Below are 233775 nucleotides of genomic sequence, written 5' to 3'. Positions count from 1 at the left end.
AAAACAACCCCATTTAAAAAATGGGCAAAGGACATGAACAGACACTTCTCAAAAGAAGACATACAAGCAGCCAACAAATATATGAAAAAATGCTCATGATCACTAATCACCAGAGAAATGCAAATCAAAACCACAATGAAATACTATCTCACACCGGTCAGAATGGCTATTACTAAAAAGTCAAAAAATAACAGATGCTGGCAAGGCTGGTGAGAAAAGGCAACACTTATATACTGCTGGTGAGAATGTAAATTAGTTCAGCCGCTGTGAAAAAAGGTTTAAACGTTTCTCAAAGAACTTAAAATCAACCTACCATTTGACCCAGCAATCCATGAGTAGGCATATACCCAAAGGAAAATAAATCATTCTACCAAAAAGACACATGCACTCGCATGTTCATCGCTGCACTATTCACAACAGCAAAGACATGGAATCAACCTAGGTGCCCAGCAATGGTAGACTGGATAAAGGAAATGTGGTACATACACACCATGGGGTACTACGCAGCCATAGAAAAGAATGAAATCATGTCCCTTGCAACAACATGGATGCAGCTGGAGGCCATAATCCTAAGCTAATTGCTGCAGGAACAGAAAATCAAATACCACTCCTTCTCACTTATAAGTGGGAGCTAAACATTGAGCACACAGGGACATAAATATAGGAACAATAAACACCGTGGACTACTTGGTTGGGAGGAGTAGAGAGGGAAATGGGTTGAAAAAATACCTGTTGGGTACTATGCTTACTACCTGGGTGATGGGATCCATACCCCAAACCTCCACATCACACAGTATACCCATATAATGAACCTGCACATGTACCCTCAGTATCTAAAATAAAAGTTGAAATTTAAAAATTTTAAAAAGTTACCAATGCAAAAAAAAAGGGAAAAGGACTTGAGACATTTCTCCCAAGAAAATAAACAAATGGCCAGTAATAAGCACATGAAAAGATGCTCAACACCACTAATTACTAGGGAAATGCAAATCAAAACTACAATGAGACACCAGCCATTAGGATGGTTACACTAAAAAAAATACAGACAATAACAAGGGTCAGCCAGACTCAGGAGTCCACAACGGGGCCATGGTGCTAGAGACCATGCTGTTGTCATAGGTATGCTTTTGTACCTCTAGAAAAACAATCAGTTGCCATCCGAAGAAAAGACAGTGAGAATCAGAGTATTAAAGCTGGAAGGAACTTTAAGGAAGATCTGAATGGAAAGGGTCTGTAATTTAAAAAAACACTGGAAACACAGGAAGAGACAGAGCCTTGAGCTGAAGCTCCAGTACCGTGGCAGATTCAGGGGGAGCTGCTGTGGGCAGGGGACCCCTCCATTCCTCTTGTAGCACCCACATGTACCAAGTATCCTTCACCAGGTGTTCCTTGCTTGTAAGTAAGAAGGTTGAGTTGGACTCATTGTTTTAATAGCCTCTCTGACCTTATTTTTTTTATCTAAGGGACTTAGTGAGTTTGTGACCAAGGTCACAGCTTATTAATAATGTTAACTAGAACCTCAATCTTTTTCCTACTCCATTGCCTGAGTCTGTAAATAGATCACACATCAGCCAACTTCTAGTCCTCCAACCTAGGGCCAAGATTAGAAGGCTTCCTAGGCAAAGTGCTGGCAGCCATCTCTTCGCTACGGAGCCCTGAGAAGCCCATTTCCACCTGCATTCCCCCAAGGAGGCTAGAGGGAAGAATGGAGGCAGAGGTGGTAGCTGGTGCTGGCTGGCAAAGCCAGGCCTCTAAGCTCACCCACAAAATTGACTTACATTTTAACATTTATTGAGTTATAACATGGAAATGCAAATCGCAGGAACAGAGGGAGAAAGGGATCAGAACAGCACAGCAGGCCACGCACCACAGGGCTCACGCCGGCACTGGCCTGGCATCAAGGTGCTTCCGAGCCCCAATCCTGTCTGTGACTCAACCCCAACACAGAACCTGCCAACCAGCACACCTGGCAGAAGCCCAGCCTGGAGGAATCACAGCATACAGACCATGGTTAGTGGAAAGGGCCAAACACCCAAAAAGCCATCTCAGCAGACTTAAGAGACTGCTTAAAAAGAGAGAAGACTAGTGATTCTGGTGTAAGGGTCACCTTTTACGTGAAAATCAATAAGCAACATTTTATACCGTTTTTCAGTCAATGGACAACCCTGACCCTCTGCCATCCAGAGCAATCACATGGACCTCTTTCAAGCAGCCAAACCACCCCGGGGAAGGCTGGAGCAGACTCCTGCTCACCTCCCTCCCACGACCTGGCCATCAAGGCAGACCTGCCAGTGCCCCCCAGCCTCAGGAGCAGCTGGGCACCCTCAGAGCTTGGGCTGCCTTGTGCAGAAATAAGGGCGGAGTTCCAGGACGACCCATGCAAGGGAAGTCAGGGCAGGCTTCTGCACCCCCTACCTTTATTACATGATTTAAGAGGGTGAAAGAAAAAGACATGCAGTCATGTTTTACAAATAATAAATTTATTTCCAAATCCTGAATTATAACCAAATTACAATTCCCTTTAGGTCTTTTTTGCTGCTTTACACAAGGATTAAAAAAGACATAGCCACAGCCAAGTCACGCATACACCAAGTGTCCTGAGCCAGTTTATTTAGGTGCGATGGGTCCAGCCACCTCCCACTGCCCCGGCAGCATCTCGGATACTCTGCAGCCCAGCTCCCGCCATGCCACGCTCCTGCATGGAAGAATTCCACCTCCTCTGCCACAGAGTCTGGTCCAGCAGGAACTGCCCTGGGGGGCCATGATATGCACAGATGAAAGTCCTCAGATGAAAGGGCTTTGTCCGCAGCCTCAGGGCTCCCGCCAGAGGGCTCAGGACCCAATACCTGCTGCCATCCTCTCTAGGGACAGCCTCAGCTCACAGACCAAAGCGGGCTGGCGTGCGGCGAGGGGTCATGGGCTCCCCTTGTTCTTTCCGGCCTGGAGTGTAGATCTTCGTAGACCTGGAGACACAGCAGGAGAGATCAGGAAACACCGTGCCCTCACCCCCAGCAGGGAGGGCAGGAGGATGCAGAGCCGCAGGACTTACTGTTCCTAACCCATGGTGGGGAGCTCTGGGGCCGAGGGATCTTCCCGGCACATTCTCACTCCCCTGCTGTCCCCATGTTCGACTGGCGATGTAATCAAGGAAGCTCACTCATTCCAATATGCTTTAGATCGGATTTTAACAACTCCTCCCACAGTCCCTAGGGGAGCTACAAAAGCGGCTTCCCTCCACCTCACTGCCGCCACTCCAACTGTGTAGCAGCCTGCCTTTGTCCCCAGTGCCTGGGAGGCAACTCTAAATCCTTGGAATTTCCCAAGTGACTGGAGTGTCTACTATTCATGGGGGCCCCTCAGCCCTCGTTTGAGAGATTATGCTAATGAGGTGACACTTGGTGAACCCCTTGAGTTTATCCAACAACATGACTCAAGGCGGGCTGGCCTCTCTGCCCCGGGGTTAGCACTGGTGCTCTGAGGCTCCTCTGAGCCTCACCTCTGGGGAGGAGGGGGCACTGGAGGCTGAGCTCTACCACATGACAATGATTCAGTCATTCATGCCTAAGTAACAGAACCTCGATGATAAGAACTCTGGACACTGAAGTTCAGGTGAGCTTCCTGGATGGCAATAACCTGTCATACTGTCATGCATCAGTGTGCCACGGGGGGACGTGGTCCTGAGGACAAACGAGGCTTCGCATTTGAGACCCTCCTAGACCTTGCTCTATGCATCTCTCCTTTTGGCTGGTTCTAATTTGTACCTTTTTGGTATAATAAAGCTATAATGGTAAGTACAGCACTCTCTGGAGTTCTGGAAGTCATTCTAGCAAATATTGAACCTGCAGGGGTGCACAGGGATCCCCGGATTTGTAGAGGGTTGGCTGGAAGTAAGGATGGTGTCTACAACTGCAGCTGGCATCTGAAGTGAGGGCGGTCTCACGGAGGACTGTGCCTGCGACCTGTCAAGTCTGGCCTAACTCCAGGGACCAGCACAGACACAGAAGCCCAAGGCGCACTTCTCACCACTGCACTGTGGTTTCCAACCCCCTCGCTTGTGAGTAAAGCTGTGAGACCCGTCCTGCTACTCCAGGCTGCCTCAGGCCCTGAATCCCTAACAATGACCGGGAGTTGCAGGTATACTGTCGCTCCTTTAAAGCTGTCGGGAACTCCTCCCACACATCCATGTGACCACCCAATGCACAAGCAACTTCTGTCACCAGTTTGCCTTCACACATGCACCTTCCCATAAATCCTGACCCTGCATCGGGGCCTGGTCTCTGGCAGCCTCCTGGGATAGGTGCCACCCCAGCCAGAGTCCCAAGGCCGGAGCTCACCTGACACTGCCCAGGGGGCTGCGCTTCTCCTGCTCCTGCCGCCGGGCTCGCAGCTGCTCCTCGGCCAGTGCCATCTCCTCCTCCATGGCAGAGGCTTCCTCTTTGGCCCGACGACGGTTCTCCTATTGAAGAGGGACAGACCTGGCTGAGCCTACTGGGGACCACTAAGGAAGGAGGCCTCGTCGGCACCCAAGTCCCTGCCACAAACCAGGTGCTGCATCCACCAGGCCAGTGCTCCACATGGCTGCCTGCCCCAGTACCAAAGCTGCCTTCTCTTCTGCAGCTGAGGCCTGCTTTTTTCACTGACTCAAGATACTGGACAATCAGTCCTAACTCAGTCATCCCTCAGTCCAGGAAGTACTTACATTTCCTTCTTTTTTGAAAAATCAAGTTCAAAACTATGCCAGGAAGTACAGAAAAACAGGAAAGATGTTACCTGCTGGCTGCAACAGACAAGCATAAGATGCAGGGGAGCCCGGTGTGGGGAGCATTATGCTACGAAAAGGGGTAAGCCAAAGCCCAGCACCATTTTGCAACCCTAAATATGGATCTAGGCGATGGCCATCAACAGACGCTAAAACCTCAAGATGGAGGAGCAATGGAAACCTGTCAGGGAAGGGGCAGGCTGCCACCACTGGGGCCCCTCATCCATCCTCCCATCAGCAAAGCTGGGGCCACCAGACCTCACACGCCTCCTGAAGGCATCTAAGAGGAGGTTCACAGCGCCACATGCAGGCATCCCTGCCACACGCAGCTCAGCCGGGATCTAATCGAGCGGTTGGACTCATCACCAGCTTACAGCAAGTGCGCGAAACACAGGCACAGGTTAAGCACCACTGTGAGCAAGCAATGAGGCAAATACATCAGATGGACTATTCGACAGGACAAATGACCTGGCTGCTCCAATACATCAATATCATGAAAAAAAGCGTGGGGTGGAGCCTGTTCTAGAATGAAACAGTTAACACACATAAGCAGTTGCAATGCCTGGATCCTAATTCAAGCAAATCGACTGTAGGAAGTTATCTTTGAGATAAATGGAGAAATCCAAATGCAGACTGGAGACGTAGGTGACATTAAGTATTCATTTTTTTATGAGTGATAACGGCACAGAGGTTATATTTAAAATTTTAAGCCCTTTTAGTCAGAGACACATACTCAAGTATTTATGGATGAATAATATATGAGATAAGCTTTAAAATATTCCAGAAAAAAAAATGGATGTGTGTGGAGTGGGGTAGGAATAGTGAAATTGAACAAATGTTGACAACTATAGAGGCAAGGCAACAAATTCATGGTGGCCTGTTGTACTGTTTTTCCCACTTTCATGAATATTTGGACTTTTCAACAATGAGTTTTTTGGTTTTGTTTTTAAAGGCTCACCCTACCAAACAACTGGAGTGGGTGGTGGGGAATCAGACAGACCCAGCCTGCTGGATCACAGCCTTTATGTTTGCAGAGAGAAGTAAGTGGGTTGGATGACCACAAGTCTTCAACACCAAGTGGAGGGAACATCGACCCCACAGGCAAACAGCACCCCCGCGGAGAGCACAGAACCCTCACCTGCCGTGACTTGCCCGCCTGTTTCACGCTATAGAACATGGGGCCCAGCTCCGCCAGCCACTCCCCGTCCACAGCGGTCACGCACTGCATGTACTCCTGCGGGCAGAAGGGCAGGGAGGCGAGGGTCACAGGAGGGCCAATGTCCCTCCCAGAGTGGTTCCACAATTAGGAGCCACATGGGAAGGGCCCAATCCCTGACCCTGCAAGGCTCAAAAAAGGAAAGGAAAAATCCCAGATACTCCCATCCAAACTCCTCCACACTTGAGAAAATGCCCCCTAGTATCTAAGAGAAAAGGCCCAACCCCTCCGAAAATCCTTCTAATGACACCAAGAGGGGCTGCTCATCCCAAGCAGCAAGTGGGGAACAATCGTGCCCACGCGGCTGAGGTCACTGCAGTCTAGAGGTCAACCCTGTGCAGAGCTTCCCCAAGTCCCCAAATGAAAACCAACCTCACACGCCCCCGCAAAGCAATGCATGTGGCCTCAAGGCTCCCAGGCTAAAAGCTCATGCCAGAAGGCAGTGAAGGGTTTCAAAACCTGGCCAGACAGAGGGCCTGCGTTATGCAAGCGCCTTGGAAAAGACTCACCTTGGTGGTCATGACCAACTCGTGATACACTATGTAATCTGGGGTGTAGCCCATTCCAAAAAGGGAACTGGTGGGGTGCAAGTGGCAGGGCATCCCTGTGCGGATGTTCACGTACTCCCCGATTCCCTAGGGAGGAGACACAACAGGCAGCCACATCAGGAAAACACCACCCATTTGGACAGCGACCCCATCCCTTAACACTGTCTTGACACAGCCTTTGGGGGAAGCCCAGATCTGCAGAACCACACCAGGAGAAAGGAAGAACTTTGCCCTTATACAGGTATCAGGCTGGGAGGGGCCCACTGGGCCCCTGGGCTCACCTTGAGCTTGGCTGCTTGGTGGAAATAGGCAGCACAGATGCACTTCCTGACAATGTCCCAGTCAGTGCCACACGAGGCCAGGCTCATCCGCTGCTGCACCATGATGTCCTTGAGTTGAGCTCGCACCTCCCGGACCTAGGGCAGGACACGGAGACACCAGGAGGGAGCCCTCCTTCCCTCTCGACCCTCCCCTCATCCCAACATCCTGCTCATCCACCACCCTACCTTCCGCATGGCCTTAGCATGGATGAAATGATCGTTACACCAGATGGTGGAGTAATTATTGTTCTTCCACTGCAGGTAGACATTCAGGTAGGTCAAATGATCGCTCTCAGGAACAGCGAACTTCTCCCGGATTTGATCACTCTCCTCCTCTCGACCCTAGGAAGGGAAAAAGAACCTTCACTCTAAGTACAGGGGGGTCCAGGCCCACTGAGCACATCCCAGAGGTTCTAACACTACCACCTACCCACACATAGAACTTCAAACATGTCAATAGGTTGCCCTGACAATTTGAGAAAAATTAAAATAATTTTTAAAAAGGTCTACTGTAAAACATAAGGGCTCAAGAGCAACCATACTAGAAGATAAAACATGCTCTTGCAAATTTCCAAAGCATTCCCTGAGAACCACTGGCCCAGCCCTTCCTTCCCCTACCACAACCTGCTTAACCGAGAACAGCAAAATCATTCTTCAGAAACTCTGATTCCGCCCTCTGTTCCATTTCAGTAATACAGAGAGAAGCCATTCCCCTCCCCAACACTTCCTCGAGCCCTCCGGGGAGAGAGGGGAGCCGGCCGCTGCCCCACCTTGGGCCGGTAGAAGATGGCTGGGACCGAGAGCATGGAGACGATGAGCAGGATCTCGGAGCTGCAGCCCATGTCACAGGACACGATGAGCATCTTGGACAGGGCAGGGTCCAGCGGGAACTCCACCATCAGCCGCCCAGTAGAGGTCAGACCACCTAGAAGAGATGAGCAAACCCGGATATTTGACGGGACAGTAGAGGGAAGAAGGAAGTCAAGTACCAGCACCCATGAGGCTCCCGGGGCCGCCTCACCTGTGTTGTCCAGGGCCCCAAGGATCCAGAGCTGATACATAGAGTTGAGCATGTTGTCCTCCGGGGGCGGGTCCATGAAGTGGAACTGCAGCAGGTCCTGCACCCCGAGGGACTTGAGCAGCAGCACCACGTTGGCCAGGTTGGTCCTCTGGATCTCGGGCACCGTGGTGGTCAGGAGCTCATTCTTGTAGGCGCTCTGGGTGTAGAGCCTGCCAGGGAGAAGACACCATCCTCTCACCATAAGGAAACCCAACAGCAGCCAGTACAGATGAAATCCCACAGGGAGGGAGGAAATTCTCATTTCTTCTCCCCACCCACTACTTCAGTGAATCACTGACTTCCACCTATTCAGAACTCCAATCTGCCAATTTAGCCCTTCTTCTGGAGCCTCTTACATGTTTCATTTCTTTTTTTTTAGACAGAGTCTCACTCTGTCACCCAATCTCTGCCTCCCGGGTTCAAGCGATTCTCCTGCCTCAGCCTCCCGAGTAGCTGGGACTACAGGCACCTGCCACCACGCCCAGCTGATTTTTGTATTTTTAGTAGAGATGGGGTTTCACCATATTGGCCAGGCTGGTCTCAAACTCCTGACCTTGTGATCTGCCCGCCTTGGCCTCCCAAAGTGCCGGGATTACAGGCATGAGCCACCACGCCCAGCCATCTGTTTCATTTCTAGAACCAATGGGCCTGGGACTAGAATCATGGCTGGGTTTTATTTTCTTGATATTTTCCTATATTCACTAATGCTCTATAGTGAATACATTTTTTTTTTTTAATTGGAACAAAAAACGGGGAGAGAGCCAGGCAGAGTGGCTCACACCTATAATGCCAACAGTTTGGGAGGCCAAGACAGGAGAATCGCTTGAAGCCAGGAGTTCACAGTACCAGCCTGGGCAACATAGCAAGACCCCATCTCTACAAAATATGAACAAATTAGCCAGGTGTGGTGGTGCCTGCCTTCAATCTCAGCCCCTTGGGAGGCTGAGGTGGGAGGCTCACTTGAGTGCAGGAGATCAAGGCTGCAGTGAGCTGTGATTGCACCACCACACTCCAGCCTGGGTGACAGAGCAAGACTCTGTCTCTAATTGGAAAAAAAAAAAAAAAAAAAAAAAAGAAGGAAAACGGGGAAAGAGAACAATAGAATTAAAAAAGAACCGATGGCATCATTTGTCCAGACCTACCCTCTGAAGGGAGGCAGGCTGTAATTACCTGCATGTGTACCTACATCCATGTAGGTTGGCCTCAGACCTCAGAGATCCCTGGAAAGCCACTCCTTCCTTCCACTCAGTAGCATAGGATGAAAGGACTAACAAATGGCAGCCCTGCCAGCAGCTTCCAGCCTTGGGGACCAGCTCTAGGGCCAGCATCCTGCCCGCCCCCGCCCGGGCTCCACGCTCAGCAACCCCAGCGCTGCCCCGGAAAGCAGGCTAGCACAGGGCTCCTACCTGAAACACTGACCTGGGCCCGTCCTGCCAGCTCGCCCTGACCGCTGGTTGGCATTGGCCTGGCTAATGGGATAGATCTGCAGAGCATCCATGCCAATCCTGGGGTTGAAGACCTAGGAGGGGACGAAAAAGAGCTGACAATGGACAGAGTGAGGGGAAAGTGGAAGTAGGCCTGAGACAAAGGCAAGCCCGGTTGCTACACATGGCAGAGGAAGAGCCAGGAGCCTCTAGAAATGTTCTCATGAACACCTGAAGAACTCTTCCCCACAAACACCAGCTCTGTGAGCTCCACTGTTAAATCATCTACCTCATCGAGTATTACAAGGATTAAACGAACCAAGCACCGTGAGTCAATGTGAGCCTCCTAGCACCACCACCACTTCCACGTGCTCCCCGCATCCCAGGGCCAGGAGCGAGGCCCTGGCTTCCCACCCCGCAGCTAAGTTAGCTTCCGGTGAAGACCCAGGCCCTGCCTCCCGTGTCTTCTCTCACCTTTAATTTGCAATAACCAGAATCAATAACAAACATGATGCCATCAACAGTCAGAGACGTCTCGGCAATATTGGTGGCAACGATGCACTTCCGAACGCCATCTGGAGCCTAGAGCAGACATACAGGGAGGGAAAAATGAGTCCCTCGACACAGGAAAGGCTCCACGAGGGGGAAAAGCCTACCTCCTAGCCCACCCCCTGCCGGGACAGTCACATCCACACTCGCTTCCTTTAGGGAACTCCAGGAGTCACTCCTGGACATTCCTGCTGTCACACCTTCTGGAAGATTTTGGCCTGGAGGTCAGAAGGCAGCTGAGAGTAGATGGGCAGCACAGCCAGGGCAGGCGCATTCTCCAGTTCCTCCAGATGCTCCACAATCTGGTCTGAGGTAACCTGAGAGCCCAGGGAGGAGCTGTGAGACACTGGAACCCTAACCTCTCATATGCAGGACACACCCGCTCATCACAGTCGTGATTAAGGCACGCACCTCAATGTCCTCTTGGCCAGGCATGAAGATAAGGATGTCTCCAGGGGCCCCCGACAGGTGCACCTGCAAGGACTGCTTCACTGCAGCCTCCACGTAATCCTCCTGTGGGGTCTGCAACAGCAGTGGGGACACAGTCAGAGGGAGATACTAGAAGCGCAGGCAGGCATCCCCTGGGAGCCCTGTGGCCCAGGCACTGCTCTGGGCTGGAGCCATGGACTTTGAGGGCCACCACACCTCCACACGGGCCTGACTGCGAGACCTCTACAGGAGGGCACAGTGCCTCCCTGGGCCCTGTACTTCAGCTTCAAAGAAACAATGAAACAAAACCTCACCCAGAGCAGAGTCCTTTGTCCCCGAGTCCCAGAGCTGCAGGCTGCCCCATTTGCCCCATGGTCCCCAAGAAATCTTCTCCAACCCAGTCCCCTACCCACCCTCCACCCTCCAGCCGGCTTCTCATCAGAGAAGTGCATGGCATGGAAGGGTCAGTTCGTAACATGGTGGCCTCAATACCTTGCTGAAGAGGATGTCAACAGGGAAGGTACGACCAGGGATGTGGAAGATGGGGACATTCCCAAAAAAGGCAGCAAACTTCTCCGCATCCATTGTGGCTGATGTGACGATGAGCTTCAGGTCTGAGCGCCGAGCCACTACCTGAGAGAAGAGGCGGCTCGGAGGCCCCCGTGGTGGGGACCCTTGGCTCCTGTCCCCCAGTCCCATCAGCACCACCCCCGAGGAAACAGAAGCTAAAGCTGACAAATGGGCCTATTCGATTCTTACCAATCCTGAAGACTGAAGCAATGGAGCCACTGCCCAGAAAATCCCAAGCCACCCTCAGTGGAGCAAGAACAGCATAAACTACAACCCGAGTCTGAACTGCAACCAGAGGCCTCAGGAAACTCTAGCCTGCCAGAGACCCCCTCAGCCCACCTGGAGCACCGCACTAGCTACTGGTGGTGCGCTGGTCAACACCCCACACACAGAGAGACCAAACCACACAGCCCTCACCTCCCGGAGCAGCCCAAAGAGCACGTCAGTGTTGAGGGAGCGCTCGTGGGCCTCGTCCATGATGATGGCACTGTAGTGATCCAGGTCGGCTTCCCGGAGGGACTCTCGGAGCAGGATCCCGTCAGTCATGTATTTGATCAAGGTGTTCTCTGAAGTGCAGTCTTCAAAGCGGATGGCATAGCCCACCTGGAGGTCAGAGAGATGGCTCAGATGCCCTGGCCACTGGCTCACCACCAACACACCCCATACTGGGGTCCGAGTCTTAGCAGATCACACCCTTTAGCAAGAATGGGTGGAAGCTACTAGGGAATAACTACATGGCTCAGCCCCCACACCCACTCACCTCCTCGCCAAGGTTTCCCCCCATCTCTTCACTGACTCTCTTGGCCACTGACATGGCAGCTACACGCCGGGGCTGGGTACATCCAATCATCCCATAGTCCGTGTAACCATCTTCATGCAGGTACTGTGTCAGCTGAGTGGTCTTACCACTCCCTGTCTCCCCAACCACGATCACGATGCTGTTGTCTCTACAAGGACAAGCAGGCAAAGGACTTATCAGCCGAAGTGGAAGGCCAACGCCCAGCCTCCGAAAAGACTCCGCTACCTCCTATCCCCATGACTAGCTATCCAGGGAGCATGCCGGTTTAGAAGGGAGAATTTCACTGGGAAAACAGCCTCTTACTGAGATACCACCTGAAACATCTGGAATACGGTGAGGTTTAAACAGGTGAGCTAAAACAAAATGGTGCCATCCCGTTACTTTGTGCAGTGTACCCCAGGCATGAGGTCAGAGGAAAAAATTATTTCCCTTCTCCATTGGGTGCAATGCACAAAAGAAAAAGAGCTCCTGGGTAAACATGGGAGACCAAGGGCACCCCTAATTTGACACTAGATTCTTGGGCCCCGGGTGAAGTTACCTGATAATAGTGAGCAGCTCCTGCTGCACTGCGAAGATGGGCAGGTACTGCCTCTGCTCCAGGATGGACTTCTTCTTTGCAAATTCACTGCTGGCTTCGCTCTTTTTCTTCATATGATCTGCAAACTTCTGCTCTGTCCTAGGAACACACAGCAGCCTAAACACCCTGGATGGTGCCCCATGCTGTCCTTCCTGATTGGGTTACTGCCCTCCTTCCTACGCTCAGGAATGAGGACTTCGGCAAGAGTCTGAGACACCAAAGCAGCCAGGGAATCTGAGATGGTTCTAATCGGCCTCAGGACTGAAACTGCTACGTGAGAATCCATCATCCACAACACACTCAACACCACAGGGTCCAACAGAGCTGAACATGGATCGGAGGAGTTACAGATCACCATGCTAGCAAACCCTCTAACCAAAACAGAGTGAGCAGAAGAGGAGTGGAAATCAATCTCCAGGTCACTAACTTGTAGAAAATACCCTCGGGCAATTTCAGCACAACACCTAAAGGGCTAAAATAGCCACACAGGCCTTGTGAGGAGGTAAGGGTGCAGAGCACGGGACGTGGGTCAAACTTCCTCCCTCCTCTTGGCAGGACAGCAGGAAAGCATAGTCTGTAAGGTTTTGTTTTCAAAGAACTGTGAAAACAGCCCCACTAAACAGTAACTGGCAACCTCTACTGAAAGCTCTCAATGTCTGACACATGTACACACCCGAGACGCAGAGCACTGTCACTTCCTCAAGGCTGCCCGGCAAGAAGACACCAGTTCAGTGCTCCACACTGTCTACACACCCCTCCCCAACCCCTTCCCCAGAGACTTCCTGTCTGATCTGCCGCCCCATGCTCTGCTGAGCTTCCTATTTCTAATTTCACCCAGTCCCTCCTGGTCACCCAATAACTAATACCTGAGGAATTAAGTTAACTAGAGATGAATAAGGGCTGATCAATAGTACCAACTTCTCGTATGGACATTTCACACAGGATTGGAGAGAATTATTAACTCAGATGACCGTTCAGTAGAACGTGAGGGCATTTGAAGGATGAGGATCTTGAGGGACAGATAAGTCCAGCCACCTGCCCAATGCAGGAATCCCAACTCAGCATCTGCTTAGATGCCTCTATGAACAGAGAAGTCACTGGCCAATAAGATAACCCTTTCTATTTTGGAATCTCTTTTAAAAATAGTTCTTATAGTGAACTGAAACCTAAGGGACTAAAACCCAGCTGCCCATGCTGAACACATGGGAGGCACTTCAGCAGAGTGGCTCTGATGTGAGACGGCCTGGGTCTGATCCTAACTCCCTCACTGACGAGCTGGGTGACCTCAGACAAGTTACTTAACCTCCCTGGGCCTCCTTCCTCTCACAACACCAGCACCAGAGGAAGCAGTGGGGGGAGCAGGAATCACATATAGGAAAAGTGGAAGACAGTGAAGAGATCAGGAGGAAGGGACCGGAGAGAGCGGAAGACGCAGAGAGGTATGTAAGAGTCTCCCACTCAGGAGCCACAAGGTCAATGGGTTCTGCCGCGACTGCCCACGGACCCCCCATCTTTGGAGCAAGGCTGATCCGCTGTTGGCAGAGGCTGCCTACCTGTAGTCCACCTTCCCATCCTCCGTCACAGCTTTATCTGGCTCTTCCTCCTTCTTGACGCCCATTATATCTCCCAGTTTGGTCCCAGCCAGTTCCCAGTGTTTGTGCTGAGCCTGAAAAGGAAAAAAGTCAGCCTGCTCCATCCTGCCACATGACTGTGGGCAATGGAAAATCAATCCCAGGGGGATAGCAAGCTTCACCCCGCAGGTGGTAAACTCCCCCAGGGCGCTGGTGGCACCGAGCCATGCATTCCAATCCTCAAGCCTCCAGCTCTCCCAACACCAGGCCCCGCAGCTGTCGGGACTAAGGACTTGACAGAGGGGACTCCTACCTTCTATCTGTGGGCCTAGTAAGACTTTTGAAAAGAAGAAAAAAGAAAAAAATATGCATAAACTTCCCAGCCCCGGTGACAAGAAACCAACCTTCTTGCGCTCCTTCTGCTCCCTGTGCTTCCGCACTGTTTGGCTGCCTTTCCGAGCAATGATGGCCAGGTCAGAAGTGGCGTCCTTCACTGGAATCACCGGCTCCGGCTGCAGCAGTGGGGAGAAAGAGCAATGCCCATTAAAATCAGGAAGAAGGCCATTTTCATAAGAGTCCTACCTGTAAAAGGGACTGCTACCCTCTCACGGTACAGTGCTATTTTCTCCCTTCTCTTCTTTCTGTCTCCACATCAGGCCTTTTTTTTTTTTGAGACAGAGTCTCGCTCTGTCACCCAGACTGGAGTGTAGTGGTGTGATCTCTGCTCACTGCAGCTGCTGCCTCCCAGGTTCAAGCAATTCTTGTGCGTCAGCCTCCCGAGTAGCTGAAACTACAGGTGCCTGCCACCATGCCCGGCTAATTTTTGTACTTTTGAGACGGGGATTCATTATATTGCCCAGGCTGGCCTTGAACTCCTGGTCTCCAATGATCCACCCGCCTCAGCCTCCCAAAGTGCCGGGATGACAGGCATGAGCCACTGCACCTGGCCCACATCAGGTCTCTCTGAGCTGTCTTGTCCCTAGCCACAGAGGAGCCTCACCTGCTTGGTGAAGACAATGCGCCCATCCAGAAAGGGAGGCACCAGATTGTGCACCATCAGATGCACCTTGGCCGCGTTGTCCTCTTCAAAGTCCTCATCCACCTCCAGCCGATGGACCACCCCACTGGTGAGCATGCGGTTTGTCTCCCAGCGCTCGTTATCCTGTGAGGACACAATGGGAGCCACACTCAAATTTCCACCCCAAAGGTCGTCCTGAAAGGTTATGAGGTTAAGTCCACACATCAAGTCCTGACAGAAGGCCACTGGTAGCTGCAAAGATGTCACAGGCTTCTACCCACAGCTCCAAAGACAGAAGAGGTGCTGATCCCAAATCACCTGCAGGACTTTGTTCCAAGCAGCAGCACCTTTCATCTAAATCAGAACCTCTAGATGGACACACAAATGGTAAGTGTCCCTAGCCCACATCAGAGACACAAAGAACACAGACCACAGAGGCAGGTCCCAGTGCATCTGTTCCCATCAACAGTACTTCCCCTCAAGGAAGTACTGCAAAAGAGAGAAGTACGAGCCGGGGCTTTCCTTAAGCTACTAAAAGGCTCATCACCCACTCCTCTTCCACCTCCAGAGGATCTGGGCTTCTTGGCAATCAGGGGACAAGCTGTGCTGCCCTCACTTGGGCATAACCTGCTGTTTCCCCACGTGCTCTACCTCCAGCTCTGAATCTGCTCCAACTTCTGCAGGCAGCCTCACCTCATTGATCTGTCTCCGCTGAGCTGAAATGCGCTTCTGCTTCTGTTTATGCAGGTGCTGCTCCCGCCTCCTCACGTAGTCCTCGGAGGAGTAGGCCAGCGGGTTGTGGAACTCGTCATAGCCCTCGTCCATCATGTACCAATCCCGATCGGCTTGCTGCAGGGCAGGAGGCGAAGCAAGGGAGTGAGGGACAGATGAAGTTTATGCACGAGACATGGCCAACAGAGGAGGGGATGCTCGGTAGGAAGTCACTACTGCAGTGGAGCTACCCTTGTGAGGCGTGCAGGAGAGGCCTTCCTACAGTCACGTGCCATCTGGAGGAGAACCACACTGGGAGACTACACAGGACTGGAGGGCAGCCCGTCACGACAGCACTTCTTAGATTTGCCACATGGTGGCACCAACACATAACAGAACAGTTAGGTCAGCCTGCTGCAGTGAGCGACAGGGTTCACCATGCCACCTATGCCTCTGCAAAGAGACTCCAGAGTGCTGGGGCTAAACAGGGCTCAGGTGTACCTTCATCAAAGCTAGAGGGTCACCCATCTACGGACGGCCACCAGCCTCGATCAGCCCCTCAGAGGTATAAAGCTTTACCCTCTGGTCATCCTCCCACTGCTGCCGCTCCTCCTCCGTGTCAAATGAAATTCCTTCTTCGCCCTCCTCACGTCTTCCTGGAGGAGCACAGGGAGCAGGTCAGTCCATGCCCTGGCCTATCCCCAGTGGCCCCAGACAGATCTGCAGGGCCATGCAGCTCCAGAAGGGCAGCCCCTGCTCATCCTCACTAGGGCAAGCAAGCCTGCTCTTCTCCCTCCTGCCCCACAGGCCTCACCTCGGCCCCTGGACAGACGCGGGGTGGACCCCAAGTGTCTTCTGTCATCGGCCCACTCGTTGTATTTGTAGGAGGGAGTTGGCAGAGGCGTGTCATCTGAGTACTTGCCCCTCACAGACCTGGGAACAGCAGCACCAGCATCACAAAACTGTCACTGAGCTAAGCCACATCCTCCTGGCCACCATCTGCTCTCCCTGCTGAGGCTCCTTACCGCCCACCCAACGAAACTGGGCTGCTCTGCCCCGAACATCACCTGTCTCGATCTCGAGTAGACAGCCGATGGCTCCGCTCAGAATCCCGATAGGAAGGCGTCGGAGAGGGCGATTCCCACTGTGAGCGCCTTGAGGAGCCATAGCCACTGTCCTCTTCCTCCCAGGTAGATCTTGAAGGGGTGGCTGCATCTGGGGCCACAAAAGACACATCCACAGGAAACATCTCACTTAACCATGACATGGCTCTAGAACCAGTTGCCAAAAGTCAATTCCCCAAATTTACTCCTTTTACTATTTCTAAACCTTGTATGTATCTATAATGGTTAAGATCGGGTTTGACAGTTTTTAAAGATATCTCAATTTTTAATGGTCCAGGATATATTTTTCCTTTTTTTTTTTTTTTTTTTTTTTTTTGAGATGAAGTCTTGCTCTGTCGCCCAGGCTAGAGTGCAGTGGTGTGATCTTGGCTCACTGCAATCTCCGCCTCCCGGGTACAAGTGATTCTCCTGCCTCGGCCTCCCAAATAGCTGGGATTATAGGTACCTGCCACCACCCCAGGCTAATTTTTGTATTTTTAGTAGGGATGGGGTTTCACCATGTTGGCCAGGCTGGTCTCGAACTCCTGACCTCAATATCTGCCTGCCTCAAGCCTCCCAAAGTGCTGGGATTACAGGTATGAGCCACTGCACCTAGCCAATGGTCCAGTTTTCATTCTGTGTTTATGACAACATTTTAAGGGACATTTACTTTATCTCTACAAACACACCCCTCTTGGATATAAATAGTTCTTTTTAATAAACACTTCTACCTCCAGCTCCCTATTCTTTCCTGCCATTTGGAAAACTGGCCATTCAGCAAACCAGCCCCTCACCTTATGGGAGCATATCCACCCCAAATGCAGAGCTGTGTCCACCTGACTCAGAACCAACTATCCCAAGATGTTCATGGTAGAATCGGGAATTCTGACTCAAGGCCTCAGCAATCTCACTGAAGACGAGAGTTTCTCACTCTGCCTTTTATATACTTGAATCCTCACAAGCCACCAAAACAGTGAGTCTACCTTTAGGTCGATGTCGTGGGCTCTCGGGTTCATTTCTTCTGCTGCTACGCTCTGACCCTCCATCTCGCTCCGATCTGCTGCTGTGCCTACTTCTATCCCGCTCATCTATGAAGAGTCACACAAAGCTTAAAAACATGCATCCCATCCTAAGGTAAACCCATCTTCACCCTAGAGAAAGGGCAGGCTGCCCACTCACTCACAGGTGCAACCTGCACTGCTCAAATGTGATCCGTGGACTCCTGAAACTGCCCATTCTCCCAAGGGGGAAAAATAGTTACTGCCTAGAAAGTTTCGAACCCACAGTAACAGTTATTTTCCAGCAAGAATTCAAAAAATACTAGTGCGAGTTTACAGTGAATCATTTTTCTTAATAGTTACAATTCTATCAGCTATAAAACTTAATACTGAGCAAGGACAGCATTGGATTTTTTTGTCTAGCTTTGTCCCATAGCACTGTCCTTTCTCTATCACCAGTACTATTAGAAACGCTGGTCTCTTATACATATTTACCCATTATCTCCTTTATCATCAATTTTGATAATAAAACGAAGACCACACACTCAAGGAGAGCAGCTATGTTACAGGCAACAGCTCTTTTCTTAAACTACTATTCCCAATCCCAACAGGGTCAAAACCACTCAGGCGGACATCATGCAAATAGGACTCCCTAACAAATGGGTGTTGCAAAAACTCCTGCAACAAGAAAAAGGCTGACATGTTTATTCAAATGCTAATGGACAATAGGAACTGTGCTGGACAGTTTACCTCTGTCCCTCTTGCGGTCATAGTCTCGATCCCGCGATTTCTCCTTCTTCCAATCCTTTTCTTCTTTGGACGAGGCATAGACACCATGTTCCCGCCGCTCCCGCTCTCTCTGCCGACTGCGTTCCCAAAACTCTTCGCTCACACCACCTGGATGGGATGGAGTCTCTACCCGAGCAGATCGATAATGTCTGAAACAGGGAGAGCAACTGGTAAAGGCCCCTCCATAGGAGAAAAACTCTGCCCAAAACCTTTGGCTGTCCAAACAAGTGATCTGTCCTTTTCCACTTTCTCTCCCTGGGACAGCAGGCTCACATATGGCAACAACCCAAGGCATTTCTAACCTCTACCATCTAGTCTTTAGTCACCTTTGTTTTTCCCCACAAATTCCTACCTACCTTCAATATTACACAATAATAATAAAATCATAAAGCTCTAAATCTCCAACAGGAAAACTGAGAGATAAACATGAGATGTTATTTTCCAGCCTCCATTCGCTTCCCTCTGGGCTAACCCATCCTAAGGCCATTACCTGTCTTTCCGGGTATTTCGGCCAGCTTGGTCACCGCCCTCTTCCTCAGCATCCTTCTGGTCATCCTTGCTCTCTTCCCAGTCCTTGTAGGAGGAGATTTTGGACTTCTTCTTGTCCTCCCCATCGTCCTTCTCCTCTCGCTCTCTCCGTTTCAGGGAAGCTAGCAAGTCCAGTCCTAGTAATGAAGGGCGGGGAGCAGGGGCCTTGAAGACATGCTGCTCGCTGGCCGCACTTTTGGTCTTGCAAATAAGACCGCCAACCTGACAGTCCAGATCAGTGCCTTCCAATCGATGGATCGAGGCATCCTCACTGGTGTCCCCCATCACAGGATCTGGGATTTCTCTGGAAGGAAGGCAAACCATTTGGTACTAGAGAAGGCTCAGCTCCACTATATCCCAGAATAAATGCAGTTATGGTTATATTTAGGTGATTAACCTTCCCCATCTACCCCTAAGACCAGGACTACTTTTGCTGCCTCTAAGATCTTTCCATCAAGTCACTGACAATCTCCAAATGTCCTTCTATTCCAACCCCCAATAAACACCAAAATAGATACACACACACACACACACACACACACCATACATTCCTCCCCACCCCCTACAAAGATCCAAGAGGCAATAAAAGGCCTCACTAAGGGACACTTTCTAGAGCGTGATGTCAGCTGTAACAGGGGTGTAGGGAAAACACCACTAAATTTGAGTCAGAAACCTCAATTAGAAACCAGGCTCTTGACACTTTCTACCTGTATGATGGTAAGCAAATAACTTGATCTTTGTTTAGCCATAATTTCATATCTATTAAATGGAAGTAATTTTTACCTTATGTAATCCATGAAGCTATTGTGAGAATCAAACAAAGAGTATGTGAAACCATAAAGAGTAACTCTTTATGTAACCATAAGAGTTAACATAAATGTAACTGCTACATTATATTATTTGCTATCCTCCTATATACTGTTGGTCCCTCACCCATTTTTTACATGAGTTCTACCTCTTCCTCTCTTTAAACAACAGGTACAGCAGCATAGAGATGGGGCAGAAGGCTACCATCCATGTTCTCCATACTTTAGTGGCTTTTCTTCCCCTAGCTGCGTTTTACAGAAAACAATTTACTCACAGCAGCCAAAATCAGTGTAATAACAGTCCATGTTCACCAAAAATATTTATGAGAAACACCAGGTTAGGAAAAGGTGTTAATGATAAGTATTTAAGTGGCTACAAGACTTCTGGCACTCAAGTTGGAACAAGCTCCTCTTTACCTCTCACTACACATCTGCCACTCATCAACATATACCAGTTCTGGGTGCTTGGATAATTCTTCTCATTCCAACAAGTTAGCAAAGCAAAGGAGATGCCACCAGAATCCAAAACTGTTTACCAAACTCTAATTAAATGCACAGCTCTATAGAGTATTGCCAAACAGACTGGACACATAATATTACTGCAGAAACAAGAGTTACATTTTGAAAATGCCATCAGGCAGAACAGAAAAAAGAAAGCTGCATATTGGTGACATCCGTATGCATGTGAGGAAATCCACACAAGAAGGTAAAGATATACAGGCTCTGCTCAATAGTTGTCTAAACTAGGAAATGTACCCTGGACTGCCATTCTATGCAGGTTAGAGAACACTGGATGTGTTGTTGACTGCTGTAGCTCTGTCTAGCAAAATAAGCGTTTGATAAATTAAAAAATGAACTAATTTAAACTTATTAAAGGAGGACAGGAACCCAAACATTTCTGGAGACAGCAAGGGAAGATTCCAGCAACACAGGACAAGGAGTCAGCCATAGAGGACTTAATTAGCTGCTGAGAAGAACAAATAAGGAGCTAAAGAGCAAGATTCTTGAGAAGGATTAATGGCAAAGAAACTACAAGGCGTACGAGAAAGCCAGGGAAGAAAGAACCTGGATTCACTCATTCAACAATTATTCACTGAGGGCGTCCCTGAGCCAATTGCTGTTCTCGGCGATAGCAACAGAGAACAAGACAAAAATCCCCGCCCACCTGGAGCTGACATTCTAGTAGAAGAGATCGCCCACCAGATTGCCTGGTATAAATAATACCGTGAGAGAGCAGAGGAAGGCACAAGGAGTCCTACTCGGGCTCGGTGACAGTCTGGGGTGGGTTAAAGCGGAGGCCTGGGAGAGGGAGCAAAGCCACTCCAGGCAGCATCCCTGGATCTCAGCGAGGCCGCTCCAGGCAATGGGATTTGACCAGAGCAAGGAGGAAGGCCAAGGCGGGCAGGACGGATGCAGCATCCCTGAGGTGAGTAAGGCAAGGTGGGTGACAGGGACGACAGAGGAACTCCCCAAACTGGGGCCCGGACCTGAGCAGGATCCGCCGCCTGGAGCCGCCATGATTATAGAAGGGCAGGCCAGGAAGGAAGAAGGGACTCTCACCTCACCAAGCGCGACTCTTGGGACCCTTTTGTCCCGGATTCTGGGGCGCCGGCGCTGCCGCCCCTCGCTCAGACAGGCTCAAGGAGCCAAAATCCACACCTTGAAAGCGGCCATTATTGTCCCTTAATACCTTGCGCGGCCCCCTCTATCCGCCCAAAGCTACCATAGAGAGCAGCCTGGAACACGCCGATTCCTGGATCCAAGTGTGGAACCGAACGCGAACAGGCTCTCAAGGCCTCCTCTGGGGCCCTGATCAGAGACACTTCCGAGTCTCCTTGTGACCAATCACTCTTAGTCCAAGAGACTACATCCCGCCTCTAGTCTGGGGTCAGGAAAAAGAGGGGAAAAAGGTCGACCATCTTTAATACGGGCGGAGGTGACGCCTAGCTTCCGGTCAGAGCCGAGCAAGGTGGGCGGTGACTAGAAGCCCTTCTGCTTATTGGGCTGTTGAGAGGCGGACGACCGACGACCGGGAGTTTCTTTTCTGCGCTTGTGCGTTTTCTATTCGGCTTCCTTCCAGCTAGCGGGGCCACGAGGGTTGCTAGGCAACAGCCCCTGGGTGACTTGGTCTTAGGGTCCTGTCCGGCTTGGGGCTGATGAAAGGAGCTGTCCGCGCCCGGGCTCTTCCGAGAAGTGGTTGCTGACAGCCACAAAGTGAAAGGGAGGGAGGCGGCGTGGACGAGTAAGGTAAGTGCTGGGGTCCCTAGCGCTTGTGGGACAGGAGCAGCGCAACACAGGTGACTTTAAATATATATATCGGATATTTTGGAAAATAGAGATGCCCGCCCCGCTGTAAATAAAAATCACCCATGCGTTCACACGCAGAACTGACCACTGATTTCCAGTTGTTTTTCTGGAATACATTGTAGTAAGGTTCTGTACAAAAGTGAGTTCAAACATTTTTTCTTTTTTTCGTGTTTCTGCAGTTGTGGCGCGCGCCTGAGGTTCCAGCTACTCGGAAGGCTGAGGCGGGAGGATTGCTTGAGCCTGGGAAGTTGAGACCAGCCTGGGCAACATAGCGAGACCCCGTCTCAGAAAAAGAAAGGGAGAGAGGAAAGCAGTGGAGTTATTGGTCAAAGAGTGTGTCAGTTTTCTTTCCAGAAAGGTTTTGTGTCTGCATTCCAGCAGGAACTCCCTGTGCCTGCCCCTACCACTATCTTGTTTAATTTTTGCCAATTCAGTGACTTTGTAAACATATCTTTTAATTTGCTTTTCTTTGCTTACTAGTAAAGCTTAACTTTTCAATTTATTTACTGTCCATTTGTACCTCTTCTTTTGGGAATTCTCTGTGGGTGTCATTTACTGTGGACATTTTCTTAGATGTGGTCTCAGTTTTCCTCTCCTCCTTCCAACATTTGTCCAGTTCCACCCCTAGCCTCACCACTAATAACTTTGTTCTCCCCTTACTTTCTCCTTTCGATCAGTAACACAGAGGAATTGCTGTTTGTTTGAATCTAGTGGTACAGATCCATCTTCTCTTTGACCTTCCCTTTCATTGGTAATTTGTTCTGCTGCTCACATCTGATGACGTCCCTTTGGGCCATCAATGTCCCTATTTAAAGTATGACCTATAGCTGGAACAATCTTATTTCCTATGTGAATTTTTATTAAATTTTTTTTTTTTTTTTTGGAGACGGAGCTTTGCTCTCGTTGTCCAGGCTGGAGTGCAGTGGAGCGATCCCAGCTCACTGCAACCTCCGCCTCCAGGGTTCAAGCAATTCTCCTGCCTCAGCCTTCTGAGTAGCTTGGATTACAGGTGGCGCCTGCCACCACGCCCAGCTAATTTTTTGTATTTTTAGTAGAGACGGGGTTTCACCATGTTGGTCAGGCTGGTCTCAAATTCCTGGCCATGGGTGATCCACCCGCCTTGGCCTCCCAAAGTGCTGGGATTACAGGCATGAGCCTGGCCTAATTGGCATCTTAAAGTGTGACTTGTGACAAAAAATATAGGAAAAGAAATCCTCCCTTTTCATATTTGGAACTGAATTCAAAATACCTACCATCTCAATGGAGTCTCTTATTGATGACCACAAAACTAAGCTTCTTTGTCAAAGAGTTTCTCAAAAATGAAATTTCTTCGAATCATGAAAATAGCTTATTGTAGTAGAAGGCCCCCTGGGCTAGAAATTTGGTGGCCTGTATTCTAGTCCTTGTCGTTGTAGCAGAAAGTGCAACTGTAAGCAAGCTAGTTTGTAAAATGACGGGGTTGGATTAGGCCCCTTGTACCTCAGTATTTTATGATTTGTTTATGGAATTGTAGTTTTCACACACACTCTTAATTGATCTGTTTGCCATGTAATTAGGTGCACCTAGTAAGGTGCACACCAAGAATCTTTAAGCCAGGACTTGTAATAATATAATGTATACAATAAAGGACTGTTTAAAAAGTGTAACACATGCAAGAAATAATATGCTGCCATGACAGAGAATATGGATGTTCTCTATATAGAGATATGGGGCAATCTTCATAGGTTAGGTTTGAAATAATGAAAAGTGCTGAAGAGTAGATAAAGTGTGTACGCTGAACATCTGCCATTGGTCCCTCCACAGCCATTCTTCATCCTCCTCTAGACTGCTCTGGGACGGAGAGGCTTGCCTGCCTCAACAGGCCCCTGCCTTCTGGTTCCAGTTGGAGTCAGCCAGTGGTTGCACAAGCAAAGGTCGGAGGGAGGGAGGAGAGTGGCTGCTACACTTAACACCAGGCTGCCCTCCTATATACTGTCCTCTCCACTCACCTCTTTCTGCCATACAGTTCTTATAACTGCTTCCTGCCATGGCTTCTTCCTTCCATGGCCTAGGGATGGGTACAGCATCCCGCTGTTACTAGCCCCAAAGTAGTACACTTTACCTTGTTGTTTTTCTACACCTGCCTTGATTAAACTGCCTTCAAATTACCAAAGTTGAGAGTGTCGTCGATTTCCTGCTGGAACACTGATACAATAGGCTGTCTTTTGGGGGTGGGGAGAGAGAGAAAATATATATAGGAACACGTATTTGTATTTTTTGGTGAATGCATAACAAAACTCTGAAAGATACATGAGAAACTAGTGAAAGCAGTTTCTGGCCCGGGGGAGGGAGCAATGAAAACTGGGCCCAAGGAGCAGGGACAAGGAGAGGGAAACTCCACAGTATTACCTTTCTATGATGTTTCTTTTATACCATGTGAATACATTAGCTACTGTGTGAATTAATTTTTTTTAATGAGGGCTCACGCACTTAATCTAAACTGTCTTTAAACATTGCACCTTTATTTCAGGAGTGACAGTGAGGATTCACATTTGGGTTATTTCAAGATGAGCTTCCTACTGCCCAAGCTGACTAGCAAAAAGGAAGTAGACCAGGTGATAAAAAGTACTGCTGAGAAGGTGTTGGTTCTCAGGTTTGGGAGAGATGAAGATCCTGTCTGTCTGCAGCTAGATGATATTGTAAGTGAATATCTAAAATAAGTGGTTTTTATTAATAATCTGTATATTCTCACTTCAGCATCTGAATAGTACATGAGAGGGAGTAGTCAGGGTTAGGTATATAGCTGTTCATTTGTTAGTTCACTAATAGCTGATTGTGTGCCTGCCCTGAGCCAGACCCCCAAATCTGTGTGTGCTGAATCTGTCTTGGATGTCCTTACCCACTAGAAGCTGTCAATGCTGTTTCACCAACAAGGTGATGGAAGAGCAGAAAACTATTAACAAGCATCTGTGAACACTATCTTTTCAGTGCTCGCAATAGTAGGATAATAGTAGCCCCATTTCCTGGTAGGAAAAAAAATGCCAGAGAGGTCAAGTAACTTCCCAGAGGTGCAGATCCACTGTATTGCAGAGCTGGGATTTGAACTTAGTTTTCTGTAGCTGCAAATAATCTTTTCTAGTGTGCTGCTTCCAGTATGTGCCTGATGCAGAGAGAGACCTAACCCAGAACTAAGACCTCTTACCGCCATTTCTACTGCTACCATCCCGTGTAAGAGCTGAGCATACAAATCCTCATTTCCATGCTTACAATGAGGGTGTGATGTGTTAGCCTGGGGAAAAAAGGACCAGAGGATTCTACCCTTAGTCGTAGGGAGGAGGAAATACCACGGAGGTCAGTAATGTAGACACTGAAGCCACGCTGCCAAAGTTCAAATCCCAGCCCTACTGCTCAGGAGCTGTGTGACCTGGGGCAAATTACTTTACCTTCCTGTGCCTCAGTTTCCCTATCTATAAAGTGGGGACTCTAATAGCATATACCTTGTAAGAATGATGTAAGGATTAAATGAGTTAACAAATGTTAAGCACTTAGGACAGTTACCACATAGTAATGTCATATAAGTGTCTGCTACTAATTATCATGATTTTCATTTCTGGGAGGATTGGGAGGAAGGAGACGTTAGGGAATTTCAGTACCCACATTACATATTTCTAAGTTGTGTTGTTTTAAATGAGCATGGGCTACTTTTATAAAAGCATTCAAAGAAAGAAATTAAAGGAAGAAATAGATTCACACAGTTTTCCACAAGGATTTGTATGCTCAGCTCTTAACATGGAATGGCAGCAGTAGAAATGGCGGGGTAGAGGTCTTATTTCTGGGTTAGGTGTCTCTCCACAATGAATAGACAGGAATACTCCTATGCTGTCACCCTCCTAAACTCACACAGTTTTCCCCAAGATCCCCTCCTAACCTCACACAGTTTTCCCCAAGGTCCCTTCCTAACCTCACACAGTTTTCCCCAAGATTCCATCCTAACCCCGTCTGCAGTGAATGAGACTCTGGAGGATGGGTTTATGCTTTGTCTGATGTGGGAGCCACATGGGCTGCATTGTTGGCCCAGGAGTTTTTTCAACCAAAACACTTGTGTTGTAGTAACAAGTTTCACAGAAGAAACATTAGCTGCCTCTCATATTGTAACCTTTGTCTCTCTCGTCATTTGCAGCTTTCTAAGACCTCTTCTGACTTAAGTAAAATGGCTGCTATATACCTGGTAGATGTGGACCAAACTCCAGTTTATACACAGTATTTTGACATCAGTTATATTCCGTCTACTGTCTTTTTCTTCAATGGGCAGCATATGAAAGTGGATTATGGGTAAGTGCAGTTGATCTGAAGTTATTGCAACCTTGTAAGTTTCCTTTGGTAAGCAGCTTCAGTAGCTTGCCTATTTGCATGTGTAGTTGGCTCTGTGAGTCTTATGTCAGTACTGTTTCCTCAGTTGATGCACTCTCTAATTTTTTATGCAAAACCTTGCTACAAAATGAGAGTGCTTCAGGTATGATTGTCAAATCTTATGTATTTTTTTAATAGTGCATACACATGGTTTGTCAGATTTTAATTTCCAACTTAAGTATGAAGAAATAGTACCGTTTGCAAAGCACTACCATCCATAAGTCTATAAAATATAAAATAGCTATATTAGCTAAATAAAGAACTCTTAAAATTTTCCCAGGAATTTCATTTGAAACAAAACATGTAGTTTTTCTTAAGCTTTTGGACTGGTAAGTGGCATTTATAAAAGAAGCATTCCTTCCAGCAAACTAAGATGTGCTTCTCTCTTGCAAAGTTTCCTGCTTTTCGCCGTTGAGAGAATTTTAAATCATTCTTCAACAAAGCCTGTCAAGAATAAGTAACATGATGTCCTCTTTAATGCCTTCCACTCCATCCAATTACCATCTCAATACTTAATATTGATGATTGGATGCATCCATGATTCTGATCATTTCTTACTGTGGTTGACGTGTCCACTTATCTAGATCTTTGTACCCTTTTTGTCTTTATTTGAAAGTATGTGAAATATCTGTTTTAAAGTGTTTTAGGCTGGGCACAGTGGCTCATGCCTGTAATCCCAGCACTTTGGGAGGCTAAGGCAGGCGGATCATTTGAGGTCAGGAGTTCAAAACCAGCATGGCCAACATAGTGAAACCCCATCTCTACTAAAAATACAAAAATTAGCCTGGCATGGCCAGGCGCGGTGACTCACGTGTGTAATCCCAGCACTTTGGGAAGCCGAGGCAGGCAGATCACGAGGTCAGCAGATCAAGACCATCCTGGCTAACATAGTGTAACCCTGTCTCTACTAAAAATACAAAAAATTAGCCGGGTGTGGTGGCGGGCGCCTGTAGTCCCGGCTACTCTGGAGGCTGAGGCAGGAGAATGGCATGAACCCAGGAGGCGGAGCTTGCAATGAGCCGCCATCGCGCCACTGTACTACTCCATCCTGGGCAACAGAGCTGCCGTCTCAAAAAAAAAATTCACTAGGCATGATGATGGGTGCCTGTAATCCCAACTACTCAGGAGGCTGAGGCAGGAGATTGGCTTGAGCCCAGGAGGTGGAGGTTGCAGTGAGCAGAGATCGCACCACTACACTCCAGCCTGGTGACAGAGCAAGGCTCCATCTCAAAAAAATAAAAACAAAAACAAACAAAAAAAACCCGCAAAGTATTTTAAAGCTGTTTATTCTACTGGAACACATTTGATGTAAGTATTAATTTGGTACAACCTTTTAAGGGGGCCAGTTCAACATTATGTATCAAATACTTTAAAGTTTTTAAACTTTTTAACCCAGTAATTACACTTCCAGGAGTTTAATAAGATGTTGTAGATGCACATTTAACAACTGAAAGAAATATATGTTAGCTAGAAAAAAGCATATTACTGAATAATTTGTATGACATAATTCCCAATGTTGGGAAAAAAGAAGTATGTATCTGCACATATATACACACACACATACAATTGGAAGGATAGACACTGAAAAGTGACCTCTGGCCTCATCCGTGATTTTATTTCTTTCTTTAAAATTTTTACAGTAACATACCTGGTATTTGAGATACTTTTCTAAAAAAACAATTTTTTAATACCTACCACTCAAAAGTATAAGTGACTAGAACTTAAAGGCCGTGAGTACTGAATGGGCTTTGCACAGTGCCCAGGCAAAAACAGCAACAGCAAACGAAGAAACAATGCACACTCCAACACTTGGTGAATTCTACTTGATGATTTGAGAAGTGATAAAAATAGATTTTGTGACTACAATAGATTTGAAGCTGAATCTTTTCACATGACAGAGCTTTCATGCTAGTGGCCCACAGCACTGGATTGAGTCATTTACTAAATGGAAAAAAATGATTGAAAAATTAATGTTGGGCTTTATGTCTGAAGTCTCATTGACAAGAAGAAAATAACAAAGCTGTTGCTCATTTTGTTTATCCTGAAAGTCTTCAACAAGTGATTATTCAAAGTTCTTAGAGCGGTTGTTTCTCTTCTATGCTGTCTAGATCTCCAGATCACACTAAGTTTGTGGGAAGCTTCAAAACCAAACAAGACTTCATAGATTTGATTGAAGTAATCTATCGAGGAGCAATGAGGGGGAAGCTTATTGTCCAAAGTCCTATTGATCCCAAGAATATTCCCAAATATGACCTTCTCTATCAAGACATTTAGTACATTAATTGCTGTCAAAGATGAAGAAAAAGGCACATCTTGACACAGTACCTGAATCCAGCTGTGCTGTGTTTCTGGAGTCCTTTGGAAACATGTGTCCTAGAGGAGAAGAGGTTTGACTTGCGTGTAGAAAACCTGGCCCCTGAGGAAAAGACGCCACTGGTTCTCTGATGACATGGGATGCCTCACTGTCTACTCCCTGTGAGCCTCAGAGCAGCCAAGTCATTGGTGTTCATTTTCCCCGCAGTGATTTTTGTAACTTCCCTTTCTAATGTTTTTCTTTATCCCTTTAATACAGAATCCTCCCAAACATTGGCTAGTACAATTTGATTTCATCATGTTCATTTGATACACAAGTGAACTGGAAAGTCACTTCACATAGAAGCAAAAGTACTCATTTTCTACCCTAGCTGGGTGCATGCGTGCACACACACACACACACCCCTTTGCTGATTCCTCCACTCATACGTCCCTCGTGCTTTCCCATCTCCAGTCTGTATTACCATAGTTTCTCTTCAAATAATTAATTGAGCAGACAAGTTTGTTTTGTTTTGGAGCCTTTTTGGCTCTGGCTTTTAAACATTGTGCTGGTTGGCTCATTTAATTTTTTTTTTTTTTTTTTTTTTTTTTTTTTTTTTTTGAGACAGAGTCTTGCTCTGTCACCCAGGCTGGAGTTCAGTGGCGCGATCTCGGCTCCCTGCAAGCTCCACCTCCTGGATTCATGCCACTCTCCTGCTTCAGCCTCCCAAGTAGCTGGGACTACAGGCGCCCGCCACCATGCCCGGCTAATTTTTTGTATTTTTATAGAGGCGCAGTTTCACCGTGTTAGCCAAGATGGTCTCAATCTCCTGACCTCATGATCTGCCCTCCTCAGCCTCCCAAGTGCTGGGATTATAGGCATGAGCCACCACACCCGGCCCATTTAATTATCTTTTATGTTATAAAATTTAATATGAAAAGTGAGAATTTGAACCTTCACCATCTACCACTCTATTCAGGTAAAATAATGAATGAGCCACCTTTAGCAGGAGCAGATTTTTCCCAGAAGCTGCTGCCTCTTCCTGAGGCAGAAAATTGTATTACTAAGGCTCAAAACTAAAAGAGATGTCAGCATTGTTAGAAAGAAATGTCACCTGTATGGGATTTGCCTGTTTTAATAACTTTGTGAGGAATTCTTGCTCTTCTAGGGGTGCCTGGTGCAACTGTGGGCAAGTTACTGCTCCTCTTTAAACCTCATGGTGGTTATTGAAACAGATTTATTAGAAGGAGAGGGTAGGCAGAGAGCTGGAGAGCCATGGGCGAGGCAGCTTGTGACCTGCCTAGCAGCCGCTGACCTCCTCGCCAACAGAAGCCCAGTCCTGTTCAGAGCAGCACTGTCACTGCAAGCCCAGCCCGCTTTGCCAGGGGCTCCATTCCACCCCTTTCCTGCAGGGAGGGGTGCCATGAGTCTTGCTTCTGGCTCATACAGGAGAGAGGGAAGGCTGCCAGGCACTGCTTGTGTCCCTGCTGATAAAAGGAGGGAGTCATTCCAGAAATAAAACAAAAGGAGAGGAGGAGGCCATCACCTCTGTCCTCTTCCATCATACACTTCCTGTCTCTGATTTAATCATGATGCATGGAGCTACAACAGCCATCTTAGGTCCACGAGGTGCCCAGCATCAGGTAAAACATCAATATGCTAAGAAGAACAAAAAGAGCCCGATCCCTGATGTTATTGAGCTCTGGCTTGAACTCTGGACCTGCCTCCCTCAGACTTCTGTGAAAGAATAAAATTTCTTTTTGCCTAAGTCACTGTTAGTTGGGTTTTCTGTTCTTCAGCCCAGATCACACAGTATTTGAGGTATGGTAAGCACTCAGCCCACCAGCCAAAACTCAGAACCTGCGTGCGCAAAATTATCATGTCTTCTTCCTCCTGTTAGAAATAAGTTCTCTTATTTCTGAGTGCCGCAGAGGAAGAGGAGCACTCAGAAGAAAAATTTCTCAGCAAGGAAAAGTTTACTTCTCCAGAAGGGTGCTGCCTGCACCTATAGCAGTCACAAGAGCACACCTAACAAAGGAGAACAGGTTTCTAACCCTAACGCAGTTCCTGTTTCTTTGTCTTTCCCCCATTGGCTGGGGTTGGACCCCACAGTCTAGGCTGACCCCAATTGGCTATGCACTTGAATCTTTCTCAAATAAGGCAGAGGGTAAAGGTTACAGGTTAAGGTTTGGAGCAAGGCGGTTTACAGCCTATGACAAGAAAGTTGGATCTTTGAAGAGGAACCTTTCTTTTATTCTGACAATTTCCCCCTTTTTGTTGTTACAATTCTTCCTCTTCAAATTATTTTAGTAAGATTTGGCTTTGTTGCTCTTCTTGATTGCCTAAGAGTAAAAGTTGGTCTGAATATGGAGGGGGAGAGACAGAGAAGGTTTTAGTGAGAGCCGTTTCTATGAGTCTTTGAACTAACCCACGAACACAAGGTGTGATGCAGCAGCCTACAAGGATGAGTGCACTTGTAACAATTGCAAGGGAAGTGAGGATAGAGGCCATAAGTCCTTTCCATTTACCAAACCATCTTTCTGTTAAACCTGTGAAGGGGTCATCTATTCCAGAATTTTCAGCCAGCTCATTTGCTAGGGTGGTGAGGCCTTGTAGAGCCTTGGTAATGGTTCCATCAGGAGCTGTGTTATTTGGGATCAAAGTACAACATTGGGCTCTGATGATGACACAAACTCTGCCTTTTTCTGCTAATGTCATGTCAAGAGCTATCCTGTTTTCCCAGGCCATTTGGCTGGTGGGACCAAATTGCTCAGCTATCCCTAAATGGTATCTCTGATATAATTAACAAATCCTTGTTGATTGTAATATATATATAGTTTATCCAATCTACATTTTTGTTTATAGTAGACCACCAAAATAAGACTGACTCAAACCTGGCAGCTGTTTGATTTTGAGCTTTAAATTCATTGGCTACTCCTTGTGGTACTCCAATTGCCTCTATATAGACGTGGGGGTCAAAAGACCCTTGAGGAGCTTCTCTTTTTTCCCAAGAGGGTGACTTTTTGTCAGACTGATGAAATGCCAGGGTGAAAGAGATGGCCAATTTGATTAGAGCACAAGTGCCGCTCCAATTACTTGGCAGCGTACCCAGTAGAGGTCCTCCGCAATACCACCGAACATCTGCTCCTGAATAGACAAGGGCAGTCTGATTGGCGAGCTCTCGAAAAGGCTCAGATTCACTGCATCCCATTAGATTTCCGAAAGATGCAAGTTTTCCCCATCATGAGAGACAAGAGGTAAAATTGGCATCAGAGGCCAGGAGCCAGATGGCCCTTGGGGGTTGACCCACAGGGCAGTCTTTGACTTTTGGGAAAAGCAGTGAGAGTCTGGTGCATGACTTAATACCCCAGGCTGTGGGGTGCTGGAAGAGAGCTACCATACAGTCCATGCCCGGTTGGTTAGACCATCCAAGCAGGAAGGGAACAATTTGAGTTTCTGACTTGCCCATTGCACAGGCATAACAGTCGCTTTTATTTAAAATGCAGACTGAATATTTGATCCATTTCAGCCAGGCATTCATTTCTTGGTGTGCAGTCTCAATGGCCAGGGTTTGTTTTAGGTCTTTGACTTCCACTATGTGCACTTTAGTTTTGTCATTAGGTAGTGGCAAGATAGTTGTTTCATTTGGAGGAGATCTTGGGGAAGGAAGGGGTGCTGGAGGGGTGACAAAACCAATCTCAAAGGACCTTATGGGATCTTTCCCAGTAACATCCGCCCCATACCATAAAAGCGACTTAGGGTGGGAATATGGTTAGTGGAGGTTGAAGTAGTAATAGAAGTATGCACCGGGTTACATCGGAGGTGTTGGCAATTAGAGGAGTTATTTTGTTTAGTAAAATGGATATAAGGTTTTAGGGAGGTACAGCCTGCTGAAGAAGTCCAGCCTTGGGACTGAGTGGTCCAGGGAATATCGTACCAGGAATGGCAAGGTAGCCAATTATAGGGAATCGTACAAGGATCAGATTGAGGGTGGGGTGAGTACCAAGGGCAAAGATACTTTTCTGAAGAGGCTAGTTGCCTTTGACTTTGTAGGTCTCCGCAAGGTATGGCTAGGCAGGCATCAAACACAACAGCTTCGGGTGCGGCTGACCTGGTTACATTAATAATGAAATGCAGGCCGGGCACGGTGGCTCATGCCTGTAATCTCAGCACTTTGGGAGGCCGAGGCGGGTGGTTCACGAGGTCAGGAGATCGAGACCATCCTGGCTAATACTGTGAAACCCCGTCTCTACTAAAAATACAAAAAATTAGCCAGGCATGGTGGCAGGCGCCTGTAGTCCCAGCTACTCGGGAGGCTGAGGCAGGAGAATGGTGTAAACCCAGGAGGCAGAGCTTGCAGTGAGCAGAGATCTCGCCACTGCACTTCGGCCTGGGCAACAGAGCGAGACTCCATCTCAAAAAAAAAAGAAATGCCCCTGGGCAATTAGGGGGAAGAAGAGACAAATTAGACCTTTTTGAATGTTAATTTTAAGGGAGTTGATCCTGGAGTGATGGTCCATGATTCCATAAGGGGTGGGGTCCTTTTTACCCGAGTGTGTTGAGTCCACCCCTGTTCAGCTGTTCGGGCTACTGTTTCAGTTGTTAGGAGTATTAGATAGGGTCCTTCCCATGATGGTTCGAGTTTTCCTCCCTCTAGCTTTTGATGAGCACATAATCCCCAGGCTGATGTGGGTGTACTGGAAACTCTAGAGATGGCATTTGTGCTAAGAGGCCTTGGGTCCTGAGGGAAAAAAGGGTGGAAGATAGACCACGTATATAGTTTTTAAGAAATTGATCTTTTGTTTCGAATGTAGGGATGTCAGTGGTGGAATTTAAGCATGGCAATCCGTAGAGCGTTTCATAAGGGGACAGGCCGATATCTTTTCAAGGGGCGGTATGAATTCTTAGTAAGGTGACAGGGAGGCATTTAGTTCATGGCAGTCGGGTTTCCAAGATTAGTTTAGTTAGGTGATTTTTTTAGTTTGATTCATTCTTTCTACTTTTCCTGATGAGGGTGGGTGCCAGGGAGTATGATATTCCCATTTTATCTCTAGTGTCTGGGTTAATCCTTTAATGACCTGTGCAGTAAAATGGGTTCCATTGTCTGAGTCTATGTTCTCTATTAATCTGAATCTGGGTATGGTATCTTCTATTTGTACTTTAACTACATTATTGGCAGTTGCACTTGGCAGGTGAATGGCTTCCACCCAGTGAGTGAGATGGTCCACTATAACTGACAGATATTTGAGGCAGCCTATTTGGGGCATTTCGGTATAGTCAATTTGGACACTTTGAAATGGACTTAGCCCAGGATTTCTTCCCCCAAAGGGCAGTTTTCTTAAAGTTTGTTTATTGGTTTTTCTGCATACCATACAACTGTGACTTGCCTGGTGAGGGTATAAATCCCTATACACCCATAGGTTCTAAGGACTGTGTCACACATGGCTTGGGGACCCCAATGGGTCCCTCGGTGAAGTTGTGTTAAGATTTCTGTCATTAGGGGTTTGGACAACATTTCTTTGTTTTCTGGCAGTATCCGTTTCCCTTCTGAGTTTTTGTTAGCCCCTATTTTCTTTAATTTTTCTTTATCTGCTTGGGAGAAGATGGGGGTTGCAGATGGGGAAGGGAGACAAGGCGTTCAGTGGAAAATGGGCGCTTCTTAGGAAGCGACTCTTGACAGAGGGACCTTTATGGTGTCCTGGGACATGAACAATGGCTATATCCTCTGTAGCTGAAGGTTTTCTAATACTTGTATGATTAACTCTTTGTGGACAAGGTTTTGGCCCTTACTAGTAATAAGACCTTGTTCAGTCCAAATCTTCCCAAAGGTATGGGCCACTCCAAAAGCATATTTGGAATTGGTGTAAATAGTCCCTTCTTGATTCTGCAGCTATTTTAAGGCTTGATTTAGTGCGAACAACTCACGTGTTTAGTTAGACCAGTTATTGGGCAGTCTCCCTGATTCTACTTCTGTGAGAGTTTCTCCATCAACCACTGAGTAGCCATTATGTTTTTTCTCTTCAATTACCCGGGAGGAGCCGTCTACAAAGATGGTGCCCTGTTTTTAAAGGGGTCTCACTTAGATCAGGCCTTACTTTAGTTTGGTGATTGATTAAGTCTAAATATTTGTGCTTGGGGTCTCCGGCGTTTGGATTTCCTGTCAGGAAGGTGGCAGGGTAGGCTGGGCATGGTGGCTCATGCTTGTAATCCCAACACTTTGGGAGGCTGAGGCAGGTGGATCACCTGAGGTCAGGAGTTCAAGACCAGCCTGACCAACATGGAGAAACCCCATCCCTAATAAAAATACAAAAGAATTAGCCATGCATGGTGGCATGCCTGTAATCCCAGCTACTTGGTAGGCTGAGGCAGGAGAATTGCTTGAACCCGGGAGGTGGAGGTTGCGGTGAGCCGAGATTGTGCCATTGCACTGTAGCCTGGGCAATAAGAGTGAAACTCCATCTCAAAAAAAAAAAAAAAGGAAGGTGGCGGGGTTGAGCACATTGTCAGTGGTTAGGGTTAAATCACCTTTATCTAATAGGATAGCTTCATATTTTAGGATTCTTGAATCTGTAAGCCATCTCCCTGCTTTTTGGGTAAGAATGATTTTAACCTGATGGGGTGTGCTTAGGATGAGACTTCCCCCAAAGGTTATTTTTCTACTTTATTCTGTCAATAAAACAGTTGCTGCTATAGATTGGATATATGCAGGCCACCCACAGGTTACCACGTCAAGAATCTTTGACAGAAAGGCTGTGGGCTGGCAATGGCCCCATGCTTTTGAGTGAGTACTCCTATAGCTGCCCCATTGCTTATATTAACAAAAAAGTGAAATGGCTGTTCTAAGGACAGCAGAGCTAAGACAGGGGCAGTTATAAGTAGATGTTTTAGTTCCTCAACTTGCTGGACTTCTTGTGGGGTCCAAAGAAGGGGGTCAGACCCTTCTTGGGTAAGTTTTAGATATAGAGGTTTTGTTTTTAAGGCATAAGAGTCAATCCACAGGCAACAGTTTCCAACTAGCAGTTCTCTATCTTTTGTAATTTCTTGTTAATATCTGGCCAACTGTTAGTGACAAAATGAAATTTTAACATTCCCTGCCAAAGAGGATCCTCAGGATCTAGACCAGCATATTTTCTCATTTGTTCCTTTAGTCTGTTTAAAAATTTTATAGGCCCTACATCTTTCCTTTGCTGTATATCAAGTGCTTGGGTAAGATTCAGGGCTCGGGGTACTGATTCTTTAATCCCCTTTATTATCAATTTCCTAAGGTCCTGCATATTTTCTTGGCGGGTTGTGTTGTTATTGTCCCACCAGGGGTCTTGGGCAGGAAATTTTTTGGATCTGCTGTAGGAACGTTTTGGCCAAGAGGGTGTTCACGTTCCCAGGCTACCGTAGCAGCTCTACAGATCATGCCTCTTTTTTCCCCGCAAGAAGAGGATGCCTAGGATGGACATTAACTCAGCCCAAGTATATAACTGAGGTCCCAGAAACTGGTCAATTTGATCTGCTACTCCATGAGGGTCGTCTAATACTGGCTTAAGCTCTCTTTTTGGGTTTCAGACCTCCAAGCTGGTTAAAGGAGCATTTACAAAGCCAACGCCCCCTCCTCCTAGGGGCACCCCCCTTAAGGGGAAGAGAGCTGGAGCTGATTCCCCCGAAGTAGAGGGGAAAGGGAAGTTCTGAATATTCTTTTCACATTGCTCTATCTTGTGTTGAAGTCCTTTCAGGGAAGGGGTACTTTGGCTGGTAGTAAGTGAGCTCTTTGGATGATTCCAAAGAGGCAGGGTTATAAGGAGGGGACAACAGGGGTAGGAGAAGGGTCTGGTACAGCAGCTGCGTTTTCTTGTTTTTGGTCCTTTCATTATCCTTCTAATATTTTAACATTAGGCCTAATGGACTATCGGGGGAATATTATTGTTGCTAGCTTTATCCTTTTTATCACCTACCTAACTTGGGGTATTTCCCGTCTTGATGGTTTTGGGGTAAGGCTCAATCTCCCCTACTGGAGATTTCTCACCTTTCGGGGTGAGGCTCAATTTCCTCTACTGGAAATTTCTTGCCTTCCCTACTACTGGATGTTTGTATGAGGCTCAATCCCCCATACTGGAGATTTCTCGCCTTCCTTTCCTAGAGGCTCAAGCCCCCTGCTAGAGGCTTCCCGCACTCTTCTCCTTTTGCTTCATCCTTCTCTGGCTGCTTCTGTCATGGGAATGTTACGTCCCTCTTGGCATTGGCGGGTTGGTATAAACCCCCAACCCAGACTCTTAACGGGAGGCCCGCCCTAAGCCAGATGAGGTGACCACAGAACTGCAGATCTGGACTCACCACTCACTTTGCACTCAGTGGTGCATCTCATTCACACACTTTCAACCTCCAAGATACCCCAACCACAAAGGAAATACTTTGTTGCTCTTACAACGTTTCTTACCTTGGTCTGTACACAGAGTTACCTGGTCATCACAGTATGTGATGATCTTTTTCCCCAAGTTCTTGGTCTGTTTCTTCCTGCATTGCTGAAAATCCAGGTTTATTTGTCACATTGGGTGGGTCTCGATTCCTTACCCCTGAGGCCGCCACAACAAGGCAGCGCAGTGCACCTCCTCATGGAAGAGGACCAGAGACCCTTCCTCGGAGGAGAATGGGAATCCCAGGTGGGCCCCCAAATTTGCTAGAAACAAATGCTTGGTGCTGCAAAACAAATCAGCACTCCGGCAAAAAGCTTTCTCAGCAAGGCAATTTACTTCTGCAGAATAGTGCCACTAGCGCCTGGAGTCACAAGAGCACACCGAGTGAAGTGGAGCAGGGGTTTTTTGTCCCTAACGCAGCAGCTCCTGTAGCTGTGTCCTTTCCCCATTGGCTGGAGTCGGGCCGCACAATCTAATCTGACCCAATTGGCTACTGTTTAAAATTGAATAGGGCTAAGTAGGCAGGAAGGTGGAGGCTGTCCGTTACAGTTTTAGGGCACAGTAAAGGCGGGAAAGATAGTTGCAGAATGAGTAATTGAGGGAATAGATGTGAGTTATAGATTAGCACTGGTGGGAAGGCCGTTTACCATAACTAGGGGCAAGGAGACACAAAGAATAAGGAAGTTACTCTTTGAAAATAGAGAACAAAGAACAACGAGGTGAACAAGCTGACTCTTTGAATAGGAAACCACTGACCCAAAGGTGTGTGTTCTGAGAGGCATTTTTTTTGAGTTTGACTGTTATTTTCCAGTTTCTGGCTATTGTCTCTTTCACAGGTTCTAGAATATAGGTGTGTGTCTTATTGGCCTACTAGCGCTAACCCATTGAAGTTTATTGATGAATCTGCAGGGTGCCTGTGAGGAGAGCTTCACAGAGATAGCCAGACCCTGGTGAGAGAGAGTGACATCAGTGTCGTTTTACACCCTACAAAGGAGGGGACGTATTTTGGCATGAGAAGAAGGCACAGTGGTGATCGGTCAGGGTATTGAAGGCTTATAGCAAGAAAAAGTTCCGTTAGAAGAGCTTCTGTTTCTCAGAGTTCCAGAACCTTTCTTCTGGGAGACCCTTAATAGCATGACCTGCCATCAGGAGAGGAGGCTCAGACAGCTTGCATTTGATTCCTGGTGAAGGGTGGGTTTGTTCCAAGTAGGAAAAGCAGCTTCTACTTATGCAAGGACTCTACCTCCCCACTTTTCATAGAGTCCCAGAAGGTTATTGCTGATAGGGACATTAACCATCGTCTGGCTCAAGTCCTTCATGGAAGAGACCAGGAACTGATGGCCAGGAAACCTAAATTACTTAGCAAATGTATGGGTCATTCTGTGATTTGGACTCAGCAAGTCCAGAGATCCTGCCTTTACATCATCATCTTTTGTTTTCTGGAGTGCTGGTAGGTTAGATCCCAAACTCTGAAGTACTGTCTGTGTTAAAACACTTTTTCCCCATCCCATTTTGAGCTAGCCTCTTCCTCACCAGGCCCCATGCCCTTTCTCCTAATTCACTTTGAAGAGGCAACAGCATGCAGTGAAAAGAGCTCTGAGTTTGTATCAAACAGACCTGGGTTCAAAGTTCAGCTTCACTGTTTCATAGCTATGTAACCTTAAGCAACTCACTTACCATCTCTGAGTCTGTTTCCTTGTCTGTAAAACAAGGACAACGGTTACCTTTCTGGGACCTAGCATTCAATAGGCACTCAGTCAGTGAGCATGATTCCCTAAGGTGGAAGAGTTTGTATCACCTTTGGGATTTCCAGTGGGTTTGGGGTATTTTCTGCCATACTCCCAGTAGACTCTATACCTTCTGACTACCCTGGACCATAAAGGAACAAATAAAAAAGACTCAAGACTGAACACAACACAGAAATGAGTCAAAAGAAAGCTCTTTATTGATTGACTCAGCAATCCAGGGCTGGCACCCATCAGCTTCAAACCACGTCTTATCCTGTCCACTCCTGTCCGCTTCCATCCACTTTGCCCTCTTCCAGGCTGAAATCTTGCTTTCAAGCAAGGGCTTCCGGCCAGCCTTGCATTAGTTCTCGGCTATGGTCTTCTGAACCCAGTCCTGGATGGAAGTCACCTTCACATACACACTATACTCAGCCACAGCACAGCTCTTACCAAAGCTTAGGATCCCAGCCGCGTACCAGGTGTCCTCCTCCAGGTCGTGAACGGCAAAGGTACTGCCCGCATCACCATAGCAGTTGTCTTCCTGGTACTTAGACATGCCAGCACAGAAGGTGTGTTCATTCAGTATGGGCCGCACCCCTACAGGGCTCTTCAGTGCCTTCCATTTGGGACATGTGCTGCCTTCATAGTACTTTATGCAATCGTATTGGTCAGCCACAGGCAGCATGACATACTTCAGATGCTCAGTAAATTTAGAGTTGTCACTTTGTCCCCAGCCAGACACGCAACCCACACGCCCTACTTCTGCATAATCCTTTGAAGGTAGGCAGATGGGCATCACTGTCTCATTAACAGGCACTTTCTGTTTGAGTTTGATGAGCCCAATATCTACCTGATGGTAGTTAGGGTGTAGAACCACCTTCTCAGTCTCTACAAGCTGCTTTTCCCCCACAAAGAGTGTTAAAGTAGGGGCAATGTCTTTCGCTGTTGCATTTTCTGAATGGTTCAGGAAGAGATTTTTAGCCGTGGTCAGCAGCCATTGTTCATTGATCAGCGTGGCCCCTGTGGTGAGATTATGGTGGGAAACCATCTTAGCCTGCCAGGGAAAGCTGCCATTGGCATCCAGGTGTCCACCCAGGAGCCGCTGCACCACGTTTGCTGGATTCTTGGGCTTTCCACATACTGTCAAGGAGAGCAAGACACTCGTGAGTGGAAATGTGCGAGAGCCTTTCCATCTGAGAAACGGGTGAAAGCATGGTCGGCTGTCACTGCTGCATAAACTAGAAAGATTTAAATGCTTTGCCCTTACCACCTGCTCATCTCTTTTCCAATACTTGCAGTCTTAAAATAATTTTTTTAATTGTTTACATTACAAAAAGCTCTATTTCTAAATAAGGAAATGAGAAATACTGAGTTTTTTGAGCCCTGGCTGGTGAACTATATTATATTTAAACAATTATCTCAAGAAAGGAATTTCCACAATTCCCTGAAATTCATTGAAAGGGCTGGGGGCAAGATGCAGTGGCTCACACCTGTAATCCCAGCACTTTGGGAGGCTGAGGAAGTTGGATCACCTGAGGTCAGGAATCAGCACCACTGCACTCCAGCCTAGGCGACAAGAGCAAAACTCTGTCTCAGAAAAAAAAAAAAGAAAAAAAGAAAGGGCTAGGAGCTACAATAATTCATCATCTCTGAAGAAAGAGGAATCTAGAGCACCATTGGCTGGAGCTCATATTTTGTAGATGTTGCAGTTAACACGAGGCAGGTTGGCAGTTCCACACCACTCAACAGCAGAAGAGACTGGGCCTTTGCCTCTGGCTCGGAGACGGAAAGGAGAGAGCAACAACTCTTACTAATAACGAGAAGCAGGAGTCCCAGCCCATGTCCAGTCTCCTGCTAGGCTTCCATGGATTAAGATTTTATGTTATCCCTTGACTTGTTCTTCCTGGAACTTGCTTCTCTTTAGACCCAGGGCTCTCTAGCAGGCTCTCTGTATGCACAGGCTCTCCTGATCTGTGGGCAGTGCAGACAGTGGATTCAGCCAGTGCCCTTCAGGCCCCAATGAACAAGACCCTTGGTGACCCTTAGGGAGTCATCACCTAACTGCTTAAGTCTCTCCCTGGCCAGCTGTGGTTCTCCCACATCCCTCCTCCTGGCTCTTGTGTGCTCAGAGGAAGCCGCACTGGAAGGCTGTGCCTCTAGGACATTCCCACCTGGAAGCCTGCCTGCGCTCATAAGTGCTCAACACCCACCTGCTTCACATTCAGGAAGTTTATCTCCAACAGCCTTATTTATCCAGTGCTTCTTATCGTTTAAGGTGTACACTCCTGAAACAAAAGGCAAGAAATGAGCCAAAGGAAAAGTCAAGTCTGCACCCAGAGCAGAGTGAGAAGGCAATTAAGGAGAAGAATTAAAAAGAAGAAGAAGAAAGGGGGCAGATAGGAAGGGAGAAAGGAGAGAGAATACGAGAAGGAGGAAGGGAAAGAGTGCTGTGCTGGAAGCCAAGTGCCTGGACACCAGTTAAGCCCAGCAGAACACACTGTGGTCATGGCGGTCACAGCCAGGCAGTACAGGGAGGGCTCAGCGTTCAAATCCTGACTCTGCCTCTTACAGGCTGCCTGAATTTGGGCAAGATACTCAACCTGTCTGTGCCTCTGTTTCCTTATCAGCAAAGTGAGAATAATAACCTCTATTCAGAGGGAAACTGTGAGGACTAAGTGAGCAAATAAATATAAAGCCCTTAGAGCAGTGCCAGGACAGCAAGACTCCACTAGGTGAGGGTGACATCGTCATCAGCATTCCTTCTTTTCCCACATCTCCTGCTGTAGATGTAAATCTGACTCTGAGATTTACATGAGATAGGCTGCATGGCATCGCCTCCCCTTACAAAACAGAAAACTTGAGGCTGACAAAAGTTAGTCTGCCCAAAGGGCCAAGCTACTGGCGACAAAATGCTTATTAGAATCTAAATCTCCTGGCTCCAAGGAGAACACATGAACTTTCTAGAAAATCACCTCAGCACCACCCATCATGGAAATGTCAGAGTGGGGGTTGTATGTAGGGCACAGAGATAGTTGTCCAGGTCTTACCATCTCCTTCTGTACGCAGCCTGTAGTAGTTCTTACACTGGTAGCGAACCGAGTGCTCCACATAGCCATTTGCAATCTCAGGGGGCTTTGGGAAGCGGTCACCTGCAAAGAGAGAGAAGCCAGAGAGTTTACTATTTGGAAATTGTTCCCAGAGACCCATGAAAAGTCAGATGAGTGGAAGCTGCTCTGCACATCAATCTCCTTCCACCCCAAATAGAAGCCAACGAAAGTGCAAGATCCCCTCATTTCTGGCAGGATCCCCAATGTTCTTGGCAGTCCTGAAAGCCCAGAGGTCAGGATAAGAAGGGGGAACTGTGTGTTCTCAAAGAAAGAATGCAGACCCAAGAGGGTCAGAGTGGGATGTGGCAGTGCCAGGGATGCATGCTCCTACCCAACTCAAAGACTCACCTGAAATATCCGTGACATCATTGCCTGAGTACAGTGCAAAAAGCTGTCGTCCCCAGAGCAGGAGGGAAATGACAGCTCCCAGGTCACTGCAGAGAGAAAACAAGAAGGAGTGGAAAGCTGGTCTCCCTGCTTCACAGCACATCATGCATCCACACACACATGCATGTACACACACACACACACACACACACACACATGCATACACACACACTCCTCCCACTAAGCAGCCAGAAAAGAAAATCGATATAGGGAAGTGCTAGGACCTAGAAGTTGCCCCCACCCCACACATACACGCTTTAGCAGCTTCTGAGCATACCAAGCTTCCAGCAAGCTCTGTCCTGCTGGGAATTCTGCAGAAGCTTCAGAGAGGAATAGAAAGGTACATAGGTATGGGGGCCTCAGTGTCTGGCCATAGTGGGGAAAGTACATTGGCAATAATTCAGAAGGCCTCCAGGAAAGACAAACCTCCCTCCGGCACCCCAAAGTTACTTCTAATAAAATGTAGATAACTCAAAGATGGGAACAGAGGGCTTAGTATGCTATTCCCTCTACTTCTTGAAATTTTCCATAATCAAAGGTTCCTTAAATATATAATTGTTGAAAACAAATGCTTGGTGCCGCAAAGAAGAACTAGCACTGAGGCAAAGGACAAAGGGTCTCTCAGCAAGGCAAATTTACTTTTGCATAAGGTTGCTCCTCATAGGTTCAGTTGCCACGAGAGCAGCCCGAACAAAGGAAAGCAGAGGTATTTATGTCTAATGCAGCTTGTCCCTGCTACTGTGTCCTGACTCCATTGGCTAGAGTTGGACCGCACAATCTAAGATGAACCCGGTTGGCTAACTTGAAAAGTGCAGGAATGTGATTACACTGCTGCGAAGGCAGGAAGATCAGTTTTGCCAGGAGAAGCCGTTGTGATGGGAGGGGTAATTCACAGAGTGGGTAGCAGATGTGGAATGTGGGCTCCATAGGTAACAACTGGCGGGAAGGTTGTTTACCAGTGCAGGGGGAACACAGAGAGTAAGGAAGTCTGGCCTTGAAAGCAGGGAGCAAAGGACAAGGAAACTTAAGCAAGCTAAACCTTTGAAGAAGAATTTTTTACTGTATTTAACAATCCCCATTAAATATTTTACAGTATTTTTTCTTTAAACCCTTTTAACGTAATTTGGCTCTGTTATTCTACTTGGTCTTCTAAAAGAAAAAGCTCACTGGAACAAGGAGGAGGAGGATTGAGGGAGGTTTTGGGGAGAGCTGTTTCAATAAGCTTTTGTATTAATCCTCAGGCACAGGGTATGACACAGCATCCTACAAGAATAAGCAACCCTATTCTGATGGCAAGAGACATGAGGATTGAGGACATAAGTCCCTTCCATTTGCCAAACAATTTCCCATTAAATTTGTGAAGGGGTCGTATAGTCCAGAATTTTTGGCTAGCTCATTTGATAAGGCAGTAAGACCTTGTAGTGCTTTTGTTGTGGTCCCACCTGGAGCAGTATTATTAGGGATAAAAGTATACCATTGGGTTCCAATAATGACACAAACTCCACCCTCTTTTGCTAGTATCATGTCTAACGCTATCTTATTTTCCCAGGCCATTTGACTGGTGGGTCTTAATTGTTCAGCTGTCCCTTTAAGAGCATCTCTAGTATAATTAACAAATCGTAGGCTGGGCACAGTGGCTCACGCCTGTAATCCCAGCACTTTGGGAGGCCGAGGCAGGCAGATAACCTGAGGTCGGGAGTTTGAGACGAGCCTGACCATCATGGAGAAACCCCGTCTCTACTAAAAATACAAAATTACTGGGCGTGGTGGCGCCTGTTTATAATCCCAGCTACTCAGGAGGCTGAGGCAGGAGAATTGCTTGGACCCAGGAGGCAGAAGTTGTGGTGAGCCGAGATCACGCCATTGCATTCCAGCCTGGGCAACAAGAGCAAAACTCCATCAAAAAAAAAAATCGTCATTGGTTGTAATAAATGTAGTTTATCTAATTCCCATTTTTATTTATAGTTAACCACCAGAAGAACGTGGATTCAAATCCTGCAGTTGTCTGATTTCGGGCCTTAAATTCATCTGGCACTCCTTGTGGGACTCCAGTGGAATCTATATAAATATGGGAGTCAACTGACCCATGAGGGGCCTCTCTTATTTTACAGTGTTTGGTTTCTATCTTTTCTGGTTGACGAAATGCCAGGGTGAAAGGGATAGCCAATGGAATTAGAGCGCGTGTTCTGCTCCAGTTACTCGGCAGTGTCCAGTAATGGTCCATCACAATAACCACCATACATCTGCTCGAGGATGACTAAGGGCAGACTGATGGGTAAGCTCTTGGAAGGACTTAAGCTCACTGCATCCCATTAAGGCTCCAGGGAACACCAAGTTTTCTCCCTGTTGTCAGAGATGCAAAGTAAAATTGGCATTGGGAAATGGAAGCTGATGGCCCTCGGGGGCTGACCCTCAGGGTGTTGAGCTTCAGGGAACAGCAGAGAAAGAGCTTGACATGATTTGTCACCCCAGGCTGTGTGGTCTTGGAAGAGAACTACCATACAGCTTATGCCCGGTCAGTTGGAAGACCATCTGAGTGGAAAGGGGACAATCTGGGCCTCTGGTGTACCGTGAGCACAAGCATAACATTCACATTTGTTTAAAGTGCAGATGGAATATTTAATCCATTTTAGCCAAGCATTTGCATCTTGATATCCTGTCTCTAGGGCTGCAGTCTGCTTTAAATTTTTTACCTTTACAACCATTACTTTGGTTGGGTTGTTTTGGAGATGGGAGGAGGACGCTGAGCTCGCTATACTTGGGGAGAGCTTTGGGTTCCACTCATTTCCCAGACTCTGGGTATGGATTTTTTTTTTTAATTATCATTGTTAACCAGTGGTTGAAGATTTTTATGGGATTTTGTTTTGTAACATTTGCTCCTAATCCATACCATTTGAATATAGCGGGTTCTTGGGCCATTGTTTGGGGGTTAGCTATAATTAGCAATGAGGGGTTACACTGCAGTGGCTTACAATTTGGTGGGGTGGGACCATGAATTAGTTGGAGTTTCTGTTTTAGTCCCCGTAACTTATTTGAAAAGGGGGGCCTGGCTGTCCACCCTCCATACTGAGTGGTTTACAAAACATCTGTCCAGTCACCACAGGGACTTTTTAAGCCTCTGTACTTATACTTGGTTGACTCTTCACGGTATGGACATAGGTACTTATCTACATGAGACAGTTTCCTTTGAGCTTGCTTGTCTCCACACGTTATGAGTGAACAAGCGTCAAACTGAAAGGTTAAAGGATGGTTAGCCCAAGTTACATTGATGACAAGATGACCTTCTGTTGGAAAGAAAAGGGAAAATAAACAAGTGATTATTAAGCCCTTTTTAGAGTTAATTTGGTTGGGGTGAGCCCTGGAGTGACGGTTTATGATCCTGGAGGTGGCAGCGCCTTTTTGACTCAGGTGTGGTGAGTCCATCCTCTTTCTGCTGTTCAGACTGCAGTCTTAGTATTTAGGAGCACCAGGTAGGGTCCTTCCCAAGCCGGTTTGAGTTTCCCTTCCTTCCACCCTTTTATGAGGACGTGGTCTCCAGGCTGACGCTGATGTGCTGGAAACTCCAGGGGTGGTGCCTGTGCTAGGAAACCTTTAGTCTTAAGGGAAGAGAAAGTAGAGTATGGACCAAGTATATAATTTTTGAGGAACTGATCTTTTATTTTGAATGTAGGAATGTTAGCAGTGGAGTATAAACAGGGCAATCCTTAGAGCATCTCATAAGAGGAAAGGCCAGTATCTCTCTGAGGAGCAGTTTGGATTCTTAACAAGGCAACAGGAAGACATTTAGTCCATGGCAATCAAGTTTCTAGAACTAATTTAGTTAAGTGGCTTTTTAGAGTCTGATTCATCCTTTCTACTCTTCTTGCGGAGGAGAGATGCCAAGGGATATGGATTTTCCATTTTGTGTCTAGTACCTGGGCTAACTTTTTAATAACATGTGCAGTGAAATGGGTTCCATTGTCTGAATCAGTGTTTTCTATTAGTCCAACTCTGGGTACAATGTTATCAATTAATGCCTTAGCTACATTACTGGTGGTTGCACTTGAGGGTGGGATAGTCTCTACTCAGTGGGTAAAGTGGTCTATTATTACTAATAAGTATTTTAAATGACCAATTGGGGGCATTTCAGTATAATTAAGTGAACACTTTGAAATGGTCTTAGCCCTGGATCTCTTTCTCCAAGGGGCGGTTTTCTTAGAATCTGCTTATTAGTCTTTTTACATATTAAGCAACTATCTGTAACTTGTTTGGCTAGGGTGTAAATTCTTATACATCCATAGACCCTGAGAACTGCATCACACATGGCTTGGGGTCCCCAGTGTGTCCTCAGATATAGTTGAGACTAGATCTCCCACATATAAGGGGCTTGGATAACATTTCTTTTTGGTCTGATAACAGCTGTTTTCCTTCTGGTCTTCTCTGGCTCCTATCTTTATTCTTCTTCTTCAATGGAAGAGAAAATGGAAATTGCAGTAGGGGAAGGAAGACAAGGAGTTAAGTGAAACATAGGTGTTTCAGAGGAAGCAGCAGCTTGTTTGGCTGTCTGGTCTGTTAGGTTATTTCCTCGACTTTCAAAAGAAAGGCTTTTCTGGTGTCTGGGGACATGGGCAATAGCTATTTCTTCTGGCAACTGAAGGTTATCCAGTACTTGGATGATTAACTCCTTATGAACAAGGTCATGACCTTTACTATTAGTGAGGCCACATTCAGTCCAAATTTTAACAAATGTATGAGCCATTCCAAAGGCATACTTAGAATCAGTATAGATGGTTCCTTCCTGGTTTTGCAAGTGCTTTAAGGCTTGGCTGAGTGCAAACAGTTCACGAGTTTGGGCAGACCAATTATTAGGCTATTTTCTTAACTCTATTCTTATACATAGAGAGTTTCTCCATCGATTACTGGATACCCATTGTGTCTTTTTCTCTCAATCAGCTGGGAGGAACCATCTATAAATAAGTGCTGTCCTGTTTTGAAAGGGATCTTTCCTAGATCTGGCCTGACTTTTGTTTAGTAGTCAATTAAATCTCGACACAGGTATTCTCTCATCTTTTTTTAGTAGAATAGCCCCATATTTTAAGATTCTGGAGTCAGTTAGTCACCTTCCTGCTTTTTTATTTAAAATAGCTCTAACTTGATGGGGTGTGCTTACTGTTACTCTCCACCCAAAGGTTAATTTTATACTCTCTTCAACTAATACTGCTGTAGCTGCAATGGATTGGATGAGGCCATCCACAGGTGACCGGGTCCAAAATTTTTGACAGGAAGGCCATGGGCTGCCAGCAGCCTCTGTGCTCTTAGATAAGCACCCCTAAAGCCATCCCATTATTCATGCTGACAAAAAGGTGAAATGGTTTTTCTAGGGAAGGTAAGGCTAGGGCAAGCCTTACCTTTTAGCTCTTTGACCTGATCGACCTCTTTAGAAGTCCACAGGAGATGGTCAGGTTTTCCCTGGGCAAGTTTTTGGTATAAAAGTTTACTGTTTAGGGCATATGAGTTAATCCATAAGCAGCAGTATCTAACTAACCCTAAAAATTTCCTGAGTTCCTGTTTAGTCTGAGGCAAGGGTAAGGACACGATTCCTTCAACCCGTTCAGGCCCTATCCTTCACTTGCCTGCACTTATTAAGCGGCCTAAATATTTAACTTTAGGCTCCATATACTGAAGCTTTCCCTTTGAGACCTGTAATCCCTCAAACTGCAGATGGTCAAAAATATGTATAGAGAAGCCAGCTACTTTCTCTATATCCTCACCAGATATGAGAATATAATCGACATATTGAAGCAGGCATAATTGTTTTGGAACAGAAACTTTGTCTAGCACTTGTTCTAAAATTTGACCAGAAAGGTTGGGTGAATCCATGAATCCTTTAGGCAAGACTATCCATTGATACCATTGTTTTCACCGTGACTGGGGATCTTCCCACTCAAAGGCAAATATGTCTCGGCTATCTTCAGCCAGGGACATGCCCAAAAGGCATCCTTTAAATCTATTACAGTAAACCATTGATGATTATATGGAATTTTGCTGAGAATGGTGTAAGGGTTGAGGACAACAGGGTGAGTGGTCTGGACTGTTTGGTTAATGGCCCTGAGGTCTTGCACCAGCCAGTATGACCCATCTGATTTTTTGACAGGCAGTATTGGGGTGTTATAAGGAGACATATAGGGTTCAAGAAGCCCATCATTAATGAGACTTTCAATTATAGGTTTTAGCCCTAGCATGCCCTCTAAGGGAATGGGGAATTGCTTCCTCCTCACTACTTCCTGGTGCGGGGGTGTTTAGCTTGATGTGGATTGGGAGAATTTGAAGCTTTCCTCAGTTTTCTTCCCTTGACCAGACATCACAATGAATGTATTTCTCATCTGCAGTGGTGAGTAAGTTTAATGAGGTAAGGAATCCCTTTGGGCTAACTTGTAGGCCTCTGCCTAACTTTAAGTCTCTTCCTAACAAACTAGTTCCTGCTTCAGGGATTAACAAAAATTGAACCTGGGTTGTTCAGTCTTGGTACTTGACTTCTGTATTTTCTAAGATTCTCACCTTAAATCCTTCCCCTTTTATCTCAGACTATAAGTTCTTCTGAAGAGCAGGTGATATTAGATGAGGGGAAAGAAACAGAGGAACAGGCCGCTCCTGAATCGACCAAAAATGTGATAAGCTCGTGTGTAGGTCCCACCTCCAAATTTATCAAGGGCTCCTGGTGGGACTCAAGATAATACAGACAGAGCCACTGACTTCCCTGTTCCTCTTCAAAGGTCATGAGTAGAAGGGCTTCTCTCTCCTTTTCTAATTTGGGACATTCTCTTTTGAAGGGGCCCATCCTTCCACATTTGTAACACTTATCTTGTCCTTCCTCTCTCTCAGTTTTGGAATTTTTTGGTCTTGCTTTTCTATGCTCTTTAGGGAGCCTGGGAAATGTAGACTTGGGTCCTCTAGCTGAAGGTTTGGATTCTCTAAACTGGGTTTGGGAGGCTTGGGACCTTTTATAATTTCTGGCTCCCTGGAAGCCTCATTTAGTAGCATATGGGTTTGGAGCCACCTGCTGGAAAGTAGATAACTTCAGTTTTGACCTCTGTTTTTGTTTTTCCCTGTCCCTCCTCACATACACCTTTTGAGCTTCTCCGAGAAGTTGTCTTAGAGGTCGGTTTTCTCAGTCCTCCAATTTTTGTAACTTTTTTGAAACATCTGGCCAGCCTTTAGTGACAAAATGGATCTTTAACATCCTTTGCTGAAGGGGATCTTCTAAATTCAGACCTGTATATTGCTTCATTTGCTCCTTTAGTCTGTCTAGGAATTTTATAGGTCCCTCATCTTTCTCCTGTTATATATCAAATGCTTTAGAGAGCTTTTGAATTCTGGGTATGGATTCCCTGCTTCCTTTTATTATTATTTCCCGTAGGTCCTTCATGTTTTCTCAGTGGGCTGCATTGTTATTGTCCCACCAGGAGTCTTGGGCAGGAAATTTTTGGTCCACAGTAGGAACGTTTTGACCAGGAGGGTGTTCACATTCCCAAATTGCCATAGCAGCCCTATGGATCATGCTTCTTTCCTCCCCTGAAAAGAAGATGCCTAGGATAGACATTTGCTCGACCCAAGTGTATAACTGAGGTCCTAAGAATTGATCAACTTGATCTGCCACTCCATAGGGGTCATCTAGCAGTGGCTTAAGTTCTTTCTTCAGACCTCAGACTTCTGAACTAGTCAAGAGAGCATTTACAAAACCAATGATTTCCCGTCCTTGTGGTACCCCTTTTAAAGGGAAGAAAGTTACGGCTGACTCCTTAGGCGTGGAAAGAAAAGGGGAGTTCTGAATGTCCTTTTTACACTGCTCTATTTCATGTTGGAGCCCTTTTAAGGAAGGATATTTAGGTTGGCAGTGAACAGGCTCTTGGGACGACTGCCCCTGAGAGTCAGGGTTGTAAGCAGGAGGAACATCATGAGTTGGGGAAGAATTTGGGATGGGATCTGGGGCAGCGGCAGCTGCCTGAGGAGTAGGGGGGTTAGGATTAGGGGCAGTAGGCAGAGGAAGACAGTCTAAGGGATCCCATGTGCTGACTTCAGGTGTGGGAGTCGGCTTGTCTGACTTCTCAATTTGAGATGCTGGATCAGGTTCTTCCCTAGTCATCTTTAAGGGAAAGAGGAGGACAGGTCCCTGCCTCCAACAAAGAGCATAGTCTAGTTCTTCTTGAGAAACCAGACTTTTATCTTTAACATATTGGATTAGGAGTTGACACATTACATCCTCATTCGACCCGTACTTTGGCCAGAAGATTTAGGGTTTGAGGGTGGGACCTTGGGTCCAAATGAAACAGCAATATTTTATCATTTGCTCCTTCTTCTTATGCTTAGTCCTCTCATTATCTTTCCAGTATTTTAACATGAAACCTAAGGGACTATCGGGGGTATATCCTTGTTACTATTTCCATCCTTCTTATTCTCTGTCTTTCTTGGGGTATTTTCCATATTGGGTCTTAGCTAGGCTCAATCCCTCATATTAGGGATTTGTTCCCTACTGGAGGCTTGCTGTGGCTCACTTCCCCATATTAGGGATTTCTTTTTTTTCTATCTGGAGCTTTCTGTGGCTCAATCCCTCATATTAGGGATTTCTTGCGTATCTTTTAGCCCCACCTCCTGGAGGTTCTTCACACTCTTCTCCTTTCGCTTCATCCACTCTGGCCACTTTCCTCCTAGGAATATTTTAAGTCCCACTTAGCATTGGCAGGACTATATAAACCCCAACATCAGGATCCTTCAGAGAAGACTAAGCTGTATGAGGTAACCACAGACCCACAGATTGGACTCATTCACTCCGCACAGCAGTAGCACTTGTTACCATTCACGAACTTTCAACCACCAGAATATACCAACCACCAAGGAAGTACTTTGTCACTCCTGCGACATTTCTTACCTTGGTCTGCACACAGAGTTACCTGGTCACCATAGTGTTGCAAGCCTTTTTCTCCCCACATTATTGAGAGTCTGGGGTTATTCATCACACCAGGTAGGTCTCGATTCCTTACTCGTGAGGCCACTGCAACAAGGCAGTGGGACGCGTCTCCTCACGAGGTGATCAAAGACCCTTTCCCAGAGGAGAATGTTTTCCCCGTATGGGCCACCACATTTGTTAGAAACAAATGCTCGGTGCCGCAAAGAAGAACCAGCACTGAGACAAAGGACAAAGGGTCTCTCAGCAAGGCAAATTTACTTTTGCATAAGGTTGCTCCTCATAGGTTCGGTCACCACGAGAGCACCCCAAACAAAGGAAAGCAGAGGTTTTTATATCTAACGCAGCTTGTCCCTGCTACTGTGTCCTGACTACATTGGCTGGAGTTGGACCGCACAATCTAAGCTGAACCCAGTTGGCTAACGTGAAAAGTGCAGGAATGTGTTTGCACTGGTGGGAAGGGGGGAAGATCAGTTTTGGTGGGAGAGGCTGTTGCGATGGGAGGGGTAAATCACAGAGTGGGTAGCCGATGTGGAATGTGGGCTATATAGATAAGGACTGGCAGGAAGGTTATTTACCAGGGTAGGGGAAACACAGAGAGTAAGGAAGTCTGGCCTTGAAAGCAGGGAACAAAGGACAAGGAAACTTAAGCAGGCTAAACCTTTGAAGAATAATTTCTTACTGTATTTAACAATAATTTTAAACACTTATGTGGTTATTTCTAGTATTTTATGATAATTCACCTTTAGGAAATGGTATCTCAAACCCCAAAATGCCAGAAGGTTACCTGGAAGAGAACTGGTGTCTGAAAGCAGGACGGTGGCCATGAGCATTGACACACAGGCGCCATCTGCCAGTTCACCATCTTGCTGACAGACGCCGACCATTCAGGCACTATTTGCTTCTATTAAAATAGTTTCTAGGCAGGGCGTGGTGGCTCACGCCTGTAATCCCAACACTTTGGGAGGCCGAGATAGGCGGATCACGAGGTCAAGAGATCGAGATCATCCTGGCCAACATGGTGAAACCCCGTCTCTACTAAAAATACAAAAATTAGCTGGGCATGGTAGCACACGCCTGTAGTCCTAGCTACTCAGGAGGCTGAGGCAGGAGAATTGCTTGAACCAGGGAGGTGGAGGTTGCAATGAGCTGAGATCGTGCCACTGCACTCCATCCTGGTGACAGAGTGAGACTCCATCTCAAAAAAAAAAATAAACAAAAAAACTTTCTAGTCTTATTATTTCAACATTTCAAAAAGTCTTTTTATTTTTTAAGATCTAAGTGCCTTAATTAGATGTATCCCAGGTACTAGTGTGTATCCCAAGTACTAGTCAATTAATTGTGTCATTCAAATGTGTTACTATTAGTCTTTCTTATTATACATTTTTAAAGAGGAAAATATCTGCTAATAAATATACTCAGGATGCCAGGAAGCCTACCACGGGAGCTGATGACATCCCCTACAAAGACAAAAATGTAACCTCAAGGAAAAAGACACTCCTGAGAGTAAATCTCATCTCCTGGGAAAGTCAGCAGCACTGTCTTCTATGGATGCAGAAAAGGAGAAGATTTAACACACTAAGCCCTTTAGTTCACTATAATTTAGCCCATTTGCCCTGTTTCTTTGTTCTATTTCTGCATCTCTACCGATGTACACAAAAAAGACTGAAATAACCAGAGGAAAGGCAGGAGGGAAAGCTGTGGACCCACCTCATCTTGGTTGGTCTTGCCTCTGGAAGAGCAGTGCTGTGGGGCATCCGCTGATCTTTTTATGCTGCCACTAGCTCACTGCTCCCCCTTCTCCGTTTTGTAATTCCTGTGTCTACCAACTTTGGCGCTGGTAAGGTCACTATCTTTTCCAGTAACAAAACTACAAACATTACCCATGTTAAGAGTTGAGCTCTTGGCCGGGCGCGGTGGCTCAAGCCTGTAATCCCAGCACTTTGGGAGGCCGAGGCGGGCGGATCACGAGGTCAGGAGATCGAGACCATCCTGGCTAACACGGTGAAACCCCGTCTCTACTAAAAATACAAAAAATTAGCCGGGCTTGTTGGCGGGCGCCTGTAGTCCCAGCTACTCGGGAGGCTGAGGCAGAAGAATGGCGTGAACCCCGGGAGGCAGAGCTTGCAGTGAGCCAAGATCGCGCCACTGCACTCCAGCCTGGGGGACAGAGCAAGACTCCGTCTCAAAAAAAAAAAAAAAAAAAAAAGAGTTGAGCTCTTGATTCACACTTGATTTTCCCATGGTGTTCTTTTTTTGTTTTTTTTGTTTTTGTTTTTGTTTTTGTTTTGAGACAGAGTTCACTCTTGTTGCCCAGGCTGGAGTACAATGGCATGATCTCAGCTCACCACAACTTCCACCTCTGAGTTTCAAGCAATTCTCCTGCCTCAGCCTCCCGAGTAGCTGGGATTACAGGCATATATCACCATGCCTGGCTAATTTTTTGTATTTTTAGTAGAGACAAGGTTTCTCCATGTTGCTCTGGCTGGTCTCAAACTCCCAACCTCAAGTGATCCGCCTGCCTCAGCCTCGCAAAGTGTTGAGATTACACAGGTGTGAGCCACCACGCCCAGCCCCCTTGTAAGGGCTTTTGATCGTCTTTCTCTCACGTCTCGATTTGTATTTTTGATCCTATCTTAGTTGCTTTCCATTCCACATTTGTTAAGTGCCTGCTGTATGCCCCATCCTATGCTCACAGCTATGTAAGTACAGATGGCTGCTTAGAGGAGGCAGTGTCTGCATGCTGAAGGCGAGTAGGAGGTGCTAATACAGCAAGGGGAAGGGAATTTCAGCAGAGGGCCCCCGAGGAAATAAACCCCAAGGGCTGGAGACGGCCGGGCTTGTCAGGGAACTACATAGAGTTTGGTGTTGCTGAAGCCCACAGGCGGAGGCCAGGAGGTGTTGCTGGGGAGGAAGGCAGAGAAGATGAGTGATCAAGAGAATGCCAGAGCTTTTCTCTTACCATTATTTTACCAGAAGCCACTTACTTAATATAATCAGACAATTCTTTAAGAAAACTGGGGAGTAGCTTGTTCTTCCAAGAAACTTGGTGCTGAAGAGAACTACCAGAGGAAAAGGTGTAAGTGACTGTGTTCCGAGAGGCATTTTTTTTAAGAGTTTGACTGTTATTTTCCAGTTTCTGGCTATTACTTCTTTCACAGGTTCTAGAATATAAGTGTGCATCTTATTGGCCTACTAGCACTAACCTGTTGAAGTTTATTGATGAATCTGCAGGGTGCCTGTGAGGAGAGCTTCACAGAGATGGCCAGACCCTGGCAAGAGCGAGTGACATCAGTGTTGTTTTACACCCTACAAAGGAGGGGCCGTATTTTGGCTTGAGAAGAAGGCACATTGGTGATTGGTGGTATTGAAGGCTTACAGCAAGAAAAAGTTCCATTAGAAGAGCTTCTGTTTCTCAGAGTTCCAGAACCTTTCTTCTGGGAGACCCTTAATAGCATGACCTGCCATCAGGAGAGGAGGCTCAGACAGCTTGCATTTGATTCCTGGTGAAGGGTGGGTTTGTTCCCAGTAGGAAAAGCAGCTTCTACTGATGCAAGGACTCTACCTCCCCACTCTTTACAGAGTCCCAGAAGGTTACTGCTGATAGGGACATTAGCCATTGCCTGGCTCAAGTCCTTCATGGAAGAGACCAGGAACTGATGGCCAGGAAACCTAAATTACTTAGCAAATGTATGGGCCAAGCTGTGATTTGGACTCAGCAAGTCCAGAGATCCTGCCTTTACATCATCGTCTTTTGTTTTCTGGAGTGCTGGTAGGTTAGATCCCAAACTCTGAAGTACTGTCTATGTTAAAACACTTTTTCCCCCATCCCATTTTGAGCTAGCCTCTTCCTCACCAGGCCCCATGCCCTTTCTCCTAATTCACTTTGAAGAGGCAACAGCATGCAGTGAAAAGAGCTCTGAGTTTGTATCAAACAGACCTGGTTCAAAGTTCAGCTTCACTGTTTCATAGCTATGTAACCTTAAGCAACTCACTTACCATCTCTGAGTCTGTTTCCTTGTCTGTAAAACAAGGACAACAGTTACCTTTCTGGGACCTAGCATTCAATAGGCACTCAGTCAGTGAGCATGATTCCCTAAGGTGGAAGAGTTTGTATCACCTTTGGGATTTCCAGTGGGTTTGGGGTGTTTTCTGCCATACTCCCAGTAGACTCTATACCTTCTGACTACCCTAGACCATAAAGGAACAAATAAAAAAGACTCAAGACTGAACACAACACAGAAATGAGTCAAAAGAAAGCTCTTTATTGACTGAGTCAGCAACTCAGGGCTGGCACCCATCAGCTTCAAACCACATCTTATCCCGTTTACTCCTGTCCGCTCCCATCTACTTTGCCCTCTTCCAGGCTGAAATCTTGCTTTCAGGCAAGGGCTTCCGGCCAGCCTTGCATTAGTTCTCGGCTATGGTCTTCTGAACCCAGTCCTGGATGGAAGTCACCTTCACATACACACCATACTCAGCCACAGCACAGCTCTTATCAAAGCTTAGGATCCCAGCTGCGTACCAGGTGTCCTCCTCCAGGTCGTGAATGGCAAAGGCACTGCCCGCATCGCCATAGCAGGTGTCTTCCTGGTACTTAGACATGCCAGCACAGAAGGTGTGTTCATTCAGTATGGGCTGCACCCCTACAGGGCTCTTTGGTGTCTTCTTTTCGGGGACTGTGCTGCCTTCATAGTGCCTTACGCATTGGTCTTGGTCAGCCACAGGCAGCATGACATACTTCAGATGGTCAGTAAATTTAAAATTGGCATTTCGCCCCCAGCCAGAAACATAACCCACACGCCCTACTTCTGCATAATCCTTTGAAGGTAGGCAGATGGGCATCACTCTCTCATTAACAGGCACTTTCTGTTTGAGTTTGATGAGCCCAATATCTACCTGGGAGTAGTTAGGGTGTAGAACCACCTTCTCAATCTCTACAAGCTGCTTTTTCCCCACATAGAGTGTTAAAGTAGGGGCAATGTCTTTCGCTGTTGCATTTTCTGAATGGTTCAGGAACAGATTTTTAGCCGTGGTCAACAGCCATTGTTCACTGATCAGCGTGGCCCCTGTGGTGAGATTATGGCGGGAGACCATCTTAGCCTGCCAGGGAAAGCTGCCTTTGGCATCCAGGTGTCCACCCAGGATCCGCTGCACCGGGTTTGCTGGATTCTTGGGCTTCCCACATACTGTCAAGGAGAGCAAGACACTCGTGAGTGGAAATGTGTGAGAGCCTTTCCATCTGAGAAACGGGTGAAAGCATGGGCGGCTGTCACTGCTGCATAAACTAGAAAGATTTAAATGCTTTGCCCTTACCACCTGCTCATCTGATTTCCAATAGTTGCAGTTTTAAAATAATTCTGTTTTTTAAATTGTTTACATTATAAAAAGCTCTATTTCCCACTTTTCTAACAAAGGAAATGGGAAATACTGAGATTTTTTAATGCTGGCTGGTGAACTCTATTATATTTAAACAATTATCCCAACAAAGGAATTTCCACAATTCCCTGAAATTCATTGAAAGGGCTAGGGGCTACAATAATTCATTCTCTCTAAAGAAAGATGAATCTAGAGCAGCACTGGCTGGAGCTCAGATTTTGTAGATGGTGCAGTTAATACGAGGCAGGTTGGTAGTTCCACACCACTCACAGCAGAAGAGGCTGGGTCTTTGCCTCTGGTTCCGAGAATGAAAGGAGAGAGCAACAGCTCCTCCTAATAACGAGAAGCAAGAGTCCCAGCCCATGTCCAGCCTCCTGCTAGGCTTCCATGGATTAAGATTTTATGTCATCCCTTGACTTGTTCTCTTTGGAGCCTGCTTCTCCTTAGACCCAGGGCTCTCTAGCAGGCTCTCTGTATGCACAGGCTCTCCTGATCTGTGGGCAGTGTAGACAGTGGATGCAGCCAGTGCCCTTCAGGCCCCAATGATCAAGACCCTTAGACGCTTGGTGACCCTTAGGGAGTCATCACCTAACTGCTTAAGTCTCTCCCTGGCCGGCTGTGGTTCTGCCACATTCCTCCTCTTGGCTTTTGTGTGCTCAGAGGAAGCTGCACTGGAAGGCTGTGCCTCTAGGACATTCCCCGCTGGACGCCTGCCTGCTCTCTTAAGTGCTGAGCACCCACCTGCTTCACATTCAGGAAGTTTATCTCCAACAGCCTTATTTATCCAGTGCTTCTCATTGTTTAAGGTGTACACTCCTGAAACAAAAGGCAAGAAATGAGCCAAAGGAGAAGTCAAGTCTAGACCCAGTGCAGAGTGAGAAGGCATTTAAAGAGAAGAACTAAAAGGAAGAGGAAAAGGGGGCAAAAAGGAAGGGAAAAAGGAGAGAGAATATGAGGAGGAGGAAGGGAGAGAGTGCTGTGCTGGAAGCCAAGTGCCTGTACACCACTTAAGCCCAGCAGAACACACTGTGGTCATGGCGGTCACAGCCAGGCAGTACAGGGAGGGCTCAGCGTTCAAATCCTGACTCTGCCTCTTACAGGCTGCTTGAATTTGGGCAAGATACTCAACCTGTGCCTCAGTTTCCTTATCAGCAAAGTGAAAACAGTAAACTCTATTCAGAGGGATACCGTGAGGACTAAATGAGCAAATAAATATAAAGCCCTTAGAGCAGTGCCAGGACAGCAAGACTCCACTAGGTGAGGGTGACATCGTCATCAGCATTCCTTCTTTTCCCACATCTCCTGCTGGAGATGTAAATCTGACTCTGAGATTTACATGAGGTAGGCTGCATGGCATTGCCTCCCTTTAACAAAACAGAAAACTTGAGGCTGACAAAAGTTAGTCTGCCCAAAGGGCCATGGCTACTGGCAACAAAACGCTTATTAGAACCTAAATCTCCTGGCTCCAAGGAGAGCAATGAACTTTCTGGCGAATCACCTCAGCACCACCCATCATGGAAATGTCAGAGAAGGGAGTTGTATGTAGGGCATGGAGACAGTTGTCCACGTCTTACCATCTCCTTCTGTGCGCAGCCTATAGTAGTTCTTACACTGGTAGCGAACCGAGTGCTCCACATAGCCATGTGCAATCTCGGGGGGCTTCGGGCAGCCATCACCTGCAAAGAGAGAGAAGCTAGAGAGTTTACTATTTGGAAATTGTTCCCAGTGAACCATGAAAAGTCAGATGAGTGGAAGCTGCTCTGCACATCAATCTCCTTCCACGCCGAATGGAAGCCAATGGAAAGGCAAGCTCCCGTCATTTCTGGCAGGATTACCAATGTTCTTTATGGTCCTGAAAGCCCAGAGGTTGAGATAAGAAGGGGGAATTGGGTGTTCTCAGAGAGAGAGTGCAGACCCGAGAGGGTCAGAGTGGGATGCGGCGGCGCCAGGGATGCACGCTCCTACCCAACCAAAGACTGACCTGCGATATCCGTGACATCATTGCCTGAGTCCACTGCAAAAAGCTGTCCCCAGAGCAGGAGGGCAATGACAGCTCCCAGGGCCCTGCAGAGAGAAAACAAGAAGGAGTGGAAAGCTGGTCTCCCTGCTTCACAGCACATGCATGCATCCACACACACATGCATGTACACACACACACACACACACATGCATACACACACACTCCTCCCACTTAGTAGCCAGAAAAGAAAGTCGATATATGGAAGTGCTAGGACCAAGAAGTTGCCCCCACCCCTGCCCATACACACTTTAGCAGCTTCTCAGCATACCAAGCTTCCAGCAAGCTCTGTCCTGCTGGGAATTCTGCAGAAGCTTCAGAGAGGGATAGGAAGGCACATAGGTTGGGGGGTGGGCTCAGTTTCTGGCCGCATTCGGGAAAGTACATTGGCGATAACACAGGAGCCCTCCAGGAAAGAGAAACCTCCCTCAGACACCCCAAAGATAGTGTTAATAAAATGTAGATAACTCAGAGATGGGAACTTTGGGCTTACTGTGCTATTCCTCTACTTCTTGATATTTTCTGTAATAAAAGGTTCCTTAAATATATAATTTTAAACACGTGGTTATTTCTAGTATTTTATGATAATTCACCTTTAGGAAATGGTATCTCAAACCCCAAAATGCCAGAAGGTTACCCGGAAGAGAACTGGTGTCCGAAAGCAGGACTGTGGCCATGGGCGTTGACCCACAGGCGCCATCTGCCTGTTCACCATCTCACTAACAGACGCCGACCATTCCGGCACTACTTGCTTCTATTAAAATAGTTTCTAGGCAGCGCGGTGGCTCACGCCTGTAATCCCAGCACTTTGGGAGGCCAAAGCAGGCAGATCACGAAGTCAAGAGATCAAGGTCATCCTGGCCAACATGGTGAAACCCCGTCTCTACTAAAAATACAAAAATTAGGTGGGGATAGTGGTACACACCTGTAGTCCCAGCTACTTGGGAGGCTGAGGGAGGAGAATCGCTTGAACCTGGGAGGTGGAGGTTGCAGTGAGCCAAGATCACGCCACTGCACTCCAGCCTGGTGACAGAGCGAGACTCCATCTCAAAAAAAAAAAAGTTTCTAGTCTTATTATTTCAACATTTCAAAAAGTCTTTATTTTTATAAGATCTAAGTGCCTTAATTAGATGTATCCCAGGTATTAGTGTGTATCCCAGGTACTAGTCAATTAATTGTGTCATTCAAATGTGTTACTATTAGTCTTCCTTATTGTACATTTTTAAAGAGGAAAATATCTGCTAATAAATATACTCAGGATGCCAGGAAGCCTACCACGGGAGCTGATGACATCCCCTACAAACACAAAAATGTAACCTCAAGGAAAAAGACACTCCTGAGAGTAAATCTCATCTCCTGGGAAAGTCAGCAGCACTGTCTTCTATGGATGCAGAAAAGGAGAAGATTTAACACACTAAGCCCTTTAGTTCACTATAATTTAGCCCATTTGCCCTGTTTCTTTGTTCTATTTCTGCATCTCTACCGATGTACACAAAAAAGACTGAAATAAAGAACCAGAGGAAAGGCAGGAGGGAAAGCTGTGGACCCACCTCATCTTGGTTGGTCTTGCCTCTGGAAGAGCAGTGCTGTGGGGCATCTGCTGGTCTTTTTATGCTGCCACTAGCTCACTTCTCCCCCTTCTCCATTTCGTAATTCCTGTGTCTACAAACTTTGGCCCTGGTAAGGTCACTATCTTTTCCAGTAAAAAAAACCACAAACAATACCCATGTTAAGAGTTGAGCTCTTGCTTCACACTTGATTTTCTTGTGGTGTTCTGTTACAAACCCCAAAGAAACCTGGCAACTTTATGACCCACGAACCTGCCAAAGTATTTCCTGAAATCAGCAACTGGGCAGGACAGGGCGGCGGCAGGAACCATCAATCTGTCTCTTTATCTTGGAGGATTTTCACACTGCAGAAGGGCTCATTTTGAGTTGTTTCAAACCCATTGTAGACATTTCTGCAGCCTAGCTTAGGTGGGGCTCTAAAGAAATCACTTCCTTTTCACAGTATTTCTCTCCACCTTGTGTGTGGCTGTCTCCCTATTGCTTAAAAGCTCTCCAGCCTGAAATCAGTAAATGTGTTTATTGTGTCTTCTCTGATTGCTCTTTGCAAGAAATCGCACAACTAGTTAAAGCTATAGTGTAGACTGACACAGACCATACTCAATGGCAGTGGTTCTCATGGTTTTATAGTCTGGTGATTAGCCTAAATGGGCAGATGAGAAAAATCAATATGTCTCAGTCAAATGTCTGCACCTGTGTGTATCCCAGGTACTAGTCAATTGAAACTTAGTAGCAACTCAATACAAGGTTTGATTTATTCATTAAAAAGGGTTAGTTGTTCTTAAATTAGAGTGTACAAAAGAATTACTTTTGGATAATCATGGTGACACTGATGTAATAGCAAAGTAACTAGAAAGAAGACAAATGCCCATCAACAAGAGGAAGGGTCAATACTGTGTTGTATGTGGATATAATGGAATATTATACAGCATAAAATGAATAAACTCTGCAAGAACATGGATAATCTTATAAACATAATGTTTGAAAGAAAACCGCAAGTTTCAGAAGATTACCTTCAGTATGATAGCAGTCTTCTAGAGATCAAAACCAAGTAAAACTTGGCAATGGATTCTTAGATAATGACACCAAAATCACCAGCAATCAAAGAAAAATTAGATAAATTGGGCTTCATCGGAATGAACATTTGTGCATCAAAAGACAGTATTAAGAAAATGAAGACAGGCCAGGCGCGGTGGCTCACGCCTGTAATCCCAGCACTTTGGGAGGCTGAGGTGGGCAGATCATGAGGTCAGGAGTTTGAGACCAGCCTGACCAACGTGGTGAAACTACATCTCTACTAAAAATACAAAAATTAGCCGGGCATGGTGGCGCATGCTTTAATCCCAGCTACTCAGGAGGCTGAGGCAGGAGAATTGCTTGAACCCAGGAGGCAGAGGTTGCAGTGAGCCTAGATCACACCACTGCACTCCAGCCTGGGTGACAGAGCAAGACTCTGTCTCAAAAAAAAAAAGCGAAGACAGTCTACAGAATGGGAGAAAATATTTGCAAATTCTATATCTGATAAAGGGTTATTATCCAGAGCATATCCTACTACAACGACAAAAAGACAAACAAAGCATGGGCAAAGGATTTAAATAGACATTTCTCCAAAAAAATACATAAAGTGCCAAAAAGGCACATAAAAGATATTCAAGGCTGGGGAGTGACTCACACCTATAATCCCAGCACCTTGGGAGGCCGAGGTGGGTGGATCACCTGAGGCCAGAAGTTCGAGACCAGTCTGACCAATATGAATATGGTAAAACCCCATCTTTTCTAAAAATACAAAAATTAGCCAGGCGTGGTGGCATGCATCTGTAGTCCCAGCTACTACTTGGGAGGCTGAGACAGGAGAATTGCTTCAACCTGGGAGGCTGAGACAGGAGAATTGCTTGAACCTGGGAGGCAGAGTTTGCAGTGAGCCGAGATCGCACCACTGCACTCCAGCCTGGGCAACAGAGCGAGACTCCGTCAAAAAAAAAAAAGTCACTCACCACCATTGGAAAATGTCAATAGGGAAATTTGCAAATCAAAACCACAATGAAACACCACTTCACACCTACTAGGATGGCTACAAATTTGTGTGTGTGTGTGTGTGTGTGTGTGTGAAATGTTGGCAAGGATGTGGAAGAGTTAGAATCCCGGTACATTACCTTGCTAGTAAGAATGTAAAATGGTGCAGTTGCTATGGAAAACAGTTTTATGGTTCCTCAAAAAGCTAAGCATAGAATTGCCATCTGACCCAGCAATTCCACTTCAGGGTATACACCCGAAGAATTAAAATCAGAGACTCAGAGACTTGTACACCAATGTACATAGCAGCATTTTCACAATAGCCAAAAGGTAGAAGCAATCCAAGCGTCCATCCACAGACAAATGGATAAACAAACTGTGATATCTACATACAATGGAATATTATTCACGTATAAAAGGGAATGAAGTTGATACATGCTACATGAATAAACCTTGAAAACATACTAAGTGAAAGAAGCCAGACATAAAGGGACAAATATTACTTGATTCCACTTATAATAAAGTGTCTAGAATAGGCAAATGCCTAGAAACAAAAGTAGATTAGACTTTACTAGGGGCTGGGAGAAGCAAGAAATGGGAAGTGATTGCTTAATGAGTACAGAGTTCCTGTTTGGGGTGATGAAAAATTTTTGGAAACTGATAGTGGTGATGGTTGCACAACATTGCTGGTGTAATAAATGCTGCAGAATTGTACACTTCAGAATGGTTAAAATCAGAAATTTTATGTTATAAATATTTTACCACAAAAAATTCAAGAAGTAAATAAGTAAACTTATTTTTATTGGAGAAAAAGAAGAGAGAGAAAGAAAGAGAAAGAAAGAAAGAAAGAAAGAAAGAAAGAAAGAAAGAAAGAAAGAAAGAAAGAAAAGAAAGGAAGGAAGGAAGAAAGAAAGGAAAGAAAGAAAGAAAAGAAAGAAAGAAAAAGAAAGAAAGAAAGAAAGAGAAGACTCAGCAGTAAGTTGCTCAGGCATAGATATCAAAGAGTCAAAACTGTATTTTTAAATTTCTTGTTGGAATGGAAAACCCAAAATGTAAAATGTTATATCTCATGAGGAGGTAGGAGGAAGGCATAAGAGAAAGACACTTAGGTAAATATAAATAAATTGTTAATGACCCAGCTTTTGGGCTGAGTAGTAGGTTCATTAACGTACATTATATTATTGTGCTTTATTTTTAATAAAACACATATATGCCCACACATATATGTCACATATAATATTTTATAAGTATCAAATAAAATATTTTAAAATATGAAAGAGGAGGGAATCACCCGAAGGACATAGTGAGAGGCCCCTTTTCCATGAATTGGACCCAATAGGTCTGTGTGGGGATGTGAGAATCTACATTTCAAGCGTCCATAACTTCTCCCCAGCCCTGCAGGTACGAGGCAATAGACTGCAGCTCTTTAGTCATAAGCAGGAGCCCATTTCTCCACCTCTGGAATCTGGGATTGGCTCTGTGACTATGTTGAAATAGTAGCAAATGTAACAAGGATAGTCTTGAAACATGCTTGTGAATTGGGATTTGACTGCTTTTACAGCACCCAGAATCTGGGGGCTGCCCTGTGAATGAGCCCAAGTTATTCCTCCATTGCTGGAGAATGAAAGGTCCCCATAGAGCAGAACCCAGGCATCCCAGCTGACAGACAGCCAGCCCCAATTTCCCAGAAGCCCTCCACAGATGCATGAGTGAGCTCCTGCCAAGATCAGCTGAAACTGGTCCTGACCGAAACCACCTCCACCTAAGCCCAGCCCACATTGCTGACCCACAGAATCATAAGCTAAATAAAAGATGACTGTTCTAAGCTACAAAGCTTGAGGAAGACTCATTAGGTAGCAAATGTTAACCAGTAGAACTGGTGTTTGGAATGATGGAAATGGAGCTGCTCTGGCTGAATCTGGGGTGAAGGTGTTAGAATTCTGCTCCCTAGGTCCCTGGGTTTCTGCTATCCTCTGTCACAGCTTGTCTTTACCTGTGCTTTGCCACCCAGGTTTTCCTTCAATGGCCAGAAGGAGGGAGCTACACCCTACGTTTTCCAAAGAGAACCCACACTGTAGACTGTGAAGGATTCCACTAAACCTGGAACACTTCTGTCCTATGGCATCCTCATGCCCTCCTCCCCCTCCCACCTCATCCAGTCCATCATCGCTCCCCACAGAAACTGTCAAATCTCAGCCTCTCACAGTCTTCTATCTAGAGTCTTGCAAATGTCACAACCCCAGGCTTCTTTTTTCCTTTCTGTCCAGTTGCTGCTACTTTTCCACAGAGGGAAGAGATGGCCTCTATTTCTGCAGCTCTGTGGGTCCTCAGGGAAGCGGGGAGAACGCTGATCCTATGAAATGGAGGGAGAGACTTCCTCCTCGGACTGGTGCCCTCCTAGGGTGTCTAAAATGAAACATTTCTCACCACTGTTGTAGAACAATTGTTTACTCACCAGGTACATGAAAATTCACGTTCTTCCTCTGAAGATACTCTGAACTCTATTACTCTAACCCCTTGTCTTGGGCAACAGGGGAGCATTCACACACAGCCTTCCTGCCCTGGGCGTCTTTCATTAACTTGAGGAGAAACAGAATCCAGCCCAAAAGGCTTCTCTCTTTCACTGGACAAGTCAAGATGGGAGATAGCAAGTCAGAAGACTCCACCAAGGAAAGTAGAAATATATTTTGTTGGGAGAATAGAAAGCAGGAAAGCTTGAAATATTAATAGGCCAGGACAGCAGTTGACAGAGGAGCTTGAAGGGGAGAGTTTTGATTTTAGAAGGAAAAAATGATTTTTAAAAGTTCACTCTGCCAGCCAGGCATAGTGGCTCATGCCTGTAATCCCAGTGCTTTGGGAGGCCAAGGCGGGTCGATTGCTTGAGCCCAAGAGTAGGAGACCATATGGAATAAAATGAGCAACATGGTAAAACTCCGTCTCTACAGAAAATACATAAAAAATTATCCAAGCACAGTGGCACACAACTGTAGTCCCAGCTACTCTGGAGGCTGAGGAGTTTGCACCTGGGAGTTGAGGCTGTAGTGAACTATGATCATGCCACTGCACTTCAGCCTGGGTGACAGTGAGACCTTGTCTCAAAAAAACAAAAAGTTCACTCTGCCATTACAAAAGTCTTGAAATTTTGTAAGCTACCAAAAAATAAGAAATAAGTCTCTGATAATTTCACCACCTCAAGACAACCAATAATCATTAACACTTTAGTGTTACTTCCTTCCAGATTTTCTCTGTGCATACTTTTACACAATTTTGATCATTCTTTATATAGAATTTTTTGGTCTAACCTTTTCACCTGTTAGAAATGTAAAATGCTTGTTCCCCAGTGCCATAAAGAAATAGCACTTGAACATAAATTTAATTCTCTCAGCAAGGCAATTTTTACTTTCTGCAGAAAGGGTGCCCGTCACGGATGGAACAAAGACAAGAGCACACTTGAACAAAGGAGGTAAAAAACATTTATATCTGACCCATCCAGACCCTACTGCTATGTCCTGATTCCATTGGCTGGAACTGGACCTGACAGTCTAGGCAGCACCCGGTTGGCTAAAGGTTTAAAACTTTTTCTAAAGAGGTAATGGCAGAGGAGAACAAAGGAAAAGAGGAAGTTGCTTATAAAAAGACTTAGAAAAGTAATAACATTCCCAAATAAGGAAGGGGCATAGGCTGCAAGCTGTGGCATGCCTGTGCACATGTCTAGCACAGATATCTTGGTTAAAATACAGGGACATAGAATGTATTTATTTTCTTACATTTAACAGCTACATAGGATAGGGCTTAACAAAGAGTTATTAGCACAAAGCAAGGAGGCTTGAAGGAAGTTAGTTTTTAAAAGAAACTTATTTCTAACACTTATGATTTATTCTTTAACAAGAAGGGAAATTTTGAAGAGGAACTTTTTACTTTCTACATCACCCAGTGTTGTAGGCATTTTCCATGTTGCAGCAAACTCTTTAAAACATTTTAGGCTGGGCACGGTGGCTCACACCTGTAATCCCAGCACTTTGGGAGGCCGTGGCGGGCAGATCATGAGGTCAGGAGTTTGAGATCAGGCTGACCAACATGGTGAAACCCCATCCTACTAAAAATACAAAAATTGGCCAGGTGTGATGGCGTGTGCCTGTAATCCCAGCTACTCAGGAGGCTGAGGCAGGAGAATCGCTTGAACCTGGGCGGCGGAGGTTGCAGTGAGCCAAGATCGTGCCACTGCACTCCAGCCTGGGTAACAGAGCGAGACTCTGTCTCACAAAAAAAAAAAATCTTAAATGCTGTATTATACTCCTAACTTAAGGAGGTATCACATGTACTTTAATTTTGCTGTTATTAATAGCTTGCATACACACAGGGAAGTGAGTTAAGGAGACCACACTCATTTGACTCCATTTGGATGTACAATTGATCCAGCATCATTTACTAAAAACACCAAATCTTAAGTGTTCATCTCAATGAATCTTTATAGTATGAAATATTTCTAGCACCCCAGAAAACTCTTCTGGGTTCCTCTCAGTCCACACCCCACCCCTACCAAAGTAACCACTGTCCTGACATCTGCCATGATGGAATACTTTTGCCTGGTCCTGAACTTTGTATAAATAGAATCAAATAGTAGGCATTCTTGGTTTCTGGCTTGTTTTTTCAACATAATGTCTGTGGAAACATCCATGTTGTCACATTAGTTTCTTTTTTTTTATTGCTGAGAAGTATTCCATTGTGTGACTAAAGCACAATTGATGTATTCATTCTTCTGTAGATCGATGTATGGATTGATTCCATCTGGGGGCTACTGTAAACCAAGCTGCTATGAACATTCTTGCATATATCGTTTGGTGATTACCTGCACTCATTTCTCTTGGATACGTACCTGGCTGTGTCATAGGATAGGCATATGTCTAGCTTTAATAGATTCTGCCAGTTTTCCAATAAACTCTCCTATCAGCAGTATATCAAAGTTCCAGTTGCTCTGCATCCTTGCCAATACTTTTTAAGTTTTGCCATTCTGCATATGTGTAGTAAAATATAATAATGGAGGCCGGGCGCAGTGGCTCACACCTGTAATCCTAGCACTTTGGGAGGCCAAGGCAGGTGGATCACCTGAGTCAGGAGTTCAAGACCAGCCTGGCCAACATAGCGAAACTCCGTCTCTACTAAAAATACAAAAATTAGCCAGGTGTGGTGGCACGGGCCTGTAGTCCCAGCTACCCAGGAGACTGAGGCAGGAGAATCGCTTGAACCTTGGGGGCAGAGGTTGTAGTGAGCTGAGATCGCACCACTGCACTCTAGCCTGGGTGAAAGAGCAAGACTCCATCTCAAAAAATAAATAAATAAATAAAAATAATAATAATAATGGCTTTAATTTTGCATTTCCCCAATATCAAATGATGTAGAGCACTTTTTAGATTTGTGTTGGACCACTTAGGTATCCTCTTTACAGTATGTCTTCTCCTTGTAGATTTGTGGTCTTTTTCTAAAATATTCTGAATACTAGTCTTTTTTTGGATAAATGTATTGTAAACATGTTCTCCCATTCCATGGTTTGTCTTTTAATTCTTTTAATCTTGTATTTTGATGAACAGAAGTGCAGAATTTCTTAATCTTAAATAGTCCTAATTTGTCAGTTTTTTAAATTTCATAGTTAGTGATTTCTGTGTTCTGATTAAGAAATTTTTGCCTACAAGGTTCTGACAATATTCTCCTATATGTTTTTCTAAAAGTGTATTGTTTTATCTTTCAAATCTAGGTCTATGATCCATTTGGAATTAATGTTGGTATATGATGTGAGAGAAAAGTTCATTTTTTCCATATAGACATGCAATCGATCCAGTATTATTTGCTAAAATGACCATCCTTTGTCCCTGAATTCCAGTGGTATCTTTATTATAAATCAGGTGATTATATATGTGTTGGCCTCCTCCTGAATCCTCTGTTCTTTTCCATTAGTCTATTTGTCTAATCTGGAGCCATTGACATACTGTCTTAATAATGTGTGAAAGGGGGTTGGGCGCGGTGGCTCACGCCTATAATCCCAGCATTTTGGGAGGCCGAGGCGGGTGGATCATGAGGTCAGGAGATCGAGACCATTCTGGCCAACATGGTGAAACCCATCCCTACGAAAGTACAAAAAATTAGCTGGGCATGGTGGTGGGTGCCTGTAGTCCCAGCTACTCAGAGGCTGAGGCACGGGAATTGCTTGAACCCGGGAGGCGGAAGTTGCAGTGAGCTGAGATTGCACCACTGCACTCCAGCCTGGGTGACAGAACGAGATTCTGTCTCAAAAAAAAAATAAAATTAATAATAATAATAATAATGTGTGAAAGGAAACTATCTTAAACCCCCAGAATCACTAAGCTAAAGGGAAAAGTGAAGCAGAGAACTGCTTAGGGCAAACCTGCCTCCCGTTCTATTCAATGCCACCCCTCTGCTCACTGAGATAAATGCATATCCTTTTGCCTCTTTTGGAGAGGCTCATCAGAACCTCAAAAGAATGCAACCATTTGTCTCTTATCTACCTATGACCTGGAAGCCCCTTCCTGGCTTTGAGAGTTGTCCCGCCTCTGCGGACGGAACCAATGTTCATCTTACATATGTTGATTGATGTCTCAGGTCTCCCTAAAATGTATAAAACCAAACTGTGCTCTGACCGCCTTGGACATATATCAGGACCTCCTGAGGTTGTGTTGGGTGTGCGTCCTCAACCTTGGCAAAATAAGCTTTCTAAATTAACTGAGACCTGTCTCAAATTTTGGGGGTTCACAAATGGGAACTTTTTTGAGACAGGATCTCACTGTCTCCCAGGTGGGAGTGCAGGGACACGATCTGCAGCCTCAACCTCCTGGGCTACAACGATCCTCCCACCTCAGCCTCATGGGTAGCTGAGACTACAGGTATGCGCAACCACGCACAGCCAATTTGTTGTTGTTGTAGTTGTGGAGATGTGGTTTTGCCATGTTGACCAGGCTGGACTTGAACTCTTGGGCTCAAGTGATCCGCCCACCTCAGCTTCCTAAAGTGCTGGCATTACAGGCATGAGCCTCCACACCTGGCCAATAATGGGAACTTTATACTAAATCTTGCTATCTGGTATTATAAGTGTTCCAACTTTATTTTCTTTCAGAGTTTGTCTTGACTATTCTAGGTCTTTTCAATTTTATGTAAATTTTAAAATCAACTTTCCAATTCTCACAAAATGTCCTGATGGGATTTTTATTGGGATTACATTGAATCTCCAGATCACTTTGGGGAGAGCTGACATCTTGACTCTGTTGAGTCTTTCAAGTAATGCACGTAGCATCTCTCTTCATTTATTTAGGCTGTCTTTAATTTTAATGTCTTGTTCATATTGATACAGACCTCTGGCACCTCTTTCATTAGATTTATTCTTAAGCATTTGATGTTTATGTTATTGTAAATGATATTTTATTTAATTGATTTAAATAGTGTGGGAATAAATACCTCAGTAGCCATGAAATGAGAACCCTGGATTTTCCCAGGAGTATACATGACCTTCAGAATGGAGAGTGGAGTGTTGAATTCAGAACAGCACATGTTGTTCAGAATTGCAGTTTATCTTGATAAGAAAATTAAACAAAGACATTCACATGATTACACCTATTTCTAGAATTTCTCCTTTTTTCACAGTCACCAGGACCAGGGGCTATAAGGTCCCGCGGTGCCTGGAACATAGGCATTGCTTCCCAGTTGCACTCCCTTATGGTCAGCAATTCTCTTCTCCAAAACTGAGCCACTGGAGACACACATATTGATATTTTGTACCATACACATTGATATTTTAAGCTTTAAAAGCTTCTTAAAAGTACGATCATCCCTGACAGTTTGTAAATGAAGAACTTCCAAGATCCAGGCTGCTAAATCAAGTATTATCCTCAGACTAGCTTCCTGTCAGCAAAGACAGCCAACCAAGATGGGGAACCCACACAACCTGTCAAAACTTCCAAAGAGATGCTGCCTTTCCCAGCATGAAACTGGTCAGATGTCAAAGGCATGAGGACATTAGTATGAGTGTAAAAACTGACTCTATATTCAAAAGAATTCATATCAACCTTCTGCAATTTCTTCAACCTACCATGTTTGTGGGATGGGTCCTGGGAAACAAGGTAGGACCACATCGGTGTTTTTTCATTCACCATTATCTCTATACCCAGCAATGCCTGGCATACAACAGAGGCTCAGTCCGGTTGGTTGAAATGAATGGGTGATAAACATAGCCTCTGCCTTCAAAGAGTTCAGAGTAGGGGCAGAAATAAAAACTGTAACACGAGTAAGTAATGCCTGTATTGTCAGCTTCTATCTGCAGTGGAGAAGATCCAGCCCTCAGAAGCATAAAAGCTGTCCGCAGAACCAGCCCTGCAGGTACTTGAGGAGAAAAGCCAGTCAACTCCTAGTAATAACAGGTAACATTGGGAGGGTTCTGTGTGCCAGGCACTGTGCTATGTGCTTTCTGTGTATTTACTCATTTAATTCTTCAACAGCCCATAAGCATTGGGTCTTTTTATTATCTAATAACCCCGTTTTTTATAAATGGGGCACAGAGAGGATAAGGAACTTGTTCAAGGTAACACAGCTAGTAAAGAGAGGAGCCAGGATTCAAACCCAGGCCAAGCCCTTGACCACCCTGGGGTGCTACCTCTCCCACATGATGATCTACACAGAATTCTCAAGACTCCCTCACATGTGCTGGGCACAGTGTCTCATGCCTATAATCCCAGCACTTGGGAGGACATGCTGGAGGATCGCTTGAAGCCAAGAGTTCAAGGTGAGCCTGGGCAACATAGGGAGACCCATCTCTACAAAAACAAAAAATAAAAAAATAAGAAGTTAGCCAGGCATAGTGGTATGCACCTGTAGTTCCCGCTACTCAGGGGACTGAGTGGGGAGGATCACTTGAGCCTGGGAGAGGCTGCAGTGAGCTCTGATTGCGCCACTGTACTCCAGCCTGGGCAACAGAGCAAGACCCTGTCTCAAAAATAAAATAAAAAAGATTCCTTCACATAATCAGCCTCAAGGGCTCACCATTAGAGTCACTTTTAAGAGTCATCTGGAGACAGATCTTTCACTGGGTTAAGGCATTTCTTGCCTGGAAGGGATAACAAACTTGCTAGCTAACCACATTAGCCAGGCTAAGGGTGTCAATTCTACATGGCTATGGAAGCCCATTAAGAACCTTGTGTATCAGATTTAAACCATGACTGAGGCAGTGATGCCCAGCAAAGAGGATAAGGAGGACCTTAAAGCACTGGCACCCAAGGCTGGAGAAGCCTGAGGCTGCAAAGAGTTGGAGGTTTTCTCCAAGCATGACCCCTGTGTTGGCCTTGGGGACACTGGAGCAGGCAGAAACCACGTGGACCATGGCTGGGAAGCACATTAGGAAATAGATCAAGGAAACTACCTGACAAAGCATTTGGGCAAGAGTGCCCTGGGTGCCAGCCAGATGCAGAGAGGAGTTGAACTATGCACCCTGGTCATAGGACAGATCTCCAGAAGGAATGGAATTTAAATGGAGCTCTGCTTTTCAGCAGTCAGTGCAAGAAATCAAGGACTTGCATAAACTTGCCAAACCCCAAAGCAAATCCCCTCTCCACAAAAGAGGCACTGGGCTTGTCAGAGGGTGTGATCCACTGGATGCTGGCAGGCTGTTCTTCTGAGAGACTGAGAGATACTGGAAAACTCAGCATCTCGGGGAATGATTGAAAGAACAAGGGAATGAAAGAACATGAAGATGGGCCAACCTATTCACACACACACATATGTTTGTGTGTATAGATATTTGTATATATGTGTTTTTATTTTTAAATGATTGTATCAGGGTCTCAGATAGAGGTGAAATTCTAACCTACTCAGAGTAATTTCTTTTAGGTTCCCAGACCTGGGATCTGCATTTTTTGCTGTGCTGAGGTAGGAAGGTGTCACTAGATCCATTAAGAACTGCAAATTCAACATCTGTGAGAATGGTTGAAGCTCAAAAGGCTGGCCAGCTTCTCAAATACCCAGTGACTGAAATAACTGGCCAGTTTCTCAAATAGTCAAGGCAGTGCCAAGGTTACTACTCAGGAGAATGTCTTCCATGTGCCTGGGGCAGACAGGAAGTGTTCTGACCCTCTGCCCACAGCTTTGTTCCTGTACCCACCAACTCAAGTGATTAATGGGGTGGCAGGTGGTGCAGCAGCCAGGTGACCTTCACACACTGTAACTCCTTTCATTTCCTATGGGACACTTTCCAGATGGGGTTTTCAGCACTCAGGAAATCTCTTTGTGGCTGGCAGTAATGCAAGAAGTGCAGTGTTTATCCATTTCCTCTCCCGAAGCCCTGCCCTTTGGAGCCTCTTCCTTGTATTGCTGCCTGGGTATTTCACAAATTCCAGATCATTCCCACACTGTTCCTGCACACACACCACTATGCCCTGTCCCCTGCTGTCCTCTTGCATGTGACAAGCCACAGTGACTTTATTTCCTACGTGTCTAACCACAAGGCTCTTACAGAAATTTTCCCTGGCTGCCAAGACTCATTCAACATCACAGGTGGCCCAGACTAGAGGGTAGGTAAAATTATTGTCTCAGAATGTTCTTATGGTGTGTTGGGACCAGAGATCTGTACCTGGAGGAAAAAGAGAAACCCTGAAACATGTTTTAGCCAAGTAGGAAGCACATAACATCTCTTCCAAGCAAATATAAAACTATAGTAGACCTCAGTCTGGCTTCTTTATTAGCTAGGATTAAATTTGACTAAGTGACTTAACAGGGATTAAAGCACACAAGGTCCCAGCCTGGGCAACATAGTGAAACCCCATGCCTACAAAAAATACAAAAATTAGCCAGGTGTGGTGGCACACACCTGTAGTCCCAGTTACTCTGGAGGCTGAGGTGGGAGGATCACTTGAGCCCAGGAGATTGAGGCTGCAGTGAGCCATGATCATGCCAGTGTACTCCGGCCTGGGTGACAGAGCAAGTGAGACCTCGTCTAAAATTTTTTTTTTTAATTTTGAATTAAAAGCACACACACACACATACATACACACACACACACACACACACACACACACAAGGTTCTGTTTTCTTAAGTAAAAAAGGTAGGGAAGTAGACAGACAGAGCTGGTATTAGTGGCAGCATTAAGCTGTTTCCAGCTCTTGCCTCCATCATCCCTGCAGAGTGACCCTGATCCTTAGGTCTAAAATGGATGCCAGAGCTCCAGCCATCATACCCATATTCCAGGCAGCAGCAGACTTTCCAGAAACTTCACACAATACTTTCACATATATGTCATTGAATAGAACTTGGTCACAGGACCACATCCAACTATACTGAAAATCAGGAAATGTGTTTATGCTGGGAATCCAGAACATGGAACCATTGATACGGTTTGGCTGTGTCCCCACCCAAATCTCATCTTGAATTGTAGTTCCCATAATCCCTACATGTCATGGAAGGGACCCGGTGGAAGGTAATTGAATCAGGGGGCAGTTACCCTCATGCTGTTCTCATGGTAGTGAGTTCTCATGAGAGCTGATGGTTTTATAAGGGGCTTTCCCCGACCTTCACTCTGCACTTCTCAATCTGCTGCCATGTGAAGAAGAACATGTTTGCTTCCCCTTCCACCACGATTGTAAGTTTCCTGAGAACTCCCCAGCCATGCTGAACTGTGAGTCAATTAAACCTCTTTCCTTTATAAATTACCCAGTCTCAGGTATGTCTTTATTAGCAGCATGAGAACAGACTAAAACAGCCATCTACAAGATAACTGGGCTGATCTCACAAGAGGTTAATATTCTAGATTAAAAGAAACTAGCTGGGCACAGTGGCTCACACCTGTAATCCCAGCACTTTGGCAGGCCAAGGTGGGCGGATCACCTGAGGTCAGGAGTTTGAGACCAGCCTGGCCAGCATGGTGAAACCCCGTTTCTACTAAAAATACAAAAAAAATTAGCCAGGTGTGGTGGCAGGCGCCTGTAATCCCAGCTACTTGGGAAGCTGAGGCAGGAGAATCGCTTGAACCAGGAGGTGGAGGTTGCAGTGAGCAGAGATTGCGCTATTGCACTCCAGCCTGGGCAACAGAGTGAGACTCCCTGTCAAAAAAATAAAAATAAATAGACCGGGCGTGGTGGCGCATGCCTGTAATCCCGGCACTCTGGAAGGCCGAGGCTGGTGGATCACGAGGTCAGGAGATCAAGACCATCCTGGCTAACACAGTGAAACCCCGTCTCTACTAAAAAATACAAAAAATTAGCCGGGCGTAGTGGCGGGCGCCTGCAGTCCCAGCTACTCGGGAGGCTGAGGCAGGAGAATGGCGTGAACCCGGGAGGCGGAGCTTGCAGTGAGCCGAGATCACGCCACTGCACTCCAGCCTGGGCGACAGAGCGAGACTCCGTCTCAAAAAATAAAAATAAATAAATAAAATAAATAAACTAAAGAGGCATATGGATGAGCCTTGATTGGATATGGAAGATATTTTGGATTCAACAGGAGAAATTTGAACATGAACTCAGTGTTAGATGATATTAGCAAATCATGGTTAATTCTCTTATGTGTGATTATAGACTTATGGTTACATAGGAGCATGTACTTAAATAATGCAGGTTACAAAATACTTAGGAGTGAATCAAAATACACAATAAAAATAGGTTAAAAGATTGGCAGAGCCAACAGGGAAAAGATAGTAAGAATTACTGAGTGTAGGTGGAAGGAGTATGGATATCTATTATACTATTCTTTCAGATTTTCTGTATATCTAAATTTTCTTTTTTTTGAGACAGAGTCTTGCTCTGTCACCTTGGCTGGAGTGCAGTGGCACGATCCTGGCTCACTGTAGCCTCTGCCTCCCAGGTTCAAGCAATTCTCCTGCCTCAGCCTCCTGAGTAGCTGGGACTACAGACATGCGCCACCATGCTCGGCTGATACTTGTTTTCTTAGTAGAGACAGGGTTTCCCCATGTTGCCTAGGCTGGTCTAGAACTCCTGGCCTCAAGTGATCTGCCCATCTTGGCCTCCCAAAGTGCTGGGATTACAGGCATAAGCCACCATGCCCAGCCTAAAATTCCTTATAATACAAATTATACAAATTACAGGAGGGTAATTATCTATTTGGGCTGACTGTTCCTCAGCTTTCTCATGTGAGGCTGATGGCCTCCTAGTGAAAATGAGTGAAGTTCCTGTCAGTATTCTGGAACCAGTTGACACTCCAGTCTGAGGATTGGGTTGAAGCCCATGGTCTCAGCCAAGATGGATCTCAGAGCTTGTGGATGTGGTGAGAGAAAGCTGCCCTCCAGCCTCAGCTTCTCCAATAGTCTTCTGTCATCACCCAGCACTGCTGCGAGGATCCACAAATCCCATCACCTATTTGAGATAACAACATGGCAGAAGATAGAAAATGAATCTAAGACATCTTATATAATGGAGACATCAGTACTCTGTCAGGACATGACTGGGTGGAGCAGAACAAATGCCAGACTTGAGATTAGGGGAATTTGTTGCCCCCTCCACCATTTCTGCCCATATCACCTTGGAGCAGGTGCTTAATCTTTTTCCTTGCCTGTAAAATGGGGATTGTAATTGCCACCCTCACCTACTCCACAGAGCTGTCTGAGGCTCAAATAAGATAATGTGTGTGATTTCTGGAAAATGTGCAAGACCATTTGGAAGAAAATCCCGCTTGTCCCTGAACTACTACTTCATCCTGTTAGGCTCACATACAATTATCCACAGCCCCCAGAACCAGGTGAACTTTTTCAAAACCCTGCTTGTGGTGGTTGAAAAATACCTCCACAAATTATTGGACATTCCTCCCTTCAAAAGTGGAAGCCACCACATTTTTCTTCACCAGCTTGCTTGGAAAAAAAGAAAACAAAAGTGGAAGCCCTTCCCTTGAGCGGTGGGCTGGACTAAATGACTTGCTTCTAACATAGGGTTGCCAGAGAAAATATATGATACCAAATGAAATTTGAGTTCAGATAAATAACAAATAAATTTTAGAATAAGTATGTCCCGAATACTGCATGGGATAGACGATAGACTTATACTAAAAGTGTATTCATTGTTTATCTCAAATTCAAATTTAACTGGGCATCCTTTTGTTTTAGTTTTGCTTAAACTAGCAACTCTATTCCAATGTGTAGAATGAGGCTGGGCACAGTAGCTCATGCTTGTAATCCTAGCACTTTGGGAGGCCAAGGCTGGAGGATCACTTGAACCCAGGAGTTTGAGACTAGCCTGGGCAACATAGTAAGACCCAATCTCTACAAAAAATACAAAACTTAGGGAGCCCTAGGGGCATGTGCCTGTAGTCCCAGCTACTCAGGAGGCTGAGGTGGGAGGATTGCTTGAGCCTAGGAGGTTGCAGTGAGCCGTGATCATGCCATTGCACTCCAGCCTGGGTGACAGAGCAAGACCCTGTCTCTATAAATAAAATTAGAATGAATGTGGCATAAGTAATGATGTGTGACTTCCAAAACTAGGTCATAAAGGCACTGTAGCTTCCACCTTGCTCCCTCTTAGATCACTCACTCTGGAGGAGCTGGACGCCATGTTGTGAGGACACTCAAGCAGCCCTATGGAGAGGTTCACCTACACTTCCTGCCAACAGCTTGCATCGGGAGGAGATGCTCATACCCTGGGGCCCCAGTTCTAAATGAATCCTGGCCTCATGGTTTAGGGAAGTTATTTAATCTCTCAAAGCCCTTGTTTTATCTGTAACTATGGGTATACTAATATCTATTTTCAGGACCCATTTGTGATAATCAGAAATATCAAAAATAATAGTTAACATTTATTACAAATTTAGAATATGCTAAGCACTATTCTAAGCACTTCACATTTAATCCATGTAGTAACCCTCTGAGATTGGTGCTGTCCTTATTCCCATTTTACACATTGGGAAACTGAGGCACACAAAATTTACATGATCACCCACAGCTAATAAGTATGTAATGTGATGGGCACATAATATGCATCCTTTTTTTTTTTTTTTTTTTAAGACAGAGTCTTGCTCTTGTTGCCCAGGCTGGAGTGCAATGGCCTAATCTTGGCTCACCGCAAACTTCTGGCCCCCGGGTTCAAGTGATTCTCCTGCCTCAGCCTCCCGAGTAGCTGGTATTACAGGCATGTGCCACCATGCGCAGCTAATTTTTGTATACTTTGTAGAGATGGGGTTTCACCATGTTGCCCAGGCTGGCCTCGAACTCCTGAGCTCAACCAATCCTCCCTCCTTGGCCTCCCAAAGTGCTGGGATTACAGGCTTGAGCCACTGCACCCAGCCTGCATCCTTTTATTTTTTTTGAGACAGAGTCTTGCTCTGTCACTCAGGCTGGAGTGAAGTGGCACCATCTTGGCTCACTGCAACCTCTACCACTCAGGTTCAAATGATTCTCCTACCTCAGCCTCCCGAGTTGCTGGGACGACATATAGGTGCGCACCACCACACCCGGCTAATTTTTGTATTTTTAGTGGAGACGGGGTTTCGCCATGTTGCCCAGGCTGGTCTCAAATTTCTGGCCTCAAGTAATCTGCCCACCTCAGCCTCTCAAAGTGCTGGGATTACAGGTGTGAGCCACCATGCCCAGCCAATATTTATCTTTTTAAAAGTTGCTGTTGCGGGTGGCTCACACCTGTAATCCCAGCACTTTGGGAGGCCGAGGTGGCAGATCACTTCAGGTCAGGAGTTCGAGACCAGCCTGGCCAACATGGTGAAACCCCAGCTCTACTAAAAATACAAAAAATTAGCTGGGCATGGTGGCGAGCTCCTGTAATCCCAGCTACTCTGGAGGCTGAGGTGGGAGAATCGCTGGAACTTGGGAGGTGGAGGTTGCAGTGAGCTGAGATCGCACCACTGCCTGCACTCCAGCCTGGGAAACAGAGTGAGACTCCGTCTCAAAAAAAATTAATTAATTAATTAATTTAAAAATTTGCTGTTAGCATATCATTGAACCCTCCAAACCACTGTTTTTACAGTTGAGAAAACAGGGCCTCAGAGAGGTTAGGTAAATCTTACAAGGCTGACTCCAATGTCTATACATCCACCTTACACCCAGTGAGTTTGGGGTCAATAGCACACCACCTGGTGCCCTCCTGCCCCACCCCTGGATGGAATGGGCCATTTTCCTGATATACCCCTAAGTCCTCCGCCAGTGCTCCTGGTTCATGGACATTACTAATCACTACCAAGGATTGGTATTGTCAAATTTTGCCCCCAGACAAGATCGACCTGAGAGATGCATCTAAATTAAATTATGTACACAATTAGAACAAAGAGGAGTCTGGACTTCTCAAAAATACTAAGAGGTTTTCCTTTAATCAGCATTTTTGAAAGCTCCAAACGCAATTGGCAGTCTCTCTAAATTTTTAAAGGAGACTAACCACAACAATTAACCAGTGTCTCTAAAACAGAGACCCCTGTATCTCCCTGCTCCCCCACTTGCATTCCACCTCCATTTTTTCCATCTCACCACCACTCTCTTTGCCTGGAACATTGCAAGGACCCTGAGGGTACCAGCAAAAGCCCTTTGAGCCCCTCCAGCTCCACCAAGATTGCAGACAACTGGCTGCATTTCTCCTGAGTCTCAGACTCCCCACCCAATTCTGGTCCTGAGTTCTGTTCAGCTAGATATTCTCACTCCTCGATGAAGTGGTGAGTTTTTCCTTGAGACTTTTTGTTTCTCAGGAAGGGGGTAATCTGGGGTTCTCCCCTGTGTGCACGTGGATAACTGTATGCCATTTCTCCTGCTCAACTCCTTTGTGAGGTGATTTTTCAGTGAACTTTCAGAAGGCAAAGGGGAAGCTTTCCCTTGGACCCTACAGTTTTGGTGCTGTGGCCAGGCTCTCTGCTCTTCTAGAAGCCACGGTAAAGGGAACCCAGGGTTTGACAATGGGCAAAAGGGTAAGAATTCCTCAACAGTCAGGCTCCCAGCCTGTCTTCCTGTGAAACCCAGTTGAGCAGACAGGAAAAAATAACCGTTTATCTCCTCTACATAATCTCGATTAATGGGAGTGATATGGTTTGGCTCTGTGTTTTCCACAAAAATCTCACCTTGAATTGTAGTAATCCCCATGTGTCATGGGAGGGACCCAGTGGGAGGTAATTGAATCATGGGGGCAGATTTTTCCCGTGCTGTTCTCCTGATAGTAAGTCTCACAAGATCTGATAGTTTTATAAAGGGGAGTTCCCCTGCACATGCTCTCTTGCCTGCCACCATGTATGACATCCCTTTGTGCTTCCTTCGTCTTCCACCATGATTGTGAGGCCTTTCCAGCCATGTGAAACTGTGAGTCCATTAAATGTCTTTTCTTTATAAATTACCCAGTCTCAGGTATGTCTTTGTTAGCAGCAGAGAACTGACTTATTCAGGGAGAAAAGGATTTGTGTGACTAGTTTTGGGTATAGAACTCTGGTGTGCTTTTTGGTAGTTTTTGGTATGAATATTCTTATTGTTTAATCCCTTTAACTGACTGAAATAGTGTTTTCCTTTGTCTTCATCTTCCTGTGTCATTCTGTCACCAAGAGGGGTAGAACACGAGGCTAAGCCCCTAGAAGCCTGCCTATTCAAGCCAGCCCTGCAGACTGCTCAGTTTGTGCTTCCAATCAACATACTTTTTTGGGACAGGGTCTTGCTCTGCCGCTCAGGCTGGAGGGCAGTGGCACAATCATGGCTTACTGCAGCCTCAACCTCCAGGGCTCAAGCAGTCCTCTCACCTGAGCCTCCTGAGTAGCTGGGACTACAGGTGGTTGCCACCACACCTGGCCAAATTTTGAAATTTTTTATAGAGACAAGGTCTCTTTTCTGTCCCAATAAAAGTACACACATTAAAAAAAGCAACAGGGTCTCACTGTGTTGCCCAGGTTAGTCCCGAACTCCTGGTGTTACTGGTTGAAGGTGTCCACGTTCCTGGAGTCTTGAACAAAGAATTGGACAAAATGCACAAACAGAGCAAGGAAAGAATGAAGCAACAAAGCAGAGATTTGTTGAAAATGAAAGTGCACTCCACAGGGTGGGAGCGGGCCTGAGCACAGGGGCTCAAGACCCCCACTATAGAATTTTCTGGGGTTTCAATACCCTCTAGAGGTTTCCATTGATTACTTGGTGTATGTCCTATGTAAATGAAGAGGATGAAGTAAAGTTACAAAGTCATTTACTCAGTGTATGCCCTATGTAAATGAAGAGGGTATTTCCTGTCATAGCTGAAGTGTTTCCACTTGATTTAGTTCTAGGAAGTCAGCGTGAATCAGCCTTATGTTCCCTATCTCCAGACCCTATTCTCCTACCTCACTGGGCTCAAGCAGTTCTCCCACCTTGGCCTCCCAAAGTGCTGGGATTACAGGTATGAGCGGCAGTGCCTGGCTTCAACACACATTTTGTTCTGAACATGTCAAGTTCTTGGAGGAGTTTGTCTTAAGAAGTCACTGTGGGGGCTGGGCACGGTGGCTCACACCTGTAATCCCAGCACCTTGGGAGGCCAAGGTGGGCAGATCACGAGGTCAGGAGTTCAAGACCAGCCTGGCCAACATAGTGAAACCCGGTCTCTACTAAAAGTACAAACAATTAGCTGGGTGTGTTGGCACGTGCCTGTAGTTCCAGCTACCTGGGAGGCTGAGGCAGGAGAATCACTGGAACCCAGGAGGCGGAGGTTGCAATGAGCCGAGATCACGCCACTGCACTTCCAGCCTGGGCGACAGAGTGAGACTCCGTCTCAAAAAAAAAAAAAAGAAAAGAAGAAGTCACTGTGGGGCTTCTCTCGTCTCAACCCTCGTTGCCTGGTTAGTCCTGGGAAAGTCCAATTCCAAGAGGGTCTGCCCAGTGTCACAGATTGACAGGTCTGTGACTGGCCACCCCCCACAGACTTATAGGTTGCTGGAGGCAGCATATGCACAAACACCATCATCCTTAACCATCTGTGGCAACAAGAGTCTTTTGCCAACTTAGCCTATTCCTGGGAGTGAACTTTTTTGCGTAGGGGGATATTTGGCATTGCCTCTTCTATACCCTTTCCAGGAAACACCTGTTTCTTAACTGGTTAAAAAAAAAAAAAAAAAAAAACTTACTCTACATCTGGAAAATTACATTCTGGACTTTCCATAAAGAGGCTATTGGATTGTGCCATTATTGAAATGAGTACATCATTGAAAATTCTAAATGTCAATGGCCAGAAAACAGATCCTTTAAATTACCCTCCTAAATTTTAAAAATATCTTAGAGATCTCTCATTCTAAACAAATGCCTTCTTTGTATTTATAAAAAGATTAAGTTAAAATATAAACACAGTTAATAGTTTCATGGCTAGCCTTAGAAATTCTCTTGACAAAATTAAAGAGCAAAAACATGATCTAAAACAAAGTTAAAATAATTTTTCTGCTCAAACTGCCTGCTTTTGATCCTCTGTAGGATTTACAAAAAGCCCTCCACTCTATGGTATAGTGGTGAGATTCTGTGCTCTTGTGGCTGTAGCCCAGGTTCCATTCCCAGTCAGGGAAGCAATCCCATTTGTTTTAAATTGTTTGACTATTGACCTTTTTTGGGTACCCATTTGTTATTGATCCTTTTTCCTTCCATGGACGCTTAGGAGTGTCATGGCTAGCCTTGGAAATTCTCTTGACAAAATTAAAGAGCTAAAACATAACCTAAAACATGATTTGATTTCCCGTCTTTTTCCTTCTATGGGGCATATGGGGCCTTTGGGCCTTTATGCATAGGTGCTCAGCTGAGAAGCTGAGATCCTAGAAAATATGGCCAGTTAGAAGTATAAGTTGTATTCCATTTGTGGCTAAAAAGACTTTTTATCTTTGGGCTGACTTTGGGGTAGTTCTGGATCTTGTGAGGACTGCTTTGCACCTCTTGGAGATGCCTGGTTCATCTTTGACTAACCAAGTCATAACCTTGGTTAAGGGTTATTGCTTTTGGTTAACTATTTGAAAAGGTACCTTTGGTTCAAAAGAAAAAACAAGCTAACTAAAGTGTTTATAAAAGATAGGCCCTCAGGTAAAAATAGACTTCCTAAGTCCAAGCATGGAAAAGACTGCTTTTACCCTGTTAAAGGGCTCAATAATCTAATCAGGAAACAACCTAATTTAAAAAGACCAGTCTAATTAGATTGGTCTCCAAAATATTTTCTGGAATTTAGCTGGCTATTTTGAAATTCTTTGTAAAATAAATTTACACATATAAAAAATCTCCATTTGTAAGGGCATCTGCATCCCCGCACTTAAACCACTAGAAGCTTTCCAACAAGGAAGATGTCTTAAAGTTTACATAAGAAACCTTAAATTTGTTTAAGACACTTTTCCTGGAAAGCTTGTCTTGACTGGGCTTTTACCTACCCCTTTTTGTCTTGGCAAATAATGGTGTTTATATCTAAGTTCTGTGTCTTTGAAATGTAAATTTTTACCAAAGAAGTCCTGTCTTTGAGAGTACAAATTTCAGGTTGCCTAGCTAACAACTGCTCAGAGCTTGATAGTCTGTCTGCAGGGGGGAGAAAAACTATTTGAAAACTGGCAAATGAAGAACCTTGTAAAGCTATAAAATCTTCTTCTGTCTGTATGTTTATATGTGTCATGTGTATGTGATATTTCACTACCAAAATATATGAAAGAGCTCTAATTAGTTGGCTTAATGAAAAAGTAAGTGCTTAAATCAAAATACTGTATCAGAAAAATAGAAACTAACTCAAATGCTTTTTAGCTCATGTGACTCTAGTAATCTCTGGTAAATAAAACTAGTTTAAATTGTTGGCAAAATTAAATGTCTTCAGAATTGTCCATATTAAATTTGACTCAGACTTCTTGCCTGAATGTACTGGTCAGACAGGTTTAGGTGGTTTCTGTAGATGTTTTTGTTTTTGCTTTTGTTTTTGTTGAGACAGAGTCTCACTCAGTCACCCAGACTGGAGTGCAGTGGTGCAATCTCGGCTCACCGAAACCTCCGACTCCCTGGTTCAAGCGATTCTTCTGCCTCAGCCTCCCAAGTAGCTGGGACTACAGGCACATGCCACCACACCCAGCTAATTTTTGTATTTTTAGTTAAGACGGGGTTTCACCATGTTGGCCAGGATGGTCTCAATCTCGTAACCTCGTGATCCGCCCACCCCGGCCTCCCAAAGTACTGGGATTACAGGTGTGAGCCACTGCGCCCAGCCTGTAGATGTTTTAAGGTCATAAAACTGTTGTTTTGTCTGTGAGCTAAAGCTGTGAGGGTTGGCTGTTGGGCTCCCCAAAGCCTTGGACATATCTTACTGTCAGCTTCTTTTCGGTTTTGAGCATCTCGATTCTAGGGTCTGGACAGGTTGGCCATGGTGGGACCTGGGGACATGTCCTCAGTTCCTGATCACCAGCTGTAAGGCAGAACCAAGCGCAATATGGCCCCATCCTCCCTGGCCCAGCTTTGCCTCCTTGCCATGCTGGGATGGGTTGGATTCTCCAGGCATTATCTTCACAACTCTGTCCTGTCCTGAGCTCTATACTTGGTGGCCCCAACAAGGCCTGCCCTTCATAGCTGTCCTTGGGTGCCACATGGACACTTGAGATGCAAGATGACAGAAAAAAACATTAGGAAGGGTACCTGTGTCATCATTTCAAATTATTAATTTAAAAATCTTAAAATCATGCTATGTTAAATAATAGGTAATCATAGAATGTCTAAGTCACCTATATGGTATAGAAAACAATATATTTAGATCTGTTAATAAAAAATTGAGGAAACAAAATGGTTTTCATCTACAAATAGTGATATAAAATAATTCAACATCACTTCCTAAGTTTTCCACTAGAAATTAGGGCTACTAAGAGTTAAAATTATAGTTAATATATATAAGTAAAACTACTAGATATGCCTGTAATCCCAGCACTTTGGGAGGCCGAGGCAGGTGGATCACCTGAGGTCAGGCATTTGAGACCAGCCTGGCCAACATGGTGAAACCCCGTCTCTACTAAAAATACAATAATTAGCTAGGTGTGGTGGCAGGCTCCTGTAATCCCAGCTACTCTGGAGGTTGAGGCAGGAGAATCACTTGAATCTGGGAGGCGGAGGTTGCAGTGAGCCGAGATCACACCATTGCACTCCAGCTTGTGCAACAAGTGTGAAACTCAGTCTCAAAAAATATATATATATATATCTATATAGCAGGTGTCTGCTCACTTTATACTCTGCTTGGCCCAAGTTGTTCAATTGTCATAAGTTTCTTAGCCACATGAGTCCCACTGGGGGACTAGATGGACCCAGGGCAAGTAGCCACACCATGCTGGCAACAATATGTGATAGAGCATAAAATGGTCATCAGTGCTGCCTATGGCAAGTTTCTACCAAAAGGGGGAAAATGACAAGTTATACCCCCAGGTGACAGACAAGATGGACTCCCTGAGGCTCAGAAGTTAAAAGCAGAACCAAGAGGCCATGGCAGGGTGAGGGAGTGGTAACACTGTGTCCTTGGAAAGTGTTGCAAAATCTGTTTTTCTGCAACCAAGTCAAAGAACAGTGCCTGAAAACAACCGTACCTGGAAATTCCCGAACTGACCACCAGCAGACCACCAGGTCCCAACTGACCAACCATGTGGAACCAGCCAATGAAGACACTGGTGATTTGGGGCTTAAACGTCATCCAATCAAGACTGTTCCTGGCCAGACACAATGGCTCACGCCTGTAATCACAGCACTTTTGGAGGCTGAAGCAGGAGGATCACTTGAGCTCAGGAGTTTGAGACCAGTCTGAGTGAGACTCCATGTCTACAAAAAATTTTTTAAATAGCCAAGCATGGTGGTGCACACTCAGGAGGCTGAGGTGGGAGGACTCTTTGAGCCTGGGAGGTCAAGGTTGCAGTGAGCCATGACTGTGCCACTGCACTCTAGCATGGGTGACAAAGCAAGACACTTAAGACTGCTCCTCACTCCTCTCCAGTGGTTTCTTGCTTTTATAACGTCCTACTCTCTCACACATTCTCTGAGCGCACTTTCATTTTACACCAAAGCCTGTGTCTCCCCAGTCTGCAGACTGCCTTCAGAAAACAAAGTTCTCCCTTTTGCTTCAGCAAATCTCATGGTCTTTTGTTAACAGTATGGATTTAAATTAGAAGCCCTAATTCACATATGGCCCACAAACCAGTTTCAATGGACTGGCACAATATCAGTTCATGTCTTAAAAACTGGAAATGATCCACAAAACATGCAGATTTCTGCCTTCTCTTATTTTTATTTATTTATTTTTTAAGATGGAGTCTTGCTCTGTTGCCAGGCTGGAGTGCAGTGGCATGATCTTGGCTCACTGCAATCTCCGCCTCCCAAGTTCAAGTGATTCTCCTGCCTCAGCCTCCCAGATAGCTGGGATTACAGGTGCATGCCACCACACCCAGCAAATTTTGCTATTTTTAGTAGAGACAGAGTTTCACTATGTTGGCCAGCATGGTCTTTTTTTTTTTTTTGAAACGGAGTTTCGCTCTTGTTGCCCAGGCTGGAGTGCAATGGCGCGATCTTGGCTCACCGCAACCTCTGCCTCCCAGGTTCAAGCGATTCTTCTGCCTCAGCCTCCCTAGTAGCTGGGATTACAGGCATGTGCCACCATGCCCGGCTAATTTTGTATTTTTAGTAGAGACGGGTTTCTCCATGTTGGTGAGGCTGGTCTCGAACGCCTGACCTCAGGTGATCCGCCTGCCTCGGCCTCCCAAAGTGCTGCGATTACAGGCGTGAGCCACCATGCCCAGCGGCTAGGATGGTCTTGATCTCTTGATTTCGTGATCCACCCACCTCGGCCTCCCAAAATGCTGGGATTACAGGCATGAGCTACCACGCCCGGCCTGCCTTCTCTTATTAAAGGCTGGCCAGCGTTGTGGGCAGCAAACCAGCTGGAGTGCAAGAGCAAGGTCTTCTTCCAGATGGAGCCCGTGCCTCCCATCTGCTGCTGAGAGCAGAGCTGAGTGAGTCCTCGGTGTCCTGCCAACTTGATTTTCCTACCCAGGGGCACTGAGTAAGCACCACCAAGAAGCTACTGAACTAGTCAAGTTACACCCTTGGCCTCCAAGATGGAAGTAAGCAAATCATCTCCACGCTACATCACAGTTCCCCACTTGTCCTTGAGACTGCCATTCTGACTGGATGTTTTCCTCGTGGGGAAAACAGACTAAAAAAAGTATTGGCTACAGAACTTGACCCAGAAGCAGCCTATCAGAAAGTCAGTGGGGAAATGGATTCTTTCAAAATACTGAGTGTATATGACCTGACGTACCTGCCCCTTTGAAGGAAGGTGGTGCATGTACGAACCTCAGCCCTTTCTGATACAGAACTGAGCCTATGGTAGGAGAGAGGAGAGAAAAAGAGAGAAATGCATGTGGCAATCACTCTGGCTGCAGCCCAAAGTAACTTGCTAAACCCTCCATTTCTTTTCTCTTTTTTTTTTTTTTTTTTTTTTTTAAACCAAGGGGGATCCATAATGCAAGCTATTCCTAGTGGAAAAGTTGAGAAGGAAGAACAGCTTATTACAGACCAGTGACATTGAAATTCCCATGTGGAACAACGTAAGAGGAAAGAGGCCTTCCCTTACAAAGCTGGACAGTCCTCTCTCATGGCAATTTGGCAGTAAGTATCAACATGCTCAGTGTGTACAACCTTTGCCCAAGCAATACCACTTCTGGGAACCTACAGGAATTCTACAGAAGACCACAAAGATACATAAGCCCTGAGCACTGAAGCACTGTCTGATGTGAAAACCTGAAAATATCCTTTGTGTTTACCCATAAGCAAACATTGATGCATTTATGCCGTGAAAAGGGCTGTTAGAGCAAGGCCGATCTGAGGGATGAATATTGAAGTATATCATTATGATGACACGTGAGAAAAGTCAGTCACAGAATAGGATTCGCTTACTGCTTATATTTAACTGATATGAAATTGGCAAGCAAAGACAATTATGCACTCCACACAAGAGTGAGTGATGTAAATAACATTTGGAATTCTGCACACCCTTCCACCATTCTTGGTCCCAAAGAGAGACACAGGCATCATCAATCTCCCAGGTTTCCCAGCATTGAGAGCTGCTCTGGTGTCTGAGTGTGGCTTCCAGCATTAAGAAAAACAGGTATCCTTGGGCCAGGCGAGGTGGCTCTCACCTGTAATCCCAGCTCTTTGGGAGGCTGAGGCGGGCAGATTGCCTGAGGTCAGGAGTTTGAGACAAGCCTGGCCAACATGGTGAAACCCCGTCTCTACTAAAAAATACAAAAATTGGCCAGGCATGCTGGCTCACGCCTGTAATCTCAGCACTTTGGGAGACTGAGGCGGGCGGATCATGAGGTCAGGAGATCGAGACCATCCTGGCTAACACGGTGAAACCCTGTCTCTACTAAAAATACAAAAAACTAGCCAGGCGTGGTGGCAGGCGCCTGTAGTCCCAGCTGCTCGGGAGGCTGAGGCAGGAGAATGGTGTGAACCCGGGAGGTGGAGCTTGCAGTGAGCCGAGATCACACCACTGCACTCCAGCCTGGGCGACAGAGCAAGACTCCATCTCAAAAAAAAACACACACAAAAATTAGCTGGGTGTGGTAGCGGGCACCTGTAATCCCAGCTACTTGGGAGCCTGAGGCAGAAGAATTGCTTGAACCTGGGAGACAGAGGTTGCAGTGAGCTGAGATCATGCCACTGCACTCCAGCCTGGGAGACAGAGCAAGACTCTGTCTCAAAAAAAAAAAAAAAAAAAAAAGAAAGAAAAATAGGTATCCTCACACCACATGGCCCCTGAATGCAAGACAACTCCTTACCCTGGTGCTCAAGCAGCCTCTTCCAGCTGTGCTGGGACAGAATGTCAGTCTCTCAAGCCGGGTGCGGTGGCTCACGCCTGTAATCCCAGCACTTTGGGAGGCTGAGGCGGGTGGACCAAGAGGTCAGGAGTTGGAGACCAGCCTGGCCAATATGGTGAAACCCCGTCTCTACTAAAAATACAAAAATTAGCAGGGCACAGTGGCATGCACCTGTGGTCCCAGCTACTCTGGAGGCTGAGGCTGAAGAATCCCCTGAACCCAGGAGGCAGAGTTTGCAGTGAGCTGAGATTGTGCCACTGCACTCCAGCCTGGGCGACAGAGCGAGACTCTGTCTCAAAAAAAAAAAAAAAGTCAGTCTCCCGTGGAGAACCTTCCAAGAGCTGACTCTTCCCTCTTCTCCTCCACCCCTTCCCTTCCCTTTCCTGAATTGTTCAGTCCTGAAGCTATTAGGTGGGACAGAGCAAGGTAGATGCCTGTAACGTGGGGAAGGGAGGGCAGATGACTCACAGAGAGCATCAAAGCCCAGACAGAACGAGGAGGGTGTCCACAGTATGTGCGCTGGCACTTGACATGGTATGTCGGAGCCCAGGCTGAGGAAAGTGACCCCGCAGGAGACCAGCCAGCATGTGGCTCATTTTGCTTATTCCCATTTCTCCTTCAGTGCACTGCTCTTCCTGGAGTAAGGAACAAATCTGGAGAAGCAGAAGGCAATGAGCCAGCTTTTAGAGCAGCCAAGGCTTGGTCCATGGCAGAGCCATTTGGCACAACATGCTCTGTGACCACACCGCTGGGCTCGAGCCCAGCCAAGCAGCCTCCACGCAGGGGCACTGGACAATCGGCCGCCTCTCTGCCCCCGTTTCCTCATCCTTAAAGAGGAAACGTCAAGCCCTTGGCACAGCGTCCAGCCCACAGTCTGTTCAGTGGACATGAGCTGCCTTCAGGGCAGCTCTGTCTTCAGGCCTCACAGGGTAGCTTTGAACAGGCAAAGCCAGAGGAGCTGGGGATGTCCCCTCTGTTGCTGTCTCCACGGTGGGAAGTGGGCAGCTTGAAAACTTGATAGGAGCAACTTGGCTCTATCTATCAGAATGTGAAACATGCCAGCCCCTCAGCCCAGCTGTCACGCCTCTTGGACCCTGCTCTGCACTGACACCAGAACGAAGGCAAAGGCACATTCACAAGGTGTTCACGGAGGCACCGATGGTGACAGGAAAACGCCGGAAGTTGGCGACATGAACACAACAGGGGACTGGCTAAATAGACCCCACTCAAAAGACCGAGGCCCAGCATGAACCATGCCCACATAAGAATAGTAAAGAAAGTCAACGGCAGAATTGTATTTGTGGGATGATGTCATTTGTTTGAAAATGTAAAGTTAACTAAACAGAAAACAGTGTGCATTCCATCCAGAAATCGGTATACAAAAAATACAGCCACATGTATGTCTGAGTGTATGTACAAAATGAACATCTTTATGCAGGGGAAAAAGTCCGGGAGGACAGACAGAAAGGCATGTCTGCAGAGTGGGGTGAGGAGGAACAGGAATGTTTACACTTCAAGAGTGCTGTACCATTTGAATTGCTAGTAAAGAATGCAGGCCAATTTTATAATCAAAAAACTAACATCAGGATGCTTAGGAGATACAGACTGAAACACTTAAGAATAAGGCACCAATGACTCAGCAATAATAAATACATAACACGTGAGTATTTTATCCATGTTATAGACAGAGGGAGGGAGAGAAATGGGAAAATTTGTTTGTTTGTTTGTTTGCTTTGTGTGTGACAGAGTCTTGCTCTGTCTCCCAAGCGGGAGTGCACTGGTGCACCTTGGCTCACTGCAACCTCTGCCTCCCAGGTTCAAGCGATTCTCCTGCCTCAGCCTCCCGAGTAGCTGGGATTAAAAGTGCCTGCCACAATGCCTGGCTAATTTTTGTATTTTTGGTAGAGACAGGGTTTCACCATGGTAGCCTGGCTGGTCTCCAACTCCTGGCCTCAGGCGAGCCACCCACCTCGGCCTCCCAAAGTGCTGGGATTACAGGCATGAGCCACCACACCCCGCCCTTATGTTTGAAATATTTTAAAAATAAAGTTTAAAATATTAAATAAACAAAAATAAAGATCAAATGAAAGACAGTCAAGTTCCCGGGAAGCCCACTGCAGATGCAGATAGCAGAGGCCTGGATGGACCTGCAGCATCTTGGCAGGGCGTGTGGCAAACCAGAAAGGGCTAGCGTTGAAACCCAGGTTCTAAATGGCTTTATTTTTTCCATGACTTTTTCCTCCTAATATTCAATGTCCTTGCAAGACTGATGGATCCTAGGGTTTGAATCCACAAAGAATTACAAATGCAGTTTATGGTCTGACCAAGGGACTGAAGAAAGCCTGCGGTTGATCCTGGTGACCCCCCGATTGGCGTTTACAGTGCAGCCATGCCATGGCTGGGGGACATGGCTCAAGATGGAGTCCCTCCTGTCATGATCCAGCCACAAAGGCTTGCCTGAGTCCTTGGGAAGGTTCCAGATCAGGCTTCCCGACAGACACTGTCCTCACCTCCGATGATCTGCTCCAATGGCATCTGTGACTCTGCCAAAGCCCTGCTCTCTGGAAAAAGAGCAAACAAAGCAATTTCAGCAAACAGTGGAGGACAGGCCCTGCTCTTACAGGAAGCCCACGTTCACCCAGAAACGCATCATCCCGGCCCAGGCACATCTGGTTTCCTCTACACACTTCACCCAGAGACCTAGGGATATTTCTACCCAGGTAGGAACAGAGTGGGAAGGAAATTGCTTGTAAGTATTGACAGCTCCCAACATTGAACCAGTGTTGCTTAATTAATGGGAATGCTGATGGGATTCTTCAGGCTCCCCTCCCTCGAGCGAATGGACAACTCCACCTTAGAAACACCATTGCCTTGGAGGTTAATCCTCAGTTCTCCTTGGCACTGTTTGTCCTTCATCAAAAGAGTAATCCAGAATTCTCTCCCCTTCAGAGTGTACCCCTCAACTCCTTTTTGAATGAATAAGAAACAGATCAACAGTATCTCATTGACTTGAGTAATCTGAACCTCTGCCTAACTTCTGTTTCAAGCCACACATGACCTCACTCACTTCAGAAGGGCCTCCAGTTCCCGCTTGATTTTGCCCACAACGGGTGGCCCCCAGAAGGTGAGGGCCGTGTACAGCTGCACCAGGGAGGCCCCTGCCCGGATCTTCTCCAGTGCGTCCTGCCCGCTGCTCACACCACCAACCCCAATTATGGGAACTCGGCCTACAGAGAAGCACATGGCGACACCGTAAAGAAGGATATGGCTTCAGCCCCAGAGTCCCCCGCAATCAAGGCAGATTAGGGAATGATGATCCCCATCACGACCCAGCAGCCCAAGCCACATGCAGATCTGAAGACACAAACACCGGAAACCTTGCCTTGGGTGAGTGCATACATCTCCCGAATGGTTTGAGTTGATAAATCCCGGAGGGGCTTCCCACTCAGCCCTCCTATTTCAGAGCGCAGGGCACCCTGGAGGCCAGCAGGGCGACTCACGGTGGTGTTCGTAACAATTAGCCCATCGATGCCCAACTGCAGTGCGAGACAGAGAAAAAGCCATGAGTCATGGCACCAAAGGACCCAGAGGCACTTCTCTGGAGGTCGAAGGCAGCAGCCGGGCCACGTACCCACACCTACAGCCCCCAAAGCAAGAGCTACACCAGACATCACTACTCATCTTTTCCTCAACAAGTTTTAGAATGAGCCATAACATGACAACAGCAGCCATCACACGCTGACCAGCCACAACATTCCCCTAGGACAGGGTCCAGTCCTTACAGCAACCCAACTATAGTGTCTTGTCTGAGGCCCCCAGGTAGTAAGTGGTGGAACCAGGATTTGAACCCATGATGGCCGGGCTCAGTCTGTTTCCATTACTCTCCTATGCCACAGAGACCCGCTATCCAGACAGGCTGGAGAGAGGAGTGAGAGAAAGAATTTTCAGTCCCAGTCAAGACTGGCCAAGGAGCCGAGCTCAAGCCTTAACCTTGCTGGATACAGTTGAGGAGAGAGAGGAAGAGGCATGAGAAAAACTCCTTCAAGCATTTATTCCAACATTCGCTTTTGACCACAGGGTGAGTTACACCATGACAGACACCAAAGCAGCCTTGAATACCAAGGAGAGGAAATCACAAAGAACGCCATTCTGGGCTAGCCCAGCTGGCCAAACGGCCTCTGCAGACCATGGGAGGCACACCCTGGGCCCAGGCCCCGACTCAAACCTCTTTGACCACACTGGCAATGTCCTCCTTGTCCTGGCTGGTGAGGTCAGGAGCGATCTTCACCAGGACTGCCGGCCTGTGCACTCCCCGCAAGCCATCCCTCTCCTGCAGCACCTAGGGCGATACACGGCCAGAGCTGGGGACCCCGCAGACCACAGCCCCGCAGTGCAGCTGTGACCTACGCTGCAGGTCAGTGGGTTTCCACAAAAGCGATCAGACTAAAGCAGGAACAATTTCTCCTTTTCAGGAAAGCCAGCCCTCAGACATGTGAGGAGCACCGTCGAGATGGATCCGATTCCATTCTTTTAGGCCAAGGGATCCTGTGGGCATTGGCTAATAGCTCAAGGGTGTTTTAGGCTTTTCTTTTCTTTTTTTTTTTTTTTTTCTTGAGACAAGGTCGCACTCTGTCACCCACACTGTAGTGTAGTAGCATGATCACGGCTCACTGTAGCCTGCACCTCCCTGGGCTCAGGTGATCCTTCCACTTCAGCCTCCAGAGTATCAGGGACTACAGGTGTGCACCACCATGCCCAGCTAATTTCTGTATTTCTTGTAAGATGGGGTTTTGCCAAGTTGCCCAGGCTGGTCAATTCCTGAGCTCAAGTGATCTGCCTGCCTCGGCGTCCAAGTAGCTGGGGTTATAGGCTTGAGCCACTGTGCCTGGATAATTTTTAAATTTTTTGTAGAGACAGGGTCTTGCTCTTTTGCCCCGTTTGGTCTCAAACTCCTGGGCTATAAGTGATCCACCCGCCTTGGCCTCCCATAGTGCTGGTATTACAGGCATGAGCCACAGTGCCCAACCTTTTTTAGATTTTATTCCTAAAAGATAACCAGGAAATATTACCACAGGTACTGGGTGATGAAGTCCTTCAGTTCACTCAGAGCTCTGGGCGCTAGGGTCAGAGTGACAAATGAGAGAGACGTGATCTCTGCTCTTACAGACCCCGTGGTTTACAGCAACAGGGACAGATAATTTGTCACTGTCGCGTATAATCAGTGTCATGAGAGGGGATCAGAGGGGGCTCTGGGAAGGCATAGCCAGGGGTCCTACTGGTCCAGGTTCTAAGGACAGCTTCTGAGGGTGATGCTGAAGCTTCGCCCTGGAGAATGAAGGGGAGCGGGTGGGACAGGCTGGTGGGACGGGGCCTGGAGAAGGGGTGCAGTTACCCACCTTGGTCAGCAGGCGGCGCAGCTCGGCCTTTCCCTGAAGGTTTCGCAGCCCTGCGGTGTTTGGGCTGGACACATTCACCACCAGGTAGTCGGCCAGGGGGCCCAGCACGCGCACCCCTTCTGCGTAGTCCTCCGTGGCGTCCACTGAGGTCTTGTTCTTCCCCAAGTTGACCCCCAGCGGCAGTCCACCTGCAAACATCGCTGGTCAGGCCTGCACCCCGCACACCATTTCCTGTGCCACCTTCTGAGGCTGTCCTTGACCAAACCACCCGTGGATAGCCGCGCTGGTCTTCCCTCCAAGCCTGACCTGCCCGACACCAGCTGACAGGTGCTCAACTGCGGCCTGGGCCTGCCTGCTGACCAAAACCACTCACTGGCTTTGTCTAGCAAAGTCTGGGCAGCTATGAGGATGTTTTGCTGCATTTTGCCCTTTTTATTTTTAAAATTTTCATGGAAAATGGACAAATTAGTGCAAATACTTGTGGGGCAAAAGATGGGCCTCATAAATTGAATAAAACTGAGAACAGACAGAACTCAATAGGCACGTCAGGCCCGCAAAGCTCACCTCAAGGGATGCTTGTTGGCCTTGGCTCAGTTGACTGGATGTACAGTTACGAAGAAAAAACAAAATGAAAGAATATGTATAAAATACTGAACAACAGGTCAGGTGCGGTGGCTCACGCCTATAATCCCAGCACTTTGGGTGGCCAAGGGCGGAGGATTGCTTGAGCCCAGGAATTCAAGACCAGTCTGGGCAACATGGTGAAACCCTGTCTCTACAATTGAAAACTCAGCCAGGCGCAGTGGTGCGCACCTGTAGTCCTAGCTACTCGGGAGGCCTAAGTAGGATTGAGGCACCAGTGAACCGTGATCGTGCCACTGCACTCCAGCCTGAGCAGCAGAGCAAGACTCTGTCTCAAAAAAATATATATATGTATTATTTTATATATATGTGTATATATATGAATATGTATATATGTGTATATATATGAATGTATATGTATATGTGTATATATATGAATGTATATGTATATATGTGTATATATGAATGTATATGTATATATACATATATGTGTGTGTATATACATATATATGTATATATATATACACACACATATATATGCATGTATGTGTGTATATATATATATACTGGAAAATGTTTTCTGTTTTTTTTTTTTTTTTTTTGAGACGGAGTCTCGCTGTTGCCCAGGCTGGAATGTGGTAGCACAATCTTGGCTCACTGCAACCTCCGCCCCCTGAATTCAAGCAATTCTCCTGTCTCAGCCTCCTGAGTAGCTGGGATTACAGGTATGCGCCACCACGCCCAGCTAATTTTTGTATTTTTAGTAGACATGGGGTTTCACCATGTTGGCCAGGCTGGTCTCAAACCCCTGACCTCAAGTGATCCGCATGCCTTGGCCTCCCAGAGTGCTGGGATTACAGGCGTGAGCCACCATGCCTGGCCAAATGTTTTCATGCCTAAAATGTAGAAGTGTAATTGTTTTCTAACTTATAATTCTATTTCTCTGAGGAAAGGGACTCTCCCTTATATAATAACTGAGGGTACCCTGTATCTTCGGTGCTCCCCAGACAACCTGATTACTCCCCTAGCCTGGGCATCATTGTTAACACCTGCCCCTTTTTACTCTCAAGAGGGTCTCAGTTTACATGTAAGCAACGAGGTCAGCTTACTTAAAAATCCACAGGACTGTCAATGGACTTGCATTTTGGACCTCCAAAAAAATACATTTTCAGAAACACACTATGTGTAAAAGAAACGGGTTGTCTCTACTTGACTTCTTCTAAGATACTATCTTATCTTCATGGGGAGTGGTACATCAATGGCACAGGCTGTATTTTCGATCTGAGAGTTGGGGAAAGACTTAGAACACCAAGCAGCTCACAAAATGTGTTGTCAGGCCAGAGGGTATCAAACATCTATTGTACTGCTCACCACCTTCCCAAACCCCAATCACACTCTCGCATCATCAGCAAATGAGATGAGTGTAGCTACTTTCCAGGGTGGGGACTGGAGGGGAGGAGCAGAACCCAATTAGAAGCCGGGCGCAGCGGCTCACGCCTGTAATCCTGGCACTTTGGGAGGCTGAGGTGGGTGGATCAATTGAGGTCAGGAGTTCAAGACCAGCCTGGCCAACACGGTAAAACCCTGTCTCTACTAAAAATATAAAAATTAGTCAGGCGTGGTAGTGGGTGCCTATAATCTCAGCTACTCGGGAGGCTGAGAAAGGAGAATTGCTTGAACCCGGGAGGCGGAGGCTACTGTGAGCTGAGATTGCACCACTGTTGCCTGGGCAACAGCGCGAGACTCTGTCTCAAAACAACAAAGAATCCAATTAGACAAAAGGTTTATCATTAAGGTTTCCAAGCTTCCCAGTCTAGCACCCATCTAGCCAAGATCATTTGTAAGCTTGAATTCTTTTCCACACAAGTAAACTGGCTTGAAGGAGAATATCACTTTCATGTAGCTAATGGATTAGGAGTCATCTGCCCAAACTGACAAGATTTGGGAGTTAGACAGAAATTGCTGGATTACTGTGTCCCTAGAGGGCACCAAAGCTTTTGTCAACGCGTGTTCCTTGGCATGGTGCTAACCAGAAGCTGCCATGAAGGCCCCTAAGCTGCTGGCAGACACATCCGTGCAGAGCACTGCTGCAGGCTGTGCTTCACTCCACGGACCAGGAGGGCCACAGGGAGGGAGGGCTGGGTGAGGAAGAATAGGGGATAAAGCCAGGACACTGCACTGCAGACACCAAGGAGAAAAAGCAAGCAGGAAGGCGGGCAAGCATCACAAATCATGCAAGTCCTGTGATGACCTCCAAAACTCCCCACGTGGGCGGCTCTGCAGTGCAGCAGCTCTAAAGGTCCCCACGTGGGCGGCTCGGCAGTACAGCAGGGTCTGGTTCCACCCAAGCCAGGGGTTTCCAAAAGATAATTTCCCATTCCCCAAATCTGACACTGCTGAGTGCCTCAGCCCTTTCCACCTCACTTCCTGAAATGAATCCCATATCCACTGGTTTCTTCATCCTGCTACCAGGACTATCTGAGACTAAGACACCCTGGAAGGAGTTTCAGAGGGACCCAAAGAAGAAAACGGTCGCTACCGGCCACAGCCCCACACAATCCCAGAGGGTCCCAGGGGCATTAGAGTCAGGACAACAGAGGGCTGCGACCACTAAGTGCATCCTGAGAGCGAGTGAGGCAGAGGCCACAGAGAACACCTGCATCGCCGGAGGCATCTTCAAAAATGCATGTTGTGGCCAGGTGCAGTGGCTCATGCCTGTAATCCCAGCTCTTTGGGAGGGCAAGGTGGGTGGATCACGAGGTCAGGAGATCGAGACCATCCTGGTTAACACAGTGAAACCCCGTCTCTACTAAAAATACAAAAAAAAAATTAGCCTGGCGTGGTGGCAGGCGCCTGTAGTCCCAGCTACTCGGGAGGCTGAGGCAGGAGAATGGTGTGAATCTGGGAGGCGGAGCTTGCAGTGAGCAGAGATCGGGCCACTGCACTCCAGCCTGGGCGACAGAGCAAGACTCCGTCTCAAAAAAAAAAAAAAAAAAAAATGCATGTTGTTTTTGGTTTTTTTAGAGAAATGGGATCTCACCGTGTTGCCCAGGCTGGTCTTAAACTCCTGAGTTCAAGTGATCCTCCCAACTTGGGCACCCAAAGTATTGAGATTACAGGTGTGAACTGTGCCGAGCCAAAAATGAGCAGTTTCCAAAACAACTCATGAAGAATATTTTCCCAAATGCTAATATTGGTTATCCTCGAGTAGGGAGGAGTATCTGTTTCTTGAACATTCTTTCTTTATGCTTCCCTGTATTTACTAAGTCTTCTATAATTAATGAACATTATTTACACAATGGATGACAAGAAAGGGAGGACAGAGTGGGCCACAGGAAGATGACGCTCAAGTCCTGCTCCTGCCCTCACTGCCTGTGTGATCACAGCCCAGCTGCTTTGCTTTGCTTGCTTTCAGGCCTCCCTAGTTACGGTAACAGGTTACATAATGAGGCAGAGGCAAAGTGAGTATTTGCTAAATTGCGAAATCCAGTTAAACTCTTGGAAGCTGTGTGGGACCAGGAAAATCGCTCTAGGAGAGGTGCCCTGAGGTCCTCAGTGGTTTTGCTATTGCTCAATCATGTTTATTTCACTAGAAATGTTCCCAGCATTTCTCCCACGTTTCCTCCTAATAAATAAGAAAGGCCCTCTGACACAACCCCACTTTACCTTCTGTGAGCTTGGCCTGCTTCTGCTGTCTGGCCCGTAACCTGTGTTCCACCACTGAAAGCCCGTGACTGTTAAATCCATACCTGCAGAGCACAAGCAGACGGGAGCGGCAGAGTGAGAGGGCACCACAGCCACTTCCTGTACACTTAGGACTTTTTCAAACAAGAGTAAAAAAAATCACAGTCAGTTCTTACACTACCAGGGTCTAAACACCCCTGGGGCTCCTAGAGAACTTGCCAGAACACCATCCAATACCCAGGGAAAGATTAAAATTTGCAAATGCTCAGCCAACTAGCATTGGAAACAGCCCAGACTCAGCAGCAGCTGCCCCAGACCTGCTGGATCCCCACGCCTTACCCAGCCACTCTCTTGAGAATTGCACGCTCACTTGCCACCTCCTGCCTGGGCTCCCAAACAGCCTCCTAAAGCCCCTGCAGCCACTCCATCTCCCTATGCTTTCTGCCTGTGAAAATCACCTCTCTTCCTAGCTCAGAGCAAACGCTCCCTCTCCTCCTGCACAGAGCTCCTAGCTGCAAAGGATCCCTCATCCCCCTGGCCTTCATACAGAGCTTTGGACCTACCTTTCTCCTGACTCGGGATAGATACATACATATATGCTTAAGGTCCCTAGGTTACAATCTTCTTGAGGGTGAACAACATCTCATACTTCTGTCATCCCTCTGTCACTGTCACTAGACACTCCCCGAAGGCAGGGACCTCATCTCTCTTTCATCCCTGTATCCCCAGCCCCACTGTGGGTGTTGACCTAGTGGCCAGTCCCCTTCCTCTTCCTCCTTGCCAGTGAAACCCACCTGCCCCGATACAGGGTAAAAATGCTAATGACTCCTTTCCCAGCCTTGCTGGCAGGGAAGCATAAGTGTATGCCCAAGTATAGACACTGAGACACAAGTGAGGCCTACTGGGAGCCTCTGAGAACATCCCTGCCCTTTTTCCTTTCTGATCTTAGGCGTCCGTGTAAGAACATAATACTTGCAGCTGAGGTCGCTCTCTGACAAGCAAAAAGAGAAGGCCCAGAGAATTTGGACCAGTCTCAACACTGCCCTGGTGCTCAACCAACCCTGGACCTGCCCATTGCACCTGTTAGGAGAAGAAAATTATATCAAATGTGCCTGTTGTTTAAGCCACTTTGTTAGAGCCAAAAGCATCTATAATAACAGACACACTGGCACACATATTTGATAACTTAATAACTTCACCCATTCATTAAGTGTTTACTGCACACTCACCACATGCCACGCAACCAGGAGGCCGCACACACAGTGCTCAGAGCACTATCTCACACCCCTGCTCACCTATAGGATTCACCAAGTACCATCATCCCAGCACCTGCAGTTATCTGTAGCAGCTGAATGATAAGCAAATATATTTTGCCTGGCCAATTCTGAAGATATTGATCCCCACCTGCAATGCAGCAGAAAGATCAATAACTTGATCTCTAATGCTGGAGAATTTCCCTGAAACAACCACAAGAAAGCAGGAAGCACGGCCAAGTAAATGTCCTACAGGTCCGTCTCCCAGGAGGCCACCAGTGGCCCCAAAGATGCCTATCGAAAGGCCCACTGAAATCTCCCCAAGGAGGCTCTTCAAAATCCTCTTACCAAAAAGTAGGCACTTCTTCACCTTTTGGGTTTGCTGCAGTAAAAATTGCCCAGGGATGACAAAGGGAGGGGCTTTATACAGTCTAGAAGGATTTCTCTTACTAAGAGCAGCTGTGCATGTTGACTATTACATTTTCCTGTTTGCTAAAGGCTGGGGCTGTGCTAGCCAATACAAGCCTGCTGGCCACATGTGGCTACTGGCTGCTGGGAATGCGGCTGGTCCAAAGGGAGAGGTGCTGGAAGTAAAATGCACACTGGCTCTTGAAGACTTGGTACAGGCGAAAGAAGGTAAAAACAGCAAATTAATACTTTTTATGGTGTTTTAAATATATGTTTTTTAAAATACTTGTAACATTAAATATAACTAAATTATAATTTTAAGTATAAACTTCACTCATTTCCGTTTACTGTGTTAATGTGGTCACTAGAGTACTTTGAATCACATATGGGGCTCACATTGCATTTCTCTTGGACAGTGTCGAGTAAGAGCATTGGAGAAACAACATGGACAGAGCACAGACTCTCAAGTCCAATACGCCCAGTCCATGCCCAAGCTCTCCTGCTTATTATCTCCGTGACTGAAGCGGAGCTATTTAGCTCTGTGAGCCTCCGACTACACAACTGTTAAATGGACGTAACAAAGCCTGCTTTTCAAGATAGATGCCTGGGGCACATAGTAGATGCTGAATGGGGTTCCTGAACATTCCAAATGACAGAAGAATGTCCATATTGTATGAGAGAAAGAAACAGAAGCAGATCTTACATCTCTGAAAGCCCAGCTGGAAAGAGGGCATCCCCCGTTAACTCTGGGCCACTCACCCACCTGTTAATGACAGCTTGGTCCTCGGGGAGGCGGAAGACTCTGGGTCTGGGGTTTCCTTCCTGAGGTTTTGGAGTCACACTTCCTATCTCAACAAAACCAAAGCCCATCTTATAAAGTCCGTCCACGGCTTCCCCATGCTTGTCAAATCCTGCAGCAATTCCTACTGGATTTCGGAATTTATGGCCCAGAACTCTCACTTCCTGGGAAGAGAAAGACAAAGTCAGAGGCACGCAAGTCTATCCCGGTATTTCTCAAAGCATGGTTCCTGGCACGGCTACATCAGAATGACCTGGGAAGCTTGTGAAACCTCAGATCCCAGGGCCCACCCCCACGGTCAAAATCTTTGGGGGTGGAATGGAGCACTGGGGGAACCTATTTTTAACAGTGCTGGCTCTCCAGGGGACTGTGACGCCTGCTAGAGTTTGAAAACCACGGGGCTTTATTATTAGCAAGCCTGGGGGGAGAAATGGTGTTTCCACCGTGGGTTGAACAGGAGACAAGCACTGTCTTTTCCAATTGTGGTTAAGGTTCATACCTTCTTACCAACTAGCCTTGGTGGGAGTGAGTAGCTCACTGGAATCAGGCCCTAGATAGTGATTCCCTGAAACCAAGGCGTGTCAAGCAGCAAAACCCTTTAATCAGCTTAATAAACATCAGCTCCAGCTGCGTCCCTCCTCATCCAGCCTGGCAAGAAGCCCCAGCCACGTCCCCCAGCCTCCCATGAGGAACCAGAGGAAGGAAGGTGTTCAGCTGGGCAGAACTGACTGATGGGCTCCAGCGACCCTTCAGGAGACTAGCAAAGGCCTCCCAGGGTGAACACCTTCGGATCCTGGAAGCAGGGGATTAAGAGAGATGCTCCAAGAAGGAAGAACAACAAATGAAGGTGAGAATGCTCACAGCACCTCAGGAGACTGGTAGGCAAGATGTGTGGCTGGACTAGGGGCCTTCCTCCAGGACCGCGGTTCTCAGCTCCGGCTGCACCACAAAGGTCCGTGGCAGCTTTCAGGTCCTGCTCTCAGATGTGGCAGTGAAACTGGTCTGGCACCAGGCCAGGGCATCTGAATATTCCAAGTGCACCCCCGGGGGATTCTAACATGCCTGACATAGGTGAAGGGTGGAGCGCTAAACCAGGAAAGTTGTGAAATCAGGAGTCCTGGCTACCAGTTAAAAAGTCTGAGTCACATTCTAAAAGAGCTGCTGCAAGTGTGGGCCCACGCAGCGGTGTTTAGGACGACACCTCAGAGGTCAGGTTTGCCTATCTCTGTCATCTGTGTTTATACAGACACAGCTTGCACCCTGAGGCACCCTGCACTTCCTTCTAAATTCACCCCATCTCTGCACCCCACTCATTATTCACTCCCATTTTACACTGGTTCCAGGGCTCTCACACTAGCAGTCTGGGGTGAGGATGGCTTAACGGAGTGCTCTTTCTGAGCCTACAATGCCTGTTAGTGTGTGAGCATGGCGAGTCAGGGGAAATGACACGTCTGCTCAGCACCATATAATCAGAGAGTGAAGAGGAGTCTAAGGTAGGAAGGGAAAATGCGGTGAAGGCCCCTTTAATTTATAACAGTGACCCTTCCCCCCAGAGTTCTGAGGGCTTCTTGTTTGCATTTTCACACTCAAATCATTCTGATGTCCTCCCATTTGGTAAGAAGTCTCTCGAAAGCAAACTGCCAGGGCTTCCATGAGGAAGCAGCTTCCATGAGGATGGGGACTCTTTTATTCGGTTTGCTGCACTAAGCCCGGAAGGTCCCATGAAACAGGCCCTTAGCCTTCCGCTGACACTGGCCTCTGTAGTCAGAGGCTGTATCTACACTTCTGCCTACACACCCTCTTCCGGCCCTAAAGGCTTTCCTGGGACTCTGGGCCAAAGATTTCAAGCATGTGGAGAGGGCCCGTGTGCTGAACACGTGGCTGAGTGAGGCTAGGACCCAACACTCCTGCCTCACACCAGTGCTTAATGACTCTGACAGCTTCCCCATTTAGCCGAGGAGAAGACTGAGCTACCCGTGACCTCAGCAAGGCAGGACAGTGGCCAAGGGGTGGGAAGCCAGCATCAGACTCCATGGGGTTGAATCCTGGTCCTGCTACCTCCTAGCTGTGTGACTTGAGTTCCTTTATGCTACTAATCTGTTCCTCGATTTCCTGATCCACAGCTGGGGATGGTAACAGGATCCAGCTCATGGAGCAGCTGGGAGGATCAAACAAGAACACCGCCTAACACAATCCCATATAGGTAACAGATAATCATCGTTGCTAATTATATGACATAAAATAATAATGCTCAGACTGAATTCCAAATCCCCACTGCTCACTTGGGGTTCTGGTTTTCAAAAAGATCAGTCCCAGCTGAGTTTAGGAGACGTCAGCCTTCACCTTTGTATTTAATGTACAGGGTGTCTGGGAGCACCTACCAGCATATCAGAGTCTTGAAATCTGGCCCGTGGAAGGAGCCCCAGGGAGGTGAAGCGAACAGCCAGTCTGTGGGCTGACTCCGGGTCCAGCAGCCCCTGCAGAGTCGGCATCAGGTGTTCAGCATAGAAACGCTCATCTCCCGTGGCCATCAGGTAGGAGGCGAAGAGAAGTCCTCCACCCCCCAGGATGACCACAGCATCCTGGGCCCGCTTCTGCAAAAAAGAGCGTATTAGGGGGGCCCCCCAGGCCAAGCTGCAGCACCCTTCCTGAGCCCTTCACACTCAGGTACATGGAAGGCATAACGGCAGTTCACATGAAACAGATGCCCTTAGCCTTCCGCTGACACTGGTCTCTAGTCAGAGGCTGTATCTACACTTCTGCCTACATACCCTCTTCAGGCCCTAAAGGCTGTCCTGGGACTCCAGGCCAGAAATTTAAAGAGGGACAGTACTGTCCTCTAGGGAGATCGTGGTGGACACTGCTACTGGTTACAGTGACAGGGTAATGCTAATAGATGTGGTGGGCAGGAATCCATAAAGTCAGACATCCTTCTCGGCTTGAGACTATCTGACATGAACTGCCCCATTTCCTATGCGACTTTTGAACATTCTGACATTCGTGTGGGTAAAAATTATCTGTTCATATTATCTAGGCCAAACTATATTTTACCACATAAACACAGTCTTTCTTGACCTCCTGGTCTCAAGCAATCCTCCCCCCTCAGCCTCCCCAAATAACTGGGACCACAGGTACATGCCACCAAGCCCAGCCAATTTTTTGAAGAGATGGAGCCTCTTTATGTTGCCAAGGCTGGTCTTGAACCCTTAGGCTCAAGCAGTACTTCTGCCTTGGCCTCCCAAAGTGCTGGGATTACAGACATGAGCCACCGTGTCCAGCCTCCACATGGTTTTCACATACAGTACAAGTATCTTGTAAATTGAGGGACAACTGTACAGTTTCGCATAGAACATTCCCAAGAATTGTTCACCATTTCAGAAAATCTCATCGGGAATGGTACAGTGCTTTGCTGGGGTGTCTGATAATGTTAACACCTGTGCACTTGCATTTCTAAGTAGAGATTTAAACACAACTATCTCACTAGGGGAGTCAGAAATATTTACATACTGAAATACATGTAATTTTATTATTAATATAAACTACTTTTACATTTTCTCCTTTATATTCCAGTTAGGGTATTAATTATGCTGGCTTTTAAAAATTGCACATAGCTGGACTTGGTGGCTCATGTTGTAATCCCGGCACTTTGGGAGGCTGAAGTGGGAGGACTGCTTGAGCTCGGGAGTTTGAGACCAGCCTGGGCAACATAGTGAGACCCCCGTCTCTACAAAATATAAGAAATTAGCCAGGCATGGTGGTGCGCCTGTGGTCTCAGCCACTTGGGAGGCAGAAGTGGGTGGATCCCTTGAGCCCAGGAGGTCCAGGCTGCAGTGAGCCGGGATCACACCACTGCACTCCACCTGGGCGACGGAGTCAGACTCTCTCAAAAATGTATACATACAAAGACATTATACACGTATTCCATTTCAAGATAACGGGGGTGTAAAATATAAAACAGAAGCTTCAGGTCTTATTGGATCAAAAGTGGTTCACAATGCTTTTCTCTATCACTGCCAGATGCTGAGTTATTCATTCATTAGTTCAGTCATTCATCAAATACTGATTGAGCAAAGATGGCAAAACACATCTTGCCCCTACCCTCATGGAGAGTGTGATCTTACGAAGCGACAAGACAGAAATCAATGATCATGCAAATATGTGGTCATAGCAACTGTGATAAAGGATAAAAAGTATAAGGTAATGAAAGTATTCAACCGAATCTTAGAGGTAAGGAAAGGTTTCCTTAAGGAAATGACTTAAAGCTGATACTCAAGGGATAAACGAGTTGATGGGGGTCTCTCTGAACCTATTCTGGTTCAACTGTTTTAAAAAATAGTTAACCAGAAGGCAGTAGGGAGAGGGAAAAGTGTAAAGGCTCTCTCAGTAGCAGAAAAGAATGAAAAAGGGAGAAAGTTTGGAACAGAGGAGTGAGGGAAAGTAAGGCTTAAGACGAGGCAGGAGAAAGGAGCAGGAGTCTTGGCCAAAATAAAGACTTGGGTTTTGTTCCCTAAGCCAGGAAATGACATGATCAGATTTGCTTTTAAGGATCCTTCCAAGCTGCTAAAGAGATGTAGATCAAGTATTCATTGGCTGGACGCGGTAGCCCACCCCTGTAATCCCACCACTTTGGGAGGCTGAAGCGGGAAGATCCCTTGAGGCCAATAGTTCTAGACCAGCCTGGGCAACACAGTGAGATCCCATCTCTCTCCATATATTTATTTTAAAAAGAGACTCAGGCCGAGCGCAGTGGTTCACGCCAGTAATCCCAGCACTTTGGGAGGCTCACGAGGTCAGGAGTTCGAGACCAGCCTGACCAACATGGTGAAACGCCAGTCTCTACTAAAAATACCAAAATTAGCCAGGCGTGGTGGCGCGCGCCTATAATCTCAGCTACGCAGGAGGCCGAGGCAGGAAAATCGCTTGAACCCGGGAGGCAGAGGTTGCAATGAGCCAAGATCGCGCCACTGCACTCCAGCCTGGCCGACAGCGCGACTCCGTCTCAAATAAATCAATAAAATAGAGAGTCAAGGTATTCACTGCCTCCCTTGGAGACTATACTCCCCCACCCCCCATGTCAATCAACAAATACCTGAACACCTATTACATACGGGGATACAACTGAGAACTTTTCACAGAGCCCCCCGCCCTAACAAAACTTTACCTAAAAGGGTTGGGAGCATGTCCTACTCTAGTTTCTTTCCCCGTTGGATCCTGCACACAACGCTAGGCGATCATGTGTTCACTAAGCACCCCTGTGCCAGGCTCAAAAACATGGCCCAGGCGCAGACACTCAGATCAGCACCCACCCAGACCTGCAGGCGCTGTCTGCACACGCCTGACCGAGTCGACGTGCAAATGCACAAGCACGAGCATTTGCAGGCGCTCCCGGAAACACGCACACGTCCCAGGGGGCCCACACTCTCGGAGCCGCCTTCGGTCAATGCCTCGCCCGGCTTGACACCCCGTTCTCGCCCGCCCCGGTGCCTGGCTCCCGATTCACACTGCTCACTCGCGGGACTCACTTTCAGGTGTCTCCACGCCATGCTCCTTCCGTCATTAAGCCCGCCCCGGTCTCCCTTCCATTGGAGGAGATGGCGGCGGCCCCTCCTATCTCCGCCCCTTAGCCGCCAACCCACCAATCGCCGGGCAGAAGGGTTGAGCGGACGCCTCCGCGCAGCGGGGAAGGCCCGGCACCACCCCCAGGTTCTGGTTGGGTGCACGTGCGCAGTAGCGGCGGCCACGCCTCTTCCGCCCGCCCTCCTTCCGGCCTGCCCGCTTGGTCTCCGGCTGTTGGCGGAGGTAGATGCGCTGCACGCTGTTGGTCCGTTCTACCGCAGCCTCGAATCCAAGAGTCCGCGAGGGGGCTCTGTGAGGAAGACCGGTGTTGAGGTCATGCCACACACCGCTGCCTTTCTGCCGGGGCCGCCTTGTGACTTTTGTGGACTCCTTCCTGAAGTTACTTTAGTGTAGACATCAAAACATTGTGTTTCACACCAGAAATATTTGTACAGTTTTTATCACTTTAAAAAATAAATTTTACTGCTGTGTTGATATATAGATGAATATGTTAATATATAAACTTTTTCAACTTAAAAGTTGATTTTTCTTAAGGTTTTTTAAGGAAATTAAAACATTTTCTTGAGGCCGGGCATGGTGGCTCACGCCTGTAATCCCAGCACTTTGGGAGGCTGAGGCAGGCAGATCACTTGAGGTCAGGAGTTCGAGACCTGGTCAACACCCAAAACCCCGTCTCTACTAAAAAATAAAATACAAAAAATTAGCCGGGCGTAGTGGTGGGCGCCTGTAATCCCAGCTACTCGGGAGGCTGAGGCAGGAGAATCGCTTGAACCCAGGAGGTGGAGGTTGCGGTGAGCTGAGATAGCACCACTGCACTCCAGCCTGGGCGACAAAGCGAGACTGTCTCAAAAACAAACAAAGAAAAATAACCAAAAAAAAATTTCTTGAGATCCTAAAAGTGTCAGACCCTTCCCTGACTCTGCGCCTGTTATGCCTCCTGGAGAAAGTGCCCTGGTTATACCTTGGCATTCTGGTGCAACAGATGTAGAGGTATTTTTTTAAATACTGTTTCTAATCAAGACCCTGAGTGTGCAGGCCTGTTGGAGTGTGATTTACTGCGGTGATTTTTTTTTTTTTTTGACAGAGTCTTGCTCTGTTGCCCAGGCTGGAGTGCAACAGCGCGATCTCGGCTCACTACAAGCTCCGCCTCCCGGGTTCACGCCATTCTCCTGCCTCAGCCTCCCGAGTAGCTGGGACTATAGGCGCCCGCAACCATGCCTGGCTAATTTTTTTGTATTTTTAGTAGAGACGGGGTTTCACCGTGTTAGCCAGGATGGTACTGCGGTGATTTATGACGACCTAATGTGTCCCTTTGTAGTCCTCTGAAGCAATCGTGCCCTCACCAAGAATTCTGAAATGTCTTACCCAATGATGTGCTGGCTGTTGGAGAATAGCCTCTGTAGACTTAGGTGTCAACAGCATTAATCAGATACTTACTGTTTGGAGGCTCTACACCCATCTGTGTCATTTTTGTCCAGTTGCAGTGTTCCCGCCATCAGCTGAAATAGCTGGATTATTGTCGTAGCAGAAATTAGAGCAAAAGAAAGGTGTATGAAATATCTTGAGTTAAGCGATTTTTGAGCTTCATCAATCGTATGAAGCTATCAAATTAGAACAAATTCACAGACCCAGCTGAGACTTAGAGACAGATTCTACTGCAATAATTTACATGCTAGGTGTTTCAGTCTACATGCAATAGAAATCATTGAAAACATTTATCAGGGTAAAAGTTATGCTTATCAACCTGTCTTCCCTTTACACTTTAATGGAATAAGTTAATTCAGCATACCTTAGTCAACATAAATCATTACTCATCTGGGACAAAAAACTATTTACATGTTGATCCTCAGTTCTGAGCACTCTCTCACCAATTTTTTGATCGTTTAAATTAAAACTTTTCTTGATAGAGTGCTTGTGTCTTAGATAAAGCATGTATTGAAAGAGTATATACAAGTACTTTACCCTTTATGAAAAGGATTGAAATGAAATTACAGCACTGCGTAAGATACCTGACTTGACTTTCAGAGATTTCATCAACATCAGGTTTCGTTTAAAAATGCTTGAAACGGTCCCAGTCAGTCCAGAGGCTGCGGCTGTGGAGGTACCACCTGTGGAGAAACTGCAAAGATGCTGTCTGTGTGCGTCTCCGCGGCCGTGGCCCATGACCTCACTTGGTGGGCGGGACTGGTCTCCAGAAATGCTTTGGGTTCATCTTTCATTGCTGCAAGCAACCTCCATGCCTCTAACACTCATCTTCAGAAGACTGGGACTGCTGAGATGCCCTCTACTCTTAAAGAGCGTATTCTTGGAGCTGATACCTCTGTTGACCTTGAAGAAACTGGGCATGTCTTAAGTATTGGTGATGGTGTTGTCCATGTACATGGGCTGAGGAATGTTCCAAGCAGAAGAAATGGTAGAGTTTTCTTCAGGCTTAAAGGATATGTCCTTGAACTTGGAACCTGACAATGTTGGCGTTGTAGTGTTTGAAAATAATAAACTAAGGAAGGAGGTATAATGAAGAGGACAGGAACCTTTGTGGATGTTCCAGTCGGTGAGGAGCTGTTGGGTCGTGTAGTTGATGCTCTTGGTAATGCTATTGATGGAAAGGGTCCAGTTGGTTCCAAGACCCATAAGTGAGTCGGTCTGAAAGCCCCCAGAATCATTCCTCGAACTTCAGTGCAGGAACCAATGCCGACTGGCATTAAGACTGTGGATAGCTTGGTGCCAATTGGTCATGGTCAGCATGAGCTGATTATTGGTGACCGAAAGACTGGGAAAACCTCAATTGCTATTGACACAATCATTAACCAGAAACATTTCAATGATAGATCTGAAGAAAAGAAGAAGCTGTACTGTATCTATGTTGCTATTGGTCAAAAGAGATCCACTGTTGCTCAGTTGGTGAAGAGACTTACAGATGCAGATGCCGTGAAGTACACCATTGTGGTGTCAGCTGCAGGCTCAGATGCTGCCCTACTTCAGTACCTGGCTCCTTACTCTGACTGTTCCATGGGAGAGTATTTTAGAGATGATGGCAAATATTCTTTGATCATCTGTGACGACTTATCCAAACAGGCTGTTGCTTACCGTCAGATGTCTCTGTTGCTCCACCGACCCCCTGATCGTAAGGCCTGTCCTGGTGATGTGTTTTACCTACACTCCCAGTTGCTGAAGAGAGCAGCCAAAATGAATGATGCTTTTGGTGGTGGCTCCTTGACTGCTTTGCTAGTCATAGAAACACAGGCTGGTGATGTGTCTGCTTACATTCCAACGAATGTCATTTCCATCACTGACAGACAGATCTTCTTGGAAACAGAATTGTTCTACAGAGATATCCGCTCTGCCGTTAACATTGGTCTGTCTGTGTCTCGTGTTGGATCTGCTGCCCAAACCAGGACTATGAAGCAGGTGGCAGGTACCATAAGCTGGAATTGGCTCAGTACTGTGAAGTTGCTGCTTTTGCCCAGTTTGGTTCTGACCTCGATGCTCCCACTCAACAACTTTTAAGTCGTGGTGTGCATCTAACTGAGTTGCTGAAGCAAGGACAGTATTCTCCCACGGTTATTGAAGAACAAGTGGCTGTTATCTATGCGGGTGTAAGGGGGTATCTTGATAAACTGGAGCCCAGCAAGATCACAAAGTTTGAGAATGCTTTCTTGTCTCATGTTGTCAGCCAGCACTAAGCCCTGTTGGCACTATCAGGGCTGATGGAAAGATCTCAGAAGACTCAGATGCAAAGCTGACGGAGATTGTAACAAACTTCTTGGCTGGATTTGAAGCTTAAACTCCTATGGATTCACATCAAATGTCAGTTCAGTTTTGTCATTGTTTGCTCTAGTAAATTAGTTTCATTTGTAAAAGGGTTACTCTCATACTTCTTTTGTACAAAAATCACATTAAAAAGTTTCCATAATGCATAAAAAAAAAAAAAGAGGAGAGTTCCGGAGACCAGGCAGCCGCCACAGCTGAACACTGCTGCTCCACGGTGGAGTCCCTGCACCGCCGCCAGCATCGTGGTGTTTTACTTCACCAGCAGCAGCATTAATTCATCTGCCTGCACTATTTACATGGGAAGGGATAAATATGAAATAGAGACAGGGTTTCACCATTTTGGCCAGAATGGTCTCGATCTCCTGACCTCATGATCCGCCCACCTCAGCCTCCCAAAGTGCTGGGATTACAGGCATGAACCACCACGCCTGGCCCTTGAGTTTTATATCTCTCCTACTAACCCATAAATCATCATGAAGATCTGATCAAGCATGGCTGGCCTGAAGATACCTGGTTTCGTGTGGACAGACTCTCTTCGGCTCATGTATACCTTCAATTGCATAAGGGAGAGAATATAGGAGACATTCCAAAGGAAGTGCTGATAGACTGCGCCCACCTTGTGAAGGCCAGTAGCATTCAAGGCTGCAAGAACAACGTTAATGTGGTATATACGCCGTGGTCTAACCTGAAGAAAACAGCTGACATGGATGTGGGGCAGATAGGCTTTCACATGCAGAAGGATGTGACAACGGGGAAGAAAGTAAATGAGATCCTGAACCGATTAGAAAAAAACAAAGTGGAGCGGGGTGCGGTGACTCACCCCTGTAATCCCAGCACTTTGGGAGGCCGAGACGGGCGGATCACGAGGTCAGGAGATCGAGACCATCCTGGCTAGCACGGTGAAACCCCGTCTCTACTAAAAATACAAAAAATTAGCCGGGCGTGGTGGCAGATGCCTGTAGTCGCAGCTACTCAGGAGGCTGAGGCCGGAGAATGGCGTGAACCCGGGAGGCGGAGCTTGCAGTGAGCCGAGATCGCGCCACTGCACTCCAGCCTGGGTGAGAGAGCGAGACTCCATCTCAAAAAAAAAAAAAATGAAAAAGAAAAAACGCAAGTGGAGTGGTTCCCAGACCTAGCAGCAGAGAAAGAATGCAGAGATGGTGAAGAGAGGAATGAGAAAAAGCCGAAATTCAAGAAACGAAAAAGAGAGAAAAAGAAGACACGAAGAAGAGAGAAATGGATGAACTTAGGAGCTGTTCATCACTAATGAAAGTTGAAAATATGTCTTCAAATCAGGATGGCCATGATTCAGATGAATTCATGTAAAAGGAGAAAAGGACCTTTGAAAGATGTGAATGTAGAGACAACTGCAGAACTTTGGGTTTCATCTGTGTTCTGAAATATAAAATACAACCAAAATTCTACCTTCTTCCTATCCAGAAATGATTGATTTTGGAGTTTAAAAAATTTTTACCTTTTTTGCTGGCAGAAAACGATCAGATATGTATAAAATAGTTGAACTTGACAGCATATAACTGAAAGTGGAAATGCTTTTGGCAGAACATACCTTGGTGCCTTGTGAAAGCCAGCTGGGCCTTGTTCTTGAGATGGACTTTAAAATGAACCAACTCTGAAAAGTACTTCTGTTGCTGTGGTCTATCCCTGAAAACAGGTGTCTCGAAACTCTTTTCATATTCTTAAAATAATCTTCACTTCTGTTAAGAACATGTTGGTGGGTAATTATGCAAATGTTTCCCTTTCCCTTATTTCCCAATTAGAAAAAACAGCATAAGAGTTTTGGAAAAGAGAGTTCTAGAAGATTGTTGGCTTCAGTATTCACGTTCCATCATGTCATCTGGGTCTGTTAGCGTAGTGACCCTCAGCGCAGCCTGTCCTGGCTTTTACGTCTTTGCTTCCTCTGAGCAGGGGCCTCCATCTTAGTATCATCATATTTAAAGAAATCGATGGTGTTCATCAAGGTGGGGCCTGTGGCAGTTGTTGCCTGAGCACCAAGTCGCCCAAGTCACCTATGCAACAACTTCTGGGCTCAGGAGTAATTTCTCAGCACCGAGGGTAAAATAGGAAGGAATGCTGTGTTGATCATTTGGGAGATGTAGGTTACCTGATTGGTGCCTTGGGATGCAGCACAAAGCAGAAGTCCATATTGCAATTATGATTTTAGAAGGAACTAAGCATTTCACCAGCCAGCCAAGTAATTATTTTCTTTACCTTGAAATCGTATTTGAGTTGTAACCCGAGTTCAATTTCTCCTTGTAGATTCAGTAACTTACTATGTAACATTACTTCTCACTTGAACCTCTCGCTATCTGTTGTGATTCTGAGCAGAAGATGTCTTTTGATTGCAGTATGTAAGATAACCCCTGTAGAAGGAGACAAAATGAGGAGAAAGAGAACAAAGCCTGCAGGACCAGAGGCATACAGATGGACATTTTACTCACACCCACAGCAGCAAGAATGACTTCCTGCAACAGATACTCCACCTGTAATAGCACTTTGGAACTGTGGGCAAAACCAGAAGGCTAGTTTTTTTTTTTCCATTTATGTATGGGGTTGAACTGGAAAACTCCCTGAGGCATAATTCATTGGCCAAACTTTGAAAGGGTATAGAAGATGACTTTAGAGATGAGTGGTTTTGTGTATGTGTCTAATGATATTCAGCCTGATGTTCTGCAATTTTAAAAGTTATAATAAAGTATCATTTTTTAATCTGAAAAAAAAGCTTGAAACATATGTGTGGATGTATCATGCATTTATTTATGTGTGTATATGAAGATGTTTAGAAGTTGAGGCTCTGTGAACTTTGAAAACAAAAGCATCCCACATCCAGATGATTCCATTGCCACAAACTCTTGTAAGGGTGGACTACTCTGCTCAGAAACCTTCCAAATAAACTGCAAACCCTTTATCCTGGCATTTGAAACACTCCCATTTTCTGGTTACAGTTCCCACTACTGTTCCACCAAGTACCTCCTACATGTACACACACACAACACACACACACAAGTATTTCTTTCTCTTTATCAATACCTTCCACTTTCCCACCTCTGTGTATTTATTCACATCAGCTCCTCTGCCGAGATGTCAATTTCATCTGTCTAAATATTGCCGTCTTTATATGTTCGTTCCAAAGCTGGAAGTAATTTCTTCCTTATCTGAACCCTCACAGCAGCACCTAAGCTGTCCCTGTAGGCTGGCACTTTTCACTGCCTATGTTAATTACAATTATTATGCCTTTTCTTCCCTAATTGGACTTTTTGAAAGGGAGTATCATACTGTATTTATCTTTCATTTGATTACTGCAGTGTTTTTGGTGTTTTTGTTTTGGTTTTTTTGTTGTTTTTTTTTTTTTTGAGACAGAGTCTTGCTCTGTCGCCCAGGCTGGAGTGCAGTGGTGCAATCGTAATTCACTGCAACCTCCGCCAACCAGTTCAAGTGATCCTACCGCCTCAGCCTCCCGAGTAGCTGGGATTACAGGCACGCACCACCACACCTGGCCAATTTTTGTATTTTTAGTAGAGACGGGGTTTCACCATATTGGCCAGGCTGGTCTTGAGCTCCTGTCCTCAAGTGATCCACTCACCTCGGCCTACCAAAGCGCTGGCATTACAGGCATGAGCCAGCACGCCCGGCTGATTACTGCAGGGTTTTTCAAACAGGATGTATTCTTGCAGTCTGTGTTTTAGAGAATTTCATAATTTTGGTGACCACTTCTGTACTGATTTTTAGAGTGACATAAGCATAATTTGGACTATCTGGATAACCATCTTAACCCTGAAACCTACCGAGCGGTTCAGTGCCCACATTTGTTTGAGTTTATAATCACTTTTTGGCACCAAGAAAAAACCAGCTGTAATACATGTGATGGGTATGCAACAGGTGGAGACCAAATGACCTGCTGTGTGAATAGAGGTTTTTTTTTTTTAGTGAGTCAGATAAAGAAATGTGGTATCAGAACTGAATCCTCCCCATATCATAAAATAGCATGCATGCCAGATTCAAAGGAACCTGTGTAGTCGTAGGCCAGAACCCTGTTTATCTGCCATTTAGCTTGGCAAAACTTGGATCTCATTGGTTTTCAGTTTTGTTTGTATTTAATTTGTATTCATTCTTCCATTTAATATTGTTTTGTTTTTATGTCTATGTACGAGTTTTAAGATAAAGTTCATGGACCAGGGACAGTGGCTCACACCTGCAGTTTGGGAGGCCAAGGTGAGAGGATCGTTTGAGTCCAGGAGTTCAAGGCTGCACTGAGCTATGATCATGCTACTGCCCTCCAGCCTGGGTGGCATAGCAAGACCCCATAAAAACAAAAACAAACAAGCAAAAAAAACAGAGTTTATGCCTAGTTCTGTTTGCATGTACTTAAGAGACAGAATACAGTAATTTAAATCAGTCCTGGGGGTAGCAGATATGTAGGATGAACAAGTCGAGAGATTTAATGTACAAACTAAGGACTACAGGTAATAAAACCATACAGTAGACAGGATTCATGCTAGATGAGATTTTAGCTGGTCTTGCTACAAAAACAAAAAAAGTGGGTAACTAATGTGAGATGATGGATATGTTTGTTTTACTATAGTGACCTTCTTAATATGTATATGTATCCCATGACATCATGCTGTGTGCCTTAAATATACACAATAACATTTATTTTTTTAAAAAGTCAGGCCAGGTGCAGTAGCTCACGTCTGTAATCCCGGCACTTTGGGAGGCCGAGGTGGGTGGATCACCTAAGGTTAGGAGTTTGAGACCAGTCTGACCAACATGGCGAAACCCCATGTCTACTAAAAATACAAAATTAGCCAGGTGTGATGGCACATGCCTCAGCTACTTGGGAGGCTGAGGCAGGAGAATCGCTTGAACCCAGGAGGCAGAAGTTGCTGAGATGACACCATTGCACTCCAGCCTGGGCAGCAAGAGCAAAACTCTGTCTCAAAGAAAAAAAAAATTCAATCCTAGAGGGTCTGCAAGAATAACTTTCTTTAACAAAAAAAAAAAAAAAAATAGCTGAGTGTGGTGGCTCACACCTGTAATTCCAGAACTTTGGGAGGCCAAGGTGAGCAGATGGCTTGAGCCCAGCAATTCAAGACCACCCTGGGCAACATAGCAAGACCCTATCTAAAAAAAAAAAAATTAGGTGGGCATGGTGGTGCACTCCTGTAGTTCCAGCTACTTGGGAGCCTGTGGTGGGAGGTCGAGGCTGCAGTGAGCTGAGATCATGCCACTGCACTCCAGCCTGGGCAACAGAATGAGACCCTGCCTCAGAAAAGAAAAAGCTACACTTATTAATTTTTAGCAGCACTAACTTAGATGTTAGATATTCATCATCCTCTACCCAGTGCAGCTTAGATTCAGCTTTATAATTGATCTCTATTTGCTAAAGGCATATTTGGTAGGTAAACACAGATGGTGGGGCCCCAGACAAAAACGGCCATTGCTTTATTGATCTCTGCTATTTGTTTTCAGCTTGTAGGAACTGCACCTGGGTCCTCAAAACAAAACCTTTTGTATCCTTGGTAAATTGTTCCCAATTCATAAAAGAATAATACTAATAAGACAAGCCGGCCAGTATATATATTTAAAGGACCAGGCAGCTGCTAAACCCCCACACTTTTTCTTGCTACAATTCAGAGAAAATGTTCTTCAAAGGAGGAAGCTGGCTTTGGTTATACATCAGAACAAGTATCATTCTAGGAAGTGAGCTAAACAGACCAGCACCACATGGGCAAAATAATTGTTACCAGCTTAACAGATTTCACTGCAGCTTTGAGGAAGCAGAGCATTACTGTCATGTGCAGAGAGGATTCCTAGCTCATATTTGGAACAAGGAAGTTCAAGATCTCATCCAGGCCTATCTGGAAGAAGGAAAGAAGTGGTGGATTGGGCAAAATGTAATGCCATTGAAAAAGCATCAAGACAACAAATACCCAGGTAAGACTCTGGGGTTTAGTGGTTATGAAGGAAACTTCCTCATATTTTATTCTGGGACAGAAAAAAAAAAAGAAAATCTTAATCTTTCTGCTTTTGTATACAGAAAAACCAGTCACTTTACTTCATTACCATCTTTCCTCTGAAATATTTCCATTTTGTGCTACAGCCTTTGATTTGTCTGTGTAGCAAAAATGATGCAATTTTTCCTAGAACCCATCTAAAGTTAACTTACCTAACCTTTCACTAAAAGAATTATGCTAGGTTCAAAAGACAGAAACCTTTGATGGTCATTTTTTTCCTAATAAACATCTCTTCATTATTCTGATCTCTAAGTTTCCTAATGCAAAACTGAGAGGAAGATTATCTACCTATTGTCTTTCTTACAAAGTGTTTTCTTTTTTTTTTTTTTTTTTGAAATGGAGTCTCGCTCTGTCACCCAGGCTGGAGTGCAGTGGTGCCATCTTGGCTCCACTGCAAGCTCTGCCTCCTGGGTTCACGTCATTCTCCTGCCTCGGCCTCCCGAGTAGCTGGGACTACAGGCGGCCGCCACCATGCCCAGCTAATTTTTTGTATTTTTAGTAGAGATGGGGTTTCACTGTGTTAGCCAGGATGATCTCGATCTCCTGGCCTCGTGATCCGCCCGCCTTGGCCTCCCAAAATGCTGGGATTACAGGCGTGAGCCACCGCGCCCAGCCCTTACAAAGTGTTTTCAAAGTTATGCACCATAATCTTGAAGTTTTAGAGACAAATCCAAGCCTTTATTATATCATTCTCATCATCTTCATTAACGTGTAGGTAAAGTAATACTAAGCCTTGTGGTAAGGAACACCTACGAAAAAATAAACTATAATGTATGGGAGGAAATTCTAAATTTTTATCTATTGGAAGTCAGCCAAATTTGGCTTTCATATTTACTTTTAAAAAATGCCTGGTGGGGTGGGCGCAGTGGCTCAGGCCTGTAATCCGAGCACTTTGGAAGGTGGAGGTGGATGGATCACCTGAGATCAGGAGTTTGAGACCAGCCTGGCCAAAATGGTGAAACCCCATCTCTACTAAAAATACAAAAATTAGCTGGACGTGGTGGCGGGTGCCTGTAATCCCAGCTACTTGGGAGGCTGAGGCAGGAGAATTACTGGAACCCAGGAGGCAGAGGTTGCAGTGAGCGGAAATCACACCACTGCACTCCAGCTTGGGCGACTGAGTGAGACTGTCTCAAAAACAATAATAAAAAATAAATCTAAAAGCCTGGCTTTCGAGTATGAGGCTCATCTGGGTCTGATCTCCCCTCAGCAGACGTTGCAGCCCACGGGCCCCCAAAGCCCCCCAGCTGCACCTACCTGTCCAGAAACTTCCATCAGATCTCATCCAAAGGGGACGAGTGCTTACTGAGATACTATTTCATTTGCCAGACTGGTAAGTGATAAAGCTACATGCTACCAAAGACCCAAATTTTACAAACTGATTCTAAATAAGGAGTGCATGTGAGAGTATTGGTTAAATAGTCTGTGAGTGGTAGACCATGGGATGATACAGGGCTTTTGATTTTCATGATACTGATTAGCGTGAGAAACTTATGTGGTGTGACTTCCTTGGATCCATCCCCACTGGGAGTTGGAAGAATTGTGCCTTGATGACCTCCTCGTGTTTTAACTTGGGCAGAGTGTGGGAGAAATTGTATTGGTGACACCATTTTCCACATGCACACTCGTAATTCAGTCAGCATTTGGGCTTCAGAGGGAAGGATGGGAAAAAGAAGGAGGAGAAGAGAATAAGGCAGAGGAAGATGAGAAGACGAAGGGTGAGAGGGTTGTTATCCGAAGTTCGCTTCTGCAGAAGTAGATCAGGATTAAGCTATGTATGTATGTATGTATGCATTTGTGTGTGTGTGTAGTTGTTGTATTTATTTATTTATTTATTTTTCCAAGACTGAGTTTTGCTTTTGTTGTCCAGGCTGGAGTGCAATGGCGCAATCTCGGCTCACCACAACCTCCGCCTCCCGGGTTCAAGTGATTCTTCTGCCTCAGCCTCCAGAGTAGCTGAGATTACAGGCATGTGCCACCATGCCCGGCTAATTTTGTATTTTTAGTAGAGACGGGATTTCTCCATGTTGGTCAGGCGAGTCTCGAACTCCCAACCTCAGATGATCCGCCTGCCTTGGCCTCCCAAAGTGTTGGAATTACAGGCTTGAGCCACCATGCCCAGCCTATTTATTTTTTTGTGTGGAGATGGGGGTCTTGTTATGTTGCCCAGGCTGGTCTCGAACTCCTGGACTCAAGCAATCCTCCCACCTCGGCCTCTCAAAGTGCTAGGATTACAGGAATGAGCCGCTGTGCCCGGCCTTGGTGATTTCTTAAAAAAAACAACTACCATGCAACCGAGCAATTTCTCTTATTGCAGAAAGAGAAAAGCTGTGCTCATGTAAAACTATGTATATGGATGCTTATAGCAGCTTTATTCATAATAGAGCAAAACTGGAAACAATCCAGATGTCTGTCAACAAGTGAATGGTTTAACCACTGTGGTCCAGCCATGGCAGTCATACTGTTTCCAGTCTCCCGGTGACTCTTTCCCACTTCCCTCTCTCTACTCAACCTCCAACAACGGGGAGCCTCCCTCAGTCTCATTCTTAGGTCAGGTGATAACCTTGCTTTCTAACTCAAGGAGAAAAAAACCAAAGCAATTTGGAGTCTGTCCAAGGCTCGGACCGCCAAATCTAGCCACCTACCAGCACCTGTACCTGTAGAGCGACAAAGCCTTCTCTCATCCTGCTACAAACCTTCATACTCCTATCTAAAGTGAATCTCTCTGGTTGTTGAATTGGATTCCATGGAATCCAATTCAGTAATAAAAAGAAACAAACTATTGATACACACAGCAATCTCCAGAAAATTATGCTAAGTGAACAAAGCCAATCTCAAAATGTTACGTACTCCATGGTGCCATTTATTGAGCATTCTTGAAATGATAACATGATAGAAATGGAGAACAGATTAGTGGTTGTCGGGGTCTAAGGAGGGCATGGGGGCAGGACGGAAGTAGGCATGGCCATAAAAGGGCAATGTGGGCGAGGCACAGTGGCTCACACCTGTAATCCCAGCACTTTGGGAGGTCAAGGCGGGTGGATCATGAGGTCAAGAGATTGAGACCATCCTGGCTAAAATGGTGAAACCCCAGTCTCTACTAAAAATACACAAATTAGCCAGGCATGGTGGTGGGCACCTGTAGTCCCAGGTACTCAGGAGGCTGAGGCAGGAGAATGGCTTGAAGCCAGGAGGCGGAGGTTGCAGTGAGCCAAGATTGTGCCACTGCACTCTAGCCTGGTGACAGAGCAAGACTCCGTCTCAAAAAAAAAAAAAAAAGTGGGGGTTAATGTGAGGGATTCTTATAGCAATAGAAAAAAATTTTTTGACATGACTGTATCAGTGTCCATATCCTGTTGTTACCCTTGCAAGATGTTACCCTTGGAAACTGGATACAGGCATCTCTGCATTTTCTCTTACATCTGCATGTGAATATACAATTATCTCAAAATAATGTTACATTTTTTTAAAAAAAGAAAAATGCCCCAATGTAAGTATACACATGACTTACACAGTATTCTTGCGAAAAAAATAGAGTAATGCAAATTAAAAATAAACTGAGATACCCTTTCCCATCTATCAGATCGTCATAAATCCACAAACTTAACAACATATTCCATTGGCAAGGCCGTAAGAAAACGGGTACTCTCATAAGTTGCTAGTGAGAATGCAGTAAGATATAATCTCTATATATTTATAAATAAAGGGGAATTCAGCAATATCTAGCAAAATTACATATACATCTAACCTTGACTCAGTGTCCACTGCTAGGAATCTATCCCAAAGTCAAACCAGCAAAAGTGCAAAAAGATGCACACATAAGGCTATTCATTGTAGCTCTCTGTGATAGCAAAAAAGTAGGAATAATCCTCATGCCCATCAAGAGGGAACTGGTTGTAAAAAATAAATAACAATCTCCATCTACTGCAGTGGGGTTATCTCTATGATGTATTTTTTTAGTGGAAAATAGGTACAGAACATATATATTTGCCTATATACATACATGTACGTATAAATATAACAGAAGGAGAAACAAAAACTAATGGAAATGGTTACCTATGAGGGAGAGAGAAAATAGGGCAGAAAGGATGAAGATGGAAAAAGGACCTTTCGAAATGTACCTGGTTTTATAGTTTGGCACTGGAACTCTTTAAATGTTTTCCATAATTATTGCTATGGTTTGAATGTACCCCTTCCAAAACAGGTGTTGCCAATGTGATCGCATTAAGAGGTGGGGACTTTAAGAGGTGGGTTGGCCTACAGGGCTCCTCCCTTGTGAACAGGATGGGGCCCTTATAAAAGGACTTGGCAGAGGGCGGGTTTCTCTCGCTTTCCACCTTATGAAGATGCAGCCCTCCCCCAACTCCGAGTGCCGGTGCCGCCTTCTTGGACGTCCGGCTTCCAGAACTGTGAGAATTAGATTTCTGTTCTTTATAAATTACCCTGTTTGTGGTAGTCTGTTATAGCAGCGCAAAACAGACTAAAGCAATTATAAAACAAATTTATGTCAACTTCTTTTTTTTTTTTGAGATGCAGTTTTACTCTTGTTGCCCAGGCTGGAGTGCAATGGCGTGATCTTGGCTCACTGCAACCTCCACCTCGCGGGTTCAAGTGATACTCCTGCCTCAGCCTCCCAAGTAGCTGGGGTTACAGGCACCTGGCTAATTTTTGTATTTTTAGTAGAGACGGGGGTTTCGCCATCCTGGCCAGGCTGGTCTCGAACTCCTGACCTCAGGTGATACAGTCTCCTCAGCCTCCCAAAGTGCTGGGATTACAGGCGTGAGCCACTGCACCCAGCCTGTCAACATTTTAAAAAGCAATCCCTAAAAGTAGAGAAAGAGAGGGGAGGAGAAGAATTGGAGCTAATAAGTTTGGACAATTTTTAAGGTAATTTTGCTCAAGAGCAGGAAACAGCTGGGGCAATAGTTCATGAGGCCAATGTAAGTTGTTGGGTTTTTTTTTTAAGACAGAAAAAACAGCATGCAGGAATGATGTACTTAATTTGAGCTACCAAACAACTAGAGGGATTCACTTTGGGTAGGAGTAGGAAGATTTGTAGCAGCATGAGAGAAGGCATTGTCGCTCTGCAGGTACAGGTGCTGGTAGGCAGCTAGATTTGATGGTGAGAGTCGTGGAAGGTCTCTAAATTGCTTTGATATTCTCCTTGAGTTAGAAAGCAAGGTTATCAACTGACCTGAGATGAGACTGAGGGAGGCTCCCAGGTGTTGGAGGTTGAGTAGAGAGCGGGAAGTGGGAGTCACCTGGGAGAGTGGAAACTGTATGACTGCCAGGCAGTATGAAGGCAGGCCGCTCAAGCTTCACGATCGCGAATTTAAGCTGAGCCATAGTCATTGTGGTTATATGATTTTCTCTAGCCATTTCCAACAGCGTGTGTGAGAAACTCTTGCTCATGTATGCAAGGAGGCATGTTCAAGAATGTTATTGCCAGACGGGCGTGTTGGCTCACACCTGCAATCCCAGCACTTTGGGAGGCCAAGTCGGGCAGATTACCTGAGGTCAGGAGTTCAAGACCAGCCTGGCCAACATGGTGAAACCTCGTTTCTACTAAAAATAAAAAATTAGGCGTGGTGGCAGGTGCCTGTAATCCCAGCTACTCGGGAGGCTGAGGCAGGAGAATCGCTTGAACCCAGGAGGTGGAGATTGCAGTGAACCAAGATCGCGCCATTGCATTCCAGCCTGGGCAACAGAGCAAAAACTCTGTCTCAAAAAAAGAATGTTATCATCCACCTTCTGAACTCTTTTATCTCTACCAATGAGAGTTACAGAACACAAAGGGGCATATTACGCTTAGTATGGAATTTTCCATTTATGCTGGAGGTTGCAAACTTTTTTGGTGAGAAATCAGACCCTGGAGATGACCTTAAGCAGCAGGATGTAAATAACTCCACAAGCTTAGTGGTCCAATAATGGAACACTAGGCATAAATGGGTTAATGAACTTCTCAGTGTTGACCCAACTAGTGAACTTAATTTGAAATGTGGGACACCATAATGTGATGTGAGCAGGCTCCAGAACAGAAGGGCTACTGCAGAATTCTTAGTGTCCTTAAAAAACTGGATAGGAATTTTTAATTTGTGTTTTCCTGATTATCACATATGTGCATGTAATGATGGTTTTATAGACTTGTAGCAATAGTTATAACCTATAAATTAACTTGTGTATTGGCTTCCAAATAGGTGACTTTTTGGACGGAGATGCCCATTATGAAAGAAATGGAAATAATTCTCATTTGTACCAGAGACACAAGAAGACAAAAAGAGGAGTTGCAATAGCAAGAGACAAAATGCCCCCAGGTAATGCGTCACTCCTCTAGTAACCTTAAAAATCCGTGGAATCAGTTTCTGCTAAAAGAATGCACAAGACTGAATTAATACTGAAATGTGTTATAACACGTGCCCCATATTCGTTGCATTCTATTCTGTCTGATCTTAATATGGCAGTCTTTGCCTTTGTTTTATATATGTGTTTTCTTGATATGCCCTTGGCCATCTTCTTTTCATATATTCCCAAATAAAAGACAAGGTTTTATTCCCACAAAACTTTTCATCAACAAAGAGAAAGTCATCGTAAAGTTCTTGCAAAGTCTTTCAAATTATGGTGTTATCACTTGTTTATTTAATTTTGAAAAACACGTGCTATTTGGAAAGGATGCGTTAGCCTGAAATGACGGCAATCAATATCAGTGGATGGGTGGTTATAGAGATCAACTGAAAGAAGGGAGTAAAATAGAGCAATTTAAAGTGGATCTCGTGATCACTCCTCGGGGTATGACCTCACAGCTGCGATTGTTAGATGTCCTGATCAACAAACCCTTTAAATATCACCTAGCAATTTAGAAAGTTTTATTTAGAGACATGAATATATATTTAAATAACAAATGTAAAATCCAACTTTTCTCAATCCTTTGTAAATGGGGACTTGTGAGTTGTAGGAAAATGTTTAGTGATAACATTAGGTGGAAGTAAAGATGACATATTTTGGAAAACTGTTAAATCCAAAAGTTGTTCCGATGATACTTAATGCAATGATGTTAAAGACACATTTGAAATGTTTAATCTATGTCATGAAATGTGAGTTTCGTGAGAGCAATGCTTCCAATATCAGTTTACATAACGTGGCTTTAAATGTCATAGTAAAACTAAATTACTGAATTAAATAGACATTTGACTATTTCACCTATATCCTTTAAGTTTATATTGTCAAGCTTGCCCCAGGAATACTTTTTTAAATCTCCTCACTGGGAAAAATGTAGACTGCCTTATTGTGGGACAATTTACCTAACAAGCAATATGCCTAATATTTATGTATGTAGGGTCCTTTAAAAAGTTTGCGGGCTGGATCTCCCCTCAGCAGACGTTGGCTCATACCTGTAATCCTAGGTGTGGCTTGGGTGTAATACAGTGGCTCACACCTGTAATCCCAGCACTTTGGGAGGCTGAGGTGGAAGGACTGCTTGAGGCCAGGAGTTCGAGTCCAACCTGGGCAACATACTGGGTCTCTGTCTCTACAAAAAAACTTCTAAAAATAAAAATTTAAAAAATTAGGCAGGTGTGGTGGTGCATGCCTGTAGTCTCAGCTACTCAGGAGGCTGAGGCAGGAGGATAGAGGCTGTTAGAGCCATAATCAAGCCACCGCACTCCAGGCAGCCTTTTAAAATCTCTATCAGATTGCTTGTCAAAGTTTTTTGTAATTCAGAAATTTTCTTAGTGTGTATCTAGGTTACTTTTCACTAATTGTGCCTAGAACATGATGCTACATATACACATCTTTCTTGAATCAAGAATATCCTATGTATGTATCACTTCTATTTCATTTGTTCTGCTTTTGTCCTTAGGAAATACCAGGTATCTACGTGCCATATTGCTGCTTCCTATCCTCTGTGTCTTTCCTGCACTCTCTTTAAATGAAAAAGAATGGTTTCGTATTTATCACCCTTTTCATTGTTAGAGGAGAGCACCTTACATTTATCTTCCGTATCAGGGACTAATTTTTCCACATGTGCTCAGTATTCCCTCCCATGTGTATTTTAATTTTTCTGCAATACTTTTTTTGTCATCTTGAACTCTTTTGACATTGTTTATTTTTCTTTTAATGTACCTCATTCTGGTGCATGTTAGCTTCAAGTGGTTTATGCTTACGATTTGGTTTGGTTACCTCTACCTTTCTCCATCATCATGGTGGGTGTGGTTGACTTGGTTTCTTGCCATGTCTTCTCACAAGACTTTCAGGATCATGTGATTCCTGGCCAAGAAATAAAAGCAAAATCATCTTATTCCCCAGTGGATTCGGATGAAACCGGTGGTAAAATCAGGTACAACTCCAAGAGGAGACACTGGAGAAGAGGCATGCTGGGTCTGTAAGGAACTGCATGTTAAGATGGCACATACACTTATGCTGTTATCAATCAAGGTCATCTCTGCATCACTGTCATCTCACCTTTTGAAGCTGAAAATGTCACCATATTTTCAGGCATGTTTTATTGGGAATATGGTTTTTCTCTTTGTTTCTATGCTCTTCACTCGTAAGCTGATGCAGTAATAAATATGTGAGACCTTTTATTTGGGGAAATAACCTTTTTCATTCTATTAATGATGTTCCTATTAAGGATGTATTAACAGCTGTCTGAACTTTTCTTCTGGATTTTGCTGTTGATAATTTTCAGGGCTGTGCTTTCCTTGGAGTCCTCTGGATTCCATTCCCAGGTTCTTGAGTGATCATCATAGGTTCCCTTTTGACTTTTCCTTCCTTATCTTTATTTTTTTGGGGGGTGGGGGTGGGGGTGGAAGCTAGCTCTGTTGCCCAGGCTAGAGTGCAGTGGCAAGATTTCGGCTCACTGCAACCTCTGCCTCCCAGGTTCAAACAATTCTCCTGCCTCAGCCTCCCGAGTAGCTGGGATTATATGCGCCCGCCACCACACCCGGCTAATTATTATGTTTTTAGTAGAGATAGGGGTTTCACCACACTGGCCAGGCTGGTCTCAAACTCCTGACCTCAAGTGATCTGCCTGCCTCAGCCTCCCAAAGTGCTGGGATTACAGACATGAGCTACCATGTCCAGCCTTGGTTTTCTATGTAAAACAATTTGCATTATTTTTAGCCTTGAATAAGAAGTCCTCAAGTAAAACAAATATTTCTGTGTTAGGCTTTTCCTTGAACTTAGTCTGCTTTCTTTTTTCTATAGCACCTGGTCATGTTCCAACCACATGTCACTATCCTCTTCCTGCTCATCTTGTAAGTACTTCCCTTGACAACATACATTGTAAAATGTTGATCTCTTTGTCATACCTGGTAGATCTGGTTAGAGCTCTTCTAGAGTGTTCTGAATATAGTTTTCTAATAAGGAAAATAAAGTACTTACGTGCAAGAAAAAAATTGGGTTTAATAGCTATTTCATTCAAGGATTTTTTTTTTTTTTTTGGAGGCAGGGTCTCACTCTGTCACCCAGGCGGGAGTGCAGTGGTGCAATCAATCTTGGCTCACTGCAACCTCTACTTCCCAGGTTCAAGTGATTCTCCTGCCTCAGCCTCCCAAGTAGCTGGGATTACAGGCCTGCGCCACCACACCCGGCTAATTTTTGTATTTTTAGTAGAGATGGGATTTTGCTATGCTGGCCAGGGTGGTCTCAAACTCCTGACATCAAGCAATTCACCTGCCTCAGCCTCACAAAGTGCTGGGATTACAGGTGTGAGCCACCACCTCCAAACTTGGAATTTTTAAAGCCTCTCTGGCTTTCATGCTGATGTAATTATCAAGTATTTGTTGGTTGGGTATTTATTCCCGGCTTCATTCCAAAAAGGACTTGTGGCATCTTACAAAAATACAATGCAATAAAATGTAAACATCTAACAGGGAAAGGAAAATAAAGGTAGAAACTGTCCACCTAATCTATAAAATTTTACCTTCAAGAAATTTCTCAGCATTCTTGCCCTTGTGTCCTATGTAGAAACCCTTTAGTTGATGCCTAAACACAGATATGAATTTGTTTGACTCAATGTTCACTGTAAAAATAAGTGTTTCTGGCTGGGCGCAGTGGCTCACGCCTGTGATCCCAGCACTTTGGGAGGCCGAGGCGGGTGGATCACGAGGTCAGGAGATCAAGACCATCCTGGCTAATACGGTGAAACCCCGTCTCTACTAAAAATATAAAAAATTAGCCGGGCATGGTGGTGGATGCCTGTAGTCCTAGCTACTCGGGAGGCTGAGGCAGGAGAATGGCATGAACCCGGAAGGTGGAGCTTGCAGTGAGCCAAGATAGCGCCACTGCACTCCAGCCTGGGCAACAGAGCAAGACTCCGCTCAAAAAAAATAAATAAGTGTTTCTAACAGTATAAAAGAACAGAGGCTGGGCACGGTGGCTCATGCACATAATCCCAGCACTTTGGGAGGCCCAGGCGGGCGGATCACCTGAGGTCGGGAGTTCGAGACCAGCCTGGCCAACATGGTGAAACCTTGTCACTACTAAAAGTACAAAAATTAGCCAGCCATGGTGGCACGTGCACCTGTAATCCCAGCTACTTGGGAGGCTGAGGCAGGAGAATCGCTTGAACCCGGGAGGCAGAGTTTGCAGTGGGCCAAAATTGTGCCATTGCACTCCAGCTTGGGAGACGGAGTGAGACTTTGTCTCAAAAAAAAAAAAAAAAAAAATAAAAAAAAAAAAAAAAAAATCCCTCAAATCAGTATTTCCCAAGCTGTGTTTTGCAGAGCAACAACCACTAGCCCTTGAAATTGAAAGAGTTAAAAATATGCCACTCTGGTATATTGATGATTTCAGTTGAAGGCATTTGAAAAACAGCAGGTGGAAAAACAGCACTCTGACCTTGGTACTGTTTCTTAAAAACAGGAGGTAAAATTCTCTTGTGAAATATGCAACATTCATATCCTCCAGGAGAAGTCAAGACCTGGAGAATTCTGCACAGGCCTTGTTAAGATAACGTTTATCTTTTAAGCCTCCCCACATAATTTCACTTCTTCATAACTATTTGTCCAATTCAGCATAGGAGAGATGGACTCTAACTGCTGCTTCAGGTCTTCATTTTCTTATGAGGGCTTCTGTGCCACATAAAACTTGGACTCAGTAAATGTGTGTGCTTTTCTCCTGTTTATCTTACGTTAGTTTAATTCTCAGGCCCAGCTGGAGACCTAAGAGAATGGAGGTGGAGTTTTGCCATCCCTATAATATGTTGCCAGAAGAGAAGAAAACAAAGGCTTTTGACTATAGGACTTTGCAGTCTGTCACAGGTCCCAAATCTAACCCCTTCTCACCGTCGTCACCGTGATCAGCACACGGTCCAAGTCACCATCTCCCATCTGAACTTTCACATTTGCTGGCTGGGTGCGGTGGCTTATGCCTGCAGTCCCTGTACTTTGGGAGGCCAAGGTGGGTGGATCACTTGAGGCCAGGATTTCGAGGCCAGCCAGGCCAACATGGCGAAATCCTGTCTCTACTAAAAATATGAAAATTAGCTGGGTGTTCCTCCCCTCCCCTCCCCCTCCCCTGCCCCTCCCCTCCCCCTACCCTGCCCCTCCCCCTCCTCCCCTCTGTTGTTGCCCAGGCCGGAGTGTAGTCGGCTCGCTGTAGACTCCCTGCCTCCGGCTCCCGTGATTCTCCTGCCTCGGGCTGCCTGGGATTGCGGGCGCGCGCCACCACCCCTGCCTGTTTTTTGTCCTTTGGCTGCAGGCGGGGTTTCTCCATGTTGGCCATGCTGGTCTCCAGCTCCTGACCTCCAGTGCTCTGCCCGCCTCAGCCTCCCAAGGTGCTGGGACTGCAGACGGAGTCTCGCTCACTCGGTGCTGGGTGTTGCTCGGGCTGGAGTGCGGTGGCGTGATCTTGGCTCGCTGCAGCCTCTGCCTCCCAGCCGCCTGCCTTGGCCTCCCAGGGTGCTGGGAATGCAGCCTCTGCCCAGCCGCCGCCCCACCCCTGGGAGGTGGGAAGCTCCTCTGCTTGGCCGCCCATTGTCTGGGATGTGAGGAGCGCCTCTGCCCAGCCACACCGTCTGGGAGGTCTACCACGGAGTCCAGACGCAATGTGGGGGCTGGACGTGGTGGCTCACGCCTGTAGTCCCAGCACTCTGGGAGGCCGAGGCGGGTTGATCACTTGAGGCTAGGAGTTCGAGACCAGCCTGGCCAACATGGCAAAACATATGAAAAATACAACAGACAAACCAACCAACCCAGCAACAACAAAACAGGTCTACCCTAGAGTCATACTCTAATTTTTTCTGTTTTCCTCCCTTTCTGATCCTTTATCCCACTTTCTTTTTCTTCCTCTTCTTTCTCCTCCTTCTTTGTCAGAGACATAGAGGATTGAGTTATTATCATTGATCCATACAAAGTCCCTCTCTCATTTATTTTCTTTAATTCCCACCCCCCATTTCTATTCCCCGTCTTCCCATGTGCAACCTTCCTAATATGTTTGATATGCATCTTTTTGTTTGTATGTATTTTTAGAAAATGTTTATTGTTTTGTGTGCAAAAAATTAATAAAAATGTTGAACCAAGGAAAAAAAAAATTAGCTGACTGTGATGGTGGGCACCCATAATCCCAGCTACTTGGGAGGCTGAGGCAGAAGAATTGCTTGAACCTGGGAGGTGGAGGTTGTGGTGAGCCAAGATTGCACCACTGAACTCCAGCCTGGGTGACAAAAGGAGACACTGTCTCAAAAAAAAAAAAAAATTTAAAAATGAACTTTTACATTTGCCTCCTACTGATCTGCTTCTACTCTTGCCCCTTTTTCTGACCCTTCTCAACAGAATGGTTGATCATTTAAAACACAGAAGGATCTGTTAAAACAAGTGAAATCATGCCACTCTTCTGCAAAGCTCTTTGTCTTCCTGCCTCATTAAAAATAACATCTGCATTCCCTTGAAATGCCTGATATATGACACTCCCCTGGCCCTGCCACCATCGCTCCTCTAGCTTCCTTGGTCTTCCTCAGAGATAGTCGGCTGTGGGCTTGGGGGCCTTTGCACTCCTCACATGTCATCACTAACACACGGGCAGAGCTCTCTCTCCCTTTATTCAACTCTCAGCAAAAATGTCCCTCCATGAGACACAGTGCCTCATGCCTGTAATCCCAGCACTCTGGGATGCTGAGGCAGGAGGATCACTTAAGCTAGGAGTTCAAGACCAGCCTGGGCAACGTAGTGAAATCCTGTCTAAAAAAGTGAAAAAAGGCTGGGCGCAGTGGCTCACACCTGTAATCCCAGCACTTTGGGAGGTCGAGCCAGCGGATCACTTGAGGTCAGGAATTTGAGACCAGCCTGGGCAATGTGGTGGTGAAACCCTGTCTCTACTAAAAATACAAAAATTAGCCAGATGTGGTGGTATGTTCCTGTAGTCCCAGCCACTCAGGAGGCTGAGCCAGGATAATTGCTTGAACTGGGAGGAGGAGGCTGCAGTGAGCTGAGGTGGCACCACTGCACTCCAGCCTGGGTAATAGCAAGACTCCATCTCAAAAGTAGCCAGGCGTGGTGTGTGCCTTTAGTCCCAGTTACCTGGGAGGCTGGGGCAGGAGGATCACTTAAATCCAGGAGGTCAAGGCTGCAGGGAGCCATGATTGTGCCACTGTATTCCAGCCCAGGTGACAGAGTGACAACCAGTCTCAAGAAATCCTCTCCTTACCACTGAGCACCCTCTGTGATATCCACTTTCTCTCTGCTTAGCTTTACTGTTTCCTTCATAGCACTTATTTAATCCATGACATAGTTTATCTTTCTGCCTCTACCACTAACACAGAGGCTCGACAAGGGCAGGAACTTGGCGCCTTTTGCTCATTGCCATATTCAGTTCTCCAGAACATTCTTAGCACCGTATAGCTGTCTAACAACTTATGGAATGATTGACAATTACACTAATATAAATCATGAATGTCAATGTGCAGCTTTCTCAAAATTTCAAAATTCAAAATTTCAAAATTCTGTTTGAGCACAGATTTTTTGAACAGAAATGCCTATTAGTATCTCATAGGACAGAGTTTCAGAGCATTTGGGGAAATGCTGCCTTAATTATTAAATGGTAAAATCAGATTCAGCCTTTTCCTTTACATATTTTTATCTTTTAGTCCAAGACCCTGTGTCATCCCATCAGCCCGTTTCCTTCAGTACTACCAAGTATCACATCGCAGGTAACATCAGCCACATCTGAACCCAGCAGCCAGCCTCTCCCTGTGATAACACAGCTCACCACGCCCGTGTCTGTCACACACGCTGGGCAATCTCTGGCAGAAACAACTGCAAGCCCAAAGGAAGAAGCTCATCCGAATACCTTCACCTCTTATCTACAAATGTCATTGCAGAATACATCTGGTCAGGTAAACGTGGGAAATTCAAGTCACAGCTAGGTAGCTTTGTGACCCCCAAAAAGTACTTGGTTCACCCATTTGCCTCCCTGCAGAACTACACCTAAGAATGCCTGACAGACCAGCATATATGCCAGTCCAAAGCAAAAACTAAACAAGTCCATGGAAACAGCCAATTTAACGGCACATATACAGCCTAGCATTTCATTAATGACACTATTTAATGCTATTGTATTTGATGCTTCAGATGGGGAAGAAGTTTTGTTCACCTACCCTGCTTTTTCAGCAGCAGCAAACTCTAGACAATTCCTCCTACTCACTGTCTTCTCTCTGCGCCTTGTTTCCTTCCTCCCAAAAACATAGACAAGGCAGCCAGGCTCACTGAGTCACGCCTATAATCCCAGCATTTGGGAGGCCAAGGTGAGAGGATCACTTGAGCCCAGGAGTTTGAGACCAGACTGGGCAACATTGCGAGACCTTGTCTCTACTAAAGTTCAAAAAAATTAGCCAGGCACAGTGGCTCACGCCTGTAATTCCAGCACTTTGGGGGGCCGAGGTGGAGGATCACTTAAGCCCAGGAGTTTGAGACCAGCTTAGGCAACATTATGAGACCTTTTCGCTACTAAAATTCAAAAACAATTAGCCAGGTGTGGTGGCGTGCACCTGTAGTCCCAGCTACTTGGCGGGGGTGGGGGAGGCGGGGGCTGAGGTGGGAGGGTCGCTTGAGCCTGGGAGGTCCAGACTGCAGTGAGCCATGATTGTGCCACTGTGCTGTAGGCTGGGCAACAGAGCAAAACTCTCAAAGGCAAAGCCCCTTTGACAGTATTGACTGAAGAAAATAATCCTGCTTCCCTCATGCTTTTTTTTCCTAAACTCAAATGAGCCCTGTTTATATGCAATTGAACATTTCCCTGCTAAAACATAATCCTGTTCACTCTGGATCTGCCTGCAATGGTAATGGAAATTCAGTGTTCTATTTGGGGGAGAAACTGACCTACAGGAGTTTAAACAAAGAGGGTTTTTTTGTTGTTGTTTTGTTTTTTCTTAGAAATCCTGAAGTATAGAATATCTAAAAGAATCTACAATAAATTATTAGAACTATTAAGAGCATTTAGCAGTGTTCAGCATTTAATCAAGATTTCTTGAATATGTCATTGAATTAGGTTGTGAGTGAGCTATTCTCCAGAAATGGACCACGTAGTTGGCATTAATGGTGATCACCTCAGGGTTAGACTTCGAGTTCAAGTGCAGTAGCAGCTTAGGCTTTGGGACCACGGCCATTTGCTCAGTTTGTTTCTTAGGGCAGGGAGGTTTTCTGCTTCCCACCTCTTGCTATGAGTCATTTTAAGTCATTACCTCTTGAATATGAACTCTTTTTTTGAGACAGATTCTCGATCTGTCGCCCAGGCTGGAGTGCAGTGGTGCAATCTCGGCTCACTGCAACCTCTGCCTCCCGGGTTCAAGAGATTCTCCTGCCTCAGCCTCCTGAGTAGAGACAGGGTTTTGCAATGTAGGCTGGACTGCTCTTGAACTCCTGACCTCAAGTGATCTGCCTGCCTTAGCCTCCCAAAGTGCTGGGATTACAGGCGTGAGCCATCGCACCCAGCCTTAAATACGAACACTTGAATGGAGGGAAACACGCACAGAGGGAAGCCTGAGAGGAAAACATACTTCTGAATAGAAAAGTTTGGTTTTGGCTTTTTGATTCCCAAGTTTCCCTCATCTGCATGGCCTTAAGACTTAAAGTTACTGCTATAAATCTCATTTCCAGACACATTTGCCCTTAGAGCAATCATTGTATAATCTCGTTATTCATTTTCTGTATTGTATGGAAGAAGTAGAAATAAATTCTGTCCACTCGCAGAAAAGCTTCTGAAAGTAATCACTGTTTTAGAGCGCTGTGGTTCATAGAGTTTATAATGCTATCCAAGGTCAACTTGGATTAAAATAATCTCCCCGACTACTACAGTACAGTAATTTTGTATAAGTAATTTTGACAAATTCTTTGTTCTCAATAGGTCATAGATGAGATAGGGAACTTCAGCAGAGCAGATCATGGTTTGCAAAAAGCTCATAACAAACTACAGGAAGCTTGTGAGTTCCTTCAGAAACTAAGAGTCTTAACCCCAAGATTTTCTAAGCCAGTTCAGGTAAGCGGAGGGTGACTGGGAGGGAAGAAGATAGGAGAGAGGGAAAAGTGGAAAACAGAAAAAGAGAATCTCAGGCTGGGTGTGGTGGCTCACACCTGTAATCCCAGCACTTTAGAAGGCCGAGGCAGGCGGATCACATGAGGCCAGGAGTTCGAGACCCGACTGGGCAACATGGCAAAACCCGTCTGTGCTGAAAAAACAAAAATTAGCTGGGCTTGGTGGCGGGCACCTGTAATCTTGGCTACTTGGGAGGCTGAGGCACAATAATCGCTTGAACCCAGGATGGGGAGGCAGTGAGCCAAGATCCCGCCACTCCACTCCAGCCTGGGTGGCTGAGAGACTGTCTCCAAAAAAAAAAAAAAAAAAAAAACTAAAGAGAATCTGGAGATTGTGCCTTATGCCAAGCTTAGCATTATAAAGACTGTATTTGAGCCCAGAAGTTCGAGGCTGCAGTGAGCCATGATTGTACCACTGCACTCCAGCCTGGGAAACAAAGCAAGACCCCATCTCTTAAAAGTAAAATTTTAAAAAGCAATCATAGGCCAGGTGTGGTGGCTCACACCTGTAATCCCAGCACTCTGGGAGGCCAAGGCAGGAAGATCACCTGAGGTCGGGAGTTCGAGAGCAGCCTGACCAACATGGAGAAACCCCGTCTCTACTAAAAATACAAAATTAGCTGAGCATGGTGTCTCATGCCTGTAGTCTCAGCTACTCAGGAGGCTGAGGCAGGAGAATTGCTTGAACCAGGGAGGCAGAGGTTGCAGTGAGTTGATATCACGACATTGTACTCTAGCCTGGGCAGCATGAGTGAAACTCTGTCTAAAAAAAAAGAAAAGAAAAGAAAAAAGCAATCAAACAATTCAGGGGTGTATGTTTGCTTTCTAATCCTCCCAGGTTAATCTCATCAATTCCCTTATTTACCTGAGTGAGGAGTTACTCAGGATCCCATTTGAGAACAACAACAGTCTGAGCTTCAAAGTTCCTGCGACTGTCTGCCCCTTTCATTCCTTCAACGATGCCACCAAAGCTGGAGAAAGAAGTTGGCTGGAATCCAAGAGTGATACTGAGCAGGTAGGCGCCAGATATGCAGGTGGCCAGATCTGCTTAGAAGCATTTTAATCTTGACAGGTCCACATATCACAGCCTCTCCCCAGACCTTTAAAGATAATCTTGCTGAAGTTTGTGCTGCAGAAGAAACTCCTCTGCCAAGCCTTCTCCAGGGTCTCCCCACCTCACCAGTAAGCCAAGATTCCCTAGTGCTGTAATCAAGTGAAAAGGACTTAGGGGCTGGACCCAGTGGCTTACATCTGTAATCCGAGCACTTTGGGAGGCCAAGGCAGGCAGATCACCTGAGGTCAGGAGTTCGAGACCAGCCTGGCCAACATGGCAAAACTGCATCTACTAAAAATAAAAAATGAGCCAGGCATGTTGGCATGTGCCTGTAATCCAAGCTACTCAGGAGGCTGAGGCAGGAGAATCGCTTGAACCCAGGAGGCAGAGGTTGCAGTGAATCGAGATCATGCCACTGCACACCAGCTCAGACAACAGAGCGAGACTGCATAAAAAAAAAAAAAAAAAGAATTTAGGAAAGTGTTGGCATAAAGCAAACACTCAATAGGTTATGTTTGCTATTCACATGAAAAGATGCTCAACATCATTGGTCATTAGGGAAATGCAAATCAAAACTAAAATGAGATACCACTTCACACCCCAAAAGACAGAAAATAACAAGTACTGGCAAAGATGCAGAGAACTTGCCACCCTATCCCTTGTTCGATTATAAAATGATGCAGCCGCTTTGGAAAACAATTTGTCAGTTGCTTAAAATGTAAAAAATAGAATCACCATGTAACCTAGCAATTCTACTCCTAGTGTCTACCCAAGAGAGTTGAAAACATGTCCATACAAAAACTTGTACACTCATGTTTGTAGCAGCATGGTTTAATAGCTAAATAGCCAAAAAGTGGAGATAACCCACACATCTATGATCTGATGGATGGCCAAGTAGAATCTGGTCTATTCATACAATGGAATATTATTCAGCAACAAAAAGGAATGAAGTCGTGGTACGTGCTCCAACATGTGCTTTGAAAACATTATGCCAGGTGAAAGAAGCCCATCACAAGACTGTATGTTGTGATTCATTTATATGATGTGTCCCAAAGAGGCAAATCTGTAGACACAGAAAGTAGATTCAGGGTTGCCTAGAGCTAGAGGGACTAGGGATGGGGGAATGGAGAGTGACTACTAATGGGTACCAGGTTTATTTTATGAGACAGAGTCTCACTCTGTTGCCCAGGATGGAGTGTAGTGGCGTGATCTGGGCTGTCTGCAACCTCTGCCTCCCGGGTTTAAGCTATTCTTCCACCTCAGCCTCCCAAGTAGCTGAGACTACAGGCGCATGCCACTACGCCTGTCTAACTTTTTGTACTTTTGGTAGAGACAGAGTTTCACAATGTCGGCCAGGTAGGTCTCAAACTTTTGACCTCAAGTGATCCACCTGCCTCAGCCTCCCAAAGTGCTGGGATTACAGGTGTGAGCCACCACATCCAGCCACCAGGTTTATTTTAGGGAGGATGAATCCTAAAATTAGATTGTGGTGATGGTTGCATAACCCTGCGAACATGCTAAAAAACGTTAAATTATATACTTTGAGTGGATGAATTGTATATGTGAAAGTTACCTCAATAAAGCTGTCATTTAAAAACTCTATCATGAGCAGGTCTAGGGCAATTATATGATGGGGCAAAGGCATATTTCCTTGGCGGGCCCTCTTAGTTTGATTCAAAGGATGGTAAGTCTTTAGCCAGGTTGCAAGTACTTTCTGTGAGATTCCAAGGCCCTCTCTAAGAAATACCACCCTTCATTACAACACTGTGAAAATTCACCTTCCAATCTTCTCCAAAACATTATTTTACTAACATAAGACACGGGTTTTACAAGTCACACACTGTTTTCCTCTCCATGCAGGTAGAAGACATCCTGGAAATGTCCTTGGTGGAGTTTGGGAATATCGGGGAAGCATTTCTAGAGCAGAACCAGTCTCCCGAGTCTTCAGTGACTTTGACCTCTTCCATTGCTACTCTGCTGCTGAGCAGGTTAATGGGAGGAAGGAACAGGGAGAGTTTCACTGTGTTTTTCACTTTCAGAGGACATACAAAAATTGACTTCCATTTTAACTTTTCTCATTAGACAAAACATATCAACTTTACCGCTGAGCTCTTACACTCTGGGTCACCCAGCCCCTGTGAGGCTAGGCTTTCCGTCAGTTTCAGCTTTGAAGAAGCTCTTGAATAAACACCCAGGAGTTACTGTCCAAGTGAGTGTGAAATTGATTGTGATCAGAAGGAAAATGGGATCTGATGGCCATGTAGGCATTTGGGTGAAAGTAATGTACCATGAAATGTAAGCTGAACAGACCAGATCAGATGAGAGAATTTATGTAGCATTCGTTTTTATTTTACACTGGCAGGGATAGAGTCCTCTTAAAAATGATCCACTGTAGAAATTGGGAACATTAAACAGATTTCTGGATTTAACTAAATTTCTGTGTTGTAATTTGAATGATTTCAACTCTGCAGTTTGTTTTTTGTTGTTGTGTTTTTTGTTTTGTTTTTTTGAGATGGAGTCTCAATCTGTCACCCAGGCTGGAGTGCAGTGGCGCAATCTCGGCTCACTGCAACCTCTGCTTCCCAGGTTCAAGCAATTCCCCTAACTCAGCCTTCCAAGTAGCTGGGATTACAGGCATGGGCCACCATGCCTGGCTAATTTTTATATTTTTAGTAGAGGCGGGGTTTCGCCATTTTGGCCAGACTGGTCTCGAACTGCGGACCTCAAGTGATTCACCCGCCTGAGCCTCCCATAGTGCTGGGATTACAGATATGAGCCACCATGCCTGGCCTCTGCACTATTTACAAAAACTGAGACTATCTAAATAATTGTTGACTCAGTATACCAACCCAGTCATAGCAATATATTGTATTTCTTTCATCAGTTACCTGACAAATAACAAGTAGCATTGTTGCCTTATCCTGAAGAGCAGAATAGTTACTTCCTAGTAAAAAGAATCCTCTAGATATAAAGATTAAAAATAATAATTCTGGGGGTCCCAAGTATAATTCTTCTTTAATTTACTATTTCTCATAGAGGTTATAATGGGTAATGTTATATCATTTGCGGTATTAGTAGGGGGCACATCCCAACATTTACTTTAATACATGATGTCCAGCTGGGCGTGGTAGCTCAAGCCTATAATCTCAACACTTTGGGAGGCTGAGGCAGGCAGATTACTTGAAGCCAGGAGTTCAAGACCAGCCTGGCCAACATAGTGAAACTCCGTCTCTACTAAAAATACAAAAATTAGCCAGGCATGGTGGTGTGCACCTGTAGTCCCAGCTACTTGGGAGGCTGAGGCAGGAGAATCGCTTGAACCTGGGAGGTGGAGCTTGCAGTGAGCCGAGGTCATGCCACTGCACTCCAGCCTGGTTGACAGAGCATGATTCTTTCTCAAAAAAATAAAAATAAAAATAAATATATACACACAGACGTGTATATACATATATGATATATCTTTCTCTTGGGGTCATTTAAAAATATTTCAACAATGGGGCCGGGCGCGGTGGCTCACGCTTGTAATCCCAGCACTTTGGGAGGCCGAGACGGGCGGATCACGAGGTCAGGAGATTGAGACCACGGTGAAACCCCGTCTCTACTAAAAACACAAAAAATTAGCCGGGCGTGGTGGCGGGCGCCTGTAGTCCCAGCTACTCAGAGAGGCTGAGGCAGGAGAATGGCGTGAACCCAGGAGGCGGAGCTTGCAGTGAGCCGAGATTGCGCCACTGCACTCCAGCCTGGGCGACAGAGCTAGACTCTGCCTCAAAAAAAAAAAAAAAAAAATATATATATATATATATATATTTCCACAATGGATAAGACTGGACTTTTCTTTGTGTTTAGATAACAGGACTAGCTTTCAATCCCTTCAAGGATTTGGACAACAGAAACATTGTTGGAAGCATTGGAAGTGTGTTACTAAGCGCTAATCGTAAATTGCTCCAAGTCCATGATTTAATGGAGGACATTGAGGTAGGAACTGATTCTTAGGGAATGAAATAGAAGAGAATGGGATATTCTGGAACACGATGGAAGGATGCAACAACTTAAAGGGAATTATGTTAGACTGATGGCAGTGCTATTGTTTTGTTATTAACATCTTAGGGACTTTTACAAAGAGATACACCTTATCCTTAGAAAAAGTGTTTTAGAGGGCCAGGTGCAGTGGCTCATGCCTGTAATCCCAGCACTTTGGGAGGCTGAGGCAGGCAGATCACTTAAGGTCAGGGGTTCCCGACCAGCCGGGCCAACAAGGTGAAACCCCGTCTCTACTAAAAATACAAAAATTAACTGGCATGGTGGTGGGCGGCTGTTTATCCCAGCTACTCTGGAGGCTGAGACAGGAGAATAGCTTGAATCCAGGAGGTGGAGTTTGCAGTGAGCTGAGATCACACCGCTGTACTCCAGCCTGGGTGACAGAGTAACACTTGGTCTCAAAAATAAGAAGAATAAGAAGTGTTTTAGGTCTTGGACTATGTCCTTATCCTTAACCCCAGCAGTATTAGCTACTAACATCCAATGAGGAAGACCTGGCTGGGCACAGTGGCTCATGCCTATAATCCTAGCATTTTGGGAGACTGAAGCGGGAGGATTGCTTGAGACCAGGAGTTCAAGACCAACCTGGCCAACACAGCAAGACCCCATCTCAAAAAAAAAAAAAAAGGAGGAAGACCAAGGACGTTTCCTTACCTTATCAATATAAAGGATTTTGAAAGACATCAATGGATGGACCATTATAATGATTAACTGTCTCTTATTCTAGATCATGCTCTGGAGAAATGTGAGCGTGGAAACCCATCCCACCAGCCTCAACATGAGCACACATCAGCTTACAATCACAGTGAACATCACTTCCTTGGAGAAATCTCTAATAGTGAGCATAGATCCTGACACTCCCCTTTTAATGACGCTCTACCTGGGGTTTCAGTATCAGCCTAACTGCACTCACTTCCACCTGAACATCACCCTTCCGAAGGATAAGGTGTGGCAAAAAGGTAAAACCCAATCAGCTGTCAGAAACTTACTTTGATTTCTTTTTGCCTAGGATGGAGTGCAGTGGCACCATCATTGTTGACTGTAGCCTCAAACTGTCAGGCTCCAGGGATCCTCCTGCCTTAGCCTCTTAAGTAGCTGGGACTACAAGTGCACACCACCATGTCCGGCTAATTTCTTTAAAAGAATGTTGTGGGCCTGGCGCAGTGGCTCACGCCTGTAATTCCAGCACTTTGGGAGGCCGAGGAGGGCGGATCATGAGGTTAGGAGATCAAGACCATCCTGGCTAACACAGTGAAACCCTGTCTCTACTAAAACTACAAAAAAATTAGCCGGGCGCAGTGGCAGGCGCCTGTAGTCCCAGCTGTTCGGGAGACTGAGGCAGGAAAATGGCGTGAACCCGGGAGGCGGAGCTTGCAGTGAGCCGACATCGGGCCACTGCCCTCCAGCCTGGGCGACAGAGCCAGACTCCATCTCAAAAAAATAAAAAAATTTTGTGGAGACAGGGTCTTGCCATGTTGCCCAGGCTGGTCTTGAACTCCTGGCTTCAAGCAATCTTCCTGTCTCAGCCTCCCGAAGTGCTGGGATTACAGACATGAGCTACTGCATGTGGCCATGTTTTTTTTCTTTTTTAAAAAAATGTTCATTTTGAGATAATTGTAGATTCGCATTTAGTTATAAGAAATAACAGAGACAGGCCAGGCGCAGTGGCTCATACCTGTAATCCCAGCACTTTGGGAGGCCGAGGCGGGTGGATCACCTGAGGTCAGGAGTTGGAGACCAGCCTGGCCAACATGATGAAACCCCATCTCTGCTAAAAATACAAAAAATTAGCTGGGTGTGGTGGCGGGCACCTGTAATTCCAGCTACTTGGGAGGCTGAGGCAGAAGAATTGCTTGAACCTGGGAGGCAGAGGTTGCAGTGAGCTAAGATCGCACCATTGCACTCCAGCCTGGGCTACAGAGCAAGACTCTGTCTTTAAAAAAAAAAAAAAAAAAAGACAGGCTGGGCACTCGGTGGCTCATGCCTGAAATCCCACTGTAATCCTAGCACTCTGGGAGGCAGAGGCAGGTGGATCAACTGAGGTCAGGAGTTTGAGACTAGGCTGGCCCACACGGTGAAACCCCATCTCTACTAAAACTACAAAAATTAGCTAGTCATGGTGATGCACGCCAGTAATCCCAGCTTCTCGGGAGGCTGAGGCATGAGAATCTCTTGAACCCAGAAAGCAGAGGTTGCAGTGAGCTGAGGTTGTGCCACTGCAGTCCAGCCTGGGTGAGAGAAACCCTGCCTCAAAACAAAAAGAACAGAAACAGCCTGTATACCTCTCATCCAGTTTCTCTGAATGGCAGTGTCTTGCATAACTATAGTATATCACAAGCAGAAAATAACATTAATACAATCACTGATTTTATTCCGATTTCACCAGGTTTATAAGCACATTTCTGTATGTGTGTGTATTGAGTCCTGTGTGATTTTACCACATGTGTAGACACATGTGACCATGAAATGCATTTTTTTAAAAGATTGATTATAGGATGGATAAGGATATGTATGTAAGGAAGCAGATTTAGTAAGATGTTAATTGTAGAATCTAGTTAATGGTTATATGGTTATTCCCTGTAAAATTCTCTTTTTATGGTTGAAGATTTTCATAATAACATGTTGAGACCCACAGCAGAAGTAAGGTTTACAGCACCATGAGTTACATATATTTTGCATTTGTATATTCTAGATGACTGTATATGAAATATGTCCTGTGTATTTCAACTTTATTTCTAATCTTAGATTTGAGGAAGAAAGGCCTGATGATATCTCAATAAGTCTTGGTATAAGATCAGAATGACTGTATTGTAATTTAGAAAAAAGAATTTCTGAGACATAACATTAAAGTTAAAAATGTCTGGCCTGGTGTAGTGGTTCACCCCTGTAACGCCAGCACTTTGAGAGGCCAAGGCAGGAGGATCACTTAAGCCCAGGAGTTTGAGACCAGCCTGGGCAACAGAGCGAGACTCTGTCTCTACAAAAACAAACAAACAAACAAACAAACAAAAAAACGGTTGTGGTGGCGTGCACTTGTAGTCCTAGCTACTTGGGAGGCTGAGGCAAGAGGATCACTTGAGCCAAGGAGTTCAAAGCGGCAGTGAGTTTTGATGATACCACTGCACTCCAGCCTGGATGACAGAGCAAGACACTGTCTCTAAAAAATAAAAATTCCTGATATATATAAATAGTGCCCAGATATACTTGATCAAAAACATGCTCTGTGGGTATCAACTTTAAATGTAGTACTGAAAAGTCTTAACAAGAGCTACACTTTTGTATTTATTTTTACGTTAGGAAAAATCTGAATGGAGAAGCATGCTACAGTCTCCCATCATGACCACCTTCCATATTGGAAAGAACTTTCTCTGGCTCTCGCATGGGCCCCGCTCACACAGTAACAATCACTTTTAAGTTCTTGCTTTTAGGCAAAGTCCCTGAGGCAGCAATGCTCACTACCGGGCTGCCCACTACAGAGTCTGTGTGAATTATCAGCGGGCCCTTCCCAATTCCAAAGGCGTACTCAGTTTTGTTTCTGTTTCTGCTTCTGTTTTGAGACAGAGTCTCACTGTGTCGCCCAGGGTGGAGCACAGTGGTGTGATCTCAGCTCACTGCAGCCTCCGCCTCCTGGGCTCAAGTGATTCTCATGCCTCAGCCTCCCAAGCAGCTGGGACTGCAGGCGCGTATACCACCATGCCTGGCTGATTTTTTGTATTTTTAGTAGAGACAGGGTTTTGCCATGTTCGCCAAGCTAGGTCTCAAACTCCTGGGCTCAAATAATCCTCCTGCCTTAACCTCCCAAAGTGCTTGGATTATAGGTGTGAGCCACTGCGCCTGGCCATGCACTCAGTTTTTCTTGATGATCTTGGCAATGATACGTCATTCAGAGCTGGAAGGGGCCTTCGGGAACCTTTTTTTGAGAGACAGGACTATTTGAAAGATGGGAAAGCTGAGGCCCAGAGAGACTGAGTGACTCGCCTTAGCCCCTACCAGCCAGCTGGTGACAGAGCCAGGCCCAACCTCCCGTCCCTGGCGTGCAGTCCTGGGCTTTGTTCCTGAAGCCACCCTATCCCTATCTTTGCTTCACCCTGGGGTTTGTTTTGTTACCTTAGTCTTCTATCTGCTAACTTAGGTGTGTGATCATTTCATTTTTCTAAACCTTGTAATACATTCTAAATCATTAGACCTAAATGTTCACATGCCAAAAGAATATAATTCTTTTTTTTTTTTTGAGACAAAATCTCATTCTCTTGCCCAGGCTAGAGTATAGTGGTGCAATTTCAGCTCACTGCAACCTCCACCTCCCAGGTTCAAACAATTTTCCTGCCTTGGCCTCCTGAGTAGCTGGGATTACAGGCTCACGTCACCACACTTCACTGATTTTTGTATTTTTAGTAGAGATGGGGTTTCACCATGTTCACCAGGCTGGTCTCAAACTCCTGACCTCAAGTGATCCACCTGCCTCAGCTTCCCAAAGTGCTGGGATTATAGGCGTGAGCCACCGCGCCCAGCCCAAAGAATATAGTTCTTTACTGGAACAGCAGTAATCCAGAGCCTAGGATTGTATCACTGGTCATTTTCTTTCAAATCATTTGTGACTCTAGGTTTATCATGGTCTCATTTGTAAAATATTAATAATAGATCCTTTAGAAGAGAGGTTCAATGGTGTTTTTGTTCCGTTTGATATATAAGTAAGCAATCTTCTTTGTTCTAAGATGAGGAGTACACGTGGGTGCTGACTCCAGAGCATCTAGAGCACGGGATTGGCACCTACTATATAACAGCTGTGCTGAGTGAGAGGCAGGAGGGTGCTCAGCAGACACCCAGCTTGGTCTCAGTCATCACGGCCGTCACTCAGTGTTATTACTGGGAGATCCACAACCAGACGTGGAGCAGCACCGGATGCCAAGTAAGAAACTGAGCCGCTTCTTGGGCCCCTCTTCTGCTGTAGCCGCCGTTAAACCCAATGCATCCGTTACGTCATTTGGGACAGCCCAGAAAGAAAAATAATCAGGAGGTTTGACATAACTCTGCCTGGGCAAAAGGAGGAGGAGGGTTGTGTGTGGTGGGCAGGGCGAGTGTGACTCTTCCAAGCAGGAGCAGCGTTGTGCTTTATCTTTGTGATTTCTTTCTCAAACACAGTCCAGGGTGGATCTGACAATTGTGGATAAAATAAAACAGCATGTGGAAGCCATCAAATTCTACAAGTATTAAATATGTTGTGGGTGGGTAAAATGAAACCTCTTGCTAAACGAAAGAGAACTTTTGTCGCTCAAGAAATACGTTCTCAGATTCTTGTACCTTCCAGGCCAGGTGAGGACAGGTTGTCACTTTTGTAATTATTACCTTGTTCCTGGTGTCCAACTGCTTTAAAGCAGCACTGTTACATTTGTACACTCGTGATTCTGTGAGATCCTGCCTGATGAAAGTCCTGGTTTGGTTGCTCAAAGAATGTGGTGTAAGGTCTTGCAAATCAGGAAGCTGTTCTAAAAAGAGCTGAGAAAGTGCCATCTAGATTGGGAAGAGAAGGAAAGATAATTTTTTTTTTTTTTTTTTTGAGTTGGGATCTCATTCTGTCCCTCAGGCTGGAGTGCAGTGGCATGTTCACGGCTTACTGCAGCCTCAACCTCCTGGGCTGAAAAGATCCTCCTGCCTCAGCCTCTCAAGTAGTGGGGACCACAGGCATGTGCCACCATGCCTGGCTAATGTTTTAGATTTTTGGACAGACGGGGTCTCGCCATGTTGCCCATGCTGGTCTTGAACTTCTGGGCTCAAGGAATCCTCCCACCTGCACTTTGGGAGGCCAGAAAGAGGATGATGATGATTTTTATTATTACTTTTGGATGGAGTTTCCCTCTTGTTGCCCAGGCTGGAGTGCAGTGGCACGATCTCGGCTCACGGCAACCTCCACCCTGCTGGGCTCAAGCAATTCTCCTGCCTCAGCCTCCCGAGTAGCTGGGATTACAGGCATGCCACCACCACGCCCAGCTAATTGTATTTTTAGTAGAGACGGGGTTTCTCCATGTTGGTCAGGCTGGTCTCAAACTCCCGACCTCAGGTGATCTGCCCTACCTTGGCCTTTCAAAGTGCTGGAATTACAGGCATGACAGAGAGAGGATCCTTAGGAAGGTATCTGCACCATTCATAGCCTCAGGCAGTCATAGCTGGACAATGGCTATCAAGCAAATCTATAACCAGCTTGTTAAAATGTAGATTCTGAAGCAGTAGCTCTGGTCAGGCCTTTCTAACAAGCTCCCAGCTGATCCCAGTGCTGCTTGTTAGGGAAACCATACTTCAGAGAAGCTTGAGAGCTTTTCTCCTTTCACAGCACAGACCCATTGACTGCAGAAGGCATCAGATATTTCCCACCTCCTTGAAGCACATTGAAGTGCTTGGACTCCATGAAAGGAATTGAGCTGCCCCAAGTACAGCACAAGAGGTCTTCCAAAGGCAGACTAGATTGGGCCTCCAGGACTTAACTCTGTGCCATGGAAAGAAGTAGTCGTAATGACAATACTGGAGGATTTTCATCCACGAAACCAAACACAGAATTGGTAGCTTCCATGTAATCACCTACTGACATATTTTTAAATGTTATGCAGAAATGTTCCAACATATGGAAAGTCATAAAGAATAATAAAAACCATGCACATTCACCTTTATCAATGTTAGTATTTTGCTCTGCTTCAGATTTGCTTAAATAATAAAACATTCAGGAATAATTGAAGCCCTCTGTGTATCCCCCTCTAGTCTCTCCTGCCTTCCCTTCCACCAAAGGACAATAACTACTGGCCTGAATTTGAGGGGGGAATTCATTCTTTCACCAAATATTTATTGAGTGTCTTCTACGTGCCATGCCCAAGTCTAGGAACTAGAGACACAGTAATGAACAAGACAATATCCTCATGAACTGACATTCTGGAGAGGGAAACTGACAATGAATAGATAAATAAGTATTTTGCATGCTTCTTAGGCTTTGTGCAAATGGCATTATACTGTATGTATCTCTTGTTTTATTCACTTAGCATTTATCCATGTTGATACATCTACCTCTAATTCATCCATTTTTAAAATTTTTATATTTATTTATTATTTATTTTGGAGACACAGTCTTGCTCTGTCGCCCAGGGTAGAGTGCAGTGGTGTGATCTCAGCTCACTGCAACCTCTGCCTCTCAGGTTCAAGCAATTCTCCTGCCTCAGCCTCCCAAGTAGCTGGGACTACAGGCATGCGCCGCCACGCCTGGCTAATTTTTATATTTTTAGTAGAGATGGGGTTTCACCATGTTGTCCAGGCTGGTCTCAAACTCCTAGTCGCAGGTGATCCTCCTGCCTCAGCCTCCCAAGGTGCTAGGATTACAGATGTGAGCCACCACACCCGGCCAATTCATCCATTTTTAACTGCTATATAGAATTCCATCCATTTGCCTCTGCTTACTTATGTACTTGTTAATTTGTATGTTCTGCTATTGAACATGTAAGTTGTTTCCTATTTTTGATAATTATAAACAAAGATGACAAAACATTCCTTTTCATATATCTTTATACACATGTGCACAGTTCCCCCAGAACATATATACACTCAGAACTGGAATTGCAGAATTCAAAGAGTTTGTGCTGCTTCAGCTGTATTAGATGTTGCTAAATTGCTTTCCACGTTGGTTTTACCAATTTACGCCATCACCAGCTGTGAATGAGAGAACCAGGCACCTCTTTCCATCTCTAAATTGCTGGTGTTTGTTTTACGTCTGTCCCTTCCTTAGCACTCTGTCCGACTAGAATCAACGTCTTGATTCTAATTCCAGGTTGGGCCACAGAGCACAATTCTGAGGACACAGTGTCTCTGTAACCACCTGACCTTCTTTGCCAGCGACTTCTTTGTCGTGCCCAGGACCGTGAATGTTGAAGACACGATCGAACTGTTCCTTCGCGTGACCAACAATCCTGTTGGGGTGTCACTGCTGGCCAGCCTTTTAGGATTTTATGTGATCACAGTTGTGTGGGCTTGGAAAAAGGATCAAGCAGATATGCAGAAGGTAATGAGATTTTGATTTCAACAGATTTGCCATGATGTCTTGAGTAATTAAATAAGATGAGGGAAAAAAACACCTTTGTCAAAAGAAGCAGGAAGCCTGTTACTGGAAGGCATAGAAATCCAAGTGAAACTTTTCTTAAATTTATCTTCATGTCTACTGTCTCAAGACCTGAGAACTTTTTCTCTCCGTTTTTTTTTTCCCTTTGGTTCCAAGATTGGACCCTTGTGGGACTCCTTTTAGGACAGGAATGAGCCAAAAGAAAACACTAGCCAGGTACAATGGTGGCTCATGCCTGTAATTCCAACACTTTGGGAGGCCAGGGCAGGAGGATGACTTGAGCTCAGGAGTTCAAGGCCAGCCTGGGCACCATAGCAAGACCTTGTCTCTACTAAAAATTAAAAATAAAAAAATGAGCCTGGCATGGTGGTGCATTCTTGTAGTCCCAGCTCCTTGGGCAGCTGAGGTGGGACACTTGAGCCCAGGAGCCTTGAGGCTGCAGCAAGCTATTGTTGTGCCACTTTACTCCAGCCTGGGCAACAGAGACCCAGTCTCCAAAAAGAAAAAGACCTAGAGAACTTAACTAAAGTCAAATGCAAGTTTATCTTACTTTATACTTTGGATATGAAAGTTATATGTAAGTTGGCTGGATGCAGTGGCTCACGCCTGTAATCCCAGCACTCTGGGAGGTCGAGGCATGTGGATCACCTGAGGTCAGGAGTTTGAGACCAGCCTGGCCAACATGGTGAAACCCTGTCTCTACTGAAAATACAAAAATTAGCCAGCCGTGGTGGCACGCACCTGTAATCCCAGCTACTCAGGAGGCTGAGGCAGGAGAATTTCCTGAGCCCAGGAGGCAGAGGTTGCGGTGAGCCGAGATCATGCCACTGCACTCCAGCCTGGCCAACAGAGTAAGACTCTGTCTCAAAACAAAGGAAGTTATATGTAAATAAAATTATAACTTAATGTAACCGGCCGGGTGAGGTGGCTCACGCCTATAATCCCAGCACATTGGGAGGCCGAGGCAGGTGGATCACTTGAGGTCAAGAGTTCAAGACCAGCCTGGCCAACATGGTGAAACCCCGTGTCTACTAAAAATACAAAAATTAGCCGGCTGTGGTGGTACATGTCTGTAGTCCCAACTACTCAGGAGGCTGAGGTGGGAGGATCACTTGAACCTGGGAGGCAGAGGTTGCAGTGAGCTGAGAATGCACCACTGCACTCCAGTCTGGGCAACATAGCAAGACTCCGTCTCAAAAAAATAAAAATATAACTATAATATACAAGAAATTTATATGGCATGTTTTTTAAAACAAAAATCTTTTGACAGCCTCTTCTTTCCATGTGTTTGTTCTTCCTATGTTTTCTTGCACTTGGAAATTCTAGAATATGCCAAATGTTCATTTCTTGTTGTCCTGGGTGTAGGGTTGTCAGCGTTAGTAAACAAAAATACAGGCTACCTAGTTAAATTTGCATTTTAAATAAATAGTGCATCGTTAGTGTAAGCGTGCCCCAAATTATTCGTAGTTTATCTGAAATGCAAATTTAGCTGGGTATTCTCTGTTATCTGGTGACTGTACCTAAGTGGGAGGGGGGTGGAAGGATTTAGAGGCCCAAGACCTGATCAGGTGATTCTATGACTATTTCACTTGAGAGGCACAGGCCCTGGAGGTTCAGGCCTCATCCCCACTTGAGTGGCTTAGGTCTGCTCATGCGTCTGTCTGCTTTCTGCGGGGCTGCCACACCTGCCGGAGTGCATCCTCCTGCTCCTTGGCTGGAGGAGGCAGGAGCTATACCAAGTAGAGGCTTAGTAAGTTGCATGGTTCTGCTTTCTTGCAGGTGAAGGTCACTGTCCTGGCTGATAATGACCCCAGCGCTCAATTTCACTACCTTATTCAGATCTACACCGGATATCGAAGAAGGGCTGCTACAACAGCTAAGGTTAATGAAATAAATTGTTCTTCACATTGCCTCGTGTCTTCTGCCACGTAAGACACACTGAGTTGGTGATATCCTGGCAACCAATAGCACTTTAAAAGAGATCAGAGATGGGTATTTTCTAGTTCTAAACTGTACATGTGGGCCGCACATGGGGGCTCATGCCTGTAATCCCAACACTTTGGGAGGCCAAGGTGGGGAGGTCACCTAAGGTCAGGAGTTTGAGACCAGCCTGGCCAACAAGGTGAAACCCCTTCTCTACTAAAAATGCAGAAATTAGCTGAGCGTGATGGCCCATGCCTGTAATCACAGCTACTCAGGAGGTTGAGGCACGAGAATTGCTTCAACTCGGGAGGCGGAGGTTGCAGTGAGCCGAGATCACACCACTGCACTCCAGCCTGGGTGACAGAGCAAGACTTCGTGTCAGAAAAAATATATATATACTACATATATGAAGAATTCTCTATGCTTGTCTAAGATCCGAAAGACTTCGTCTAAATAGTTTTCTATGTCTTCATCTTTCTCCTTAGGGATAAACCCAAAGAATCGCGTTAAAATTCCTTATATTTTATCTTTCCCTGTCTCATTGTAGGTTGTCATCACCCTCTATGGATCAGAGGGACGGAGTGAGCCCCATCACCTCTGTGACCCCCAGAAGACAGTCTTTGAACGAGGGGGCCTGGATGTCTTCCTTCTCACCACTTGGTCCTCTCTAGGGGACCTGCACAGCCTTCGGCTCTGGCATGACAATTCTGGCGTCAGTCCCTCCTGGTGAGTACTTATATCCTGTTGGCTGTTGCTGCTGCCTTGTGGATCCAAGAGAGAAGAAAGCAGATCACTACAGTAAATCACAGTAAAGCTTTGAGCCAAAGAGTAACAAATGACTATTAGATTTCAGTTTTAAAGCTATCTACAAAGAATAAGCCCTGGAAAGAAGTGTGAGAGATTAACAATGTGATTTTTTTTGGATAGTAGAATAATAGATGCTTTGTTTTCTCTAATTTCATTTTCATTAAATGTCATGATTGTGAACAGCAAATAACACCAAAGAAATATTGCCTGAAAGTGCCACAAATTAAAAGTATTTCTAAATATGAAAAAATATCCTTAAAGACTAACTTTAGTAAACAACTATCTACTGACAGTCAAACTTAAGAGCTTAAGGGCAGGGCGCAGCAGCTCATGCCTGTAATCCCAATACCTTGGGAGGCCAAGGCAGGAAGATCACTTGAGGCCAGGAGTTTGAGAACAGCCTGAACAACATAGGAAGACCCCGCCTCTACAAAAAAAATTCAAAAAAATTTGCCAGGCATGGTTGTGTGCACCTATAATCCCAGCTACTCAGGAGACTGAAGTGGGAGGATAACTTGAGCCTCAGAGGTTGAAGCTGCAGTGAGCATGTCTGCACCACTGCACACCAGCCTGGGCAACAGCAAGACCCTGTCTCGGGGGGGAAGGAAAAAAAAAAGGCAAGATCTTAAGGAAGGAGAAAGAATTACTGTATGAGATGTGCCTGAGGAGTTAGAGAAATAACTAGACAGTGATAAAGTCCTTGAACCTAACATGTGTTAGGTTCGAATGATTCAGCATCTTCCTTCAGCAGCACCCAGAATTAGGAGAGCTACTAGAGAAAGTAGATGATACAATTAATTAAGAATGAAGATTACTGGTTCCTTGGAGTTAGGAAAAAAGAGAAAAATGAAGTGGAAGTCTTAAGGCTCACGCACTCAATCTGTTGCTACATGTTGCCCACCCACAAAGAGCATGCGGTCTGCCTAAATTTGTTAGCAAAATACGTTTTTCCCCCTAGGCTAGATGTACCAGCCATGGGCCAGTAGAGCCTAATAACTTCCTTGCTGCTTCCATTCTGTTCCAGTATGCACAAATCAGCTTGTAAACCATCCTTCCAGTTTTATTTAAAAAGGTGAATAATGTATAGTAAGTACTTGAAAAGATGTTCAACGTGGTTAGTCATCAGTAAGTGAAAATGACAGAGCACTAGCCATCCATCAGAATGGCTTAAATTAAAAATTCTCACAAAAGGCCGGGCGCGGTGGCTCATGCCTGTAATCCCAGCACTTTGGGAGGCCGAGGCGGGCAGATCACTTGAGGTCAGGAGTTTGAGACCAGCCTGGCCAATATGGTGAAACCCTGTCTCTACTAAAAATACAAAAATTAGCCAGGTGTGGTGGCACATGCCTGTAATCCCAGCTACTCGGGAGGCTGAGGCAGGATAATTGCTTGAACCTGGGAGGCAGAGGTTGCGGTGAGCAGAGATGGTGCCACCGCAGTCCAGCCTGGCAACAGAGTAAGACCGTCTCCAAAAAAAAAAAATTCTCACAAAACCAAGTTTCGGGGAGGATAGGGAGCAACTGAAACACTCACACACCCCTAGTGAGAGTGTAAAATGGTATGGCCACTTCAGAGAACAGCTTGCCAGTTTCTTGTGAAGTTAAACATACACTGACGATGTGACCCAGAAATCACATTCATAGGTATTTACCCAAGATAAACAAAAACGTGTCCACTGCAAGACCTGTACGCATATATTCATAGCAGCTTTATTAATAGCCCAAAATGGAAAACATCACAAATGCCTGCCAAATGAATAAACAAATGTTAGTATATTCATTCAATGCAATACTACTCAACGAAAAGGAAACGATTGTTACATATAACTACATGGATGAATTTTTTTAAAATTATGCTTAGTGAAAGCTGTACATAAGGAATGTATAGGCCAGACACAGTGGCTCACACCTCTAATCTCAGCACTTTGGGAGGCCACGGTGGTTAGATCACTTGAGGTCAGGAGTTTGAGACCAGCCTGGGCAACATGGTGAAATCCTGTCTCTACAAAAAAATACAAAAATTAGCTGGGCATGATGGCTCATGCCTGTACTCCCAGCTACTTGGGGGGCTGAGGCGGGAGAATCACTTGAGCCCAAGAGGTGGAGGTTGCAGTGAGCCAAGATTGCACCACTGCACTCCAGCCTGGGCAATAGAGCGAGACCCTGTCTCAAAAAAATATATTATATATATATATATATATATATCATATGATTCCACACATATGAAATTCCATAAAAGGCTAACTATTCTATAAAGACAGAGGACAGCAGATCATTGTTCTCCTAGGGCCAGGAGTGAGGGGGCAGGAGGTGACTGGAAGGAGTGATAGGGAGCTTTTTGGGGTGATATTTTGATGGTGCTGGTGTATAAACATTTGTCAAGATGCATTGAACTGGCCAGGCATGGTGGTTCACACCTGTAATCCCAGCACTTTGGGAGGCCAGGGCGGGTGGATCACGAGGTCAGGAGATCGAGACCATCCTGGCAATGACGGTGAAACCCCATCTCTACTAAAAATACAAAAATTAGCCGAGGGTGGTGGCTCCTGCCTGTAGTCCCACCTACTTGGGAGGCTGAGGCAGGAGAATCGCTTGAACCCGGGAGGGAGAGGTTGCAGTGAGCCGAGATCGCGCCAGCCTGGGCGAGAGAGTGAGACTCCGTCTCAAAAGAAAAAAAGAGTGAGACAGAGTCTCACTCTGTCACCCAGGCTGGAGTGCAGTGGCACGATCTCGGCTCACTGCAAGCTCCGCCTCCTGGGTTCATGCTATTCTCCTGCCTCAGCCTCCCAAGCAGCTGGGACTACAGACACCCACCACCGTGCCCGGCTAATTTTTTTGTATTTTTAGTAGAGACGGGGTTTCACCGTGTTAGCCAGGATGGTCTTGATCTCCTGACCTCGTGATCTACCTGCCAGGCCTCCCAAAGTGCTGGGATTATAGGCGTGAGCACTGCGCCCGGCCAAAAAAAACATTTTGACGAGAGAAATTTAAGTGGTTTCATGACATTAAACACAGACCCTTGGAGAAAATAGCATCATTACAGTAAAGGAGGAGGTTTGCCGATTAGTTGTGAGGTGAAATCAAATAGGTTGAATAATCAGGTGTCCCAGAGGACAGGGGTGTGAACGGCTGAAGTTACTGGAGAAATTAATGATAAAACACTGTGGTTGGGAAAAAGATGAACTCTCAGGGCCTATGACTCTGTGAAGTGGAGATGATGAGGCCTGTGAAGCAGAAATGAGACTAAGTAGAGTGCGAAGTCATTAATGTAAACGTTAAAGACTACACCCCATTTACGCCCCCAATGATGAAAGGCAGGCAGATGAGATATTTGAAAAGGTGGCAAGCCACTGTCACATATGGGACAGAGAAAGGTTATAAAAAGTATAGATACATACTGATCTATTCCTAGGTGAGAAAGGTTTGCAGTCTGGTGTCTGGTACATGAACTCCCTTAGAAGTTGGGAAGGGAAAGATAAGATCTACTCTTGCTTCTTTTTTTTGTTTTCTTGAGACAGAGTCTCATTCTGTCACCCAAGCCAGAATGCAGTGGTGCAATTTCAACTCACTGCAGCCTTGACCTCCCGGGCTCAAACAATCCTTCCACCTCAGCCTCCCAAGTAGCTCAGGACTACAGGTGCACACCACCACGCCCAGCTAATTTTTATATATTTTGTAGAGTTGGGATTTTGCCATGTTGCCCAAGCTGTGCTCAAATGCCTGAGCTCAAGCAATCCGCCTGCCTCAGCCTCCCAAAGAGTTGGGATTATAGGTGCGCACTGCCATGTCTGGCCTCAACTTTCCTTCCTTTCCTTAGTTCTTGCCTTGCAATGAAACAGTTCATTTACTTCAATAGTTTACTAATGGTCCCAGATTATGTCTTACTACAAACAACTGATTCGAGCCCACCTCCCTAATGTGATTATCTTCATTTTACTATAGGTATGTCAGCCAGGTAATTGTCTGTGACATGGCGGTTAAAAGGAAGTGGCATTTCCTGTGCAATTGCTGGCTGGCTGTGGACCTCGGAGACTGTGAGCTTGACCGGGTCTTCATCCCAGTTTCAAAGAAAGAGCTCTTTTCCTTTAGGTACTGTTGGAAAATTACTATTAACAGTGAATATTGATGTTCACTATTAATTGAATTGTTCACTGTTGAATTGTTTTTAATGCAAATTAACCTTTTATTAATGTATTATTTCAAACATACATAAGCATTACTGTTGTGGTTGTAAATGGTGTAACCATTACCTTAAAAATCAGAAGGAAGACAAAAAGAGATTTGCAGTATAAAAATTATAAATATTGCCCTTATTTTCTGAAACTGTTTACCTAGAGAATCATAAATAATTTACTAAGATATCTAGGAATAAAACAAAGGCTCAAATCAATGGAATATAAAAAGGATACCACTACTTCTATGATACAAATATTTATGAGAACAAAATATAAAAATAAAGTATGAGAGGGCTGTAGCCTTCAACTGACTTTCAAAGACACTAGTAAACTGGCCAGGCACCGTGGCTCATGCCTGCAGTCCCTGCACTTTGGGAGGCTGAGGCAGGCAGATCACTTGAGGTCAGGAGTTCAAGACCAGCCTAGCCAACATGGCAACACCTACTAAAAATACAAAAATTAGCCATGCGTTGTGGTGCACGCCTGTGATCCCAGCTACTCGGGAGGCTGAGGCAGGAGAACTGCTTGAACCTGGGAGGCAGAGGTTGCAGTGAGCCGAGATTGCCACTGCACTCCAGCCTGGGCAACAGAGCGAAACTCCATCTCAAAAAATACAAAGATGCTAGTAAACCAAAATAAAGCAATGTGGTACTGGTGAATTCCCAGACCAGGAGAACAGAATAATGTACGTATCAACTTCTGTATCTTTCTAGGTATCCATGTATCTTTCTATGTCTCCTGAATGCTAAACATGAGAATATGACTAGGAGACTATACCTCTGCTATCTTGACCTTCTTATCTTCAGCCTTCTGGTTCAATATTAGGGCTCTCGGCTTTTTCCTCATGGGAACAAGATGATTGCAAGAGGCCCAAATACCATATCCTGGCCGGGCATGGTGGCTCATGCCTGTAATACCAGCACTTTGGGAGGCCGAGGTGGGCAAATCACTTGAGGCCAGGAGTTTGAGACCAGACTGGCCAACATAGCAAAACCCCATCTCTACCAAAAGTACAAAAGTTAGTCAGACGTGGTAGCATGAGACTGTAGTCCCAGCTACTTGGAAGGCTGAGTCAGAAGAGTGGCTTGAACCCAGGAAGCAGAGGTTGCAGTGAGCTAAGAGAGAGCCACTGCGCTCCAGCCTCAGCGACAGAGAGAGACCCTGTCTCGACAACAACAAAACCAACCAACCAAACACCACGTCCTTTCATTAAAATGCCTAAAGGCAAAAAACATGGAGCTGTTTCTTCTGGGACTTGACTCCCGGAACAAACAAGAAATGTGTATTTCTTGTTTCCCCTCCCTAGATGTCCAGAACAGCAAGAAATGTGTATTTCTTTTTTTTTGTTTTTTGTTTTTTTGTTTTTGAGACAGAGTCTCGCTCTGTCGCCCAGGCTGGAGTGCAGTGGCGCAATCTCGGCTCACTGCAAGCTCCGCCTATCGGGTTCACCCCATTCTCCTGCCTCAGCCTCTCCGAGTAGCTGGGACTACAGGCGCCCGCCACCACGCCCGGCTAATTTTTTTGTATTTTTAGTAGAGACGGGGTTTCACCGTGGTCTCGATCTCCTGACCTCGTGATCTGCCAGCCTCGGCCTCCCAAAGTGCTGGGATTACAAGCGTGAGCCACAGCGCCCGGCAAGAAATGTGTATTTCTTTATTAAGATCTGCTCCAATTACAATTGCTGCCTAACAAATTACTCCCAAAACTGAGTGGATTAAAACAACCATTTTACTTTTCTCTTGGTTTTGTGGGTCAGAAATTCAGTGAGGCCAAGGCTGGGGAGTTTTCCCTTGGGATATTTCATCCTGGCTAGGTCTATACTGATCTGTAAGCTCCTCTGTGTTAGATTTCCAAAAATGATTCGCTCACAGGGTCAGCAGGGGGCGCTGGCTGTCAACTGAGCGCTCATCTGTGGCTGTCAACAAAGCACCTATGTATGGCTTCTGCGTGGCAACCTCAGGAGAGTGGCATTTTTCACAGCGGTGACTGTCTCCCTCCAGAATGGGCAGTTCAACAGAACTAAGTAGGGGCTTTAGCCTTTTATGTTGTAACTTTGAAAATCAGATTGAAGGGGAAGGGCCAGTTACGGTGGCTCACTCCTGTAATCCCAATACTTTGGGAGGCTGAGGTGGGCAGATCACCTGAGGTCAGGAGTTCGAGACCAGCCTGACCAACATGGTGAAACCCCTTCTCTACCAAAAATACAAAAATTAGCCATGCGCAGTGGTGCATGCCTGTAGTCCCAGCTACTAGGGAGGCTAAGGCAGGAAAATCATTTGAACCCGGGAGGTCGAGGCTGCAGTGAGCTGAGATCACACCACCGTACTCCAGCCTGTGTGAAGGAGCAAAGACTCCAACTCAAAACGAAACAAAGAAATAAGTCTTGAAACTAAAAATCATGGACTCCCAGCAAGCAAGAAGTAGAAAAAAAAAAAAGAATGAGATCCTGTCTCTAAAACAAAAACAAACCAAACATGTAAATTTTAAATTGTGTGTTGCTTGTGTATAGGAATAAACTTGTAGAAATTTTCTGTCCTTTACCAAAACTTAAGGAGTAGTGAATACTGTTTCCCCTCCCTAGACCTGATGCAGTTCTAGGTTTGTTTTGTTTTGTTTTGATTTTTGAGCTAGGGTCTCACTATGTTGCCCAAGCTGGTCCCAAACACCGAGGCTCAAGCAGTCCTCCCACCTCAGCTTCCCGAGTAGCTAGGATTACAGGCATACACCATTGCATCCAAAGTTCTAGTATTTTTTAAAACATATATAGGGGTATTTATTCAAACATACTCATTTTTGTTGTTGAAATGTGATTTTTTATCTGTTTAATCTCTGTGTTTCCAATAGAGGAATGACTGTGAATTTAATTCTCCTTCAGTTATGTAAGTTTTTACCATGTAGACATGTTTTATATGTCTATTGGATGTTTATTAGGAGCATTTAAGTGCATGTTATTTCTTCTGGATACATTTTTCTTTATTATATAGGTCTCCCTTTGATCTTGTTGACACTTTGTATCTTAAATTCCATTTTATATTAACTAAAGAAAGTTGACATACTGATATTATTTCTATTGTTCTTTTTACTTTCAGCCCTTTTTATGGTTTTGCTTAGAGTTATGTCTTGCAAGCAACATATAACTGGATGTTTAAAAAACCAGATCTAATAATCTCTATCTTTTAATACATGAGTTTAATATGTTTATATTAATTATGATTGCCAATCCATTTGGACTTACTTTACTGTATTATTTTGCATTATTTGTTATAATCTATTCTCTTTCCTTTATCTACTTTCCACATTGTCAAATTGACAGGTTTTGTGGCTTTTTTTTTTAAGGTTCTCTGCCTCTTGGTTGGTTGGTTGGTTGGTTGTTTTTTGAGATGGGGTCTTGCTCTGTCACCCTAGCTGGAGTGCTGTGGCATGATCACAGCTTACTGTAGCCTCAACCTCGCCGGCCTCAGGTGATCCTCCCACCTCAGCTTCCTGAGTAGCTGGGACTACAGGTGTGTGCCACCATGCCTGGCTAATTTTAAAACTATTTTTGTAGAAACAGGGTCTCACCATGTTGCCCAGGCTAGTCTTGAACTCCTGGGCTCCAGTGATCTGCATGTCTTGGTCTCCCAAAGTGCTAGGATAACAGGTGTGAGCCACCATGCCTGACCACTTCTTGTATTTTTAATCTTTGCTGGTTTAGAAACTATGCATTGTATTTTTTCCTCTTACTCCTCTTCTTTTTCCACTTCCTGCTTCTGTTCCTTCTCTTCCTCTTCCAATTGTTTTTATTGGTTACTTCTAATTTTTAACACACTTTTTCTCTATGTTAATTTTCTAAGAATGTTTCTTCTGCCTGAACATGACAAAGAATTAGCAATGCTTTAACCATTCTTGAGTAACCTCTCTTCCAATTCCCATGTTTTAAATTACTCTCTAGTGTTACGGTTTTACCATCTGGTTTTTAGATGCACAAAAGTTTTTCCTTTCATATTTCACAGTTAAATATATTAATAATATATTATGAATTTCTCTGTTTATTCTAGTTTTCTGTATTCTGTTTTTTGTTTGTTTGTTTAGTTGGTTGGTTTTTGAGACAGAGTTTTGCTCTTGTTGCCCAGGCTGGAGTACAATGGCACAATCTCGGCTCACCACAACCTCCACCTCCCAGGTTCAAGTGAGTCTCCTGCCTCAGCCTCCCGAGCAGCTGGGATTACAGACATGCGCCACCATGCCCAGCTAATTTTGTATTTTTAGTAGAGACGGGGTTTCTCCATGTTGGTCAGGCTGGTCTCAAGCTCCTGACCTCAGGTGATCCGCCCACCTTGGCCTCCCAAAGTGCTGAGATTACAGGTGAGGACCACTGCGCCCAGCCTAGTTTTCTGTATTCTTTTCGTGGCTTTTTTGAGATGGGAATCTTGCTCTGTCACCCAGGCTGGAGAGCAGAGGTGCAATCTCGGCTTACTACAACCTCTGCCTCCCAGGTTCAAGCAATTCTCCTCAGCCTCCGGAGTAGCTGGGATTACAGGCATACCTGCCACGCCTGGCTAATTTTTTGTATTTTAGTAGAGATGGGGTTTCACTCTGTTGCCCAGGCTGGTCTCAAACTCCTGCGCTCAAGCAGTCCGCCCGCCTCACCCTCCCAAAGTGCTAAGATTACAGGTGTGAGCCACTGCACTCGGCCTGTTTTTTTTTTTTTTTTTTTTTTTTTTTGAGATGGAATCTCTGTTGCCTAGGCTGGAGTGCAGTGACGTGATCTCAGCTCACTGCAACCTCCACCTCCTGGATTCAAGCAATTCTCCTGCCTCAGCCTCCTGAGTAGCTGGGATTACAGGCACCCACCACCACGCCTGGCTAATTTTTGTATTTTTAGTACAGATGGGGTTTCACCATGTTGGTCAGGCTGGTCTCAAACTCCTGACCTCAGGGGGATCTGCTCACCTTGGCCTCCCAAAGTGCTGGGATTACAGGCATGAGCTACCACGTCCAGCCAGTTTTCTGTATTTCTTATCATTACTCTGGGCTTTTTTCTTCTTGTTGAAGTAGCTCTTTTAATAGTTCTAATGAGAAGTATGTGTGTGTCCATCTTTACTCTTGACTCATAGTTAGCTATTTAACTGGATAGAAATCTTTTGTTATTTTTCCCTTAACACTTTGAGGATTTTAATACATTGTCTTCTGCCTGTGGAGCAGTTCCTAAGCAGAAACACTGTGACAGCTATATGGCTGGCTAACAACACTTCCATTTGGCTTGTAAGAAGACAGTGAGCACAGATGAATTTATCTTCTTAATAGATTGACCCTTTAATAAAATGTCCTTTGTCTCTAGTAATAATGCTTGTCTTGAAGTATTATTTTGTCTTATGTTAGAATAGACACTCCAGCCCTTTTTGATTGCTGTTTACATGGAATACCTTTTTCCATTTTTTTAGTCCAATGGCGTGATCTTGGCTCACTGCAACCTCCTGGGTTCAAGCAATTCTCCTGCCTTAGCCTCCTGAGTAGCTAGAACTACAGGCACGTGCCACCACGCCTGGCTAACTTTTGTATTTTTTTAGAGATGGGGCTTCGCCATGTTGCCCAGGCTGGTCTCAAACTCCTGACCTCAAATGATCCTCCCACCTTGGCTTCCCAAAGTGCTGGGATTACAGGCGTGAGCTACCACTACTGGCCCATCCTTTTAATTTCAATTCATTTGTGTCTTCATATCTAAATTATGTCTCTTGTAGACAGAATACAGTTGGATTAGGCATTTTTTTGGTCCATTCTGCCGGTCTCTATCTTTTAATTTGTGAGTTTAACCTATTTACATTTGATATAATTACTAATAAGGTGAGGTTTATATCTGCCATTTTGCTATTTGTTTTCTATATGTATTATATCATTTTTGTTCCTCTATTTCTTTATGACTGCCTTTTTTTTTTAATCACCATCACAGATGGGGTTCAACAGTTACCCACACCTACTGGCATAGAATCTCCCAGTGGACATCACTGCCTCCTCTGTGTTAAATGGATATTTTCTAGTCTACTGTATTCTTTTGTCATATCTTTTACTATATATTTTTAAATTATTTTCTTTATGCCTCCCTTGGGGATTATGATTAAAATTCTAATTTATGACAACCTAGGTGGATTACTATCAACTTAATTTCAATAGTATACAAAAACTTCACTCCTATAGCTCAGTTCCTTTCCCACTCCTTTGTGCTATTGTTGTCATACAAATTACATCTTCATCCATTGTGTGTCCATCACATAGATTCTTAATCACTGCTGTGTGTAGTTATTTTTTAAGGCAGAAAATTTGCAAGCTATATATTTATGTATATGTTTACACTATTTTTACAATTTTTAAAATTATGGTAAAAACACGTAACATTTACCATCTTAACCATTGTTAAGTGTTCAGTGCAATCTTAGTATGTATATTCACATTGTTGTGCAACATAGCTCCAGAACTTTTTCACTTTGCAAAACTGAAACTCTACACCCATTGAACAACTTCCTGTTTCCTCCCCCTTCCAACCCTTGGCAACTATTCTTTCTATCTCTATAAATTTCATTACTTCACATTCCTCATGTAAGCAGAACCACACAGTATTTGTCTTTCTGTGACTAGCTTATTTCATTTATCACAATGTCCTCAAGGTTCATTCATGTTGTAGCATGTGCAAGAATTTCCTTCCTTTTGGGGCCAGGTGTGGTGGCTCACACCTGTAATCTCAGCACTTTGGGAGGCCAGGGCAGGTGGATCACCAGAGGTCAGGAGTTCGAGACCAGCTTGGCCAACATGGTGAAACCCCATCTCTACTAAAATACAAAAATTAGCCAGGCATGGTGGCAGAAGCCTGTAATCCCAGCTACTCAGGAGGCTGAGGCAGGAGAATTGCTTGAACTTGGGAAGTGAAGGTTGCAGTGAGCCAAGATCATACCATTGCACTCCAGCCTAGGTGACAAGAGGGAAGCTCCATCTCAAAAAAAAAAAAAAATCCTTCCTTTTTAAAGCTAAATGATGGGCCAGGTGCAGTGGCTCACACCTGGAATCCCAGCGCTTTGGGAGGCTGAGACAGGTGCATCACTTGAGCTCAGGGGTTGAAGACCAGCCTGGGAAACATGGCAAAACTCCATCTCTACAAAACATACAAAAATTAGCCAGGTGTTATATTTAGTCCATTCTGATGCTGCTATGGAGACATACCTAAGACTGGGTAGTTTGTAAAGGAAAGACGTTTAATTGACTCACAGTTAAGCATGGCTTGGGAGGCCTCAGGAAACTTACAATCATGACAGAAGGGGAAGCAAATACATCCTTCTTCACATGGAAGCAGCAAGGAGAATGAGTGCTCAGTGAAGTGGGGAGCACCTTATAAAACCATCAGGTCTTGTGAGAACTCGCTCACTATCACAAGAAGAGGATGGGGGAAACCGCCCCCATGATTCGGTTATCTCCACCTGGTTCCTCCCATGACAGAGGAGAGGATTATGGAAACTACAATTCAAGATGAGATTTGGGTGGGGATACAGCTACACTATTAGGTGTAGTGTGCACCTGTGGTCCCAGCTACTCGGGAGGCTGAGGTGGGAGGATCACTTGAGCCAAGGGGATGGAGGTTGCAGTGAGCTCAGATCTCACCACTGCACTCCACTCCAACCTGGGTGACACAGCAAGACCCTGTCTCAAAAACAAACAAAAAACTAAACAATATTCAGTTATGTGTGTGTGTTTATATACACCACTGTTTTTGTTTGTTTTTTAGATGGAGTCTCTCTCTGTAGCCCAGGCTGGAGTGCAGTGGTGCGATCTCGGCTCACTGCAACCTCCGCCTCCTGGGTCCCATTAAATTAATTTCTTTTGGGCTGGATTATTATTTTCCCTCTCCCTCCCACTCCTCTCCCTACCACTGCACCTCCACACACACACACACACATACCATCCCTCCCACCCCTTCCACCACAAACACCACCCCTGACTTGTTTTGCTACTGTTTTCATTCCAACCCTTCACATCTCTAGTCTAGAACTGGGCCTTGTTACATGGGACTTTGGAGCTCCTATTTTTCAATGAAATTAATGAAACTAGGAGTATTGCAGATCTCGGATCTCTTGACTTGGTTGCCGGTCATGAAGCTGTCCCTTTTTTCTCACCTCCTTACTATAAATGTGTAGCCCTACAGAGGTTTTTTTGTTCTCAAGTACCCTTTCATGAGCTCCGGGATCAACACTGGCTTCTAGCAATGAAGTTGGCTTTGTCCCTCCCTTTCCTGAACCCAATGAATCATTTTTAGTTTCAGTTACTGTACAGAAGTCGAACTCCCACTTCTGCACTACCTTCTTCCAGATCTGGAGCTCAGCAATCCTGTGGCTTCTACCAAACTCTCACCACCTTGTTTTCTCATTCTGCTTCTCTTCCTCAGAAAAGGTTTATTTTGTGTTTAAGCCCAGCAAAGTCTTTTTGGTTCTTTCTTTTTGTATATTATTTACAGTTCCTCTATATTTGGAGTAGAGAAAGTGCTCAGAGTATGAATTTACCAAACTGTTTTGAGCAGAAGTTTAATGTAAACTTTTGAAGAGTAAAAGATTCATCAAAACTCTTATAAAGCTAAAACAACCATTTTTAATTTTCAACTTGCATAGCATATAAATTATCCTCAACAACCTTTTATCCTAAAATAACAAAAGAATCTTACATGGACACATTTGTGTGATGGTAAAAGAATTTAAAATAAAAAAAGAATTACAATATCTGAAAGCTTATTCACGGAGGTGTTGAATAGAGGCTTGGGAGTTGCTATGTTGCTTGTTGCTGGGCAAATCACATCTTAAACTGGTGCACTTTCAGAATAAAATCCTCATGTATTTCCTCTTCTGGTTTCTCTTTTCAGACATCTGTTTTCCTCCATGATTGTAGAAAAGTTCACCCAGGATTATCTGTGGCTTTCAGTTGCAACTCGGCATCCCTGGAACCAGTTTACAAGGGTCCAACGGCTGTCTTGCTGCATGACACTGCTACTCTGCAACATGGTCATCAATGTTATGTTCTGGAAGATAAACAGCACCACTGCCAAGAGAGATGAGCAAAGTATGGATGGGCCCTGATATGTGTTGTTCGTAGTAAGCAATCTTTTTTTTTTTTTTGAGACGGGGTCTTGCTCTGTTACCCAGGCTGGTCTGGAACTCCTGGCCTCAAGTAATCCTCCTTCCTCAGCCTCCTGAAGTGCTGGGATTACAGGCATGAGTCACCATGCCCAGCCTACTATGTAATACTTTTACTAAACTCCACTACCCTTACTTTCAGGATTAGAAAGAAACAGAATCATGTTGCGTGATATGGTTTGACTCTGTGTCCCCACCCAAATCTCACGTCCAACTGTAATCCCCCTGTGTTGGTGGGGGGGGGACTTGCTGGGAGGTGACTGGATCATGGGGGCAGTTTCTCCCATGCTTTTCCCATGATACTGAGTGAGTTCTCATGAGATCTGATGGTTGAATTGCTTGAACCCAGGAGGTGGAGGTTGCAGTGAGCCGAGATTGTGCCACTGCACTCCAGCCTGGGTGACAGAGCAAAACTCCGTCTCGGGGATAAAAAAAGTGTATGGCAGTTCCCCCGTCACTCTTCTGCTGCCATGTAAGATGCCTTGCTTTGTAAGGCATGTAAAGTGTAATGCCAGGTAAGGTGCTTTGTAGTGCTTTGTAATGCTTTGTAATGCCATGTAAGGTTTCTTGCTTCCTCTTCACCTTCCGCCGTGATAGTGAGTTTCCTGAGGCCTCCCCAGCCATGAAGAACTGTGAGTCAATTAAACCTCTTTTCTTTATAAATTACCCAGTCTCAGGTAGTTCTTTATAGCAGTGTGAAAACAGACTAATACATTGTGCCTTCATTTTTCTTCCACTGCCCTAGCGTTAGAATACTCTAAGAAATTTTCTCAGTGTTCTCATTCATTAACAAATGAAGCAGTATTAGGAACACAACATGGTCTTTACTGCTATGATAATTTTACCCCTAGATAAACGTAGTTAACTTCCTCAGTAAATAGTTAAACCTAGGAAAGGAATGACTTTGCAATTATTTTAATTGTTGAAGATAAAAGTTGATATCATGCTTTTCTTTCAGTGGGTCCATTTGCTGTGGCCTGGTCTGAACTGCTGATCAGCATCCACACTGCTGTCATCCTCTTCCCAATCAATCTTGTCATTGGGCGGCTCTTCCCGTTGATTGAGCCACAGGAGACTCTGCCCCTCTTTCCTCCCGTCCAGGCCTCCTGCCTCTCAGATGCTTCTGTTGAGCCCCTCTCTGCCACAATGGTAGTTGAGGTAAGATTGGTATCAAATTTTATTTTATTTTATTTTATTGCTTGCTTGTTTGTTTTGAGATAGGGTCTGGCATTGTCGCACAGGCTGGAGTGTAGTGGTGCAACCTCAGCTCACTGTGGCAGCCTCAAATTCCCAGGCTCAAGCGATCCTCCCACCTCAGCCTCCCAAGTAGGTGGGGCTACAGGCATGTGACATCATGTGTGGCTAATTTTTGTAGAGACAGGGTTTCACCATGTTGTCCAGGCTGGTCTCAAACCCTTGGGCTCAAGCCATCCTCCCACCTTGGCCTCCTGAAGTGTTGGGATTACAGGCGCAAGCCACCGCATCCAGCCAGTATCAAATTTTACAGATAAATTACATGCTCCCGGCTGGACACAGTGGCTCACATCTGTAATCCCAGTACTTTGGGAGGCTGAGGCGGGCAGATCACCAGGTCAGGAGATTGAGACCATCCTGGCTAACATGGTGAAACCCCGTCTCTGCTAAAAAGACAAAAAAAAAATTATCTGGGCGTGGTGGCATGCATCTATAGTCCCAGCTACTCAGGAGGCTGAGCCAGGAGAATCGCTTGAACCTGGGAGGCGGAGGTTGCAGTGAGCCAAGATTGCGCCAATGCACTCCAGCCTGGCGACAGAGACAGAGCAAGACTCTGTCTCAAAAAAAAAAAAAAAAAAATTACATGCTCCCCTTCCCCACGCAGAGGAAGAGATCAGTGGGAGGAATCTCATGGGAGGCTGTCAGGGTCCTGTTACCTGTAGTATATTTTTCCCAATTCCTGTCCCCTGAGCCCTGATCAACCACACACTTAGCTTTTACTCTTGATGATTAAGTATTCTGAGAACTAAATGGGAGTGCATGGGCACCACTCTGGCCTTGTGTTAGTCTTTGATGTTTGATCAAATTGTCTCTTTTTTCATTCTGTATTGTCTCATAAAACTGGTATTGAAACTACTGTGAGCTGTGAGGTGACTGCTTTCTGAAAAATTAGAGGAACATGAAAAATTGAGGTTCTTTGTGCTAAGCATATCCCCTTCTGACTAAAGGAAACGGCCTTACCACCTGTAATTGGTAGAAATCTTGGGTTAATGAAAAACAGGCTGATTTTTCTCATCTGGTCCTACACTCAGGAATTAAAGGAAACTGTGAGATTCCTGCTCAGGAGAAATACATACCTACTCTCCAAGTGTGAGCAGCCGCCATGGAGTTCTTGTGACATTACTAAGCTGGTGAAACTTTTATCCAGCCTCATATCGTCTCACTTGGAGAGTCAAGGCTGTCATCAGCAGGGAGAGCGACACCGGGCACGTGGTAAACTTCAGTAGATTTCAGTAACGAATCTTCCATCTGCCTCCAACTCCCTTGCATGTCTCTTACTTTCTTACTCATTTATAGCCGACAGGCCTGATACAACCTTCTGGTTGTTTTAATTTCCTTAAGCTTCTAATATAGAGTTGATAGCTTTGTTCCCCTTGATGACTTCTAGACAATCAATCTGGTGATACAAAGTACAGGATTAAGAAAAAAACACAAGCCAGGCGTGGTGGCTCACGCCTGTAATCCCAGCACTTTGAGAGGCCAAGGTGGGTGGATTACCTGAAGTCAGGAGATCAGGGCCAGCCTGGCAAACATGGTGAAACTCTGTCTCTACTAAAAATACAAAAATTAGCTGGGCGTGGTGGCAGACGCCTGTAATCCCAGCTACTGGGGAGGCTGAGGCAGGAGAATTGCTTGAACCCAGGAGGCAGAGGTTGTAGTGAGCTGAGACTGCGCCACTACACTCCAGCTTGGGCAACATAGTCAGACTCTGTCTCAAAAAAAAAAAAAAAAAAAAAAACACAGGTCGGGCAGGGTGGCTCACGCCTGTAATCTCAGCACTTTGGGAGGCCAAGGCGTGCAGATCACCTGAGGTCAGGAGTTCAAAACCAGCCTGGCCAATGTGACGAAACCCTGTCTCTACTAAAAATAAAAAAAAAAAAAAAATTAGCTGGGGGTGGTGGCAGATGCCTGTAATCTCAGCTACTAGAGAGGCTGAGGCAGGAGAATCACTTGAACCTGGGAGGTGGTGGTTGCAGTGAGCCAAGATCGTGCCACTACACTCAGTCTGGATGACAGAGCAAGACTCCATCTCAAAAAAAAAAAAAAAAAAAAATGTTTTCTGTATTAGACCCACATATCCTATCTGCTTTGTTGAAGGCTGTTGAAACTTGTCATCCTTTTTATGAGATGGTGAGATTATGGAATTTATGGATTCTCAAATACAGTTTGAGTCTCCTGGGCACATACTAGTATAGGTCACATGTACTGCCATTCTGGTGAAGAACTCAATAAATAAGGTTTTAAAAGTCTTTAGATCAAAGCTTAGAATTTTAAAATTGTTACAAATTCACCAGCATCCTCAGAGAAGATGGTAGTACTGCAAGTGTGGGGTACGGTCCAATCTCTGCTAGTAGTGGGAAAATATAGCCTCATCATCAATTAATGAATTGTTAATCTCTACCACTGATTGCTTCTTATTGAAATCCACTTGTGAAAGTGTCAACTTGAAATATATTTTCAGTTGTTCCTGAAAACCACCATCATTTCTGCTGTTACCTGCGTAGAGTTCTGCGGAGGCTGAAATCTCACTTAGGCACGCTGGGTCTCACCCAGGGTCACCAGTCCTGTGACTTCCTAGATGCAGCTAGCCAACTTCAAAAACTCCAGGAACTCTTGGAAACACATATTCTTCCCATGCAGCAAGAGCCATCCAGGTAATGCACCACACCAAGCCTTCTTTATCGCCTGTAATCTTCCTCATCCTCTCTCTCAGCTGATGCGTATGAGATTATTCCTTCAATTTTTGTGCTTCAGAGAAGTCACCAGTTTCGCCATCCTGAGCTCAGAAGAAGGAAAAAAGCCCATCTCTAATGCCCTGTCCAAATGGTTGACTTCAGTCTGCTGGCTCCTCTTAGGTCTCACTAGCCTGGCTTCAGCCTTTTTTACAGCACTTTATAGCTTGGAATTGAGCAAAGACCAAGCCACCAGCTGGATGACTTCAATTATTTTATCAGTGCTTCAAAATGTCTTCATCGGCCAGCCAGTAAAGGTATGTGATGGATGGGAAGAACCATTGGAGTTGCAGAAGTTAGGGAAACTGAGGTCCCTGGGTGTCAATCCAAGGTGCCTAGTGGTTTTGACAATGTAACATAACCAACAAAAAACAAATAGGCAAACCAGGCTGGGTATAGTGGCTCACGCATGTAATCCCAGCACTTTGGGAGGCCAAGGCAGGCAGATTGCTTGAGTCCAGGTGTTCGAGACCAGCCTGGGCAACATGATGAAACTCCATGTCTACAAAAATTGGAAAAAATTAGCCAGGCATGGTGGTGTGCTCCTATAATTCCAGCTAGTTGGGAGTCTAAGGTGGGAGGATTGCTTGGCCCAGGAGGTTGAGGCTGCAGTAAGCCGTGATTGCGCCACTGCACTCCAGCCTAGGTGACAGAGCGAGACCCTGTCTCAAAACTAAAAAAAAAAAAAAGGCAAACTGACATTTGTTAGGGATACGTGTAATTCATGACAGAAAAAACTAAGAAGTATGGCAGAAAAGGATTGAGGAGTGAAGACGACAGTAACAAATCAACAACCCAAAGCACTTTGAAAATAATAAACAACAAAAAACTTAAAATGTTTTTAATTAAGAAAAATGTCAAACCCACACAAAAGTGTAGAGACTAGTATAATGCATTCTAAAGTCCTACCACCCAGCTTCAACAATAACCAACTCATGGCCAATATGTTTCATCTATTATTTTGGGGGAACAATATCAGACTTCATATCATTTTATCCATTTCATGTACTTCAGACTTTATATTTCTAAAAGATATGGACTGTTCTGTATCTTTTAGATACGGAACAGAACTATAAATACAAAGGGACAGCCTGAGGGAATTTTGGGGGTGATGAAACTACTTGGTATCTTGACTATAGTGGTGGATATACAACTCTAAGTATTAACACTCATGGAATTATACACCAAAAAGCAACTTTTGTTTTTACTATGTGTAAGTTAACATATAAATTTTTTCAAGCAAAACCTGTAATTGCAGTGGCCAAAACACATGTAAGAAATTCAGCTTCACTAGTCCAATAAAACGATAATATTGCATTTTTGTTTTAATAATGGCAAAAATAATAATACACAGTAATGCCAAGGAAATAAATAGCCAGTGCTGGTTAAGGAAAATCTGGCAATATATAGTGACAACGTGCAACTTCTGCATCCTTTTGCTGTAGAGGTTTCACATCTAAGGATCCATCTCAAGAAAATCCATAGTGGCTGGGCGCGGTGGCTCACGCCTGTAATCCTAGCACTTTGGGAGGCCAAGGCGGGCAGATCACTTGAGGTTGGGAGTTCAAGACCAACCTGGTCAACACACAGTGAAACCCTGTCTCTGTTAAGAATACAAAAAATCCCAGGCCGGGTGTGGTGGTTCACACCTGTAATCCCAGCACTTTGGGAGGCTGAGGCAGGCGGATTACCTGAGGTCAGGAGTTTGAGACCAGCCTGGCCAACATGGCAAAACCATGTCTCTACTAAAAATACAAAAATTAGCCAGGTATGGTGGTGAGTGCCGGTAATCCCAGCTACTCAGGAGGCTGAGGCAGGGAGAATCACTTGAACCCAGGAGGCAGAGGTTGCAGTGAGCCAAGATCGTGCCATTGCACTCCAGCCTGGGCAGCAGAGCAAGACTCTGTCTCCAAAAATAATAATAAACTGGGCGTGGTATGCACCTGTAGTCCCAGCTACTCGGGAGGCTGAGGGAAGAGAATCGCTTGAACCCAGGAAGCAGAGGTTGCAGTGAGCCGAGATTGCGCCACTGCATTCCAGCCTGGGTGACAGAGCGAGACTCCGTCTCATAAAAAAAAAAAAAAAAAAAGCCTGGATCTTCATCAGAGGTCTTCCAAAGACACTGAGAGATGTTATTGAATAGACATCACAAATCATTTGACAGTGTAAGCTTCCCCAGCCAACCAGATTAAGAAGTATAAGCAAAAAATATGAATGTTAACATTATTTAGAGTCTGATGGTCCTTCTCCTGGTCCCCATCATTCTGCAAAAATTACTGTGAAATTAGTTTTTCATTAAAATGAAGAGCCAAGTAATTGAAGTTTTTCATGAGTGCCCACCTCTTCCTTTACATATAGTGTTACCTTCATGGGTCTGTAATGTCTGCTCATGATGTTCTCTTGTGATTCTCCTGCCCAGGTGGTCTTCCTCACATTCTTATACTCACTGATGATGAGCAGGATGCCTCGGCTTAACAAAGAGAAGGAACAACAAACAAAGAGGATCTTGGCACTCTTGGGTAACTCAAGTAGTTCTAACAACTACCTAATTTTGGCCTGGCGTGGTGGCTCACGCCTGTAATCCCAGCACTTTGGGAGGCCGAGGCGGGCAGATCACGAGGTCGGGAGATCGAAACCATCGTGGCTAACACGGTGAAACCCCGTCTCTACTAAAAATACAAAAAAAAAAAAATGAGCCGGGCGTGGTGGCGGGCACCTGTAGTCCCAGCTACTCTGGAGGTTGAGGCAGGAGAATCACTTGAACCCGGGAGGCGGAGCTTGCAGTGAGCCGAGATCACGCCACTGCACTCCAGCCTGAGCGAGTGTCTCAAAAAATAAAAAATAAAAAAAAAGAAACTACCTAATTTTGCAAAAAGCAAATTAGATCAGTGGAACTCTGGCCACATTGCTGACTCGATAAATTAACCCATTCAAAGGACTTGTCTCTAACCAACTGGTTATTTCTCCTTTTCTGCCCAAGACTGATGTCCTTCCAGATGAGATCTCACCTCGATGATCACATCCTCTCTCCCAGTGCTTCATCTCTCCCCTGCATTTTATTTATTTTTATTTTTTTGAGACGGAGTTTCACTCTTGTCGTCAAGGCTGGAGTGCAATGATGTGATCTCAGCTCACTACAACCTCCACCTCCTGGGTTTAAGCGATTCTCCTGCCTCAGCCTCCCAAGTAGCTGGGATTACAGGCCTCTGCCACCATGCCTGGCTAATTTTTTTGTATTATTAGTAGAGACAGGGTTTTGCCATGTTGGCCAGGCTGGACTTGAACTCCTGACCTCAGGTGATCTGCTCTCGGCCTCCCAAAGTGCTGGGATTACAGACTTGAGCCACTGCCCCCGGCCTCCCCTGCATTTTAGATCTCCTTTTCATCTTTCTGTCCCCCTACCCCTACCCCTCCCCTTCTCTCCCCCTACCCCTCTCCTACTCCCCCTCTCCCCCTACCCCTCTCCTACTCCCCCTTCCCCTCCCCTCCCCTTCTCTCCCTCTCCCCCTCTCCCCCTCCCCCTCCCCCTCCCCTTCTCTCCCTCTCCCCCCTCTCCCCCTCCCCTTCTCTCCCTCTCCCCCCTCTCCCCTCCCCTCTCTCCCTCTCCCCCCTCTCCCCCTCCCTTCTCTCCCTCTCCCCCCTCTCCCCCTCCCCTTCTCTCCCTCTCCCCCCCTTCTCTCCCTCTCCCCTCCCCCTCCCCTTCTCTCCCCTCCCCCTCCCCTCCCCTTCTCTCCCTCTCCCCCTCTCCCCCCCCTTCTCTCCCCTTCTCCCCATCCCCATCCCCCTTCCCTCTCTCCCCTCCCCCTCCCCCTCCCCCTCCCCTGCTCTCTATCCCCCTCCCCCCTCCCCAGCTCCCCTCCCCACTCTCCCCTCCCCCCTCCCCTTCCCCCTTCCCCCTCCCCCTCACCTTCCCCCTTCCCCCTTCCTCCCTCCCCCTTCCCCTCCCCCTTCTGCCTCTCCCCATTTCCCCTCTCCCCCTCTCCCCCTCCCCCTCTCCCCCTCCCCTTCTCCCCCTCCCCTTCTCTCCCTCTCCCACTCCCCTTCTCTCCCCCTCCCCCACTCCCCTTCCCCTCCCCCACTCCCCTTCTCTCCCCCTCCCCCACTCCCCTTCCCCTCCCCCACTCCCCTTCTCTCCCCCTCCCCCACTCCCCTTCTCTCCCCCTCCCACTCCCCTTCTCTCTCTGTCTCCCCCCTCCCACTCCCCTTCTCTCTCCGTCTCCCCCTCCCCTTCTCTCTCAGTCTCCCCCTCCCCTTCTCTCCCCTTCCCCCCTCTCTCCTTCCCCCTCTCCCTCCCCCCCTCCGCCTCCCCCTCTCCGTCCCTCCCCCTCTCCGTCCCTCCCCCTCTCCCATGAGCCCCAGGTGCTGTTCTCCACTGCTCCCTATCTGGAGCTAGATGCCTCCGAGTGTGTCAAATTAAACTGAATTGTTTGCCTGCCCCACAAATCTACTTCTTTACTATATTTTCTCATTCCAATCAAGAGCATCAGCATTCTCTAAAAAAGTCGGAGTACATAATCCTAAATTCCTCTCTTAGTTTCCACATTTAGTCACCATGCTGGAGAGTGCCTACCCTCTAACTGGCTAAGGCTAACTTATCACCTGGATGACCCTCACAAACACAATCCTGGGCAAAACAGGAGGTTGCAGAAAAATCGGCACAGTATCTTAATCATGTAAAAACGATGCATGTCTTGACTAGAGGTTACGTATGTATCTCCTCTGTGCATTTATAGATAAAGTATAAAGAAATGCATGGGAATGATAAACTCCAGAATTCAGGAAAGGACTACCTGTGAGGGAAAGAAGGAATGCCATCATGGAGGGGTACACATATGTTGGCAGTAACTTATTAAGTGGTGATCTACTGCTAAGCAGTAGGCACTCCATTCCTTGTGAGATGAGGAAACTTAATCTGACTTTAAACTGCCTTCCGTTTGTGACCAGCCTGGCCAACATGGTGAAACCCTGTCTCTACTAAAAATACAAAATTAGCCAGGTGTGGTGTTGCATGCCTGTAATCCCAGCTGCTTGGGAGGCTGAGGCAGGAGAATTGCTTGAACCTGGGAGGTGGAGGTTGCAGTGAGCCAAGATCGTGCCATTGCACTCCAGCCTGGGCAACAAGAGCAGAACTCTGTCTCAAAAATAATAATAATAAATTGCCTTCCTTGCACTTATTTTCTCTGTGCATTCTGAACTGTTGGTCTCTCTGCCTAAAAGAGACATTTTTCCCCTTATCGTCACCCTTGTTCATCTGGAGAGCTCTGATTCATCCTTCAAAATAAATGCTAGATGTCACTTCCTCTGTGGAGCCTTCTGTGACTTTCTTGGAGAGATTTATTTGCTCACTCTTCACTGATCCCATGGTGCTTGGAACACACATGCTGGCAAGTTTCATGCCCTCCTCTATTTATTTATTTATGAGATGGAGTCTTGCTCTGTCACCCAGGCCAGAGTGCAGTGGCACAATCTCGACTCACTGCAACCCCTGCCTCCCAGGTTCAAGCAATTCTCCTGCGTCAGCCTCCCGAGTAGCTGTGATTACAGGTGCACTCCACCACGCTTGGATAATTTTTTATTTTTAGTAGAGGCAAGTTTTTCCCATGTTGGCCAGGCTGGTCTTGAACTCCTGAGCTCAGGTGATCAGCCCACCTTGGCCTCCCAATATATATATAAATATATATATTTATATACGTATATTTATATATTTATACATATTTATGAAAATATATAAAAATATATACAAACATATGTATATAAATATATATTTTTATATATAGTTAAGAAATGCAAAATCTTAGGCCTCACTCCAGAATCCATATTTTAATAAAATTCCCAGATGATTCCTATCATTAAAATTTGAGAAATACCACTATAGAACAGTGCTCCCAAAGTGTGGTTCACTGACTAGAACTGTTTGTTTCTAGTCTAAGTACAGGAATCAAGAATAAGCATTTAAAAACTTTAACAATTTGGCAGATTAACTTTATATCTACTAAATCTAATTTTCAAAAACAGGGCTTGTATTTTACATGCTTCTGCTTTATTTCTTTTTTTAGTATATGTTTTAATTTTTTTTAAGAGACAGGGTCTCAGGTTGATCACCTGAGGTAGGAGTTCGAGATCAGCCTGGGCAACATGGCAAAACCCCGTCTCTACTGAAAATACAAAAATTAGCCAGGTGTGGTGGCATGTGCCTGTAATCCCAGCTACTCAGGAAGCTGAGGCAGGAGAATCACTTGAATCTGGGAGGTGGAGACTGCAGTGAGCCAAGATCATGCATTGCACTCCAGCCTGGGCAACAAAGTGAGACTCTGTCTCAAAAAAAAAAAAAAAAAAAAAAAAGACATGGTTTTGCTGTGTTACCCAGGCTGGTCTCAAACTCCTGAGCTCAAACGATCTGCTAGTCTCACTGCAACGTTAAACTCCTGGGCTTAATCAGTCCCCTCGCCTCAGTTCCCCTAGTAGCCAGGACCACAGGCATGTGCCACTATTCCTGGCTGATTTTTTATTTTTTTGTAGAGACAACATCTCACTATGTTGACCAGGCTGGTCAACAACTGGCCTCAAGCAATCCTGCTGCCTTGGCCTCCCAAAGTGTTAGAATTGGAATTACAGGCATGCGCCACTGTGTTCAGCCTAGTAACTCATTTTTACTGTATTGTACAAAAGTATCAGTCCCCAATTGATTGGAATTTTTTAAAAAACAGGTCCTTTATAATAGTTTAAGAAGCACTGCATGGGTAGTTTTATTCCTTGTTTAACATTTAAAAGGAGGTGCTCACAGTAGATGCTCAATGAATGGTGAGTGACTGCTTAATGAAATGTAACATTTCTTTGGTCTATATTTGAATTTTTGACAGCAAAATGTTCTTCGTCAGTACCAGGTTCAAGAGATAAGAACAACCCCATCTATGTAGCCCCAGCTATGAATAGTCCAACTAAGCGCCCAGAAAGAACCTTGAAAAATAAGAAACTCTTCAAGCTGACTGGAGATATTTTGGGTATGGAGAGGAAATGGCAACATAGTGATAACACAGCACCTTTTCCAGAAGGGAAAGGAAGAGAGAGAATAAAATGGAAAATAAAGAAGGGTTAAAAAGCTGTCTTTTAAAATCTTCACCTTGTGAGATTTGGGATTCCAGTAAAGCAGGTGGGATGGTAACTGGACAGACCCCTGACCTTGGAGTCTAGAGATTTTATTGTGTGCTTGAGTAAGTCACTTTCTCCACCTGCAAAATGTAGTAACACTTGATCTATGGAGGGAAAATGAAAATGCTTTGGCAGACAGCTCTTCTGTAGGTGCCAGTTGACTGGCTTCAACATGTCTAGTTCATTATTGGATTCCCTAGTCCAAAGAAGACAAATTCTGTTTTTATCATGACTTCACTTCTTGTAAACACAATCACATGAGTGAGATAGAGTGCATGCTTAGTCCTTAGAGCTAAACACCATGTTTCTTGTGTGGGATTTTATGTACTTTTTCGTTTTTTTTGGAGATGGAGTCTCACTTTGTTGCCCAGGCTGGAGTGCAGTGGTGCAATGTCAACTCACTGCATCCTGTGCCTCCTGGGTTCTAGCGATTCTCCTACCTCGGCCTCCTGGTTAGCTGGGATTACAGGCACACACCACCACACCCAGCTAATTTTTGTATTTCTAGTAGATGGGGGGTTTCACTATGTTGATCAGGCTGGTCTCAAACTCCTGACCTCAGGTGATCTGCCTATGTCAACTTCCCAAAGTGCTAGGATTACAGGTGTGAGCCACTGTGCCCAGCCACAGCCATTGTATCTTATTTTAAGTAAAATGTATGATTAGTGGCAGAATAATTTTGGGAAGGAAATGTGTATGTGTATATTTATAATTATTAGGTTGAACCGTATGAAACTGCCAGTTTTTGACTGGTTTTGACCTGCATAAGTCTATAGACTTAGGAAAAATGAAAAAGACATAGAGGATTTCTAAGTTAACCACTCAACTATGGCATTGTTTTTCCTCTTTAAACTAGTACAAATCCTCTTCCTTACCCTGTTGATGACTGCAATCTACTCTGCAAAGAACTCCAATAGATTTTACCTCCACCAAGCTCTCCAGAAGACCTTTTCGCACCAATTCTCAGAAATCAAACTTCTTCAGGATTTCTACCCCTGGGCCAATCACATCCTCCTTCCTAGCCTGTATGGGGATTACAGAGGTAAGAATGCAGTCCTGGAGCCCAGTCATTGCAAATGTGGGGTACAATTAATTTTCCAAATACCCCATACCAAGACCTATGAGAAAGTGGAGGAAGGTCAGCTGGCGTTTTCTGATATGGCCATACCTGTGGGCATCCCAAGAGCCTATTCTCTGGCCTTCATCTAAGGAGGTTCAGTTACATCTGTTCACCCAGGCCCATGGCGCTGATTCCCACTGATGAGCTTCACAAAAGGCTGACAAGCAAGAATGAGAATGGATTCAGTTACATCATGAGAAGTAACTGGAGTGACCCCTGGGACTCAACCACATGTAGCAAAGAAGGCTGTTCAATAAGTGCAAAACCAGGAATGTGGTTTCATTGAAGGATCTCCACACGAAATGTTATTTTGGCCTGAGCCGTCTTTCCCAGGTCTATGAGTGTGTCTGTGTGACTTTGCTTGCATGGGTATCCAGTTCAGCCCCACAAACATGCATTGAACTTCTATAATATGCTCGGAACTGTCCCAGGAGCTAACAATGAAAAGATGGACACTATATGGTTTGTCAAGGAACGCCACCTTGCAGAGGAGTTAGTATGCTTTGGTGTGGACAGTGATGAAAAAATGCTAAAGAATGACTTTCTTAAGGAATGCATCTTTTTTATTTTATTTTGAGGCAGTCTCACTCTGTCATGCAGGCTGGAGTGCAGTGGTGCAACCTAGGCTCACTGTAACCTCCACCTCCCAGGTTGAAGCAATTCTCCTGCCTCAGCCTCTCTAGTAGCTGGGATTATAGGCATGCACCACCACACCTGGCTTTTTTTTTTTTTTTTTGAGACAGAATTTTGCTCTCGTCACCCAGGCTGGAGCTGAGTGGCACGATCTTGGCTCACTGCAACCTCTGCCTCCCGGGTTCCAGTGATTCTCCTGCCTCAGCCTCCTTTAGTAGAGATGGAGTTTCACCACGATGGTCACGCTGGTCTCAAACTCACGATGGTCACGCTGGTCTCGCTGGTCTCAAACTCCTGACCTCAAGTGATCCACCCGCCTAAGCCTCCCAAAGTGCTGGGATTACAGGTGTGAGCCGCCCCATCTGCCAGGAACGTTTTGTGTTCAATATTTTTCCACCAGTTACCAACACTCATTATTTAACTTTAAATCTTGTTAAGTAAGCTGCATTCTGGAAATTGTTACATTCATTTATCTCAGGATTGGTGGCTTCCTGATGAGATTTGGATCATCTCCTAGGTTCCTGAAAAAGAATCTAAAATACATTTTTACCTCAGCAAACATTTACAGTCTCTTTTTTTTTTTTTTTTTTTGAGACGGAGTCTTGCTCTGTCGCCCAGGCTGGAGTGCAGTGGCGCAATCTCGGCTCACTGCAAGCTCCGCCTCCCGGGTTCACACCATTCTCCTGCCTCAGTCTCCCGAGTAGCTGGGACTACAGGCACCCGCCACTACACCTGGCTAATTTTTTGTATTTTTAGTAGAGACGGGGTTTCACCGTGGTCTCGATCTCCTGACTACGTGATCCGCCCACCTCGGCCTCCCAAAGTGCTGGGATTACAGGCGTGAGCCACCGTGCCCGGCCTACAGTCTTTTCTTAAAGGTGTGGTTAGTGTGTTTGGGCGAGTTTTTATAGGTGACAACTCCTATTTATTGCATGTCGAATCTATTTAGTTCAATTTTTTTTTAATTTAAGTTCTAGGGTACATGTGTACAATGTGCAGGTTTGTTACATACGCATACATGTGCCATGTTGGTGTGCTGCACCCATTAACTCGTCATTTACATTAGGTATATCTCCTAATGCTATCCCTCCCCCAACCCCACGACAAGTGCAGTTTTTTTTAATTTTACTTCTAGAGTCAAGGTCTCAGTCTCCCACTCAGGCTAGAATGCAGTGACATAATCTCATCTCACTGCAGCCTTGAATTTGTGGGCTCAAGCAGTTCTCCCACCTCAGCATCCTGAGAAGCTGGGACTACAGACGTGCGCCACCATGCTGTTATTTTTTTTTTTAGAGACAGGGTCTCACTATGTTGTCCAGTCTGGTGTCCTTAGTTCAGTTTTAGGTGGTGACAGTTCTGGGTTCAGGGCATTTTTTTTTTTTCTGAGATGGAGTTTCGCTCTTTCACCCAGGTTAGAGCGAAGTGGCACCATCTCATGTCACTGCAACCTCCACCCCCGGGTTCAAGCAATTCTCCTCCCTCAGCCTCCTGAGTAGCTGGAATTATAGGCACCTGCCATCACACCTGGCTGATTTTTGTATTTTTAGTAGAGACTGGGTTTTGCCATGCTGGCCAGGCTGGTCTCGAACTCCTGACCTCAGGTGATCCACCTGCCTCAGCCTCCCAAAGTGCTAGAATTGCAGGTGTGAGCCACCGCGCCTGGCCCGGGGCACATTCTACTTGCAGTCTGTAACTGTAACTTGTCCTGAACAAAATACTAAATCAAAGTGACTGGGCCAGGCACAGTGGCTTATGGCTGTGATGCTAGCGCTTTGGGAGGCTGTAGCAGGGGGATCATTTGAAGTCCGTAGTTCAAGACCAGGCTGAGCAACACTGCAAGATCCCATCTCCACAAAAAATAATAAATTAGCCAGGCATGGTTGCACAAAACTATAGTACCAGCTGCTTGGGAGCCTGAGGCAGGAGGATTATTTGAGCCCAGGAGTTCAAGGCTGCAGTGAGCCATGATCTCACCACTACACTCTAGTCTGAGCAGAGCCAAGACCCCATCTCAAAAACAAAAATAGTGACTGGATCTGTGGCTGAGGTCTACACCATCACAGCAGGCATGGTCTCTCTTGCACTCTTTGGCTCCTGAAGTATGTAGTGTCTTGGCTGGGTACAGTGGCTCATGCCTGTAATCCCAGCACTTTGGGAGGCTGAGGTGGGCAGATTGCTTGAGCCCAGGATCAAAACTAGCCTAGACAACATAGACTTTGTATCTATTTCTTAAAAATATAAAAATTTTAAAAACAATAGTTTTGCAAATCAGTAAAACATAAATATGAAGAAAATCCAGCCAGGCACGGTGGCTAATGCCTGTAATCACAGCACTTTGGGAGGCCAAGGCAGGAGGATCACTTGAGCCCAGGAGTTCAAGACCAGCTTAGGCAACGTGGTGCAACCCCATCTCTACAAAAAATACACAAATTAGCTGGGCATGGTAACGCACACCTGTGGTCCCAGCTACTTGGGAGGCTGGGGTGGGAGAATTGCTTGAGCCTGGGAGGCGGAGGTTGCTGTGAGCCAAGATTGCATCACTGCACTCCAGCCTGGGTGACAGAGTGAGACCCTACATCAAAAAAAAAATCCAAATGTACAACAAAAGGGTATATAGTGCAACTCTTCCTTGTCCCTAGTCCCCCTTCTCTCAAGAGGCAGCTACATTCCCAATTTATTATATATTTTTTCAAAGGTAACGGCCGGGCGCAGTGGCTCCTGCCTGTAGTCCCAGCACTTTGGGAGGTGGAGGCAGGCGAATCATGAGGTCAGGAGTTCGAGACCAGCCTGGCCAACATGGTGAAACCCCATCTCTACTAAAAATACAAAAATTAGCCATCTTTGGTGGCGGGTGCCTTTAATCCCAACTACTTGGGAGGCTGAGGCTGGAAACTCACTTGAACCGGAGAGGTGGAGTTTGCAGTGAGCCGAGATCCCTCCACACTACACTCCAGCCAGGGCAACAGAGTGAGATTCTGTCTCAAAAAAAAAAAAAGTCATGCATTTTCCTTTTTTTCCCTTAACAGTTTATCTGGGGCTTGTTCTATCAGCATATATGAAGCTGCCCCTATTATGTTTTATTCACTTACTGTATAGTATCCCATTGCCTGGATATATACCATAATTTATATACCCAGCTCCCTACTGATAGGTATTTAGATCATTTCAAGTCTTGTTAGCAAGACTGTCATTAATATCCTTGTACGTAATTCCACAAAGGTGCAAATATATCGAAAGATAAATACCTTGGAGAAGACTTGCTAGGTCAAAGTATATATACGTTTTTAATTTAGAAAGATATTGCCAAATTGTCCTAGTGTGCCAATAAACACTCCTATTAGCAATATATGACTGGGTGTGGTGGGTCACATCTGTAATCCCAGCACTTTGGGAGGCCAAGGTGGGCAGATCACTTGAGGTCAGGAGTTCGAGACCAGCCTGGTCAACATAATGAAACTCCATCTCTGCTTAAAAAAAAAAAAATTACCTTGGCCTGGTAGTGCATGCCTGTAGTTCTAGCTACTCAGGAGGTTGAGGCAGGAGAATTGCTTGAACCTGGGAGGCAGAGTTTGCAGCGAGTCAAGATCGTGCCACTGCACTCCAGCCTGGGAGACAGAGCAAAACTCCATCTCAAAAAACAAAAACAAGAAGCAATATGTGAGAGCACCTGCCCACATTCCCAACAGACAGCCTGGTGAAAAATGGTGTTTTCAAACAATTCAAGTGTCCCTGAAATATACGAAAGACTTTGCAACTGCATCTAGAGAAATGCAAGTTAAAACTAAGATACCCTTTTTTCCCTTCTTAAAGGGGCAAAACTTGCCCGTATGCTTTTGCCTTTTTTCATTCAATCCTGCCCATACTCTATTTTTAAGACATAAATCTGTGTTGCTTCACTGTTGAAAACCACCCAGTGGATTCCCATCAAACTTAAAAGTCCCAAGTCCTTTCCAAAGCTTACAAGGGCCTGCCCGGTTTGGCCCCTGGTTGCTTCTGTTAGTTCATCTCTTATTCCTCTGACCCTCGTTCATGCGACTTCAGCGACTCAAGCTTCTGTGCTTTTCTTAAATAGGTCAAGCATGCTCTCACTCAGTGCCTTAGAACTTGGTGTTCTCCTGGTGGCGGATGTCTGACTGTGTTAGGGCCTCTCCTATGCCACCTTGCCAAAGAAAGCTTCTCTAATCATCCTACCTAAGGTAACAGCATTGCTCCCTCTCCAAATCACTCTTGACCCCTTACTCTGCTTAATTTTTCTTCATAGCCCTTATCATTACCTGAATATTATTTGGTTATTGGCTGTCTCTCTTGCTCCTCAAATATGGGCTCTCTGTGGCCTGGACTCTTACATCCACTGCTATATTCTGGGTACCTAGGCGGGACCTGGTGCCTTTGAGCACTCAATACATACTGATTGAAAGAATGAATGAATAAGCGTCCACCCATATTCTTTGGCTATTTTTCGGCTATTTTTCATCAGGCTGTGTGGTTTTGTTTACCCCTTTTGATTTGTAGGAGCTTTTTATATATTAAGAACATATATAGTTATAAATCTAGATCTTTATAGAGAGACAGACTAAGAACCTATAAAGATTAATTTAGGGAATTAAGATTTTTATTACGTTCTCTTCGTCCCTGAGAGCATGGTATACTTTTCTGTTTGTTTTCATCTTTGTTTGTAGCTCTCAGTAAGATTCAGAATTGTTCCCCATAGAGTTTTTGCACATCTTTTGTTAGGTTTATTTTACCTTTTGTGTTACTATTATAAATAAGATGTTTTAGGACAGGTATGATACCTCATACCTGTAATCCCAGCACTTTGGGAGACCAAGGTGGGCAGATCACCTGAGGTCAGAAGTTCGAGACTAGCCTGACCAACGTGGTGAAACCTTGTCTCTACTAAAAAATCAAAAAAATTAGCTGGGCGTGGTGATGGGCACCTGTAGTTCCTGCTACTCAGGAGCCTGAGGCCGGAGAATTGCTTGAACCTGGGAGGCAGAGGTTACAGTGAGCAAAGATTGCACCACTGCACTCCAGCCTGGGCAACAGAGTGAGAGTCTGTCTCAAAATAAATAAATGTTTTAATTCTGTATACCATCTAAGTAAATATTGTGTGGCCATATGAACACTGTTGATTTCTTTATTTAGTATCCAGCCACCTTGCTGAATTCTTTTTATAAGTACAATTGACCCTTGAACAACACAGGGCTTGGGGTGCTGGCCCCTGATACAGCTGAAAATTCATGTATAACTTTTGACTCCTCAAAAACTTAACTACTAATAGCCTACTCTTTACTGGAAGCCTTACTGATAACATAACAGTTGATTAACACGTATTTTGTATGTTACACGTATTATATATTGTATTCTTAAAATAAGCTAGATAATATTAAGAAAATCATAAGGAAGATAAACTAATTTGCTGTTCATTAAGTGGAAGTGGATCATCAGAAAGGTCTTCATCCTCATCATCTTCACATTGAGTAGGCTGAGGAAGAAGCAGAGGGGTTAGTCTTGGTGTCTCAGGGGTGGCAGAGGTGGAAGAAAATCTACTTATAAGAGGACCCGTGCAGTTCAAACGTGTTGTTCAATGGTCAGTTTTTCAGTTGATTCTTTTTTTTTTTTTTTGAGATGGAGTCTCGCTCTGTTGCCCATGCTGGAGTGCAGTGGCGCAATCTCATCTCACTGCAAGCTCTGCCTCCCAGGTTCACACCATTCTCCTGCCTCAGCCTCCTGAGTAGCTGGGACCACAGGTGCCCACCACCATGCCCAGCTAGTATTTTGTATTTTTAGTAGAGATGGGGTTTCACCGTGTTAGCCAGGATGGTCTTGATCTCCTGACCTTGTGATCCACCTGCGTTGGCCTCCCAAAGTGCTGGGATTACAGGCGTGAGCCACCGCACCTGGCTGCCAGTCAATTCTCTTAATTCATCTGGATTAGACATATCATTTACAAACTGTGAAAATTTCACTTTTTTATTTTTATAGGTCTCATTTTTATTATTATTTAAACTTTTTTTTATATAACGACCGGGTACCCCTGTGTTGCCCAGGCTGGTCTTGAACTCCTGGCCTCAAGCCATCCTCCCGCCTTGCCTCCTAAAGTGCTGGGATTACAGATGTGATGTACCATATCCAGCCTTATTTCTTTTTCTTACCTAATAGCATTATCTAGAACCTCCAAAAATGTTTTCAAACCTAATGGTGAAAGTGTGCATTTTTTCTCATTACTAACCTAATGCGGCACTTTTTACATCGTTTCTTTTTTCTCCATTCTGGATGTGCTGGAAAAAAGATTTAAAAAATATATAAACCAAACTGTTTCTTTTACTTTCTCATTAGGATTTATTGCTGATGGGAACTCCTTTCTTTTGGGCAATGTTCTGCTTCGTCAGATTCGCATTCCTGATACCGGACTCTTCCCAGCTGGAGTGTCTCCCCAGGAGCAAGTGAAGCCATCTCACCAACATCAGGAGGATACAGAGAACTATGGGGTTAATTGGGGCCCCCTTGATACAAATATCACCAAATCAGATAGCATTTGGCATTATCAGAATCAGGAGACCCTGGGTGGCTATCCTATTCAAGGGGAATTTGCCACTTACTCAGGAGGAGGATACGCTGTGAAACTTGGAAGAAACTCCAGTACTGCAACCCAGTGAGTAAGCCTGGGCCCTGCACAAGAGGACCAAAATATTTGCTTCTGGCCATTCATAGGACAAATAGGAATTTCAGACCCATTTGAGTAGTTTTGACAGCTACTATACTGTCTGTAACTCTTATGGACACTTTTATTTTAGACTTCTAAGGAAATACAACCTTTAGTTTAAAAAACCCTTCCTCAGCTTCAAATTACAGGTATGTTTTGGTTTGGCAATTTGCCAAAATTCATTTTGTAGCTGGAAAAATACTTAACATTTTCAATCCTAGCTGAAGTTAAATTCAAGTAACCATAGCTTGGACAAACTGTAATCTTCACATATAAAAGAAACATTGCCATTCACGAGCCAAAATACAGGAACCCAAAAGTCCAACGCCAAAATTAAATTTCCTGAGACTTAGAGAGTGGTTTAGTATTCTGAGAGTCTTTGTCATTACATGAGAAAAAGCCTAAATAAAAATAATTATCTCTTCATTTAAATGCAAGGAATTCATTGTTCACAAACCACAATGCCAGCTGAATAATGACATTTCTACTCCTCCTACCTCCCAAAACTGAACGGCTGTTAGTAAAGAGTAGCATTTAATACTTCAAGTAGAAATAGTTGTCATAGCATATGAAATTCTACTTCAGACCTGAAATACCAAGTATATTTTCCTGAATACTTAACCTTGTTGTGAATACTAATGTAAAAACTTTCCTTTTTATGGTCTATTAAATTTAATACCAGTGAAAGTTTGGGTATTAGTAATCATAAAATATTTCATAGGAGAAGTAGATTGGGAAATGGAACATCTTACCTAGTATATGAGAGTGATGTTGGAAACATCAGGATATTTTCCTCCTTTGCAGTATTAAAGAAAATGGCTGACCCTGTCCTCTGTTTACCCAGAGTTCTACAGCATCTTGAACAGAGGCATTGGCTAGACCAACGCACAAAAGGCCTCTTTGTGGAATTTGTGGTCTTCAATGCTAATGTGAACCTCTTCTGTGTTGTGATCCTGATGTTGGAGTCCAGTGATATGGGTATGAAGGCCTCTTCTCTCCTCTCTCTGTGATCTTGTGCTATGGGTTGGATGTTTGTCCCCTCTAAACCTCATGTTGAAATTCGATCCCCAGCATTGGAAGTGGAGCCTGATGGGAGGTGTTTGGGTCCTGGGAGGCAGATCCTTCATGGATGGATTGATGCCCTCCCTTAGGAGTAAGTGAGTTCTCATTCTGTTAGTTCCTAAGAAAGCTGGTTGTTTAAAAAGAGCCTGGAATCTCCCCCACCCCTCTCTTGCTTCCTCTTGTTGCATGTGATCTCTGCACAGGCTGTCTCCCCTTCACCTTTGCCATGAGTGGCAGCAGCCTCAGGTCCTCACCAGATGCACATGCCCAATTTTGAACTTGACAGCCATCAGAATTGTGAGCCAAAGAAAGCTTTTTTCTTTATAAATTACCCAAGGCTTGGATACTCATTTATAGCAACACAAAATGGACTAAGACACCTGGGTAGCTCAAGAGAAGGCCCAGTTTCTTTCTCTGTCTTATACCATTAATTTAAATATATTATTTTAATTAAAGTTATTATATTTAAATATAACTTTAAAAGTCAAATAGCTCAAGGGAAAAACAGGAGTCCTCAGTTCATCCCTACCTCATTCCTACTCCCCAAAGGCTACTTTCCATTTTTTTTTTTTTTTTTTTTTTTTTTTTTTTTTTTTTTGAGACAGAGTCTTGCTCTGTCACCCAGGCTGGAGTGCAGTGATGCGATCTCGGCTCACTGCCAGCTCCGCCTCCTGGGTTCACGCCATTCTGCTGCCTCAGCCTCCCCAGCAGCTGGGACACAGGTGCACGCCACCACACCTGGCTAATTTTTTTGTATTTTCAGTAGAGACACGGTTTCACCATGTTAGCCAGGATGGTCTCGATCTCCTGACCTCGTGATCCGCCTGCCTCGGCCTCCCAAAGTGCTGGGATTACAGGTGTGGGCCACCACGCCCAGCCTACTTTCCATTTTTTTAAACTAGATCTTTCAGAATTTAAAAATTATTAACATAGGCTGGGCATGGTGGCTCACGCCTGTAATCTCAGCACTTTGGGAGGCCGAGGCAGGCGGATCACCTGAGGTCAGGAGCTCGAGACCATCCTGGCCAACATGGCGAAACCCCATCTCTACTAAAAATACAAAAAAATTAGCCAGGAGTGCTGGCGGGTGCCTATAATCCCAGCTACTCGGGAGGCTGAGGCAGGAGAATCACTTGAACCTGGGAGGCGGAGGTGGCAGTGAGCTGAGATCATGCCATTGCACTCCAGCCTGGGCAACAAGTGAGAAACTCTGTCTAAAAAAAAAAAAAAATTAATATGGTTATTGTCTGTTTCATAAATTTTCAGTTTTAGGTGTTATCTATTTCTGTTAGGTTGAAAATTTAGCTTTTTTTTTTTTTTTTTTTTTTTTTTTGAGGCAGAGTGTCGCTCAGTCTCCCAGGCTGGAGTTCAGTGGTGCAGTCTCAGCTCACTGCAATCTCTGCCTCCCGGGCTCAAGCCATTCTCCTGCCTCAGCCTCCCGAGTAGCTGGGATTACAGGTGCCCACCACCACACCCAGCTAATTTTTGTATTTTCAGTAGAGATGGGGTTTCACCATGTTGGCCAGGCTGATCTCAAACGCCTGGCCTCAGGTGATCCACCTGCCTCAGCCTCCCAAAATGCTGGAATTACAGGCGTGAGCCACCTCACCCAGCCAGAGGTGGCTTTCTTACACCCACATATATCTCAAACACATACACATCTTTTATCTTTCCTCATTCTCCCAATATAGTAATAACATTTATTTAGTTTAATATTGAGCATTTCCGTTGTTTTTCAAAGATGAGACATTAGTGTATTATAATTAGATTTCCTTTCTTATACATCCTTTTGTTTTCTCTAGAATATTACTTTTTTAAAAATCTGTTTGGTTTTCTATGTGTCTGTCATTGATTAATCTCCAAATTCTTCCTAAAAGTAGAAACCTCTCATTCTCTTATTAGAGTATCATGTAAACTGTCATTTTATCTTCTTGGAGACACCCTCCCTGGAGCCCTCCGTCTTGGGTACATTCTGGATTGATTATTCTCTAGGCTGCTGTACAGCTGTCATCCAGGACACTCCCTTCACCATCACCCTGAGATTATCTTTACGTCTCTCCTCTACTGGATCCCCTTCCTTCTGGATTCCATGTCTTCCTTTCTTGGCTTACTTGCTCATTTTGCTAGAGCACATGCTTTGGTAACTTCCTGGAAGAGTACAAGGGAGGTAAATTCGTTGGAGACTTACATCTCCAAAAGTGTTTTTTTCTCCCATCACATTAGATTCTAATTTATCTGTATATAATTTCTTTCTTGCAGGATTTTGGTTCGTTTGTTTGTTTTGAGATGGAGTCTTGCTCTGTCGCCCAGGCTGGAGTGCAGTGGCACCATCTTGGCTCGCTGTACCCTCTGCCTCCTGGGTTCAAGCAATTCTCCCTGCCTGAGCCTCCCAAGTAACTGGGATTACAGGTGCCCGCCACCATGCCTGGCTAATTTTTTATTTTTAAAATTTATGTATTTACATATTTTATGGGGTTTTGCCATGTTGGCCAGGCTGGTCTTGAACTCCTCACCTCAAGTGATCTGCCCACCTTGGCCCTCCAAAGTGCTGGGATTACAGGTATGAGCCACCACGCCCGGCCAGAATTTTGAAAAGTGTAGCTCCATTGCTTTCTATCTTTTCATGTTAGTGTTAAAAAAGTATTATGCTGGCATTCTGATTCCCAGTTCCCCAGTCCCAAAAGTTTTTAGGTTTTTTTCTTTGTCCTCTGTGTTATGAAAGAATGTCTTGGAGGCTGTGCACGGTGGCTCACGCCTGTAATCCCAGCACTTTGGGAGGCCGAGGCAGGCGGATCACAAGGTCTAGGAGTTCGAGACCAGCCGGGCCAATATGGTGACACACCATCTCTACTAAAAATACAAAAATTACCCAGGCATGTTGGCTTGCGCCTGCAGTCCCAACTACTCGGGGGGCTGAAGCAGAAGAACCGATTGAACCCAGGAGGTGGAGGTTGCAGTGAGCAGAGATGGTGCCACTGCACTCCAGCCTGGGTGACAGAGCGAGACTCCATCTCAAAAAAAAAAAAGAATGTCATAATGTCATCGAATGTTCTATTATCTGGAAACGTGTCCTTAAGTTCTGAGACATTTTCTTGCATTTTTCTTTGTTAATTTCTTCTCCATTTTCTCTGTTCACTTTTTCTGATTTTCTAGCATTTTGACATTGTAACTCCTGGAGTTCTGATTTTCTTATATTTTTGCTTCTGTTTTCCATCTTTTTCATCTAATGTCTGCAGTATTTAACTCTTATCTTCTAAACTATTTTTTTCTGTCTATAATATTTACTTTCCAGCATGTTTTTTTCATAGTCTCTTATTGTTCTTTTATGGATGCAGTATCCTCTTAACTCTGAGGATATTATGGTGGGTTTTTTTCCTTCTGATCCTTTACTGTCTCTAGTTTTTTGATTTGTTGTTTGTTTTGATCTACAGTTTTCAACGTTGGAGGTTCAAGTGCCTGGCTGTCCTTTTATTTTTATTTATTTATTTTTTTGAGACGGAGTCTTGCTCTGTCGCCCAGGCTGGAGTGCAGTGGCGCAATCTCGGCTCACTGCAAGCTCCGCCTCCCGGGTTCACGCCATTCTCCTGCCTCAGCCTCTCCGAGTAGCTGGGACTACAGGTGCCCACCACCACACCCAGCTAATTTTTTTGTATTTTTAGTAGAGACGGGGTTTCACCGTGGTCTCGATCTCCTGACGTCGTGATCCGCCTGCCTCGGCCTCCCAAAGTGCTGGGATTACAAGCGTGAGCCACCAAGCCCAGCCTATCCTTTTAAAGAAAGGCAGGCTGGGCATGGTGGCTCAAGCCTATAATCCCAGCACTTTTGGAGGCCAAGGCAGGAAGATCACTTGAGCCCAGGAGTTTGAGACCAGCCTGGGCAACGTGGTGAAACCTCGTCTCTACCAAAAATACAAAAATCAGCCTGGCATGGTGGTGTGCATCTGTTGTCTCAGCTACTTGGGAGGCTGAGGTGGCAGAATGGTTTGATCCTGGGAGTCAGAGGTTGTAGTGAGCCGAGATCATACCAATGCACTCCTGCTTGGGTGAGAGCCAGACCCTGTATCCAAAAAAAAAAAAAAAAAAAAAAAAAAAAGGCAATAAAAAGCAGATAAATGCTAATTATAAGCTCTGTGCCTGGCTGGGCTCAGTGGCTCACACCTATAATCCCAGCACTTTGGGAGGCCGAGACAGGCAGATCACCTGAAGTCAGGAGTTTGAGACTAGCCTGGCTGCCTGGCTAACATGGCAAAACCCCGTATCTACTAAAAATACAAAAACTAGCCAGGCATGGTGGCACATGCCTGTAATCCCAGCTACTCAGGAGGCTGAGACAGGAGAATTGCTTGAACCCAGGAGCTTGCAGTGAGCTGAGATAGTGCCACTGCACTCTAGCCTGGGGGACAGAGACTCCGTCTCAAAAAAAAAAACAAAAAACAACTCTGTGCCCATGCATAGAGCTTATCAACTGGTATCTAAGTCTCTCTTTTGGGGCAGTCAGTTTTTAGAGACCCTCCAAACTCCTACCTTGAGGATATAAGCCTATTATACTTATCAGAGCAAGTTGAGGGAAGGGATCTGGGAAGTGTCTCACCATGCACCATGTAAACTTTCCCTTAATCCTCTTTTCCAGTAAACCATTACTCTCAGATGTAGCTGGTGCCCCCAAGTCCAGATTCTCTCATTCAGCATCACTAGGAAACAAACCTTTAGTCGTGCGGTGGTAGAAGGCAAGATGGGTAGCAAATACCTGGCTGTGAATGGTGAGGGAGGAAATTTGGAATCTAGTTGTTTATATATATATATAGACTTTAAATTGATGCTATTTTCAGTTCCATGTGAACTTCTACCTTGAGAAGTACCTGATACCTGCAATTTCTGAGGCTTTCCAGGGTTTCGTGGTTAGAATTAGCTTGCTTCTGGGTTTCCTGTACAGCTGTCTTAGATTTCAGCTTTCTTGAACTTGCTAAGTCAATGCGATTCCTCTACTTTTCAGCTTCCAGCAGTTTGTTGCTCTCATCTGTCCTCCTTTTCTTCATCTATTGAAGTTTTTACTTTATCCTTTCACTTTCGTTATAGTGGCATTTTGTAAGGGATTGGAGTTAAACTGGTCCATTCAGTTCCCCCACCTTTCACAGGATGTCTGTCCTAATCCAACTTCTTCTCTTCCTTCTTTCTCCCAGAATTGGCTCGCAAGTATCCTTCCATTTTCCATCACATCTTTCTCCTAATCAGAAATCCTTCCCGCTCAGACCTGCAGAGTAGACCACTTCTTTTATGCTTGTTTCTAATGAAGCACAAAGGCTTCCTAAGGGTCTTCACGGGGTTTTTGGTTACTAACAAAATATAGACAGGGATTAAAATAAACATGGGAAAAGTTCCAGTCTTGAGAGCTAGCTAGGTGAAATAGAAATTCCTTTTGTTCTTAAACGTCTTTTTTACCTACAAGGGGTACATCTTAGTTCTGATGTCACAGCATCCTTAGGGTGTTGCTTTGACAGCCACAAACCTCTGTGGCCAGCAGCACCTTCTGCCTGAGTATTGCTTGCACCTGCTGGGCTCGTTCTGCCCACTTGGCCTGGTAGCCTGCACTCAGCTCCTGCTACTGGCCTGCATCCCACACCTGCCAAGAGAGGGACAGGTACGGAGCAGTGAGGGATATATGGATGAGCAAGCACAGGGTCCAGCCACTGCACACAGCCAGGCACGCTGGCTGCTGCACTGAGGTGGGCAGCTTTATGTGCTGGCACAGGTGCCAGCTCCCTGAAAGGCTGAAGCTGGACCAGATGTACTGCACGTGGTTTCTGCTGTGGGTAACTGGGTCTGAACAAGAGGAATGCCATGGTGCCCAGAATCTTGGAGATGCCAGGAAGCACAGAGCCCCAGAGAGGGTGTCACAGCCCTGGCTCAGGGAGCCTGTAGGTCTGGGATCCCCCAAAGGGCCACAGCTATTCTCTCCTCCTCATTGCCTGCAGTGTGGCAAGCAAGGGGGTGTGTTTCAGCCCTGTTTGTGTTACAGCTCTTTTAGTCCCACCACTCGGTGGGTCCCGAGTTCTTGTCCTGCATCCAGGAAGAATGAGGTACACAGACAACTGGAGGGTGAGAGAGGTGGAGAGGAGCTTCACTGAGTGACAAGACAGTTCTCAGGAGACCTGGAGTTGGTAGCTCCTATTCGCAGGCAGGTCATCCCATTGTTCGTGTAGCCCTCAGCGGAGAGACCTGGGGTGGGTAGCTCCTATCCGCAGGCAGGTCATCCCATTGTTCGTGTAGCCCTCAGCGAGACCTGGGGTGGGTAGCTCCTATCTGCAGGCAGGTCATCCTGCCATCAGCCCAAGTCTGGCTGAGTCTGGAGTTTTTATGGGCTTCAGAGGGGAGTAAGTGTGTGCTGATTGGTCCATGGGCAGTTGTGGGTGGGCCCAGAAAAAGCGCCATAAGTTCTCACTCGACTTGGTGAAACTGGCAGTTTCCAAAACTGGCAGCCCAGCCCCCAGGCTTCAGGCCATCCCTGGCTTAAAGGTGGGTTTTACTGGGGACCCACCCCTTTCTGCCCAGGAGGCTGTCTGCCTCCTGCCACCATCCATGTCACCCATGGTGCCCAGGCTGTTTGTGCCAAGGGGCACCTGTGGGCCCATGCCAAGGCACCCTCAGCCCCCCCTCACCCTCCCTGCCTCCCATGCTTGTCCATGTCCAAAGTTCAGAGAGGGCCAAGGCAGTAGGGGCTGCTTGTCAGTACTGCCCCAAGTGCACACACACCAAGCTGGATCATGACAGTGCCCAAGGTTGGCCAAAACTTTGCTCCAAAATCAGAGCACGTGCTGGGAGTGGGGAGAGGCCATGCAGTGGGAGCAGGCACTTCTGAACCTGCAGGGGCAGGGAGGTGGGGAGAGGCTTCCTGAGCCCCCAAGAGTGCAGGGATGCCCGGGTCTGCAGCTGTGGCTGGGCAGCTGCAGCTGCGCCCAGGAGGTTGGGGCTCCCAACCCTCCAACTCAGAAGGGGGCAGGGCTCCCACCTGTTACTGGCTCCCATGGCTCAACAGAGCACAAAGCCCTGGCCACGCCTCCCCCACTGCAGCCGATGTCATGGCAGCAGCCACTCCAGACATGGTGCTGCTGCCATCACTAATATTTTGAAGCTCTATGAAAGGTTTGTATTCACAAGACCTTTCATGATTTTATAAACGTCAACATTTTCAATGTCCTTCCAGGTGGAAGCTGAAGCCTTTTAGTCCATCCTTATGTAAATGACTGGGTATCCATGAGTATTACTAATGGTAATTAGTACTCAAGGGTTATCAGTGCTTTAGACTTCTCTCTGCAGCCATTCTGACATGGATAGGGTAACATCTATAGTAACTGTTAAGCCACCGACACCTCCCTTCAAGGTAGGGTCAACGGCATATCATTTCCCACTACTGACTTTTGTAAAACCAGTATTTCTTCAATAGCTTTGCATACATGATCTTATTTAATGTTCATGACAGCTCTAAAGGAAATACTAAGTGGAGCACTGAGACTCAGAAACATTTGATGATACAGGAAGAGTTGGGGTTATTCAAAGACAAAGTTTAACAAGAAGAGGGCAAAAGTTTTAGACTCTTGACTCCAGGTGTTCTTTGTTGTTCTCAGGTGCTTTCTTCACCTCTGTGAGACTGGAAACCTTCACTTCCCTTCAGATGTCAAAGAAGGGCTTTGCCTGGTCTATCATCTCACAAGTCATCTATTATCTACTGGTCTGTTACTATGCCTTCATACAGGTGAGTCAATAATGTTAGATGTCAGCCTGGGCAACATGGCAAAACCTCATCTTTACCAGACTTCAAAAATTACCCAGGTGTGGTGGCATGCACCTGTGGTCCCAGCTACTCTGAAGGCTGAGATGGGAGAATTGCTTGAGCCTGGGAGGCAGAGGTTGCAGTGAGCTAAGATCCATGCCACTGCACTTCAGCCTGGGTGAGAGAGCAAAACCCTGTCTCAAAAATAGTGATGATGATGATGATGGTCTTAGATGTGAGAAATAAACGTTGCCACATTTTATTTGGGAAGCTCTACAATGACGTGTTACTAGAATTATGGCTATAATTTTGGTCCTTTTCAGAAACCTGAATTCAGTTAAAGGCTGACTGGTTTTCCACCAAATAGAGTAGCTCTTTCAATTTTTCAGGAGCGAAAGAATTAAGTCTGTAGAAATAGTACTTTTGTAGTTTTATCAGCCCTATATGAAGTAATACCAAGCAAGTATGAACAAAGAGCAAGCACTCAAAAATACAAATGATTGGCTTATGCCTGTAGTTCCAGCACTTTAGGAGGCCGAGGCAGGCTGATTACCTGAGGTCGAGAGTTCGAGACCAGACTGGCCAACATGGAGAAATGCCATCTCTACTAAAAATACAAATTTAGCTGGGCGTGGTGGCACATGCTTGTAGTCCCAGCTACTTGGGAGGCTAAGGCAGGAGAATCTCTTGAACCTGGGAGGCGGAGGTTGCAGTGAGCCGAGATCGCGCCACTGCACTTCAGCCTGGGCAACAAGAGTGAAACTTCCATCTCAAAAAAAAAAAAAAAAAAAGTGATTGGCCAGGCACAGTGGCTCACACCTCTAATCCCAGCACTTTGGGAGGCCGAGGTGGGTGGATCACCTGAGGTCAGGAGTTCAAGACCAGCCTGGCCAACATGGCAAAACCCTGTCTCTACTAAAAATACAAAAATCAGCTGTGCATGGTGGCGGGCTCCTATAGTCCCAGCTACTTGGGAGGCTGAGGCAGAAGAATTGCTTGAACCCGGGAGGCAGAGGTTGCAGTGAGCCGAGATGGCACCACTGCACTCCAGCCTGGGTGACAAGAGTGAAACTCTATCTCAAAAAAAAAAAAAAAAAAAAGGAAAGAAAAAATACAGATGATTACACTCAGAAGAAAATATATTTATATCTTAAGCCAAACACAGTATTTTTTCTTCATTCTCAGGCTTGATAACTAATTTAGAGACTTTTGCTGGGTATGGTGGCTCACACCTGTAATCCCAGCACTTTGGGAGGCTGAGGTGGGCAGATCACTTGAAGCCAGGAGTTCGAGACTAGCCTGGGCAAAATGTCAAAACCCTGTCTCTACAAAAAATACAAAACTTAGCCAGGCATGGTGGCATGTGCTTGTGGTCCCTGCTACTTGGGAGGCTCAGGTAGGAGGATTGCTTGAGCCTGAGCCTGGGAGGTTGAGGCTGCAGTGAGCTATGATCGCACCACTGCACTCCAGCCTGGGCAACAGAGCGCAACCCTGTCTCAAAGAAAGAAACTTTTGTATTATTTAAGTGACAGTTTATGATCTCCAAGAAAAAGAAAATAAATGTATCCAGAAGATAATTTTTCTGTAAGTAGCATTTCTGAAGACTACAGAGCTGAACTAAGACCATAACCCATTTGTCCAAGTTGAGATCTAATAAACGCCTGGCGGTGTGCTTTGCCCACAGACATCAGCTGCGTTCGTCACACTTGAGCAGGGGAAGACCTAGCTAATCTCTCAGACAAGCAACAGTGACTGTGCTGTCTATGTTTAGGTTTGTCGGCTAAAACGGCAGAAGTGGAGGTTCTTCACTGGGAAAAGAAACATTCTGGACACAAGTATAATCCTCATTAGCTTTATCATCCTGGGGCTTGACATGAAGAGTATTTCTCTACAGAAGAAAAACATGGCACGATACCGCGATGACCAGGACAGGTGAGAGGAAGGCTGATGGGCACAGCATATTCCTACCTCATGTCTAAAGTTTCCTGGTTATACCCAAGTATTCTTTCAAACTCCCCTTCCTTCACTGCCCTACCAGATCTGTATTTGCATAATATTAGAGTTAAAAGAGAACTTGGACTCATGTCCACAGCAGAGAAGACAGTGAACTAGAAATCATTTAACTGCTAGTCACACGGAAGAGCTCTTCTGCCTTCATTAGTGCTTAGGTATGTGCTTAAGGATAACACATTTAGATTTCAGAAAGGCCTGGAATTGGTCATTATTTTGCCCTCTGGCGAAGGCATAAAGCCTAACGCACAACAAATAATTCTTTAAATAAAACCACAACACATAGTCCATCCTTTAAATGCAAAGGGAGCTGCATTCTGGGTAGGGATGTTCATCCATTCATTCATCCGTACTAAAAGATGTTTGGTGTCTCTTTGAGCACCTTCTCTGGTTTTTCCCATGGAGAGGAACATCTATCTGTTTCCCATGCCAAGTGTTGCCAAGTGGTGCTTTGCTAACCTTTGCATCAGTGGCCAACAACCTGGGTGGTGATCTGTGTAACTTTTCCTGAGGCATTGTTTCAAGTAGGCCTTATGGAGAGCAGTTTATGCAGGGACAGCGGATCTGTGCAGAGCACCACTTGCTAGTGTCTGTGGGCCTCCTTCCAAGTAACCTGGTTGCTGCAACCTAAAATTATGAATGTATCTCTCACAAAACAAAACCTGATTGCTAAGCAACACCCCTCACCTCTAGTCTACCATCCATCATTTTGTTCTAAGCTTTATTGCACCTATTACATCAATCCTGGACTGCCAGAGAACACAGGATTAGTGTGCCACAGAAAACAGACCAGCAGCATGGCTCCTCTCTCTGGACTGAGTTAATCTCCTTTTGAGAGGAGAGATTTGGCTCAGAGAAGTGCAGGAGCCTGGTTTTGCTTCCCAGGATGAATCTGGAATAAAGACATCAGCTAGAGGTCACATTTTAAGGTTTCTTCAGCACAGCTCCCAGTGCAATCTGCAGCAGGTACATCACTTGAATAATACATGGCCTTCTGTTACTCCCATATCCACAACTCACAGGAGGCCACAATAGAAAGCAGTTCTCACATCAACAAGCATTTGACCTCACAGGACTCAGGGCTGCCACACTCAGCACAGGGGTGCTGGGGAAACTGCGGCATAGCCACATAGTTCTTGCTCAGTAACTGTCAGCTTTTCTTGGTGCAGGTTCATCAGCTTCTACGAAGCAGTAAAAGCGAACTCTGCTGCGACTCACCTTGTGGGCTTCCTGGTTCTCCTGGCAACTGTTCAGTTATGGAACCTGCTGCGTCATAGCCCAAGGCTGCGGGTCATCAGCAGGACACTGAGCCAAGCCTGGGACGAGGTGGTGGGCTTTCTGCTGATCATCCTAATCCTGCTGACAGGCTATGCCATTGCCGTAAGCCCCCACGTTGCTCTCTCTCCTTCTCCGTGTGCTGTGGTATTGGAATCGCATCGCTTCCCATAGAAATGGTCACAACACAGAAACCCGAGGTGGCAGAGTAGGAAAGCCGAGTTTAGTTCTAGTTCCGTACTTAACTGGTATGATTTAAACCCACGTTTGTCTCTAAAATGGGGATAAAACTTACCTCACAAGGTAATATAAAGGTCAAATTAATTTCTATGAAAACACTATGTTATTACAAAGGAAGTTTATGTATTCTTTGGGCATAATTTGGCCACAAGGAATTTCTTTCCGTTCCATTGCTTCTATGTTGGCCACATCGCCAAGCACCTCAGGACAGAAAGATGTGCGCTCGGCTTGCACTAACTGGCCTTTCTCCTTCTGTTCAGTTTAACCTGCTGTTTGGATGCAGCATCTCTGACTACCAGACATTTTTCAGCTCAGCAGTGACTGTTGTTGGTTTCCTGATGGGAATTTCTCACCAAGAGGAGGTAAAAATAATAATGTTTCCTCACAGAATTCTATTTAATATATTGAACAAGGAAAATTGGGGGGTCCTTATGAAAACAGCCCCCCCACTGTACACTGGAAAAGGGGGAAAATTCCAGTCCTTTGCTCTTCTGCTTTATGGTACTTCCTATGCATACAGCATTTACATGGCTGTTGCTTTCAGAAATCTGCCCTTTCCTAAGCACTCAGTCCCTCCTTCCTCACTTCTTGTGTCCTTAATGTTATTGGCAAAGGACACTGGGCCGAAGCTTGTGCTTGGCCAGATTAACATGATTCTCTGCTTCTCAATGGCCCTTTGAAAGTGCGCTAACAGGATAGGGTAAGCTGGTTCAAGCCATGAGAGGCCAAGAAGGGGAGGACTGCTTGAGGCCAAGAATTTGAGACCAGCCTGGGCAACATAGTGAGACTCTGCCTCTACTAAAAATAAAAAATAAAAATTAGCTAGGTGTGGTGGCATGCACCTGTAGTCCTAGCCACTCAAGAGGCTGAGGAGAGAGAATCCTGTGAGCCCAGGAGTTGGAGGCTGCAGTGAGCCATGATCATGCCACTGCACTCCAGACCCTATGTCTATTAAAAAAAAAAAAAAAAAAAGGCCAGGTGCGGTGGCTCACACCTGTAATCCCAACGCTTTGGGAAGCCAAGGCCAGCAGATCACTTTTGAGGTCAGGAGTTTGAGACCAGCCTGGCCAACACGGTGAAACCCTGTCTCTAATAAAAACACAAGAATTAGCCAGGCGTGGTGGTGCACATCTGTAATCCCAGCTGCTCGGAGGCTGATGCAGGAAAATCGCCTTAACCTAGGAGGCAGAGGTTGCAGTGAGCTGAGATTGTGCCACTGCACTCCAGCCTGGGCAAGAGAGTGAGACTGTGTCTCAAAAAAAAAAAAAAAAAAAAGTGACATAATGGAAGTGACAAAGAATTAGGAAGGTACAGTTCTAAGAGAAACTGCGTTATTTCTGTTGCTAATAAATACTCACTTCAGAGAGCCTATTTCCTCCCAGGAACTACCAACAGAAATCCCTGCCTTCCTCCTCAACATATAAAGTAGGAAACCCAAATGAGACATTGGGCTCCAAACACTAGTATGTAAAGGGTAGATATGATCAAGCGAGGAAAAACCTGCCATTTAAGCAGTGAAACTGGCAAGATTTTGATCATGGGTGATCATTCTGATGATCTAGAATTCCAAAATTAAACTAATTAAAATAGGTAGGTTCAGTTTCTAATGTATCTGTAGGGTCCACATCCACAGATTCAACCAATCCCAGAATGAAAATATTTGAAAGGCACATCTTAAAATACAGTAGAAGAGTCAGGCATGGTAGCATGTACCTGTAGTAGTTCCAGTTACTTAGGAGGCCAAAGTGAAAAGATTGCTTGAGCTCAGGAGTGAGGATGCAATGAGCTATTATCATGCCACTGCCCTCTGAGCGAGACTGTCTCCCAGAAAAAACCACAAACTGGTATAACAACTATTTTACGTAGCAGTTACACTATAAAGTACTAGAGGTAATCTAAAGATTATTTCAAATATAAGAGAGATGTATATAGAGTTTATGCAAATACTCTGCCATTTTTAAAAAGGAACTTTTTGAGCCGGGCACAGTGGCTCACGCCTGTAATCCCAACACTCTGGGAGGCCAAGGTGGGGCTGATCACTTGAGGTCAGGAGTTCAAGACCAGCCTGGCCAACATGGTGAAAACCCGTCTCTACTAAAATACAAAAATTAGCCAGGCATGGTGGTGGGAACCTGTAATCCCAGCCACTCAGGAGGCTGACTCAGGAGAATCGCTTGAACCTGGGAGGTGGAGGTTGCAGTGAGCCAAGACCACACCACTGCACTCCATCCAGCCTGGGTGACAGCAAGACCATCCCAAAAAAAAAAAAAAAAAAAAAAAAAGGTGGGGGAGAAGACACTTTCTTAACCTTTAGGGAAGCTTGCAATTAAAATAATAAAAATAAGGGACTTAAGCATCCTCAGATTTTGGTACCTGTGGGGGCCCTGGAGCCAATCTCTTTCAGATACTGAGGGACAACTGTAACTGCTATTTTGGCTGACTAGGTTGTATTCTGTTGTGGTCCTAGCTCCAATAACTAGGGGATGAGCCTTTGCCACTGGAGCACTTCGTATCCTAAAGCTGTGAAGGAAGTAATCAGAATAACAAACTTTTGCTGACACCTCCTTTTGGGGATAAAAAACGAACTTTTCTGCTTTGGATGTAATTGTACATAAAAATATAGTAAACAAAAAAAAAGTAAAAATTAAAAAACAAGAGTAAACAAAAAAGAGTAAACAGTAAAATTGTACATAAAAATAAACTTATTGGAAATAAGTCTTATATCACAAACTCAGAGATTGCCCACATTATCTGGTTGACCTGAAATTGTTATAATAAGCATTTTTAAGTAGGTAACAGTTTGGTGCTTGAAAATATTTTGCCATATAGGAGATTTCCATCAGGGTGGCGTTGACTGTAATCATCCCCTCTGTTGGGATATTTTTAAACAGTGCCCTAGTGGCAGCAATGAATGGGCCAATACCAAGGGAAAATAAATACCATTTGTTGAAAAAGAACATCTAAATTTTAAACCATTTTTGTTATGGGAACCATTCTAGTAAGCCCAGAACTTGGTATTTATGCAGAAAAGTAAAGAATGGCAGAACTCAATGCTTATACCTTTAAAAATGACAATGGAAAAAAAAATACTAAAAAGCCAGTTTTCTGTGGCCAACCCGTTAACTTTTATTGGAATGCTCCTGTGTTTAGGGTTGTAGTTTCTTGGTAAGGCAGAGACAGTTTGCATTCTCACTACTGGTATGCATTTATTCTTTCAATGTTTGCTTACCCCCCTTTTAGCTTCCATGATTAGATGTATTTTTTGCCAAAACTCATGTGACATTTGAATCATTTCCAATTCCACTGCAACTCACCTGTTTTCTTGTGAAAGCCCCGTAGTCACAATTATCTTAACCTCCTTAAAATCAGTCATTCCTGCTCTTCTGTCCCTTTAAAAGTATTTTCCTTCTTAATATCTTTTGCCTTGCTCCCCAAGTTTCCGTCGGATAAGCTTTTCTTCTGATAAGATCCCAAATGTTAGCATATAGCTTATGTTTGTAAAGTACAAACTAAATTGTCAGTCACTGCAAGTGTTCTTATTGTTTTCCCAGGTTTTCGCTTTAGACCCAGTCCTGGGCACCTTTCTGATCCTCACCAGTGTCACCTTGATGGTGCTTGTGGTAATTAATCTTTTCATTTCTGCCATTCTCATGGCCTTTGGAAAAGAAAGAAAGTCGCTTAAGGTAGGTAACTAAAAGATAAACTAGCATGCTGTTATATCACTGGGAAAGCTCCACTGTAACTGCCCCTAAGATTACGGGCTGACATAATTTATAATGCACAGTATCATATTCCCTTTATTAGTTTCAAAAGCTCTGCCAGCTATCTTCCTAGGAAACCCAATTTATAAGACTACATAATATTCTATAGCCACTGTCCTATAAATAGTTGGCTCTCAACCATTAGTTAGATAGTGGAAACACTCCAATGCCTGACTGCAAATTATTAAAGAAATAGTATCTTTACATTTACTAATTTTTAAAAAATCTTTGGTACTTTTTTTACTCTAGTATTAGCAGTAATTTCAATTTTCTCTTCTCTCTTTTTGTCTTCAATACTCAGAAAGAAGCTGCACTAATAGATACGCTGCTACAGAAGCTCTCAAATTTGTTAGCAATCAGTCAGCCCCAAAAAACCTCATCTGAGCAAGCAGCCGTGACAGCAATGGGCAGTGACACTGAAGTTTTAGATGAACTACCTTAATCCTGTTATCTCCTACTTGGCTTAGTATTTCTTAGAATATTACTACTTATCTTTGCATGGCATAGCTTTAAAATTATAATATACTTTGTTTTTAATTCTGTAAGTCAGGAATCAAAATCCCCTTGGTCCCAAGTTCTTATGGATCTTGGCACTGTCAAGATAGGATTAACAATGCAAGAATACTATGAGACAAACTAGCTCTGCTGCCAAGCAGCAAGTAACAGAACACTCACCACCCATGGCCCAGGATGGCTGCAGGAAATGAAGGAGTCAGAAGTGAGCTCACTGCAACTTACTAAAAATAAACATCCAAGGATGAGACATGGCAGATGCGGAGCCCTGCCACTGAGGAGGACCAAGTAAATTCACAGATGCTATCTGGGCTATCTAAATACAGAGATCAAAATGAGCTCTGCACTGCTCCAGGAATCCTGAAGGTAAGGGCTGGTTTACATGAATCACTTGGTTAAAATATTCTCCACTAAAATCCGGATTTATACTTCATCATCTGACCAAACAGTAGAGAAAGCAGGACACAGGATCTTTAACTTTATTAGCAGCTACTGAGCTACAGAATACAAACCAACTGAAAACATTAAAGAAACACTGCCTGAAACAAGTATGTACAGGTATACTACACAGAAGCAAAAGCTGTATCATCCAATCCCAAAGCCACCCCTGTGGGGAAGGATGACCTTAGCTATGGGCCAAAGGAGTAACAGAAGTTACGACACAAGAGTCCCATCCATCCAGGAAAGCAGTGAACAACTACAGCCACATGGGCACCAAAAATTTATCTGAGATTAGTTTGAAAGGTTCCATGAATCAAAGTTTTCAAATGAAAACAGGTACCCCTCTTTTCCTGTAGGCTTTCCAGCTCACTACCCAAAAGACTTGAGTACTTCTATTAAGGCAGCTGGAAGCCCACCCTAGACTTGAATGGCAACTTGTCCTTTCTCTGCCAGTAATGCAATCCAACACAATATGCTACAGGGAAAACAGAATTTCCACGGTGCTACCCTCTGGTATAAGGGAAACAGCACTCAAAGCAAAAGGCCACAGAGGGCTCCCTGAGAATCCAGTACAACTAAATGAGGCCTTCAACTGTTGAGACAAACTTTGCAACTGGATCCCGGTGTGACAGTGCCCTGCAGCGAGGAGTAGTGTATATGTCAATGAGAGGGCCCAGCTTCCAGGAACCGTTACAATGGTGTCCTGAGTCATTTTCTCTCTCCCACTTGCATTCGAGAGTGAGAAAACACACTGTGGCCTTCTCACTCACCACAATCCCCCTGGACAGAGGGGTTTGTTTCTAAGTCTGGAACCTCAACACGAGGCTAGGATGCTTCACAACGTGCTCTCTCCCACTGTCTAGCCATCTTTGGTGGTCTCCCCAGTGCTTCCCCATCCTCGCACTCCCGTGGAGGGACCATGGGATCACTCTGACAGGAAACGGACAAGCACAGCTGCCAGGAGCCTGTTGCTCCGGCCTCAATCTCCAGTTGTTAGTCTCAGGATCAACAGAGAACTGGAAAGCAGCAGAATCTGGAGAAGCAGGAAGAGAGCCCAGAGGAGGAGTGTTGTGCTGAGTGACGGTTAACAGATGAAACGGAATTTCATGGAGATTCTTTGTTACAAGGAGAAATTGCTCAGTCTCAACTCCCAGAACGTGAAAGTTGCCTGGTTTAAGAGACCTATGTTTTCTTTTTCAGCTCTTCAAACCTTCGGGAAAGATCATCGAAGTCAATGTCTTCAGATGCTGAGGTGCTGGCACCAGCAGATGCAGTTGGTAGTGTGTCTGGCACAGATGGCAACTCTGGTAGGACAAAGTTGTCATGGTTATCCGCAGGTCTGGAAGGAAGCTTTGCAGAGGCTTCTGGCTTGGGTCCAGGACCTAATTAGGGCAAGGAGCACAACGCTACAAACACCAGAGAAATGACTCAGATCCCCTTTGGCAGTAAAAATGAAATGATCAAAATACAGGAGAAAACCTTAGTTCACGAACTTTTTTTTTTTTTTTTTTTGAGACTGAGTCTTGCTCTGTCACCCAGGCTGGAGTGCAGTGGTGTGATCTTGGCTCACTGCACCTCTGCCTCCTGGGTTCAAGCAATTCTCCTGCCTCAGCCTCTTGAGTAGCTGGGATTACAGGCACGTGCCACCACACCTGGCTAATTTTTGTATTTTTAGTAAAGACAGGGTTTCACCAGTTTGGCCAGGCTGGTCTTGAACTCCTGATCTCAAGTGATCCACACACCTCAGCCTCCCAAAGTGCTGGATTACAGGTGTGAGCCACCCCACCTGGCTAAAAAAAATTTTAATTCTGGAGGCTAACAAACGCTTCAATGACAGTTAATATCTACATTTTCTAATTAGGGTTGAATCCTATCTGTTTTACTTTCCTGTGGTGAGAAAAAAAGTTTAAGGGAAATCAAAGTGGGATACATGGGGCCACATCCACAGAGCAATCCACTGTTCCCTTTCATAAGGTCTGCTCCTTTACCAACTAAGTCCAAGGAGTGATAATAGGATTCTGCTAGAACAAACATTGCTTCCTTAAGAACCAACATTCTTTAGGGATTGGGGGCAAAGTTTTTTAAAGGAATATAATGTCCCCAAGTTATTTGTTGTAATAGTCTGATCTGTATTTCTAGTCTTCCATATCTAGTATTTTATATTAAGATCATGCCCCCACACACACCTACTGTATGTTTCCACAAGTTCTAGATTCAGGAAAACTAAATTACAAAAAAAATCAAAACAGTGCTCTGACTCTGGAGGGAAGGGCAGAGTTGACTGGCAACAAGGGAACTTTGAGGTAAGAGTAACATTGTATACCTTGATCAGAGTGGAATTGTGTGTGTATACACTTAAAATGTATGGGTTTGCTGGGCGTGGTGGCTCACGCCTGTAATCCCAGCACTTTGGGAGGCCAAGGTGAGCAGATCACGAGGTCAGGAGATCAAGACCATCCTGGCTAACACGGTGAAACCCCGTCTCTACTAAAAATACAGAAAAAAAATTAGCCAGGCGTGGTGGGGGATGCCTGTAGTCCCAGCTACTTGGGAGGCTGAGGCAGGAGAATGGCGTGAACCCAGGAGGTGGAGCATGCAATAGGCCAAGATCACGCCACTGCATTCCAGCCTGGGTGACAGAGCAAGACTCTGTCAAAAAAAAAAAAAAAAAAAAAAAAAAAGTTTTTTTAAAATGTCAATTGTATCTCCATAAGACAACTAATTTTATTTTTATTTTATTCTTTTTAGACGGAGTCTCACTCTGTTGCCCAGGATGGAGTGCAGAGGCATAATCTTGGCTCACTGCAACCTCTGCCTCCCGGGTTCAAGCGATTCTTCTGCCTCAGCTTCCCGAGTAGCTGGGATTACAGGCGCCTGCCACCACGCCCAGCTAATTTGTGTATTTTTAGTAGAGACAGGGTTTCACCATGTTGACCAGGCTGGTCTTGAACACCTGACCTCAAGTGATCCGCCCACCTCAGTCTCCCAAGGTGCTGGGATTACAGGCGTGAGCCAACGCACCCGGCCTGTAATTTTAAAAGTATTCTTCCCTCTGGTTTTTGCTGGTAGGTAGTATCTTAATTTTTGTTTTTTAAGACAGGGCCTCATTTTTGTCGCCCAAGCTGGAGTACAATGATAGATTACTGTAACCTTGAACTCCTGGGCTAAGAACACCTCTTGAGTAGTTGTGACCACAGGTCTGCACCACCAAGCCCAGATGAGTTTTTTTTAATTTTTTTGTGGAAACAAGGATCTTGCCCAGGCTGGTCTCAAACTCCTGGCCTGAAGTGATCCTCCTGCCTCAGCTTCCCAAAGTGCTTGGATTACAAATGTGAATCACCACACCTGGCCAGTACTTTTTTAATTGAGTAGATGGCTACATGAACATGTTTGCTTTGTAAAATTCACTGAGCTGGCCAGGTACTGTGGCTCATGCCTGTAATCTCAGCACTTTGGGAGGCGGGCAGATCAGGAGGTCAAGATCAGCCTGACCAACATGGTGAAACCCCGTCTCTACTAAAAATACAAAAATTAACTGGGTGTGGTGGCGTGCGCCTATAATCCCAGCTACTCAGGAGGCTGACGCAGGAGAACAGCTTGAACCCGGGAGGTGGAGGCTGCAGTGAGCCAAGACTGTGCCACCACACTCCGGTCTGGGCAACAGAGCGAGACTGTCTCAAAAAAAAAAAAAATCGGCTGGGCACGGTGGTTCACGACTGTAATCCAAGCACTTTGGGAGGCCAAGGTGGGCAGATCACAAGGTCAGGAGATCAAAACCATCCTGGCTAACAAGGTGAAACCCCGTCTCTACTAAAAATACAAAAAAATTAGCCGGGCATGGTGGCAGGCGCCTATAGTCCCAGCTACTCAGAAGGCTGAGGCAGGAGAATGGCATGAACCTGGGAGGCAGAGCTTGCAGTGAGCAGAGATCACTCCACTGCACTCCAGTCTGGACGACAGAGCAAGACTCCATCTCAAAAAAAAAAAAAAAAAAAATCACTGAGCTATACACTTAGGATTTGTACTTACTTTCTCCTCAACATCTCTTTAATGCCACAACTTAAATTTTGGTATTTTGACACACAATGGAAGTTGAAGCAGCAATAATATACAGAAGTCAAGCATGACTGAAAAAACCAGAAGGATGAAAAAGAATAGTGACACCACTGACGAAGAGGGAACCTGGGAGCTTCTTTTGGGCTAGGGAAAATCTTATCTTTGGAAGCAGGATATCCTGAGTTCTATTTTAGCATTTGGGAAGAGAACAGGGCATGTGGATAGAACTCCATGGACATGGAAACAGTCTCTAAGGGAGGAACAATAATGAGAAAACAGCAGAGGGTTCAGCACTGAGCTCTGAAGGTTTCTGATTGGTACTACTCACCAACAATCTGTGCAGAAGAGGTATCAGCATTAATGTCATCTACCTAAAACACAAAGATTGTTACCAGAGGAGACAGCAATGGCATCACTGGAGAAAGTACTGGTGTAGGCCCCTGTGTTTCCAAAAGCTAAGTTGCTCACCAAATGCAACAGAGCCTGTTCCAAAGAAACTGCCCCTGCATTTCTTCCAATCAATCAGGCAGATACTATGTAGAATTCCTTTGATTTTAACTGAGACACAGTCTCGTTCTGTCACCCAGGCTGGAGTGCAGTGGTACAATCACGGCTCACCACAGCCTCCACTTCCTGGGCTCCAGACATTGCCCCGCCTCAGCCTCCCACATAGCTGGGACTATAGGCGTGCAGCACTATGCCTGGCCATTTTTTGTATTTTGGGTAGAGACAGGGTTTCGCCATGTTGCCCAGGCTGGTTTCGAACGCCTGCCTAAGCCTCCCAAAGTGCTGGGATTACAGGCGTGAGCCACCACGCCCAGCCCCATGTTGAATTCTTAACTGCCAAGCAGAGAAAAAAAATCCTTATCATACTAAGACAACTTTAATGATACTTTCACCTTTGGGCAAAGGGAAAACATTCCTGAATATATCTGTAAGAACCAAGTCCTCAAATACTGATGAAGATTTTCAACCTCATTCCGACCAACAGCTGTGGGTTATGTAACACATGCAAAACCAAAGCATGAGAAAAACTCAGGCCCAAGGTAGAACACATCAGCTATAGATGGAAACCAAAGGAAAGAACAGAAAGCAAGCTCAGGAACAGGAAGATCTTCCTAGATGAGTAATTTACATAGCAAATGCCATACCAATTTGTTTCTCAGTAAAATACTAGATGGAGACAGGTCTCAAAAGGCCTACAGTACCTGAAGAAACAAGGCTGGTCAAAAACAAGTAACCTGAACCACCTACAGTTCGAGGTATTGTCATATTAGCTATTCATTAGCAAGTTTTAACTAGAATACTAAAATGTGAAATCGATGCTATCGGCCGACATGTAACTGGACATTTCTGATTAAGATAAATGTGGTCACTCTTCCTTTACATGTGTTGAGAACACATAGGACTAATATTTTAATAACTATGATACTTTAGCACCACGACTGTATCAGCTCAATGTGTTTATCTGCCTAGTCGGTCAAAACAACTGGTTAAGTGCCCTCATAGAGCACTACAAATTTCTAAGAAATCTGCAGTTCCTTCCTGATTCCTGGCTTAACTGCAGACAAAGCATTGCCACCAATGATACTGCTATCACCACCACTCCCCATTTCCAGGGTAGTATTATAAAGCAACACAAGAATCCCAAAGCAAAAATGATGACGGTACTAGGAGTTGATCAAAACTCTGCCTTCCCTGTGGTCATTATTTTGCTCGATCTTCATGGCATTCACTCTTCTGTTGCTTATAAAAGAGGCTCAGGCACTTACAGATTCATACGATGGGGGAGTTGCTGGTATCTGAGGTGGATGAATATTGGGAAAGGCCTGATAAGTCCCCACTGGCAGTCCATTGAAATCTGACTGTAAGAGGAGAAAGGCAACATCAGAGATACTGCCTCCAGTTTGCAATCTCGAAGGTTTGGGTATGGGAAAGGAGAAAGAAATACATTTATCCTTAAAAATGCCCAAAAGGACCACATGTGGTCAGGATTCCAGATTTTTAAAGATCTATAGCCAAAGGCTATTCTTTATTTAATCAAGTGCTTTAGTGTTTACAAGGGAAAACTCTAATGAGACGTTCTTACTAGCAATGACCATCTTATCTACAAAGGTTTTTCTGCCTGGTAATAATTGGTGGTTTACTCATTTGTGGAAAAAGCTACTAGTATGACTGTAACAGATCCCAAAGATATTCAGTAAACCTATATGAAAAGTGTTTTTCTAGCACCAACTCTATAGATTTTCCTACAGCTGAACTAAAAGACCTTCTCTGAATCCAATGATTTTTTTCCCCACAAGATGACTGCCAGCTAATACCAAATGTTCTTACTGCTAGCGACTCCTGACAACCTACGATTCCTGAGTGTGTTCACAGAGCCAACTTGTCATCTATAACATTTTCTAAAGCTTACATCCACACTTATGTATACTTACTGGTCCCTTTGGCAGTGGATATGAGAAAGGTGTATTTGCAGATGGCATAGGCATGGGCATGGGCATTGGCACCATTCCACCAGGTCCACCAACTGGTGCTGTGAAGCCACCACCCCCTCCTCTTCCAGGGCCTCCTTTCTTCACATCGTCTGTGAATCCAACATCAATAAGATCTGTCTCTACCCCAGGAGGAGCTTCTGCCTGAGAAAAAATGAGAAACCCAGGTCATTAACCCATGTCCAAAGCCAGGTTCCCCAGAAAGCGGAGTCTGAGATGGAGATTAGCATAAAGCAAGTTTACTGGAGTGCTTCTGGGATCAACACTGGTGGGGGAAGAAAAGGCAGAGTTAGGTGGAAGGAGAAGCTGGGCTGCAACACAGTCACAACAAAGGCCTCAGCCAATTCCCCAATGACTTCTGCAGCTGGAATGGGCCTGATGGTGTTTCCAACTGTGGGTAATAGGGATGTCTGAGCAGTATACACCAAAGCATCCACCACACCCCACTGATCTTAACTGGGGGATGATTTTTTTTTTTTTGAGACAGAGTCTCACTCTGTCACCCAGGCTGGAGTGCAGTGGCACAATCTTGGCTCACCGCAAGCTCTTCCACCTCCTGGGTTCACTCCATTCTCCTGCCTCAGCCTCCCAAGTAGCTGGGATTACAGGTGCCCAACACCACGCCCGGCTAATTTTTTGTATTTTCAGTAGAGACAGGGTTTCGCCGTGTTAGCCAGGATGGTCTCGATCTCGTGACCCGCCCACCTTGGCCTCCCAAAGTACTGGGATTACAGGCGTGAGCCACCGCACCTGGCCAAGTGGTGGATGATTTTTTTATCCCTGTATCCTCAGCTTTCTGTGCACTATCAGACACATGGTGGGTACCCAATAAATGTTTCGGGAACTGTTTGGGTCTTGGCGCATTTCTTGCTATCAACAGGAGGTTTCTCAATTCCTGAAGTTCACCAAAAAGTAGCAATAATAGTGCCATTTTACATTTGTATCAAGGTTTCGACCTTCTCAAAGTGTTGTCATTCATCTAATTCCTTAAGTACCCTGTGAGATATGCAGGCACATTTATTGTCAAAAAGGTACTAACTGGACAAAGGCTTAAACTCACACAAATTAAAGTTAGTGCAAAGAATATGGTTTTTTTTTTTTTGTTTTTTTTTTTTCCAAAGAAGGTCATACCTACAAACTCATTTTTCTTTGTATTCTGGGATAAACTTACCATGACCACAGAGTCAGGTTCATAGGGTACATTGTAATTCTTCGCAATTTCAATCAGGTATCTCTCCACCAGGATTTTGGGTGGGGCTTCCACACTCAGCTTGTGCATTAGCTATAAATAAAAAGACCCAGGGCTAAGATGTATCTATACCAACCAGCCTAATCCTCACCTCACTATGCGAAGTTAGCTCCTCTCATTTTACAGGTAATATTGAGGGAAAAAAAGGTTCAGAGCAGTTAAATGATTTTTTTCAGTCACAAGACACATCAGAGGACCCAAGTCTCTCTTTCACATTCTCATTACACATGACCCAGATGCTGGCAAAAGACGATACTGCTGCCTTCCACAGTTCAATTCATCCACCCTTCTCCCCACCTCACTTCCAACCTTCACAAATGACACAAGGCATACAAAGTGGGGAAGCAGAGTCAGGAATGACAGCAACCAGAGGAATTGGGCAGGTGTAAGGATTGGACCACACTGCCAGCCACACAGCTGTCCTCCTCGCCCCACTATGAAAGGTGAAACCCCATACTGAGCCATACAGTGGTACCGACTAGAATTGCCACAGGCGGTACAATAAACTGCTCCCACACACTGCTTTCATGTTTACCAAGTATGTTCATTACCCTGTCATTCACAGTTCCAATCTGGTTGGTCCTACATAGCTTGCCATATTCCTTGCTATACTTGGCACAGAGCTGATCAGCAACCTAAAAAGAAAAAGGACAGTAAATAAAAATAGAGACCACTCCAACAGACTGCTTTAAGCTTCTTCCTGGCAACAGTAAACACATGTCTATTACAAGATTTCCAAAACACTGGAGTCTGCAAAACCTTAAGGGGTTCGCGTTAATCCACTATTTGTTCACCCATCCATCCATCCAATGAGCAGCACTCAAGTGCCAAACACTATCATGAGTATTATACAATATAAAGAAAATGAACAAAACAGATAATGTAAGACTATAAGAGTGGCAACAGTAATCAAATTGTACAAAGTAAAGTTTCCTCTTCAAAATTACCCTTCTTGTTAAAGAATAAACCATAAGTGTTAGAAATAAGTTTCTTTTAAAAGACTAACTTCCTTCAAGCCTCCTCGCTTTGTGCTAATAACTCTTTGTTAAGCCGTATCCTATGTAGCTGTTAAATATAAGATATACATTCTATGTCCTTGTACTTTAACCAAGATATCTGTGCTAGATGTGCTCACAGGCATGTCCCAGCTCGCACCCTATGCCCCTTCCTTATTTGGGAATGTTAGTATTTTTCTAAGTCTTTTCATAAGCAACTTCCTCTTTTCCTTTGTTGTCCCTTGCATATATCTATTTTAAAAAGTTTTAAAACCTTTAGCCAAATGGGTGTAGCCCAGACTGTGAGGTCCAGTTCCAGCCAATGGAATCAGGACACAGCAGTAGGGTCCAGATGTGTAGGATATAAATATTTTTACCCCCTTTGTTCAGTGTGCTCTCACCATTGTTCCATCTGCGAGGAGCACCCCTTCTGCAGAAGGTAAAAATTGCCTTGCTGAAATAAATTTATATTTGAGTGCTATTTCTTTGTGGCACTGGGGAACAAGCATTTCTAACAAAATAATCACACAGATAAAGGTACAACTGCAGCTACAATAAGTGATACCAAGGGAAGGTGCACCATGCTATCACCAGCTTCTAACAGCAGAATCAAATCTGATCAGAAAAGTCAGGTAAGGCTTCCTGAAGGAAGTGATGCTTTGCTGAGATTTAAAGGATGACTAAGGCAGGCATCATGGCTCATGCCTATAATCCCAACACTTTGTGAGGCTGAGGCAGGCTGATCACTTGAGCTCAGGTTTCAAGACCAGCCTGGGCAACATAGCAAAACCCTAGTCTCTACTTTTAAAAGATACAAAAATTAGCTGGGCATGGTGGTGTGCACCTGTTGTCTCAGCTACTCAGGGGGCTGAGGTGGGAGGATGATCAGTTGAGCCCAGGAATCCGAGGCTGCAGTGAGGCAAGATCGTGCCACTGCACTCCAGCCTGGGTGACAGATCAAGACCCTGTCTCAAATAATAGATTAAAGGATGACTAGGAGTTAACTAAATAGGGAAGGAAGCGCAGTCCAGGAAAACAAAACAGCAGTGCAAAGGCCTCTGGTGGAAACAAACATGCTCAGTTTCTCAAGCCTGCAATCAGCCAGTGAGCCTCTAGTGCAGAGGCCAAGGAGTGTGGTAGGAAACGAAAAAGGGACGTGGGAGCCAGACAATGCAGGACCATTAGGCTGTATCAGGGAGTTTTGTTTCTATCACAAGAGCAACAGAAAGCTACTAATGGGCTTTAAAGCAAGAGGTCGTGACAGGATCAGAGCTGTGTTTTGGACAAAACCCTCAGGTGGTTCTGATGGAATGGTGAATAGATTAAAAGAAGCCAAAGTAGGAATAGGAAGAATATTCAAGAAGCTACTCTCATTTCCAGACAGGAAACAACAGTAGCATTGGACCAGAGTGGTCCCAACATTCCAGAAGCCCAGTAGGAGAGTTCTCACTGTTCATTATTTAGACTTTCAGGGGTACCTGACACCTACAATATAAATGGCATTTGTCTTTTATGGTTTTTGTTTTGGCTGGTTTATACTACACAGAGATTTTTTTATTGACATTAATTTATCACTCTAGGCCGGGTGCAGTGGCTCATGCTTGTAATCCCAGCACTTTGGGAGGCTGAGGCGGGTGGATCACGAGGCCAGGAGATCAAGACCATGGTGAAACCCCGTCTCTACTAAAAATACAAAAAATTAGCCGGGCGTGGTGGCGGGCGCCTGTAGTCCCAGCTACTTGGAGAGGCTGAGGCAGGAGAATGGTGTGAACCTGGGAGGTGGAGCTTGCAGTGAGCCGAGATTGCGCCACTGCACTCCAGCCTGGGCGACAGAGCAAGACTCCATCTCAAAAAAAAAAAAAAAAAAAAAATTTATCACTCTGTTTATGGCTTTTGAGTTTTGTAACATATTTAAGCCTTTTCCAAAATTAATTTTAAAGGAGTATAGAAGAGACCAAAAACGGCTGAACATGGTGGCTCACGCCTGTAATCCCAACACTTTGAGAGGCCAAGGCGGGCGGATCACGAGGTCAGGAGTTCGAGACCAGCCTGGTCAACATGATTAAACCCTGTCTCTACTAAAAATACAAAAAATTAGCTGGGCATGGTAGCGGGTGCCTGTAATCCCAGCTACTCAGGACGATGAGGCAGAAGAATCGCTTGAACCCAGGAGGCAGAGGTTGCAGTGAGCCAAAATTGTACCACTGCACTCCAGCCCAGGTGACAGTGCAAGACTCCATCTCAAAAAAAAAAAGTCTACATAACAATCAGTTGCCTCTACTGTCCCTCTTCTCTGCCCACAAAACTCAATTACTCTCCCTGGTACCCTATTGGACTATCAGAGGTTTATTCTCTGGGGGGAGTAAACTAAAGGGACTCGAGTCTACACACAGGAGACAACAGTGATACTTACAATAGAAGAATTAAGTGTAAGTCTTCTATATATCAAATAGATTTTTGGCTTCCTTCTCCACTGGGCTCTCAGAAATGCTGGCAGCCAGCTTATACACTCTAGACAGAAGATAGGAGGATTCTGGAGAAAACGACCAACCCAAGGAAAGATGACTAGTTCCTCACAGTCTGGAATTCCTCCAAATAAGAGCTTAGCCAGATCACTCAGCAATGAAGGCATCTGGCAGTAAAAACCCACCCATGCACACAGAGGTTCCAATCTTCTTTTTAGTGCCTCACTCTTAAATGTAAACCGACAGCCAAGGACCAGTAAATCTTTGGAAAAGCCTCTACTATAAAACTAAGAAATAGGAAAAATGAACTTGAGAGAAACAGAAGTTTAAAAATAAACTATAATTAATATCCTCAGAGACTTAAAAAACATTGTAGCCATGAAACAAACTATAAAAAATATTCAGAGAATTAAAAAGAGCTCTTGAAAAAAACCTAGAAAACAAGGAAATCTCAGTAGATGGGTTGAGAAATAAGAATCAGACAGTCTCCTAGGAAATAAAACAGAAAGGCAAAGATGCAGAAAATAGAAAACAACACAACTGAATTTGTATCCTAGGAATCAGTACCACATCCATGTTGTGATGTGCAATTTTCTGGTTAATGTCTGTCTCTTCTGCTGGATTCTAAGTTGCAGACTCGAGTATGGCAGGTGCCATATTTTGTTCACCACTGTTATCCCCGGCACTTACATAGCTCATACAATTTATTTAATAAATATTTGTGGAATTAATAAATAAAGCAAAAACATCTGTCACCTTAATGTTATTTTAACTTTACTGGTTTACAGTTGTATAAGAACTTTTCTATTTGCATAGAGTTAAATAACATTAATTTAAGACAAAACTGGAGACACACAAAACTTTGCTCCTTAAAAAAACTGCTCAAGTTTGCAAAACACTGTTCTATTCTAGGATATAAGGCTGAAAAGGAGAAACAAATTTACAAAACCTATTTTCAAAAGCAACATAAGAATGGTACAAAATATCTGGTCAAATCAGCAGAAGTAACTTATATTAACCATCCTTTCTAACAATATGAAAAGCTACAGACATCACTGAAACTACTTGTACTCACTATTTTCAACTCAGCCACTTCTGACTGGAGTCGAGGAGCAGCCCAGATCAATGTAGACACAGATTCAGCCAGACCAGAATCTAGTTCCCTAATCAAGGAAAAAAATTAATACAACATTCTTTAAAACAAACCAACAAAATCCTAGCTTGTTTCATATACTTTATAGCCTCCAAAGCTATTCTGTGAATCTCACTAGATTCTCACAGTAACTCTAGGCTTCTAGCCATTTTCGTGATCTTGTTTTACTTTTGGAGAAACTCAAAACTACGGAACAAGCCCAAGGCCATGAAGTCGGAAAATGGTCGAGCCAAGATTCAAATTTAGGCTTCTCAGTTTCAGATTCTGTATTTTCTTTTTAACAGGCCTTTAAGCAACTGTTAGGAAGCAGATCCTTGGGCATGTGAAATAGTCCCTTAATGCAGAAAGAGATCATATTACTCCTTCCTCAAATTCCAGAAGTGATTTAGGTCTCTGAATCAAAATAGCTTACTTCATAGACTGGATAAGGCCAAACCGAGCCAGCAGCAGGTCACAGTACAGCTCCAGGATCTCCATGGCCTCCACGAGGTAGTCTTCCCGGATAATGTGCTCCACACGGATCCGAGCTCGTTCATCTTTCCCAGCAGCCAGATAGTCAGCAATCTCCTTCCTTGCTTTCTGGGCCAGTTCCGCTAAGACACAAATCCCACTCCAATCTCACAGCAGTAGAGCACTTGCATCTGGCCTACAGGCCAATCTCTCCCCAACAGGAAGAACTGGGTGTTTCTACTAAATCCTAGCTCCTCTCCTTTAGCAAATCTAATCCCATCCCCTCTACTGTAGAATTTGCTACTCTGTCTAGGTGAGAAAATATAGCTCATGTGACTTGACATTCCCAACTTAGGAGTCAGGTGACCTAATGCCACAACAACAGAATATGTCCCTTTCTCTGCAAAAAAGGTACTCAGACACAAAGGGCAGACATGCATCCAAAGCTTAAAAGATAGGATCCCAGGGTGGGCATGGTAGCTCACGCCTGTAATCCCAGCACTTTGGGAGGCCGAGGCAGGCGGATGACTTTGAGGTCATGAGTGCAAGACCAGCCTGGCCAACGTGGTGAAATCCCGTCTCTACTAAAAGCATGAAAATTAGCCAGGTGTGGTGGCACACACCTGTAATCCCAGCTACTCGGGAGGCTGAGGCACAAGAATCGCTTGAACCCAGGAGGTGGAGGCTGCAGTGAGCCGAGATCACACCACTGCACTCCATCCTGGGCGACACAGTGAGACCGTGTCTCAACAAAAACAACAAAAAAAAGATATGATCCCTAAGACTTCATAGTACTGGCCTGAAAGACCCAATACTGGGGTGCTAGTATCCAGTGATTTATTTTTGGGGAAAAAAAGTACACTACTCACTTTTCTTTTTCTCCAATAGTTTAAGGCGATTTATGACTAATCTCAAATTCACTCTTAAGCGCTCAGCTTTAAATCCAGAGCCCAGCATGCTGTGCTGTTCCTCCTAGAAACAGAAGAAGCACAATGACTATTTTCAAGTCAACATTAGCTCAGGAACTAACACCTCTTAGGGGTGAATCATGTGAAACAAAAACAGAGTGTTCTTCTAATACAGGAAAATGACATGATCTAATTCACATTTTTTACAGATTGTTTTGGCTGTTGTAAAGAAAACTGATTGGGGAAGGATAATACCGGGAGCAGGAAAACCAATGGGAAGGCTATTATAATCATCCAGACAAGAGATGGTAATAGCTCAGACTAGGGTGGTTAGCACTGTCAGCAACTGGATTTGAAATCTACTTTAAAGGCGCAGCTGAAAAAATTTGGTGACAGATGAAATTAATACTGAGATATTGGCATGGAGGTGGTGTGATAAAAAAGCAGAAGGGCTCCCTACTTCTCCCAAAAAAATCTCAGGCCGGGCGCGGTGGCTCACGCTTGTAATCCTAGCACTTTGGGAGGCCGAGGCGGGCGGATCACGAAGTCAAGAGATCGAGACCACGGTGAAACCCCGTCTCTACTAAAAATACAAAAAATTAGCCGGGCGTGGTGGCGGGCGCCTGTAGTCCCAGCTACTCGGAGAGGCTGAGGCAGGAGAATGGCGTGAACCCGGGAGGCGGAGCTTGCAGTGAGCCGAGATTGCGCCACTGCACTCCAGCCTGGGCGACAGAGCAAGACTACGTCTCAAAAAAAAAAAAAAAAAAAATTTATAATGGAGATAGAACACGCCTTTTTAAGAAGAGACATAAAATTATTTTGTATGGAAAAATTACTTAAACTATAAAAAAATTAAGAGGTAAGCAATATTTGGGGGGAAATCTGCCATGGAGATTATTCTAAACTTGATCATGATGAGTGAGAAAACTGGTGCATTCTCAAACTCCTGCTGGAAATGTAAACTGGCACCAGCTCTCAAGGTCACTCTTTCAAACTTCCAAGTTTGGCCAGGAGTAGTGGCTCACGCCTGTAGTCCCAACACTTTGGGAGGCAGAGACTTGAGCTCAGGAGTGAGACTAGCCTGGGCAACATGGTGAAACTCCAACTGTACCAAAACTACAAAAATTCGCCAAGGTATGGTGGTGTGAGCCTGTAGTTCCAGCTACTTGGGAGGCAGGAGTGGGAGGATCACTAGAGCCTGGGAAGTCGAGGCTAAGGTGAGCCAGGACTGTGCCACTGCACTCCAGCCTGGGCAACAGAGCAAGACCCTGTCTCAAAAAAAAAAAAAAAGAATATTGAAGTTTAAATGTCTATCCTGAAGAACAGTTCACATTCATATGTATACAGAGGGGAACATACAATGATAAAATCATCTAAATTCCAACAATTAGAAACTGATTAAATTAAGACACATCTATTTTATGGGATACATGGCAGTAGCTTTGTTTTGTTTTTTGGTGGTTTTTTTGTTTGTTTTTGAGACAGTCTTTTGTTGCCCATGCTGGAGTGTGGTGGTGTGATCTTAGCTCACTGCAACCCCTGCCTCCCAAGTTCAAGCAATTCTCTTGCCTCAGCCTCCGGAGTCTCTGGGATTATAGGCATGAACCACCACACCTGGCTGATCTTTGTATAGCAACAGTTTTTTTTTTTTTTTTAAAAGGTAACGTAGCATTCTAAAACATTTTAGCACACAGCAAGCACTCAAATAACTGCCGAACAAATGAAAGGGAGGAGCTCCAAGATGTGTTACTTTTATTGTTTTGTTTTTGAGATGAGTGTCTCACTCTCGCCCAGGCTGGAGTGCAGTGGCGCAATCAGAGCTCACTGCAACCTCCGCCTCCTGGGTTCAAGCTATTCTCCTGCCTCAGCCTCCCAAGTAACTGAGCTTATAGGCACGCACCACCACATCTAGCTAATTTTGTGTATTTTTAGTAGAGACGGGGTTTCACCATGTTGGACACGCTGGTCTTGAACTCCTGACCTCAAGTGATCCACCCACCTCAGCCTCCCAATGTTTTTTTTTTTTTGTTTTTAAATCAAGCTGAAAAGTAGCATACACATTATAATACTACCTCATACACATACATAAATGCATGGAGAAGGGGCCTATAAAAACAGGTATTAACATTTTAATGGTGTTAACTCTGGAAAGTAAAGCTGAAGGAAAGCCTCAGTATTTTCTCTTATATACTCCAAATTGATGAATATTTACAAAAATGTATTCACATATATTTGAGTAAGAATGTTTCTATTAATACTTAACCACCCTTGCCCTTATGAAGTACAGTAGTACCCCCTTATCCAAAGGTTACATTCCAAGACCCTAGTGGATGCCTGAAATTGCAGATCATACCGAATCCTATACATAGTACCATTTTTTTTTTTTTTTTTTGAGACAGAGTCTTGCCCTGTCACCCAGGCTGGAGTGCCCGGCACAATCTCAGCCCACTGCAAGCTCCGCCTCCCGAGTTCACACCATTCTCCTGCCTCAGCCTCCGGAGTAGCTGGGACTACAGGCGCCCGCCACCACACTCAGCTTATTTTTTGTATTTTTAGTAGAGACGGGGTTTCACCTTCTTAGCCAGGATGGTCTCGATCTCCTGACCTTGTGATCCACCTGCCTCGGCCTCCCAAAGTGCTGGGATTACAGGCTTGAGCCACCACGCCTGGCCAGTACCATGTTTTTCAATCTGATATCCAAGAGGGCTAAGTGACTAATGGGCAGGTAGCATATACAGTGTGGATATGCTGGACAAAGGGGTAATTCACATCCCAGGTGGGATGAACAGGATGGCACGAGATTTCATCAAACTACTCGGAATGACACACAATTTAAAACGTATGAACCGTTTATTCCTGCAATTTTAGACCACACTTGACGAAAGTAGCTGAAACCCCAGAAAATGAAAACATGGATAAGGGAGGACTGCTGTACATCAAGGCCTTTTATTATATAACCAAGATAACAAATCAACTCCTACACAATTTATTTTTATCAGCAGTGATTGAAATTATAAGACATTAACCTAAGGAACATTATCCAACTTGCCATTAAATTACTCAATATACTCATGATTAATAAGGTAATTAGGTTTAAAAAGGTACAAAAAATATTCCTGAGTATGCCTCTATCATAGGTCCTACAAAGATCTTGCCCTTAGTAGACAACTACTCCAGCTTAAACACGGATACACCAAACTTGTCAAGTAAACAGTGACATTTCTAAGAGAAGGATAACCTAAGGAGTTATTCTCAAGTTTTCATTTACTATTTTTTATAATCCTAGAAGTGAACATGTTAAGAAAGATAAGATTATACCTGCCAGACTGGCAAAAATTAGAAGTAGGATTTCAAATATTGGCCAATATAAACGTATAAATTGATATGACCATTTTAGACACTAATTTGGCAGTATTTAATGAAAAGTATACTTTAATGAAAGGTATCCATATACCTTAAGACACAGCAATCCCATTCCTGGACACACACCACCAAAGAAATTTGTACACAGCACCATGAAGACACATGTATGCATTTTGTGGTAGTACGGAAGTAGAAGAATGCTAAGTGTCCATTTCAAGAGGACAAATGAGGCCAAGTACAGTGGTCCATGCCTATAATCCCAGCAGTTTGGGAGGTCCAGGCAGGAGGATTGCTTGAGGCCGGAGTTCAAGACCAGCCTGGGCAACATGGCAAGACCCTCTCTACAGAATATTTAGAAATTAGCTGGGTGTGGGGGTGCACGCCTGTAGTCCTAGCTACTTGCAAGGGCGAGGTGGGAGGCTCACTTGCTGCCAGGAGGTCAAGTCAAGGAGGCAACAGAGAGCTGTGTTCATGACACTGCACTCCAGCCTGGGTGACAGAGTGAGACCCTGTATCCAAAAAAAAAAAAAAGGACAAATAAAATTTGACAAAAACATGACAGAATACCATGCAGCAGACAAAACTAACTACTTAAAGCAACACGGGTGGTCCTTAAAAATAGAAACAAAAAATGTAAGGAACAGGGTTCTAGGTTCAGTGTCTCTTTCACTGAATGAAGCTGTAAAATCTGAACAGAATGCATGTAGCAGCTGAGAACTAAGAAAACTAACAGCAGAGGGACAAAGAAGACCACAATTTGAAGTACCAATAAACTGGCAGCGAGTTTATCATTTTTCCCTCTGATGTTCCCCGGCCTGGATGCACAGCAGGCTGAAACCCAGAAACGAGCATAAGCAGACAGAAAGAGCATCAAGAGCTCTCTAGTCCTGGCTTGAGGAACTAGAAAGGGGACCCCTGCTATAGACAGAGAGTGGGTGATACCCACTGGGAAAATCTCAACTCACACATCAACCTGAGACAACACCAACGTTGGAATTAACTGACAAAGACTTTAAAGCAGCTACTATAAAAATGCTGGCTGGGCACAGTGGCTCACGCCTGTAATCCCAACACTGTGGGAGACCAAGGCGGGTGGTGTTCGAGACCAGGCTGGCCAATATGGTGAAACCCCTCCTCTACGAAAAATACAAAAATTATCCGGGTGTGGTGGCACACGCCTGTAGTCCCAGCTACTCAAGGGGCTGAGGCAGGAGAATCGCTTGAACTGGGGAGGCGGAGGTTGCAGTGAGCCGAGATCGTGCCATTGCACTCCAGCCTGGGCGACAGAGCAAGACTGTCTCCAAAAAAAAAAAAAAAGCTGCAACAAGTAAGGGAAATTTATCTTGAATGGAAAGATTAAAAAGTAAAGACAGGCCGGGCGCAGTGGCTCACGCCTGTAATCCCAGCACTTTGGGAGGCCGAGGCGGGTGGATCGCGAGGTCAGGAGTTCAAGACCACCCTGGCTAACATGGTGAAACCCCATTTCTACTCAAAATACAAAAATTAGCTTGGTGTGGTGGCACGTGCCTATAGTCCCAGCTTCTCAGGAGGCTGAGGCAGAGAACTGCTTGAACCCAGGAGGCGGAGGTTGCAGTGGGCTAAGATCACACCACTGCACTCCAGCTGGGCGACAGAGCGAGACTCTGTCTCAAAAAAAAAAAAAAAAAAAAAAAATTAAAGACATAAAGAGGAAACAAATCTTAGAACTAATCCTTGCTTCTCAGGGGGCTGAGGCAGGAGGACTGCTTGAGTCTAGTTGACTAGCCTGAGCAATATGGTTAAGATCCTGTCTCAAAATAAAAATAAAAATAAAAAATCTTAGAATAAAAAAATACAAACCAAACAGAAACTGTATGGACTAAACACCAGAATGGGAAATGACAGAGAAAAGAGCCAGGACATTTGTAGGTAAGTCAATAGAAAGTATCTAATCTGAAAAACAGAGAAAAAAATTGAAGAAAGTGAACAAAGCCTTACAGATCTGTAGGACAACAGCAAGGGGTCTTAATGTCTTAGTGACAGTTGGGTCATTAAATCCCATAAGGGGGCCGGGCACAGTGGCTCACGCCTGTAATCCTAGCACTTTGGGAGGCCGAGGCGGGTGGATCATGAGGTCAGAAGATCGAGACCACCCTGGCTAACACGGTGAAACCCCGTCTCTACTAAAAATGCAAAAAATTAGCCGGACGTGGTGGCGGGCACCTGTAGTTCCAGCTACTCGGGAGGCTACGGCAGGAGAATGGCATGAACCTGGGAAGTGGAGCCTGCAGTGAGCCGAGATCGCACCACTGCACTCCAGCATGGGCGACAGAGAGAGACTGTCTCAAAAAAAAAAAAAAAAAAAAAAAAAAAAATCCCATAAGGATAGGAGAAAGAATATTTTTATTCTTTAAAAACATTATTTAAAATACTGCCTTTCTCAGATCTCGATTTAAAAAAAAAAATACTGCCTGAAAACTTCTCAAATTTAGCAAAATATATTAACTCTACAGACTCCAAAAGCTTAGCAAACTTGAACCAGACAAAATCCAAAGAAATTCATGTCCAGACTCATAATCAAACTGCTAAAATCCAAAGATAATTTTTTTTTTTTTTTTTGAGACAGAGTCTCGCTCTGTTACCCAGGCTGGAGTGTAGTGGCACAATCTAGGCTCACTGCAACTTCTGCCTTCCAGGTTCAAGTGATTCTCCTGCCTCAGCCTCCCGAGTAGCTGAGACTACAGGCATGAGCCACCGCACCCAGCTGACAGTTTTTTAAAATATTGAAAGCAGTCAGGGAAAAACGATGCATTATCTACAAGGGACCTATTAAATGACTGTAGATTTCACTTCAGAAACCAGGGAGACCAAAAGGAAGCGAAACAGCGTTTTTAAAGTGCTGAAAAAAAAAGAACTGTCAACTTAAAATTATATATCCAGGGAAAATATCCCTCAAAAATAAAGTCCTTCTAGGATGAGGGAAAACTAGTAAGAGAATTTGTCACCAGTAGATCTGCTCTGAAAGAATTGCGGGCCAGGTCTGGTGGCTCACACCTGGTAATCTCAGCACTTTGGGAGGCCAAGTCAGGTGGATGACCTGGCGTCAGGAGTTTGAGACCAGCCTGGCCAACATGGTAAAACCCCGTCTCTACGAAAAAAAATACAAAAAATTAGCTGGGCGTGGTGGCAGGCGCCTGTAATCCTAGCTACCCAGGAGGCTGAGGCAGGAGAACCGCTTGAACCCAGGAGGTAGAGGCTGCAGTGAGCTGAGATCAGACCATTATTGCATTCCAGCCTGGACAACAAGCGCAAAACTGTGTCTCAAAAAACAAAACAAAACAAAAAGGCCGGGCGCGGTGGCTCGCGCCTCTAATCCCAGCACTTTGGGAGGCTGAGGTGGGCGGATCACGAGGTCAGGAGATTGAGACCATCCTGGCTAACACAGTGAAACCCCGTCTCTACTAAAAACACAAAAAATCAGCTGGGCGCAGTGGCGCTCGCCTGTAGTCTCAGCTACTCGGGAGGCTGAGGCAGGAGAATCGCTTGTACCCAGGAGGCAGAGGTTGCAGTGAGCCGAGATGGCACCACTGCACTAAAGCCTGGGTGACAGAGCGAGACTCCGTCTCCAAAAAAAAAAAAAAAAAAAAATTGCTCAAGAAGTTTTTAATGCAGAAAGGAAGTGATAACCAGAAGGAAACCTGGAACATTATAAAGCAAGAGTTACAGAAATGGCACATATCTGTTATAGATGGCTCTGCAAGTCTCTTAAAATATGTTTGACAATTAAAAACAAAACCAGTACTGTCTGATAAAGCTTTCAATGTATGTAAATGTAATACATAAGATAACCAAAACATTATGGGATAAAGGGAAGAAGGGTAAAGAGATCATCTACAGAATAGTAAGGTTTTCATGCTCCACGAGAAGTGGAAAAACATTGACTGGAAGTAGCTTATGAAAACAAGTTTGGCTGGGTGAGGTGGCTCACGCCTGTAATCCCAGCACTTTGGGAGGCCAAGGCAGGTGGATTGCCTGAGGTCAGGAGTTCAAGACCAGCCTGGCCAACATGGTAAAACCCCGTCTCTACTAAAAATACAAAAAATTAGCTGGGCATGGTGGTGGGCGCCTGTAATCCCAGCTACTAGGGAGGCTGAGGCAGGAGAATCACTTGAACCCAGCAGACGGAGGTTGCAGTGAGCTGGATGGTGCCATTGCACTCCAGCCTGGGCAATGAGAGTGAAACTCTGTCTCAGAAAAAAAAAAGAAAAGAAAAGAAAAGTTAAGTTCATCCATTGTAATCCCTAGAGCAACCACTAAAAAATACTATACGACCGGGCATGGTGGCTCATGCCTATAATCCCAGCACTTTGGGAGGGCGAGGCAGGTGGATCACGAGGTCAGGAGTTCGAGACCAGCCTGGCCAACATAGTAAAACCCCATCTCTACTAAAAATACAAAAATTAGCCCGGTGTGATGGCACGCACCTGCAGTCCCAGCTACTTGGGAGGCTGAGGTGGGAGAATCGCTTGAACCCGGGAGGCGGAGGCTGCAGTGAGGTGAGACCACGTGACTACACTCCAGCCTGGGTGACACAGTGAGACTCCATCTCAAAAAACAAATAAACAAAAATACTATACAAAAAAAGCAAAAAAAAAAAATTTTTTTAATGGAATTTAAAAATGTGTTCAAATAGCCCAAAAAGCAAGAAACAGAAACAAAAATGAGAGAACAGAATACAAATAATAAAATGTAGACCTAAACTCAAACATTCAAAAATTACATAAATGAAAATGGTATAAACACAATTAAAAGACAGATATTGTGAGAATGAACCAAAAAATGATCCACTATATACTGTCAACAACAAACACTTCAAATATAATAATGTAGGTAGTTTAAAAGTATAGGAAAGGTATATATGCAAACACTAATCAAAAGTTGGAGGCCAGGTATGGTGGCTCATACTGTAAGCCCAGCACTTTGGGAGGCTGATGTGGGAGGATCGCTGGAGCTCAGGAGTTCAAAACCAGCCTAAGAGCAAGATCCAATCTCTACAATTAAAAATAAAAATTAGCTGGACATGGTAGCATGTACCTATAGTCCCAGCTACTTGGGGGGACTGAGGTGGGAGAATCACTTAAGCCCAGGAGGTCAAGGCTGCAGACGGCCATGTTTGTGCAAGTGCACTCCAGACTGGGCAACAGAGCAAGATCCTGTCTCAAAACAACAACAGGCCGGGCACAGTGGCTCACACCTGTAATCCCAGAACTTTGGCAGGCCGAGGCAGGTGGATCACTTAGGTAAGGAGTTCGAGATCAGCCTGGTCAACATGACGAAACCCCATCTCTACTAAAAATACAAAATTAGCCAGGCGTGGTGGCATAAGCCTATAATACCAGCTACTTGGGAGGCTGAGGCAGGAGAATCGCCTGAACCTGGAAGGCAGAGATTGCAGTGAGCCGAGATCACACCACTGCACTCAGCCTAGGCAACAACAGCAAAACTCCGTCTCAAAACAACCACCACCACCACCACCAAACAAACAGAACGTTGGAGGGGTTACATTAAAATCAGACAAAGTAGACTTCAGAGAAAGGAAAACCAGGGATACAGAAGGACATTACATAAGCATAAAAGGGTGAAGTCACCAGGAAGATACAACAATCCTAATTGTGAATGCACCCAACAACAGAGCTTCAAAAACACAAAGCAAAAACAGAGAGGAAAGGAGAAATAAACAAATCTAATTATAGTTAGAGGCTTCAACATACCTCCCACCGTAATTGATCAACCTAGCAGACAGAACACAAACAAGGACAGAGAACTGAACACCACCACCAACTGACGGCATCTCATTGACATTTATAGAACATTACACCCAACACAGCAGTGTACATAGAACATTCACGAATGCAGGACATAGCTGGGGTTCTAAAACCAAACTTAACAAATTAAATAGGACCACGCATGGTAGCTCTCACCTATAACCTCAGCTACTTGAGGCTGAGGTAGAAGGATCGTTTGAGGCCCAGGGACCAGCCTGAGTAACACAGTAAGACCTCGTCTCTATTAAATTTTTAAAAAAGAAGAAAACAAAACCCAAATTAAATAGAATTGAAGTCATACCAAGAATGTTCTTTAACTGTAATGGAATTAAACCAGAAATCAACAGAAAATCTCTTAACATTTGGGAATTCAACAATATACTTCTAGATGAACTGCTTGGAGGTCAAAGAGAAAGCTTCAAGTGAAAAAAAATTTTAAAGGGTTATACTGAAAAAAAAATTATATATATGTAACAAATTTGTGGGATGTAGCTAAGGTAGTGCTTAGAGAAAAATTTATATCATTAAGGTTTTAATTAGAAAAGAAGAGGCCAGGCTCAGTGGTTCACACCTGTAATTCCAGCACTTTGGGAGGCCAAGGGGAGAGGATCACTTGAGGCCAGGAGTTTGAGACCAGCTTGGACAACGAGGCAAGGCCCCATTCTCTACAAAAAAATTAAAACATTAGCAGGGCATGGTGGCACACACCTGGAGTCCCAGCTACTTGCAAGGCTGAGGCAGTGAGCACAAGAGTCTGAGGAGGCAGTGAGCTATGATCATGCCACTGCACTCTAAGCTGGACAACAGAGCAAGACTCTGTTCTCTCCAGAAAAAAGGTCTCAAATTACTAATCTAAGCTTCCACGTTAAGGAACCAGAAAAAGAGCAGAATCAAACCAAAGTAAGCAAAAACAACAAAAAGAAAGCAAAAATCAATGAAATAGAAGAAAAAATAGAAAAAAAATCAAAGAAACTAAATGCTGATTCTTCAAAACGATTTTTTAAAAACTGACATACCTATATAACAAACTCACAAAGAAAAGGAACATATAAACATATAAATTACCAGTATCGGGGATGAAAGGGTGAATATCAATACAGATTCTGAAGACTTTTAAAGGCGGTATTATAACCAACATATATCTATAAATTCAACAATTAAATGAAATAAACAAATCCCTCAGAAACTGAAAATCTACTAAATTTGAAACAAAGAAACAGAAAATACAGCTGCACTAGATCTATTACAAAAATTGAATCTAGGCTGGGCATGGTGGCTTACGCCTATAATCCCAGCACTTTGGGAAGCCGAGGTGGGCAGATTACTTGCGGTCAGGAGTTTGAAACCAGGCTGGCCAACATGGTGAAACCCCATCTCTACTAAAAATACAAAAATTAGCCAGGCGTGGTGGCAGGCATCTGTAATCCCAGCTACTCAGGAGGCTGAAGCAGAAGAATTGCTTGAACCCAGGAGGTGGAGGTTGCAGTGAGCCGAGATCACACCACTGCATTCCAGCCTGGGTGACAGAGCCAGACTTTGTCTCAAAAAAAAAAAAAAAAAAAAAAAAAAAAAAATTAAATCTAAAATTAAGAATCATTTCCAAAGAAAATCCAGGCCCAGGTGGCTTCTCTGGCAAATTCTATCAAACATCTAAGGAAAATCAGTATCAATATTAAATGAACCTTCACAACTCTTGGGCTGGTATGAGAATTAAGTGAAAATTTGTAAAGAAATTAGCACATTGTGTTATATGTACACAGTAAGCACCATGTAAACATTTGTTAAATAAATTCCAGTCAATGGACCCATACTTTAAAAAGTCTTAGCTCTTCATCTAAAGATTAGCTAGCCTTTTTTGTGTGTTTTATGTTAAAATGTTTAAGGCATGCTTTATATCTTTTTCCTCCAGTTTAACAATTCTGATTAATCTGTTTCAATCTCACCTCAAGACAACTGTTTCTTACATACTGCCTAGCACAGTATGTCCCCCCACACTGCCTAGTACAGTGTTTTGTTCAAAGCTGTCACGCATGTATTATGTTGATTAGTAAAAAATTTAATTAAAAACCACATGCTTTTAAAAAATTCTGCAAATTGACATAATCTAGTTTTGTTTTAGAATTAAGGAAAGAAAAGCAATTTGCTAAACTATTTTGTTAAGTACTGAGGATTTTTCAACTATTCAACAGATCCCCATCTTATGAAGAAATTAATCATTAAAGACAATGACAGTAAACCACAAAAGTAATAACTAAAGGATATATCCTAAATGATTACCAGTACATTAAACAAATTAGACTAAAAATGAATTTAAAGCAAAAGACTAGGCAGGGCGAAGTGGCTCACACCTGTAATCTCAGCACTTTGGGAGGCCGAGGCGGGCGGATCACGAGGTCAGGAGATCGAGACCATTCTGGCTAACACAGTGAAACCCCGTCTCTACTAAAAATACAAAAAATTAGCTGGGCGTGGTGATGGGTGCCTGTAGTCTCAGTTACTCGGGAGGCTGTGGCAGGAGAATGGCTTGAACCCAGGAGGTGGAGCTTGCAGTGAGCCGAGATCGTGCCACTGCACTCCAGCCCGGGCAACAGAGCAAGACTCCGTCTCAGAAAAAAAGAATAAAAAAGCAAAAGACTGACTTAATTACTATCTCAGAATTTGAACCTGTTTCCAAAGCTAAACATAATATAAACTTTATCTTGTATAATTAGGAACATTAATTTTGGAGATAATAACCTACAAGTTAATAAAATATTCTAGTCAACATTTACTATTCATATATACATTAACAAACATATAAACAAATTTTTATACATATGTGATTATACACACATCACATACTAACATTGTCCAGTAAGTAATCTAAAATTTTTTGTGATTCAGAGGTTACTCTAAAATCACTCTGTGCTTCAACATCTTTACTGTCATTCACTCACTCACCAAATATTTATTGAGTGCTATTCTATTAAGCACTGTGCTAAGCCACTGTCTACAACAGACATTCAAATGAGAGCTTCCTTAGCCTTCAAGGGGCTCACAATCAAATGAGTATAGCTGACATAAAAACAACTATAAGACAAGTAAGCAATTATAACATAAACTCTTAAAAAATGGTTATGAACTAGTGACCACAATACTAGTTCTCGGTATTCTGTTTATATACATACTTATCTTTACTAGTGTAACACCATTATTTTTATTAATGTCACACATAGATCAGCAGCCCAATCCTTCACTTTACTCCAATTCTTAACACTGGCACAGCAAACCCATCTAGTTCCTCTTTTATCACTCAGCTCGCTGAGACTTCGGGAGCTAGACAGCCTCTCCATCCTGAATAAGCAAAGTAAAACAGTGGACTGAGTCCTTCCTCTTAGGATATTTGGGGGAGGAAAAGAATCAGAACTGCTGCCCAAAATAGTGAAGCTGCCCAGAGGTAGTGATCCTGAAAGTTCTATTCAAAGTAGTAGTAGCTAAAAGTAGCCAAAAAAAAAAAAAGACTTCCTAACGGAGTAACTTCAGTGTTTGTAGCTCTAAAAGTACGAAGTGAGGAGGGGAGAGAGAAGGTTCAAGAGTGGCTACAGACACTCCAATACGTACAAAAGCTTTTGGTTTTGAAATGTATTATTTTATCTATTCTGATCTTTTTTTTTTTTTTTTGAGACCGAGTTTCGGTCTTGTTGCCCAGGCTGGAGTGCAATGGTGCAATTTCAGCCTACTGTAACCTCTGCCTCCCAGGTCCAAGCGATTCTCCTGCCTCAACCTCCCAAGTAGCTAGATTACAGTGTCCCACGCCCAGCTAATTTTTTCTATTTTTAGTAGAGATGGGGTTTCACCATGTTGGCCAGGCTGGTCTCAAACTCCTGCCCTCAGGTGATCCACCCGCCTCGGCCTCCCAGAGTGCTGGGATTACAGGTGTGAGCCACCGCTCCCAGCCTGAGTTTTTTTTTTTGTTGTTCTTATAAAAGAAGTAATTCGAACAAATTTAGGTATGACCACTGTATTGCAGTTATGAAGATGTGACGTTAGAGTAGAAACAGACACAATGAGGTGCTAGGACACATTTCCAAGATAATACAGCCCAATTCCTTTATCTTTTTAAAAATTTTTATTAGTAGAGATGGGGCCTTGCTATGTTCCCCAGGCTGGTCTCCCAACTCTTGGGTTCAGGAATCCTCCCGCCTCAACCTCCTAAAGTGCTGGGATTATAGGTACGAGCCACCACGCCTGGTGGTCCAGTTCCTTTAGAAGCATTACATGTACAAGTGGCACCAAGTTTACTGTGTATTTTCACACTATAATCAAATCTTCACTGGCCAAACTAAGACTGAAAATTTAATTGAAAAAAAGACTATAAGATCAACAGCATCATGTGTTATTCACAAGAAAATAAGGCTTCAGAATTCAGAGACCATCAAAATTTTCTTGAAGCAGCTATAAATACTGAAATGCACGGGCAATACAAAAGTATCTTCATCTTGTTCTCAATAAAATTGAGATTAAAAACATTATGGAAAATTCATTGGGTCTTTTACCAAGAGTGTTTCTTTTTTTTTTTTTTTTTTTGACACAGAGGCTTGCTCTGCTGCCCAGGCTGGAGTGCAGTGGTGCCATCTCGGCTCACTGCAATCTCCGCCTCCCAGGTTCAAGCGATTCTCCTGCCTCAGCCTCCCAAGTAGCTGGAGAACAGGCACCCCGCTAATTTTTGTATTTTTAGTAGCGACGAGGTTTCGCCATGTTGACGAGGCTGGTCTCGAACGCCTGATCCTGTGATCTGCCCGCCTCGGCCTCCCAAAGCGCTGGGATTACAGGCGTGAGCCACCACTCCCGACCTGAGTGTTTCTTTTTTTGTTGTTTTATTTAAGACAGAGTCTCACTCTGTGGCCCAAGCTGGATCTTGGCTCACTGCAACCTCCGCTCCTGGGTTCAAGCAAGTCTCCTGCCTCAGCCTCCCAAGTATTACAGGCGCCCGCCACCATGCCCAACTAATTTTTGTGTTTATAGTAGAGACGGGGTTTCACCATGTTGGCCAGGCTGGTCTTGAACTCCTAACCTCAGATGATCCGCTCACCTCGGCCTCTCAAAGTGCTGGGATTATAGGCATGAGCCACAGTGCCCTGCCCCAAGAGCGTTTAAGTTTTTTTTTTTTTTTTTGAGAGAGAGTCTCTGTCACCCAGGCAGGAGTGCAGTGGCCCAATCTTGGCACATTGCAACCTCCACCTCCCAGGTTCAAATGATTCCCCTGCCTCGGCCTCCCAAGTAGCTGGGATTATAGGTGCCCACCACCACACCTGGCTAATTTTTTTGTATTTTCAGTAGAGAAGGGGTTTTACCATGTTGGCCAGGCTGGTCTCGAACTCTTTACCTCAAGTGATCCTCCTGCCTCAGCCTCCCAAAGTGCTGGGATTACAGGTGTGAGCCACGGTGTCTGGCCAAGAGTGTTTCTTAAGGCATAGTTTTACAAAGCTATACTCATTGAGCAATATAGAATCCTTCTCATAGTATCTTGTTACAGTCTAAAACCTTGTAGTAGATGCTGTCTAATATTCCACTCAGTAATAATTTTTTTTTTTTTTTTTTTTTTTGAGACAGATTTTCACTCTGTCACCCAGGCTGGAGTGCAGTGGCACGATCTCAGCTCACTGCAACCTCCGCCTCTCGGGTTCAAGCAAGCAATTCTCCTGCCTCAGCCTCTGGAGTAGCTGGGACTACAGGCCACACCAACACTCCAGGCTAATTTTTGTATTTTTAGTAGAGACAGGATTTCACCATGTTGCCCAGGCTGGTCTCAAACTCCTGACCTCAGGTGATCCACCCACCTCGGCCTCCCAAAGTGCTGGGATTACAGGCATGAGACACCGTGCCCGGCCTCCACTCAATAAGAATTTTCTTACTAATTCTCCAAACTTTTGACATCTGTACCATATAAATAATGCTGAAATAAGTATTCATGGGCATATTACTTTTCCTGTATTTGGAATGACTAATTATACTACTCTTTCTTTTTTCTAGTTTTATTGTAAAACCCTGGGACTTGATTCTGATTATTTTACAAGAACCACAGCTTAAATCAAACAAACTAGAGATGGAGATTCTGGAGCTCCTGATAATTTAGAAGCCAGAGACATAAGAACAAAGAGGGAGAATGAAAAAGTATTTGGACAAAATAATAATACTATTTTTAAAATAAGATATACGAAACTAGATGACTTTAAAATGTAACACTAACACTGGGGATTCAAAATACTTCTAATCCCAGCACTTTGGGAGGATCACTTGAGCCCACCAGCTCAAGACCAGTCTGGCCAACATTAAGAAACTCTCCCCTCCCGACCCCGACCAAAAAAAAAAGCCAGGCGTGGGCCTGTAGTGCCAGCTACTACTCTGGAGGCTGAGGTGGGAGGATCATTTGAGTCCTGAAAGTCGAGGCTGCAGGGAGTGCACTACAGCACTCCAGCCTGGGAAACAGAGTGAGACCCCCATCTGCAAAACAAAAACAAAAGGAAGTGTTTTAATTTCTTTTTTTTTTTAAGACAGGGTCTCACTCTGTCCTCCAGACTGGAATGCAGTGGCACGATTACCGACTCACTGTAGCCTCCACCTCCCAGGCTCAAGCAATCCTCCTACCTCAGCCTCCCGGACTACAGATGCGGGCCTCCACGCCTGGCTATGTTTTTATTTTTGTAGAGAACGGGGTTTTGCTATGTTGCCCACGCTGTTCTCCAACTCCTAAGCTCAAGTGATCATCCCACCTAGCCCTCCCCAAGTGCTGGGATTACAGAGGTGAGCCACCACGTCTGGCCAGTTTTATCTTCTAATGACTATTACCAAGTCCCCCTATCCCAGAAGTTCTGAGGAAGCAAATTTCCCACAAACTATTGGCTTGTAGGTACAAAAGCCAAAAGGCTTCTACTGGGAAAGGAAAGGGAAATATATACATACACATTTCAACTATTATTAAATTAGAAAAATGCAGACATAGGAGGGGTATAGATAAAACAACATTAGGCATGAGTTGATCGTGTTTGAAGCTGGATGAGAGAATTCATTATACTCCTGTCTGCTTGAAATTTTCCATAATAAAAAGTTAAAATATTACACATAATTTTAAAATTCAAGTTTCCCCTAAAGATCTGTTTAAGATCAGACTTTAAGTTTACTACGACAGAGAGTGTCTTCTGTAATTAACCTACAGCTCCTGGGTCCCGACCCTCCTCAAAGTTTAGCTGTTGAGTTTCAAGAGCTCACCTCCAGCACCCCGGAAGAGAAGCACCGAGAAAAACAAAGACGAGAGGCGCAAGGATCCTCCCAAGACCTCTCACCACACACACAGGGATCCGAGAAAGCGGGCAGAGGCCACTCCTTACTTCAGCGAAAGAAATTGTAATTTTCTCAGGCAAAAGTGGACCCAAGTCCGTTCCCCCAGCCCAGGAACAAGCCCAGGAGACCACCCCGCCCAGTGGAAGCGGCCCGGACTCGGCGACATCCGCCTCTCGCGGCACTGGAGGCTCCGACCTTCCCGAAGTCTCCCCGGGCCAGAAAAGACGGAGCAGGGGTGTCGCCAAGGAGCCCTCGCCGACGCCGCGGCGTTTCCGCCCCAGGGAAGACACACCTCGGGGCAGGAGGACTAGGTGAAAGTTAAGCGGCTTCGAGTATCCAGGACCAGCGGCCTCTGAGCCGCTCGCGGCCCTGCCACGCCCCCCACCCAGGCCTGGGCAGCCTCCTGCGCCGCGGGCCCTCGAGGGCCTGACCCCCAATCTGACCCCCACTTCCACTATCCTTCCCTTTCTCCTCAGCTGCCCCCTGCGAAGTCGTTTGAATCCCGGGCCCTAGCGCTAGCTAGAGACCGCTAAATCAGGAACGCAGAGGGAAGAGGAAGACAGAGACCTCTGACGCCGAGGATGCCACACTCACCTAACCGAATCCTGCCCTGAACACAGCAGACACCGACTTCAGGGTTCACCATCCAAAATGGCGGTTTTCTCGGCCTCAGCACAGCAAACACGGGCGGAGGGATCCACGGGGCCGATATGGCCACGCCCTCCTTTCCAGGGATTGGCTGCGCGATCGCCGCTGCCGGGACCCACGCGCTGACTCGGAGCACCCTCCCTCGGTTTCCTTTGGAGTCGGCGCGGCCGGGGACTACTTCCCGCGGCGGAGGCATGGGAGACTATGGGAGAAGCGCCACGCCGACTGAGTCAGCTGCTGGGGGTGCGCCCTTAATTTCGCTCTGGGCGTGGTGTGGCCAGCCACAGCTGTTGATTCTCGGACTCTGCGCCCACTGCCTCACCGCGCCCAGTGCCTTCGTTTCGGATTCTTCCATAACCGGCTCCCAGTACCGCTTCTCTGACGCCGGGAGTTGCTCCCTGAGGTTTGCTGCCGCCCTTCGCTGGACTTTCCCCCGGGTGGAGCGGCCGAGCGGGTTTCGAAGCCTGCGTATCCCTGACTCTTCACCCAGCGCCTCCGTGTTCCTCTACGGGCCCTACGCGTTCCCCCGCCCCGCTTTTAAGGCGTCCGGTTGCCCTTTCGACCAGACCAGCATCGCTCCGGTCTGTGTGGTGTAATTCAGTAGTGTTTCCTCAGCACCACATTCTCTGGCGATTTCCCTAATTTATCTCGGTATTCAGAGAAAACTTTTTCCTTGGTTACCTTTGTTTAACTTGAAAACCATTATCTCTGCTTAAGCTTGGAAGGGGTCTTCCCAGTACTTTGAAATGCGGGGCGGGAGGATCGCTTGAGCCCGGGAGTTGCAGACCAGCCTGGGCACCATAGTGAGACCGCATCGCTACAAAAAAAAAAAAAAGCTGGGGGGGCGGCAGTGAGCACTCGTGGTCTCAGCTTCTCGGGAGGCTGAGGCAGGAAGATCGCTTGAGCCCAGAAGGTCGCTGCTGCAGTAAACCGTGATCACGTCACAGCACTCCAGCCTGGGCTACAGAATAAAAGAAAAAGGGCCGGGTGCGGTGGCTCACGCCTGTAATCTCAGCATTTTGGGAGGCCGAGGCAGGTGTATCACCTGAGGTCGGGAGTTCGAGACCAGCCTGGCCAACATGGAGGAACCCCGTCTCTACTAAAGATACAAAATTACGCATGGTGGCGCATGCCTGTAATCCCAGCTACTCCGGAGGCTGAGGCAGGAGAATCGCTTGAACCCGAGTTACAGTGAACCGAGATCGCGCGATTGCCTTCCAGCCTGGGCAACAAGAGCGAAACTCCGTCTCAAAAAAAAAAAAAAAAAAGGGAAAAAAGAAAAAGGGGCCTCCAGAAGGAAGTCATCTGCTCCCTGCTGTAGAAGCTGCATCTAACGCTTGTACCGGGGCAGTCATATGACAAGTAGGAGCTAGCTGTTACCATAAGATGTTGATGTGAATTTAGAAATACTGTCTTTATAAACGTTTGCAACATTTCAAGATAAAACCAGGTTCCATGCGCGGTGGCACATGCCTGTAATCCCAGCACTTGGGGAGGCTGAGGCAGGTGGATCACCTGAGGTCAGGAGTTCAAGACCAGCCTGGCCAACATTGTGAAATCTCGTCTCTACTAAAAAAAAATACAAAAAAAAAAAATTAGCCAGGCGTGTTGGCACATACCTGTAATCCCAGCTACTCTGGAGGCTGAGGCAGGAGAATTGCTTGAACCCAGGAGGCGGAGGTTGCAGTGAGCCAAGATCTCGCCATTGCAATCTAGCCTGGGCAATAGAGCAAGACTCCATCTAAAAAAAAAAGTGCAGATTTTTTTGGCTGGGCATGGTGGCTTATGCCTGTAACCTCAGCACTTTGGGAGGCCGAGGTGGGTGGATCACCTGCGGTAAGAAGTTCGAGACCAGCCTGGCCAACATGGTGAAACTGTCTCTACTAAAAATACAAAAATTAGCTGGATGTGGTGGCAACACACCTGTAATCCCAGCTACTTGGGAGGCTGAGGCAGGAGAATCGCTTGAACTTGGGAGGCGGAGGTTGCAGTGATCTGAGATTGTGCCACTGCACTCCAGCCTGGGCAGCAGAGTGAGACCCTGTCCCCCCCCCCAAAAAAAAAGTGAGCCAGGCGTGGTGGCTCATGCCTGTAATCCTAGCACTTTGGGAGGCGGAGGCGGGTGGATCACCTGAGGTCAGGAGTTCGAGAGCAACCTGGCCACATGGTGAAACCCCATTTCTACTAAAAATACAAAAAAGTGGCCGGGCGCCGTGGCTCATGCCTGTAGTCCCAGCACTTTGGGAGGCCAAGGCGGGAGGATCATGAGGTCAGGAGATCGAGACCACCCTGGCTAACACGGTGAAACCCCGTCTCTACCAACAATACAAAAAAAAAAAAAAAATTAGCCAGGGGTTGTGGCGGGCACCTGTAGTCCCAGCTACTTGGGAGGCTGAGGCAGGAGAATGGCGCCAGGAGGTAGAGATTGCAGTGAGCGGAGATCGCGCCACTGCACTCCAGCCTGGGTGACAGAGCCAGACTCTATCTCAAAAAAAAAAAAAAAAAAAAAAAAACCAGGCACGGTGGCTCATGCCTGTAATCCCAGCACTTTGAGAGGCCGAGGTGGGTGGATCGCTTGAGGTTAGGAGTTCGAAACTGACCAGGCCAACATGGTGAAACCCCATCTCTACTAAAAATACAAAAAAATTAGCCGGGCGTGGTGCGGGCGCCTGTAGTCCCAGCTACTAGGGAGGCTGAGGCAGGAGAATGGTGTGAACCCGGGAGGCGGAGGTTGCAGTGAGCCGAGATCGCGCCCCTGCACTCCAGCCTGGGTGACAGAGCGAGACTCCATCTCAAAGACTGAAAAAAGATAAGCTAAAAGTATCATTGAGCCCCACCTAACTAAAAGTGACTTTTTTTTTTTTTTTTTTTTTTTTTTTTGAGACAGAGTTTCACTCTTGTTGCCCAGGCTGGAGTGCAATGGCGCGATCTCAGCTCACTGCAACCTCCGCCTCCCAGGTTCAAGCAATTCTGCTGCTTCAGCCTCCTGAGTAGCTGCTACAGGCCTGCACCACCATGCCTGGCTATTTTTAGTAAAGATGAGGTTTCACCGTGTTGGTCAGGCTAGTCTCAAACCCCTGACCTCATGATCCGCCCGCCTCGGCCTCCTAAAGTGCTGGAATTAAAGGCGTCAGCCACCGCGCTCTGCCGATTTTTTTATTTTTGGTAGTGATGAGGTTTCACCATGTTGGCCAGGCTGGTTTCGAACTCCTGACCTCAAGTGATCTGCCGGCTTCGGCCTCCCAAGGTGCTAGGATTACAGGCGCGAGCCACCGTGCCCAGCCGACATGATTCATTTATTAGTTTAGAAAAATTGCTTTCAGGCCGGGTACAGTGGCTCGTGCCTGTAATCCTAGCACTTTGGGAGGCCGAGGTGGGTGGATCACGAGGTCAGGAGATAGAGACCATCTTGGCTAACGCGGTGAAACCCCGTCTCTACTAAAAATACAAAAAATAAGCAGGGCGTGGTGGTGGGCACCTGTAGTCCCAGCTACTCGGGAGGCTGAGGCAGGAGAATGGCGTGAACTCAGAAGGTGGAGCTTGCAGTGAGCCGAGATCGCGCCACTGTACTCCAGCCTGGGCGACAGAGCCACCTCAAAAAAAAAAAAAAAAAAAAAAGAAAAATTGCTTTCTACTCGGGAGTTGTAAAGATGTAGCAATCATCACCTGTGTCCTGGGCTTTAACAAAACCTACCTGTCTATTTAGATCCTGTAATATATCAACTGTGAATTGTACCCCAACAAGCCAATTATTCGAAACAGTATCTCTGAGGGAATTAAAAAACACAACATTATCTCTGTCCCTGGCTGAACAGACAAGTTTCATTCAGAAGCTAAACATGCTGAAAAATAAACAGTTCCCTTTGAAAATCCAGTTTTGCTGTTGGGACAAATGTTAACACAACATTTCTTTGGTAACTAACCAGGTGCTTTTTTTGTGTAAATGACTATAACTAGTAGCTGTAACTAAAACCAGATACAGTGTTTGAGCCCAATAAAATAAGAATCTGTAACAGGCCTGCAAGCCCTAATCAGCCAACCTGTTTTGTGTACAGCCTCTCCAGCTAAGAATGATTTTTATATTGTTAAAAGGTTAAAAAGCAGGAAGGGGCTGGGCGCGGTGGCTCACGCGTGTAATCCCAGCACTTTGGGAGCCCGAGGCGGGCGGATCACGAGGTCAGGAGATCAAGACCATCCTGGCTAACACGGTGAAACCGTGTCTCCACTAAAAAATACAAAAAAAAAATTAGCCGGGCGTGGTGCGGGGTGCCTGTAGTCCCACCTACTCAGGAGGCTGAGGCAGGAGAATGGCGTGAACCTGGGAGGCGGAGCTTGCGAGATTGCGCCGAGATTGCGTCACTGCACTCCAGCCTGGATGACAGAGTGAGACTCCCTCTCAAAAAAAAAAAGCAGGAAGGGGAGGAGCATGAATGTGTGACCGTGACTTTATGTTGCCCACAAATCCCAAAATATTTACTATGTGGTCCTTTATAGAAAAAGTTTGCTCACCTGTAATCCCAGCACTTTGGGAGGGCAAGGCAGGGGGATCACTTGAGGTCAGAAGTTCGAGACCAGCCTGGTCAAAATTGGGAAAATCTGTCTGTATTAAAAATACAAAAATTAGCCAGGTGTGGTGGTGCACTATAATCCCAGCTACTCAGGAGGCTGAGGCAGGAGAATCGCTTGAACCCGGGAGGCAGAGGAGGCTGCAGTGAGCCGAGATTGTGCCACTGCACTCCAGGCTGGAAGACAGAGTGAGATCCTGTCTGAAAAGAAAAAAAAAGTTTGCTGACTTCTGCATAAAAGTACTACACATTGTGTAAGAGAAAGAAGGGAAAGATGATGGGCATAGAGTTATTTCCTTTGTT

At 45.3% G+C, this 233775-nt stretch overlaps 7 protein-coding genes and 2 pseudogenes across 18 annotated transcripts; 4 read left to right on the top strand and 5 right to left on the bottom strand.

The window, feature by feature from the left end:
• Window positions 1-2458: 2458 nt before the first annotated feature.
• DHX38 (DEAH-box helicase 38) lies at window positions 2459-21672 on the bottom strand. 2 transcript variants are annotated; one of them, XM_003262957.3, is made up of 27 exons: window positions 21336-21672; window positions 18932-19273; window positions 18403-18590; window positions 17638-17742; window positions 16619-16766; window positions 16366-16484; window positions 16131-16207; window positions 15534-15689; window positions 14823-14984; window positions 14227-14334; window positions 13805-13917; window positions 12213-12350; window positions 11636-11822; window positions 11293-11478; window positions 10798-10938; window positions 10288-10398; window positions 10077-10193; window positions 9802-9909; window positions 9310-9422; window positions 7865-8073; window positions 7614-7768; window positions 7030-7185; window positions 6805-6939; window positions 6485-6610; window positions 5898-5993; window positions 4335-4456; window positions 2459-2963 (listed from the first exon to the last, which is right to left on the bottom strand). In XM_003262957.3, exons 2-27 carry the CDS (start codon window positions 19252-19254, stop codon window positions 2879-2881), a joined length of 3684 nt encoding a protein of 1227 aa, XP_003263005.2. In that variant the 5' UTR covers window positions 19255-19273; window positions 21336-21672; the 3' UTR covers window positions 2459-2878. The 2 variants fall into 2 exon arrangements, with proteins under 2 accessions (XP_003263005.2, XP_030685603.1); XM_030829743.1 differs by lacking the exon at window positions 6485-6610.
• TXNL4B (thioredoxin like 4B) lies at window positions 20954-87432 on the top strand. Of its 3 annotated transcripts, XM_030794507.1 has the most exons (5): window positions 21738-22022; window positions 24592-24760; window positions 26242-26393; window positions 70616-70725; window positions 86709-87432. In XM_030794507.1, the coding sequence occupies exons 2-5, from the start codon at window positions 24629-24631 to the stop codon at window positions 86777-86779; spliced, it is 465 nt and encodes a 154-aa protein (XP_030650367.1). In that variant the 5' UTR covers window positions 21738-22022; window positions 24592-24628; the 3' UTR covers window positions 86780-87432. The 3 variants fall into 3 exon arrangements, with proteins under 3 accessions (XP_003263008.1, XP_030650367.1, XP_003263007.1); XM_003262960.4 differs by lacking the exons at window positions 21738-22022; window positions 70616-70725; window positions 86709-87432 and adding exons at window positions 20954-21201; window positions 28580-30532; XM_003262959.4 differs by lacking the exons at window positions 70616-70725; window positions 86709-87432 and adding an exon at window positions 28580-30532.
• On the bottom strand, window positions 39090-53067 carry LOC115838651 (haptoglobin-related protein). The gene is made up of 5 exons (XM_030829766.1): window positions 53039-53067; window positions 42349-42434; window positions 41941-42042; window positions 41104-41178; window positions 39090-40033 (listed from the first exon to the last, which is right to left on the bottom strand). Exons 1-5 carry the CDS (start codon window positions 53041-53043, stop codon window positions 39255-39257), a joined length of 1047 nt encoding a protein of 348 aa, XP_030685626.1. The 5' UTR covers window positions 53044-53067; the 3' UTR covers window positions 39090-39254.
• Window positions 55574-60427, bottom strand: LOC100579584 (haptoglobin). Its single transcript, XM_012504742.2, has 5 exons — window positions 60275-60427; window positions 58689-58771; window positions 58282-58383; window positions 57449-57523; window positions 55574-56517 (listed from the first exon to the last, which is right to left on the bottom strand). Exons 1-5 carry the CDS (start codon window positions 60319-60321, stop codon window positions 55739-55741), a joined length of 1086 nt encoding a protein of 361 aa, XP_012360196.2. The 5' UTR covers window positions 60322-60427; the 3' UTR covers window positions 55574-55738.
• A 1927-nt stretch (window positions 87433-89359) lies between the features above and the next one.
• On the bottom strand, window positions 89360-105915 carry DHODH (dihydroorotate dehydrogenase (quinone)). 2 transcript variants are annotated; one of them, XM_003262961.3, is made up of 9 exons: window positions 105724-105915; window positions 102583-102795; window positions 100166-100365; window positions 97724-97806; window positions 93476-93663; window positions 92305-92418; window positions 91462-91615; window positions 91147-91306; window positions 89360-90640 (listed from the first exon to the last, which is right to left on the bottom strand). In XM_003262961.3, the coding sequence occupies exons 1-9, from the start codon at window positions 105742-105744 to the stop codon at window positions 90586-90588; spliced, it is 1188 nt and encodes a 395-aa protein (XP_003263009.1). In that variant the 5' UTR covers window positions 105745-105915; the 3' UTR covers window positions 89360-90585. The 2 variants fall into 2 exon arrangements, with proteins under 2 accessions (XP_003263009.1, XP_030685622.1); XM_030829762.1 differs by lacking the exon at window positions 92305-92418 and having other exon boundaries at window positions 90280-90640; window positions 105724-105759.
• Window positions 105916-107905: 1990 nt separating this feature from the next.
• On the top strand, window positions 107906-109562 carry LOC100580818 (annotated as a pseudogene). Its single transcript, XR_177869.3, has one exon. The product of XR_177869.3 is annotated as an ATP synthase subunit alpha, mitochondrial pseudogene (transcript).
• A 6-nt stretch (window positions 109563-109568) lies between these two features.
• Window positions 109569-110875, top strand: LOC100579920 (annotated as a pseudogene).
• A 4331-nt stretch (window positions 110876-115206) lies between these two features.
• PKD1L3 (polycystin 1 like 3, transient receptor potential channel interacting) lies at window positions 115207-197504 on the top strand. Its single transcript, XM_030829725.1, is given in 31 exon segments — window positions 115207-115501; window positions 116792-116914; window positions 121779-121895; window positions 124783-124832; window positions 129662-129910; window positions 131917-132048; window positions 132943-133119; window positions 135019-135146; window positions 135241-135367; window positions 137005-137133; window positions 137924-138155; window positions 141912-142105; window positions 145001-145231; window positions 147068-147169; window positions 147759-147937; window positions 151960-152106; window positions 161068-161264; window positions 162297-162496; window positions 163624-163804; window positions 165054-165246; window positions 165347-165581; window positions 167744-167843; window positions 172185-172325; window positions 173330-173629; window positions 173632-173793; window positions 189616-189743; window positions 191533-191693; window positions 192941-193151; window positions 193547-193648; window positions 196838-196969; window positions 197349-197504. Coding segments are annotated over 31 exon segments (5196 nt in total). The 3' UTR covers window positions 197490-197504.
• Window positions 197505-198021: 517 nt separating this feature from the next.
• On the bottom strand, window positions 198022-228950 carry IST1 (IST1 factor associated with ESCRT-III). 7 transcript variants are annotated; one of them, XM_003262967.4, is made up of 10 exons: window positions 228854-228950; window positions 211734-211836; window positions 210827-211007; window positions 210337-210424; window positions 206353-206436; window positions 205724-205834; window positions 204496-204696; window positions 203830-203922; window positions 202386-202428; window positions 198022-199383 (listed from the first exon to the last, which is right to left on the bottom strand). In XM_003262967.4, exons 2-10 carry the CDS (start codon window positions 211819-211821, stop codon window positions 199184-199186), a joined length of 1089 nt encoding a protein of 362 aa, XP_003263015.2. In that variant the 5' UTR covers window positions 211822-211836; window positions 228854-228950; the 3' UTR covers window positions 198022-199183. The 7 variants fall into 7 exon arrangements, with proteins under 7 accessions (XP_003263015.2, XP_030685587.1, XP_030685596.1 ...); XM_030829734.1 differs by having other exon boundaries at window positions 198026-199305; XM_030829740.1 differs by having other exon boundaries at window positions 198026-199383; window positions 202386-202424.
• Window positions 228951-233775: the final 4825 nt, after the last annotated feature.

Source organism: Nomascus leucogenys, chromosome 2, assembly GCF_006542625.1.
Source record: "Nomascus leucogenys isolate Asia chromosome 2, Asia_NLE_v1, whole genome shotgun sequence".
NCBI lineage: Eukaryota > Metazoa > Chordata > Mammalia > Primates > Hylobatidae > Nomascus > Nomascus leucogenys.
The sequence above is the reverse complement of the archived record's forward strand: the minus strand, read 5'-3'. Positions and strand labels throughout refer to the sequence as shown.

Bases quoted from the DNA above. Each gene is read 5' to 3' on its own strand.
- LOC115838651 (XM_030829766.1), bottom strand. The intron at 42,043-42,348 runs GTGAGTCTTTGA...CTCTCTTTGCAG, and splicing joins TGATGTCACGGATATTTCAG to GTGACCGCTTCCCAAAGCCC. The intron at 41,179-41,940 runs GTAAGACCTGGA...CTTTTGTTTCAG, and splicing joins GCTGCGTACAGAAGGAGATG to GAGTGTACACCTTAAACGAT.
- DHX38 (XM_003262957.3), bottom strand. From the start codon at position 19,254: ATGGGGGACACCAGTGAGGATGCCTCGATCCATCGATTGGAAGGCACT. The intron at 12,351-13,804 runs GTAGGCAGCCTC...GTGTGTTCCTAG, and splicing joins GATGGGAAGGTGGACTACAG to GACAGAGCAGAAGTTTGCAG. The intron at 8,074-9,309 runs GTAGGAGCCCTG...TCTCCCTGGCAG, and splicing joins GGCCCAGGTCAGTGTTTCAG to GCTCTACACCCAGAGCGCCT.
- LOC100579584 (XM_012504742.2), bottom strand. From the start codon at position 60,321: ATGCCCCACAGCACTGCTCTTCCAGAGGCAAGACCAACCAAGATGAG. The intron at 58,772-60,274 runs GTGGGTCCACAG...TTCTCTCTGCAG, and splicing joins GCAAGACCAACCAAGATGAG to GGCCCTGGGAGCTGTCATTG. The intron at 58,384-58,688 runs GTCAGTCTTTGG...CTCTCTTTGCAG, and splicing joins TGATGTCACGGATATCGCAG to GTGATGGCTGCCCGAAGCCC.
- TXNL4B (XM_030794507.1), top strand. From the start codon at position 24,629: ATGAGCTTCCTACTGCCCAAGCTGACTAGCAAAAAGGAAGTAGACCAG. The intron at 24,761-26,241 runs GTAAGTGAATAT...CGTCATTTGCAG, and splicing joins GTCTGCAGCTAGATGATATT to CTTTCTAAGACCTCTTCTGA. The intron at 70,726-86,708 runs GTAACATTGGGA...TTTTAAACCAAG, and splicing joins TCAACTCCTAGTAATAACAG to GGGGATCCATAATGCAAGCT.
- IST1 (XM_003262967.4), bottom strand. From the start codon at position 211,821: ATGCTGGGCTCTGGATTTAAAGCTGAGCGCTTAAGAGTGAATTTGAGA. The intron at 210,425-210,826 runs GTAAGCTATTTT...TTCCTTGATTAG, and splicing joins GGCCTTATCCAGTCTATGAA to GGAACTAGATTCTGGTCTGG. The intron at 204,697-205,723 runs GTAAGTTTATCC...ATTTTTTCTCAG, and splicing joins AACCTGACTCTGTGGTCATG to GCAGAAGCTCCTCCTGGGGT.
- DHODH (XM_003262961.3), bottom strand. From the start codon at position 105,744: ATGGCGTGGAGACACCTGAAA. The intron at 102,796-105,723 runs GTGAGTCCCGCG...TCTTTTTTGCAG, and splicing joins TGGCGTGGAGACACCTGAAA to AAGCGGGCCCAGGATGCTGT. The intron at 90,641-91,146 runs GTGAGTGAGGTC...CTCTTTTTCCAG, and splicing joins GAACTGGAGGCCCTTCTGAA to AGAGCAGGGCTTTGGCAGAG.